The sequence below is a fragment of the Stegostoma tigrinum genome, chromosome 14 (genome assembly GCF_030684315.1).
Source record: "Stegostoma tigrinum isolate sSteTig4 chromosome 14, sSteTig4.hap1, whole genome shotgun sequence".
NCBI lineage: Eukaryota > Metazoa > Chordata > Chondrichthyes > Orectolobiformes > Stegostomatidae > Stegostoma > Stegostoma tigrinum.
In genome coordinates, this window is record NC_081367.1 from 38,087,895 (window position 1) to 38,363,934 (window position 276,040).

Sequence of the window (276,040 nt, forward strand, 5' to 3'; positions counted from 1 at the left end):
TTCATCAAAGGGAAATCGTCTCTGACTAATTTCAAGGAAGCCTCAACCAGATTGGATAGAAAGGAGCCAGTAGACATTTTGAATTTCGGAAGGTGTTCGATAAGATGCCTTAAAAAGGTTAAGCCATAGGATGAGAGCAAAAACTTTTAGAGGTGGAATATTGGTATGTGTGGAGAATTGGCTCATGAGCAGTAAACAGCAAATGGATTACAGAGACCTATGACTAGTGGGGTTCCACAGGGATCAGGTGGAATATTGGTATGTGTAGAGAATTGGTTCATGAGCAGTAAACAGCAAACAGAGACCCATGACTAGTGGGGTTCCACAGGGATCAGTGCTGGAAATGCAACTGTTTACAATATTTATTAATGACTTGGATTAGGGAGGTGAATGTAGCATGGCCAAATCTGAAGACAGCACAAAAATAGGTGGAAAGGCAGTTTGCGGGAAGGATACAAACAGTTTACTGGGAGATTTTTATGGATTAAGCAATTGGGAAAAATGTTGGTAAATGAAGTATAATATTGGAAAATGTGAAGTTCTCCTTTTGGAAGGGAGGGAAAAAAAGCAGAATCTTATGTAAATGGAGAAAAAAACTACAGGAAGCTGCAGCATAAAGGAAATTGTGTGTACTTGTGCGTGAAGCACAGAGAGCATGTACACATGTGTAGCGGATAATAAGGAAGGCTAATAGAATGGTGGCTCTTATTTCTAGGGGTTTGGAGTATAAGAGTGGGCAATTCTTACTGTAGCTGTACAAAGTGCTTATGAGACCACATCTGGAGTAATGTAAGTAATTTTTGTTCCCCTTATTTAAGGAAAGGTGTCATTTCATTGGAGGTAGATCACAGAAAGTTCATTAGGATGATTCTGGTATGGAGGTATTGTCTTATGAACTAAAGCTAGACAGTTTAGGACTCCACTCAGTGGAGTTCATGAGAATGAGAGGTGATCTCATTGAAACATACAGGATTCTTAAGGGGTTTGGCAGGATTATTGCTGAGAGTGTTTTTCCACTCATAGGAGACTCTACAATCTGAGTCAATGGTGTCAGAATTAAGGGCCCCAATTTAAGACTGAGATGAGGAGGAGGCACAAAAGGACTTAGAAACTCAGGATTCTCTTAAGGATTACATGCAGATTTGTTTGACAGCTAGGAAAGTAAATACAATGTTAGCATTCATTTTGAGAGGGCTAGAGTACAAGTGCAAGGATGCAGTGCTGAGGCTGTATAAGGCTGTGGTATTTGGAACATTGTGAACAATTTTCAGCCAGTATCTAAGGAAGGGCATTCTGGCTTTGGAGGGGGTCCAGAGTAGGATTACAGGAATGATCACTGGAATGAAGAGTTTGTTGTATGAGGACCGAGTGAGGACTTTAGTTCTGTATTCAATAAAATTTGAAAGGATGAAGGGCGATCTGATTGAAATTTACAGAAGACTGAGAGGCCTGGATAGAGCGGACATGGAGAGAATTTTATGTGAGACTAGGGCCTGAGAGCACAGCCTCAGAGTAAAGGGATGACTTTTTAGAACTGAGATGAGAAAGAATTTCTAAAGCTAAAGTGTTGTGAAATGTGGAACTAATTGTCAGAGAAGTCATTGGAGGTGAAGCCATTGAGGAGATTTAAGATAGAGATAGATAGGTTCTTTATTAGTAAGTAGATCAAAGGTTATGGGAAGAAGGCAGGAGACTGGCAGAACAAGAATGGTGGGCTGAATGGCCTTATTCTGCTTCTATACCTTATAGCTTTGTGATCTTTGAGAGGGTTTTAAGCCTTTGGGATGCCTTGCCACTGAGAGATGTAGGGATAGAGTTCTAGTTTATGCATAACTCTGAGATGGATAGATTCTTAATCAGTGGCGATATCGAGTGTGACAGGAAAATTACAAGAAAGTGGACACGAGAAATGTTGGATCAGCCATGGTTGTACTGAATGGCAGAGCAGACTTGAAAGGCCAAATGGCCTCTTCTGTTTCCATTCCTTATGGTCTTAAAAAATGAATAAGTAAGATGCAAGTCAGAGGAGAAGAAATAAACATAAGAATAATAACAACACCAATAAAAAGACAGAGTGGCAAAAGGGTAGACCAGGCCCCTTACTGTTCCAAAATATTGTTAGGAGGATTGTGCATGAATTTTAATAACTACCAGTATTGGTTAAATGTCTGTTGAAATAACATTACAAAATTACATAACTATTCTTTCCCAAAGCCAACATTTAAATGTTAATTACCTTTATCATGTATAAGGAAAATCAATAATTACAGTAATAGTAAAAGAACTTGTCAGCTCTAGATTTCTGTATTGATAGTATAATGTAAATCATAATAGATGCATACACAAGTATTTTACAAGGCCTTCCTTGGTTGAATAGTTAGTAAATTAGGAATCAACTTAAAAAAAAACTGTTGTGCTGAAACATCCAATGAAAGTTTTCCAATTCTGAGGCAGTTCAACTTGACTGTGTACATTTCAAAGCATTATTAATTCGACATAATTCCACAAAACAATTAATCAAGGCTCTGTGTATGTTTGAGCTTTGAATGATGTATCACTGACTTAACAGTTTGATTGACTGTAGAATAATTTTTTTATAGCTTTTTTTAGCTTTGAGTAGTTAATTTTGCCTGAAGTTATTACAATTTTCATATCATTAGCTAATTTTAGGTCAAAAATGATGTTATGAGTTTGAACTCCATAGCTAGGTTGTTTGAGTTTCAAAGGTAGTTTGTGCAGTCTGCTGCGTTAGATGTTGCTAAGCACTGGCGTGCTCCTAACAACATTAAAATCACTTTTTTAAAAAAATGACCTCACCATCTAGAATAAAATCTGAATGTTTTATTAAAGGATGCTGTCTCCTGCTACACTTCCTTTGAGTTCAGTCTCTGTTCCCCAACGGAAGGCACTTTCCTTTCCAGGATCTCAACCTATGGGTTTCCTGAAAGGAGCCCAGCCCATTAAGTCCCCTGGCACAGCAGGGTATAACAAGGATATGCTTTGCCTCTTCACAGGCTAAGGCGAACCTTTCCAATGACCTTCCTGCCAAGTCGGAGAGACAGTTGCTACTGTGCTAAGGTCTGTGAATCCATCATTCACAGGCCACCCTGGGGAGGGACACACTTTCATTTTCACATCTAACATGACAGTTGAGTGATGAAGAAACAGTTAAGTGGGTCTAAAACAAAGAGCTCTGTCAAAGGTCACCTGGGGTCAATGTGCACATTTCAGTGCAATTGTTATTAAGTCAACTGAAGACAGACGGATGCTTAAATAGCTTGAGTGTTTGTATGAAAAACTATTGTCTAATCTTTTCGGTTGCTAGCAGTTTTTTTTTATTTTTCTTCCACTGAGCCAGGAAAAGTTTTAATTTTTTTACCTATTTGTCTTTGACTTAAAATCTCCTGGTGTTTTCAAAATGTCAGAGGACTCATGCCTTGTTGTAGAAACTGACAGTCAATGTAAACCCAGAAATGCCTCATGCTATTCTCTCGGTATGAACTTCTCTGTGGGTTCATCAACTGAACGTTTCATGTTTAAAAATCTCAGGATAATACAATTGAAATCATAGATTGCATACACAAATACCATCCATAGGCAAACATTATGTAAATTTAAATCCCTATTAATTTGAAACTGTAATTATTTCAAAACTTGGGGCTCCAAGTGAAGTGATTTTATTACTCATCTCAGAGAATGTATATTCTCCCACTCCCTCTATTAAGGCATCCTCATCTTTACCCTTTCAAAAATATATATTGTTGATTGTCACAGATAGTTGTTAAGATGTTTGGAGATACTTGAGAACAGACTTGACCGTTAATTTTGTTCTGCTTAATTTTGGCAGATATTTCTCTGGCACCTTTGGACCTCAGAACTTCACACTCTTAAATTAAGCTTGTAGTATTCACGTTTAGATAGCTAACATCTCATTGTGTTGTTTCCTCAAGTGATCCTATTAATATACTCTCTTGTGCTTGATTGTAGATTTCAACAACAAAGAAAGTGCAAAACAGCAAAAAAAATGCTGAAAATGTTTAACAAGTTCAATAGGATCTTTGGAGAGAGAAGCAATGTTCATATTTCAGGTTATGAACTTGAAACAGAACTGGAAAAAGTAGTAATGTAATAGGTCCTCAAGAAGTGATATTTATTGAGGTGCATGGTTGGAAAAAATCACAAAAGTGAAGAGCTACTACAAGGCAGAAGATGGGAGACAATAGGTAACAAAAATTTATGGGAGCAGACGAAGTGATTGGTAATGGGACAAGTGAAAGTACTATTTACAAGGTGCATTGCAGATATTCATCAGCGATCATCAATGATTCTTCAAGAGCATCTTCCAAACCTACAATATCTACCATCTTGGAGGATAAGGGCAACAGTTATATGGGAATAATGCCATATACAAGTTCCTCTCCAAACCACTCACCATCCTGATTTAGAAATAAAACACAGTTCCTTCAGTGTCACTGAGTTAAAACCCTGGAGTTCCTTCCTTCATGGCATTGTTCACAGCATTGTTGGCTTACCTACAGCACAAGTATTGCAGTGGTTCAAGAAGATAGCTTACCACCTTATTCTCAAGGGCATGGAGAGATATGGGCAATAAATCCTGACTCAGTCAGCCGCACCCATGTCCCACAAATGAATATAAAATAAAAGGTGAGTTCAAAAGAATTGTAAATGGCAGAATGTTGAATGACTGCCAGCTGAAACTGAAATTGAGCAAAACAGGGTCAAGAGTGAAACTTGTAAGGAGAAGCATACAAAGTGGGGTAGGGTGTGCTGCAGAGATTATGACCTGGATAGTTAAATCCAGAAAGGTGCAATGTACTTAACTGAAACATGACATGCTGTTCCTCGGTCTGACTGAACTTCAAATGAAATACTATACTATACTGAAGACAAAGATATCAGCATGACAGCAAGGTGAAAACTTAAAAAGACAGGCTACTGGAAATTTGATGTTATGCTTACAGTTTGAGCAGATGTGTGTTATAATCTCCAAAGAGACCAATAGCCTTTAAAAAATAAATTTCCAGTTAATAGTTGTAAGGATTACACACAAAGACTTTATGAGACTTTTAAAGTTGATTTTTACTGTATCAAAAGTCTAAAAATGCTATTAACTAGACACTGAGATGAATTTGAGCAGAAATTGATGATGATGTCCATTTTGTTGAGTTTCATAGTGAGCCTCTCTGTGAGGCCTAGACAGAACTCTTTATACTCTATTTTCTGAAACTCGTCTTATGACCTCTGCACCATAGCTCTACAATGCTGTGCTTGACATATCCCCCCTTCTTCTACAGGTGGCAGTGAATTCCTTGGAATCCTGGCCCCAATGCCATCTTTAAAGACCAGCCATATGCCTGGTCAAGTGCTGCCAACCAGGGAATGCCCTTCACTGTGCACATGAGAGAAGGCAACTAATAACAATTACTTCTTCATTGCACATACAAGTATACATTCATACATCCATTGCTGTATGATAACCATCTGTGTAATTTGCTTGCCCTCTAGCTTCAACCCATTTTGGCACTTTGTCCAAGGGAGTGCTAATCTCCCCCCAGTTCTCAAGGTAGTCCAAATTTCTCTTATTGTTTAATATGAGATCATCACACAGTGGAAAGCCTTCAAGAGGTTGAAAACATTCATAATATATTCAGCAATCTCTAATGTAAACAATAAATAAACAAATTGAAACTTCATTTGCCTCTGGGAACAAAGAAAGGCTCTTGTTTTTTTGACAAACAAAAACTTAGTCAATGATTGATCATGGCATCCAATTCACTGTCAATTAAATTCTGCCTGGCTTGCTGTACTTGATGTGGTAGTACTATATCATACGGGAGGTGATTTTCCTCCTGTTCAAAATCTTCATTTTCAATTTTCAACTGCAAAGACTCCTCCCAGAGATTAAGGACTTGTCATATGAGGAATGGTTGAGGACTCTGGGTCTGTATTAAAGGAAGTTTAGAAGGATGAGGGGATCTGATTGAAACTAACAGAATATAGAGAAGCTTGGATAGAGTGGGCATGGAAAAGATGTTTCCAACTGTAAGAAAGACTAGCACCTGAGTGCACTGCCTCACAGTGAAGGGGAAACCTTTTAGAACTGAGATATGGAGGACTTTCTTCAACCAGAGGGTGGGGTTAATCTCTGTAACTCATTGCTGCAGAAGACAGTGGAGGGCATTGAGTGTATATAATAGAGATAGATAGGCTCTTTTTGGTAAGGGGTCAAAGGTTACAGGGAGAAGCATGAGAATGGGTTGTGAAATATATCAGACATGATTAAAGAGCAGAACAGACTCAATGGGCTGAATAGCCTAATTCTGCTGCAAAGTCTTATGGTCTATTTTATGGCATCTGGCCCTTAACAGTTTAGTAGGCTCCTCCATACAAAGGGACATGGATGGCTCTGACAAGCAGGGTGTGTAATGATACTATGGCTTTAAGAGGAGCATTTTGTCCTTTTTTTACAAAGAAAGTTTGAGATAGGGGTGATGAGCAGTGTTCTCAAAGCCAATAAAGTATATAATTTTGTTTAAGCTGGAACAATAGGAGCAGCCTGAATGGATGGGATCAAACTCTGGCAGATCCAAAATTTTTAGGTTTTGCTTTCTGCAGTAGCTGGCATCTTGAAGCTGGATGTGGAAGCTCTCTCCCTGTTACAGCTAAAAACTGGAGTTCTTTTCCTGCTGCTAGAATTGCATATAAGACAACTTATTTTATTAAATTTACCTTGGCCAAGGGTATGTTTATGGGATATTACTATATTGGAACAGTTAATTAGTGATAGTTAATATACATATAATTTTGTTAAGAATTTTGACAGAGTTGCAGTTAAGCCAATTCTTTTATTTTAATTTATTTTGTCGTATGTTAACTATGGTGTAAAAATAAAACTTATTTTACTTAACGTCAAGTAATTGGAGCAACTGAATTGCATCTGGAACACAACGCCTTACATTTACCTTTAAAAAAGGGGAAGCTAAAGTCTAGACTAACTTCTATATATATTTTCCGGGGGTTTGGTTTGGTCCATAACATGGGTCCTTTGACTTCGGAACCTTATTTCAATGAATGCAGCATAAGCTATATCACACAAGGACAAGGGGAGATTGTAAGTGTTGGACAATTACTTAAAGCTTGTCATCTCACTTCTACATCAATCAAGAGGTGCAGCATTGCATATGACAGCATGCTGGAGAATTCTTAAATTCAAGGTCAGAGTAAATCAGTTCCATGCTCTTGGGCAGCTGATGTGATCTTGTCTTCGTAAGTTGTGGCCCACAAGCTCACCTTTAAGTTTCCCCGTGTTTATTTCTGCTTCAATCTGCAATGGCTAGTGACTTGGTCAAGACTTTCTCCATGATTTACACCAAACACAATTGAATATTGGATGCATTTGCCATGCAGGGTACTTTGAAAACAGAGTACTTGAACCTGTACTGTAAAAATCTGTGATTAATGCAATTGTCACAGTAGCCACAAGTTTAGCCTGGTCATTGAGCAGGCTCTTGGGCAGCTGATGTGATCTTGTCTTCGTAAGTTGTGGCCCACAAGCTCACCTTTAAGTTTCCCCGTGTTTATTTCTGCTTCAATCTGCAATGGCTAGTGACTTGGTCAAGACTTTCTCCATGATTTACACCAAACACAATTGAATATTGGATGCATTTGCCATGCAGGGTACTTTGAAAACAGAGTACTTGAACCTGTACTGTAAAAATCTGTGATTAATGCAATTGTCACAGTAGCCACAAGTTTAGCCTGGTCATTGAGAGCCTCCCAGTATGCTGAACCTTCATATTCCTTTCTTCCTGATGCTCCCTTTTTAACTCAGCGGTACTGAGCTTCCAATAGTTACCACTCTTTATTCATTCATAGGGTGAAGGCATCACTGGTCAGGCTGCTTTTATTGCCCATCTCTAATTGCCCAGAGGGCAGTTGAGAGTCAACCACATTGCTGTGAGTCTGGAGTCACATGTAGGCCAGACCAGGTGAGGCTGGCAATTTCCTTCCCTAAAGGACATTCGTGAACCAGATGGGTTTTTTTCTTGACAATCGACAATGGATTCATTGTCATCATTAGATTCTTAATTCCAGATATTTTATTGAATTCAAACTCAACCATCTACCTTGGCGGGATTTGAACCCGGGGTCTTGGAACACTATTTGGGTCTCTGGATTAATAACTCAGTGGTAATACCGCTAGGCCATCACCTCCCCTCTTACCACTTGGAATTACAAGTTCATCTCTCAATTTCATTTCTCAAACCATGACTCTGCAATTTTGTCACCGCAACCATTGTACTGCAGTGTCTCCTAGTCAAAGCCTATATCATCCGGTGCTGCGACATTGTCCGCCACAAACCCGGTAGAGGGCTTCTTAGGCAATAGAATTGAGTTGGGTGAAGTCATTGTTCTTTGCCTGCAAGTATATTGATCCTACAGATGTTTAATTCTAGCTGCAAATAGAACTTACCGGTTTGTTCTTTCTTTGCTTTTCCTCTTGTTTAATAAATGTTATCATTATGAATTGATGGAATATTTCATAACACCTGATTCTCACTTATTCAATCAGAAGAAAAAATTCTTCCTCATTTGGATACTACTGGAAGAATAGCTATACTTCAGACAGGGTTAGAAAATCATGTGGTGCTAGGGATGACAAGTCTCTTTGATGTCATTGTTATTGTTGCAGCAAAAACGGCAGCAGCTCACACAGCTGATGATGAAAAGTGAACATGAATTTACAAGCGTGATAATGTATTTACAATGAAGTTTCATTTCCAACTTTGTGCTGTCACAGGTGTTCCTCTTTCCTTTCCCTCGCACTATGTCTAGGTGAAATCTTGGGATCCACCGCTGGACCACAAAATATTTGCCTTTGTTCAGCCTATTGACCTTGGAGTTAGGCATGCGAGAACCTAAGGACACTTGTGGATAGATACCCAGATGTCCTGAAGATGAGCTGCTGGGCACAGGTTCACTGTCTTTGGCTTGACATTCAACTGGGCTGAGGGGGGCAGGCAGGATGAGGAAACCTTTGGAGTGTCCTCTGAGGATATTTCTGGGGTATCTGCTTGTGCTTCCTCCTCTGGCTCAGTGCCTAAAGGCACTACTCTGCTCCCTTGTGGTGAGGGGGTCCCAGAGGAAGCTCAAGATTCCTGTTTCCTGGTGCCTTGGTACTGATGCGCTACATCAATGGCTAAAGCAAACATGAGTAGGTCTGTGCGCATATCTAGCAGACACTGATTGTGTTGGATCTGCGTTTCTATGGCAATCAGCAATCTGTCCATAGAAACAGGCAGATGCTCCCAAGGTTGTGCCAGAACAATGCAGATGGCATTTGTAAACTCCTCCAACCTTCAATCCAGATTGCTGAGTATCTCCGACAAACCTGTCTACTGATCCTATGTCAGCTTGTGCATTTGATGAAGTGATTAACAGCCAACAGTAGGGGAATCATTTCTAGCCTAAATTTGGGCAGGGATCTGGTTTCCAGCAGCCTCCTGCATATTGATGACTGCAATGTTTCTTGCTCGAATAGTTACAGAATTCTGCCAGTGATACACTGCCCAGAATGTGCTCCTGACTCTAATCTCAATAAAGTAACCACTAAGGTATCGGTATCCAAGGTGATGGAAGGAGCAGAAGATAGCCTTGCCAATGCATCCTCTGGAGGTATGTCTTCTTTTTTAAAAATGTGCTCATGGAATGTGGATGTTGCTGGCTGGGCCAGCAATAATTACCCATCTCTAATTGCTGCTTGAACAGACTAATTTGCCAAGATCTTTTCAGAGGACAGTTAATAGTCCATCACATCTGGATCACACATTTGTCTGGGCCATATGTAGGTCAGGCCAGGTAAGGATGGCAGATTTCCTTCAGTAAAAGACATTGGTGAGCCAGATAAGCTTTTATAACAAACGACAAGGGTTACATAATCAATATTAGGCCAGCTGTCAATTCCAGATTTCCAGTGCTTCAAATTTCAACATTTATTATCAGTCAATACTATGTGGAGCTAGAGGAATATAACCAGTCCAGAAGCATCAGAGGAGCAAGAAAGTCGACCTTTCGGGTTTACGCCCTTCATCAGGATATTTACCATGTTGGGATTTGAGCCCAGAGCATTAGCCTGGGTCTCTGGATTAATAGCCTAGTGACAATACCACTGTGCCTTTACCTCCCTCTTCCTCAGAGGTGAACAAGGAGGTGTTGGCTAAAGGGGCAACTCAATTCAAAGTGGAGGCCGAATTGACGCCAGCCATGCCTGCAGAAAACAAGGCAGGGAATGAGTTATGAAATCAGGGATAAAGCTTGGGCATGTTAAGAATACATTAATTGTAGTGTTTATGGGAGACCAGATTCCCACTTGGCAAAAAGTCTTAGTTGATTGTTGAGGCATAGAGGTCTTGGCATCATCACATGAGTGGTTACAGTCCTTGCTTGCTAAGCCACACACTTTCTCCCACCATCTGTCCTGACCCTGTCTGCTCTATCATGGGCCATTTTGTCTTGGAATGAGACAAGGGCAGGGATTGACTAAGAAGTAGGCTGGCTAGCAGAGCTCAGTGTTGGTGCATGTGGATGAAAGGCAGTGAGGCGCCCAAGTGAGTGTGTAGGAAGGGGAGACAACTGGAAGCATTAGCAGTCTGGGGGTATGACGTTGATGAGAACCATTGAGTGAAGTTGAGTGGTAGACCATGAGCCTTTGTTAGAAGTGGGTGCAAACTAGAGTTAGGGTGAATGCCATTTATATAGCAAAGATGAAAGCACCACCTGTGCAGAACACAGGTCATTAGCCTAGATAACAAAGTGTGCAGCTGGATGAACAGAGCAGGCCAAGCAGCATCTTTTGATTAAATTATATTCCCTACAGTGTGGAAACAGGCCCTTCAGCCCAACAAGTCCACACCACCCCTTGGAGCATCCCACCCAGACCCATCCCCCTATAACCCACACACCCCTGAACACTACAGGCAATTTAGCATGGTCGATCCGCCTAGCCTACACATCTTTGGACTGTGGGAGGAAACTGGAACTCCTGGAGGAAACCCATGCAGACACGGGGAGAATGTACAAACTCCACACAGATAGTTGCCTGAGGCTGGAATCGAACCCGGGTCCCTGGCGCAGTGAGGCTGGAGTGCTAACCACTGAACCACCATGTTTAGACCCCTGAAATGTCAGCTTTTGTGCTCCTAAGATGCTGCTTGGCCTGCTGTGTTCAGCCAGCTCCACACTTTGTTATCTCGGATTCTCCAGCATTTGCAGTTCCCATTATCTCTCACAGTTCATTAGCCTGCATGCTGTATTGCTGGCTGTTCCTACAGGCCATAGATACTGCACTCACCTGGGGGAAATGTCAGACCAGGCTGGGAGGACCAGATGTCATGGTGTCCTTTGGCAGGAAATAAGATGGCCCTGTTGTCCACCACCACAAACATTGGTACTTTCAGATCCTTGTCAGCCAATCAGGGTGCCAACCGGTCTCTATCAAACATCTCTGGGGCAACTTTTTACACACTGTCACTGTGAAAGGCTCTTCCTGGTTTGCAGTGTTTGAACTGCTGCACAATTAGGCTTTACATATGGCATTAGTGGCAGGAAATCTGGATGGTCCCAGCAATAGTGAACGCTTCTGCAGCTGGTGCGCACAACATAACATGAGAGTGTTGCCTTGGGGGCATGGTGGATACATAATGAGGTGAGAAGAGTAAAATTGCACAAGAAACCTTCCCCCCCACCCTCCAACCAAGGGTTCATGGTGAGAAGCATTGGCATTTTGTTAAATTTGGAAAAATTCAGCCCAAGAAACGTTTCTACTATGATCAAAATTTGTTGAGTGAAAAAACAAAACCAGAATCTGTAAATATATCGCCAATACTCGAACTCATTTGTGTCTCCTGTGCTGTTTTTATTTTGAAAACTAGATGGAGGCTATGAGAATATAATTACTCTGTGGACTTCCCATTAGTGAGAGAAGACCCATCTGTTTAAACAAACCTCCTCGTTCTCTTTTCTCTCATTACCCAGATGAATGTAATGTTATAAAACTGATTATACTGCAGATGTCAGCTAAGAATTCTCATGTTCATTGCCAAGCCATATTCTGATACAGTTCTTTTCTCTTATATGTGCATGTAGTTACTGTGTTGAAAATTTACTAAGGGAAACAGCTGCAGTATAGTTCATCATTTGGTAATTATACGGGTAAGTGTGGTACTTTGCTATTTCAGAATTTGCTGGAGGCTGGTGCAGCATATATGTTATTATAGAACCATATGGATGTGTTGATCTATATAGACCACTTTTAACGTCAGTGCAACCATGGCGTGCCATGTCCATGTATCCTGTCCTAGCTGGCTAAATGTCTCTTCCTTCAGCTTTAATATTATGTTAATCTGTTAAGTCTGTGAGGTAGATGCTTGTAGGGGGAAATTTCCAACAAATTATGAGGATTTGTATCAAAAATGCAGCGCTACATTTTTGATAGATTTTACCAATTGAACTAGCTTGCCACTGACAAAGCTATAGCTGCTGAGGGAGTTGTGGAATTCACAATATCCTTAAATTTTCTAGTTTGTTAATGTTATGCTATTGACTGACATGAAATTATCTGAAAGTCAAATCATCTTATATTCTATAGTGGGTACATTTTACTCAATGATGTAAATGTTTAATCACTGTGCTTTGTATATTTCTTATAAAGTCAGAAAATCTAAGTCACAGGATTGATGTACTTCTATGATGCTGTTTACATTTGGAATCGGTCATCTTCTATTAAATTTAGATAATGGTTTCTCTGTCCAAATTAATAACGTGGAATGTAACCATTTCCCATCCTTTAACTGTTTAACCATTAATTGTGGGAGCTTAACTAAAGTTTAAATCCTGAGCTGTGAAGGGATTTATTTGAAAATGAAGCAGGGCTCCTACTATATTACAATGTGCAAGATAAAAAATTAAACATATACTGTGCAACGAATGGTGCCAATAGATGCTATTATCTATTTTTAAAACATTTAAGTAGGATATCCTCATTAAAATAAAGTTATCAATATTAATTAATGTGCGACAAACGTATACTTTGAAACATTGTTACATGGAACAAAAACATTTGATGCCATTTGTTTGTACTGGCAGAACTGCTATTCATGAAGTCCCCATAGCTCAATACATTCAGCTGTTAATATCAGATATATAAGACATTGACAGCGTTAAATGTGTTTTCTTAATGAATAAAACCATTGTGTGCGAGATCAAAATTGCCGGATTTTAATAAAGTGACAAAGGCCAATTACTGAATCAGTATCCAGGCAAACAAGATTTAATTATTACCAAGGCTGCAAAGTCTTTTTTCTTGAGGGAAAATTGCATATCCATTATATTGTGTTTAGCTTTCCTAAGAGAGAAGAGTTAGACTTTGATGTTATGTGGTTTGTTTCAGAGGTTATGTTCGTGTTTGAAAATTCTGCTAATGAGGCAACTTTTCTTTTGGCAATTTCAAGTTAAAATATTACAGTTTATTTCGACTCTTTCAAGTGAAAGCCATTTTGACACTACCTATTAGCTTGGCTGCTTGAGAGAATTGTAGCTAAGACCAGGTTGATGTAATACTAGTTTGTTCTAACTTACCTGCCACGATAATGGCAGCAATTTGCCTCATTGGGAGGAGGAGATATCAACAAAGGTTGCCAAGCGACCTTGTTGGACGTTCTTCTGCATGTATGTCTGATGAGGGCAAGATCATTCTTGGCTCGGGTTCACCCTAATGGCTGGATTGCTAATACTCAGTATCAAGGACCACACATAAGAAATCCCTTCAAGGGAGAGCTGGCGAATAGCCATTATCATAAGGAAGAAAATTTGGTGGAAAGCTCTGGGAGCAAAATTTAAGTATCTAACTTCACTTAAAAATTTGCATGTATTTCATGTTCATTTTACAGAATGCATTAACCCAATATCTTCCAAATTAATTTAGTAATAACATATTTGTTCAGAAATTTGGTAGCTTCTTGAAATTAGCCATCTGATCTCTATCATGTAGCTCCTCGTTGTTTTTGATGTTCAAACAAGGATTCGTTTGGCTGTTGAATGAGGATTTTTGAGTTTTGATTAGTCAGTTTGCTATCTTGTAAGATCATATGACCAAAATAAAATCAAAAGATCATGACAAAGTTATCAGAGATGTTAGCTGACCTTTAGTGCTCTGTGTCTTGTTGTTTGCTTTTATATGTTTTAGGTTTCCACATTGTAGTCTTGTGAAAATTCACTTATTTCATGTTTGAAAGCCTTAGTATATATAGTACTGATCAACCTAAAATCTAAAACGCGAAAATTCTAGACTTCTGGTATTTATTATTAACAGGAATTGCACTGTTCAATGTTCACCATGTTACAACGTTACAGTAAAAACAAAAATTTCATTTGGGAAGTGTGTCTTACACTGCAGAGTAAATCTGTTCAACTAAAGAACACCCATCTGACTGAAAATTTAGGCATGACTCTTGTTGGCCAGTTTGGCATTTTTTTTAACCATTTTGAATTGCTGAAATGTGACTCACTGAGTTGGAAAAAGAAAGCAGCAGAAAGGGAGTCTGGCATAAAACTTGCTACCAACAAAAAAAAAATTGGTATACGTGTAAAGAGAGATTTAAACATAAGGACAACTCAAACTTCATGCACCAGAGATACTTTTCTTCAATGTTTTCAGGCTTATACAAAGATGAAGGAAAATTAAGGTTCAGCTCGGAAAACAGAGCATTGACGTGGAATTAATCTGTAGTTTGCAACTGTTTGAGCAGTTGTTTTGTCAGCCTTCTTCTGTTAAAGATACCCTTTCCTCCAATGAGGCTCTGTCTGAGCTCCTCTTCTCAGTACGCTCCCTCATCATTGCCACCTATTGTGGGAGGTCTCAAAACACACTTATCTGGTTGATGCTTGCTATCAGAGCAACAATACAGCATGCAACGACTGTTTACTAAGCATTTGTGTGGGATGACAATTGTGGCACCATTATTTTCTTGCATCACCAACCTGAACAAATGACAAGGATTTGGATTATATGTAATATTTGTTTGAGAGGGCCTTCATGACCTCTATTTGTACTGATTCCATTTTCGATGGTGGATCATCCATATTTGTGGCCTAGGTCAGTCAGGAGTCAAATGGTCAACAATATTTGTTGCTTCTCTTGCCACCTCTGGAAAATCATTCCTAAATTGTCTTCCAGGCTTGAATAAGCCTCCCTACACTGAATACAACACCCTTGATTTACAACATGCAGATAACTCCGGAATCTCTCAACATTATCTGCCTTCACTTGAGCCGTCACATACTAATGTTTCACGTTTTGCAATAACACTCAGTGAGCTACCTGCCTCCATATTATCCATCAGACTTTTGAGTTCAAGCAAGGCCGATCAGTGAACTATTTTCTGAGGTTACTCATCAGCTACTCATAAAAAAAAGAATTGGCATGGCTGTCTGTGTCCAGCTGCTTGATGATTCTGAGAGGTTCAAGGTCCCAAACATCCTAGCCTAATGCAAACTCTAATATTCCAATTGAGAAGGAATATTCTTGCATCAATTGGAATGTCAGTATTGTCAACCATGCGATCATTCAACATTTTTCTTCTCTCTTGGGCACCTTCTCAAATGCCTGGCTGAGCCTTGGAATACTCAGCTTTCTATTCATGAACCTGTCCATCCCATCAGCAGATCTGCTGAGCCTGAGGAAATTAACCAGTGGATGAAATATGTCTTGTCCAAAGAAGAGCTGTGGAAAATAACCTGTGGATAAGTATGGGATACTGTACTAAGGATACCCTTTCGGGAAATAATTAGGTTTCTTCTCTTTTCTCTCAGGAGATAAGGTGCACAATGGTCATGCAGAGCACAGTTGAATAGTTCATGCTATCTATCAACATCTGGGCAACTAGGGTGATATGAATCTTGGTGATATTATAGACCGTGAAAGCTCCTGCAGAATCAAATCCATCAATGCACATCAATTTAGCCAACTCATAATCTCTCTATTCATAACTCTGTGTCCAATTCTTCATTTGTTTCTACTTTAAATATTATTAAAGCACAAATAAGTGGAAGTTGTTAATGCTGCAACAGCCTTCAGCTTGCCCAGGGAAAAGAAGCAAATATAGCGGGATTGTTTATTGTTACCTATTCAAATCTTTGAAAGAAAGACTGTTTCTAGCACCGAGAACTCCATGTCAGATTTAAGAATGACCCGGAGATCTAAAGTAAACAGCACTCCTTCCTTCTCAGAATATAATTTGCACATTTTTGGATGGGCTAAAACTCTGGAACTCATTGTTTTTTGCCCTATGTGCTAATAGAATTTTTTTTTCTTTTATGTTGCTATTATTGTTTTCAAGTAAAGCTAGTTATTAACATCTAGTTGACATATTGATCAAGTATTATTCAAAAGATAGCTGGACAGACTCAACTGAAAAGGTATAAAGAAAATTGATTCCCATTGAATATTTTTAAAAAATCACTCATGGGGCATTGATATTACTGGCTGAGCCAGCATTTATTGCACATCCCTAGTTATCCTTGAAAAAGTGGTGGTGAGCTGACTTCTTGAGCCTGCAGTCTATGCATTGTAGGTGGATTGGCAAAGATATTAGGGAGGAAATTCCAGAATTTTGACCCAATATAACATCCAATTTTGATTCAATACAACAATATGTTTATAATAAAATGCTGATAAAAATGCATAAACCAAATACTTTAAACAGAAATATAGTAAAGATATGACCAAAGTCATATTAACAGCATAACGTTGGTGGGAAGAGAATAATCGGGGGTGATGGGTAGTCTTACCACTATTCATAAAAATTTTGAAAGACAGCAGAAGTGCAAACTCTTTAAATATTCCTTCTAAGTGACTTTGTTTATATAGGCTACAGAAATTTATGGAACCCACAGATGTGATTTCTTCAAGCTGCATTGCTACAGTATCTGCTTGTTCAGATCAAACAGCACGACTAATTATGGAAGAGGAAAGGCAGAGCAGCAAAAGGAATTCCCCTTCTGGCAACTGAACTCTTTCAAAATTTGAATTTGTGATTGAGAGTCTGTAAAATAACTAACACAAAATAAATAACTAATGAAAATTAACCTGCTGCAGATCCCCATTTTATTATCCTGGAAAAATATTTGTGGAACATTTACCACGTTCCTCTGAAATACTTGCCAGAACTGTGTTTCTATAAATGCACTCAATGCCTGATCATATATTCCATATTAATGCTTCAGATATTCTAAATTTAGAACTATAGAGTTGCCTGAATTAAATAACATGAACATTTCCATGTGCTATATGGTAGTTCTCAGGAGCCCTATACTGAATAAACAAAGTTTCTAAGGCTTGAAACGCACTTTAAGTGTTGACTTATAAATTGGTAAATAAAATGGTTTTAAAGTTAATCAAATATCTTCTGCCCCAAAATGTAAAAAAAATTGATCTTAACAAGAGGAAATATGGTAGTACCAACCAGAAGCTAAGTCGTTATGATAGGGAAGATCTATAATCAGCTGTAGAGGTTCAGAAGCTACAAAAAACAGAGGCTTGAAGATGGTGAGATAAGCTACTTCCTCAGTTCCCCCAGTTAGTTGACAAATGGAATTTCCCACTCGACTTTAGAGGAAAATTACAACATAGCAAAATACAACAGAGGGCACTGTCTGAGATAAAAACTTAAGTAGCAGAGTGTTACAAAAATATCTTAAGCAAAAGCGGACCCTCTGTGATTTTAGATTGCACTTACTTTAGCTCAAGCCAGCTTTCTTGCATCAGGACATCGCTTCTTTAACTGCTGATTTGAATCCTCCAATGTTTAATGTAACACTGAAGATCATTTTCGATAGTCTTTGCTTTCTGTAAAGAAAATTATTTACTGATAGAAAAGTTTTTGGCATATTTTTGCCAAAAATAAAGTGTGCAACTATATCGAGGTGTCTTGCCTCACTTTAAAAAGGGCAGTTTTTAAATGAATGTATGCCAAAATATAAAGGGAAAGTTCAAAGAGATGATTGAAAGCTTGCCCAATATGAGAAGTGAAAGGCTGAAAAGATGTAGGAAAAGAACTACAGAGGGCTGGGTCAAAATGGTTGAAGAAGAATATGATGGGGAAGAGTGTTTGATGAAAACCCAAGAAAAAATACTTTGCAAGAGAAGAAGTGACCAGACAATATTGTGCTGATACCGAGATTCTTGAGTATAGAACTGCCATCCTTTTGCATTTTCTATAAGGCTCTGAAATTTGGAATATGTGTAGAAACCACCTCAAGGTTCTTGAGAAGTGTCATTCACATTGTTTTAGATGGATTATTCATACCAATTGGAAGAATGGGCACATTAACACCGATATCCTTGAAGAAGCCAATTGGACCATCATCAATGCTATGATTATCTGAAATTAACTCCACTGGGCTGACCACATGCTTAGAATGCCTGAGTTCTGACTACCAAAGTAAATCTTCTTCACCCAGCTCAAGGAAAGCTCTTGGACAAGAGGTGAACAAAGGAAGCATTTCAAAGACTACCTGAAGGCATCCCTCAAGAAATGCAACAATGGCATCAGTACATAGGAGAACCACAAAGAGAAGGTGGGGGAAACTGCTGTATTTAGTGACACAATCCTTTAAGAACACTCATTGGCAAGGAAAGCACAGAAAAGGAATTATGTCAGCGATTTCAAGGCTAATGACCACATCCACCTTCTAGAAATACCTGCCAAATGTGTGGTCAGCTCTAGGATCGGGTTTATCAGCCACACAAAGACTCACAGAATCCATGAACCATGACAAGGAATTTTTTAGGTGGACAATCACACTGTGAGTGAGTGACTGCCACTGATGACATGGCTGAATTTTCCCAGTCACTAAATGATGTGGGCAATGGCGAGTGTGTTGGGAAATTATGCCATGATTAGAAAAGTAAAATTCTTGATGTTGAGAAAAAAAACCTGATTTTGCAACTAAAGTTTGTATTTCTTGGCAAAGTTTGTGTGATGCATTTTGACAGGAAGAACAGAGAAAGACAATATAAAACAGAACATACAATTCTAATGGGGGTGCAGAAGCAGAGGGACTCGATATACATGTGCAAAAATCACTGAAGATGTCAAGAAAGGTGGAGAGAGCAATTAATAAAGCACACAGTATCCTTAGATTTATTAACAGAGGCATAGAGTACAAGGGGAAGGAGGTGATATTGAACTTGAATGAGGCATTTATTAATGTGAAATACATGAATTCAGCATAAATCTTTGTATTAAGCAATCCTAGGGATGGTACACTGACCAAAGCTTGCTCAATCTGTGTACATGCCATTTCCAGACCCATCCCCACTCCATCAATTCTAAGGGGCAATTCCGCCTTCAACAGATGCTGTATGGATTCTACCAAATGTGAAGTCATGGATAAAGTTCTATCAATAATTAAAGTGTCCAAAGATTTTCCTACATCCTCTTACATTCATGGGTTGGGTCATGTTACAATTGTGATACATCAATCATCTGACAGAGACCTAGGAGATGTTTGCCCTTGGGGTTGGACAACTGTGCCATTTTACGATTATCTTTAAATCTAGACCATGTAATGGCTTGAAGATCCGCAAGTCCAGCACCAGTCTTAGATGCTATCAGGACCTTGATAATATATTATTAAACAGTACATTCATAGGTGGCCAGGCCTATCAATGCCAGGACTTTTTTCATCATGTGATAGAATACATGCAAACTAATATGGATCTGCTGTGGGATACAGGTCCAAAATATTGTTTCTGTCTACAGTGAAGGAAATTTATTCTGTGATTCCAGGATTAAAAGAGCAACAGTCAGTGATGTCTAAACCTGTGTATAGACTTTTGTCTGGGTATAATATATTAAAAATCACAGGACAGCAATGGCAAGCAATTATTCAAATCTGTATAATCAATGGTAATTCTTTGACTTCTGGTTTCAGGACTGGCTACACAGTTGTGGGTGGATGTCCTTTGCAATATCCCTCTCTCTAGTAGTTCTTTCATTATTTTCTCAACAGCTTGTTATGACCAGCTCCGAAATGAAGCTCCACAGTTGGTTATGGTGAAGGCACAGAAGGATAGGTTATTTCTTTGAAGCTCTTTTTCTTTTAACATACCTCTTAAAAATTAACCATATTGCTGAGAAATCAAATGTAATTGCAGTCACCTTGTCCAGAACTTAAAAGGAAACAGTTAGATTTGGAGTAGAGGTGATAATCAACATTGGTTCTTCTTTGGAAAAGTCTTTTGCAGTGGATTCTCCCAAAAGTGTATTCAATAGACACTTGGGGCTGCTGTCTGACTTATCTGAAGAGGGTTCAGTTAACCCTGAAAGTAATTCTTAGCTTGAGGCTTCCTTTGATAGATTTGCAGATCTGTTCTAATCACTTATTGAAACACTGGATGTGTAATTCTGTAAAGACTGTCTTTGCCGATGGCAAATTAAGCTTTTTTTTTCATAGGACCATCTGTCAATTTCTCTGTAAGTTAAAACTGTCTGCATTGCTTGCTCTTTGTAATTCAGTTAAGGTGTCACTGGTCATCCAGTCCATCATTAAGCATTTGCCTTTTGTCGGCTTTTTTCAGGGTTTTCCCTCTTTTTACAAGTAAAAGGAAGTACAATGTTTTGTCATTTTTTTTCTTTCATGGACTGCAGTTGTTGTACTAGGATTTGCCTACCCTGATGCACTCCAGCAAAATTTTGTTCCTGATTAGCCACTGACTAATCTTATTCCACAAATTGCTGTGAGTTGTTCAAATCTTCGTGACTTTGATTCATCTGATTGTTTAGAGTTTCATTTTGAAACTTTTGATCTTACACGCTAGATTATTATAATTATATCAAAATTTTAGTCTTCTATTAGTCCAGTTTTTCCATTCCTATGCTATTGCAATAAATTTCAAATCTCCTTAGCTTAGTTTTCTTTGAAGTCTGGACCTTTTCCATTTGCTGTTTCAGTGATTGTTTAGTTTTCTCTAAATCCTACTTGCATTCTTTCATTAGTGCATCATTGCTGGCATTCATTTCTAAAAGACCTGTCACATGAATGATTTGCATCATCTTGTTGTGCTGTGCATTTTCACCTGTTTTTGCAGGTCTGTCATTTTCACTAGCATCTTTTGTGCTCAAGCCAATCTTTCTCCAACTCTTACAATAAGTAATATTTTTATGTGTGAGTTTGTTCAAATCTTTCTGTAATCCTACAATGCATCCAATTTTCATTGAATTGATGATATAAAGGCTGTGTTTCATTCTGCTTTGTTTCTTTTTCTTCTATTTCTTCAATCATCTTTGTGAGCTAAGCAGAGGTAATCCCTAGAGATTTAATCTCAAAAATGATATTCTCAAGCTTGGATTTATCCTAAACTAATTGTTCAGCCTTTTTGTTTTGAACTTGCAATTTTTTTAATCTCAGACAGCCGAGATTTTGGCTCGTCTAATTCAGTAGAAAGTAAAATGTTCCAGTTGTCTTTTGTATTCAGTTCTGCAAGAGTTTCTTGAGTAGTCTGCTGCAGTTTCTGTTCTATCTCTCATGCCTGACTGAACCAATGGATTGTGGTTGGTACGTTATGGTATGTTGTATGGCTGCAATTGCTGATTCAGCAATGTCTACTATGCAGAACATCTGCAACATCAGGATGAATACATTGCACTTGCACTCTAGCACTATTGACGAAAAGTGGAGATATCAAAAGGAGTTGATGTGTCACTGATAGTATGTATTCCCATGATAGACTTCTAGAAAACTTTGCCAGACAAAACATTGAAGAATTACTGAAGGATTGACATAAATGTGAAACAAACCACACAGGTTGATGAAACTTATAGGCCCTAAGTGCAGACTTCATGTTTGACACAATCATTGGAGCACCTAAACACAGTAAGAAATAACATGAAAATGGTATGCCAAATGTTCTACATTTATAGGCTTTATCATGGATTGCCAGTGCCTGTGGGCACACTTTTGTTTAATTTTCATGGGGAGGGTATTGATACTTTGGACATTTTGGTGAGTTTGATGTTTTCTATGAGAGTGACAGTGTGAAACATGCGAACACCAATATGTGACTTCTCATGTGCATTGCCAGATTCTGGATTGTATATCACTTCATTCACATTCCTTGTATGGAATAATAGATGTCTTGGAAGCATTCCTCATGCACTGCCATTTGCCCTGTGCCCAGCCCTTTGTAGTTGCACCAATCTTTTCTCTAGTGCCACCGATCTTTCTCGCATCATGCTCTGTAAAATTGATTTAAAACTGATTGTTTTTAGGTGCATGCAGAAGGCCACAATTTACTTATGTCTTACTGTGTTTAGGTGCTCCAATTATTGTGTCAAACATGAAGTCTGCACTTAGGACCTATAAGTTTCACCATCTAATCTAATCTAAAACCTGTGTGGTTTGTTTCACATTTATGTCAATCCTTCAGTAATTCTTCAATGCTTTGTTTTCAATTTGTCTGGCAAAGTTTTCTAGAAGCCTATCATGGGAATACATGCTATCAGTGACACATCAACTCCTTTTGATATCTCCACTTTTCGAAGTTCACAATGAATTATTTGCTTTGTATCTTTAATTGTTCATGAAGAGAAACATAAATTCTATAGGCTTCCATCAAAATGGTGTGAATTCTAGTTGCTGAGCATGGATGTTAATCTTATAAAGTGGTCTTTTTATTTTCAGGATCTTTTAGCTCTGTTCCTGTTAATCCAAATGTTAAGACTGTTCCCAATTAATAAGTGAACATTAGTTGTTTGTTTTTTTTCCTGTATGAGACACAACTGAGTTTAGAAAGCTTGTTTCTGTAAACATTTTAAATTCTGTTAGGAGAATTGCTGTGCCCCAGTTGAACAAGGGAATTTTGTGGGCATTCTGACAATATGCTTTTGGTCTTTTCTTTCATGTTTCCAACTGGCATACACCTTGATCACTTTCTCTGGTATTTAAACTGGCCTCTCAATAAGGATTTGTTGGCTTACCAGCAAAATGTGTTTTCATAATCCTTTCATAATGTAATGAACAAAGCCATTGAGGGTTTCTCGTAAATTTTAACAAAATTTAAAACTGCTTACCATGTATTTTATATATAGCTTAACTTGCTTGCTGAACCATGATATGCGTTATCTGCACTATATTTTCCAGCAATGGTTTACCATGTCATGTTATTGTTAATAACAGAATAACTAATCACCTACTAGGGACTGATTAACTCCATGGATTACTTTAAAACGTGGTATAAGTCAGGAAGCTGACATGACTACAAACCACCTCAATTCTGTGGCTGTTGCTTGCAAACCACAGCATATACCTAGCAAGCAGATTCATAATGTTGCACACACACAGCACATAGAGCACTTAAAAGTGAAAACCGGAAGAACTGCGGTAAATCAGGAACAAAAACAGAAGTTTCTGGAAATACTCAGCAGGTCTGGCAGCATCTACGAAGAAAAAGTCAGAGTTAACGTTTTGGGTCCGGTTACCCTTCCACAGAATGGGTTCCTGTTCTGAGGAAGAGTCACCAGATCTGAAACATGAAGTCTGATTTTTTTTTTCTTCACAGATGCTTCCAGACCTGCTCAGCATTTCTAGCAACTTCTGTTTTTGTACTTAAAAGTGAATTATATTAAAGACAAGGCACGCATGCAACAAATAAATAGTACGTTCAAATGAATTGCTGAGCCAATTTAGGGCTCTGTCTCTGAATTTGGTTGTGCCATGATTAATTTGATGTCATTTTTTTCGGGTAAAACAGGAAAATTCTGTTTCCCATATGATCATTCTTATTCCTTGGGGGAAGTGGATCTTTCCTTTTTACCTATGGCCATTCACTATCTCACCTGATTTACCCTGGGAACAGTGTCACTCCCCTGGTTACCCAAGGAACCATGATTCTGGTGTCTGCATAATCTTTAGTTACTTTACCCATAGACTTGTTCTTTGGTTTCAAATTAGTCCCCCAGCTCCTCATCCCAAATACCAATTTCCGTATCTAATAAGTGGTAATGTAAATTACATATGCGTCAACTGATGACATTTCAAACAATACCAGTGATTGGGCCTTGCAGATCTAACTGTTGCAAACACTGATCATTTTCAGGTTTGCATGCGACAGGAAAGCAACAATTTTATTATTAAGGGAGAAGATCATTTTGGTTATCCAAAAGAATTTTCAAAAATACAGAAACTTTCAGCACATATTCAGCGGGCCAATTGAAGCAGACCCCTTGTTAAACCCAAGAGATAGGTAGATTCTTGTCAGTAGGGGAATCAAGAGTTATGGAGAAAGGAAGGAAAGTGGACGTGAGGAGTATGGGATCAGCTATGATCTCTCATTGAATGGTGGAGCAAACAGGAGGGGTTCAATGACCTACTCTGTTCCTATTTCTTACAGCCGTAAGCTTAGCGTTAAATTGGCTCAGCAATTCATTTGAACGTACTATTTATTTCCCTTATGACCATGTGTTATAATGTTTGTATGCCATCAATACTTCATCATATGCTACTCAACTCCCTCTCCTATTCTGCAATCATATTCTTCCATGGACACATTAAACCAATTGCTATATGCTCTGAAAAGACCTGGATGCTTGACTTTTTAATCTCATGCTGTTTTAGCAAAGGTATACAATACAGGAGCAGAAAACATTGTAAGAGTTCAGGTTAAAGCTGATATTTGCTTTCAAAACAAATTTCCTTGCTTGAGTTCTGAATACGGGGGATTAAAAAACAACTGCAAAAGATCGTTCTTTTTTTACTTAGTGGGTTAAGGTTTCTTTTGTTTATCAGTGTACAAAGCCACCCACAGGCTCAGCAAAACCTAAAGATGTGACCTGGATGGCCTAGTTATCCACAGTGCAATATGGCATATTTATCATTGCAGTCTTCTGTTTTTGTATAACAGATTATGGGCGCAGGGTTACTTTGAATATTACAAGCCCAATAAGTCAGGAGAGTGTCCTAGCTTGAAAGTGCAACTCGTCGGCATACTGCGCTTCCTTGAACTGAATGGAAACCTATTTGTCTAGTCTGAATTGAAAAGAAGGCACAAACACTGATAAAGAGAAGTTCGATTTGTCTATGAATTGAGACACTAAAGTGTTTTTCTGTTTGATGTGTCTAACACTGACAATCCCCAGAACACACACTAAAAGTATGCTGTTTAAAAGGTTTCTAGTACAAAAATTGGCACTTTGTAACTGTTCCAAATAGCTGTTGGAACTGTGCTAAATTCCTAATCATACAGCCATTCTGTCTCCATCTGTGAACTCTCAACTTTCCTGATCAACTGCTGACTTGCAGCGAATGATCAATCCTGCCATAATGTTTTGGATTCTTTAATTCAGTTGTTCTTCAGGTAGATGTGAAATGTATTTTCTTCATAAATACCGGCAAGAAAGAATTGCACAGCACTGAACTGAAAAAAATGCCCAACTAAATTTTTCTTCTAGTGAGCTGCTCAGGAATGATATCATCTTTAATCAGTTTGCATAGTTTGACAAAAAAAATCTTCTTTTGAATGATGATGTTGAATTAAATTGCAATGCAGCTATGATAAACAGAACATTTTTCCCTCTGACAGCTGATAACAATCCAAAGTGTTACGGCCACACAACTTCCCAAAAGCCAATTTTATATGACATAACTAACAATTGACACCCATTTTGACAAGGACTCTTGAGACAGACAGTGTGGGAACCGAGAGTATCTGACTGGCATATTGGAGCTCTAATGAGGTTTGTATTGAAACACAGTGACTATTTATGTAAAAATAAATTGTTGTTTCTATTTAGCAAGATTAAATATAGGTTATATGCAGATTGATTCTAACCTGTTGAAACAAAGTGACCCTAATCTGGCATTGCCCTTTGTAAAATAAAGGTAATCGTTCAAATTGGTAGGCAGTAAGTAATGGGGTGCCACAGGGATCAGTGCTGGAACGCCAGCTATTCACAATATGTATTAATAGTTTGGCTGAGGAAACAAAACATAACATCTTCAAGTTTGCTGATGATACCAAGCTGGGTGGTAGGTGAACTGTGACAAAGATGCAAAGATCCTTCAGCATGATCTAGGCAGGTTGGGTGAGTGAGCAAACCAATGGCAGATGCAGTATAATTTGGATAAATGTGAGGTTATTCACTTCAGAAGGAAAAACAAAAAGGTAGATTACTACCTGAATGGCTGTAAGTTGGAAGAGGGGAGTGTGCAGCAAAACCTGGGAGTCCTTGTGCACCAGTCGCTGAAGGTAAGCATGCAGGTGCAGCAGGAGATAAAGAAGGCAAATGGTATGTTGCCCTTCATTGTGAGAGATTTTGAGTACAGGAGCAGGGATGTGTTGCTACAGTTGTACAGGGTCTTGGTGAGACAAAACCTGGAATATTTGTGTGCAATTTTAGTCTCTATTTCTGAGGAAAGATGCACTTGCCCTCGATGGAGTGCAGCAAAGGTTTCTCAGGCTGTTTCTGGGGATGACAGGCCTGACTTATGAGGAGAGATTGACAAGGCTGCCATTTTTTTCGCTAGTGTTCAGATGAATGAAGAGGGATCTCATAGAGGCTTATAAAATTTTAACAGGAATGGACAGGGTAGATGCAGGAAGGGTGTTCCCGATGGTGGATGTGTCCAGAGCCAGGGGTCACAGTATGAGGATTCAAGGTAGACAATTTAGGACAGAGATGAGGAGACATTTCTTCACCCAACGCGCGGTGAGCCTGTTGAATTAATTACCATAGGAAGTAGTTGATGCAAAACATTGAATATATTCAAGAGATGACTAGATGTAGCACTTGGGGCAAATGGGATCTAAGGTCACGGGGAGAAAGCAGGATTAGGCTATTTAGTTGGATGATCAGCCGCAATCGTGATGAATGGCTGAGCAGGGTCACAGGACCAAAGGGCCTCCTCCTGCTCCTATCCTCTATATTTCTATGTTTCATCCTTAAGGGCAGAAAATTGCATAATTAGGGAAGGTAAAGTTACCCAAACACTTTTCTCCACACCTCTTAAATGAGGCAATTCAAAATTGGCCAGTGTTCAGGAATGAACATGTGTGACTGCAGACAAACAGTAAAGAGGATCTGGGTTACAACTGAGGAGCATCAGCCCATTTGCGAATGTCCAACAGTTACATGGCTCTTGCAAGATGTGTGAGTGAGAATGGGGACTGTAGGGATAATGAACAGAATGATCACAGCATCATGACATTGGGAGTGGTGAATGAAATAAGAATGCAGATGTGGAAGGGGGCAGTACAATTAGGAGGTTAGTTACTGTTCTCATCAGCAGTGAGCAGGAGTTGTAAAGGTTGCATTGCTTACTTTAGCGAGGCTTAAGGACATCTCCCTGAGGCTGGGGAAGAAATTGGAGAATGCTAGAAGTTGTTGTTGTCCATGTTGGTATCAACAACATTGATAGGAATAGAAAGAAGACTGTTGGATGATATTGAACAGTTTGGAGATAAACCAAAAAGCAGAATCTCCAAGGTAATAATCTCTGGATTACTACCTGAGCCAAGGGAAAACTGGGATAGCGTAAATAAAGTCAAGGAGTTAAATGCATGTCTGTAAAATTGGTATGGGAGGAATGGGTTTCAGTTCATGGGGCGCTGTTAAGCAAGTGGGCAAAAACTTGACAGTTGGAGCATAATGAGAGAAAGTGTGAGGTTATGTACTATGGCTGAAACAATGGAGGACCTAAATATTACTTAAATGGAGAAAGACTGCAGAAAGCTACAGAGCAAAACAATTTGTGCGTTTTTGCCCATGAACCACAAAAAGCTAGCATCCACATTCAGTGGGTAATAGGAAAGATAAGTGAAAATGTTGGTCTTTATTTCAGAAGGAATTGAGTGTAAAAGTAGGAAGATTTCATCAAAACTAAAACAGACACAAGTCAGACCATACCTGGAATACTTATTTAGGGAAATATATACTGCAATTGGTGGTAGTCAGAAAAAGGTTCACGGGGCTGATACCAGATAGGGAGGGATAATCTTATGAGAAGTTGAGTAGAGTTGGCCTGTACTCATTTAAGTTTACAAAAAATGGCAGGCAATTTTATTGATACACAAGATTCTGAGGGCACCTAACAAAGATGCACATTGAAAAGTTATTTCCCATTGTGGGACAGTCTAGAATGAGAGGGCATAATCTCAGGGATTGTCCAGTTAAGACAATATTGAAGAGGAATTTCTTCTTTTGAAGGAACAGTATTTATGGAAATTTTTACCACCAAGAGCCATTGATGTTGAGTTGTTAAGTATATTCATTGGTGAGATGGACAGACAATCAGTAAGGGAATCCAGGGCTATGCGGAAACGATAGGAAAGTAGAGTTAAGAATTATTGGATTAGCAATAATCTAATTGAATGGTGTAGCAAACTTATTTTAACATATAGTAAAGTCAGCTAGTGCTACCATAAGCCCAATTTTATCTTTTATATTTTCAAATCATTCAAGCTGAACAGCTTCAGAGATGTAAGTTGGAACTGCTGCCAGGGAAGCCAGGAAAGGTGAAAATATGGAAATTTTGAGGGGTGATTATTGCAGCTGGAAGAATGTTTTGGTATTCTGCCTCCCCAGTCTTGGACTTACTTTGGAACATTTCAGAGTTGAACCATTAGGAGGTTTTGATGTCCCACTCTCACTTCTGCTTTTCTACCACAAACCCTGTAGTATTGTTTCTCAGGAGCAGGTAAACATTTTCACGTGGATTTCCGTTGGAAGGAAGAACAGAGAATTAAGAAAAGCAGTGTCAAATATGAGCCAACACCCCTTCAGTTAACATACATTCTACCTGCATCTCACTCCTGAGATGTTGTTAATAAAATGTGCTCTACAGTTTGATGCAATTTCTAGGTTCCCTTTGTAATAGTCATTTCTCCAATACTTCCTAGTACACAGAGCAGCATCCAGGAACAACATTCCTGGTTCACCAAGCACATTGGCCGAATTAGTATCATTAGCTCAGTGCCTACATGATGATGATACACAAGTGAGCCTGTGATCCGAGCATCTAATTTCCAAGTGAATGCACCCATTTAGTTATGTACGGCTTGCTGTCTTTGAGAAGATACCCTGTGTAATGTGAAACACTGAAGAGCTTGTTTAATTGTAGCCAGTGACATTTTCTCTTAAAGAAATAATTGCCAACCATCTTTTCATTTCCAGAGACTCTAAACTACCTTTCTAAGTCTCCATGGCTCTGTTCTCAATACCCACTGGACACTCACATCTTGCCATTGTCCAGTAGGAAGTATCACATATAGGCAAGTAAATGGACAATGCAAACTAAACTACAAATTACTATTTTCCATTCTATGATGGTTTGCTGCGGCTAGCTCTCATCTATTAAAAGTTGGTGTCAATCAGGTCCATTCTGGCTTGTAGTGCACAATACAGCTGAGCTCTATCATGATCAAGGAGAGTGTCCTCCTCCCCAGTTTCCATGTTTTCTTACTTGGAAGACTACTTCTGTTCCCTCAGTGATTCAGCCGCAATCAGATTATCTTGTTGTCTGCTCCACTTGTGCACAGCACAGAATACTATAATAGTGCTGCACACTCTGTGCAGATGATACCAGACCTCCTCCCCACAGACCCAAATAAATAGCAGAACCATATCTTCAGTAGCTCTATTGTCAGGTCCACCATGGTCTGAGTCAAAGGAGCATTGTAGCTGAGTTTCTTATCAGTTAGGGGGTTACACAATTATGTTATCAGCAATGCTGGTATTGGGTAATCTTCTTCCTTCTAGTAACCAGCACTTGAATGCTCAAATGCAGCTCACCTGTGTATTAATTGAATAAAACTTTCCTTGTTGATGAATTGTACAGTGTTGTGATATGGCCCTTTCGACGCTACATGCATGTACAATCAATGGCATCTTGCAATTCGGAAAGCCAAATTTGTTTCCAAATCTCAGATAATGAAGTGTGAAGCTGGATGAACACAGCAGGCCAAGCAGCATCTCAGGAGCACAAAAGCTGATGTTTCGGGCCTAAACCCTTCATCAGAGCGGGGGCTGGGGAGAGGGTTCTGGAATAAATGGGGAGAGAGGGGGAGGCGGACCGAAGATGGAGAGAAAAGAAGATGGGTGGAGAGGAGCGTATAGGTGGGGAGGTAGGGAGGGAATAGGTCAGTCCAGGGAAGACGGACAGGTCAAGGAGGTGGGATGAGATTAGTAGGTAGGAAATGGAGGTGCGGCTTGAGGTGGGAGGAAGGGATGGGTGAGAAGAAGAACAGGTTTGGGAGGCAGAGATAGGCTGGGCTGGTTTTGGGATGCAGTGGGGGGAGGGGATGAACTGGGCTGGTTTTGGGATGCGGTGGGGGAAGGGGAGATTTTGAAGCTGGTGGAATCCACATTGATACCATTGGGCTGCAGGGTTCCCAAGCGGAATATGAGTTGCTGTTCCTGCAACCTTCGGGTGGCATCATTGTGACACTGCAGGAGGCCCATGATGGACATGTCATCTAAAGAATGGGAGGGGGAGTTAATTTTAAGGTGTAGTGAGGTGTAAAAGACGAAGACAAGGACTTTAGATGTAAGGCTTCTGGGAGACGGAGAGAAACCAGAGGTTCCTGTAAATTGGATGGGTTAATGCAGCTTAGTTTTACAGGGTGTGCGCGGTAGCGAGTCATGAAAGCATTGTAATGATTGAGCCTAGGTGATAATGGGGGCGTAAATCATCAGAGATAGATTGACTGATGAAAAAGTTGAGACAAGTGATACCATTGACGCAAGTTTATGTGATGACTAAAAGGGTAGGAAAAACTCATTTTGCACAAGCTACATTCAACCTTTACCTAGCAGCATACTATCACAATAAAGTCATGTAAAAATTGAAAGAACTGCATTTCAGGAAATGTTAACTCTGCTTTTTCTTTTCACAGATGCCGCCAGACATGCTGAGCTTTTCCAGCAACATTGTTTTTGTTCCATTAAAGGCATGTGTCTCTTTTTAAAACAATTGCAGTTTTAATATTCACTTATTGTACATATGCCAAAGAAAGTTTTTAACATTACTAAGTATGAATGTCCGTGGCTTAATTTTACTTGGAACAAAATGTACACATAAAACCTTAAACACATGCAGTATGCAACTCACTGATCCTTAGAGATTTCAGAGGAAACACAAGAATGATTTTAAAGCATTACCCCATTAAAACAATATTCTGAACAGAAGAAATTTTTGCTTTCATATTATGAAACCATGGAAAGATGTCTGAAAAGATGACTTATTAAAATACTTGTCATAAGCAGGGAGACCTTTGTTGTAGCATCTACAAAGATTCTGGTCATAAGTGGCATCATAGTTAATCACGTTGACATAATGCTCAGTAGAAACCACTTCTGAGTCAATAGTTGCTGTTTAAAGCTAGCCTATATTATCCAAAGCAGTCCCACATATATCACGTTAATGTAAACACCATTCATCATCTATTCAGTCTTGTTCAATTCTCACACATTCCTTCTAGTTTTTACCAAAGCCCGAATGCCTTGTTTTAATCTGTCTTTTATTTAATTTCAAGTCATAGCATTTTATAGAACAGAAGGAGGCTATTTGACCCATCATGCCTTTGCTAGCTCTTCATAGATGTTCTCCAAATTGACCCATTCTGTCATTCTTCCCCAATATCCCTGGAAGTTTTTCCTTCTCAAGTATATAACCAATTTCCTATTGAAAATTACAATTGAATCTGCTTCTGCGGCCCTTTCAAGCAGTGTGTTCCAGACCACAGCAACATTCTGCTTAAAAAAAAATCTTGTCTCCCCTCAGGTTCTTTTGCCAATTATATTAAATCAATCTATTTTGCTTGGTAACATGCTTGCCAGCAGAAACAGTTTCTCCTTTTTTTTAAACTCATTAATGGAATGAAGGTGTCAATAAGCAAGCCAACATTTCCTGCCCCATGCTAATTGCTGAGAGGGCAGCTAAGAGTCAACCACACTGCTGTGGGTCTGGAGTCACAAGTTAGTTCGACAAGGTAAGGATGATGGATTTCCTTCCGGAAAAGAAAGTAGTGAACCATATACATTTTAAGACAATGAACAGTGATTATATGGTGGCTATGAGGATAGCTTTTAATTTCAGTTTTTTTCCCATCAAATTCACATTTCTCCAGCATATTACCTTGGGATTCTTGATTACAAAGCCAGTGAAATTGACACTACAGCACTGCCCCCTTAAAACCCTGCATAATATTTCAGTGTTAATTCACCCCTTAACCTTTTCTCTGGTCTCAGGACAGAAATCCCAGCTTCTCTGATTTCTCCACACAACTGAGGTTTCTCAACCTTGACATAAATCTGGCAGATGTCTTTTGCACTATTTCCAGTGCAAAAATATGGAATATCACAGAAAAATAAGGAATCTTCAAATACATCCACCAAAATATTTTCTCAACAATGCCATTGAGTACTTTTGAGCTAATTAGTTGGAAATGGAATTTGTATAATGAACCAGAACCCTTATTGGATACTACTTAGTATATATATGAAAAGGGGACAAAATAGGGAAAGTATTTTTTTTAGTAAACACAAAGTTCTTTATTAATTTTCTATTTTTGTTCATTAAATTTATATTTTTTTTTCTTGATTGGGTCCTTGGAGAATTTACTGGCTATTTAACGATTGTCTGTAGTGCTCATAAATGGGACACAGATAATTTACTGTAGCCCTCAGTATCATCATGTTTTATTATAATTGCGACCACAAGTTTTCGTACTGTAGATGCAGTCTTTGTGAGCCAAAACATGTATAAATTTGAAAAGAATGCCTGGAGATATTGTGGATCAAATGGTTACTTGATGGAAATATAATAGTACATTAAAATCTGCTTGCATGGATTCTTACGCATGCGTGCATTTACCTTTAATACAACAGTGACTTATACATACCTGGAAAAGATCTTAAACACATTAAAATACTGCATTTCCTTTAATTTAATCTGACGTATATACTTTTCCCCACTTAGTTCGTGGGTTTCCTTTATCTATGAAATGCCAAAATAGAAAATTTCCTCAGGGTTTTTAAATTCTTTCATACGCATGTATCTATCGGGAGCAGCAGTAGGCCATTTGTCTCTTTGAACATGCTGTTTCTGAAATGTAATCATCACCTAATTGCCCTTGTGTGCTGATGTCAGTGCAGTGTTGGTGTACCCAAAGTGATGCCAGGGAGGAAGTTCCAAGATTTTGACACAATGACACTGTGAAGAGGTCATGCATTTGGTAGTTGCAGATGAAGGAGGATCAGTCATAGAAAGGTGCTGTCCTAGTGGACCAAAAACCAACTTAGCAGGTTTTGTCAAGCTTCCTGAGTATAGTTGGAGCTACACTTACCCAGGTAAGGAAGAGTATTCCATGACACTCATCACTTGTGTCTTTTTGATAATGGATTAGGCCTTGGGGAGTTGGGAGATGAGTTACGCCCTCGAGAATTCCCAACCTCTGACTTGCTCTTGTAGCTGCAGCATTTATAAAGCTAATCCAGTTAAGTTCTGGTCAATGGTGGTGCCCCAGAAAGTTGATGGTGGGGAGTTCAGTAATGGTAATGCCCCTGAATGTCAAGGTGCGGAAGGTTAGATTCTCTCCTGTCAGCGATGGTCATTGCCTTTCTTTTTTGCAACATAAATATTACTTGCTCCTTATCAGCCTAAACCTGATTGTGGTCCGAGCCTTGTGTTATGCATTCCCCCTATATTTTTAATCTATTCTCGGTCAGTTTCAACCATTTCCTTTTCAGCATATAGTTATCACAGATCAATTAAAATTAGTTAACCAGATCAAAAATGAAGGTGGGTCAATTTTTAGTGATTTCTTGAGTTAAAGAGCAGTATTACCTTTCATTACATATACTTCTTAAAAAAAAAACTTTGTGATCGTTTATAATGTAGTATTATTATTGGAGAGCTTAGGGCTGCAGGTTGGAGGGACAATGGATTTTTGTTTTTCAATTCTTTGAAGATCAGACTTTTTTATAGTCAGAAAACTACTTTGAACATTGATTTCACCACAACATTGACGAGAAAAAAGATGATTTCTGCTAAATGACAGACAAGGCAACTGCGGAGATAATTGCTAAGATATTTGTTGACTTGAGTCTTCGCACTATCAAGAGAAAGAAGAAAGAAGAGGGCCTTTCATACAAAGGGTAGAGCCCCATAACAGCAACAATGCAGTTATTAGCAACCTTCAAACAGTCAGGGCTAGGTAGAAGCCCTGAGAAGATTAGAAGCTAACAAGAAGAAAACTCCCAATCCAGATGTTGTGGACATGTCAAAAAGGATAAAATCTGGCAATGATGTTGAAGGTATGAGTTTCAGGTATCCATGTTAAGCAATTATTGAAATGAATTAGCAGCTCATTTCAAGGGTGTTGGGGAAAACATTTATTAAAAGAAATTGTGTCCAGTGAATACACAGAAATTTTCCAAAAGGTAACTTATTACAGCAACAAAAACAGAAGTTGCTGGAAGCTCAGCAGGCCTGGGCAGCATCTGTGAAGAAAAAAATCAGGGTTAATGTTTCAGAGATAATGGGAACTGCAGATGCTGGAGAAACCAAGATAATAAAGTGTGAAGCTGGATGAACACAGCAGGCCAAGCAGCATCTCAGGAGCACAAAAGCTGATGTTTCGGGCCTAGACCCTTCATCAGAGAGGGGGATGGGGTGATGGTTCTGGAATAAATAGGGAGGGAGGGGGAGGCGGACCGAAGATGGAGAGAAAAGAAGATAGGTGGAGAGTAGAGTATAGGTGGGCAGGTAGGGAGGGGATAGGTCAGTCCAGGGAAGATGGACAGGTCAAGGAGGCGGGATGAGGTTTGTAAGTAGGAGATGGAGGTGCGGCTTGGGGTGGGAGGAAGGGATGGGTGAGAGGAAGAACAGGTTAGGGAGGCAGAGACAGGCTGGGCTGGTTTTGGGATGCAGTGGGGGGAGGGGACGAGCAGGGCTGGTTTTGGGATGCGGTGGGGGAAGGGGAGATTTTGAAGCTGGTGAAGTCCACATTGATACCCTTGGGCTTCAGGGTTCCCAAGCGGAATATGAGTTGCTGTTCCTGCAACCTTGGGGTGGCATCATTGTGGCAGTGCAGGAGGCCCATGATGGACATGTCATCTAAAGAATGGGAGGGGGAGTGGAAATGGTTTGCGACTGGGAGGTGCAGTTTTTTTGTTGCGAACCGAGCGGAGGTGTTCTGCAAAGCGATCCCCAAGCCTCCGCTTGGTTTCCCCAATGAGGATGAAGCCACACCGGGTACAATGGATACAGTATACCACATTGGCAGATGTGCAGGTGAACATCTGCTTAATATGGAAAGTCATGTTGGGGCCTGGGATAGTGGTGAGGGAGGAGGTGTGGGGGCAAGTGTAGCACTTCCTGTGGTTGCAGGGGAAGGTGCCGGGTGTGGTGGGGTTGGAGGGCAGTGTGGAGCGAACAAGGGAGTCAGGGAGAGAGTGGTCTCTCCGGAAAGCAGACAAGGGTGGGGATGGAAAAATGTCTTGGGTGGTGGGGTCGGATTGTAGATGGCGGAAGTGTCAGAGGATGATGCGTTGTATCCGGAGGTTGGTGGGGTGGTGCGTGAGAACGAGGGGGATCCTCTTTGGGCGGTTGAGGCGGGGTCGGGGTGTGGGGGATGTGTTGCGGGAAATGCGGGAGACACGGTCAAGGGCGTTCTCGACCACTGTGGGGGAAAGTTGCGGTCCTTGAAGAACTTGGACATCTGGGATGTGTGGGAGTGGAATGCCTCATCCTGGGAGCAGGTGCGGCGGAGGCAGAGGAATTGGGAATAGGGGATGGAATTTTTGCAGGAGGGTGGGTGGGAGGAGGTGTATTCTAGGTAGCTGTGGGAGTCGGTGGGCTTGAAATGAACATCAGTTACAAGCTGGTTGCCTGAGATGGAGGCTGAGAGGTCCAGGAAGGTGAGGGATGTGTTGGAGATGGCCCAGGTGAACTTGAGGTTGGGGTGGAAGGTGTTGGTGAAGTGGATGAACTGTTCGAGCTCCTCTGGGGAGCAAGAGGCGGTGCCGATACAGTCATCAATGTAACGAAGGAAGAGGTGGGGTTTGGGGCCTGTGTAGGTGCGGAAGAGGGACTGTGCTCCTGAGATGCTGCTGGGCCTGCTGTGTCAGTCCAGCCTCACATTTTATTATCTTGGATTCTCCAGCATCTGCAGTTCCCATTATTACTAACCTCATCCCACCTCCTTGACCTGTCCATCTTCCCTGGAGTGACTTATTCCCTCCCTACCTCCCCACCTATACTCTCCTCTCCACCTATCTTCTTTCGTCTCCATCTTCGATCCGCCTCCCCCTCTCTCCCTGTTTGTTCTAGAACCCTCACCCCATCCCCCTCTCTGATGAAGGGTCTAGGCCCGAAACGTCAGCATTTGTGCTCCTGAGATGCTGCTTGGCCTGCTGTGTTCATCCAGCTTCACACTTTATTATCTTGGATTCTCCAGCATCTGCAGTTCCCATTATCTCTGAAACATTAATCCTGATTTTTTTCTTCACAGATGCATACTGAGCTTCCAGCAACTTCTGTTTTTGTTCCTGATTTACAGCATCCGCAGTACTTTTGGTTTTTAACTGATTATAGCATGTCAGTTAAGCAGGTAGCTTAAATGTCAATCTATTGGTGACTCTTCACTAAGGTTTGAGTGTATATAAGCATTTTATAGAGTTAAAAAGAATCAGTCTTCCATTTTTCTTCCTTTTCAATGTTTGTCATGAGATCATTCCAAAAATCTTGTATACTGCTTTTTTTTTGTCAACACATTTTTATATTTGTTTGTTAAAGTGACATTGGGAGTCTCTTGTGAATATACTTAGTGGCAGACCTCTGCTGTAAACAAAAATATAAGTTATGGTCTTTCAACCCTGATTCCACTAGGGATCTGATTATAATCTGAAATGGTTAAAAAAGTGTTGGGTTTTTTTGCAGTATCTAAAGTTCTTGAGTTTCTGAGGGATCTGTAAATCTTTATAAATATGCATATTGAAGTAACAAACATAGATAGTAGGAACTGCAGATGCTGGAGAATCTGAGATAACAAGGTGTCGAGCTGGATGAACACAGCAGGCCAAGCAGCATCAGAGGAGCAGGAAAGCTGACATTTCGGGCCTAGACCCTTCTCCAGAAATATTTTTCTAATTTTTTTCTGAAGAAGGGTCTAGGCCCGAAACATCAGCTTTCCTGCTCTCTGATGCTGCTTGGCCTGCTGTGTTCATCCAGCTTCACACCTTGTTATAACAAATATGGAAACAGGACAGTTCTGAACTACATTGCATGCACTATAATTATGAATTAATTTTGATTGTTTCAAAGAGTTTTCTGCAAGGAGACGATGTAATAGTGGATTATTTAAAGTCTTTAACGGAGATTAAATTGAGAGAATTGGCAGATAAGTTGGAGGTAGAAATAAAAACAGGATTTAATACACATGGAATGCTCAAACTGGTTACATCACTTCGAGATAAAAGGACAAAAACATGGAATTGATGAAATCAACTTGAAATCAGCACTAGAAATAACTAAGATTCAGTCAGAAATAAAATACCTAAGTTACAAGATAATGTGTGAAGAAATACAGCAGAAACTAAAATCAACCGAAATGTCAAGAGAAGAAAATGAACAAAAGGCAAAGTAGAGAGGGTATAGAATGAAACAAACAGAAATGAAAGCGATAGAAATAAGGCTTGAATTAGCAAGCAATGCGATGATAAAGGAAGACCAATGGAAAGCAAGATTGAATTTATAAGGCTTGAACTCGAAAGAGACAAGGAAATCAAATAACCTGTCTTGACAAAAGAAAAGCTCAAGAATAAAGAAGAAAAAGAATTAGTAATTCAGAGGATGATTCTGATTTTATTGAGGCAATTGACTTAGTTAGAAGTTAACATTAAAACCTTCAAATTCAGAGTATGACATTGAATCATATACATTTGAAAAGATAGCTGTGAAGTTGATGTGGCCTAACAATGTTTGACCTATTGTGTTACAGCATCTCCTGAAAGATGCAGCTATAAATGTATGCACCATTCAGAAGGGCAATCTGTAGCCGCTGAAGCTGTTTAAAGAGTTATATCCAATACTTATGAACTTGTCCTTGCAGCTCATCAATTCAAATTTATGACAATGAGAAAGAAACCTAATCAATTTCAGAGTTAGCAATGAAAAAAGAAATACAGTGGGGTTAGTGGTTTTCATTCCTGAAGTTTGAATAAATAAAGAGAAAGCGAAGGAATCGTGACAGTGGCAGAATTCTGAAATAGTGTTCCAATAACCCTTAAAAACTATTTAAATGAGCATCAAATATCAAAGATCCAAGAAACAACTGTTCTGGAAGTTAGCAATGACATCTCTTATTGACAGCTACTTGCTGGGAAGTGATCATAAGGCAATCATTAAGAAAATTGTAGTTATAGAAAATCTGGGGAAGGAAAAGGTATTTGTTTTTGGGAACAAAATGAAGTGTTTCAAACAATAAAGCAGAAGGACTGAAATCTAAATGTGGTGTAAAGAAAATAATTTGCTTCAATTGGAATTAATCCGTGCATCTTAATTGCTCAAAATTAAATGGGAGATCTATCACAGTAATAGAAACACCTAAGGAGTCCTCAGAAATGGGTGTTTCAGGAAATGAAATGAGCATTAAAATATAGAATAGGTGTAGGTAGAGCTTGTTCCCTCAGAACCTACTGCGGTCATAGATTCATATAGCATGGAAACAGACCATTTGGTTCAACTAGTTCATACTGATTACATTCCCAAACTAAACTGGTCCCAACTACCTTCCAAACCCTTTGTATTCATGTCCTTGTTCAAATGTGTTTTAAACATTGTAATTGCACCTGCATCCATCCCTTCCTCTGGTAATTCATTCTGTCCACTCACCACTCTCAGTGTAAAAATGTTGCACTTCATGTCCTTTCTAAATCGTTCTCCTCTCAAAAATATGCCCCCTAGTTATGAACTCCCCCACCTTAGGGAAAATGCCCTTTCCATTCACCTTATCTATGCGCCTCATTATTTTATAAATCTCTATAAGGTTCCCCTTCAACCTCCTGTGTTCCAGTGAAAAAGGTCCTAGCCTATCCAATCTATTTTTATAAGTCAAGCCCTCTATTCCCGACAACATCCTGGTAAATCTTTGCTGAATCCTCTCCAGTTAAAAATATCCCACCTATAACAGGGTGACCAGAACTTCACTCAGTGTTGCAGAAGAGGTCTCGCCAACATTCTGTACAATCTCAACATGACATTGCAACTCCTATACTCAAACGTCTAATCAATGAAGTCAGGTTGCTAAATGCCTTCTTAGCCATTCTATCTACCTGTGATGCAAGAAAGAATTACACACTTAAACCCTTAGGCCTCTCTGTTCTACAACGTTACCCATGGCCCTATCGCTAATTGCATAAGTCCTGACTTGTTGTTTGACCAAAATGCAATACCTCCCACTTATCCAAATTAAACTTCATCTGCCACTTCTCAGCTCATTGACACAATTGGGGCAACACGGTGGCGCAGTGGTTAGCACTGCTGTTTCACAGCAGTGGGGGCCTGCGTTCGAATCCACCCTCAGGCAACTGTCTGTGTGGAGTTTGCATGTCCTCCCTGTGTCTGTGTGGGTTTCCTTTGGGAGCTCACGTTTCCTCCCGCAGTCCAAAAGATGTGCAGGCCAGGTGGATTGGCCATGCGATATTGTCCGTTCTATCCACGGATGTGTACATTAGGTGGCTTCTAGAGGGATGGGTCTGGGTGGGATTCTCTGAGGACTTGTTGGGCAAAAGGGCCTGTTTCCACACTGTAGGGATTCTATGGATCTATGGGACTCTCTCAATTGATCAAGGTCTCTTTGTAATCTTAGATAACCTTCTTCACCAACCACTCTACCATCAATCTTGGTGTCATCTGCAAATTTTCTAACAGTGCCTTTTATATTCTCATCCAAATTATTTATATAAATTACAAACGGAAGTGAACCCAGTACCAATCTCTACTGAATACCACTGGTCACATGTCTCCAGTTGGAAAAACAACCCTTTCCCCCTACCCTCTGCCTCCTACCATTAAGCCAATTTTGTATCCAGCTGGCAAGCAATCCCTGAATCCTTTGTGTTCTAATTTTACTGAAGTCCAGGTAACGATATCTACTGTTCTGCTTTCATCAATCTTTTTGGTTACTTACTCAACAAACTCAATCACATTTGTGAGACATGATTTCCCCGAGACAAAATCATACTCACTATCCCTAATCATTCCTTACCTCTCCAAATGCATGTAAATCCCATCTGTCAGAATCGGTCTAACAATTTACCCACCAGCGATGTCAGACTCACAGTCTATAGTTCCCAGACTTCTTCTTGCAGCCTTTCTTAAATAAAGATACAATATTAGTCACCCGTCAGTCCTCCAGCACTTCACCCGTGGTTATAGATGATGCAATATTTCTGCAAGGGGTGCTGCAATTTCTTCCCTAACTTCCCACAATGTCCTGGATACACTTGATCAGGTCCCAGAGATTTATCCACTTTTATGATTTTTAAGACCTCCAGCACTTCCTCTTCTGTAATGTGAGCTATTTTCAAAACATTAATATTCATTTCCACTGAGTTCTCTAGCCTCCATTTCTTTCTTCACAGTAAAAACTGATGCAAAATATTTATTTAATGTCTCTCCCATCTCCTGAAGTTCAACACAAAGATGACCTACTTGATTTTTATAGGATTATACTGTCTCTCTCTAGTTCCTCCTTTGCTCTTAATGTACTTGTAGAATCTCCTTGGATTATCCTTGACTTTTTCTGCCCAGCTATCTCATATCCTCTCTTTGCCTTCCTGATTTCTCTCTCAAAATTGACCCTGCACTCTTTATACTCTCAAGAGATTCATTCGATCCCAGTTTTCTATATCTAATATATGTTGTTTTTATTTTTCACCATAATCTCAATATCATTGATAATGAAGGTCTACAGGATGGCAACTGGCTCTTCAGTCCAAATAGCCCACCCCACCCAGTTTTCATAATTAAACTAGTCCCGTTTGTCTGCATTTGGCATATCCCTCCATGCCTTTCCTCTCCATGTATCTGTCCAAATGTTTCTTAAGTGACAAAATTGTACTCACTTCCACCCCATTCCAAGGCGCTCACCACCCTCTGTTTGAAAAATTTGCCTGTCTGGATCCTTTTTTGTCTCTCCCATCTCACCTTAAAGCTATGCCCTCTAGTTTTAGGCGTTCCTACCATGGGGAAAGGCTGTTGGCAACCTACCTTAAGTATGTCTTTCATGATTTTATAGAATTCTATAAGATCACCTCTCAAACTTCTATGCTCCTAGGAAAAAATTCCCAGCCTATCCACATTCTCCTTATGATTCAAGTCTTCCAATTCGGTAACATTCTTGCAAATCCTTTCTGCAATCTTTCTAGTTTAATAATTTTTTAATATTATGGAAATACCTATCAAGATCTTAATGAGTTGTATATGATACCTACATAAAACCAGAAGTGGGAGGCAGTATATTTTAACAATTATGATTGTTTTGACAATGTTTCTGAGGCACTTCCTTTCGGGGAAATTATGGAAGAAATACTAGTAGAAAAGTTCATTTTGTTTCACAAGGTATGGATTACCCAGGGAAATAAATTCAATCAAAGTTCAAAATTTATGTTGTAGATATTCAAAGGAATTAATTTATAGTTTGGGAATAAAGCATTTTGCATTTTCAGTTTATCTACAATCTCAAGGAACATTAGAATATTATACTTCAAAGACCGTGTTTAGAGACAATTATCAGCAATGTCCTATTTATTAGGACTTTGTTGTTGTTTGCCTCTCGGGATGCTTCTAGTGAGTATACAGCATTCAATACGTTTGAATCGATAAATGGACATAAGGTAAAAGGACATCTTGAATATTTAAATAATATGTTATAAATTATGATCAGAGACAACAATTTTAATAAATGTATTAAGTTTCTAAGAAAAATTAACCAAAGTAAGTTTGTTGACCAAAAAGCAATTGAAGATTGTCAACTAGCAAAGAAAACTAAAACAACAACTATAATGAAGAATGCAATATTGTCTTTGGGGACAGAGTATTTGCACCATTAATTTTCCCTGGGGAAAAATGGAAAGCAAGATTCACTGGACCTTTTCAAATCAAAAAGAAACTCTATGGGATGTGAAGCATGTAGTGAGTACTCTAAACAACAGAACCTTCAATGAATGTGACACATTAATATGTTAGAATGATGCACTGTACAAGTTGGGGTCACATCTGGCACAAAGAAAGATTATTGTGGTTAGTTAGAAGTCAATTAACTCAGCTCCAGGACATCACTGCAGGAATTACTCATGGTAGTGTCCTATGCCCAACCACTGCCAGCTTTGTCACCTTCCTTTCAACATTGCTCTGAAGAGGATATGTTTGCTAATGTTTGTGCAATCAACACCCTTTGTGCCACCTCAGATACTTAGCCAGTCTATATCCATATGCAGCAAGACCTGGACAAAATCTAGGTTTGGGCTGAAAAGTGGAAAATAGAATTGGTACAAAAAAATGAACTTCTCTAACAAGTGAGAATCTAAATTTCATTCCTTGATGTTCAATGCCATTTCCGTCATGGAATCTTGCACTATTAAAATCTGGGATTGCCATTGACCAGAAACTGAACTCAATCGGCCATATAAATACTATGGCTGCAACAACAGGCCAGAGATTAGGAATCCTGCAGTAAGCAACTCATCTCCTCTTTCTACAATGCCTGTCCATCATTTATAAGGCACAAGCCAGGACTGAGATTGAATATTGTCCAATTTTCTGGATGAGTACATTCCAAAAATACTCAAGGAGCTTGACACCATCCAGGACAAAGAAGCCTAATTGAATGGCACTTCATCCACCAACTGCACTATTCACTCCCTCATTACCAATATACAGTGGCAACAATGTTTACCATTCACATGATACATTCCAGTAACTCACCAAGGCTTCTAAATACAATTCTTCTCTTCCAAATTTAATATATACATCATGACCACAGTAGTGAATAGTAAGTCAGTTTATCTTTTAATTATGTGACAACTTACAGTTGTTTCATGGTGGATACTGCAACCTAGAATATGAAAAATGTCAGAACTTTTGAATTTCAAACAAAAATTATCGGATAAAACATATCTTATTCCTTCCAGTCAAGTTAAAATGACGACATCAAAGAACTAACAATCTTACTGGATAAACATTTCCCTGGAGTTTTTTTCTGAAAATTTGATCTAAATTCAACTTACAAACAACCTATCATTGGATGTTTTAAGAGTATGTTCTGCAGTTTTCTGACAATTTGTACAGTTACACTAAGGTGGATATTGAAATGTCAGTTTAATCAATACTACAAGTCAACAGGGTGAATGTGATATTCTTCCGTTCATGTTGAGATCCTTACAGAAAATGTTACCAGCGCCTTTTGCCTTATTATCAGACAGCTCTTGGTTGTGAAGCAATTATTTATAATGGATAAAAAAGATTGCTGACTATCTGCTATTCTTCAAGTACCTTAACTTCATTAACTCATAAAATTGGCTCCTTATGATGATACTATAGTTTTTAAGAAATACATTTCTTCCAAGTTTTTTTCATGAAGAGAGTTTGAGACAGAGGTGTCAAGGGGTCCACTCAAAGCCAATAAAGTAAGTAGCTTATGAGATTTTTAAATTGAGTTGAAACAATAGAAGCAGCCTGAATGTTTGGGGTCACGTTCCCACAAAACTAGGATTTTTAATTTAGCTTTCAGTAGAAGTTGCTGGAGTCTTGAAGCTGGATGTGGAAGCTCAATTTCCTGTCTGAGCTGCAGCTAAAAGCTGGGATTCTCCTCCTGCTGCAAGAATTGCATGTAAGGCAGTCTATTTTACTGATTTTCCTTTTGCCAAGGGTATGTTTATGAGATGTTACTATATTGGAACAGTCAATGAATAGCCAAGTATTTTGACAGAGCTACAGTTAAGACAACTCTTTTATTTTATTTTTTATTTTGTCTGTATTTTAACTATACTATAAAGATAAAGTGTGTTTTTCTTCAAGTCTGATAGTTTGACCAATTGAATTGCATCCAGAACAAAATACCTGGCACTTGTGTTTAAAATAAGAAAAAAATTAGAGTCTAGGTATCTCCTTGACATGTTTTGAGGGGGTTTGGTCTGGTCCTTAACATTCTTCTAATTGAATCTGTATAGTGCCTCAGACCGAGCCATAGCAAATTACAATAGGCAAAAATACAAAAACAGATAGCCAGATGATGCACTTTGTTGTGAAATATATGCGATGGGATGATAGCAGGTAGGTCAGAATCCAAAATGCCACACTTGGTCTAATCTAAGACAGACTGTTGAAGAAGAAGACACTTTTGATTACTGAGGAAATACGAAACACAATGAATTAATCAAGGCAATTCTCAAAGACCTTTGATAGTTTCTCATAAAGATGAATCAATATGTTTGTAAAATTGTGGTTTGTGGTAAGGGGTAATTAGAAAACAAATTTAATATATCAGGAAATAAATGCAGCATCTTGCAATTGGAATATTTAATTCTAAAATGATCACATGTTTTCTATACACTGGAAGTAACAGTCCTGTTCCATATCAGGTCCCGTTTACAATTACATCTTTGAATAAGGATTAATTTTGTTTCCTCGTGTCCCCCAGTCATTTTGCCTCTGTTATTATCTGTAAATAAAGCACATGATGAAAATGCTTCCTGTTTTGCTTTTGTCTCTCATTGAAGTTGCCAAAACTTATAGGGCATAATGAAATGTAGTGAAATGTATTGAATATGCATGTAACGAATGTTAGATTAAAACACAATTAAAATATTACGTGATTAACTGATCTCAAATTAAAGCCATTGCATTTTTCATGGGACACATCAATTAATTTTGTTAAAAAGTTATAATTGACATCTCTCACGTGTTTCTATTTGGTGATGAATAGAATATGTGTCTTCAGTGACATTTGATGGCAGTTGTCATTTCATGAGTGATTGCATACTTTAGCTCCAGGAAGGTATTTGTATCATTTATCCATCTGATGAAAAAAAAATGAACTTATAAAAACAGCATTGACCTCCATTGTAACTGAGATTCCAGTAATTACATAATCAAAACTTAATGGTGTAAAATGAGATCAGTGCCATTTCAATCAAAATACTTTATCCAAGATCTGAATCTCTATATCAAATATGGAAGAAAACAACATCATTAGGGTGCAGGTCCTGGCATATTTTTGTTGACTAATGCAATTAAAATTAATGGTTTAAAATGTAAGTTTAAAGTCACAAATTATTTTTTGTTGTAACAATAGAAACAGCTGGACACAATTGTACAGCAGACCACGACTATTGCGTTGGAAAGTTATTAATGAAAAGCCAGGAATTTCACTGTCACATTAAACATATAGTTATAGCAACATGTCCAGATATGGACATTTAATATATTGTAGAAAACAACAAATCTTGGGAGCATGAGAAGCAAGAGAAACACCTGTCAATAAGTTATGACATAAAGAACTACCAGATGTATCAAATGTATCACTGTTGGGAATTGAAGAGTTAATCTAAATAATTTTTTAAAACACATAATTTATATTATAATTTATCAATTATTTTTTAAGCCCCTCAGTGTTAACATACCAGTTTAGGAATAATGGCAATACACACAGCCACACTGTCACGCCACTACTTTCGATCATTAGTGCAAATTCAAATATTTTGTTGGATATAAAAGCTGTTGGTTGACATGACACTGAAGATTAGCATTGTTGAGCTTCAGACTTGCCTGCATTATTGTTCAGGCTAATGCTGAATTGTAACCAATCTGTGTACTACCTGCAACATAAATATAAAAGTGAAAGCATCTGGGGAAAAATATGGTGAAATGATTTATTGTTCCTTATACTCGTAATCCTGCTATTTTTCTAATACATTGTTTTAATGGCAGTGCAGTTACAATTGGAAGCATTCTATTTCTTGAATTAGTTGATTTTCCAAATGATAACACTCTTCAAGTGCATGTCGCTTTGTGTTAGTTTTCCTTCCACTAAACTATAACACTTCAAATTTGCTTATTGCTTTATATATGTTTCGTTTTGAACTAACAAGTTCATCGATGTGATACATGTAAGGACAGGCAGGACCAGGAAGCAAAATTATGACATGTGGTTTAGAATCAACCTCATCTCTTTCGACTGAACCGTTTTGATCTACTGCAATTGGTGGGGAAAATACAAAAAAGTAAGAAAAACGCAAAACGACTTTTATTAGAAAGGAGGAAATCGCCTAAAGACTGTAGAACATGTCTAGAGAAAGGGGGTGGGGAGGAGGATTAAGAAATAATGGAGTGCAATGTTCCTGTGGTTAGATCCACCTACGTTTTACTTACTGCTAAAATAAAATCAGCTACGTGTGGTATTAAGCTCAGGAAAAGAAGTAATTATTATTTAAGATTAAATTATTGTTTGATCATTCTTCTCATACGGACAATCTAAAACTGACTGCTGTTATGGCTATTCAGTCATTTAGAACTAAATTGTTGCTGATTTAAATATGTGAATTTGTTTACCATTAAAACATGTGATAGCTTTCAGTAAAGCTTGTGGTAATTACAAAGCAGGAAAAGGATATAGATAATGCAAAGTATGGTATTTATTAGAAGTGTTCTCTGACGATGTTTTCTTTTCAAATCCCAACCCGTTCTGAAGAGGAGCCAAGATACTAACATCCTCATAAGCAAAATATAGGTAAGATCTAAGCCAATATAAAAGAACGAGCATTGTTAGAAAAATGTTTTAAATTACATATTTACAAACTAAGAAAATTATATTAGAAAATACATTACCATTTTAATATACCATTGTGATATGTCTTGAGTGCTTTGTGGTGGCCAGAACATGATCTGTAAAACATAAAACACAAAAAAAAGCCCTGTCTGAGGTTTCCCGGAAGCTTAACGCAGAAGCTTTTTGATAAAGCTGACTTATATCTTCACAAATCACTCTAATTAATGTTAGTAGACAAGCAGTCTGACTGTGACCTGCAGCTATTGAGACCCTCTGCCAAGAAATAGGCTCTGTTCCAAACAGTCCATACCGGTGCATTGCATATATTGGTAATTAGCATTGCATGCACATTGATCTGCCAGACTACTCATATTACAGAATCACTTTTAGTGCTTTCAGTAGCCTTTGGAGTTTTAAAAGCATACAACTGTGATGAATTACAGAATAATGAAACCACACACATTTATACATTTTTTACGAATTTTGCATTAAAGTCCTTCTTGAACAATAAATTTTCTTACAGTTTGCTCACTTGTCATTAGGATTAGCGCTGTACAATGCTTCTTGGAATTAGGCAAAAAGATTATTGCACAGCTTCACCTTTTTTAAAGTTTGCAAAAGTATCAAATATAAGTTATATTTCAACCGTGTGGTTCATTTTAACTGCTTGTCTGTTACAGAATTGTCATTTCAATCTCTTTGAAATTAGTGGAATGAAAATCTAGCTTGTTTCACACAGGATGTGTGATAAGCTTCAAGAGAAGGAATGGAGGAAAAAAATCTACCCAAAGGTATTTTCAGAGGAACTAAAAGAATATTATTTGTACAGAAATCTAAAATGTATCAAATTTCAGCTTATTTGAAGTTCCTCTAAATAAAGCTTTCTTCCTCACATTCTTTGGTTGGTGTTGCTCTTGAATCTTGTACACAGACCTTTGGCAGTTATTTAAATTAACAGCTGTTCAACTGGAATTATGGAAATCTGGTGAATTTTCTCCTGTAATACATAAAGGTCCCGTACTTTCCTCAAAGGGCTGACTTTTATCAAAAATCAGGTAAGTGCCTCTTTAAATGCTTTCATGGAGGGTTTCACTCTAGCAAGTTCTAACAAGTTATCTCATGCAATTTTACGCCTGTCACCTCACTATGTACATACCACTCCTGTCTGCCTCCACACACATTGTGCACTTGCCAGTGGCGAAGGTACTTGTGTGTGTTGGTAACTTGAGAGACTTGCACCACTGGCATCATTTGTGAAGTCCAGTTGTATGTTATGTCAATGGCTGCTAGCTTATACTTAGGTATTCATAGTATGCTTAACGGGAGGAAAATGAAAAAGAACAAATGTACAATAAGAGCTCATATCTGTCACAGGTAACACTTCATTGCAAATGCACACTCACATCCATAAATGTATTGTTTATACATCAGAACCTGTCTGATTGACTGTTGTCTTAATTTGCAGCTATAAGCTACACAGGCAACCCATCCTTAGTGCCATGCCATTTTAATTTTTGAGGGAGTGCTTCACTTTCCCTAATGCCCTGTGCAGCAAAGCATCTTGCCATTGTTCATTGTGGGAATGAAACACGTTGGAACATGCACATTCAGTTGAAAATGTGAACTTTTAATGAACAATAGCAAATTGATACAGGTGATGTGGTGATGCCACTGCATGTCTGGTACTAACCTTTGTTCACTGTGAGTGCATTTGATTACTATCCATGGAGAGCACCTTGAGATTTGGGGAAATATGTCCAAGATGGAGCTCATTGAATGCTTACCTCCGCCATCATGCAAATGTATCTTCACAACAATATCCCATCATGTTCCAAAGCCACTATCCCCCTTGTCCCTTCATCTACACAATGTAGCATTGGCAAACCACCAGCATTATATGTTATCATTTTTGCTGTCAATACAATTGCCATATTACTTCAGCCATAGGACTTGACTTTTGAGCTTAGGGGTACTTTTAACTAGTCATACACACCTATGACTATCATGCACCGGCCAGATCATTTTTGATATGTTGGCCACTCCAGTGGAGCCTTGTCCTAGAGCCGAGAAAAGATGTGCCACATCATTGTAGCATGTTGTATCCCTCACAACAGGAACTACCGAAGTGGAATGTCCTGGATGCAGATGAAATGTGGAGTTGATAGCAAGTCATGAGGATGAAAATGAGGAGCAGGAAGGCTGTCCAAGGTAATATGACAGTGTAATGCATGATCAAGCCTAAGATGCCAGAAATAACCTGATTGAAACCCAATTCCAGATGAATGGCCTGTGTTTGGCCTATGTTTAATTGTTTAACATTCAGCTAGTCTTATGTTAACCCTTCGCAAAGGTTATGTGGAACTTGTTATTTTTGTAGTCCTTGATATTTTATGTTGCTGAATAAATGTCTTGTTCAACTGATTGTACTCTTGATATCTTTGAACAATCCCTCAGCAATTATCTGCGCATTACCTATCCTATTGACTGCTAGGGGAAAGCAGCAATGAGAAAATGCACAAACACTTAGATTAGATGGAACATAAGTCTTGCATCTGGTTATGATATCTGCAGTGAAATTTCTTATAACATACAGCATATGTTGAGAGGAATCTCCTTTTGGCCCTTCCATCATCAGTTACTCTTAAATGTATGAGAGTTTGTGTCGACTGCAAAGTTGACTTGATTTCATTGACTAGCCTCTAGGACAGCATTGAACCTCTAAAAGGTGGCATTTAATGCAGCTTTTCCTAACAGGCTAATGTACAATAAGGGGATGTGGACTTGTATAATGCTCAATTTACATTTCCCAGCCATGAATTCAAGTGTGTTCCCTTGAAAACCTGTTACATTGAGTGAAACTTTCCCTTCAGAGATGTGTGGAATCATCACTGATTCTTTATGCTTACACACAAGTGTGCAATGATATATGCTAGCTGGGGCCTTGCTCAATCACTGCACGGTATGTTTAGTCTGAGAGCTGTTCACATCAAAGTGAAACAACTTGTTTGTCGTCATCAATGTCACAGTTAAAAGATCCCTGATGTCAGAAGCTATCAGCAGACAAGTAATTGGCCGCTTGTGAGAGATGAGTGATATAACACTGAATCACTCATGCAGTCACAGAGTCATACTTCTTGGAAACAGACCCTTCGGTCCAACCAGGCTGTGGTGACCATGATCTCAATATAAACTAGTTCCACCTGCCTGCTCTTAGCCCATATCCCTCTAAACATTCCTTATTCATGTACATACCTGAATGTATTTTAAACATTGTAACTGTACCTGTATCCACCCACTTCCTCTGGAAATTTATTCCACACCTAAACCACTCTCTGTAAAAAATTGTCCTCCATGTACTTTTTAAATCTTTCTCCGCTCACTTAAAAATATGATTCTTAGTCTTGAAATCCCCCACCCCAGGAAAAGGACACCTGCCATTCACCTTTTCTATACCGTTCATTATTTCTAAACCTGTATCTGGTAACCTCTCAATCTCCTACGCCCCAGTTGAAAAGTCTCAGTCTACCCAGCATCTCCATATAGCTCAAAGCCTATATTCCTGGCAACATCCTGATAAATCTCTTCTCAATGTTCTGCAGCTTAATAATATTCTTCCTGCAACGGGGAGACCAGAGCTGGACACTGCACGCTGGAAGAGGCCTCACCAATGTCCTGTACAAGCTCAACATAACATTCCAACTTGTATACTTAAAGGTTTGAGCAAAGAAGGCAAGCATGCTAAATGCTTTCTTAACTACCCTATCTATATGTGATGTTAACTTCAAAGAATTATGTACCTGAACTCCTAGATCTCTCTGTCCTACAAGACTGTCCAAGGCCCTAATTTTAACTATGTAACTCTTGTTGTTGTTTGTTTTACCAAAATGCAATACCTCGTATTCATCCAAATTAAAGTCTGTTTGTCACTTTTCAGCCCATTGACTCAATTGATCAAGATCTCTTTGTAATTTTTTATATCGCCTTCTTCACTGCCCACTCTACCACTCATAGACATATCAGATTTTTATTTCCAATGTCTTTTTTTAATTGGAAAGGATATCATGCCAAAAGGTAACTGTGGCTATACATTCAGTAGATGTCAGCAAATAGAGAACCTAGAATGTCACACCTGCTGAAATATTAAGAAAGCTTCAAAGGGATATGTTAAAAAGTGAAAACTGTACAATAAACGGAACTGTAATCTCCTGGGATGATCTCAGACTTTGAACATGATGGGAAAAAAAGATGGCATTTTGGGTGAGAGACTTAATGTGCAGGTAAAGGACAGTCTCCTCCTGAGTGCTTGAAGCCCACAAGCCAGTCCAAAGGAAGCAGGATAAAGGAAGGATCCTATCACTGTTTGTGCTTCTAGCTAAATCACTGTCAAAAGGAAACATGACTAAAGGATTTCAACTAATCTGCAAAGCTAAGAATCCTAAAATCGACTGTTCAACTATCAATGTTCCAGAATCTATCCTTCATATATGAGACATAGAGACTTACCTGTATATCTATTAACTTTCTATTTTGTATTTTGTAACTTTGTATTTTGGTCTCACTTCTTATTTCTCATCTTGTATATGTGTGTTGCATTATTATTTCTTTTCCCATTTGGAAACTTAATATATTTAGCCTTTTCTTAAATCAGGAAAGCCTGGTTTCTTTTTTGTTCATTCACTCAATGTGGGCTTCACACGCCAGGCCAACATTTATAGTCTAACCCTGATTGCCAAGGGGGCAGTTATGAGTCACCCACGTTGCTGTGGTTCTGGAGTCACATATAACCCAGACTGGCAGTTTCCTTCCCATGAGGACTTATGTGAAGCATTGTTTCCCCCCAACTATCACTAATGGTTCCACGGTCATAATTGGGCCCTTTATTCCTGATTTGTATTGAATTCAAATTCCACCATCTGCCATGGCAGGAACCAAATTCAGGTTCCCAGCACTTGTCCTGAATCTCTGGATTAATAGTCCAGCAATAATGTTATTAGGCTATTGACTTCTCATAGGCTATTTTGAAAATATAAATTCATTTGGTGTAGGGGAAAAGTATCTAAGAGGAAGTGGATCCTTTGTGTGTTAAACTTGCTGTGATCAATCTGGGATCTGGTGAATAAAGAAGAAGAGCCAGTTCATTCCCTCCTCACTTGGCAGCTTGACAATTTGAGGCATCCTGTCTGGGACCATGATAAGTTGGTGAACTTTGCCCGGAGTCTGGTTGAAGGAAATGCTTTACCATTGCAAGTTCTTTCATCCTCGGAATGGCTGAAAAGGCTGTTTCTTGCTTGCATGGGCGCAACTTAACCAGATCTGAAACTGAAAAGACAATACAATTTAACAGTGCAAGTGAATGCATATTTATAAAAGTAAATGGATATTTAAATGAAATTCCATCTGTCCTGGCTATGTGCCCAGAGTAAGTTTATTTTATGTAGGTTTACCGACTGACTGTGACAAACCTGCCTGATGTTTCCGCGCCTGTCTGTGCATTTGATGAAGTCATTAATGGCTAAAACCATGGAATAGTTTTTCACTTGGTGCTAATGGGTTGTACCGTCTCCAGAGTTCTCCCTGTGCTGACAACCTGGGGCATTTATTCCTTACCCAGCTGTAGACATGTCAGTGATGTGGTCTCAACTCTAAACTAGGTACAGTGCTCACTGAGATGAAAGTTGGTGGTGAGTGCAGGTGAAAGCCTTGCTAGGGCACTCCCTGAGGCTTCAGCAGCTTCTTCCTCAAAGCTGGAGGTTTCCTGTGCTGGCCTTTTAGGCGGAGTTTGTTCTGTGTAGTCATTTCCTACATAACTGATGACAGGGAAACAGTTGGATAAATGGGACGAAAGCTTGCAGATTAAGCATGTGTTAGCAATAGTGGTATTGGACAAAAATGCAACGTAGCCTAATGAAGCTCAATAAATTGGTTAACTGCTGAGATCTTTTTTCCCCAATGACCAGTTGTGTTCTTCTCCAGCAAAATCAGTAGTTTCTCGTCTTGAATGTCCCCGACTTGAAAATTAAAGAGACCTCCTCTGCACCATTCCTTCCAATAAGGCCTCCGGGTGGCTATACACAAAGTGGGGAGTGAGCTTTCCTTTCTTCTGAGCCATGTCCTGAATGCAGAGGTCTGAGCACCACAGTGTGACGTGTCTCTGGGCTTTAAATATGGCACCAGCAACCTGAATGCATGGGGGTACCGGCAGTGGCAAGTGTTGTGTTTGTAATGAGGTCAGCCAGGTTGACCTCATAGAATGTGAGTTCCCTGATTGGACCAGGTTAACAGCCCAATCAGGAAGTCTTGGCTGACAGATATAAACAGAAGTGTCAGAAGTTCTGATCACACTGGGGGGTTAGCTCTGAGGAAGCTAGACCAGTGTCCAGTACTATGCACATGTAAATAAAGGGTGACTTGGTGATGGGGTACTAGCCTCTGTCATTTCAGGGAACACTTCAACCTGTCCTTTACATGATTCTTCAAGAAAGGGTGCCCTGGAACCCGTTTACATAATTAATAATCTTTGATAAAGATCACAAGATTGTGTGACAAAAGCTGTTCCTAGCATGAACCTCACTTGACATAACAGTCTCACTGAAAATGGGAAAATACCACCCAATGTGAGTTTTGCAAGCATAGGCTGTTTGAACATAATCAGTTGCCTGCCTCTTGTTAAATGCTGAAATGACATGCTGTTTAATATGATTTGTTCCCTGGCATCATACTGACACTGAAAGTCCGACACAATGTTTCCCAATGACTGGTGAATGGACATTTCCCTTGCCAATTCACAATAGGCAGAGTATATCTATAGTCAACAAGCCTGTATTTATAAAAATCGGAATATACTGTCGAATATTAGATACAATTTCACAAGTAGACAGCACATTCTGAACAATCCCAAGCATGCTAAGCATTATATTAAACACTGATTTAAGATTATGAGTTGAGCTCGTAATGTGATGCAATTGTGTCTTAAGAAGTTTTTGTATGTTATTTTTTTCCATAGTTGCCTTATGGTTTTATTTCACTCGTTTCCATTTTACAAGTTGTGCTATTTTGGAGTCCTTTTGATCAGCCCTTCATTGACACAGACCAGAAAGAAACTCCTGCTCCATTGCATATTTGTACTGAGTAACTTAATTTCAATGATATAGTGGTAAAAATGCAACCAATGGCGGCAGAATTCAGTTCAGTTCTGATTCTTCTCGCATACAAAACAAAAATCAGTATTCTGTTTCAAACATAATGTATGACCATTTAAATGTGGTGCAATTTAATGGAAGATGCCCATGGAACAGTTTTGAGCATTTGATTTATTTTCCTTCTGTGCATCACTCATGCCCATTAGTTGCAGTATATATTGAAACAGTTGAAACTTGTCCAACAGAAGTGTGCTCGAATTTGGATTAGTTATTTGATGTGTCATGATCTCTGATCATAAGATTATCCATGAATATGTCAAACTTTTAATTCTAACATGTACTTTTAAAATGAGGACTCCTGCGGTCAAATACTTGATGATGGATATAAGTTTAGGGTCTATCTGAAGAGAGAGAGAGGGAGAGAGAGAGAGAGAGAGAAAAAGAAAAACCCTGGAATGTCACACTTGATAAGGTGTCAAGAACATTTTCAAAGAGATAAAGTTAAAATGTAGAAAATGCAGTACAAAATAAACTGTAATCTCTTGGGAGTCATCAGTGAATGTGATAGGAGGAAAGATATAAGACTGCCGAGATACATGTTTTGTGTTTTCCCTTTTCAAGAATGCACAAGAAAGGTTGGAAGACCAGCTCAACCCCTGTCTGTGAGTGCTAGTGGTAGAAGGTGTGATAGTAAGCTGAGCTACTCATGTGTAATAGTTATGTTGGAGTGTGAGCGTGCTTTCAGAGTCACAGCAAAAGAACAATCCATCAATCAGCCCAGTGTTGCAAATTAAAGGCTCTCTCACTCCGAATGCTGCGAGCCAACCACTGTGGAAAAGGATTAGGACAAAAGAATTTTAATAAACCTACAAAGCTAAACAATCTCAAAATCAACTGCTCAACTGCTATCATCAATGCTGCTGGAGTTATTCACTGCAACAGACATAAAGTAGCATCATCGATTCTCCACAAATGACCTAGAATCTAATCTACAGTTTTATAACTTTGACCTTTTGTTTGGGCTTCTCATTTCTAATCTGTCTCTATGTGTGTTGGGTTGTTACTTGTGTTTACTAGCAAAAAAACTCACTTTTTGTTAACTCAAGAAAGCCTGGTTAAATCTGACATCTTTCAAAACATACATATGTTTAGCCTCGGAGAAAATTAACCACAAGGGAGAGGATCCTTTCTAAATTCACCTTACTGCAACCAACTGAAGGAGCAGGTCATGAAAGAAAGGGAGCTACTTTATCCCTGCACACTCAGGAACTTGACAAATTGAGGTATCCTGTCTGGAACAGAAATAAATTAGGGAACCTTCCCATGGTCCATCATACGAAAGTGGAGCTTCATGGGTGTAATTTTAACTGGCAGAAGAAATGAAAGATTTAGACTATGTAAAATGCTACTTTGATACCATTTTTAAAATTATAAACAAAAATGCCAAAGGATTTTTTGAATTTACAATGCTATGGTATGGAATTGGCTGCGTTTGATTCTAGCACATCCTAGGCAGAATTAGGGAAAGTTAGTTTTCAGGATCTAAAAGTTCTGCCTTTCAAATGTATGCATTTTTTAAAATCCATTTGTGGGATGTGGGTGTTGCTGGCTGCCCAGCATTTCTTGCCCATCCCCAGTTGCCCTTGAGAAGGTGGTGGTGAGCTGCCTTCTTGAACTGCTGCAGTCCGCCTGCTGTAGGTTGACCCACAATGCAGTGTGGAAGGGAATTCCAGGATTTTGACCCAGTGACAATGAAAAACTGGTGATATATTTCCAAGTCAGGATGGTGAGTGGCTTGGAGGGGAACTTGGACACGGTGGTGTTCCCATACATCTGATGCCCTTGTACTTTGAAATGGAAGCGGTCGTGGGTTTGGAAGATGCTGTCTGAGGATTTTTGGTGAATTTCTGCAGTGCATCTTGTAGATAGTACACACTGCTGCTACTGAGCGTCGGTGGTGGAGAGAGTGAATACTTGTGGATGTAGTGCTAATCAAGCGGGCTGCTTTGTCCTGTATAGTGTCAAACTTTTGAGTGTTGTTGGGGAGCATTCCATCACACTCCTGGCTTGTGCCTTGTAGACATTGGACAGGCTTTGAGGAGTCAAGAGGTGAGATATTTGCCACAGTATTCCTAGCTTCTGGCCTGCTCTTGTAGCCACTCTGTTAATGTAGTGAGTCCAGTTGAGTCTCTGATCAATGAAAACCCCCAGGATGTGGATTCTGGGGGATTCAGTGATGGTAACACCATTGAATGTCAAGAGATGGTGGTTAGATTGTCTCTTATTGATGATGGTCATAGCCTGGCATTTGTGTGGAATGAATGTCACTTGCTACTTAGAACATAGAACAGTACAGCACAGAACAGGCCCTTCAGCCCACAATGTTGTGCCGACTTATCAGCCCAAGCCTGAATATTGTCCAGATCTTGTTGCATTTGAACATGGACTGCTTCAGTATCTGAGGAGTCACGAATGGTGCTGAACATTGTGCAATCATCGGTGAATATCCCCACTTCTGACCTTATGATGGAAGGAAGATAATTGATGAAGCAGCTGAAGATGGTTGGGCCTAGGACATTACACTGGGGAACTCCTGCAGAGATGCCCTGGAGCTGAGATGAATGACCTCCAACAACCACAGCCATTTTCCGATGCATTAGATATGACTCCAACCACTGGAGAGTTTGCCCCCCGATACCCATTAATTCCAGTTTTGCTCGGGCTCCTTGATACCACACTCGGTCAAATACAGCCTTGATATCAACAGCTGCCACTCTCACCTCACCTCTGGAATTCATCTCTTTTGTCTATGTTTGAACCAAGGCTGTAATGAGATCAGGAGCTGAGCAGCCCTGGTGGAACCCAAACTGGGCATCACTGAGCAGGTTATTGCTGAGCAGGAGCTGCTTGATAGCACTGTTGATGACATCTTCCATCACTTTACTGATGATTAAGAGTAGGCTGATGGGGCAGTAATTGGCTGGTTAGATTTATCCTACTTTTTGTGTACAGGACATACCTGGGCAATTTTCTACATTGTTGAGTCGATACCAGTGCTGTAACTGGACTGGAACAGCTTGGCTATATGAGCAGCAAGTTCTGCAGCACAAGTCTTCAGTACTATTGCCAGAATGTTGTCAGGGTCCATAGCCTTTGTATTATGCAGTTACTCCAACCATTTCTTGACATCACATGGAGTGAATCAAATTGGCTGAAGCCTGGTATCTGTAATGATGGGGACCACTGAAGGAGGTCAAGATAGATTGTCGACTCGGCCCTCCTGGCTGAAGATTTTTGTGAATGCTTCAGCCTTATCTTTTGCACTGATGTGTGGGGTCTTCCATCATTGAGGATGGGGATATTTGTGGAGCCTCCTCCTCCAGTGAGTTGTTTAATTATCCACCATCATTCATGTGGCAGGGCTGCAGAGCTTCAATCTGATCTGTTGGTTGTGGGATCACTTAGCCCTGTCTATCACAAGCTGTTTTCACTGTATGGTGTGCAAGTAGCCCTGTTTGGTGGCTTCACCACGTTGATACCTCATCTTCAGTTATGCCTCATGCTGCTCCGAGAATGCCCTCCAGCACTGTCAATTGAAATAGGATCGATCCCTTGGCTTGATGGTAATGGTTGTGTGGGGGATATGCCGGGTTATGAGGTTACAGATTGTGCTAGAGTACAATTCTGCTGCTGTTGATGGCCCACGGTGCCTCATGGATGCCCAGTCTTGAGTTGCTGGTTAAGTGTGAAGTCTGACCCATTGAGCATGGTGACAGTGCCGCACAACACGATGGAAGTTATTCTCAATGTGAAGGTGGGACTTCGTCTCCACAAGGACTGTTCAAAGGTCACTCTTACCAATGCTGTCATAGACACATGCGACTGAAGCAGGCAGATTGGTAAGGATGAGGTCAAGTATGTTTTTCCCTCTTATTGGTTCCCTCACCACCCGCCACAGAACCAGTCTAGCAGCTGTGTCCTGTAGGATCTGACCAGCTCAATCAGTAGCACTGCTGCTGAGCCACTCTTGATGGCGGACTTTGAAATCCCCCCACCTAGAGTACTTCTTGTGCCCTTGCCATCCTCAGTGCCTCCTCCAAGGGTTGTTCAACATTGAGGTGTACTGATTCATCAGCTGAGGGAAGATGGCATGTGGTAATCAGTATGAGGTTTCTTTGCCCATGTTTAATCTGAAGCCATGACACTGCATGGGCCCCAGAGTCAGTGTTGAAGACTACTAGAGCAACACCCTCCCGACTGTATATCACCGTGCCGCCACCTCTGCTGGGTCTGTCCTGCTAGTGGGATGGTGATGGTGGTGTACAGGACATTATCAGTAAGGTATTATTCAGTGAGTATGACTGTGCCAGGCTGTTGCTTAACTAGTCTGAGATGCAGCTCTCCCAATTTTGGCACTGGCACACCCCCCCAACCCCCCGGCTGTTAGTGAGGAGGACTTTGCAGAGTCAACAGCACTGTGTCTGTCATTGTCCTTTCCGTTGTCTAGGTTGATGCCAGGTGATCCATCTGGTTTCATTTCTTTCAGACTTTGTAGCGATTGGTATAACTGAGTGGCTTGCTAGGCTATTTCAGAGTCAACCACGTTGCTGTGGGCCTGGAGTCGCATATAGGCCAGACCAGATAATAATGGCAGATTTCCTTCCCAGATGGACATTAGTGAACCAGATAGGTTTTCCTGACAATTGGCAATGATTTCATGGTGATGAGTAGATTCTTAATTTCAGATGTTTTTCTTGATTATGGAATTCAAATTTCACCATGGGCTGTAGTGGGATTCGAACCCAGATCGCTGGAACATTACTTGTACTTCTGGATCAATTGTTGAGCAATAATACCACTAGGCCATTGTCTACCGCTGATTATATGCAGATTCACTACCTGCGGATGCATAGACTCATGAGAAACGCTCCCTCTAAGCTGTGCAGTTGAGGGCTGACATTCCTTGTATGGCGATTGATGTTGATTGCAGCATTGGTGAATAGTTCTGGAAGATGTCTTCATGCACGGGCCTTGTAGCCTGTAAGAAATTTAGAGAAAACACTGCTCATGAAGTCAGCCTCAGATTTTATTTTATTTTCCCTAACTGACAGATCCCAATCAGTCACACAATCCTTCGTGACAGGTCGGGAATTTCTAGGAAAGTGCTACGTCCACTTTTGGGTTATCTGAGGAGGTTTGTGCCCCTATCCCCTGAAGCTAACAAGGATTTAGCATAGTTAAAAGCTTTACTCAGATACTTAGGATTGGAAATTCCTTGAAAGCTGGAAAATCTGTAATTATAAAAGTGGTGACCAAGGTTTATGGGTGACAGCTGAGGGTGGTGAAATGGATGAAGTTGTTGTTGACAGATTAAAATCAGATAGGTGTACAAATAGTGCTCCTATAACACGATAGTTGCGTTCTTGTGAAACGTCATGCTATGGAAAATCATGCCATATAACATCACATTATAGGGAAATCACTACACTGTACAGCAGAAAGTTCGAATTATCCAAATAGCACCCACTATTCATCAATCATGTTGCAGCCAATTTGTGTTAACAAACACGTATATAGCAGAAATACCTGTGAACTGGAATATTAAGGAAAAGAAAAAGAAAGACAAACAGAGAGAGAAGAGAGAAGGGAGAAAGAGAGAAAGAAAGAGAAAGGAATAGGAAAGCGAGACAAGAGCAAGGGGAGAAAAGTGACATTTTCAGTAAAAAATGGCAGGGCGAGGAATATGCGTAAAACATCTTAAGCTGAGGAACAGAAATCCTTCGGCGTTCCATGGAAGCACAAATGCTTCAGACTTGGGAGTGGAACCAATCGTTTACTCATTTATTTCCTAAGTTTGAGAAGGTGGTGGTGGTGGAAACTTTATTTATCTCTTTTGAGTGATGGCACAACAGATAAAGTGACCAGTCCAACATTAGTGCTAATTGTTGCAGAGTAAGCTTTCTTGAGTAAGCTTTCAGGGAAACTTTGTGAGGTTACTGCCTCTTGTCTATGGAAAGTATCACTGATTACAAAGCAATAAAACAGGCGACCCTCAGCGTGTTCCAGTTAGCACTGGAGTTGTGCCATAAAAAGTTCCACAACCACCAGGAAATGGCCTGACCAGATTTATCTGGAATTTGAAAGGCTAAGCTGCTTGCTTTTGACCAGTGGGTACAAGCACTTAAAGCCAAAATCACTTATGGAAACCTTTGTGGAAGAATTCTCCTTTCAAAACTTACAAAAATCTCCATCCCCTTTCCATTACAGATGCACCCAGCAGCAGAGACGATTATGAACTGGTTCACAACCCCCCATTCCAGAAGAAGCCCTCACTTAAATATGTCCAACCAACTGGAAAACAAAGAAGTAGGAAGAATGACAAAAAATTGAACACCTGTGAGAGAGAGTGAAAAGATGGGAATCGCCTCAGGACAGAAAGGATGATGCTGAACTGAAAAGCGAGGCCAAGAAGCTTGTTTTAATTGTTGAAGGATAAGGCATATCGGGGCTACAGCGGATAAAAAAGCATTTGGATTCATCAGAGCACATACACACTATGCAGAAAATGAGAATCATTCAGAGAGCATGGCAGATCAGGCTATTGCTCTGACTATAGCTGTGAATCCATGTAAAGGCACTTCTGGAAGCGGGATGATATTGAATGAAGCACTGGAGGGATACTTTCTCATCAGCCTGTCACGACACACCTTTGGAACAGGTTCTATTTCTTCTGAGATTTTGTATCCAACGTAATTGTGGCCAAATTTCACCAGGGTGAGGCAGGCAAGCCTGTACTGATACTAAGCATGCAAAGGTCATGCTCTGGGAAAGGCATGGTGTTTTTGGCAAAATGCTGACAAGACGGACGGATGTATGATGCAAGCTGGTCCACCAGGTATATGTGAAATGTGATCAGAGATAATGGGAACTGCAGATGTTGGAGAATCCAAGATAACAAAGTGTGAAGCTGGATGAACACAGCACGCCAAGCAGCATCTTAGGAGCACAAAGCTGATGTTTCGGGCCTCGACCAGGCCTCGCTCTCTGATGAAGGGTCTAGGCCTGAAACGTCAGCTTTTGTGCTCCTAACATGCTGCTTGGCCTGCTGTGTTCATCCAGTTTCACACTTTGTTATCTTATATGTGGAATGTAACCTTGTAACAGGACCAGTGACTATGGAAGCCATCTCTACTATTCCTGTGGATAAATTGACATGCTGCTCAGTGAATGACTTGGCAGAATCAAAAATCATTTCAATCCTAGAAGTCTCCAAGAAGCCTGTTGAGGTCAGAGAGACTGTACAGCTAGAAGAGAAAGAGCCAGATGTTTTCCCTGACTTTGCTAGACAAGTAGACAGATAGTGCAGGCGAAGACAGCAATGCAAACAGGTGCCCTCTAGTCTGACTGTCTAACTTTGTTCGGAATATGTAAGACACGATGAGGTAATAAACAGAAGTTTATTGGCAGGAGCCCCATAAGCTCTTCCATTGTTAAAAGTACCAGCTTAGACTGTTCACTCCGCAGCTGAGCCAGTCAAAGTGGTATTACATTAAAAATGAGGTGCTAATGAGGAACTTGATGTCCTTAGACTTGCTAACAAGGAATCAACAATGACAGTGGTGGAGCTGAGATACTACAGGGAAATATTGTGCTGAGCTCATTAAATTCCGATGGTTGGACAAACCAGCATGAGATGGTATTCACAGGAGAGAAAATAAAGCTCAGTTTTATGCTCATTCTTGAGCACTTTGAGATATGTTTTGGAAATAGCCAAAACTGACCTAAACTAATTAACCTTTATGCGGCCATTTAAGGCCCAGAATCCAAGTTATCCTTCTAGGGTATGGACAGAACTTAAAGAGATTCTGATGGAATTGAAAAGATAAGATAGACAGAGATTAGGAGAATAAGCATATTAGTGTGCGCATTGTTTTATGTATTGAAATATTTATCACTCTTTGTAGTGAAATAAGAATGGATCACATTCCACTCATCTTGCAGGGGAATGGGCGGTACGGTGGCTCAGTGGTTAGCAAACAGCGCCAGGGACCCGGGTTCAATTCCAGCCTCGGCTGACTGTGTGGAGTTTGCACGTTCTCCCCGTGTTTGTGTAGGTTTCTTCTGGTTGCTCCGGTTTCCTCCACAGTCCAAAGATGTGTAGTTTAGTTGGATCGGCCATGCTAAATTGCCCATAGTGTGCAGGGGTGTGTGGGTTATAGGAGGATGGGTCTGGGTGGGATGCTTCAATGGGCAGTGTGGACTTGTTGGGCCGAAGGGCCTGTTTCCACACTGTAGGTAATCTAATCTAATCTAAAAGTGTATAGACTATGGATCATAATAACGTGGCTGCAGAGGTAAACTTATTGGCTATATGGAGAGAAAGAGAGTGAGACTCTGGAATATCATACCTGATGAGGTGTCAAAAAAGCTTCAAAAGGATGGACTTAACAGGGAGAAAATGCACTAAAACTGCCATGGAACTGTTATCGTCCTGAATTATCTTGAATTGTGAACATGAAGGGAGTAGAGGCAGCAATCTGGTTGAGACAGTGATAATGGGAACTGCAGATGCTGGAGAATCCAAGATAACAAAGTGTGGAGCTGGATGAACACAGCAGGCCAAGCAGCATCTCAGGAGCACAAAAGCTGATGTTTCGGGCCTAGACCCTTCATCAGAGAGATGTCTGATGTCTGAGACATATGATTTATGCTCCGCCTCCTCCTTTAATGAATGCACAGAAACAGGAGTTTAAAGCTGGTTCAGCTTGATCTGGGTGCTAGCAGAACAAGATGTGCAAGCAAGCTGAGCTACTCATGTGTACCGGCTGGGGTTTGAGCGGTAACCCATGTTAACTTGTTAACTCAAGAATACCTGGCTAATCTGGCTTCTTTTTAAACATAAATTTATTTAGTATGGGAGAACGTTTTCCACAGAGAGGGGATTCTTTAGTTTTTAAACTTGTTATGACCAACTGAGGGGTTGGATGAATAAAGAAGGGGAGCTAGTTCACTCTGCTCATTAGGTAGCTTGGTGATTTGGAATATCTTCTGTGGAACTGAAATAAATTGGGATACCTCATCAAGGGTCTGATTGTGAAAAGGTGTCAGTATTCAATTAGGAAACCCTTGACTCTGAACCCATTTTACTCCATAACCAGGCAGATATACAAGACTGGGAAAAATAAGCTGTGAAATGTTGCAGGCCTTAAAAATTTCAGTGTTGCACATTTTCACTAGATGATTCACATTAAAAGCTGTGCTTTCTACATAAAAGACATAGGGTGTGGATGAGTTGCTAGTCATGTGCTGTGACTGTGCAAGCAGCTTTGTAAGTACCACCATACAAAATCACTTATATAATTCTTCCATAGGACTACGAATAGGTATTTTCACAGTGATCCAAGGCCTCGCTATATTTTCACCAATCTGCTTCACAGAAATTCCATGACATCTTACTTGACTGTTGATGACTGGAAGACAAAGGTCAATGTGAATAAGTAATGATGTGCAGTGATTATGTGGGAAGTTATTCAGGACTAGACACTATGTCAGGTGAGGATGACAATCAGGGGAGCTGATCATGTATAGATCAGGTGAGTATTTCTAACCCCATACAGCTGAATATAAGATTTCCCACTGTTTGGGGATGCATATCCAGCTAAAGTGATTTCTGGACACTCTGTTTTGAAGTTACTCACTATCACTGTCTGGTACTGAGGAACCTCGGTCAGTGTGGTATGCCAAGTAGTGGCTGGATTAAGGTGGTATCAGCAGATCTAGCTGTTCCCAAATGGTACTTCGAGGCTTGTATATGTCTGCAAAATGGAAACACCAACTTGAAGTGTGACGTAGAATTTGTTTGATGGCCTGAAATGGCAGATCACACACTGGGGACACAAAACGAGAGAAAATTAGCACAGTAGATTAAAGTGTTTGACGTAATAGTAACAGATTCTTTAGTTCCACTACGAGTCTCTTGGCAACAATTGATATTGATGAAGTGTTGTGTGACAAGGCATCCAATGAACTTTCATTTGGTGATCGATTGATCCTCAATATTAAATTATAAGATTCGGAAAGCAAGCCCCTATTGCAGTAACCCCAGAGGGATGTTCCATTTTATAAGTGGTGATTCTGGGGATACTAGATTCCACGACGATGCTTTTTAGAACCCTTTAGCTTTTTTTCTTAGAATTGGAACTACACTGAAATGTAGGATCATTTGCATTTTGAGGGATGCCCGGGTACTGATGAGGGGAGGACACTGTACGAGCTTTGATCTATTGTCACCCTTTTGGTTGCTATCTAAAATTATTCCTACTTGCTGGCCCATACAAAAATGAAACCTACCTTCTGGTAGATCTGAGAAGGCTATCAACATTTTGTGAACTTTACTGAGGTCTGGCTGCTGATCTGTTTAGTTATCAGCCTGACAGAATCTCAAAAAGTGCCAAGGAAGCATGACGATGTTTTCTCTGTCATTTATAAATAATGTGAAAGTTCCCAACTGTTTCACGCAGGTACTTCTAATCCATTTCAGGGGTTGCTCCAGGGAATTCAACAAAGATCTGACATAATTTCAGCTCTAATTTCTCCCACCTTATGCCTCAGAACTAGGAGCTCATGCATGTTACACTGAGGAATATCAGCCCAACTATACCCAAGAAAGCAGAAAAAGTGTAAGTGTCAAGTCGTTAAAGTAAGGGAACACATCATTAGCATTGACAGTGTACACAGATTTGCATTTGTTGTCCAAATGCATGTGGGAAAGGTCCCGAATCAGTTTTTTGAATTTCAGGTTATTGTACAGTATAAACAATTGATGCAAGATGATCATCATCTAAATACAGGTATTTTAACAGAAATGTTGGGATCAGGCTAAATTGTGGAGTAAGAATACAGCAATATGGATGACATGGTGGCTCAGTGGTTAGCACTGCTGCCTCACAGCCCGGGGTAACAAAGTGTGGAGCTGGATGAATCAATGTGGATTTCACCAGCTTCAAAATCTCCCCTCCCCCCACTGCATCCCAAAACCAGCCCAGCTCATCTCCACCTGCCTAACCTGTTCTTCCTCTCACCTATCCCCTCCTCCTACCTCAAGCTGTACCTCCATTTCCTACCTACTAACCTCATCCTGCCCCCTTGACCTGTCCATCCTCCCCGGGCCGACCTATCCCCTCCCTGCCTACCCGCACCACCCCCCTACCCCCCCATACTCTCCTCTCCACCTATCTTCTCCTCTATCCATCTTCGGTCCGCCTCCCCTACTCTCCCTATTTACTTCAGGATCCTCTCCCCATCCCCCTTTTCTGATGAAGGGTCTAAGCCCGAAACGTCAGTTTTTGTGCTCCTAAGATGCTGCTTGGCCTGTTGTGTTCATCCAGCACAACACTTTGTTATCTCGGATTCTCCAGCATCTGCAGTTCCCATTATCTCTGATCACAGCCCTGGGGACCTGGGTTCGATTCCGCCCTCAGGTTACTGTTTGTGTGGAGTTTGCACATTCTCTAGCCATCTGTGTGGGCTTCCTCTGGATGCCCTGGTTTCCTCCCACAGTCCAAAGATATGCAGGTTCGGTGGATTGGTAATGCTAAATTGTCTGTTGTGTCCAGAGGTAATTAAATTGGGTGGATTAGACATAGAAAGTGCTGGGTTACAGAGAAAGGGCAGGGGAATATGCCTGTGTGGGATGCTGTTTGGAGGTGCAGTGTGGACTTGTTGGGCCAAATGGCCTGTTTCCACACTGTAGGGATTCTATAATATTCAGGAATAACGTGGAAGAAATTAAAAGTTGCACTGAATGTCTTTCCATTCAGAAGATTGGCTTGTCGTTATGTCTACAGTTATTTGTCAACATGATTTCTTTGGCTATGTGATAATGTAGTAAGTGTGGTGAGGTCAGCTTAGTGGACTTCATAGGATATGAGTTCCCTGATTGGGCAATTAATTTGGTCCGATCAAGGAGTCCTGGCTGACAGAAATAACCAGGAGTGTCGGAGGTTCTGTTTGCACTTAGAGCTAGCTCTGAGGGAGTTGGATCAGTGTCAAGGACTTCCCACATGTAAATAAAGGGTGACTTGGTGATGGGATTCCAGCCTCCGTGGAATTATTTCAGTCAACAATACATTGAAATAAGATTTAAATCTTTGAGGCAAAGATTGACAATTTGAGCAAAATCCATATAGGTTAAAACTAGAGTTTAGCAGTAGTGATTAGAAATATATTTTGATTGAAGAATCATTGATACTCCACTTATTTGTACTGAATTGGAGTAGGGGCCCTGAGCAAGAGCTCTTCCGTTCCGATCACATTTACTTATTTGTTTCTCACATCAGTCTTTTTTTGTTTAAAGTTTTTGTTTAACTTTTTTTTCTCTATTTTCCTTCTGGAGGGAAATTGGTTGTGAAGGTGCCGGTGGTGACAGCAGTGGCTGGGAGCCCAGAGCAGGGACTTTGCTGGTTGGCCACGAGGTAGTTGTTATCTCCTGACAGAACTCTGGCATTTTGCGGCATTGAGGAAGTTGCTGGGGGCCCAGAATGGCACCAGAGTGTGACTCTGGTGACCTGAGTCAAGGCGACTGGTAACCCCGAACATCGGTTGGTGGCAGGATGGTGGCAGCAAGGCTCAGGGATCAAGAGATCGAGCCCAGTATACGGGTGAGATTGAGCCCTCAAGGGAAAAGCCCAGCATGGAGTGACTACAGATCCATGGTCAAAGAAGGGCTACAATTTGGAAGTTTTAATTTTATTTCTTTTTTACTACTTTATACTGAGAAGAACTGTAATGTTGAACTTATAATACTATTTCTTTATTTTTCTACTTTTTTACACAAGATTTTGTAGCGAGGCACGTTATATCTAAGATTGCGGCCTGAATGGTGACATTATATACTGTTAACTGTACTCCTATATCCCAGTACTTGAATACGCATGACAATAAAATATCATTATAATTATAATTCTAATTCCAAATCTAATTCTAATTCTAATTATATTACCTTCATTATTTCTGAACCATGACAACATAAGTGCCATTGATTTTCTTTATTAACAAAAAGATTCCCAGATCAATGCTCTTTGATAGACTGGATCAATAGAATGGAAATTAGGACTTCAAATATTTGATGACATTTTTTATAATGTGTAATACAAATGTGAAAACACAGGTATATTGTGTTGTATATTTAATCGATTTTAAAAAGCTTAACTGTAGAGAAGATGACGGTTGCCAGCCATTTTGAAAACTCTGACCTGTAAATTCCAAATATTTATCCTGGCTTTTCAAAAAAGCTTTGTTTTAAGGGTAAAATACAGATGATATCATTTTGATGCCATTACTGGATGCATACTTAATAAGTTACAAATACCCTTTTGCACCATAGATTGGCTGATGGGTTTCTTGCTGTTGTTACATCCCACAGGTGATTAATCAAAAACTTGGTTAGCCTTTGATTTTGACTTGAATCCTTGCAAAAATCTTTCTTCGGATTAAAACAAAGTGACAAGGAGAATTAAGATAGTAGGTGGTTCACAGTGGCAGTTGACCTGTAGGGAGTTTCTATCTTCCCTAATGTTTGGAATTTGACCCATTAAATTACTTCTGTAGCTTCTGTCAGTGTGACTCATCAATTATAAAATTTTGGTTTGCAACTAATTTTTAAAGCTACGATGTCTGTATAGTACATTTTTCAATGATCTGAATTAAAATATCACTTTGTAAATGAGAGATCTTCTAAAATATTCAGTCCTGGCATTTTCTATTTGAGAGTCAAATGTATTTTAGCAGATCCCCTTTCCTCCTTCTTCCTTTAATGGTGCAAGCATTTAGGCTGTGAATTAGAATTGGTTGTTCTCATTGCACCTGAAAGCAAAAATCATGAAATCTTTTCATATTTAGGCTTCTTTTGAAATTATTTCCATGCAAAGGTGTTACTTTGAATCCTGTTTGTCCTCAGTCCGTCACTATCTTAAATAGATGTCAACATTCCTGTTGGCTGCAGCCCAAAACTGTGAACCTGTTATCAGAACTGTCATCATGCACACATACTTATTAGATGGCAATAGATCTTTGATACTTTTGCATGTATCACACTTAGTAAAACACAGCCACTTCTCTCATAGAATTGTGGTGCATATGTGACTCCTTAAATTTTATCTTAAACTATTTCACTAAACTTTGCACTGTTCTAAATCCTTTGTTGTTAATTCCAACTATATTTTCCTTTGAAATCTTTGTTATGGGAGGCTTTTTTGCATTACACTGCTAATCTTGAACCAGCTGTCTCTTGCTCCTTGATGACTTACAGTTGCTTCTCTAATGAGGAGACTTGAGATAATGGCTGGCTGCCAGCTTTGGAGCTGCAGAGCACAGACTGAAAAAAGCACTCATTCAGCAGAGACATTTGGTTTTATTCATCCTAACCAGGACAGCAAGTCAGGATGTGCTGACGGACACAGACAATCAGAGGGAAACAAAATTCACCTTTCTTTCAATAAAATCATGTATTTTTGAACATTGATTGGGAACACTTCTGATGAAAGTCTTTTTCAAGTGGGCCTCAATTTATTATGTTTTTAAAATCTTTCACATCTATTTAGTGTACAAAACTTTGTTAATCGTACACATGTCAATGTTAATGCAAATTATATTTGTCAATTTGGATCAATAGTAAATCTAGGTGTGGTTTACCTCTGAGACCTTTATTTTGCAACTGAGATACATTTAAAAGATGTATAAATAAATAATAAAGCCATCTTTGGCTCTTAATGGTCCTAATGTAAATGAAGAGCTTTTCGGCAATCTCAATAAATATGGTTTCACGGTGAAATCTGGCCATATTTCAATGTTAATTAGCTTTAATTGGGCAATTGCTCTCAAGGAGACCAAAAGAACAGCTGATTGAGGCATTGAAAATATGTGAACATTTATAGTCATTTAGCATTGGCAGCAAGATGATAGCACTATACTAACTTGTTGCCAAATTTTTCTTCTTTTGTGGTGCTGCAAGTGGTGAAGTAGACAAGAGGGACAGGAGGCTGTTCTAATTCTGACATATTTTTGCTAGATTTTTCATCTATGTTTTATACCTTACCTGTTTTATTTTGTCTGGTATTCTCTGAAACAACCTGCTGATTCACAATGTTCCCATTTTGCACCATTACCACAAACCACTGAATTTGTGGGGTACAATTTCAAGAACGGCAGTAGTTCTCTAGTAACTCATTCTACCACTCGTGACCCTAGACCCATAACTATTCTTCACATGGGATGCTATTTTGTTATTTTACTGATTCGTAAAGTGCTGGAAAATAATTGCTATATATATCCTAGGGTAGCATATTCACTGGCATACGAAAGTCATGCACTGAGTAACAATGCATCAGTCTATTCAGTCAAAAAACCACATGGAGAGCAGAAAGAAGAACACACAATAAGGCTCCTGTATTTTGAATCTAATTATTTCTGACTTATAGAAACCAGAAGAGATAGCATGCTGGCAACAGTTGTCTGTGACCAAAAACGCAAACATTTTTTAAAAACTTAGATTGAAAAATCAACCAAAATAAGTGGTAAGAGGAGGGAGAAAAGTGAAGTGGCTGCCGCAGGAATGACCTCGTTGCTCTAGCTCATCATTTATTGGGAGCTTAATAATGTCATACAGGCATTTGAGAAGTGGAAACAAAAGTGCAGACAATCTTCCAGTAGCTTTCTGAAAGGCATCAGCGAAGAGGAAAGGTTGAGCTAATTTTTTCTTTTGTGTGGGCAGACAGAAAATGGTTGCATTTGTTTAATAGCTGGGAGCTGAATAAAGATGATAGCAGAAACATACAGGGAAAATATTGAAAAGTTCAGCTCAGATTTCCAAGCAGAATCAAATCGTTGGACCAAGAGATATAAATGTCATAGCCTAAGGCAGATGTCAGGCGAATCTGTTGAAAATTTCATTAAAAAAACTGAAAAATGCAGCCAGAAAATGTAAATTCAAGGGCATGGATGAAGGTTGACATGTTCAGCTCACCTGGGGCTTTGAACACCCCAAAGTATGAAAAGTATTGTTGTTGTTGTGTGTGAAAAGTTTTGATTGGAAAGAATAAACCGAATATAGCAGGCTGTATACACACACTGTCAGAGCACACAAAGCCATGACTAGGTAGGTGAAGATCCTAGCTACCCAAATGATTAGCCTTCAGATTACACAGAAATAAGACCAGGAGTAGGCCATTTGACCACTTGAAGTTGCTCTATCACCCAACTGGATTTTGGATGATCATCTACCTCAACATTATTTTTCCATCCAAGCCCTCTATTTCTTGACCTTTAATATTTAGCCATCTATTGAGCTCTGGAATATATTCAGGTAACTGAGCTTGCACAAACATCTTGGGCAGAGATTCCAAAGATTCATCTTCCTCTGTGATTAAATACCTCCCCAACTCAGACCTAAATGGCCTCCTATTTTATTCAGAGAATCATGCACAGGCAGCACCTCATCAAGACTGCAGAAAAAGTTAAAAACTATAAGAAACTCCTCAGTGCACAGTTTGGTACCTCATGGAGAACACAGGGCAAGACCCAAAGGACCCCTATTCTTGCCATCACATTTTCACATGCCCCAGTGTGATACAAGTATGCCTACTTCAACTTTAATGGCATGTACCTCAACTGAACAATGCTAATCATCGTAGGTACACTTCCACCAAAGTCCCCTTCTTCTTCACCTTCACATCTCTCTCCTATTATCAGGATTGTAATTGCAATAGCCACCTATTCCAACCCAAATAGACCTGTTCTTATTCAATGATCTCCTCAACTCAGTAGCAGTACACCTTCCTTCACATGTCCCTGTTTGACTGAACACACAATCTAAGGGAATAACAGCTGAGGATCAATGGCTGAAAGTTAGGCAAGAGAAAGATTACGAGAATTTACTGTGTGCTGTAGACCCTTGCTGAATTATCTGGATTTGATCTCCCATGGTGACAAGGATTCCTTGTAAACTGTGCCTGATCTGGTAAAGGCCTTTGTGCACCAACTCAACATCAGTTACATCATCAAGATCATCTAGACTGCGCCTGTGGTAAAGTTGGAGCAATAACTCGCTATGTTTCGATGTGTTTATTGACCAAACATGAAGATGAGCTCAAAGACTATCATCTAGGCATTGAAAAGGTTATTGCTTGACTCTGCAAATGCATAATTAACAAATTAATAAATATAGAGTACAAACAATGATTTTTTTTGTGTAAGTCATTACTTTCAGGAAAACCTTTATGTGAAGACTTCTGTATCAGCCTATTCAGACCATGAGCTGCATGGCAAACACAAAGGTTTACATTAAATGAACTTCCAGCAATTTGAGTTTAAAGTCTGATTATTTCTAAATTATGGGGACCAGAAGACATACCATGTAACACTTTGACACTGAGTGCCAGTAGACGATTTGATGATTTAGCACTCTATACGGATAATTGACCTTTATGACTATGAACGTCTTTGCATCTTTAGTTGGGATCAAGTAGAAAAACAGCTCCGTAGATGCTTGTTCTATTTAGCTCTGGGTACCAACTCCAGCTCTACCATAAATGCCACCAAGGTGAAAATAATTAGCTCCAGCCAGATTAAATATTGAACTTTTGATGTCCTGCCCTGTACTATCTAATACTTCAATATGTCTTTACTCATGTGGCCAGTGAAGACCCCTATTACGTTTCCTGTTTACAGGTGAAGTTAAAAGTGATGGATATTGCTATAAAGCAACACGTTCTCAGCAATAACTTGCTCAGTGAAGCCCAGTTTGAGTTCTGCCAGGACCACTTAGCTCCTGACATCATTACAGCCCTGGTTCAAACATTGATAAAAGAGCTGAATTCCACAGGTGAGGTGAGAGTGACAGCCCTTGACATGAAGGCCGCATTTGACCAAGTGTGACATCCTGGAACTCCCTCCCTAATGTACTTTAGGGAGCCCATAGAAGTGGGCAGTGTTCGTGCCTTCTGGTTTCATTCTCACGTAATCTATCTTGACTTTTTTGAGTTTATCTAACATTTTTCTCTCTGATGTGTTCAGGGTGTCCCATTCGTTCCAATGGCTTAGTGTGGAGATTATAGTATGTTGGATGGCTTGTTGTGTTTTGCCTGTGAGTCTTTTAATGTAGTTTCCAGGGTTCCCATGAATTCTGGAACGAAAACAAAGTTGCTGGAAAAGTGCAGCAGGTCTGGCAGCATCTGTGGAGGAGAAAACAGAGCTATTGTTTCGGGTCTGGTGACCCTTCCTCAGAACAGGCGAATGAATTCTCCCACAAATTCTGTTCTGTTCGCATCTTTGTGGTTATAGTTCAGTCTACAAATTAGGACAGCTTTCTCAGTTTCTGTGAGTTTTCTGCTGGATAGGTTGCTTATCCACGTCAAACATTAAAAAAATTCAAGTAAAAAAAATTATAATCCTACCAGTGAACAAATGGTGCATGATAGTCATTATGAACAAACTAGACTACCTTGAGAAAGCACGGGCACTGCTTGCAGATACAAACACTTACCAACAGGTGGCGATAAACCCAACACTGCAGCTTGGAAATAGGATCACCCAAACACTGCAGAGGCTAAAGGATGCAGGACAGATAACCAAGATGTACTACATGACTTTGAAAACGGAAGGCACAAACACCCCCTGTTTCTATGGGCTCCCTAAAGTACACAAACCAGACATCCCCCTCAGGCCCCCTCAGTTTTTTTCTGATGAAGGTCTAGGCCTGAAACCTCAGCTTTTGTCACTCTCACCTCACCTGTGGAATTCAGCTCTTTTGTCTATGTTCGAACCAGGGCTATAGTGAGGTGCTGCTTGGCCTGCTGTGTTCATCCAGCTCCACACTTTGTTATCTCGGATTCTCCAGCATCTGCAGTTCCTATTATCTCTCATACAGTTTTATCCTCCTTAGACCTATGTTTCCCTCCCAGATACATCTTTGCACAAACTGGCCAAGGATGTACAACAGAAACAGAAACATCTAGTCGACAGATCACTCCACTGCATCCATTCAACCCAATAATTCCTCAATGCCCTCAAGAACATAAAAATCAGCAATGACAAGATTATGGCATCCTTTAAAGTCACAGCATTATTCTTGTCAATTGGCACCCCACTAACCAAAGAAACACTAGCTATGTTACTAGACGAAGCAGGAATGCTACTGGCAGCTCCATCAGCAATGACAACAAACTCAAACTACTAGACTTGTACCTTACCGCACACTTTGTCTTTAATGGTCAAGTATACAAACAGATGAATAGCACACCCATGGGGCCACCCATCTCAGGACCCATCACAGAAGCAGCCATGCGAAGACTAGAACACACCACCGCCCCCCTCATTCAACTTAAATGGTGGATCCGGTATGTGGACAACACAGTTGTCATCATTAAACGCACCAAACACAGCACTTCATCAATATAGTATTTGTCAGGATTATATTCACAAGAGAAGAATAAAACAACAATCAGCTTCCATTTCTGGATGTCAGAGTTGAACGTATGACCAATGGGGACTTCCAAACCTTGGTACATGGGAAAGCAACCTACACTGACCAAATCCTCAACTTCCACAGCAACCACCCCAACATCTATAGACAAAGCTGTGTTAGGACACTATTTTAATAAGCTATCACTCACTGCAACACCCCAGAGCTATGCAGGAAAGAGGAAGAGCACCTATACTAAATCTTCGCTATGAATGGATATCCCCTCAACATCATCTGCAGGTGCTGACTAAATAGACTACGTCAAAAGGACACAATATGCCCTAACACACTGGTCACACTGCCCTACATCAAGAACATATCAGAACTGACAATGAGATACCTACTTCCACTTGGAATCATGGTAGCACACATACTACGACGAACACTCTCAAGGATTAAAGACCCCATACCCACGACATGCAGAACCAACATAGTTTACAAAATGGCATGCAATGACTGCCACAAACATTACATTGGACAGACAGGAAGGAAACTAATCATCAGAATACACAAACATTGGTCAGCAGCAAAACAACATGACAAACTTTCCCTAATATCAGTACACTCAGACAATGAAGACCATCGGGTTAACTGGACAACGTAACCATAGTAGCCTAAGCTAAACATAGACATGCACGGGAATTCCCAGAGGCATGATTCTCAACCCATTATGCAATCAACAAACATGTTGACTTCGAACCCATATACAAACCCAGACAGAACAGAACAATACTGAACTGTTCCAGGAACAGTGCATTGTAAGATGGTGCTTGAACTCGATATAAAAGATGGGGTAAATAGTGCATTCGGTGTGATTGGTAAGATGCAGTCAGAAGACTGGCTTTGTGTGCAGTGAAAAACCCTCCAGAAACTCGATGCAGCTCACTCTTAGCCAGAAGGAGTAAGATTCAGCCCATTAATTAGAATTTGAGCAACTGAATAAAATGGAATTTTGTTTAACAACTTTTTTCAAAGTAATGTCAAAAGCAGTTTGCTGAGGGAACCATAATAACATAATGCCTCTTTTGTGCAGGTGATCCATATTATGAGCCAATGAAATGGTCCTGGCTTTTAGTTGGCTTGTGATCCAGGAAAAATTGGATGGTCAAGGACACACAATTTGTCTTTTTGGGGCACTTGCTGCCAATAACTCATTATCAATATAAATGTGCTGTACCAGAGAAAAATTATTGCAGTAATTTACTTTGTTCGTGCTGTTGGCAGGGAGCATTTCTTGCCAAGAGCACATAATGAAAAACATACACAGCACATGTCCAGATATCTGATGAATGCTGACAGTGAATGAAGCTCCTGACGAAGAGCTCAAACTCAAAGCATTACTCTCTAAGATTAGATGAAAACAGAATGTGTTATTTGGGTGAAATACCTGTTGTCTCTGAATGACTGGACGGTTCTTAACACATATTTAATCTGTGAATTATGAGAGGCTTCCAATTTTTTAAAACAAAACTGAAACCGGTCACTCACAGCAGGAGATTCATGGTGTCTACTCTGACTCTCTGAGCACTTTTGCTCATTATTCTCCTGCTTTTGCCCATAACCTTGCACAGTTTTGCTCATTATTCTCCTGCTTTTCCCCGTAACCTTGCACAGTTTTGCTCATTATTCTCCTGCTTTTCCCTGTAACCTTGCACAGTTTTGCTCATTATTCTCCTGCTTTTCCCCGTAACCTTGCACAGTTTTGCTCATTATTCTCCTGCTTTTCCCTGTAACCTTGCACAGTTTTGCTCATTATTCTCCTGCTTTTCCCTGTAACCTTGCACAGTTTTGCTCGTTATTCTCCTGCTTTTCCCTGTAACCTTGCACAGTTTTGCTCATTATTCTCCTGCTTTTCCCCGTAACCTTGCACAATTTTGCTCATTATTCTCCTGCTTTTCCCCGTAACCTTGCACATTTTTCCTTATTATTCTCCTGCTTTACCCAGAACTATTTTTTCTTTTAAATAAGCATCTAACACCCTCTTGAATACCTCAGTGAAACCTGTCGCCAACACACTTGCAAACATTGTACTCTTAATGACTTGATTGAAAAGGTTTCTTTCTCACCTCATATTTGCATCTTTTGCAGAACACCTTAAATCTGTGTGTCTGGTTTTTGATCTCTTTACACACAGGATGAGTTTCCTCCTATCTACTTGGTATAGACCCCTCCAAGATTTTGAAATCTTCACTGAAACCTCTTCTCAGCCACTCCTCTCCAAGGAATACAGTCCCAACCTCTCCAACCTTTAATCGCTCATCCGTGGATCCATTCTAAAAAAAAACTCTCCTGCACTTTCTCTAATATATTTACATCTTTCCTAAAATGCAGCATCTAGAACAGTACATAATGTTTCAACTAAGTTCTAACCAATCTCCTCTATAGATTCAGCAAACCTCCCTGCTGTTGGACTCTATGTTCCTATTAATTAAGCCGAAAATCCTGTATGCGTCATTAACAGCTCTCTCTAGGTGTCTGTTCCCCTTTCAGACTTAAGTAGATGTATATCCAGGTCTCTTTGCTCTCTGCACACTCATGAATATAATCTCATTTATTGTGTACTGCCTCTTTGAATTCTTTATACCAAAATATATGACCTCACAGTTCTTCACATTGAACTTCATCTGCCGTCTATCTGTTCATTTCTTGAGCATGAAAATGTCCTTTTGAAATTATACACTGTCGTCCTTGGAGTTTTTAATTCCCCAAAATTTTGTGTCGTTTATAAATATCTTTGAAATTGTGCCTGCAAGATTGAGATCATAACAGAATGCCAAGGATCTTAGTAGTGGCCCCAGAGGACTGCATGACAAAGCTTTTCCCAGCCTGAAAAATAACTTTTCACTACAAATCTGCTCCCTACCACAGAGCCAACTTTGCATCACTTCTGCTACTGTCCCTTTTATTTCATAGCCTATAACTGTCCTCACAAATGTGTTGTGTAGTGCAGTATCAAATGCTTTTTGGCCCATACACACCACATCTTGCCCTTATTATCCCCCTCTGTTCTCTCTCCAAACCTTCAGCAAGTTAGGTAGACACAACTTTCCCTTAATAACTCCAGGCTGGCACTTCCAAATTACCCCACATATTTTTTCGTGTGGCAATTAACTCTATTCTGAATAATTGTTCTGAGAAATTCCCAACCACTGAAGATAAACTGACTCTTCCATAAGTGCTAGTCTTGTCAGCATTTTTTTGAACAAGGGCGCTATGTTAGCAAATGTCCAGATGTTTTGTTTTTCATTCACTCATAGGGTGTGGGCATTGCTGACTGGGCACGCATTTATTGTCCATCCCCGGTTGCCCTTGAGAAGGTGGTACAAGCTGCTTTCTTGAACCACTGCAATCTATTTGGCTCATTGCCATCAGGGAGGAAGTTCCAGGATTTTGACCTTTTGACACTAAAGGAAAGGCAATGTACTTCCAAATCAGGATTTTGAGTGGCTTGGAGAGGATGTTGCAGGTGGTGGAATTCCCATATATCTGCTGCCTTTGTCCTTATAGATGGTAGTGGTGATGGGCTTGGAATGTGCTGCCTGAGGAGTCTTGGTGAATTTCTGCAGTGTATTTTGTAGATAGTGCCCAATGCCATGTTTAAACATTGTGGTAGGGAGAATAAGTGTTTGAGAACGTACCAATCAAGCAGGCCATATTGTCCTGGATTGTGTCAGTCTTCTTGAGTATTGTTTGAAGTGTACTCATCCAGGCAAGTGGGGAATATTCCTTTCCACTCATGACTTGTGGATGGAGGACAAGCTTTGGGGAGACAGGAGGTGAGTTACTTGCTGCGGCACTCCTAGCTTCCGACTTGCTCTCGTGGTCACTGTATTTATATGGTTAGTCCAATTCAGTTTCTGGTGAATGGTAATTGCCAGGATGTTGATGGTGGGGAATTCAGTGATGGCAACACCATTGAATGTAGAAGGGAGATGATTAATTTCCCTTGTACTGCCTGATGTAAAGAAAATGTTACTTGCCACTTCTCAGCCCAAGACTGGATATTGTCTAGATCTTGTTGCATTTGGACATGGATTGCTTCAGTATCCGAGGAGCCATGAATTGTGCTGAATGTTGTGCAATCATTGGCGAACATCCCCACTTCTCAAGTCATGATGGAGGGAAGGTCATTGATGAACCAGCTGAGAAAACCCCTGCAGAAATATTCTGCTGCTGAGATGACTGACCTCTAACCACCTCAACCATCTTCTTTTGTGCTAGGTTTGACTCCAACCAATAAAGAGTTTTCCCCTGATTCCTATTGACTTCAGTTTTGCTGGGGCTCATAGAGGCCATACTTGTTCAAATGCAGCCTTGATGTCAAGGGCTGTCACTCTCACCTCTGGAATTCAGCTCTTTCATCCATGTTTGAACTAAGGCTGTAATGAGATCAGGAGCTGAGCAGCCCTGGTGAAACCCAAACTTAGCGTCACTGAGCAAGTTATTGCTGAGCAGGTGCTGCTTAATAGCACCGTTGATAACACCTTCCATCACCTTACTGATAATCGACAGCAGACCGAAAGAGCAATCTTTGATTGGATTGGATTTGTCCTGCTTTTTGTTTACAGAACATAATCGGGAAATTTTCCACATTATTGGGTAAATGCCAGTGTTGTAGCTGTTAAAATGCACAGTGCACATGTGAATACTGTTCACAAAATGCTTTTCAGGAACTCACCAAATTTGCTTCAAAGCCACCTTTTGAACACATTCGGTCTACCATCTAGAAGGACAAGGATAGCAGAAGCACAGTAACACCACTGCCAATGGAGCTACTCCAGCTCCTTGTCTTGGTGAACCTTGCAGTCCATTCTTCCCGTCTTTATCTGCTCATTTTACAACAGCTGCTCCAACAGTGACTTTTCCGTACTCTCTGAAAATCCATCCTTCTTCTGTTTTGCTAGTTTTCTCTCTGTCCGAAGGAGCACAAACTGATCATTTTTGACCACATTTCTGTCTTTCCTGGTGATCCTAGCCTTCTATTTCTTTCTATTTAGTCTTGATCAATGACCCAGTACACTGACAAGCACTCTGAGACATCTCTCACTTTCTTTATGCGATAGGTAAGAAACGTAGATTGTTTTTTTTCAATTATTCCTCATGTGGTAGCAAAGTAGGAGAAAAAATAGAAGTAGCTAATTGTGGCCAATTGGCAGTTTGATTCAAGGCCAAAAGTTTAGGATGGAATTTTCTTGCCAATCAGTACATTTCTTGTATTTTACCTCAGTAAGTTGAAAGCAATATAGTTCATAATGTTGATCAGCCATTTGCTTTGAACGTAAGTTTTCTTGTTGCAAAGATAAGATTTCCCTGCATCCCCGTTATCAGATTTTTTTTTGTATTTGTTCACTTTACAGTATGATAGTTCTCTATCTGTTTACTGAAGACAAACAGTTTAGCATTGTCAACATTGCTCATGTTCTGTTTTGATGTTTTTTTTGCAAAATGGGGTCCTATTTTAAGGAGGTCCTCAAGAGTTTACCAATATTTTCAGTACTTTTATTATTTTGCACATAAATTCTTTGCTATTGAAAGGGATTCAATGGTGACATTGTTCAGAAATTAATATGTTTAATATTTACCATCTGTATTATGTGCTGCAGTTATGTAAAGACATAAAAGCAGGAACTACAAATTTTCTTGACACTGATTTGTCAAGTCTGACTTATTTCAAATGACATTTGCTGTAGTCTGTTAAATATGTAACCACTTTCTGTGATTTTTTTTCTTTTAAAAAAATACACCAGCTCTATTCATCTTACTGGCTTTGTAATCTGTCATTCTTTTCAATAGGCTGATTCCTGGCAATATTGAGACAATTAGAAATTAATAGTAGCAATTGTGAACAAAAGGCTCCTTTCACAGACGGGGTTGGGGAAAGAGAAGGCATTAACTGGTGATTTTGAGGGTGTGTAACAGGAGGGGGAGGAGTGGAATTTGGTAAAAGTTAGTTCTTTCTCCCCAGTACCGGCCATATTGGAGAACTGTTGCAGGAAGCAGCTCTGAAATATTGGCTCCATGTCCAACAGCTGTTCAAACAACTACACTGTTTATATTGCAGAGCAGTTTCTGCACCAGCTGAATAGACCTTTGGTACTTCAACATTGTCATAAGAACCTCATGGGAGTATCAAACCAGCACAACTTTCATGTGCTGCTCTCTTCTGTTTACCTCACTTCCTGCTGCTCCTCCAATCAAGATACATTCGAATTATGTCAATAATTTCCATGGCTAAGAGGAGCGAATCAAGCTCCGTTAATTTGATTGGAAGTGGGTGCACATGGTTTTCACAACACTTGCAAAATACTGATGATATTGGCTTTTTGGAGATAATATTAAATATCATTTGGCTGCCATCGACCATCATCCTTCAATGTAAGAGAGCCTTTTAATTTTGCAGTTGTACTTGTATGTTGGCATCAAGAACGGCTGCCAGGGTAGGGCAAATCAGAGCATTAGTCCTGGGCCCCAACACTGGGCTGCCTGGCACTGGCACTGTAGGCAACTGGAGGGAATCAGAAAAAAAACTGGAGACCCACTTTGGGGCTTGAAGGATGAGGGGTAGGAGGGGAGGTGTTGCGCAGTTTGATTTTCCCCATAGCCCCTTAGAGATAGCTTTGTTGGCATCTCCTGATAAATATACCGTTGGATGCAACCGGTTCCAGAAGAAACCTTCCTTTGTCATACCTAACCAACTGGAAAAGATAGGACAGAAAGGGTGGTGCCAGATAAAATGTGAAGAAATCAATTGCAGTAAGATAGGGCATGATCAGGCTAACTGCTGACAGCTACGAGAGAAAAACTGTGGGAGTTATGAGGCCACTCACATCCCATGCAGAGAATGTGAGTCTGTTGCAGACCAGACCAGGATGAGTTGAGCAATAGTGAGGTGTATCCAGACCATACAGTCTCTACTGCTTAGAAAAGGCATGACCTTTACAGTATATAGTAACAGCCAAGGTGCTGGTAGAAAAGAATTGGAGGAGGGTACATGCTATCTCCTTTACTGGAACATCTGGAATATGACTTGTGTCAGGAGCAGTAACTGTGGGTGACATGTATGGAAAATCGTGTCTCGCTGATTGAGTTATTTGAAGAAATAACAAAGAAGATTGATGAAGGCAGAGTAGTGGATGTGATCTATGTGGACTTCAGTCAAGCATTCAACAAGGTTCCTCATGGTAGACTGGTTAACAAGGTTAGATCACAGGGAATACAGGGAGAAATAGCCATCTGGATACAGACCCAGCTCGAAGGTAGAAGACAGAAGGTAGGGATGGAGGACTGTTTTTCAGACTGCTGGCCTATGACCAGCAGTGTGCCACAAAGATTGGTAATGGTTTTTCATCATTTATATAAATGATCTGAATGTGAAAATTGGAAGTAAGGTTAATAAGTTTGCAGATGACACCAAAAGTGGAGGTGCAGTGGATAGCGAAGAAGGTTAACTCAGAGTGCAATGGGACTTTGATCAGATGGGTCAATGGGCCGAAGAGCGGCAGATGAAGTTTAATTTAGATAAATGTGAGGTGCTGCTTTTTGGAAAGACAAATCAGAGCAGGACTTATACACCTAATATTAAGGTCCTGGGGAGCGTTGCTGAGCAAAGAGCTCTCGGAGTGTAGGTTAATATTTCCTTGAAGGAGGTAGACAGGATAGTAAAGAAGGTGTTTGATATGATTGTGTTTATTGGCCAGTACATTGAGTATAGGAGTTGAGAGGTCATGTTGTGGCCGTACAGGATATTGGTTCGGCCACTCTTGGAATACTTTGTGCAATTCTGATCCCCATGCTGTGGGAAGGATGTTGTGAACTTGGAAAGGGTTCAGAAAAGATTTATAAGAATGTTGCCAGGGTTGGAGTGTTTGAGCTTTAAGGAGAGGCTGAATAGGCTGGGGCTATTTTCTCAGGAGAATCAGAGGCTGAAGGGTGACCTTGTAGAGGTTTACAATATGATAACGAGCAAGATTATTGTGAATGGGCAAGGTTTTTTTTTTCCCCTGGGGTAGGAGAATCCAAAACTAGAGGATATAGGTTAAAGGTGAGAGGGGAAAGATTTAAAAGGGACCTAAGGGACAACTTTTTCATGTAGAGGATGGGGTGTGTATGAAATGAGCTGCCAGAAGAAGTGGTGGAGGTTTGTATAATTACATCTTTTAAAAGACATTTGGCTGTGTATATGAATAAGAAGGATATAGAGGGATATGGGCGAAATGCTGGCAAATGAGACTAGATTAATTTAGTATAGCTGGTCAGCATGGATGTGCTTGGACTGAAGGTTCTGTTTCCATGCTGTACAGCTCTATGGCTCTGACATCCCTACTTTGCCTGTGCAGTGGATTGTCCTGCTGTGTAGTAATGCCCTTGCAGGATGAAAGATAAGCCCATTGCCTGAGCCCTGTTGAAAAGCCTGTTGTAGTCAGGGAGAACAAATAGCTGCAGGAGAGAATGCTAGGTGTTTCCCCTAAATATGTGGTCACATAGTCTGTGACCAGACAAGCCAGTGGAGCTTCGCACAGCATTGTAGGTAAAGAACAGGGATAATGGGAACTGCAGATACTGGAGAATCCAAGATAATAAAGTGTGAAGCTGGATGAACACAGCAGGCCAAGCAGCATCTCAGGAGCACAAAAGCTGACGTTTCGGGCCTAGACCCTTCATCAGAGAGGGGGATGGGGTGAGGGTTCTGGAATAAATAGCGGGAGGGGGGAGGCGGACCGAAGATGGAGAGAAAAGAAGATAGGTGGAGAGGAGAGTATAGGTGGGGAGGTGATAGGTCAGTCCAGGGAAGACGGACAGGTCAAGGAGGTGGGATGAGGTTAGTAGGTAGGAAATAGAGGTGCGTCTTGGGGTGGGAGGAAGGGATGGGTGAGAGGAAAGACAGGTTAGGGAGGCAGAGACAGGCTGGGCTGGGTTTGGGATGCTATGGCGGGAGGGGAAGAGCTGGGCTGGTTGTGTGATGCAGTGGGGGGAGGGGGCGAACTGGGCTGGTTATGGGATGCTGTGGGGGAAGGGGAGATTTTGAAGCTGCTGAAGTCCACATTGATACCATTGGGCTGCAGGGTTCCCAAGCGGAATATGAGTTGCTATCGGGTGGCATCATTGTGGCACTGCAGGAGGCCCATGATGGACATGTCATCTAAAGAATGGGAGAGGGAGTTGAAATGGTTCACGACTGGGAGGTGCAGTTGTCGGGCTCCAGTTATCTGTAAACTTTTGTGGACATCTGGAAGGCTGCAAAGGGGCAATAAATAGAATTTCCTTGTTAGCAGCACTACAAGTTCAAAACAGCAGCTTAGACTTTTCACACTGAAGCTGAGGCAGAAGCAGTTCCTGAACACCGCTATATTTAAAATGACATCTGATGAGGAAGTGGAGACCCTCTCTCAGCCCTGCATATGAAGAATAGGCAGTGATCTGATAAGGTAGTGAGCTATCTGAGAGAAACATTGCAGCTAGCTCACAAAATGTTGGAGGCATGTCAGTATCTGCAAAGCCTGAGCCTATGTCAGCCAGCATTTTAACTGGCCATGGCTGCACAGGGATTCAGTAAGGCTTTACAGACTTTGCCATATCTGTAAAGCTGTGGCAAAACCCCGAACCGCAATGGGACCTGTTTCTATGAGTCATGTTAGAGACAAAAAATAACTACAAATGCTGGAATCCAGGGTAGACAAACAAGAGGCTGAATGAACACAGCAAGCCAGGCAGCATCTGGAGGGCAGGAGATGTCAACGTCTCAGGTACAACAGTCCTGAAGATGGGTTATACCCAAAAAGTTGACTGCTCCTTTCCTCCGGATGCTGCTTGGCTTGCTGTGTTCATTCAGCCTCCTGTTTGCCCCCTTATGTTTCTTGTGCTGGTTTTGGGAAACCATTAGGCCAGGTGTTAGTAGATTGTGTGGATCCCGGTGTGAGGGCATTCAGTATACCCTTATCATCATGGATTTGGCTACCAATTTCTTAAAGGCATACCCTGAGACTCAGTTTGGGCTGCCCACTGAAGTCCAGTTGCATCAGAGCTCAAGCTACATGTCCAAAATATCCCATAAAGTTATGAATATACCTAGTCCCAGCAAGCAGAAGTCTTCAGTGTATCAGCTGTGACCATGGGGAGCCCTGGAGTTGTACCAGCAGACCCGAATCAAATGGCCAGGGCGTGTTGCCATAATGAGGAGAAAGTACTTGAAAGTTTTCAGTGCGCCATCAGGAATTCACCCAATGAATCCACTAATTTTACTTCATTTCAGTTAAGTTACAGGCACCAAGTGTAAGGGCCTCTGAAACCAATCAGTAGAGGGGCTGTCACCCCGTAGATGTCACGGATCCCTTCCTCCGGGCCAATAGAACCAGTTCAAGTCCTACCTGCTTCAGCATCGTGTCACAATATGAATGAACAGGTTGATTAAAGATTATCTAGACTAGAAGGAAGAAATCTCCGTATTACTCCACAAAGCAGAGTTTTGAGATTGACTCAAGAAAACCGTTGAATATCTCCCGAGTAAGAGGTGAAAGGTAGACAGACATGCCATGACTCAAATGTTTCAGCCAGGAGGCTACATGTTTGTTTTCCTACCAACACCAGGTGAACTGATTAAGGCCCGGTTCAGTGGTTTGTAGCCAGTAAGCTTAAGGAAGTAAATAATTTGATTGAGACCTCAGACCATGGAAAAAAGCAAAGGCTTTGTCATGATAACATGGAAAATACAGTCAGCTGACCCAGTGGTCAATTTCACAAACAGTGAATTCACTGATGCTGAAATGACCTCTGTAGGACACAAAATGAGTTAGAGAGAGGTATTGCGCAGGCCTGCAAAGATAGAAGCAGTAGCGTAATCCCTATACTCCCACTGCAAAATGGGAAATCATGACAATCTTGGGAATATGTGAGTGCTACTGAAAATTTGACACAAATGTCAGCACAGTAGCCATACTGCAGACATATGTACTACAAAAAAAAGCAGTACAAATTAAGAAATGCCAAATTGTTTTGAATAATTGAAACCCAGTTTAATAATGAGCCTGTGTTTTGCAATCCCAAACTTTCGTCAAGCGTTTAAAGAAACCATTGATGCCAGTGGCATCAGGCTAGGGGTGTTTTCTCATTCAGGAATATCAATCCAGAATAGACTCCAACTGCATGCTTTTTCAAAAGCTATGTAACCACCAGTCGTCTGCAGTATAGAAGGAAAGTTTTACTTTGCAATCAGCTCTCAAATGCGTTGATTTTATACATAAATAGATATATGTTCAAAAGTAAAATAGAGAAACCACAGTTTATACTAACGACAACGTATTAAATTTTCTGGAGAAGTTTAAGATCCAAAATTCCAGATTATTCTGTTGGAGCTTGTTCCTTAAATATACCACGTGAAAGTCACCCACATTACCAGGATTGAAGATACCCTTTCAAGAACTTAGAGAAAGCCAGGTAGAGCTGCAAGATAACATTGACCAGAGGGTAAGAGAATGAAAATGTGTGTTTGATGTTTTATATATTTAATTATTTTTCACCTTTGTTGCAAAGTGAGAATGAATCTCACTCAATCATCCTGCTGGGTAAGTGTCAATTCAAAGGAACAGTTCCATAAGATACAATTGATATTTCCAACTGTTGATTCCGAAGTGTCTTTTAACAGAGGATGACTTTGCCAAAAAAACAGACTGTGAATGTAAATTTGGCAAAGTCCTGTGTGGATCTCTTGGTGCTTAGCACCTGTAAAATTTCAAACAGAGAGAAGGGGGTGGCAGGAAGACATAATAAGGAAGTTGGATACCTAACCCTCTCTCAGCTGAAAACCATATCTTGCAGACATTTCTTTTGTGTTTTGCCCTTCCAGGGACATAGTAAAAAAAACGTTTCAATACCTGCCAGCCTGGTCTGCACGTGCCAATAGGAGAAGCTGTTCTCGAAAAAGATGTGTTAGCGAACTGATATTCATGTGCTCTACCCTGTGCTCAAGGGCTATTGTACTATGAAAGTCACAGTTGGATGAACCAACCACTAGTCATCCCTGCTTTGCACGTAAGATGGCAAATGCTTTCTATGTCTTTGAGTGCCAGTGGCCAATGAGCCAATAGGCTAGTCAGAAGAAAACAAGACAAGAAAAATTCCCCAGCCCTGTGTGCTGCAACAGCTGTACAGTGCACTGGTAAGATCTCACCTGGCATGCTGTGCACTGTTTGTGGCTCTTGAGGAGAAATGTCCTTGCTTTGGAGACTGTTTAAAGGAAGCTTCGCCAATTTACTTCCAAGGTGAAGGAATTATCTTATGATGATTGGTTGAGCACATTGAACCTTTACCTATTGATGTTTAGAATAGGAATGATGATCTTATTGAAGGATATACCATACTGTAGGGGATTGCCACTATATAAGTAAGAGAATATTTCTCTCTATGGGGGGACCTAGAACTCGGATGAATTAATTCAAAATAAAGCGTCTCCCATTTCAGATACAGATGAGGAGGTACGGTCATTAATCTTTAAAGTTCTATATCGATCCTAGAGATGAGTGGAAGCTGAATTATTGAATATATTCAATGCTGTGTTTAGCAGATCTTAGGGGAGTAAAAGGTAATGGGGCAAGAAAGAAAAGTTAAGGTTCACAAATCAGATCCATAGTGATCTTATTGAATGGCAAAGCAGGATTGAGAAGTCAATTCAACTATTCCGGTTGCAATTTCTTGTGTTCTTATGAAGTGTCACAACAGTGTTCACTAGATAATAGTTAGAAGCAGGAAACTTGACCAATTTTTCCCTTCCTTGCCAGAGTTGAAGAAATGTAATCCTCTTATCATGAACAGTTAATAACTAAGCTCGGATTAGATGTCAAACCTAAAACCGTTCTGGTTATGATACACTGCAATACATTAGATATTTGGGGATCCCCTACTTCAAGTTAGTTGATACCGAATTATATATTTCTGAGGTGACATCTTAGTGCAGCATGCATTGGCTCGGAGTATTTTTCTTTCTGACATATTCTGAACAATAAGCGTTATAGAGTCATATAGTTATACAGCATGGAAACAGACCCTTCGTTCGAACCAGAGATAGTAGAAACTGCAGATGCTGGAGAATCTGAAATAACAAGGCGTAGAGCTGGCTGAACATAACAAGCCTTCAGAAGAAGGGTCTAGGCCCGAAGCAGCAGCTTTCCTGCTCCTATGCTGCTGCTTGGCATACTGTGTTCATCCAGCCCTACACCTTGCTATCTCTTCGTTCGAACCAGTCCACACTGAACAAGTCCCCAGAGTGAGCCAGTCCCACCTGCCTGCGCTTGGCCCATATCACTCCAAACCTTTCCTATTCTTGAACTTATCCAAATGTCTTTTAAATGTTGTAACTTTACCTGCATCAATCACTTTCTCTGGCAGTTCATTCTAAACATGTACCCCGCTCTGTGTAAAAAAGGTTGCCCCCATGTCTTTTTTAAATCTTTCTCCTCTAACACCTTAAATATGCCCCCTCGATTTGAGCTAGTTTTGAAAAGGCCCTTGTGATTCAACTTATCTATGACCCTCATGACTTTATAGATCTCAATAAAATCATCCCTCAACCTCCTAAACTCCAGTGGAAAAATGTCCCAGCCTTTCAAGTCTATTTTTATATCTCAAATCTTCCATTCCCGGCAACATCCTGGTAAATCATTTTAAATCCTCTCCAGTTTAATAATACACTTCTCGTAACAGGGTGACCAGAATTGCACACAGTATTCCAGAAGAGGACTCACCAACATTCTGTACAATTTCAACATGATGCCCAGAAAAGTATTACATTGTAAAATTTCAGAATCTCTTTTAAGAGACATATATAACATGAGATCTTGCTGGAATTTTTTTTTATTTATTCACAGGATGTGGACATAGGCCAACATTCATTACCCCTCCTTATTTGCCCAGAGGGCAGCTGAGAGTTGGACACATTGCTGTGTGTCTGGAGTTACATATAGGCCAGACCAGGATGTCAGTTTCCTTTCCTTAAGTACATTAGTGAAATATTTACATAAACTAGATTACAAATTGGAAAAATTATTGCCAAGAAATTGGACGATACCTTGATAGGAGCATGATCTTGATGCAGAGTATGACAAAACCACCTATAAGGGCGACAGCAAGACCATAGGAAATTGATCAAATGACCTTATCAGTTTAAGAATATAAGACTTAATAATTTAAGAAATAGTTGCTTGAGTGAACCACTTGTTTGTTTCCTTTAAGTTAGGGATATAGATTATAAATAGTTGAGGTCAAATACTGATCCTTGCATTATCCTGCTAGTCATGATCTGCCAATTCAAAAATATTTATTCCTACTCTCTATTATCTGTCTGTTAACCCATCTTTAGTCTTTTTTAAAATTATGTAAATATATTATCAGAGAGCTAGCAAATATAATTCACATTAGAAACGTATGAGTCTGTAAAATGGTAGCATTGCTAATGAATTTCCAGGTCTATGCTTTTTATGAAAGGTTCAGTAACATCGTACCTAATATTTAACCAAATGCAAGACGATTCAACAAACTGCTAATCATGTTTTCAGAAAGTGTCTGGTTGGCTAAACACTTAAGTTGGATGAGAAGTTTTACAAGGGAATATATTTTCTATTTTATTCATCCCTCAATTAAAAAAAACACTTCTTGGAGACTAGTGTCAATAGTTTATTTCTTTTGGCATACTACTTTTTCATTGTCCAAAGTCATTCCTGCAACAAATGTTTGTACTGCAGAATGTTTTGAAACACCATAATGTAGTTGCGAGACAAAGTAAATGCAATTCAATTTCACAAAAAGAATGCCAGAAAAATCACATAATTTGGAATCTCCATAATCCAATGCTTTGAGGTTCTTTTAGTTTTAATACTTTTTTTGCAGTAATAGGGAATTAGAAGAAATTTTAATTGCTTGGGGTTATTTTGATTATATTTTTCAACAAAATGTTTTGCAGCCTAATGCAGGCAATTGTTTCTGAACCTTTCTGTTGTCATCTGTTTCAGGCGGGATACTCTTTGGCCAGCTATGCTACTGCTGTTTGTAATGATAATGACTGTCGAGCAATTGCACAATTGCATTTTTTCTGAAGAATTAAGGGAAGCAGCCAAATTCCATCGAACTAGCAAAGTTGAAAAAAGTGTGAAGAAAGAGGAAGTAAAATGTTTCTCTTTATTTGGGCAGTCTCTGGGGAATCAAAGATGACTTTCATCTGCTCTGGTTTTGATGGGCGTTCAGGTGGCTTTTAAATCCAATCTACAACCTGTAAACTCTGTAACATGATGGCATGGGTAGGAATTGGAGCGCTTGGGTAGATGAGTTATTCAAAGGCGTGTGCACCCTGTCTAATGCACTGACTTGCCATATGCACATTTTTTTTTTGATGAGATCTCTTGATATATTTGTTGCCCTTGTGAACAGACCATTTATATTTTGTTCAATCAAAAGCCAGGGACTCTCATGAGTTAACGGGGATGTTTACTCCATTCAGGAATGCTTTGAAGACAGCCATAAACTTTTTCCATTAACAATAATGTAGTCACATGCTTGGATTTTACAAGCCTGTAGTTTTCAGGAATTATTTGTGCAGCTTGAGGTCTTAAAAAGAATGAGCTAGTTTAATAAAATGCAAAATGTGTCTTAATTATGCAGGAATAAAAAACAAGATCATACACAAATATGTATCAGTCTGAACACTCAAGTTTATGGTTAAAGTCTACTTTCTATTTAAACATTGATATAAACTTAGTAAAGCGTGAGTTGTGAGAAACTAACTAAATATTTTCATGCAAATTAAACCTAGGATTTGGATGGATTCCTGGAAAATTTATCACATTTTATCCCATTGAAAACATTTTGCAATCAATTGGAGAGGAATTTCCCATCCACACTTAAATCAAATAATAAATGAAAGAAAATGGGGGAGACATTTTTTACATGTGTCTGTAGTTTTTCTCTTCATTTTCTGACAGCAGTGCACAGGAGATTAATCTGTAAATTTTTATAGACTTCGTGACAACCCTTGAGAATTGACAACCGTAACTGTACCTGATTTCATAAAAGGAACTTTCCAGTCTAAGTGCTAAAGCGGCAGGCTGACAGAGCAATGAATGTATCATTTACCAAAAATTGGGGCCCATTCTGGTTTTTCAAGATCAGACTCATATCCATAACAAGTTCTGCAGAGAAATGGAGCCTGCTCTCTTGGTGGAAGTTCAGTTTTGGAGTTTTCAGTGCCTGTTATTTCAGTAGGTTATAGTTATTTTTTGCTGATCATGAAAGGAGAAATATCTATAGCAAGTAGCAAGTCACCCCATTTTCTGAAGTAATCTTCAAGATTGTTTTACCTGTAGTGCAAAAAGCCAAGTTGTTTGCTTTGGCTTCTTTAACACTACCTTCAGTGGAGAAATGTGCATGCATCATAGAAATGCAAGTGATTACTGTCTCAAACTTACAGAGCACCTGAAGTCAGGCAACGAAAATGTTAAAAATTTCATGCTATCCAGCAGCACTAACTAGTGGTACACTATATCAGTTGATTCGGTAAAGTGTGCATGCCAGTTTTATCTTGGCCTGACTGAAGCTAAACCAAAGAAAGCAGCTTTTCCTAGCTTCATATATGAACTCAAAAAGGTCTGCCAGGTAGACATGATCGATATGAGTTCCCTGATCTGTGTTGTTAATGTGGTTCAGTCAGGAAGTCCAGGCTGACAGAAATAAACAGGTGTATCAGGAGTTCTGTTTACTCTGGGAGCCAGCTTTGAGTTAGCTGGGACAGCACATGTGCTATGCATGTGTAAATAAAGGGTGACTTGGTGGTGGAATACCAGTCATTGTGGAGTTATTTCATATGTAATAATGAAATAACTCGCAAATTACCTTTTATCTTGTGAATAGATTTTGTTGATTATTCTGTCACCCAGCTACTTCCATTCTGCTTATTGTCTGCTTCTTCATCATGGAGATTTATTTTCATATCATTCTATCTGGATATGATCTGACACATATCTGTGATGGTGGGAATTGAACCCTGACATTTGAACACTACCACTGCAATACTAGAGCCTTAAGTAATTCCCAAAACAGGTCTTGACCCCAGACCTGTAGAGTGTAATTGTAATATGTTCCTAACTGAGCGATTCCAGCTCATGAGTTGACTTACTGTTCCACCAACTGCTTCAGTGGGATCTGATCCCATGATCACAGCATTAGTGTATGTTTCTGTATTACTAGTCTAGTGACAGTAAAATTGTACCACCTTAACACAAGTACTCTCTCTTTACATTGAATCATCAATCAATTAATCCCAGATAGCAGCATTCATTCTTATTATTCTGATAGTTTATAGTATTTATTTACTTATAGCAATTTATAGTCACCTTGTATTTATGAACAGTGAGACATGTGTAAGTCACCACAATTCGGTGTCATTTATTTACAGAAATTACAAAAAAAATTACTGGGGACAAAGTTAAGATAAAGTTCATATTTTGCTTCCTCCATGGCTCTTGTGTTTCTGAAGTGGCGGTTGGACACTGTTGCCAAAGCTGCCCCGCGGCCGACAAAGCAAGGATTTCCGGATCTGACACACCTTCACTGAAACCAACACTGAAGTCACTGCATCGTCACCATCGCAAGGAGGGACAGACTGGGCCCACCATGTTGCCAATGCTGAAGCCATAACCACTCCTGTCACTGCCCGAAGCTACTACATTACTGCCATAGCCATAATTACCCCTCTCCTCTTCAAATAAATCTTCCAGGCTTACTAACAGTCCTCGAAGAGAAGCTAATGAAAAGTAAACAACCTTTTAAAATTATTATACCTTTAATAACATAACCTTCCGTAATTGTGCCCCCCACTGTTTATTAAGGAAGGAAAAACATTATAACGTGTTTAGAAGCAACATGAAGATAACCATCCTTAATATTCATATAATTTTTCCGATGATCAGGTGCCTCTCGTGATCTCCCAATAATATCCTTGAACAAGCACATTGTTTTGAGAAAGTGTAACAATTGGTGACTAAGTATCTTTTATGGAATTTGGAAAAGTCCTTCCAGAAGAGAGAATAAATCCATCATTTAGTCGGAGAACAACTGACTGTAGGCCGCTATGGTGTGAATGGAAAACGTTTACATTACTGTGTGCTTGTGATAGGTAAACACCGTATGATAACCATTTTTGGTTCAGAAGAATCTAGGATGAGCAAGGTATTTTAATAAAATCAGTTTTAAAAAATCAGCATTGCATTTGGAGCAAGTTTAGTTTATCTTGTAGAAAGACTTTTGAGAAGCTCAGGATCAAGTTCCTCAGAGACATGTTTAGTTTGTGACATTTCCAAACCAGTAGAGCCCAGCAATAAATTTACAGGTAACTTGAACTGTGAAAGTTTGCACTCTTGGATTTGTCACAAAGTTCATGTTGGCAAATTTGGAAATAACTTATTAAATTGGCTCCATCATCTAAGCAATGAAACTAATAAGAGTCAGTTAAGTCAAATCCTATAGATCTAAGGCAGGAAGCTAATTTCTCCGGATTTGGGTGTCTGTAATTGATTGTGTCAGTGTTGAAACTTTGTGCTGTTGTCTGTTTTATATATTTTATATTTAGAAGGCTTTTAAAGATTTCTTCATTTGTGTAATAAAATTCCATCCTGTTCATTCCCGCCTTGTGTGAATATGTGACTCTGTTAAGAAAGGAATGTCTACTGCAGCAGGTTTCATTTTGGAATCTGGCTTGTCCAGTAATGCCATGAAGCGTGATCAAAACAAGGTTAATCATTCGACTCTTGTCAGAGATATCTTTTGTCAGGTGTTAACTGACTAAAGATGAACAATTTTCCATGTAACATTCTATAAGCAATTTCTTTTCAGATTGCTCTTGTATAATATTTCCTTCAGTATATTAGACAAGCAAACCACCATATCGATTGCTTCTTGGTGCCAGGGTTTCAGTGGCTAAGGCACTTTTAATGACCAATTTTATTTTCTTGGCTTACCAGACTAATGCACCAGATTTATTATTCTTTTCTACTGGAACATAATAAGGCCTGCTATATTAGAACATCCATCTAGAAGTTTGGAACATGCCTTATTACTAAAAAGGACTTGCTTCATTTCTCTGGGTCATCCAAGGCGAGAAACTGAATTTTTCTGCATTTAATTTCTTTAACATTTTACTTGCTCTTAAGACTGCGGTCATCCAAGGCGAGAAACTGAATTTTTCTGCATTTAATTTCTTTAACATTTTACTTGTTCTTAAGACTGCCTTAACAGTAACATGTTTCATCATAGCACTTAGTTCCAATACATCATGATGAACATCAGGTCTCATCTGAATACGTTACCAGTTTAACTGTCCAATCACAAGTCTTAAGCAGGCTATTTTCTTTCCTGGATATAAAATAACTTTTCTTTGCAGAACTGGGTAGATTTATTGGGATGTGACAATTTCCTCACTTTCCCAGGAAGACTGTGTATCCTAATTTATTCTGCTTAATATCTAAGGTTTTGTATTTGTAGCCCACAAGGGCTGACTTCCAGCCCAAATTTCCTATTTTCATTTTAATCATCTATGTGTGAAAGGAGATTTTGTTTCTGCTAATGCTTCAGCAAAGCTACAGCAACATAACGATAATGGATCCAAAAGAGCCCACCCTCAAGATAAAGCAAACCTTCTCTTTAGTTATTTTACTGCATTTTCAATTAATCACACCTAAATAATAGTTTATCATATTAATAAATATCAGTACCATGCATATAGCTTTTTAATGTGCCTGAATGGAAAGATTTTGCAATTGTCATGCCAATGGATCAGAACCCTAAAGTACTATGGTATTTTAAACTTTTAACTTTTAACTCCCAAACTGATTTTTAAAGAAATCTGCTGCAGCTAAAAAAAAAGTTAATGCTAATGTAAATGCAGTTTCTGTTGGCAAAGTTCAGTGCAGACCCCATGAGACAGTGTACCTGGGAAGGATCAGGGAACCTTCAAACAGTGAGAGAACTGTAATGGGAAGAGATAATACAAGGGCCGACAATCTACACCCTCTCAGCAGAAAGCCACCTCTTGTAGAATGTTTGTCTTTTTGAGGTCTAGGAACATTTACAAAAAGGGTTTAAACCTGATTACAACATTAGTCTGTGAGCCTTACCGGCCTATGATCTGATAGCATGGACCAGTATGCTGTTAGGGCCACATCTGTGAGAACAGCATTGTAAGCACCCCTGCACTGCAGGTAAGGTATAAGAAGAACACTTGCACATACTGAGTGCTGCCAGTCAGCACTGCTATGAGGAATCATGACAATACTGACAATCAATAGACAAAGCCAAGAATCTCAAAATTGAACGTCCAACTATCAACAGCAATGGTACTAGTAACATCCACTGTAATGGCTGCAAAATTCAACTGTCTCCTTCCACACACTATCCAGATATTCATATCTCATTTTTTCACAAATTTCATATTTTAAACTCATCTCTTATTTTGAATCTATGTATATGTGCATTGCATTACTCTTTCTTTGTGTGTTTAATGATTAGTAAATTGAGTTATTTTGTCAATTCAAGAAAGACTGCTTAAATTGGCTCTTTCTAAAGCATAAATTCAAGTGTCCAGGAGAAAGATATCCACAAGGGAAGGAATTCCTTTTAAAATTAAACTTGTTGCGACCAATCAGGAATGTGGATGAATAAACAATGGGAGGCAGTTTAACCCTTCACACTCGGAAGCTTAACAGTTTGAGGTATCTCATTTAGAATTGTAACAAATTGGAAGACTTTGCTCGGGTCTAATCAGAACACAATAATTGACAAACTTCAATGTTCACAAGGTGCTATGACTATATTTGTCCAATAAAAAATGTTTCATATTTGCTTAACCCTAATAAAGGAATATGGGTAAAATATCAGTAGAAGCTTTAGTATTTACTCTTTTGTTTCCACCCAAAACATTAAAGTCTTCCGTATTTTGGTCCTTTCAGGAGCATAATGAGCATGAATTTAAAGGAAAATAAATATATATTTTATGCGAACGTAATTCACACCTTTCTTTGATGTAAATGAATGCAAGGCATTATACTGTGATTTATTTGAGCATCTCGACATCATGTGACTGCTCCTCCAAATTGAAATGTGGAGGAGATTATCATCATGTTGATTGGATATTAATCATTACTGACATAACACAGAAAAAGAATTAAACAGGAGGACAGCAGAAACAAAAACTGAAATTGCTTCAAAAACTTAGCAGCTTTGGCAGCATTTGCTGGGAGAAAGCAGAATTAATGGGGTGACTGCATGATCTTTATTAAACACACTGGATTTTCTTTCCATTGATTTTATTTTAGATAATACATCCACCTTACAAAGTTACTGTCTGTGCTCCATCCAGGTAATAGCTAATGTCTAGGTGATAAACAGAACAGCTTCCTCCTGTAAGTTTCTGATTTACTTTGATAGAACTGTTTCTGTAGTGTGCAAGATAACAGACTCAAGGTGTGAGTGTCTCTTCACAACACGATTTCCTACGGTTAAAAGTCAAGCATTTTGAATTTTCAATTTGAACCAATGATTGTTACTTTACTCAGGAAAATTGTACATATGGAAGAACTGAAAAATTGGAGAACACAGGAATAAAACCAAACAGTGAAAGAAGCCAAATAGTGAAAGAAACCAAATGAAACAGAATCATGATTTATTCAATAGAGAGTTATATGTAACAAGAAAGCCTTTACCAGTAGAAGGCAGCCAAAGCAATATATTATCTGTAGCCTGAGAACATGATGGTGAAATAGATTGATTCATTATATGAATAAACTCATTTTGTCCTATATGGAGGATTGCTCACAGATATTAAATGTTAATTATATTCGTTTAGTCAATAAAATGTTTGAGAATTACTTTAAAGAATCAAAACAATAAGCTTATAGTGCTAATGATATAATGCTGCCATTATTTTGATGTTGTTTTAGTACGTTTCAAACTGCTGCATACAAATATATGCATTAGGAGCAAGAGTAGAAGTATGAACCTGAAATGTTTCAGGGAGATGAAAATTGTAGACAGTATTCTGGAAGAGATCTCACTAATGCTTTACAGAACCATTTCAAAACATCTTCACTTTTACATTGTCTTCCACCTGAAGCAAAAAAAAACATTCCATTTGCCATCCGTATAACTTTCTGTATTTATACCATTACCTTTTGTGATATGTGTACCCAAACCTGCTAGAACAGACTAGAAGAGATAGCAGGAACTGCCGACGCTGGAGATTCTGAGATAACAAGGTGTAGAACTGGATGAACGCAGCAGGCCAAGCAGCATCAGAGGATCTGGAAGGCTCCCTGATGCTGCTTGGCCTGCTGTCCTTATCCAGCTCTGCACCATGTTATCTTAGAACAGACTAGAACACAAGTTGCACACTATTGCAAGATTTGAAGACGCCACAGCATAGTGTTCCAAATATGAATGTTGTAAGATTGGTATTTTTGGAAGAAGTTCAGATGCAGATAGAAAGGCTGCTGGGTGCAGAGAGAGGCTGCTTAAAAGGTCTGCTTTGGTATTGTGGGACTTCATTTATAATAATATAATATTATGGATGTGAGTTTGCTCGCTGAGCTGGAAGGTTAGTTTTCAGACGTTTCGTCACCATTCTAGGTAACATCATCAGTGAGCCTCCGATGAAGCGCTGGTGTTATGTCCCGCTTTCTATTTATCTGGTTAGGTTTCCTTGGGTTTTTGATGTCATTTCCTGTGTCACCAACCCAAGGAAACCTAACCAGATAAATAGAAAGCGGGACGTAACACTAGCGCTTCGTCGGAGGCTCACTGATAATGTTACCTAGAATGGTGATGAAACGTCTGAAAACAAACCTTCCAGCTCAGCGAGCAAACTCACATCCAGAATCTCAACCTGAGCTACAAATCTTCTCAAAACTCGCTAATATAATATTATATTATAATAAAAACAGAAAAGCCCTCCAGCCCTGACTCCTCACATTCCATGCATTCTAATACACTGCCAAAACCTCATCCATTCCTCCAAATGTTCTTGCCTGCACCCATGGTCTTCATGCCCTGAAGCCAAGCTTGGCCCACACATCTACACGCCTAACGTGAATCTCTCATGTTCCCCACACACAATATTCACCCATACACTCCATATGACACCTCATGTACACCAGGCCAAACTATGTTTCCCACTCAAAATCTATGAGCCTTCATTCCCTCAGGATAGGCTGTGACGCCTCCATACCCACTTATTCATTATACACCAAATAGAAGCAATGAATGCCATAGGGACTGTAATAATTCTTTAAAATTTCTTTCATTGATAACTTCCAAGTTTCTGTTAAAAACCCTCTTCACTATATGTATGCCATTCATCCAGATTCTTAAAAGCATCAATTGTCGAAACTGCAACCACTTGAAATCCCTTAACCTTGTGTAAATCAACATTGTGAAATTCCAGTAGTGATCGGAGAACCAGAGCTGTCACTAAAATAATGTTTTCCTTAGTGCTCATGTGTTTCAAAACAGTAATAGATTTCTGGCCTCAGTCAAAAATACATAATGAGACTAAGCTGAGAGCATAGACGTCCGTTACTCTCTCGGAACACCTGAAGTCTGCTTGATTTAACACTGGTGAGATGGCATCTGAAGCATTTTGTGTAATTCTGGTCCCTTTGCCAAAGGAAGGATACAGTTGTCACAGACAGAATGCAGTGGACATTCATCAGACTGATTCCTGTTCTGATGCGGTTGTTTTCTGATGAAAATTTCCCAAAACATCCAGAGTTTAGAAGAATGAAAGGCAATCACATTGAAACTCAGAAAATTTTTATAGGACTAAACCAGTTTAATAAAAAAAAATCTCCTGGCTGTGAGGTGTGGAACCAGAGTACAGTACAAAATCTCAAATAAAAAGGCAAGCCCTTGGGCTAATATGAGAAAGCGTTCTTCATTTGTATGGTTGTGGAAACTCAATCATTCATGAAGTTAAATACAGAGCTCAATAGCTTTCTAGATACTGATTACATTCTGAGATGTGAAGATAAGCTGGAAATATGGCATTCAGCCATGACCAAGAATGGAGGAACAGGAACAAGGAGTTGAATAGCTTACTCTTACTGTGAATTAGAATTAGAATCCCTACAGTGTGGAAGCAGGCCCTTCGGCCCAACAAGTTCACACCAAACCCCAGTGCATCCCGCCCAGACCCATTCCCCCTACAACCCACCTAAGCTACACAGCCTGAATATTATGGGCAATTTACCACGGCCAATTCACCTAACCTGCACATCTTTGGACTGTGGAAGGAAACCGGAGCACCTGGAGGAAACCCACGCAGACATGGGCAGAATGTACAAGCTCCAAATAGACAGAACACCCAAGGTTGGAATCGAACTTGGGCCTCTGGTGCTGTGAGGCAGCAGTGCTAACCACCGTGCCACTGTGCTGCACCAAATATTCATTGTCTCTACATGGTGTATCGTGGGTGAATGAGCATAAAAGCACCATAGCATGGCATGATATGGTGTTGGTATGAGATGCTGACAAATGTATATAGGGGCATTACTTGGCATGGGAGCATCTGCAGGCACTTTTTAATCACCTTTCAAAAGGCTCCCTTAACCAGGGCTCACGCAATGCCTTCGTAGCTGAAATCAGAATCTATTTCCGGCTTTACTTAGCTGACGTCTTCCTGTCATCATCAATAACGTTATGGAGAGAGACATCCGCCCACTCACGTAATCTACCCGCAAGTGACTCTGTTTTTCTGGGAGAAGCTGAGCTAATTTACAGTGTTGTATTTCAGTAAGAATCACAGTCCTGACACAAAGGAAAACAATGGCAGGTAGGAAGACTGCTGCTGCTGGAATAGCTGCAAACACAACATAGTTTACAGAGGGAAAGGGTGACAGACAGAGCTGCAGTAGCAGTTAAACAGTGAATAATGATTGAAGAGAGGGGGCACATCTGTAATAACTGAGCACCTAAGGTTCACAGAAGCTTTATCAGAAGGAATGAAGGCTTGTTATCAACCAATAATGATATTGTCTGATCGTGGCAAAATATGCACTGTCTACTTTTGAATTCCATTATCTGATTTTAATATCTGGGTCTTCCATGGGCTAAAATGATTTTAAAAAGGACAAAGATTGAGTTGAAGTGACTACAGCAATAAGCTAGCGACATGTTAGTCAAGCCTTGTGAAACTAATGCAAGATAAATAAAGACAATGTCAACTGAAATTAACACTTTGAAGAAACTTTGGGTGTTCTGTCTATTTGGAGCTTGCACATTCTGCCCATGTCTGCATGGGTTTCCTCCAGGTGCTCCGGTTTCCTCCCACAGCCCAAAGATGTGCAGGTTAGGTGCATTGGCCATGCTAAATTGCCCATATTGTTCATATCCTGCGAATGAAAAACTTTGAAGAAACATTGAAACTCATGTCTGTATTTTTAATTTACAACCTTATGTATTGGTGATGCAAGAATCACCCGCAAGTTATTTATCTTGGAAAACAATGAGCCCAGATGCAGGATTTCACGAATGAACTATATTTCAAGGAGCTGCTTTTGAAGAGCAGCAGCATGAAAGATTGACTTGTTAGTAAAACTGAAAAAGGCTTGCTCACTTTCGCTCCCTTTCGCTCCCTGTCTTCTTTCATTCTCTCTCAAAAGACACAACTTCATGATAAAACAATTTGGAAACAGATCCATCCACGGAAAACTTGAAGATATCTGTAATATTTATTATTTTCTGTAAGATTTGCTGAGGATACAGGATGCCAATTCAACAACTGTGATCTCAGGTTAAAACCTAACAGCGTAAGGAAACCCTAAGGAAATTTGTATTGCATATTACTTTATATTCTTTTTATGCTGGGCGCACTCCCCTTTATTGAACTTTATAGCTGAGTTTGTGTGTACATTTTTTGTCAGGTTTTTACTGTTTTTCTGAGGTCTGACAAGTAACAGAATTGCTTTTTCTGTCACACAACAAAACCATGTAAATTGGTGCTTTGTTTAGTTCTGGTGAATTAGCAAATTATGTTCTTATTTGAGTAAGGTACAGTTGCATGCTAGAAGAATTTGAAATCTTCATTGTGGCAAACCGAGGTTGGGCAGAGGAGTTAGATAGATGGGAGCCAAACATTCTTTCCTCATCTGGTCGTAAAAATATCTAGAAAGTGCCCAGCCAATTAGTTGAGTGAGAGGTGAAACAGGTAATCACTGATACATTCACTAACTATTCAGCACTGGAAGAAAGTTAATTAACTCATCAGGCAAGCCAAGTTAGACAAATGTACCATTTCAAAAGCAGCCATATATAAGACATGGATATTGGCCAACGCATGGACACAAAATCTGGACTTCAGCTGTGGAATCATAATGATGGCTAATGACATCAAGCCAACATTTTATGGAGTAAAAGCAACAGTAGAAACATTTGGCATGGTGACTGGGGAAAATTTCTACTAATTGCAGTCATATCCAGCACAAAAGAAGGTAGGTATGGTTGTTGGGGATCATTCATCCTGACTTTGGAAATCATTCAGGAGCACCTTAGAGTAAATATGTTCTAATCAACCTGTTCAGTAATGTTATTATGCATCTCCAGAGCATATAGGACCTTAATCCAGGCCACCTGCTTCAAAGGTAATGACGCTACCACTGTACCACAAGACCACCCAAGATCCTCAGGCTGGTGTTCTAAGTGGAACAATTTTCAGCTATTTCATCAAAGTTCTTCCTTCACTTGTAAGGTCAGAAGTGGGAAAGATTGCTGATCATTGTACAATGGTCGACCCAATTCACAGCTCCTTAAATACTGAAGCAGTTCATTTCCAAAAGAGAAGAAGTCAGACAATGCTTAGCTTGGGCTAACAAGTGACTAGTAACATTCACACCACATAAGTGCCAAGCAATGCCCATCCCTAACAGGAAAGAAACTAACCACCTCCTCTTTGTATTAAATGGCATTATCATTACTTAATCTCCGACTATCAACTTCTGGGAACGGGGGGCTACCATTGACCAGAAGCTGAAATGGACTGGCAACATAAACAACAAAAACAGAAGTTGCCAGAAAATCTCAGCAGGTCTGGCATCATCTGTGGAGAAAAATAGAATTAACATTTTTGGCCCAGTGACCTGAAATATAAATATTCTGACCATAAGACCATGTTAGTGGTTAGGTATCCTGAAATGAATAACTCACGTCCTTATTCCCCCTGTGTGTCTACCATTTACGTGACATAACTCCAGAATACAGAAAAAAATATTCCCACTGGCCTGAACGAGTGCAGCTACAGCAATGCCCAAGATTCTAAACACAATCTTCTGCAAAATCAGATCTCTTTACTGCCACCCATTCACATCCTTCGACATTCACTCGCCCTACCCTCAATGCACTGTAGTAGAAAATATACCATCTACAAGATGCACTGCAGCAACTCACTAAGTTGCTTTGGCAGCATCTTCTAAATCTAAGATCTCAATTAGCTAAAAAGACAAGGGTAGCAGAGGGATATGAAAAAAAAACACCTCCTGCAAGCTTCCCTCTGATCTACCAATGAGCTGAATTATGATTCTTTCAATGCCACTGATCAAAATTCTCAAACTCCTTTCCAACAGCACAATTAATGTAAATTCCCCTCCATGGACAGCAGCAGTTTAAGAAGACAGCTCGCCGCCTTCTTTTTAAGGGTAATTAGGGATAGACTGGAAATGCTGGCTCAGCCGGTGATGTTCATATCCTGCAAATGAATAAAAAAAGAAGTGGCCGCTAGAATTAACTTGCTTACAGACTGTATAGGATCATGTTGTGGAGAAAGACAAATCAGACACTGATCACCGCAAGAATTTTTCACTCTCGCACGTGCACAAAAGGATAGACAAGCAATTTAAATAGTTCAATCTCCTCTTTCATACCAACTTATTTCTGGCTACAGTCTGAGAACACAATACTTCCTTGGGACTACATTGAAGTATCAGCCTTGAGTTTTGTGTTCAAGTCTTTGAACATAGAATCATTTAACTCCAAGGCAAATGCTGCACGCTGAGTCACAAGTGACACCAGTAGTAGGAAGACTGGGGGAAACATTTTTCTGTGGGGCTGGATGGACCAAAATTGCATCTTCCAGACCCACATTGAAGGTTTCTGTCACTCTGTCACCATCTCTTCAATACCTCTCTCACAGGACAACCCGAAAATCCCCTGGGCATTTACTTGCAAGCTGTCAGGTGGTTAACACAATCTTCCTAATGCATTGCTCATCTTCGTGCCTGGAATAGCAATGTTGGGTAAATAACTATATTTTCACTCCCCTACCACCACTCCCGCACAACTCCTCCTATTTGTCCAAAAGTATTGAAATCTTTAAATCAAACACTCTTGTGCCTTTGCAAATGAGAAACATGGGCAACCAAGTGGAAATAACTGTAATAGGTTCTGTTGCATCTATTCCTTTGGCTTTGGGAAACTTCAGCCTTCCTGCTCCTCTGATGCTGCTTGGCCTTCTATGTTCATCCAGTTCTACACCTGTTACCCCATCCTGCAATGCATATCCTTTTATTTTTTCAGGTACTGCATGCTTATAGAAAGGAAGAACTGATGAACATTTTGGCAGCTTGAGAGAAAATGCTTCACAATTGTATGAAGTCAAATGGTGACAGATTGAATGTTGAGGTAATATTTACACACTTTTATAATAGTTTTTGACAGAAATACATATTACAGACATTGCCCTCCTAAGATAATCACCATTGTTGCAGTTTATACTATTTACAGGAGCATAAGTGAATTCCCAGCTAATGGCTAACATCTGTGTACAATAAAATACATTTACTCTACAATTTGTACATTTCTTCAACCTGATCCATTGACTCCATTATGATATTTGCTTGCTTCAGTAAAGAATAAAAGCTACATTTATATTGTGTCTTTTGCAACACCCCAAAGTGCTTCACAGCCAATGAAGTATTTGGGAGCTGTGGTCACTGTGTAACAGGAAAAGTACCAATGAGTGGGTCCAGTTTCCAACTTTTCATATAAGCAGAACATGTGGTTGCTCAGTATACTCCTTGCCTGAAATGATATAAATGGAAGACTCAGCAACTTCATTATTGTTAAGTTATGTAGAATGAAACAAGCCACTAAATTTCCGAAGACACTGCTGAGTGAACAAGGAGAATACTGAGATACAGGCTATTAGACTGGATGGGATTGAGGTTCACAAGGAGGAGGTGTTAGCAATTCTGGAAGGTGTGAAAATAGATAAGTCCCCTGGGCTGGATTGGATATATCCTAGGATTCTCTGGGAGGCTAGGGAGGGGATTGCAGAACCCTTTGGCTTTGATTTTTATGTCATCATTATCTTTAGGAATAGTGCCAGAAGACTGGAGGATGGCAAATGTTGTCCCCTTGTTCAAGAAGGGGAGGAGGGACAATCCTGGTAATTACAGACCAGTGAGCCTTACTTCAGTTGTGGGTAAAGTGCTGGAAAGGATCATAAGAGATAGGATTTATAATAATCTAGAAAGGAATAATTTGATTAGGGATAGTCAACACAGTTTTGTGAAGGGTAGGTCCTGCCTCACAAGCCTTATTGAGTTCTTTGAGAAGGTGACTAAGAACAAGAATGAGGGTAAAGCAGTTGATGTGGTGTATATGGATTTCAGTAAAGTGTTAGATAAGGTTCCCACGTTAGGCTATTGCATAAAATATGGAAGCATGGAATTGAGGGTGATTTAGCAGTTTGGATCAAAAATTGGCTAGTAAGAAGAAGACAGAGGGTGGTGGTTGATGGGGAATGTTCATCCTGGAGTTCAGCTATTAGTGGTATACTGCAAGGATCTGTTTTGGGGCCACTGCGTTTTGTCATTTGTATAAATGACCTGGATAAGGGCATAGAAGGATGGGTTAGTAAATTTGTAGTTGACACTAAAGTCGGTGGAGTTGTGGATAGCGCGGAAGGATGTTGCAGGTTACAGAGGGACATAGATAACTTGTAGAGATGGGCTGAGAGGGGGCAAATGGAGTTTAATGTGGAAAAGTGTGAGGTGATTCACAGTGCATGGAGTAACAGGAATACAGAGTACTGGGCTAATGGTAAGATTCTTGGTAGTGTGCATGAGCAGAGAGATCTCGGTGTCCATGTACATAGATCCCTGAAAGTTGCTACCCAGGTTGATAGGGTTGTTAAGAAGGCATATGGTGTGTTAGGTTTTATTGGTAGAGGGATTGAGTTTCAGAGCCATGAGGTCATGTTGCAGCTGTACAAAACTCTGGTGCAGCCACACTTGGAGTATTGCGTACAGTTCTGGTCGCTGCATTACAGGAAGGATGTGGAAGCATTGGAAAGGGTGCGGAGGAGATTTACCAGGATGTTGCCTGGTATGGAGGGAAGGTCTTATGAGGAAAGGCTGAGGGACTTGAGGTCGTTTTTGTAAGAGAGAGAATGTTAAGAGGTGACCTAATAGAGACATACAAGTTGATCAGAGGATTAGATAGGGTGGACAGTGAGAGCGTGTTTCCTTGGATGGAGATGGCAGGCACGAGGGGACATAGCTTTAAATTGAGGGGTGATAGATATAGGACAGATAATCGAGGTAGGTTCTTTACTCTGGGAGTAATAAGGGTGTGGAATGTCCGGCCTGCAACAGTCGTAGACTTGCCAAGTTCAAGGGCATTTAAATGGTCATTGGATAAACATATGGATAATAAAGGAATTGTGTAGGTTAGATGGGCTTCAGTTTGGTTTTACAGGCCGGCGCAACACTAAGAGCCGAAGGGCCTGTACTGCGCTCTAGTGTCCTATGATCTATGTTCTAACTCTCCTGGAGAATTTCCCTTAATTTGTTCAGTCATGTATTAACTTCAATAATATGCTGCCCATGCCAACGAACTGGGCATGGGCAGTCAGTTGGAAGTAGGCAAGCTATTTTTAAAGCCTACATGACAAAGTAAAGGAAGAGCTTCATTCAAGTAGTGTCCTGTTGGTTAGTGGCAGCCCCCTAAGATACCACCCTATCTCTTTATTTGCACTTTCAGCCTGACAGACCTTGGTCCAGCCCTTACCACCTCTGTCCCTATGCTCGAGGATCTCTGTATGCTCTCTATACGCATTAAAAACATAGGCGTTTACCTTTATCTGGTAACCAAGATCGTTGTTTCAATAATGTAAAATAAAGAACTGCAGATGCTGAGATATGAAACAAAAACAGAAATTGCTGGCAAAATTCATCAGGTGTGGCAACATCTGTAGGAAGAAAGCAGAGTTAACTTTTCACCCGAATGATGAAGAGTCTCCGGATGCAAAACGGTAACTATGATTTATTTGTACCTCACCCTGCAGCTCTGGCAACATTCACTGCTGAGATCTAGCACTGCCAGTCAATCAGATTAACCAGCAGCTCTTGAAGGTAGGTTTTCTTTTCAGACCTAACATCAGTGGCGGGTGAGTTGTTGGAGGGGATGCTGAGGGACAGATTTACATGCATTTGGAAGAACAAGAATTGATGAGGGATAGCCAACATGGAAATTCTGTCTCACTAAATTGATTGAGATTGTTGAGCAAGTGACAAACAACATTGATGAAAGCAGAGCAGCGGACATTGTCTTTTTGGATTTCTGCAAGACATTGTATCAAGGTTCTACATAGTAGACTGGTTAGCAAGGTTTGATCACATGGAGTCAAAATTGGACACAAAATTGACTTGAAGGAAGGTGACAGAGGGTGGTGGTGGAGGGTTGTTTGTTGGACTGGAGGCCTGTGACCAGCAGTGTGCTGCAAGGATCAGTGCTGGGTCCATTGCTTTCCTCTTTTATACAAATGATTTGGATGTGAATATAGGAGGTGTGATTAGTAAGTTTGCAGATGACACCAATATTGGTGGTGTAGTGAACAGTAAAAAAGATGATCTCAGAGGGTATAATGGGACTTTGACCAAATGGGCCAGTGGGCCGAGGAGTGGCAACGGGGTTTAATTTAAGTAAATGTGAGATATTGCATTTTGGTATGGCAAGCCAGATTAGGACTTATACAGTTAATGGTAGGCCTTAGGGAGGTTTGCCAAACAAAAAGACCTATGGGTGCAGGCGCATAATTTCTTGAAAGTGGAGTTGCAGGCAGGCAAGTGGTGAAGAAGGCATTCGGCATGCTTGCCTTCGTTGGTCAGTGCATGGAGTATAGAATGTCATGTTGCACTGTACAAGACATTGGTTAGGTCACTTTTAGAATACTGCATTCACCTCTGATCACCCTGCTATAGGAACGGTGTTGTTAAACTTGATAGGATTCCGAAAATATGTTGCTGGGATTGGAGGGCTTGAGCTTTATGGACAGGTTGAATAAGCTGGGGCTTTTTTCCTGGAGCATTGGAGGCTAAAGGGTAACCTTGTAGAGGTTTATAAAATCATGAGAGGTGAATAGCCAAGGCCTTTTCCTCTAAGGGGAGAAGAAAACTAGGTGTTTATGGTGAAAGGGGAACAACTTAAAAGGGACCTGAGGGCAAACATTTTCACGCAGATGGTGGTGCATGGATGGAACAAGTTGCCAAAGGAAGTGGTGGAGGTGGTTACAATTACATTATTGAAAAGGCATCTGGATGGGTATACGAGATAACAAAGTGTCAAGCTGAATGAACACAGCAGGCCAAGCAGCATCATAGGAGCAGGAAAGCTAATGTTTCAGCCCTAGACCCTTCTTCAGAACAAGTAGGAAGGGATCAGAGGGATATGGATCAAATGTTGGCAAATGGATAGATTAGTTTAGGATATCTGGTTGGCAATGGCAAGTTGGACTGAGAGGCTTGATACTGTGCTGTATTACATTATGACTCAATAACTTTAAGTGAGGAGTACAATTAGGCAACTGTAGCCCATTTTCAGCTCACTATGGCACAGCGTATGTTTCTTTCAGATATTCAGAGGTGGCTCACAGCCAACTTTTGTTTTTATTTGGGAAAAGGTACAAACAGGTCATCCTATCCACTTCCTAAACTCCACAAATTTCTACCCTTGACAATTATATTTGTCTGGTCCACAGTGTCCTGGGAAGAATCAGCCTCTGTGCCCAGATTTAAGCAAAAACAGGATCTATGACTGAAGCAATTAGTCCCAGCATTCTAATAGGTATTCTGCCATATTGTTATGGATGAGTACTGCTGTTATTTTTCATCTATTGGTGATTCACTGTCAATACTAGGATTTTCCTTATGAGCTTGTAAGTTTGGAAACTCCAGCAGTCCTTAGCAAGAGAAATGAGATCGGAGCTCCAATTACCTGGCATGGAGACTGCCCAGAGACTTCCAGTCAGAAGTCTCGTACTTTGTGTAAGACTTGGCAGCATAAAGGGACAATAGAGGAGGTGAACATATAGAGGGAAGACATTGGATCTCTGGGGAGCTGGGATATACTTGTATAAATTTGGGTCTTCCCCTGAGATAGAGGAACTTGTTGGTTTTGGATGTTCTGTAAGAGATGTGACATTAGTGAACAAGATGTGGAGCTGCTGCTGTTGGACTGGAGTAGACAAAGTGCTGCTTCTTCACGAGGTCACGTGATGAAGGAACAGTGTTCTGAAAGATTGTGGTTTCAAGTCAACCCATTGGACTATAGCCTGGTCTCATCTGTCTTCTGAATTGTTGAGCAAGAGGAAGTGTTGTTTGGTTAAGGAATCAAAATTTCCTACATTTGATCCTTAAAATGACAGAGGAAAAGGAGCAACTTGAAATGGAGTAAACTTGGGGAAAATTGAAGAGCATTTTGGGTTTTCATACTTATTTTAATGAAATATGTTTTTTTAACAGGAAAGAGCAAGTATAATGTGTGACTATTTAGTACATTTGATTACTAAAGCCTAATCATTAAAATGCAGCCTACCAGCAGACCTGATGGCCTATAAAAGGATCGAATGCGTTCCCTTTCCTTGGAGCGATCAAGCAAACATTCATGTTTCAGTTTGACAAACAAGATTGTGAATCTTCGTCAAACCCAGATTTTAAAATGTTGTTAACAAAATCATATTTCCAAAGAGTGTAGGAGCAATGCAGATTTCTGAAATTTGTGCCCTCGGACATTTCATCTCTCAGTAAATAAACAACTTCAACGGAGAAAGTGCTGTGTATTACATTTTATATACAATTTAAATCTCACAGGTAGACTTCATTTCTGGTTTATAGAGTTTGCTTATGGATTGTTATTTTGAAAGTTTTGTAAAAGAAAACACTGCAGACCCATATTTTTTTCTATGCAATGCAGCTGAACAAATAGCTGACACAATATTGTCAATATTAGTTCTGTGCTTGTTTTGACTGAATTTTGCTGCAGGTTTCATACCAAAGTTTAGGTTAGAGCTTTATCATTAAAGTAAGATGTTAAGTCATAGTTGAGTTGTAAAATACAAGACTATCATGTACATTACTTCAGAATATCTGAAGCAAGATGAAACATGCTGTCTATAATGTGTATTTCTTCAATAAAGAGAACGAGATGAAATGAACATCATTTGTAGTTATAAATCTTACCACTTTGCAAATTTTCCTTTTAGATTCTTGTAGTTGGAAAACATGTATACAATATCAATAGTAAATTGTTATCGGAATGGTCGCTATTTAATTAAATCACAAGTGATACACAGTGATACTAATGGTGAATGACAACACCTCCATATGTAGCCATTTTCTCTATTGGTTTGTTTTATTCGCCGTCTGGAAGCAGTGTCTGCAACCACATACCACAGTCAGAGTTATTTATTGATCTTTGGCATTTGTGTTCTAAGTAAAACAGATGTCTTTTTGGTTGATACAATCAAATACTACTTACATTTCCTTCTAATTAACATGAGAATTGCCTCCAGTATGAAGGCAATTCAACTGCTTTATGTGCATACTGTGAAGTTTAAATCTTATTTTTGCCTCTAGTGTTGCTTGAATTTTTTTTAAAAAGATGTAATTATAGTGTACTATTGAAGCCCACGTTGTTCATCTTTATATCTGTGGGGCTTTCTCTGTGACAGAGAAAATGGTGCCATTTTGTGTTTTCCTGAAGAATTGTATGCAATGCTGCTTGAACTAGATATAAATGTATTGGAAGATGATGTTACAAGGGTCAATTTTTGACATTCATTTTCAAAACTATCCCAGCAAACTCATAGAGCTTAAAATTCCTGAATGCCAAAATGTGCAATCAAGAAAGACATTTGCTGCTAAAATCCGAGAGGTCTGACAACATCAGATCTCCCAGGGTGAACAACTTCCATGGTGAAAGGAGAGTGTGAATCTCTCTCGAAGAAAGCCAGGTATGACAAAGGCGGCTGAAAAATTTGGGTATGGGATGGATCATGATGGCAACACTATATGAAGTGAAAGACTGAGCAGGCTCTCAGAAGAAAGAGCAAAGTAGCTATTACAGGAGAAAGTACACATCCAACGTCTCTGGGACTTCGTGCATTTGCTGTAAGATCTGTATCAGTTTAGGGAGTATTGGCATTGGTGGAGTATTACTTAAAAGAGTATGCTGATCATCATGATATGAAAATATTTTTGAAGCCACTGACGTGAACTATGGACAAAGATTAAATGGACTAAATCCCCTTTATTCACGTGACTGTATCTCTGCTCTTAAGGATAACAACACCACCTATTAATGCTGGAAAGAACATTTTCAACAATTCCTCAAGTATGAATCTGCAATAGCGACCAATGCTTGCCTGGTTATGGCCTGTGCCCTAAAATCTGTGGGTGAACCATCATTAATGGATAATCTGCAATAAGTAATCTATCAGGTGAAAAACAATGTTTCAGTGAAGATGGCACTCCAGTAGAGGGCATCAGAAATAACTGTAGAGGCCGATATCCCGTCACCAAGTCACCTTTTATTTACATGTGCAAACTGCATGGGCTCAAAGCAGTCAGCTCAAAGCCAACCCCTACAATGAGGAGGCCATCTTAATCTCCCGTTTATATCTATCACCCAGTTCTCCCTGATTGGCCCAGGTTAACAACCCCAATCAGTGATCTCACAGTCATATTAGATCCAACTTGCCCTCCTCCCAATCGTTACCACATCAAATCTGGGGGTAATTGTTCATATCAAAACTGAATGTCATCGTGCTATAAATCTGGGGTGAAAAATAACTCATTTCAATCAAATTTCAGGCACGTGACAACTGTGACCGTCTTTAATAAGGGGGATAGATCATATTGTGGGAACTAATGCAGTATTTCATTCTTGTGTAGTGCAGAGAAATTGCTGACATGTATTTTCTTGAATCACCTTCTTCTTAATACTGAGGAAATCCTTCCAGAGACATAATGAGGTTTTAGAAACCAGAGGAATCTTTGACATGATCATTGTTGTCAGACAAATCCAAGAAAAATGTAGAGAGCAACAATAGGAACTCTGGAATACGTTCTTTGAGATGACCACATCATCTGACCTTGTAAATTGAGGCATTATGTGGATTGTGCTCCAAAGATTTGGATGTCTTAAATTTCATCACAATTCTGCAATTATTGCTTGGGAGGTCTGAAATGGTCCACTCAACATTTGGACTGGGTCAAGCAAAGCTGTTTTAGTCTCCAGACTATTTTTGATCTCTTTGATACTGTTTGTTCACTTCAAACTACATCTGACTTCTGGTCTAGAGCTGGATGAACACAACAGGCCAAGCAGCATCATGATGCTGCTTGGCCTGCTGTGTTCATCCAGCTGTACATCGTTTTATCTCAGATTCTCCAGCATCTGCAGTTCCTACTATCTCTGATCTCTGGTGTTTGTATTAAACACAATGGATCCAAAATTCTTTAACTTCAGCCACTTCCCTGACCAAAATGAAACTAACTGCCATTGACATGCATTTCCTACTGTTGGCAGATAATTATAGTGCTGTTGCCCACCCCAGATCAGATTTGCAAGTCACTCTTGATCTCTTCAATTCAGCAAGCAATAAACTCGTCCAGGCTTTGAACATTTCCAAAGCAAATATATCAAACTTACCTGATTTGCCAAATTGTTCAGCACCCACATATGTTGAAGGAAGAGCTCTGGAACATGTTGAGTATTTTCCATAAATGGCCAGCTATCTTCCTCAAAATTTTGCCACTGTTGAGGAGATCAAATACCAGATTAGCTGTGTTAGTTCAATTTTCTACCAAACAAGACAAGAGAGTGACAGCAAAAACCCCTGCAAGTCAACAAAATTCAGAGGATTAGAAAAGGCTGTTTCTTGACATGTCATGTGAGCTGGGCTGCATATCAATGATAAAAAAAAGCACTGGAGAAATACATAATCAATGTCCCCCCTGCCATCCTCTGGGCTCAATGGGAGGAGCAAAGAAGAAATGCTAGTATCCTCTGGAAGCCTAATGCACCGGTATTGAGGCAAAACCCCCACAAAATCAACGTTAATGGAGTGAAACAAAAATAGAGATTGTTGGAAAAGCTCAGCAGGTCTGGACCATCTGTGAAGAGAAATTGGAGTTCTGAGAAAGCGTCATTAGCCCTGAAACATTAATCCTGATTTCTCTTCATAGATGCTGCCAGACCTGCCAAGCTTTTCCAGAAATCTCTATTTTTGTTTCTGATTTATAACATCTGCAGTTCTTTTGGTTTTTATAATGGACTGAACACTATGTCTGGATGACTGAAAGGCATTTTCCCACCGGATTTTGTTTTCTGAACTCTTGAATGGACAATGCTCCAGGGGATGACAAAGAAAGCTCTTCAAAGACTCTCTCGATCTCTCCTTGATGTGGGATATAATTGACATTAATAACTGCAATGAGTTTGTTACCAATTATTGAAAATGATGACAAGCTTTCCATCCTGTTGTATTACACTTTTAGTCACGATGGCTTAATAATGAGGTGAAGCAGCAGTAGTTAAAGAAAAAAAAGATATCAAATCCTGCACTCCAGATCTCACCACCTTAGGACCATTCTGATCCACTGGTGAGTTGAGAATCAATCTGTTTGTGAAGATCAATGGCAGAAATTCATGACCCTGAGTACAGCTTATCCTTGAATAAAAGACAGCTGCTGCTAATGCTGCTAATGATGACCACATTAAAAAGCCAGTGCAAATAGCAGCATAAGCATGCATAGAAGATTGTAACTGTAGTTGAGAGTGGAATCAATACAACCCATGAACCTGCTTTTAGTGTCAGGAAAAAAGTTAACGTACTTAAATGCCAGCAAAGATAAACGCTTTGCCATATAAATAATAAGGTGACTAATTGAATGATAGTGATACAATGACTATTCACTGGCAAAACAGTCAGACTTGGCATCACTTTACTTAATCTAGGCTGGCGAACTGTTGAAGATATCTCACCTCTCTCCATTGTCATGATCTTCAAGCATTCTATTGATCACTTTAATTTTCAACGTCCTTTCCTCACAAGTCCCTTCACACAGACTAAATAGTGATTTATCTCCCTTACAGGCTTTCCCATATGCTTATGGGGGCGGCATGGTGGCTCAGTGGTTAGCACTGCAGCCTCACAGCACCAGGGACCTGGGTTCGATTCCAGCCTCAGGCGACTATCTGTGCAGAGTTTGCACATTCTCCCTGTGTCTGCGTGGGTTTTCTCTGGGTGCTCCGGTTTCCTTCCACTGTCCAAAGATGTGCAGGTTAGGTGGATTGGCCATGCTAAATTGCCCGTAGTGTTCAGGGGTGTGTGGGTTATAGGGGGATGGGTCAGGGTGGGATGCTTCAAGGGGCGGTGTGGACTTGTCGGGCCGAAGGGCCTGTTTCCACACTGTAGGGAATCTAATCTTAAAAATCTGCCTCTCCACTTTTCATTTCTCTGACGAAACCCATTTGTTTGGCTACCTTTCGTAAACTCTGTTTTGGGTTTGGTGTCCATTTGAGCAGCTATGTGAGCTGGTTTGATATGTTTTACTGCATTAAAGTTGTTATTTACATGCTTGATATTGCTTAGATTCTCCTAGTAGTCATCATTACCCTGTGTCCTATTTGCATTGTCAGTTGAATAGCTAATGAATAGACTGCTTTTGGTACCTGAGGAGTCATGAATGGCGCTGAGCATGAGCAGTCATCAGTGAACGTCCTTTTGACCTTATAGTGGTGGAAATATCATTATTGAACGATCTGAAGATGGTTTGGCCAATGATACAACCTTGAAGAACTCTCAGTGATGGCTTGGAACAGATGCATCACTTCTCCAACAGCTAAAACTACCATTATTTGTGCCAGATATGACTCCAACTAGTATCCCTTTGATTCCCATTATGCAGTTTCGCAGTGATCCTCAATATCTCACTCTGTTGAATATAGACTTGATGTCTGTGCATTTACACATGTTTAATGTGGCTCCCTGCATTTGCATTCTATGCCACTATTGATTAAAACCTATTATTTTGCCTGATTTATTAATGACTCACTGAACATATCCTAATACCTTCAACAATCTGTTCACAAATGCACACGAATCCCTGTGCTCCTGTACCCCTTTCACAACCGTAGTCTCATATTTTTCTGTATTCATCCTGCCAAAAGGAATCACTTCCCATGTCTCTGGGTTAAATTATATTTGTTACTAGTCTTCCCATTCCATCAACTTGTGTCTGTCCTTATGAAGTTCTGCAGACTTCTTTCAAGCAGTAGCATGACCGAGGATGCCTTCCTTCCACAGCTGAGTTAAGAGTCCTTCCAGTTCAGTCAGGTTTGAGCTTGATTCAGTACTTCCTGGATCATCTGGACATCCTCATCAAACCTGTCTCAACATTTCCTGGGAGAAAAAAAAATTGGAGTCTCCTTGCAAGTACTATTTACGATGGCTTTAAGGTCAGACCGGTCATCGCAGACATTCTGTGGTGGCTGTCGCTTAACCCACAGCTCCACTGTGAGACATGGTCCTTGGCTCTTTCAATATTGGGCTTCCTGTGGTGGTAGGTGCCTGCAACACACTGGCTAGAGAGGTGGTAGAAACTGATATAACAGCAACATCTAAGAGGCATTTAAACAGGCAAATGAATGTACAGGGAAAAGAAGGATTTGAACCATGTGCAGGCAATAGGATTGGTTTAGAATGGCATCACAGGTGGTGCAGACATAATGGACCATAGGGCATGTTGCTGTGCGGTACTGTTATAATAGAACTATATGTATCTTTGCATATTTATGTCTTACCTTGCCAAATCCATGATCATTTTCCCTAAAGTCTCTCAGTTGTGTGTTCTCTTACATCATTGTTATGAGAAATGTTATGCATACAGTACCAGGCTTTTCCCCAGGGCAGGATTGACTGCCATAGGGGGTCATAGTTTTAAGGTGTTAGGAGGAAGATATAGAAGAGACGTCAGAGGGAGGCTCTTCACCCAGAGAGTCGTGAGCGCATGGAATAGTTTGCCAGTGTTAGTCGTGGAAGCAGAGTCATTAGTGACATTTAAGTGACTGCTGGACATGCACATGGGCAGCAGTGAATTGAGGGGAATGTAGGTTAGGTTATTTTATTTTTGGATTAGGATTATTCCACGGCACAACATCGTGGACTGAAGGGCCTGGACTGTGCTGTACTTTTCTATGTTCTATGTTCTATGTTAACCCATACAATGCAAACATACTCATGATCTAGAAGCTTCTTTCCCTTATGGCAGCAGGGCAGATAAGGACTACATCTTCTCCTCACAGAGTCTTTCAGGACATAAGCTGCCAAGTAGCACTTTGCTTCCATCTGTTCACAGGTTATTTCATATTATGGGAGTTTTTATTATTTTATGCAATTACAGACCTTTGCTGCCTTTTTCCGGTAGTGCATCTCTGTGCCAGGGTTTGAAAAATAAGTCATGTATGTCATTTATAGAAGAAGGAAAAGTTGCTAAATGTGAAAGCATTATAATACTTTGAGAACGAACATAGATTAAACTTGGCTGGGGAGATAGTGATGTAATGGTTTTGCCACTGAACTAGTAACCCATAGTTCTGGGCTAATGATCTATGGGCATGAATTTAAATTCAATTTACTAAATCTGGAATTGAAAGCTAGTCTCTGTAATGATGACTGTGAAACAATATTGGCTATTTTAAATGCCCTTCTGGTTCATCAAGGTCCTTTAGGGAAGGAAATATCTTCACTGTCTAGCCAACATATGACTGGAGACCTACAAGAATGTGATTAAGGCTTACCTGCTATCTGAAATAGACAGCTCACCATTGCTATCTCAAAGGTAACTACGGAGGGATAATAAATGCTGGTGCAGTCAGTGTTGCCCACACTCAATAAGTGAATAAAAATTTAGTGTAACAAGCTGCTCAGTTCAAAGGGAATTTGGGATGGTACTAATGACTGGCCGTGCCAATGATGCCCATATTTTGTGAAAGAAAGAAAACAAGATAAGTTACTTTAAGCATTCTTGTAGATGATCAACTTTTATGTGTCAAATAGTTTCTCATGAAAATCAGTTTCTGGTTAGTTTATTATTGTTATGACATTGAGACAGCAAAGCAGACCAAATTAGCCTCTCTCTTTCTGGATCACAACACAGTTAAATTAAAACATTCAATGACCCTCAGAATTGCTCAACTATTCCAAACCAAACTTTAAGAATAACAGGTATCAGACACCAAAGTTAACAATTTATTATTATGAGTGTAACATTGATAAGCAACAAGGCAATATACTTAATGACGATTATCTAAGTCTAAACCTCTTTAGCCAGAGCCCTCGCTCACACACCAATAGACAGGCAGACACATTTAAGGGACAGATTAAAAGGAAAAAAAACATAATGTTCAACAGTTTCAAAATGAGTACCAGGCTGTCATAAATCCTTGGTTAACGGAGTTGTTCATTGTAGCCAGCTCCTGTATCTTTTACCTGATAGAAGAGGACATAGGAGGTCATTATCAGGGTACAATGGATCTTTGATGATGTTGATCACCTTCCCATGGCAAAGAGCCGTGAAAATATAGTCCAATGAGTGGAAGGTTGGCTTCCATGATTGTCTGGGCTGTGCGTACCCCCTCCTGTCATTCTTTATGGTCCTGGGCCTCAAATAACGTAACCTGTATGCATCCACATCGTTTTTGGTCTGCGTATCTTTTGTTTGCGATGATTTGCCTGTGCCACTCTTAAAGTTTTTCACTGTATTTCAGTATATGTGACAACAAACCAATCAATCAATCAAGCAATTTGGGCCTCATAGAAAATGAGTTCCCTGATTGGGGCTATTAATCTGGCCCAATCAGGAAGACTTGACTGACATAAAAAAGTTAAGTACGAGGGACAAAAACACAAGTTGCTGGAAAAGCTCAGCAGGCCTGGCAACATCTATGCAGAGAAATCAGAGTAAATGTTTTGGGTTCAGTGACCCTTCCTCAGAACACGGATACTGACACTCTGTTGCCTGACTGTAAGTATGAGGCAGGATTTTTGTTAAGGGCTGTTCATGTGTGAATAAAGTGTGACTTGGTGATGAGATACCAGCCTCTATAGAACTATTTCATTCATGCTAAGTAAACTGTAGCTCTTCTTTGAATTCGAAATCACCAATTCATGCAAACTAGTCTATTAGCTTTCCGGGATTATTCACTCATTTCTTTCAGAGGGATATTTTCTTATTAGAGCAACTAACAAATCAACAACAGAAAACCAACGACAGAGGGCAAAACACAGCAGGCTGCCCGGGAGCCTCTTTCATAACACACTCACAGTTTCTAAACCCCTGTCAGAACTAGTTCACTACTTTTTCCTCTCTTTTACCAACATTCTCTGTGATTAGCTGGTTAGCACCAAATAGCCCTTGATCGATCAATTCAACATCCAAACAGTTGCCTGTCTTAAGCCTAGAACACCTTGGTGCTAAAACATCTAGAGCATTCTGAGGACTATAATCAACCTGAAACTATCTTTTCAGTCCAGTTCCATGAATGAAACCTAAGTTGTTTGGTCTCTCTTCCTTTCCATAATAAGCTGCTGCTCAAAGTTCAAAGTTTGATTCTCAGCTTCAGCTCACACTTCCAAATCAAAAATAAGAAAAGATAAAATAAAATAATGAAGTTCTCAACAGTATTTTGATGCAAAATGCAGAATCATCTGGCTAAGCACTGTTTGATAGTCTGTGTGGTCTTCATTAAAATAACAGTACATTTAAAAAATGTTTACTAGGGAAAAAAATAACTTCAGTGCATAGATGTCATTTGATCAATTGTTTCAATGACACACAGTGATCTCAAATACATTATATTACATAATAAATCTTTTCTCAGCCCTGCATATTATTACAATGTTTCATGGATTTCAAACTTTATTAAATTCCTTTTATCAGTTTAAACAATGTTCAACTTTGTCAGCAGCAGTGATACTTCCTGTAACACTGAAAAATATATCTGTTACAGTGGTATTTTTAAGTTAGTATACCACAAAAATTGCTAATAATAAACTCTATATTTAACTGTTTCAAAATGAGGAATTTCAGAATGTCACACAATATTTCAAATTGTGAATGACTGTGGTTCTTTACCTGAAAAGGTTGTATTTCTGTTTTCTCTGACAATACCTGCATCTACTCGACAATTTAGAAATTTGCCCAGCTATGTCCTATGCATCAAAAGCAGGACAAATCCAACCAACCAATTATATCCCTCCACCTACGCTCCATCATCAATAAAGTGATGAAAACGATTGTCAACCGTGCTATCAAGCAGCAATTCCAAATAAATAATCTGTTCAATGATACTCAGTTTGGGATCCATTATGGACACTGAGCTCCTGACTTGATTACTCCCTGCTCAAAACATAGTCGACAGACCTGAATTGCAGAGGTGAGGGGAGAGTGAATGCAACATCTTCCCTCATGTTAGAAAGCTGGTCTAAGAATAACAAAGGATGGACATTAAGCTCGGCACCAGAAATGACAAAGACACACTCAGCCTGGCTGACTACACACTGCAAAGCCCACCTTACAAACGGCTGGGGAGCTGAGCCAAAATTGTAAGAGCTGTCCCATAGTCTAATCATAGAACAGCCTGACACAGACATACTCACTCTATCTATATTGCAGCAAATGTCCCACACTCCTCCAACACCATCCTTCCAGAAACAGTTAAACAGAATTAACTCCAGTCCCATGAAGTTTCGTGGCATCAGGTCAAACATGAGCAAGAAATCTTCTGTTGGGAAGTAAATACTGGTTAACAATGTTGAGATCCCACAAGTTATAAGTAAAATGCTCTCCAGTGGTTGGAAAGGTCAATGTTTATGGTCTATTCAGGGTCTACTCAGACAACTTGATTTCTTTAATTAGTTTTAACTTTTTTAATGATCTACATTGGACTATATTTATTCAATCTATTGTTATTAATTTCTATTATGTAAAAATTCTGCATGTTTCTTGAAATTATTTTAAGATGTTCTCCTTGCCTTGCACTAAAACATCATTTTCTGAACTCCAACAATCTACTTCCTTTGTAACACAGTGTGGAACTGAAGAAAACAGCAGGCCAGGAGGCTTCAAGGGAGCAAGAAGGCTGACGTTTCGTGTCGGGATCCTCCTTCAGAAATGGAGGAGGGGAAGAGGACTCTGAAATAAACAGAGAATGGGGGGGGGGTGGTTGGGCTGGGAAAGGTAGGTGGGATGGTAATAGCAGGTAGGTAGTGGTGGGAATTGGTCAGTGAGTTGGGAGAAGCAGATAGGTAGGAGAGAAGATGGACAGGTCAAGGAGGTGGAGATGAGAGGGAGAGTTGGTCATGGGATGAGGCTGGGGAGGTGGGGACATTTTGAAATTAGTGAAGTCTACATTGAGGCCATTGGGTTGGAGGCTTCCAAGGCAGAATATGAGGTGCTACTCCTCAAGTTTCCAAGTGGCATTATTGTGGCACTGGAGGAAGCCCAGGATGGACATATAATCCAGGGAGTGGGAGGGAAAGTTGAAGTGGTTCGCGACTGAGAGGTGTTGTCATTTGTTGCGAACCAAGCATAGGTGCTGTACAAAGTGGTCTCCAAGCCTCCACTTGGTCTCACCAATGTAGAGGAGGCCACATTGGGAACTGCGGATGCAGTAGACAACATTAGCGGATGTTCGGGTGAACATCTGTTTGATGTGCAAGGTTTTTTTGGGTCCTGGAATGGAGGTGAGTGGGGAGGTGTAGGGGAAGTGTAGCACTTCCTGCGGTTGCAGGGAAAAGTGCTGTGGGTGGTGGGTCTACCGGGGAGCGTGGAGCGGACGAGAGAGTCAGGGAGAGAGCGGTCACTCCAGAAGGCAGATAGGGGTGGGGAGGGAAATACATCCTTTGTAGTGGGGTCAGATTGCAGGTGGCGGAAGTGGTGAAAAATGATGCGTTGAATCTGGAGATTAATGCTGTGATACATGAGGACAAAGGGAATTCTGCCTTTGTTTTTATTGTGAGAAGGGTTCTGAGTGCTGAGGTGCAGGAAACACAAGCGAAGCGGTTGAGGGTGTTTTCGACCACTGAAGGGGCGAAGTTGCAGTCCTTGAAAAATGAGGACATCTGGGATGCTTGGGAGTGGAACGCCTCATCTTGGGAGCAGATGCAGCAGAGGCAGAGGAATTGGGAGTAGGCGATCGCATTCTTGCAGGAAGGTAGGTGAGAGGAGGTGTAGTCTAGCTGGCTGTGGGAGTTGGTGGGTTTGAAATAGATATCAGTTTTGCGGTGGCCACCATAGGTGAACACAGAGAGGCCCAGGAAGGAGAGAGAGGTATCAGAGATGGTCCAGGTGGACTTGAGGTTGGGGTGAAAGGTGTTAGTAAAGTTAATCAACCATATAAAGGGTATGAGGCAAGTATTTCTCCAGCACTGGAAGACTATTCAAATTTCTGAAGAAGATTGGAAGACCTAGTGAGAAATATAGAGCTCCAATCAGTGCATAAATATGTAAGGGTGAGGTGGCAATCTGATGCTGATGGACCTGAATCATCCGAGGAGCACAAACGTTCAGCGTTAATGATCTAGGAACAAAGTTTCCATGGAAGGTAAGTACAGCATGAGTATTTCAAGCATTTTCTGTCTTTATTTTAGATTTCTAGCATTCACAGTAATCTGCTTTTGTACATTTTTTTGATTGATTTGATTCTTTTTTTCATGGAGTTTAACTTTATTTTAAATATATATAGCTGGACAGAGCTAATTCACATCTCCAGAACATGTTAAACCTTATCATGTGTGGCCATTGCTGTCAAGTAATGACTCTTTTGTACATTGACTGGATCCTGAGGTAAGGTAGACGTTGCAAAATGAAAATTTAAAAGTTGTCATCCCCAATGTTTCCATCAGTTGCTTGACAGTACTGCATATAACCTGATTGCTATGGCACAGGATATTAATAGTGAGCTCAATGATTATGACATAAACATTTAATGACAATTGTTGAAATAGCAGGAGCTGTCTAAGGTAGAAATTGTCTGCAGGAGTTGACATAGCCTGCTGCAAAGCAAATTTATTCTAAATGGCAGAAGTCTATTTTAAGAGGTTGTAGAAATGCTCAGCGAGCCAATGGGTTTGGTTGGAAATGTTTCATCACCCTGCCAAGTAACATTTCCGTGCTCCTCCAGTGAAGTGTTGGTGTTCTGTCCCACTTGTTATTTCTATGCTTTAGTTTGCTGAGGTGGTTGGTATTACTTCCGGTTTTGTTTCTCAGTGGTTTGTACATAGTGTCTAATTCAATGTGTTTGTTGACGGAGTTTTGGTTGGAATACCAGGCTTCCAGGAATTCCCTGGCATGTCTTTGTCTGGCTTGTGTGATTATGGATGCGTTGTCCCAGTCAAATTTGTGTCTCATTGACCATGTGTAGTGAGACAAGTGAGAATTGGTCATGTCTCTTGGTGGCTAGTTGGTGTTCATGTATCTGTATTGTCAGTTTTCTTCTGGCTCAGACTATGTAGTGTTTCTCACAGTCCTTGCATGGTATTTTGCACATTACACCTGTTTTGCTGATTTTGGGTAAGGGATTCTTTATGTTTGTCAGTAGTTGTCGTAGGGTGGTAGTCAGTTTGTGGGCTACTCTAATACCTAGGGATCTGAATAGTCTTGTGGTCATCTCTGGAATGTCCTTGATGTACGGTAGAGTGATTAGTGAGTCTGGTCGTGTTGAGTCTTCTTGTTGTTGTCTGTCTCGGAGATAACAGCAGTTTGTGCTCTTTGGGTATCCATTCCTTTTCAAGACTCCACTGTAGGTGCTTCTGTTCTGCTTTGCATAGCTCCAGGTTGCTGTATTGTGTTGTGGCTCATTTAAATAGTGTCCTGGTGCAGGTCCGTTTGTGGGCATTGTGGTGGTTGCTGTAGTAATTGAGTATTTGGTCCATATGTGTGAATGTGCTACATTCTAGCATTACATCCAGGAAGAGTGGTCGGTTGTGGTTCTCTTCTTCTTTCATGAATTTTATCCTGGTGAGGATGTTGTTTATGTGTTGATGGGTTTCTTCTAGTTTTGCACATTTAATAATCACAAAGGTGTCATCTATTGATCAGACACAAAGTTTGCGTTGTACACTGGGGAGTGCTGTCCAAACTAATATTTGCATTCTATAGGGATTCTGGTTTGCAATCACCCTCAGATCCCTGGTTCTGACACTAGACTTAATTTAGGAATGTTAAGTGAAGAAGGCAGCAGACAGGTGTTTCAGGGCAAAGATTCTCTGCATTTATTAAATACAAAGGTGAGTCACAAGAAATCACAAGAAATTAAAATGTAGAAGTAATAAAACAAAGAGAAATAAAACAAAGATGAATAAAAACACGAGTTAAAAAGGCAAATTCAAAACAGTGGAACTGACAATATCAGTTATTAACAAGGCAAATGACTATTAGAAACTAATGGCTGAGGCCAGACGCCATCTCTCTGACCCCTCCTCCTATCGCCCCATTGATCATGACCCCACCCCCGAGCACCAAACCATCATCTCCCAAACCATCCACAACCTCATCACCTTAGGTGATCTCCCACCCACAGTCTCTAACCTCATCCCCAACCCCACACCACCTGCTTCTATCTCCTTCCTAAAATCCACAAACCTGACTGCCCTGGTCGACCCATTGTCTCCGCCTGCTCCTGCCCCGCTGAACTTATCTCCAACTATCTAGCTGCATGGCCTGCTGTGTTCATCCAGCTCCACCTATCTCAACTCCATTTTCTCCCCCTTGGTCCAGGAACTCCCTACCTACATCCATGACACCACCCACTCTCTCCACCTCCTCCAGAACTTCCAATTCCCTGGTCCCCAACACCTAATTTTTACTACGGATGTCCTGTCCCTATACACTTGCATTCCTCATACAGATGGCCTAAAGGCCCTCCGCTTCTTCCTGTCCTGCAGGCCCGACCAGTCCCTGTCCACTAACACCCTCATCCGCTTATCCAAACTCGTCCTCACCCTCAACAAGTTCTCCTTTAATTCCTTGCACTTCCTACAGACAAAGGGGGTGGCCATGGGTACCCGCATGGGCCCAAGCTATGCCTGCCTCTTTGTGGGGTACGTGGAACAATCCCTCTTCCAAAGCTACACTGGCCCTATCCTCCTTCCTCTATTACATTGATGACGGTTTCGGCACCGCTTCGTGTTCCCACGAGCAGCTTGAACAGTTCATCCACTTCACTAACACCTTCCACCCCAACCTTAAGTTTACGTGGACCATCTCTGGTACCTCTCTCTCCTTCCTGGACCTCTCTGACTCCATCTCTGACATCCACCTGGAAACCGATATCCATTTTAAGCCTACCGACTCCCACAACTACCTAGAAAACTCTTCTTCTCACCTACCTTCCTGTAAAAAGGCCATCCCCTATTCCCAATTCCTTCGCGTCCACTGCATCTGCTCCAGAGATGAGGAATTCCACTCCCGAACATTCCAGAAGTCCTCTCCCGCATTTCCCACAATCATCCCTCACACTCCCTATCTGCAATAATAACCAAAACAGAACACCCCTTGTCCTCACATACTACCCCACCAACCTCCAAATCCAACACATCTTTCTCCGACATTTCCACAATCTGCAATCTGACCCCACTACCAAAGGCATTTATCCCTCCCCACCCTTATCTGCTTTCCAGAGGGACCACTCTCTCTGTGACTCCGTCATCCGCTCCACACTTCCCTCCAGCCCCGGCATATTTCCCTGCAATCGAAGCAAGTGCTACACCTGCCCCTATACCTGCCCCCTCACCCCCATCCCAGGCCCTAAGAAGACTTTCCACATCAAACAGATGTTCACCTGCAGTGATAATGGGAACTGCAGATGCTGGAGAATCCAAGATAACAAAGTGTGAAGCTGGATGAACACAGCAGGCCAAGCAGCATCTCAGGAGCACAAAAGCTGACGTTTCGGGCCTAGACCCTTCATCAGAGAGGGGGATGGGGAGAGGGAACTGGAATAAATAGGGAGAGAGGGGGAGGCGGACCGAAGATGGAGAGAAAACAAGATAGGTAGAGAGAGGAGTATTGGTGAGGAGGTAGGGAGGAGATAGGTCAGTCCAGGGAAGATGGACAGGTCAAGGAGGCGGGACAAGGTGGTACGTAGGAAATGGAGGTGCGGCTTGACGTGGGAGGGAGGGATGGGTGAGAGGAAGAACAGGTTATGGAAGCAGAGACAGGCTGGGCTGGTTTTGGGATGCAGTGGGGGGAGGGGAGGAACTGGGCTGGTTTTGGGATGCGGTGGGGGAAGGGGAGATTTTGAAGCTTGTGAAGTCCACATTGATACCATTGGGCTGCAGGGTACCCAAGCGGAATATGAGTTGCTGTTCCTGCAACCTTCGGGTGGCATCATTGTGGCACTGCAGGAGGCCCATGATGGACATGTCATCTGAAGAATGGGAGGGGGAGTTGAAATGGTTCGCGGCTGGGAGGTGCAGTTGTTTGTTGCGAACCGAGCGGATGTGTTCTGCAAAGCGGTCCCCAAGCCTCCGCTTGGTTTCCCCAATGTAGAGGAAGCCACACCGGGTGCAATGGAAGTGCTACACTTGCCACTCCTCCAACCCCACCACACCTGGCACCTTCCCCTGCAACCACAGGAAGTGATACACTTGCCCCCCTCCATCCCCACCACACCCAGCACCTTCCTCTGCAACCGCGGGAAGTGCTACACTTGCCCCCCTCCACCCCCACCACACCCAGCACCCTCCCCTGCAACCGCAGGAAGTGCTACACTTGCCCCTAAACCTCCTCCCTCACCCCCATCCCAAGCCCCTGACACAACCGCCTCCAGAGGATCCTCCTTGTTTTCACATACCACCCCACCAACCTCCGGATACAACGTATCATCCTCCGGCACTTCCACCATCTACAATCCGACCCCACCACCCAAGACATTTTTCCATCCCCACCCTTGTCTGCTTTCCGGAGAGACCACTCTCTCCGCGACTCCCTTGTCCGCTCCTCACTCCCCTCCAGCCCCACCACACCTGGCACCTTCCCCTGCAACCACAGGAAGTGCTACACTTGCCCCCACACCTCCTCCCTCACCCCTATCCCAGGCCCCAAGATGACCTTCCATTTCAAGCAGATGTTCACCTGCACATCTGCCAATGTGGTATATTGTATCCATTGCACCCAGTGTGGCTTCCTCTACATTGGGGAAACCAAGCGGAGGCTTGGGGACCGCTTTGCAGAACACCTCCGCTCGGTTCGCAACAAACAACTGCACCTCCCAGTCGCGAACCATTTCAACTCCCCCTACCATTCCTCAGATGACATGTCCATCATGGGCCTCCTGCAGTGCCACAATGATGCCACCTGAAGGTTGCAGGAACAGTAACTCATATTCCGCTTGGGAACCCTGCAGCCCAATGGTATCAACGTGGACTTCACAAGCTTCAAAATCTCCCCTCCCCCCACTGCATCCCAAAACCAGCCCAGTTCTTCCCCTCTCCCCACTGCATCCCAAAACCAGCCCAGCCTGTCTCTGCTTCCCTAACCTGTTCTTCCTCTCACCCATCCCTTCCTCCCACCCCAAGCCTCACCTCCATTTCCTACCTACCACCTTGTCCTGCCTCCTTGACCTTTCCATCTTCTCTGGACTGACCTATCCCCTCCCTACCTCCTCACCTGTACTCTCCTCTCTCCCTATCTTGTTTTCTCTCCATCTTCGGTCCGCCTCCCCTCTCTCCCTATTTATTCCAGTTCCCTCTCCCCATCCCCCTCTGATGAAGGGTCTAGGCCCGAAACGTCAGCTTTTGTTCTCCTGAGATGCTGCTTGGCCTGCTGTGTTCATCCAGCTCCACACTTTGTTATCTTAGATGTTCACCTGCACATCTGTTAATGCAATATACTGTATCCACTGTTCCTGTTGTGGCCTCCTCTACATTAGGGAAACCAAGCAGAAGCTCGGGGACCGCTTTGCGGAACACCTGCATGCTGTTTGCAACAAACAACTGCACCTCCCAGATGCAAACCATTTCAACATCCCCCCCACTACTCCTCGGACGACATGTCCATCCAGGGCCTCCTGCATTGCCACGATGACGTAACCGAAAGATGCAGGAATAGCATCCCATATTTTGCATGGAAACCCTGCAGCCCAATGGTATCAATGTGGACTTCACAAGCTTCAAAAACTCCCCTCCCTCCACTGCATCCCAAAACCATCCCAGCTTGTCACCGCCTCCCTCACCACTCCTCCTACCTCAAGCCCCACTCCCATCTCCTACCTACTAACCTCATCCCGCCCCCTTGACCTGCCTGTCCTCCCTGGACTGAGATATTTCCATCCTATCTCCTCACCTACAGTCACCTTTACTGGCCCCATCCCCGCCTCTTTGACCTGTGTGTCTCCTCTCCACCTATCTTCTCCTCTAGCCATCTTCTATCTGCCTCCCCCTCTCTCCCTATTTATTTCAGAATCTTCTTCCCCTCTCCAATTTCTGAAGAAGGGTCTCGGCCGAAACGTCAGCTTTCCTCCTCCTTTGATGCTGCTTGGCCTGCTGTGTTCATCCAGCTCCACACCGTGTTATTAGAAACTAAACTGTAGTTTCAAACACAGACATTTTAATCTGACTTCTTGACATTGGGGCTCCATGCACTGTCACCAGCCCGCCTTCCCCACCCTGCTGGCTAGGTTTGGCTCTCGAAGAAATAGGCTCACCACTGGGTATAAACACAATTTTGAAATACAGCTGGCTATTTCCACTTGCTGTCGCCTGTGCTTCACTGAAGACTTCGGGCTGCGTTCAGTCTGGTTTGAGAACTTGGGTTTCTTTACTTCGCAATGGTTTTTGCGAGTCAGTTATCATCCCAGAAAGTGTCTGATGCCTTGACGTGGTTTTCGGAGGTCCTGGGTCGCCAGGTTTTCTGGTCGTAGTCAGTTGCCGTTGGTTCCCCTAGCACGGAACAGACCTGTTGTTGGGAGGTTTTGGGGAGAAAGTTGTGCAGATAGCACTCAGGCAGAGTAGCCGTCTGAGATTCCTCTTTTGTTGGTAGCTGCAGGGATGGCTCTCTCAGTCTCTCTCTCTCCCCCCTTCTCTTCCTTCTCTTCCTGCTTCACTCCTCTTGCCTTCACTTGCTTCTCTTTCCTTTGCTCACTTCTCTCCCCTTCATCGCTGTGCTGGGCTCAGGGTTCCAGTTATACCTCGCTGCAAGATAACAAAGTGTGGGGCTGGATGAGCACAGGAGGCCAAGCAGCATCTTAGGAGCACAAAAGCTGACGTTTCGGGCCTAAGGGCCCAGGCCCGAAACGTCAGCTTTTGTGCTCCTGAGATGCTGCTTGGCCTGCTGTGTTCATCCAGCTCCACACTTTGTTATTTTGGATTCACAAGCATCTGCAGTTCCCATTATCTCTGATACCTAACTGCAGGCCGCCCCTTATATCCTGCCAATTCTGTTGAGCCATTGTTCTTCCTCTCAGGGCTGAATGGGCTCCCTGAGTAATGTAGAAGGTGTGAATGGTTTTTTGATTGAGGTAGAAGGGATCAATGGGTTTGTAATGACCAGCATTTCCCTTGGATGGGTATCTGTTCAGTTCACCTAGTGGTGTGAAGTCTTTTTTAACATCCAAGGTGAAACAGGTTTGCATTTAGCACAATGGTGTGGAATGCTCAGTAACTTTGTGCCTAAGCACTGATTTGGAATTGAATGGGTTTATACCTGTGTAGGCTCCAAGGTTCTGAGGAAGGGTCACTGGGCCCAAAACATTAACTCTGATTTTTTTCTTCATAGATGCTGAGCTTTTCCAGCAACTTCTGTTTTTGTTTAGGCTCCAAAGGATCTGAAGTTGTCAAAGTTGTCTGTTTCCTGTGGACTGGCTTGCATTGTTTTAGCTGAGGCATCAATGGGGGGTTTTCCTTTGGTTTCAGTTCGCTCACCTCTGTCCCAGACATCTACCTGTGGGCATGTATATATCCCAATCTGTCCCAGCCAACCTCTTCCTCGCTCGGTCGCAGCCCATGGTTTCTGGACTTTCAGTATAGCATAATCCCACAACTTCTGCCTTGGGAGGGGTTTGAGTCTAGGATATGTCCACAAACTGAAGGGGATTTTTGCCCCACCTTATAAATAATGCTTCTGCAATCAGTCCTGATATTGAAGATCCCGTTGATGTTCCATTGATTTGTTTCTATATGCTGCCATTGAAGGTGAAGAGGGTTGTGAGGTACAGATCTAGTAGTTTCATGGTGATGTCCTTACTGATGTTGTTGCTGTCCAGTAGGAGCCTACGTGGCTCTTCTGGCAGTGTGGCAATTAAATCTTTGGCTCGGTTGATGTTTATGGATGTAAATGGTGCTGTTACTTTGAAGGATATCATCATCTCGTCCTCTTCTATCCTGGTGTCCTTGATGATGATGAATTCTTGGAATGAGTGGATGGTGTGTTTAATGTTGTCCACTTAATGTTTCAATATCAGTTGTAGTTCTTTGGCAGGTCTCGATGTCGGTGTGCTTGGTAGTGAGACAGTGGGTCAGAGGGGTCCGTTGGTTTGTGTACACTGGGGTGTCTATAGAATTGGGGTGTGTTGGATCCTGCTGGCTTCATTTTTTGTAATCTGTCTTGCTGATGTCTCCTGAGTTGTGTAATTTCTTCAGGGTCGTTGTAATCCAGTTCTCTAACTAAGGCGTTGGGTCTATCTCCATCTGTTGGTGGGTGTCAGTACCTGCTGGTAGTCAGTTAGCTTTCTCGATGCTTTGAGTTCTATTGAGGATGACTGTCATGGGTCTTTTGTCCGCTGGTAAGACTGCAATGTTCTTGTCTTTTCTGATCCTTTCCAAGGCTTTTTTCTCCTCTATGTTGAATGTGTTCCACATTCCTTTTTTGCTCAGTGTTGGGACTACTGTCTCTTTGATGGTCTGCTGTAATTCTTCTGTGAGTCTGTTGCTCTTTAGTGTCGACTCCAGAGCAGCCAGGAAGTCAGTCTTTTTGGCGTCTCGGTAGGTATAATTCAGTCCACCTACTCAGACAGTCTTCTCAGTGTCTGTAAGCGGTCGGTCCGAGATGGTTCTCATCCATACACCTGTGTTGTTAGCTTTGTTAACGTGGATGATTTTGGAAAATTTTTCTTGAAGGCCTATTCTTTACTTTGTTCTGGTATTTTGCTGTTGCATGCTGGTGGCTTGTTCCAGTGTGGATGGCCATTTCTGGTCGGTTGCTTTGGAGCACAGCGCTTTTTGACGCACAGTTTCCCACTCGTATTTATGGAGGTAGTTGAGGGCATTGTTGATCATAACCCTTACCATTCTGTCCAGCTGTCCTCCGTGCCTGTGGATTGTTGACAGATGGTTTATATCTTAAGCTTTGTGGCAGTACTTGCTTTCTGAGGCATTCGTGCAGGTAGTATAGTTCTCTGTGGATCATGCTCAGTCGATGGCATTTGTTTCCCAGCTGTGGGTCAGTTTGAGGATGTTGTGCCCCTGTAGGTGTTTAAAGTTTTCGAGAAGATTTCCAACCGGAACTCCATCAACAAACACATTGAATTTGACCCTGCGTACAAACCACTGAGAAACACAGCTGGAAGCAATGCCAACCACCCCAGCGGACAATACAAGTGGGACAAAATACCAATGCTTCACTGGAGGCGCACTGACCATGTTACCTAGCAGAGTGACGAAATGTTTGCAACCAAACCCACTGGCTCGGTGCGCACGTCTACAACCTCATCCACAACCCGAGCTCCAAATCATTAAAAAAACTTTAAAGAAGTCCATTTTGTAATACTGAGGGAACACCAGTTCTGGGATAATGATGTTCATCTACACATTGGTTCAAGTGTAGTTCTTTAGTCCTCTCCTCCCTTCATGGGCTGTTCTGGCTTCTCCAAATTTAAAACATTGCATCATCAAAAGCACTTGGCATCCTAACCACATAGGTGGCTGCAAATGAATTAGGAGTTGAGAATAAGATGTTTTTTGCCAAATTACAAAATCTTATGTAGTTAAAAAAATCAAGTCATAATTAATGCTGCTGAAACAAAATGTTCAGCAAAAAATGTTGAACAATGCTACACAAGACAACTCGACAATATTGCAGACATTTTGTATGTACAAGCTACAAGCAACTAGGCATTCATCGCCATCTCAGGAACAGCAAACATTTTTGAATCACACACAATGCAATGTCCTGTGATGTAGATGCACCATGATAGCATCTACCCTGAGACACAGACTAATGATTAGTAAGGTTGTGCGCAGTGAGCAAAACCGTAAAAAAAACTCTAAAATGCAAATTCTATATTTTGATATGGACTTATTATAACCTTTGTCTCCATGTTGATGAACTGTGTACAATGATTGCAGCATTGATGTAAAAACACCTCTAAATTAACCTGTTGGTAAATATTCATAGATTATTTTTCACACTGCTGGAATTTCATTTGAGAAGTCATCTTTTCAAAATAAGAACATTTTACAATTTCCTTGATGTTAGTCTTTCCATTATAACACCTTGTTTCGAAGGTAGTTTAGACATCAAACTAAACAATTTGGATAAGACCTTTGTAACGTACCTTACGTTTTCATCAATTTCCAGGTCAACATTTCAGTTGTTACTGCCTGTAGTCAATTTTGAGCTATTTTGTATCAGTAATTAGGAACTTTATTTCATTCCTGACTTTTAGATGTGGCTCTAAACATAAACTCTGGATTACAGCTCAACTGCTGTATCTTATTAGGCTGAAAAATGCTTCTTTCAAAAAGCAAAAGAAAACAAACAAGGTCTCAAATTGCACGAAGCGTAGAATGATTAGAAACAAAGTCACTAATCTCTTTAGATTCACTAAAATAAATTGGTACAACCAAGCCATCAGTGAAAACAGATGTCCAGAAACATTACTTATTTTCTGGAACATTGGTAAGGAGTCAGTAGTGTCCCATTGCCAGCTGAATTTATATTGGTCAATGATGACAAGTAGAATTTTCTTACATTTTCTACAATATTAATATACTTTCCCTGAGACATAGCTTTTTATGAACTTTTAAGCTTTTTTTTCAGTTTTTCAGCAACTTCATAAAATTGCCAAGGAAATTAAGGGCTAATTTCACAAATCTCAACAGTCTTATGTCGCGAAATTACACATTATCTATTGGCAAATTTTTTTCTCGATATAAAATTGAGCCTCTAAAGTCAGTGGAATATTTGCTTATCAGGATCCGGAATACTGTTCATTTTTTTTGGCTAAGTAGAAGTTGCATCATGTTTTTTTATCGAGATTTCTATTGTGAGGCCCAATGAGATTTCCAAGCATTTCTTATCAAATGCATCTTATTAACTACCTAACCAGCCCCTACAGGATTCAACATGTTTGATTCCAGCCCTCCCATAACATTTATCATTGCCAGAACAGCTTGCCACTCAGTAGATATCTACCAAAATGCTGGTATCTCTTGCAGCTGCAACAACTTTGAAAGGTTACTGCACTCTTGAACGGGCACCAGCATTCCAAGGCTGCCCTACTCGTTTGTGGACAGATTCTGAATGTGCTGGAGAAGGAGAGGACAGCATTCCAATTTTCCAGCAGAACCTGGAGGCTCTGATCTAGTAGATGGTACAGTCTCTTCCCAGAGAACTGAGAGAGGAGTCCATTTCAGCAAACCCTGACAACCTGGTTGGAGGTCACCGCCCAGGTTAATGCTAGTCTCTGCCGTCCAGAGGAATGATCACCAGTACAGTAAGATGGTCAATTGTCTTTTCTGCTGCATCAGTCTGAGTGCTACCCTCTTCTCCCTGCTCATCCCATTCACTCTATCAGTAATACCGATCCCACATCTTTAAAATGCTCATGTTTTGCCATTCTTATCATAGATTGCAACACTTTTCCTCACTCACTTCTTGGAAAGTTTCTGCATGGATGTGAAGGCATCAGTGTCCACTGACAGAATAAGTGCCGCTCTCCATCCCACTGAAAATGTCACAGCAGTTCTGTCATGAGTTTCATTTATTGCACACCTAATCACAGGCTGTGACGCATTCTTTCCCGTGACCTGGAGGTTTACCACCTCTATACTGAAATATTTAGTTTCCCCAGCAGCCATCTCCCCCACATTGGAGAAGAAGAGTGCTGAGGGCTCACAGGAAGCTTTGTAAGTCTGCCTCTTGCACTTTCCACCAGCTCATATACTGACACCTCCATGGACACATCAAGCTTAGAAGGTTTGGGAGCACAATCTAGTGAATATTTCACCGTGATAGCTCTGCAGCTAGCTGTGGAAGACACGTACCAGGCTGATGGTACATGGAAGACTTCCAGAACAAAAGCGCTGCTCAGTCCCAGGAAAGAGAGGGCCATGTGGTGTCAACAATCAGCAACGTTATCAACATGGACAAGGAGGAACAGAACTACAGTAAGTCATGTAGGATGTAATGGCATTCATTGTCCAAAAGTGCTGTGAGCCATGCTACAACTTGGCTTTGCAAATTGGTTGAAATTCAGTTGTTCTATTTCTTCGACAGTGATGGAATTCCAACATTTAGAGTGAGAGTCTTGCCCTTATTTACCTGCAATGCAGGGCATAGTCCCTACAACAATTGTGTCCACATACTAGGATGTTCAGCCATTAAAACATAGCCTAGCTATGTAGTCAATTTTAACCGTTTTGTGTACGTTCCTGGGAATAAAACAGGCATGTCAGCAAGAGGTGGCTTTTTGCAGGGAGCTGAATAGACAAACCCAACGTTCTGTCTTCTTGTTAAATCTCTCCTTGTTTGTTGTTTTCCTGACACTTTACAAATGTGATATTTACTTCGCACTGGACTTTGTCAGTCACTGCATTTGATCTATAGTAATTTTACGCAACAATCCTATCTGAAAGAAAAAAAAACTTTTTTATCAATTAAAAGGAAAAACTGTCTATAAATACGTCAGGTTTCTGATCTGTTGTCATGAAAGGCATTGAGTGGATATGCATCGTTCAGGACTATGTTGTACAGTTAATTTATTGACTGAACCATATGGAATTGTGGATCAAGATGTTGATGCCATTGATCCCTGTATAATTACTGGGATGTACTTGGCACTGACCTTGCTGATGTAGCCATGGTACAGATATATTATTTATAAGGTATTGGCATGTATCAACACCATTATAAATTAAACCTGGACCGCCATGAGATCAGCTCCGGTCAGCTATTTGGTATTTCCTCATTTCCCCTACCAAATCTGAAGAGTTTAATGGACCTAGGAGAACTGTTTGTAAAGGGATGCAATTAAACATTATTGCTGGCTTCTTTTTTTCTGGGAATCCGGACCAAGAGCATTGCTGTACATATATTTGGAGACAAATGTAATGTCTGCACACTTCTTACTCACAATCATACAGTAATAAAGACCTAGATCATTTATTAATTTTTAAACTTGCAGCTTTATATTTGATACAAAGAAAATAGAACACCACAAGTGGAATGGTTACTTAAACATTGTAACTAATACATTGTAAATTACATGGGCTGTTTGCCACATCCTCCTATTTGTACTAAAAAATTGAAATTACTGCATTATTACATCATGTCATTTAACTTAAAACCACAGGATAATTCTCCATAGGCATTGCTGTGAAAGGTCCAGCAGTTTTTTGTAATTATGTAGAGATAGGCACATGATGCTGCACGTTAAAACTTTGCTGTTTTCTGATCTTTTTAACCACAGACAGATATTTTTGTTTCCAATTCTGTAGTTATGATTGATCTATTTCATTTAACATGTTCCAATCATTCAAGAAAGTATTTCAGCCCACATGTATTAAAAGCCAATTTACAAACAAAAATCTTTTACTGCTGTAATCGGTTACGTTTAAATTGAAATCATGTGATGATGAAAGCGTGTTGATTCCAGGAAACATTCTTAGATGTTCAACCCAAAGAACCTAAATGCAGCTTTGTTTTTTTTTCTTATGTTCCTGCAAAAGTGCCAAGCATTGTTTGTCACTGCTATATGTCCCTCAGCTGTCAAAGATCCCTACATTAACATGACAATCTAAATAACTGCCTTTTTTCTGCTATTTCTGGTTAGGAAAGGTCAAAAGTTAGAGGATAACATAATGTTGCAGTTGCTTGGAGTTGGAGAAAAGTGAGCTGTAGTTTAAGGTTACAATCTTCCAGTCTTCATAAGAAGGTCAATAACTTTGTATTTTAAATTCCACTATTGTTTCTGTAAATAATTATTCACTTTCTGTACCAAACTTTATTTCCATTATTGCCCCATTTCAACTTGGACCATCACCCCATTGTTGTGTTATCACTTCCGTCCTCCGCCCTATCACAGATCATTTGTTCTTTCCCTGTGCCAAACCCACTTCTAATCCACTAACCCCTTGCTGTCTTTACATTTGCTTCAAAACTGTTCACCTCTCTGACACCATCTAGGAGAATGTAATTCGCCTGAAACATCAATTCTACCCCAGCCAGCATACAAGCTTTCCGATTTGCCAAGCATTTCCAATATTTTCTGTTTTTATCCTTTCTAGTTAAGTTTATTTTTGCAATGTCAATTTGTTGGAGAAATAATTTCAAAGTATTTGCAATTTGCTACAAATCATTATTAACTGTACATAATAATACATTAACACTTGGACAGTTATGGTATACATGAAACATCAATTCTGACATAATATAGAAGAATTGCCTGGGGCAAGTAGCAAACAGATGAGTATATTCCTGAAAAATCTCCTTCTGACTGTATTTAAACAGAAATCTTGTGCTGCTTTGGTGATGTTCATGGAGGCTTCCTCTTCACCAAGCCTAGAGTGTTTTCTCATGTTTCCTTCTCAAACCTGCCTCATTACCTATGCACTACATGTCCATAGTGTCCTTCACTTTGCTCCGAGTCAGCATAGGTGGAAGCACTCATCACTGCTGTGATATCTTTGGATCTGTGGCACTGGCACCATCTTTAGAGCCCATATTGCACCCAGTCAAGCAATGGCTGGAGCCATTGAGAGTGGTGGGCCTGTGGAATTCATTACCACAGAGCACAGTGGAGCTGGGACATTAAATGTCTTCAAGGCAGAAATTGATAAATTCTTGATCTCACAAGGAATTAAGGGCTACAGGGAGTGTGCAGGTAAGTGGAGTTGAAATGCCCATCAGCCATGAATAAATGGCGGAGTGGACTGGATGGGCCGAACGGCCTTACTTCCACTCCTTTGCCTTATGGTCTTATGGAGCTGCTGTTCATCATGAACATACTGGGAAAGCATCTTCAAACCAACGTTACTCAGACCGCATTGGTGATATGGATAACATTTCGTTGCAGATACAAAAGTAATCTGTTCCTATTCAACAACCAAGCTGCACCCCTTGGCCAGCATTCCAATTTACAACCGTGTCTAAGGAACACTACTATTTTGCCAATTCATCCAACATCTCATTGTTTAATGTGAAATCATCACATACAGGAAAGCTTTCAAATGATTTAAAACATGCATGTTTAATAAGGAACTGCAAAAAGTAAACAAACAAACAGAAACTGCATTTACATTTGGGAACAGACAGGGACTGCTTGCCTTTCAAAAACAAGAAACTAACAGTCAATGAGTGACCAATACACCATTATTCATCACCTAGAACTGGGTGTCAGTTAAGTCTTGGGTCTGGTGACCATTCCTCAGAGCTCCCTCACTTCTGAGGAAGGGTCACTGGACCTGAAACATTAACTCTCCTTTTTTTCTTCACAGATGCTGCCAGACCTGCTGAGCATTTCCAGCAACTTCTGTTTTTGTTCATGACTTACAGCCTCCACAGTTCTTTCAGTTTTTATTTTGTCAATTAAGTCTTGTTTGTTGCGGCGCCTTATCATGTAGAAGGTGATGGTCATCCTCCTCAAAGTCCTCATTTTCTTCCTTGGAAATCTGCAGTAGCTCTCCCAACTCTTCAGAGGCCATCATATCCTCTCGTTGCTTACTCCAATTGTATAAAACATACCAAGCCCAGATTATGTGGCACACTGTAATTGTAGTGTACTGCAAGAACCCTCCAGACTGATCTAAGCATTGGAATATAATCTTCAGCATGTCTATCATTTGTTCCACCATGTACTGAGTGAAAGGATGGTCTACACAGTTCTTATGTTTGGCCTCAGTCAGGGGATTTCATAACGGCATCATCAATCTTAGTCCCAGTCAATAGCCCTCATCTCCGAGTAACTATTTTTGCAAGGGTTTTGGCCCCTCAAATTCAGCAGGAACATGGAGCTTCTCAAGAAAGGGACATCATGACAGATCCCAAAGTACCTGGAGGAGTATTCTAAGATATGATATCAGTGACCACAGATCACTTTTGGGATGGAATCTTTTCCTGCTGATGAATTCAACTGCATTTTGATATAATATGCTCAATGTGATGTGTGTACACTCTATTGACCCCCACACCTTTGGGAAAACTAGTTACGATGCCAGATCCAACAGTCTGGGCTGCAGCACTGACAGCCCCACACCCATATGAGAAACAAGATGAAGTGATGTGTGTGATCAAGCACAAATTGCATTAATAATTATCTTGATACTGCTGAATTGAGAGAACCCAGGTAATTCCCAATGGTTTCATAGAAGCAGTCATTAGCAAAAAATTTTAACACAGCCTTGATGTCCACCAGACATCAGATTAACAGCATTGATAACCCTGCTGTGCTTGGATTGATTATACTCCTGTTGAACCTGGGTGAGCAATGTAAGAAACACAAAATGTTCTTTGTAATGTGAGCAGTATACATTCACATCACTCAGAAATGAAGGTTCAACGTACTCCTCCATACATTGCACTCCAACAGTTAGGCATCAAATGCCTCCACATGAAACTTTGACATAGGAGAGATCTGATGCCAATTGATGTAGTTCAAACCATATCATGCAAGTACAGCAGGACGATGTACAAAGTGCTGCATAAATATTTACATCTTATCCCTCCCTATCTCAAAGCCTGACGTCATCCAAAAAAGGCATCCAAAATAGGTGCATGTTGGTGAGTATTTAGATCTCAAGGTGAGACAAAATCCAACCAGTACCCCTGTGCACATTGAGAAAAACATCTGATTCTACAAATTGATTTTCAAAAGTGGGGTGAGAGTCTTGCTAATGAGCAACAGAAGGTTTATTTGCAAACAACCACATTTTATTAGCACTTAATTTCCCACTTTCCAAAGAACATCCCATCTCCCCATCCCTGTAACTCTGTATTTTCCATGGCTAACCCACCCAGCCGACGTACTGCGGAACAATTTAACATGGCCAATCTACCTAAACTGCATATCTTTGGACTGTGGAAAGAAACTGGAGCACCCAGAGGAAATTCACGCAGACACAGGGAGACGTGCAAACTCCACACAGACAGTTGCCCAAGGCTGAAATCGAAGCCAGGTCCATGGCGCTGTGAGACAGCAGTTCTAAGCACTGAGCCACCATGCCAACCACCCAGTGATAGCAGCTTGATGTATGCATTCGTTCATGTGAAAAAGTGCCTTAATCCCCTCACAACTGCAGCACTTGTGACAAATTGTCATAATTTGTTATCATTTGGGAGATAGCTTCAGTTTTTATGTCAAGCTATAAAGTTGTGCAATTCTAAATTTCTGACACATCGTAGTATTCACCAATGGGGATTATTTTATGTGGATGAATCACTGCAAACAGCTGTTCTGTTTCCAGATGAAATATGGGCTCTTGTAAACACAGATAGGCTGAATTACTCTTGGGAGCAGATATATAATGTTCTTCAACAGATGGCCCTTATTTGTAGGCGATGCTATCGTTCTTTAACAGTATTGAATACCTATCAGCCAATGACTTGTATCTCAACAGTACTGTCTCAGAATCCACATCTATGAAAAACATTGTCTGCTTCCATTTCATTCATATCAGAACAAAGCCGTTTATAAACTGTTCCAGCAATAGTCTAGATGAATCGTGATAATTTCATTTAATGATCATTTGAGGTTTTTAAATTTAAAACTTGCATTTTGTAACATTAACTGAGCTAAATTATTTACATTTTGGCACATTTGTAAAGCTTAAGCAAACTTGTCTGAAGAATTTAAATTTGTAAATGCATAGTGATACATGTTGAATTATAAGAATGCACTGGTATAGAATTTTCTCCCCATCAAGGGATTGCTTTGCTTTGAAACAAAAGGAGAAAATCCGTGTCCCAGGTAAGGATGTCAATTCAGGAAAAAAAAGAACGAAACTATAAAACATAGAGGAGAAATAACAGGAAAAGTAAGGGAAAGGTTAAGTAAAAGAGAAAAGTTAAAAAATAATCAAGAGGAGCAAAAACATTTCAGGTAAACATGTATGAGCCAGGTATATGCATGAAACCAGAAAAAGGAACTAATATCAAGGTTTAAAAATATACGACAAAATCATTTTAAAAATAAAAATGATTGTATAATTGGGAAAACGGAAGTAACAAGTAACACTGAGCATGCATTTCAAAAACATAAACATGGTCAGACATATTCAAATAAAGTGGCCACTATCAAGAATCAAACTTTGAAAAAAATGACAAATATTATACCAAAAATCAAAGGCATCAACAAAGCAAATGTGGCAGTTTTATTTTTCTTCCGGTAGCTTTTGAAAGCTTTTGACATTATTTTGACATCATTTGCTTTTGACAGTTTTCATTAATTCTAAAAACAATCTTTCAGGAATCACTTGAACTAATAGGCACCAAAATGTAATCTTTCAACTATCAGTTGATATCGTTTGCACTGAAGAGCAATCACATTATTGTAAGTTGACGTCCTGAGGGTTATCAACTGATATCATTGTCATTAATTGGTGTAGAATATTTTATCATAGCACTCCAGCATATGCAAGTTACCATAATTTGATTTCCTTCAGTTCTTTCACTGAACAAAGGTGAAGCTAAGGGACAATTTGACTAAGTTTCACACATCAGTGTTAAGTCAATCTGTACGGTTTTCTGAGTATGACACCACAACTTCTCACAAGAGTGAATTACCCATAGACGGCATGATTCTTCATCACCTCACTCCTAGATTGCTATCATCTCTCTCCCGCCCAAATTCACTACCCAGTCTCTCTCTATATCTTTCAGTGCCTGCAAATTCTTAACCCATCACTTTCTGCTGTCATCTCTTTCCATCTCTCACCAATATTCACTGTCTCTGAATTGTCTCTCCCAAACCTCATCCCAGAATTTTCTGCCTCCTGATTTGTCTCACTCACTCCAGCAGCTGCTCCATTCTTCAGGAATCATTCTAATGTTCTGCCTGAGCCAAAAATGTCATCACAGGTTCTAAGTTCAGCATGAAATGAAGAGAAAATGGTTTTTACTTGAAGCTGCTGAGAAATAATTTGTTTTGTGGGAAGTGCACCCGGCTGCAGCTCCAGACAGACTGTGTTAGGGAATGGGAGCTGGAGCTGGATGCACTCATGATCATCCAGGGTGCAGAGAAACTCATTGATAAGAGCTGTAGTGAAGTGGTCACTCTAAGGTGCAGGTAGCTGAGTGACCACCAGAAGAAGTAAGTAGGCAGGTGATGTAGGGTTCCCCAGTGGCCATTTTCCTCAATAACAGGTATACCACTTTGGATAATGTTGCAGGGAATGACCTTTCAGGGGCTAGCAACAGCAGTCAAGCCAGTGGCACTATGACCGGCTCTGAGGCTCAGAGGGAAAAGGTGCAGTCAGGCAGAGCAATAATGATAGGAGACTCAGTTGTGAGGGAGTCAGACAGAAGATTCTATGGCCGCAGAAGAGACACCAGGATGGTGTGTTGTTTTCCAGGTGACTGTTCAAGGATGTCTCTGAGCGGTTTCAGAACATTCTGAAGGGAGAGAGTGAACTGCCAGAGGTCATTATGCACATTGGTGAAGATGACATGAGTAGACAAAGGGATGTGTTCCTTGAAATGAGTACAGGGAGTTAGGTTAGAAGTTGAAAAGCAGAACCTCAAGGATAGTGATCTCTGGATATCTCCCAGTGCCACGTGCCAGTTAGGTTAGAAATAGAAAGATCGGCCAGATGAATGTGCGGCTGAGGAGCTGGTATAGGGGCAGAGTTTTTAAGTTCTTGGATATTTGGCATCTCTTCTGGGATAGTGGTGACCTGTACAAAGGGATGAATTGCACTTGAGCTGGAGGGGCACCAACATCCTTGTGAAGAGATTTGTTAGTGTTACCAGGGAGTGTTAAAAACTAGAGATAGTAGGAACTGCAGATGCAGGAGAATCTGAGATAACAAGGTGTGGACCTGGGTGAACACAGCAAACCAAGCAGCATCAGAGGAGCAGGAAAGTTGATGTTTCGGGCCTAGACCCTATACCTTTTAGGGTCTAGACCCGAAACGTCAACCTTCCTGCTCCTCTGATGCTGCTTGGCTTGCTGTGTTCATCCAGTTCTACACCTTGTTATCTCAGGGTTTAAAACTAGTTTGGCAGGGAGGTGGGACTCTGAATAACAGAAGAAACATCGAGAAGTCAAGGGAAAATACATTAGTCATTGAGAGCAAGTTTACTGTTCGGGATAGCCAGGGGCTCAGTGAAGGGAGGGAAAAGACTTCTGGTTTAAAGTGCATTTATTTCAATGCACAAGGCCTGACTGATAAAGCAGATGAGCTCAGGACAAGGATTGGTTCTGGAGACTGGGATATTATAGCCATAACAAAAACATGGCTGAGAGCGAGGAAGGACTGGCAGGTCAATGTCCCAAGATACAGAAGCCACAGGCATGACAGAAGTACAAGTGAATGAGGAGGGAGAGTTGTCCTTTGATAAGGGAGGACATAGCTATGCTTAGAGAGGATATTCTTAAGGGGTCATCAAATGAGGGCATATGATTAGAACATAGAAGCAAGGAGGGAACGGTAGAGAGATTGCAGATACCTGAAGGAATAACAGAGTAGTATTGGTTGGAGATTTCAATTGCCTCTGTATTGACTGGGCCACCCAGAGTGTAGGAGGCCAGATGGGGTGGAATTTGTCAAAGGTGTCCAAGAAAGTTTCCTAAATCAACATGTAGAGGGCCCGACTTGGGACGGTGCAAAACTGGATCTCCTTTTACGAAACAAAGTTGGATAAGGGACTTGAGTGTCAGTCAGAGAGCACTTCGGGTCCAGTGACTGTAACTCTCTTAGTTTTAACATAGTTTTAGAGAAACATAGTTAAGGAGAAACATAGGACAGCCCCATAGGTTAAGGTGCTATACTGGAACAGGGCCAATTTTGGGACAATTAGGCAGGATCTAGTAGCAGTTGATTGGGTGAGTTTGTTTGAAGAATAAGAGACGACTGGCAAATGGGAGGTTTTTAGAAGTCTGATATCAAGAGCCCTGGGACAGCATGTCCCTGTTAGGGTGAAGGGAAAAGCTGGAAGGTTTAGGGATCCTTGGATGATAAGGGTTTTTAATGCTATGGCTAGGAAAAAGAAGAAGGCATTATTGGGTTTAAGCTATTGGACTCAAGTGAATCCCTAGATGACTATGAAAAGTATAGGAACATACTTAAGATCATCTGAAATCAGAAGAGCAAAAAGAAGGTATGAGATGGATTCGGAGATAAATTCAAAGATAATCCCAAGAGGTTCTATAGCTATATTAAGAGTAAAAGGGTAGCTAGGGAGAGAATGGGTCTCCTTAAAGATCAGCATGGCCATCGATGTGTGGAGCGACAGGAGATGGGGAAGATTTTTAATGAATATTTCTTCTCAGTATTTACTGATGCGGGAATCACAGATGCTAAGGAAATTTAGGAAACTGCTGGGAATGTTTTGGACTGCATGTGTATTAACAGAGAGGAGGTGTTTGCAGCCTTAGATCGCATTAAGGGAGATAAATTCCCTGGGCCTGATCATGTCCATCCTCAGACATTGCGGGAGGCTAGGAAGGAAATTGCAGATACCCTTGCAGAGATTTTTGCTTCATCTTTAGTCGCTGGTGAGATTCTGGAAGACTGCAGGGTGGCCAATCTTGTTCCATTATTTAAGAAAGGTAGCAAATACAAGCCAGGGAACTATAGTGCCAGTGAGCCTGACATCAGTGGTAGGCAAATTATTGAAGATGATACTGAGGGACAGGATCAACCAACAGTTTTAGTCACTTTGTTAAAGGAAATACATAGTTAAACTGGAAAGTGTGCAAAGAAAATTTATGAGGATGTTGCCAGGACTAGTGCTTCTGACTTATAGGGAGAGATTGACCAGGATAGGACTTTACTCCTTGGAACATAGGACGGGTAACCTTATTGAGGTGTATAAAATCATGAGGTTTAAGGTGATGGGGAAAGATTTAAGAAGGACATGAGGGGCAACTTCTTCACTCAGAAAGTGGTGTGTAAATGGAATGGGCTGCTAGAGAAAATGGTTGAGGCAGGTACTACAACAACATTTAAAAAACAATTGCTTATGTACATGGATGGGAAGGGTTGAGAGGGATATTGACGAAACAAAGGCAATTGGAACTAGCTGAGTAGGCACCAAGATCAGCATGGACCAGCTTTGGCCGAAGGGTCTGTTTCCATGCAGTATTATTCTATTATTGTGAAGGGCAACTCTGGACTGCCAGCACCTGAACAGATGCACAGTTGTGTTTTACCAATGCTTAAATGCAAAGGATGACTGTATGTGTGGAGTTTGCACATTCTCCCCGTGTCTGTATGTGTTTCCTCTGAGTGCTCCGGTTTCCTCCCACAGTCCAAAGATGTGCAGGCTAGGTGGATTGGCCATGCTACATTGCCCCATAGTATCCAGGGATATGTAGTCTAGATGTATTAGCCATGGGAAATATGGGTTTACAGGGATAAGGTGGGGTTGGAGCCTGGTCAAATGCTCTTCAGAGGTTCAGTGCAAGTTTGATGGGCCAAATTACCTTTTTCTGCTCAGTAGAGATTTTATGATTCTATGATTTGATAACAGTATTATTTGTAAGAGCAATAAAAACAAAACTGATGTCAATGTTTTCTGGTAGGGTTGAGGTCAAAGGTCATGCATTTGATCCACTTATTGGATCCTAGTCCATTTTATATTTAATAGTTTTACTGTGCAAAAATTTATAATCACCCCAAAGATTGGTTTCATCACGTAAGAATTTGCTGATCCTAATATTTGGTGCCAAATGTACAGTTCTACTTGAATAAACAATAACATCCTCAGGAGAATGGGATTCTGCTTCAGGAAATTGTTATCATCACCATTTATAAATAAGAAATATAAAAATAGAAATTTTTAGAAATATTAGAACTAGATTTTCTTTCTTGCCTTCTGTAATAATGTGACAGATGAACTTTGAACATATGCTTCCAGTGCAGTCTTTTTTTAATGGCGCAGTCTCATGCAATCAGATGTGATTAACATTTGAAAACATTCTTTGCATTAACATTAACGTGAAGTTGTATTTGTTTGAAAGTTGTCTGTTACAATGTTAAAAGAGCATGGATTTTTAATTTGGGCTTTATGATTTTTGGTGATAAAATATGTGTATGTCTTTGCCAATACTGGGGTCATGCAGGCAAATACTTGATTGCAGTTTAGCGTGAATTGCATGAACTGTTTTCAGTTGACTGTACCCAGTGTTTAACTGTTGTAATGCCATATATACTTGAGCAAAAGTCGATATCATGTAAAAGCTGACACCCTACTTGTGGCCAAAAAATCTGGAATTTTCTATGTATCACCTGTTAAAAGTCTACCATTTTTCTTGACAGACAGCAGATCAACATTTGTGTGTCAAGGTATTATCCCGTAGATAAATGTTAAAATGGGTAAATGAATCTTTTTCTCATGCTATTCTGTGTTTTGAAGCACAATTCATACTGGCATTAGGCTATGGAATTCTAAAGTTCATTATCGAGTGAGCACTACAATTAGTATAAGTAGTGTGATGTAACGTTTATTACTGCATCATTTCCAATCTAAGGCAGATCTATGTGCATTTACTTCATTATAATTACCGTATCCCTGCTCTATTCCTATTCGATTGGATGTATAGCTGTTGACGATTTCTCGTGGCTACAATGGTTGGTGAGACTGTATGAGAGTCAAATGCCTGATATACTTTATATTAGAAATAAAAGCTTAAAATGTTAGTTCGAGAAACTAAAACAACAGTAGATGAGAGAAAATATAGGGAAGTGGGAGAATTTGGCACAATGGGTCAGGTCAGAGTCAGATGAAAACCTCCCTTTGTGTGCAGTTGGTCTTCTGCAACTTTGGACTGTGACATGAATTTCAGGCCCTTGTAATAGTCAACCCCATAAATTTAATCTCAAAAAATCATCTAAAAAATTTGATTTTTACACAAATATATACAGTAGCTTAATCTTTGCAGCTTTTGTTGATGTAGGATTTGCAGTGCTAGGTAAGGAAATAACTAAGCATGGAATTATATTACTTGGCAGCAATGGAGTAGCTAAATATCATGTTTTGAATAGGCAAAACACCAGGCCTGCCAATATCCCGGAGGGAAAAAGGAAATTTTTTAAAAAAGTAATATTTGGAAGTGAATATTTTGTACTGGTTGCATTCAACCTCCATTTTAAAGTATAAGAGATGAGTCAGATTGGTATGTGTCATTTGTCAGCTTTACTGGTGTTTCCTTCCAGGATATGGGCAAGTTTCTTTGCTAAACTGCTAATTTTAGGCACATGTCTCCTTGACTTGCAAAATCCTGCAGATTAAAGCTTGAAATCACAAAATAAGTTCAGGTAATAAGTGGACATCACACTTGCTTGCTTTTAAATGCCTACACTTCCACTTTCTGCCTGGAAAGAGGGTAACAAACAACACCTGTGTCAGATTGTATAGTATTCACCAGGGACTAGCAACACTGCATGCACTGAGCTGTGTCGCCCAAGGCAGCTATATCTAGTGATATCAATGAGGAATGCTATTCAAGGCAGGTAAGTAACACCTCAAGACTGCCTCTGGAGAATCAGCATGCTCACTCCATTGAAGAAGTGCCGTCTAGGAAACCTTTGACCCCCTTAACTCCATAGTACTGCTAGGCCCATTTTTAAAAGCTCCGAGATGATCCCTGTGGAGATTGACTTACTTTTAAATCCTCTCCTAACATTAGAAGATGGTGCTTGGAAAGTAGAGTAGTATACATGCATCTGAGAACCCGAACAATGAATATGTTTTTGGTGAGTTTGGTTAAAAGTGCAATTTGTAATGCGTTTTGATTGATACATTGTATATGGGCATTGCTGGCTGGACAAGCATAATTGTCCATCTAAATTTGTCTTTGAGAAAGTGGCGGTGAGCTGCCATCTTGAACCACTGCAGCCCATTTGGTGTGGCTAGACCCACTATGCTGTTGGGTTAGGAGGGAAGTTCCAGAATTTTGACCCAGAGACAATGAAGGAACAGCAATATATTTTCAAGTCAGGATGGACAGTGGATTGGACAGGAATTTGCAGGTCATATTGTCCCATGTTTCTACTGCCCTTTTCCTTCTAGATGGTACTGGTCCTGGATTTGGAAGATGCTGTCAAAGAAGCCTTGGTGAGTTTCTACAGTGCACTTTGTGGATAGCACAACTTGCTGCTACTGTACATTGATGAAAGGAATAAAAATGGAGTTTAATGCGGACAAGTGTGAGGTGATGCACTTTGGTAGGAGTAACTGGAAGGCAAAGTACTGGGCTAATGGTAAGATTCTTAGCAGTGTAGATGAGCAAAGAGACCTCGGTGTCCATGTACACAGATCCTTGAAAGTTGCCACCCAGGTTGACAGGGCTGTTAAGAAGGCATACAGTGTTTTAGCTTTTATTAATAGAGGGATCGAGTTCGGGAACCAAGAGGTTATGGTGAAGCTGTACAAAACTCTGGTGCGGCCGCACTTGGAGTATTGTGTACAGTTCTGGACACCGCATTATAAGAAGGATGTGGAAGCTTTGGAAAAGGTGCAGAGGAGATTTACTAGGATGTTGCCTGGTATGGAGGGAAGGTCTTACGAGGAAAGGCTGAGGGACTTGAGGCTGTTTTCGTTAGAGAGAAGAAGGTTGAGAGGTGACGTAATAGAGACATATAAAGTAATCAGAGTGTTAGATAGGGTGGATAGGGAGAGCCTTTTTCCCAGGATGGTGACGGCGAGCACGAGGGGGCATAGCTTTAAATTGAGGGGTGAAAGATATAGGACAGATGTCAGAGCTAGTTTCTTTACTCAGAGAATAGTAAGGGAATGGAACGCTTTGCCTGCAACGGTAGTAGATTCGCCAACTTTAGGTACATTTAAGTTGTCACTGGACAAACATATGGACGTACATGGAATAGTGTAGGTTAGATGGGCTTGAGATCGGTATGACAGGTCGGCACAACATCGAGAGCCGAAGGGCCTGTACTGTGCTGTAATGTTCTATGTTCTATGTTCTATGTAAATGCTTGTGGGTGTGGCGCCAGCCAAGCAAGCTATTTTGTCCTCTGTGGTGTCAAGTTTCCTGAGTATTGTTGGTGTAGTGCTTATCCAGACAAGTGACTTCTGCTCTGTTGATAGTGGACAGAATTTTGGGAGTCAAGAAAGATATTTTCATTGCAAGATTCCTAGCCTCTGACCTGCTTTTTTAGACATTGTGTTTATAAGGTTAGTCCAGTTCAATTTTTGGTCAATAATAATCCCCTGGATATTGACAAACAGTGGTAATATCATTGAATAACAAGGTACAATGGTTTTATTCTCACATTGATGATGGCTGTTGCCTGGCACTTCTGTGGCACATCATCTACTTGCCACTTATCAGCTAAAACCAGATGTTGCTACATTAATCCACAGACTTCATCAGTATCTGAGGGTTTGTAAATGATGTTGAACATTGGGGAATCATCAATAAACATCCCCACTTCTGACCTTCTGATGGAGGGACAATTATGAAAGAAGCAATTGAACATGGTTGGGCTGAGGACACCACCTTGAAGAACTCCTGCACAGATGCTCTGGAGCTTAGACGACTGACCTCCAACAACCACAAACATTTGACTTTGTTCCACATCAGTGGAGACTTTTATTCCTGATAATCATTCATCTTAGTTTTGCTGGGGCTTCTTGATGCTACATAGAATCACAGAATCACAGAGTTGTTTTGGCACAGAAGGAGGCCATTTGGCTTATCATTCTTGCACCAATTCTATCACATAGTGCCAATCTCTGCCTTTTCCCTGTAATCTTGAACATCATTTCTACACAAATAATCATCTCATCCTCTCGTGAATGCCACAATTAAATCTATCTTCACTGCATTTCAAGGCAATACATTCCATATCCTATTTACTCTTTGTATTAAAGCCTTTTTCTCACATTGCCTAGTCTTGTTCAAATCACTTCAAATCTATGTTCTCCCATTCTTTTATTCTTCGGCTAACAGAAATAGCTTCTTCCTCTCTACTCTATCAAGCATGCTTAGATTTTCAAAAACCTCTATCAAATCTCCTCTGAGCCTTCTTCTACAAAGAAAATAGACCCAATTTCTTTGACCTATCCTCATTTTGGAAACTTATCATGCTTGGAACCATTCTTGTAAATTGCTTCACCATTCTCTGTAATGCATTCACTTCTTCCCTACAACATGAGGCCTGCAACTGTACACAATAGTCCAACTGAGTTCTCACAAGTGTCATGCACAAGTGATAAAAAGCAGACTAAAATTCAAAGGAAGTAATTTTTCCCTCACCTCTGAAATTTAGTTCTGTGACCATGTTTGAGTCAAGGCTATCGCGAGGTCAAAAGCTAAGTGGCTCTGACGGAACCTGAACTGCGTGTCAGTGAGCAGGCAATAGCTGAACAAGTTTTGCTTGTTAGTGCTGTTGATGACACCTCCTATCACCTGTGTTTGCCAGTGTTAAACTGGAGATTGAAAAATATGAAGCACTTAATTTGGAAACTAAGAATTTTGCTCAGTGTTTAAAACAAGTATCAAATGCCTTTCGAGGAGTGCAAATGTTTTGCAGAAAAGGCATTTAGAAGATTTGATACTACAGAAATGTAAGCTTTTTCTGATGCATCAAAATTTGGCGGGGCCAGAACGCAATTTCGTCTTTTGTATTTTACAGAAATATTTTCCTTCATTTCAAAAAGTCAAATAAACACTGCAAATCTGACAAAGAAACAATAAAACTGAGAAAGATGACTACTGCATAGGTAAGGGGTTAGGAGTTATACTACTGTACTTAAATTCAGAAAACAGGTTGGATTGACTGCTCTGTCAACAGTGTGACTCTTTGAATCCTCAAGAGTGTTCTCAGATTTTGCTATCATTTTTACACAGACCACAATGTTGTTTTAACATCCCATAATGCTCCCACTGCCTGAGAGACTTTCGATTGTAATTGCTTTTAAGTAGTGAATGAATCAGTGGCATCTGAAATTTTAACAAAGATGTTAAATCCATTTCATATATTCTGTTATCCTAAATCCTATTTTAACTATTGAAATGATTGAACAGAAACAGAAAATAGGAGCAGGAATAGGCCATTCAGCCCTTCAAGTCTGCTTTGCCATTCATTATGATTATGGTTGATCATCCAACTCAATAGTCTGTTCCTGCGTTACCTCCATATCCTTTGATCCTTTCAGACCCAAGTGTTATACACAACTCTTTCTTGAATTCATGCTATGTTTTGGCCTTGGCTACATTCTGTGGTAGTGAATTCCAGAGACTCACCACTTCTAAGTGAAGAAATTTCTCCTTATCCCAGTTCTAAATGGTTTACCCCATACCCTTAGACTGTGTTCCTGGTTGAAGACTCCCTTGCCATCAGGAACACGCTTCCTGCATCTACCTTGTCTAGTCCTGTCAGAGCTTTATAGCCTTCTATTAGACTCCTCCCTCATTTTCCAGTGAATATAATTCAAACTAATTCAACTTCTCCTCATATATCAGTCTCACCATCCCAGGAATAAATGCAGTAAATTTTCACTACACACCCTCTAGAGCATCCTGAAGCAGAAAGGGAGGTCAAAGCTGCACACAATATTCCAGGTGCTGTCCCACCAGCACGCTGTACAAAGGCAGTAAGACACCCTTGCTCCTGTATTGAAATCCTCTCACTATGAAGGCCTCCATGCCATTTGCCTTCTTTACTGCACTTGCATGCTTACCTTCAATGACTGGTGTATGTGGATGCCCAGGTCTTGTTGCACATTTCCCTTGCTCAATTTGTAGCCGTTCAGATAACAGCCTTGCTTTCCTGTTGTTTGCTACTAAAGTGGATTACCTCATATATATCTACATTATCCACATTTGTCACGCTTTTCCCACTCATTTAGCTTGTACAAATCCCTTTATTGTTGAGGGACAGTCCCTCAACTGTTAAATTCACTACCGCTGTTGCCACCATGGCAAAGGTTCAACCACAGCTGTCCCCTGCTCTACTCCTGAATTTCATCCATTTTTAATTTCTCTCCTATCTCCCCTCACAGTCTTTCAATGAATATACTCATGATCACTCTTAATTATGGGCCAAACCAAAGTATGCATAAAATTATTTAACGATGTATGAAGCGAAAATTTTGGAGACTAAATGATTTTAGTTCACATATCTGCTACCTCAAAAAGGACGTAAGCCGTTCAGTTTTCAGTATCTTTGCTAATTTCACTGTTAGCCTATTGATGCTCACTTGGTTGCAACGCTCGGTCACACTTCAGATGACTTTGGCCTTAAACCTATCAAATAATCAGCTTTGATAAGATTTGGCATATGTTTATCAAAATTGTGTTGAGTGAAAGAAGTTTACAAATATTCAGTCATGGTTTAATACTGATAATGCTACATTACAGATTATGTGACAGCGTCAGGATCATTTATAATTTATTTTTCCTTGTTGAGAAAGGAAAATTGCAGTGTAATTTAGATATGTTTTATGAGGAATAAAATCTTGTGGTTTTGTCAATGGCTGAACAGTTAGGACAATGTGGCATAGTTTCTTCTTATTTTGGCACGGAATGTGGTGTGGCATGGTGCATGCGTTTTCTTAAAGATATTTATAGCTACAATGAATTTGACTATTTCAAATTTTTTAACATTAATATGATTGAGGCGTATAAGATTATTTAGGGATTGGACACTCTGGAGGCAGGAAGCATGTTTCCGCTGATGAGTGAGTCCAGCTTAAAAACACAGCTTAAAAATAAGGGGTAAGCCATTTAGAACAGAGTTGAGGAAAAACTTCTTCACCCAGAGAGTGGTGGATATATGGAATGCTCTGCCCCAGAAGGCAGTGGAGGCCAACTCTCTGGATACTTTCAAGAAAGAGATAGATAGAGTTCTTAAAGATAGTGGAATCAAGGGTTATGGGGATAAGGCAGGAACAGGATACTGATTGTGGATGATCAGCCATGATCATAATGAATGGTGGTGCTGGCTCAAAGGGCTGAATGGCCTACTCCAGCACCTATTCTCTATTGTCTATTGTCTAAAGTTATTAGATTATCTAAATAGTAATGCATGGCTGGATTGTCGAGGATGTATTGGAAAATCAACAGCTCTCTAAGCCTAAAGCATTGATTCTGTTGTTCTTCTTCTGTTATATTTTGAGGACTGAAGATTTGGAAAAGGACAATTAAGACAGAAATATTTTAATACTTAATCAACAGACTCAATACACTGAATTATGTGAATATGAAAACATGGATTTAAGATCTATGTTTGTGACTTACAAAGCTCTGTAGTTTTATTCCAAAATGGCATCAAAAATGTCTGTCCCCACACTGACTTTGGAGGAGGTCTCCCACTTAATTGGGTGAGAGAACATCACCTTCCTCTATCACTGCCCGATAAGGATTTTGGATAGTATCCCCAATCAGATGCTACTTTATACTGCTTAAGTTGGGAATTGATGCTTGCTACATGGTCTGATGCAGTCACTGCTGGGATTCAACCAATGGCAGGCAGGAAAGACACCATGTGGAAGATCGAAGAGCATGGGGCGGCATGGTAGCTCAGTAGTTAGCACTGCTGCCTCACCGCACCAGGGGCCTGGGTTCAATTCCACCCTCAGGTGACTGTCTGTGTGGAGTTTGCACATTTTCCCTGTGTCTGTGTGGGTTTCCTCTGGGTGCTCTGATTTCCTTTCACAGTCCAAAGATTTGCAGGCTAGGTGGATTGGCCATGCTAAATTGTTCATAGTGTTGAGGGATATGTGCGTTATAGCGGATGCATCTGGGTGGGATGCTCCAAGGGTCAGTGTGGACTTGTTGGGCCAAAGGGCCTGTTTCAACACGATAGGGCTTCTATAAATAAATATCTGTCCGGCTTGTTTGTGAGGTGGGTGTTGTGGAGCAGGTGAGTTCTTTGTTCAAGGGTAACCAGTATCTGATCATGGAACCCAGCATTGTAAGAGGATCATACCTCCAAAGGTCCTGCCTTTGCCTCCAATTTCCTGGCCTCCTTTCATGACGCCTAACCTGTAAGTCTCATTCTGCTCTCACTCACTTATAGCTTCAGGACCCTGATTGATCCTAGGCCTCTGGTGGGTGCCTTGCTAATGGCTGTAAACACTTCCAATGACACTGTCTGCAACGGAGAGCTTCTAGCCTCCATTTGGTCAGCAGCTGCCTAAGGGAAGAGCAAAATTTCCCATCATGGCATCCTTGAACCCAGTGAAGATCCAAGGGCCATTTAAGTACTGAATATGGCCCTATCACATGGATTAAATTCTACCATTTCAAGTGCTTCACTGCTCTTCATATGGGAGAGTATAACAAGTTCTGGCTTTTCAGAATGCTTGTATCTCCTTCAACATACGCATTTTCAGTAGGAATCACTGATGGATAATTAGGAGTGGAAACCTGGCTAATGTTTTGCCTTTCCAGTGCAGAAACACTGAGATCAATTCCAGATCTCTGTCACTCTCCAGCTAACATCAGCACTCCAGAGAAATTAAGCCTGAGATCAGTCTGGGTCAACACCACATTGGGCGAACATTTACCCAAATTAGCCATTTGGCAACTGCACATAATGAGTTCATAACATACGTTGGCTAATACAACACTCAGTTAAGAATGAGACAATGCGTTTTATTTTTTCTGGTACATGAACTTTGAGACAACAAGCAAAAGGTTGGGAATGAAAGGTCTGCATCTGGCAGTGTATCAGAAATATTTATGGTGAAAGCGAGATTTGGAGCACTTTATCGACAACATGATGATGTTGGTCTCAGTATAATATTTCAATGCCATTATGTTAGTATAATTTAGACATGAACCATTTCCATTTTATCACTGGTATTTACAGTAATAAGTTTGCTGGAATGGGATTTGGCAGGCTACTCAACTATGGGAGCATTACAGCCAAACCTACTCTTGTCAGCCAACGTCTACACTTTCCCAGCAAGGCACAATCTGTTTGATTTTATTTTTATTGTAGATGGGAAAAGTTGTATTGACTCCCAGTTCCAGCTTGACTGAAATCAATTTGATTTCATACAGTTCAAGGATCAATCCTTATACATTCATGGTCTGTGTGCTTCAATAACACACAATTGAGGTATCGCGGGTATCCACTGGGCGACTGAAGAAACCCTAGTAATTAATAATTACTTCACAGTTCTGAGATTTAGAAGAGCCAGAATTTTTTTTTGTTCTGCAAGAACAAACCTGGGCACGTCATTTCAAAAAGTCCTCTGTTATGATGTATTGCTATTGCTTCTGTAAATTTTTATCTGGATATTTTCATCAACAAAGGCATTGAAGTTGGCATATCGTGTGAGCCATTCTGATCTCCCTATCCACGCAAGCTGAGGCCTGCAGAATCAACTGACCAGGATAGATTCCAGAAAAGAATACTAAAGGAAGTAAAATAAATCTCAGATTCACACATGAAAGTAATGACATGAGGAGACTTTAACACAGGGCAGAACTTTCTGGCTTTCATTTTTGTGTGTCTGCCTTCTGCTCCCTCTGCTCAAGTAGAAGGATCAAAGTCCAAGGCAATGGTATTATTTTCAGTTGGCTGGAAAGTATAGCAGATGCAAACAGTACTGGAAACACACAGACCTTAATGTGCAACATTTTCTTGCCCTAGTTCCAGCAAAAATGTAACTTATAGAAAATCACAACTGGAAGATGAATAGATGGATGCTGCATTGCATTGTACTAACCCAACACATTAAGAGATGAAGAGTTTACACTGGATAAGCTGTGAAGAAAAGATAAAAGGGAATATTTGATAGATCATCAAGAAGCCAATAATGAACAAAAAGAGCCACAGACAGGAATCAAAGGAAAAATGTGAGAACCATAAGAAACTAAAGAAGGGTTGTGTTCAGTACAGGAGGGAGGAATTAATAAGGACGGCACAGCAGGAAAAGTGCTGAGGAGGTTGGGAAAATGGAATAAATGGCTTGAAACAGGAAGTGGAATAGAGAAATCATAAAATGCAGGCCCAGCATCTGATGAGAAAGGCAAAGGGAATGTAGGTGGTTATTGCAAAGGGAATGAAATATACTGTAGGAAATTTTCACTGTTGTATAAATCCACAGTGAGACTGCAAACTGACTTTCATGTGTACATGTCAGATATGGTTTTGCAAGATGGGGTAAGGAGGTCATGTCAAATAAGGCAAATACCCATGCACCACTTTAATTCCCACCTAAACCCTAGCTGAGCCCTTAAATAGCAGGTGGCGAAAATAGCAGCCCACCTGCCACATGTAAAGGAGGTCTTAAGGGTCAACTGAGTAAGCCAGTATTACATTGCATAACCCATAATACATGTCAAGGACTCAGTGACATAGCAATATCAACAAGTTTCATCCCACCATCAGACATACCATGGACTACTCTTCAGAATCAGCCTCAATCTTAGACACATGCATCTCCAGCAAGGACGTACACCTGGATAGCTCATTCTACTGCAAGCTCATGGATAACCTCGTGATGATGCACTTCTCTAGTTTCCACTTTAAGCATGTTAAAGAAGCCATCTCCTGTAGAGAATCCCTGCATATATAGAGGATCTGGTTAGATGAGGAAGAACATGATGGACACATCAAGAACGTGGTTTTGAAGAAAGGCCTCATAAGAACGGGACACAATGCTTAACTCATCAATCATCAGTTCCAACGGGTCACAGCACAAAACTGCAACAACCTCCTCAAAAGACAGACACAGGATACGACTAATAGATTACACTTCATTGAATAGTATTTCCTGGGAGTGGAGAGACTACACCATATTCTTCTCAGCCTTCAACATGTCATCGATGACAATGAGCATCTCACCAAAATTATCCCTACACCTCCACTTCTTGCCTTCAAACAACTGCCAAACTTTAAACAGACCATTGCTCGCAGAAAACTACCCAGCCTTCAGGACAACATCAACCACAACCCTGCCACGGCATCCTCTGCAAGACATGTCATATCATTGACATGGATGCCACCATCACATGTGGAAACACCAGCCAATATATGTATGGAATACTCCTGTGATTCAACCAATGTTGTCTATCTCATACACAGCAGGCAACAATATCCCGAGGCATGGTATATCAGCGAGACCATGCAGACGCTACACAATGGATGAACGGACACTGTGCAACAATTGCCAAAGAGGGATGTTCCCTCCCAGTGGGGGAAAATTTCAAGAGTTAAGGACATTCAACGTCCAATCATCGGGTAAGCATCCTCCAAGGCAGACTTCGAGATACACAACAATGCAGAATCACCCGACAGAGACTGATAGCCAAGTTCCGTGCCCGTGAACATGGCCTCAACCATGACCTTGGGTTCATGTCAAGCTATATGTGACCCCACCACACATGTGTATCTGTAACATCTTCTTTATTCTCCTGTTTTGAAATTATTACCTTGATAAATTATTATGAAGTCTCTACCTTAATTAGTTTGTACAGTTTTGAATTACTGATTGGTTTGCTTAGACCCTTGGCATGCAACTGTTATACCTCTCATGTTATTCCAGTCATTTAGTTTGTCTTTAGCACCACCCTTGTTTTTAGTTTTTTTGTATTTCTCTCACTGCCTCATTTAACCTGATTATAGATCAACCCTTTGCTTGTTATTGAGCTGTTGACACTTTTCTCACACCATCTAACACTTCTAAACACCTGCAGAGAATTACTATTTTATACTCCACTCACATCGTTTGTATGATCTTTTGACCGCCCATAAATTTTGTGTTCTGTTATGCCTCTCCCACTTCATCTGATGAAGGCACTGTGCTCTGAAAGCTTGTGATTTCAAATAAACCTGTTGTGTGACTTCTGATCTTGCAATACATTTAGGCAGCCCATTTTTAAAATTGTGTTTTAAAGGATAGGGATATGGGCCTTTGCTGTGTGCACTTGCTTGGATCAGTGACAGCCTTATAAGTCAGTACAAACTCCAATCCTTCACCACTGTACCCTTCTTGTCCCCTTCACTAATATATTTGAACCCTACCTGCCAAATGCCCCTAATTAACATTTGTCCTGGGATCTACTGGGCCATGCATCCTGCAGACTACTTACAGATCCACCATGCGCCCATCTCCTGTCAGGATTGTTTGCCTTGCTATTGGACCTGTTTGTAATATGTTCTGGCTACAGGACAGGCTTCTTATCAGTCTAAGATAATAAAATGTGAGGCTGGATGAACACAGCAGGCCAAGCAGCATCTCAGGAGCACAAAAGCTGACGTTTCGGGCCTAGACCCTTCATCAGAGAGGGGGATGGGGGGAGGGAACTGGAATAAATAGGGAGAGAGGGGGAGGCGGACCGAAGATGGAGAGTAAAGAAGATAGGTGGAGAAGGTGTGGGTGGGGAGGTAGGGAGGGGATAGGTCAGTCCAGGGAAGACGGACAGGTCAAGGAGGTGGGATGAGGTTAGTAGGTAGCTGGGGGTGCGGCTTGGGGTGGGAGGAAGGGATGGGTGAGAGGAAGAACCGGTTAGGGAGGCAGAGACAGGTTGGACTGGTTTTGGGATGCAGTGGGTGGGGGGGAAGAGCTGGGCTGGTTGTGTGGTGCAGTGGGGGGAGGGGATGAACTGGGCTGGTTTAGGGATGCAGTGGGGGAAGGGGAGATTTTGAAACTGGTGAAGTCCACATTGATACCATATGGCTGCAGGGTTCCCAGGCGGAATATGAGTTGCTGTTCCTGCAACCTTCAGGTGGCATCATTGTGGCACTGCAGGAGGCCCATGATGGACATGTCGTCAAGAGAATGGGAGGGGGAGTGGAAATGGTTTGCGACTGGGAGGTGCAGTTGTTTGTTGCGAACTGAGCGGAGGTGTTCTGCAAAGCGGTCCCCAAGCCTCCGCTTGGTTTCCCCAATGTAGAGAAAGCCGCACCGGGTACAGTGGATGCAGTATACCACATTGGCAGATGTGCAGGTGAACCTCTGCTTAATGTGGAATGTCATCTTGGGGCCTGGGATGGGGGTGAGGGAGGAGGTGTGGGGACAGGGGTGGGGATGGAAAAATGTCTTGGGTGGTGGGGTCGGATTGTAAATGGCGGAAGTGTCGGAGGATAATGCGTTGTATCCGGAGGTTGGTAGGGTGGTGTGTGAGAACCAACCTCCGGATACAACGCATTATCCTCCGACACTTCCGCCATTTACAATCCGACCCCACCACCCAAGACATTTTTCCATCCCCACCCCTGTCCCCACACCTCCTCCCTCACCCCCATCCCAGGCCCCAAGATGACATTCCACATTAAGCAGAGGTTCACCTGCACATCTGCCAATGTGGTATACTGCATCCACTGTACCCGGTGCGGCTTTCTCTACATTGGGGAAACCAAGCGGAGGCTTGGGGACCGCTTTGCAGAACACCTCCGCTCAGTTCGCAACAAACAACTGCACCTCCCAGTCGCAAACCATTTCCACTCCCCCTCCCATTCTCTTGACGACATGTCCATCATGGGCCTCCTGCACTGCCACAATGATGCCACCTGAAGGTTGCAGGAACAGCAACTCATATTCCGCCTGGGAACCCTGCAGCCATATGGTATCAATGTGGACTTCACCAGTTTCAAAATCTCCCCTTCCCCCACTGCATCCCTAAACCAGCCCAGTTCATCCCCTCCCCCCACTGCACCACACAACCAGCCCAGCTCTTCCCCCCCACCCACTGCATCCCAAAACCAGTCCAACCTGTCTCTGCCTCCCTAACCGGTTCTTCCTCTCACCCATCCCTTCCTCCCACCCCAAGCCGCACCCCCAGCTACCTACTAACCTCATCCCACCTCCTTGACCTGTCCGTCTTCCCTGGACTGACCTATCCCCTCCCTACCTCCCCACCCACACCTTCTCCACCTATCTTCTTTACTCTCCATCTTCGGTCCGCCTCCCCCTCTCTCCCTATTTATTCCAGTTCCCTCCCCCCATCCCCCTCTCTGATGAAGGGTCTAGGCCCGAAACGTCAGCTTTTGTGCTCCTGAGATGCTGCTTGGCCTGCTGTGTTCATCCAGCCTCACATTTTATTATCTTGGAATCTCCAGCATCTGCAGTTCCCATTATCTCTGATACTTTCTTATCAGTCTGTTGTGTGACCACTTTCTGGAAAAGTAATCCATCTCCCAGACACCAGTCCCACCCTCAGCTTCACCACCAGTCACGACTCACCTCCACACCACTTCTATATACCCTCCACCCCCCATGAATCTGGAGTTTTGCTCTCCCAATGAGAAATATAATTGCATTGGAAGCAATTCAGGGAAGTTTTATTCAACTAATTTCTGGGACGAAGGACTTGTCATATGATGAAAGTTTGAAAGGTTTAGAAGGATGAAGGTGTGATCTTACTCAAAACTTATATGCTTTTGAGTGAATTTCATAGGATGGATATAAGAGGGCATTTCCCAATGAGGGAGGCTACAATTAAGAGATATTGTTAAAGAACAAGAGGTTTCCCTTTTTATGATGGAGGTGGAGAAGAAGTTTTTGATCTCAAATGTTTCATAGTAAATGGAATTTTCTTTCCTCGAAAGCAGTGGAGGCTGGGTCACTGATTTCATTCAAAGCTAAAGTCAGATAGATTTCTGATGGATGAGGGAGTCAAGGATTATGGGGACAGACAGGAAATGTTGAGACCGCGATCAGATCAGCCATGATCATATCGAATGGTGGAGGAGACTCAAAGGTCCAAATCACCTAATTCAGTTCCTAAACCCTACTGACCTATATTCCTCGGAAAAATAAAACTGTGAGGAGAATAGACAGGACTAAAACATGGCTATGCTGTAAAAATAAAATCAGTCCAAGTGGAAAAATAAACACCAAAAATGTAATCCCTGGAAAATAAAATATATCATTAATTATTTCACGGTTTAAGGTAATAAAAATTCTGATGAGTAAAACCTAGATTGAGCTGTGGAAAGGATGTCATCATTTTATGGGTTAAAGAATGCAGAAAACCTACTGCTGAGTTCCCAGGCTGATTTATGACCTGAAACCTGAAACTAGGCATTAGTCGTAGTATTGTGGAGGCCAGTGTGATGGCTGAACCCTTCAGGAACTACACAAAGCCGCTCTCATCCAGTGTTTTCTTAAGTGTTGCTGCCAACTTCCCAATTTGATAGGAAAAAGGAGGATGAAAGTGACAGAATGTTTTGCTAAGAAAAATAGAGGGAAAAAGCCATTTTATCTAAACAAAATACTCCACTTTCAGTTTATGTACTTCAATGGTGATTATGTTTATTTCCATGTCATGTTAGGTTTTACAGTACAATTAACCCTAAAAGTGCTGGAAATATGATGGTTCCAATTGGCTGGGGTGTTAACCACTTGGCTTCTGACTTTTTTGTTGAACAATTTTCACCTAACATCTTAAACAGATTTATAGAAAAGACACGTAGAACTGCAATTACGCCTGAAAAATGATGTGCAGGGAGTATGAAGCAAGCCACCCATGCCTGTTCATGGTGGCTGCAAAGGATAATAGAAATTTGATGTTAGATTCTCATTGCAAAGAGACAGGCACATAGTGCTGCCTCTATTGCATTTTAACTACATGAATATTTGGGGTGTTGTTGAGGTCAGGAAAGGTGGTACTCATGATGCCAGTTAGAAAATAACTTTTAAATGAACTGGAGGCAGCAAGCAGTGATGAATCCACTAAAAGACTCAAAATGGCTTAAATTCTGCAGAGAAGGTATTAAGCGTCCTGATCCAGGATGTCAGCAGATGGAAAATTGCTTCCCTCGGGTGGTGTTAGGAGGGTGTTAGAAAGAACTCAAGGCAATGCCTGAAGAGGAGACAATGGGATGAGATGGCTGAAGAGGAGAATATCAGAAGCCCAGCTCCCATGTTTGCAATGCCACAAAAAGTTCCAGGACTTTAGTACAGTTTTCAATCCATCCTCTTACTCCATGTGCTCACTTCAAACCTGCAGCTCCACTCTTACTTCCTGGACAGTTCTGCCAGGTACACTGCGGAGGAGTTTAATGCTATATCACGGACGACGCACTTCTGAAATGAAATGGGTGTTCACATTCTGCCTACTATATTGGGCCCTTAGACTGAAATACACAAACTGAGAGAGTAAAATATGCCTAGTTTAATTGTGTTAACCAGTGTCTGTGCTTAGATTGATGTCTTCAATCCCCTCACAGGTATTTATGATATTTATTTATTTCTTCTTAGTTTGATGCTTTGTTAGCTTGTCATATTCTTTAGTTTCTCTCTGACACCATTTTCTAACAAAGGCCAGGCATTTGACCCAATCTAAAGTAAGTAGGCAAGGAAAATCATTTCAGGGTGTCCTGAGGAAGGATCATTTGACCCGAAATGTTACCTTTGATTTATCTCCACAGATTCTGCCCGACCTGCTAAGCTTTTCCAGCAATTTCTGTTTTTGTTTCTGATTTACAGCATCCACAATTCTTTGGTTTTTAAAAACATTTCAAGCTTTGGTATTGCTTCTCTCTAAAAAGATGCCTTACCTTCTGTTGATATCCTCCATCCCTGATGCACCAATGGAGATTAAGACTGGACAGTCTAGGTAAATGTCAAGACTGTAGTGCTAAATAACTGAAAGGCATGCTCTGAGCTGTTTGGCATGCATTACTTCTCTAAATGTCTATCCACAAAATACCAGGAAAAAGACTTGTTCAAGTATTGGTTCTGCTTTATATATTCTCTTGGCTACAGTGTCATTGCATACTTGTCCAAACGGCCCAAACATTTTACACCTGGGAGTCTGCCTGTAATGCCCAACATCTGCTTATACAATAGCACAACTTGGCGGTGTAATAGCATTTTGTGGTCTGGACTTAACATTGTGCTTTTCACATGTGCTATCACATATGTTTATCCAATTATTTCAACACAGGCTAAGGTGACAGGTTTGAATGATTAAAATGTTTTATTCCACAGACACCAAGTGAATTGAAAGAGCAATGGTCAAAACAATTCCATTGACTTCATCTTGTTCCACATTTTTCTCAAAACAACCAGTAATATAATAAAACTGAAATGTCATCAGATTCTTTAATTTACCTGTTTTATTCAAGAATAAAGCAGATCATTTTGAAATCTAACAATTGGCTTTACACTTATAATTTGATCACAATATTTAATTAACATTTAATCTCATTGGTTGACACTGATAATCCATTTGGAATTAAATTCTGTATATTGGACCACCCAAGAACCAATACCACCCACTTCACCCCTTCCATTTCATGGTGACAAAGAATCAAAAAATAGAAAACACGTTACCCTTTGCACAACAACTGCAGCAATGGACAACAGTCAGTTAAGCTCATTTACAGTTTGAGCAGGGGAAACATGCAGTTTACTAAGAAAATGGTAACACTCATGGCTCCGTTGCCAGTTTTTTTTTGAGTTAGAAGCTCACTTCATGGGAAACGTTTGGGTTTTCAGAGGATTATCTCAGATTTGGATTTCAATGTAAGTCTTACAACCTCCTCATAAAGTCATATAGAGGGACTGTGTGAGATTATTCACCGGCGTGTCCTCCAGAAATAACATACTGTACAAGTTGTAATAATGCTCCAGTAAAAGAGCAAACTAGGGGAATTAGTTAAACAGTAAACAATTATTTTGCCAAGTATTAAGAACTGCAGTGCAAGACATATTTGGCACAACGATTGAGAGGCTTCTGGTCTATAATATAAAAACTAAGTTTTACATAAAGCTAAATTTATACATTAAATTATTCAAGTTAATTATTGAAATGCAAAGGGCTGAATCTCATGGTTTTCTGGCTAAGTGCATGTTGACTCTTAGATAACTAGTTGTAGAGCTGGATGAACACAGCAGGCCAGCAGCATCAGAGGAGCAGGAAGGTTGACGTTTTAGGCCTCAACTCTTCTTCAGAAAATTGTATCATGTCAACTCTTGTTTGGTGGAGTGGTTCTTGCTGCCAAGGCAAATGAATTTTCTCACTGTATATTGGCAACTAACATTAAGCGGCATTTCAGTCATGATGGTGATGATTGCATCCAATTACCACTCATTTTAGTACACTGTATTCCCGGAGCAACTTGTCGCTCATAGAAAATTTTAGATTTGACAAGCATTTCTGGTGCTGGTGCCATCTTTAATAGCTTGTTGGCCATCTTGGCATGCACTGTTAGTCTACAGCTGGCCTGCCCATTTCTTGACATTTGCTCCAGACATGGCAGATATGGGGAAATTGACACCAGACTTTGCAGACAGGATCCTGGAGCTTCTTCTGGATGGAATGATCCAAAACGGACTTCCTGTTTTCCCAGGATGAGCAATGGAGGCCAAGACTCCAGATTATGCTAGCGCGCTCTAAGGTTACCACCCAGTTTAGAGCAATCTCAGTCGGGTGGAGAAATGCAAAGCACCGTAGAAAGAAGGTCAATTTCTTTCACCACACCTCCAGCATGATTGCTGGCATCTTCACTCCTATAACTCACACTTGCTCTATTTCTGCTACTGTACCCGCCTCCCACCAAGGCTTATGCCCTACCATTCCTAACTGTCTACAATAACTTCCTCCCTCACCCACTGCAAACTCTGACATCTTTCACTTTGTTCACTCTGAGCTAGTTACTCAATTGCTCAGGAAACTTCACCAGTTGCACCAATAGTTGAGTGACCTACTTTAATCATCCATGAAACTGCCTCTCTTATATTCCAGCAAGAAAATTGTCCACAAGAAGGCAGAAAGAGGTAAGATGGGTGGGTACGGTCTCACGCCTTATTTACAAAGGATCCTGATGGTGACTGCCCTGAGCAGGGCCTGGACTGCTTTTAAGGGCTGCCTTTACTGTGATGTGATTGCTCAGTGAAGGGCCATCCATATTGACCGGCCTGAGGCCTATTAACAATTGTGACAAGCTTCCTGTCTTGTATTTACACTAAATGGTGTGGCAGCACAGCAGTAATATGAATCTGGTATCTCTGGTTGAGGGATCAATGCACCAAAGGAGACGGCAATGCGAGTTAAGGATGCTGCAAGCATCCAGCTAGCCTCAGAGTGAGTGAATACTATGACAGCAAGAAAAGAGACTGGAGATGCAGCCTGGTGCAGTCCATGAGCTGAGTGTATGTCCTCCCTGCAGCATTACACTGATAGTTCCTGGTGCAGCCTGAGGTGCTTCATTGAAGTGCAGGACCATACTGAAAATGCATTGGGCATGTGCCATGTGGGCTTAGAGACTGACACTGTTAGATGCCCATGTCTGAGGATGTGGAGTTCTTGTGGCTGGTGCCCATGGAGCTTGCCCAAGATCTTGGTGCGCAGTATCCATCATGAATGTCTTTTGGACCAAGTGGTGAGTTGAACTTGCCAAGACCACACTTGTTTCCATGTCAAGTTAACTCGACATCCATAAACATTCACTTCTCTACCATCAACGCTCTGGATCAGTGCATACCGTTTACAAGATGCACAGTAGAAATTCACTGAGGCTCCTTAGACGGCATCTTCAGGGGTGGCATGGTGGCTCAGTGGCTAGCAGCCTCACAGTGCCAGTGACCGGGGTTCGATTCCAGCCTCGGGCGACTGTTTGTGTGGAGTTTGCACATTCTCCCCGTGTCTGCGTGTATTTCCTCCGGGTGCTCCGGTTTCTTCCCACAGTCCAAAGATGTGCAGGCTAGATGGATCGGCCGTGCTAAATTGCTCATAGTGTCCAGGGGTGTGTGGGTTATAGGGGGATGGGTCTGGGTGGGATGTTTCATGGGGCGGTGTGGACTTGTTGGGCCGAAGGGCCTGTTTCCACACTGTAGGTAATCTAATCTAAAAAAAACCATAACTGTCACCATCCAGGAGGACAGGGATAGCAGATACATGGGACCGTTACCACCTACAAGTTCCCTTCCAAGCTGGTCATCATCTTGACTGGGAAATATATAACAATTCCTTCAATGCTGCTGCATCAATATCCAGGAAATTCCGCTCTTATGGCATGGGTCTACCAAATGGATTCTAAGAAGGCAGCTCCCTACAACTTTCTCAAGCGCAACTAGGGATGAGCTCAGGCAACGAAGCCCACATCATATAAATGAATAAAAGAAAACTATGTACCCATAGAGTGACATATACCAACTGAGGCGAAACCACCCAGCTAAAACTATATCACAGTGTGCAATCGATATAGATATAGTTAACAGTAGAGAGAGGGTTAACTCTAATATTTAGTTAACAGTAGAGGAATTGGTTATTGGACCAATCTGTCATGAGTACATCACTCTATATTTCTCAATCAGTCTTGACTTCCAGTGCTCCATGGTTCTTTCAAGGTGCCACAGGGCTGAGGTAAGCTATTCAGTGCACACAAGTGCATCCAAAATGTAATTTTGGTTCTACAAAAACATACAAAACAATAAAGATCCAGGCAGCATGTTTTTGCTTTAAAGTAATTATTACCACAGGTTGTGGGACTTTATCAATTGCCCATGTTGCCTTTCAAAATCTAGATCATGTCAATTTGCACCAAACATAAACAAAAAAACAATATTTATTTGCCCATAGGCAGCTTGTGCATGATTTCAACTTATGTATCTGTATGTTAATGCACAGTATCTGGTGTCTGGTTGGTGTTTAAGCTGAGACAATGCAATACTCAGGGTCTTATTCAGCAACATAGAAAGCTAGATGGATAGTCCCTGGAGGACTTCAGATATCCTCTTCAACATTGGCCAATAATATCTGTTGCCATGACAACCAGTGGGTTTGAGGAATGCATACCAAAACCAGAAATTGAACAGTGAACTACTGAACCAGTCAATTCTCAGAAGGAACCATTTAACACATTTTTGTCTGCTGTTTTCAGTCCAAGATTTTGTTATCTAGATAACTTCGGAATACTGTACATACATTCCAGAGGAATTGTTTCAAATATTAATAGTGGATTTCTTATCATAGCATCATAAAGATGTCAAGCATGGAAACAGAGCCTTCAGTCCAACTTGTCCATGCCAACCAGATATTCTAAATTAATCTAGTCCCATTTTATGAGCAATTGATCAATATCCATCTAAACCTTTCCTTTTCATGCACCCATCCAGAAGCTTTTTTAAATGTTGCAGTTGTAACAGCCTCCACAGCTTCCTCTGGCAGATCATTCAATATATGCACCATCCTTTGTGTGAGAAAGTTGCCCCTTAGGTCCCTTTTAAATCTTTCTCCTCTCACCTTAAACCTATGCCATCTAGTTTTGGACTCCCCTTTCCTGGGATAAAGACCTTGGCTATTCACCCTATCCACGCCCCTCTTAGGTCACCAACCACAAGTTCTGGAAAACCTGAATTACCATTCATCCTTCTTTCCATGAAGCTGAATGTGACAGTCTGGAGCACTTTCGCTCTGCTCAGGTTTGAAGAAGTAGAAAGTATCCTGACTCTGTGATCCAAAACCAGGATTAAACCTTCAAGCCCAGATAGGAGTCTAGCACTCATGAACTGGCTCTGCAAATTGCACTACCAGTTCTAGCTCCTTTATGAAGAATTTTAAACCCATGAGAAACTAATGCCAAGATTTCTTTAGACCTCCTCCCAATGCAGAAATCAGATTTCAGTACAAAATGAAGTTTTTGCCACATCTCTGATGGAAGTACAACAGAGTAAAAGTAGTTTGAGAAATCTGCTGGCATTGATCCTTAATCAGTTGAAACAGGAAGGAATTAAATGATGTCATAGCTGGAAGACGTCTTATTTATACTTGTCTATCAAAGCCAAAATGGTTTGTCTGTAAATTTGGCTTGACAGGGTTGAATGAAAAGAAAAATGGGAAGGGTATTAAGATCAACTGATCGTATCGAGCAAGTCAGGTACTGAGAGAAGTGATATGTTGGCATTTCAGGCATGACTTTCTTTCAGATTTCTGCAGTGTATAAACTTGCAATTCACTACATTGCTGAGATGGATGACAAACAAACTAAATTAAATGATTGCATTCCCCAATCATCTCGTGGAAAATTCAAGCCACAATTCAAATACACTGCACAAGACATAGCACATCAGCAGTGGAATCATAATTATTTCTCTATCTTTGGCATGTACAATTCACAGAATACCCAAATATCGAATGTGTGATCACCAAGTGAAATAACACATTTCAGTTTTCTGCAGATATTCAGACTGCTTTACATGATACCCCAACTGTACATGGTCCTTACTTCTGTACCTGAAATGCTTGACTCTAAATACTTCACCAGCATTAGTCTTACTCCACAATGCAGGTAAAGAAAGAAATGCCTGCAGACTAACTTAATTGGCTTCATATTTGAAGGTGGGAAAACTTTTCCAGTGAAGACATTCAGTACCCATGATACTGAAGATCCAAGCAGTGGTTTTATCCAAATGTACATTGTACTTGCATGGTCAAGGTTTACAGACCGGACTGATTCACCAGAGATTCGGGCACGCAGCATTTTCAAAACCCAACTTGACAGTACCCAGAGACAGCTAGCTTTGAAATTCCCTGATGTAAATAGATCATTCATTTCACTATTTTTAAATCAATTAAAGTGAACCTGTGTAAAATCCCCATGTGTTTCAACTGACGTCAAAAAAAGTGTCAGGGCTTTGGCTTGTGTGCTCCTGTAATTATTTTAAATGCAAGATTGAACATGTCAAATGCAACTTCTGATAAATCCTTTATACTGTTTCCAGGTCATCAACACCACTCTACATCAGTCTAATTTGTGGCGGCATTGAAAGTAGTATAAATTCAAAAAAAAGGAAATTGCTTGGAGACAGAGCTATGATGATGTTACTTTCACAAGAAAGGTTTGTGGTAGAACATTGCAGAGCATCCCGGAAAGTGTTGGTATAGCATAAGTAATGGCTTAGGCCACTCACGCTAGAAATTCCTGAAAATTACTATGACATTAAATGAAGATAGAATGCATTATTGGAAAAGTGTAGCCCTTTGTTATTATGTAATAAAAGTAAGTTATTAAGAACATTTGTTCCTGTCAGAAGAAGGTAGGTAATTGTTCAGGGATCTTAAAACACAATTAATGGCAAATTAAAAGCTGGAACAGAAGAAAATGTCCCAAATTATGACAAAATGAAACGAAACTTTGAAACTTGGCGAGTGAAAATTGTTGAAGTAGACTTGTCAAAATCCTTATAGCGCACATTAGCTTGTACTCCTAACCTACCTTTCTGTTAACTATCTATACTCTTAGTTTCACATAACAATAGTGATCATTGTTCAATCCATTGATAATAAATAAAAAGCCACGTTCACATAATGAGACTGATTTTATTCTTAAATGAAACCTATGGACGCTTATCCAAATGGCTAGTAAACTGGCCGATAGAGTGCGTTTTGAATGCAATTTGAGTCTTGCAGCAGAAATCAATGTCAGCAAAGCTCAGTTTCTGTACTTACATTAATACACTCTGCACTTTGCCCGAGACCCTGCCAATCACAAAGCCAGAACCCTAGGGAAGAACAAAGGGCAGCACCATCTATATTATTGTTATTGATCTCTGCTATAAATCAGAAAAAATAGCATTTTCCCAGAAAGATTACAAACTCCAGTTACAGATAACTACAACAACTAACACGAGCAGGGAGAATCATAATGATTTCAAGGAGCACAAAAAAAACATGATATGGATTTGCAGTCCATTCATTAAATTTACATTTAGGGCAATACTTAATTATACTAATTCTCAATGTTTATAATTTATTACCCATGAATTGGTATACTAAATAGTCAGTCTAATGGACCAGCTCATTTTGGATGCATGTCCTTTGTCACCAGCAATTTAAAATAGCAGTCAATATGATCAGTGTGGGAGAGAGAGATAAAATTCACAAGCTGTTTTAAACACTTTCTGGCTAGATTCTGCTGAGAAGAAGGCGCTGAAATTCTCCCCTTAATGATTGTTTTGTACACGGCATTTCTTTCCAAATTGCATTCACCCAATCATCAGGATTTACAGATTAGTAAGGTCTTAATAAGATTCTCTTGACACTATTGCCTTGTATGGGTGTGTTTCTGCGTGCGAGTTCTTGGGGAAATACGTCAATTGCTAACTAAAGACTGACAGGCCATTTCTACCAGACCCTCACCAAGACCCTGTGTGAGCCAAAGTTATCATTAGTTTCAAATTATTTGAGTGAATCCTTCCAGACAGCATTTTTCAGTCAGCGCAATTTTTAGCAGTTACTCAACACTGCAACAAGATCTCAGTCTGATCCCCTGAGGATCAGCAAGTCCTTTATACCAGAGTAAATAACACAAAGCCCACAGACACCATTGCCTCCCAGTTGTTCTTGTCTTCTATCATGGAGGCTTCAGACAACAGCACAAGGGAGAGGCTGGGCCAGTTGTTATCTCTGGATGAGCTAACCAAGTTCCTCAGGTCTTCAGAAACGAATCAACTCGCAGAAGTGACTGCTTACCGGCTGAGTTGTATTCAGCCTTGTGGCACTTGAATGGCCTGGACCTGCTGGAGATGTATGACAGTATGCTTCTATCAGATAACATGTGTGAGTCCATGAGGAAAGGTTACATCATCCTCATCTGCAAGCAGAAGAGGGAAGAGGGAGGAATTTAGAAATTGGTAACCAATTTCAGTGTTGAATGTGGATTCCTATCTAAGGTCATTGTCAACCAGATCAGTTCCCCTCTAGGACCAGTTTTCACCTTGACCAAACCTACGCTGTACATGGTAGGATGATGGCTGAGATCCTTATGCTCCTCAGGGCTGTGATTATCAATGTGCAGCACAGGGGGTGGATGCCTGCCTCATCATACTGGACCAGGAGAGGGTCTTTGACAAGATATTGCATGCCTACAAGTGAGATGTGCTCTCCAAAATGGGCTTTATAAAGAAAATACACAATTGAATCCAAAACCTCTGCACCAACATCATCAGTGCAGTCTCAATTAATGGGTGGGAATCAGAAAGTTTTCTGATCAGATCTGGAGTCCTGTAGGGCTGCCCACTCTCCTACCTTCTTTGCGTATTGCTTAAAGCCTTTTGCTGAGTTCATCAGGAAGTGCGCCAACCTGAACGGAGTAAATAGTCCAGGCAGTAGAGGCCCGAAGGCCAAAGTCTTCCTTTACATGGATGACACTGGCATTTTCTGCTCAGGTTAGCATGCAGATTCATGAACATCTGCGACCAGTTCAAACTGGCCTTGGGAGCCAAGGTGAATTGAGGCAAGAGCAAGGCCATGCTTTTGGAAACTGGGTTGACTGACCCTTTATCCCCTCCCCATCAAGAATGGACCGGAGGGGCTGGGGCATGTACAAAACCTTGGAAGGAACACTTTGCGAAGGTGACGCGGAAACTGGGCTTTTGGGAGCACTGCTCCCTCTCTATTGCAGGTAAAAGTCCAATCCTCAGGTATGAGGCACTCTCTCTGATGTTTTACATGGTGCAGGTGTAGTTCATTCCCGGTACCTGCGCCGCCGTAGTCACCAAGCCATCTTCCACTACATCTGGAGATCTAAGAAGGACTATGTCCATAGGGGCACTGTGTACAAAGCTCTGGGCAAAGGGGGAAAGCATGCCTAATGCTACCCTCATTATGATGGCCACCTTTGTCTGTGGCTGCATCAAGCTGTGCGTAGACCCTTGTACATGTCCCCGGTGTTGCAAAGGAAGGATCTGATCTTGTTCTTACAGAGCGAGTTGAGTGGCTGGACCGTTCTGTATCACCTGTCCTTCATGGAGAAATTTGTGAAGACAAACACCTTTAACCACAAGTCCATGAAGAAGTGGTCAGCACACAGCATCCTTGAGACCCCAAGGGAAAGGAAGAAGGTGGATCCTGTCGAGTTCTTGCCTGAGCAGATAGTCAAAGTATTTTGGCAGAAAGCCTCAACACCAGAGCTTCCCAATAAGCACCAGGACATAGCTTGGCTAATGGTGAGAAATGGTGAGATCTTTCATGTTCTTTGAGAAAGTGAAGTTCTTTGAGAAGGTGACCAAACAGGTAGGTGAGAATAAACCGGTTGATGTGGTGTATATGGATTTCAGCAAGCCATTCGATAAGGTTCCCCACAGTAGGCTATTGTACAAAATGCGGAGGAATGGAATTGTGGGAGATACAGCAGTTTGGATCGCAAATTGGCTTGCTGAAAGAAGACAGAGGGTGGTAGTTGATGGGAAATGTTCATCCTGAAGACCAGTTACTAGTGGTGTACTGCAAGGGTCAGTGTTGGGTCCACTGCTATTTGTCATTTTTATAAATGACCTGGATGAGGGCATAGAAGGATGGGTTAGTAAATTTGCAAACGACACTAAGGTCGGTAGAGTTGTGGATAGTGACGAAGGATGCTGTAGGTTGCAGAGAGACATAGATAAGCTGCAGAGCTGGGCTGAGAGGTGGCAAATGGAGTTTAATGCAGACAAGTGTGAGGTGATGCACTTTGGTAGGAGTAACGGGAAGGCAAAGTACTGGGCTAATGGTAAGATTCTTGGTAGTGTAGATGAGCAGAGAGATCTCGATGTCCATGTACACAGATCCTTGAAAGTTGCTACCCAGGTTGACGGGGCTGTTAAGAAGGTATAGAGTGTTTTAGCTTTTATTAATAGAGGGATCAAGCTCCGGAGCCAAGAGGTTATGCTGCAGCTGTACAAAATTCTGGTGCGGCCGCACTTGGAGGATTGCGTATCGTTCTGGCCACCGCATTATAAGAAAGATGTGGAAGCTTTGGAAAGGGTGCAGAGGAGATTTACTAGGATGTTGCCTGGTATGGAGGGAAGGTCTTACAAGGAAAGGCTGAGGGACTTGAGGCTGTTTTCATTAGAGAGAAGAAGGTTGAGAGGTGACTTAATTGAAACATATAAAATAATCAGAGGGTTAGATAGGGTGGATAGGGAGAGCCTTTTTCCTAGGATGGTGATGGTGAGCACAAGGGGGCATAGCTTTAAATTGAGGGGTGAAAGATATAAGACAGATGTCAGAGGTAGTTTCTTTACTCAGAGAGGAGTAAGGGAATGGAATGCTTTTCCTGCAATGGTAGTAGATTTGCCAACTTTAGGTACATTTAAGTCATCATTGGATAAGCATATGGACATACATGGAATAGTGTAGGTTAGATGGGCTTCAGATCAGTATGACAGGTCGGCACAACATCGAGAGCCGAAGGGCCTGTACTGTGCTGTAACGTTCTATGTTCTATGTATGCCCTTACCCTCAGTGCCACCACATGCTACCCTCAAAGTGGCTGTAGGGGGTAGAGACTGTCACACACCTCCTCCAGGAATGTGCCACGGCAAAGAATGTCTGAAGAGCGATACAGTGGGTTTTTTTGAGGTTCATCCTGAGCAGCTCTGTGATGCCGGACTCTACGCTTTACAATCTGTTCACTGGGACACACACTGAGACAAATGTTGACTGCACCTGGAGGACCGTTAACTCAGTGAAACACGCTGTTTAGTCTTCCCAAAACTTGTTGGTCTTCCAGAGCAAGTGTTTAACCTTGACTGTGTGTTGCAGGCTGACAGATTTCAAAGTCCACAATTACATGCTGAGGGACTCACTAAAGCTTGGGACAGCTGTCACCTAGGTGCAGTGCGGAAAGATCACCATCTAAACTCTTTCTGCCAAAATACAATAGGGTCCATTCAGTTATTAGACCCTTCCCACTGCTTCAAATATAGTCTTGTACAAGTAAGAAATGCCTTTGGTTTGTTTGTTGGATAGAGTTAAACTTCAATGTTTGTTTGTTTCTCCATAGTCTACTGCAATGAACTGAACTGCTTTTGTCACTGTATATGTAAATAAAGATATTTTTGAGTATAAAGTATATTTTTGAAATAAAAAAGAAGAATTCACAAATGTGCCATTCAGGAAGGCTGTGCAATTAATGGTCTGGATTTTACAGTCAATGACATGTCACTGACATCAATGAAAGCTGTCCAGAGAGACCTGGAAATCTTTGGATTTCACTTGACATAATGTTAACTTCATTCCTGTGTAAGCCATAGAGGATCTCAGGTGTCCAGCAACTGTGATGTTATCAAACATCAAATAGCCAGACAAACAGCAAACCCGGAAGTAAATGAAGGTTTTGTCATTCGCATTTTATGAGGCTACAGAAATTGTAAAGAAGTCTGGGACATGGAAGCTGAAATATTCTGAACAAGACAGAGGATTGTTTTAAGTATTTAAATAATCTATGGAATTTTTTTGCAATAAGTGGAAATTTTGAGATTCCACAAATATAAATTTAGTTTATCAGGGCCAGAGAGGTTGTTGGAATCTGGCCCACAATTGAAAATTGAGGATTTCTCTCAAATCGGAAAAAGTAAATAAGGGGCCTTAGCTCTCACTCCCTATTTTCAATGTTACGGAAAACCAGTATCGTTTGCATTTTTCCGCATTGCTTATATGTTTAGATAAGAAGCCCTGAGTGTAAAATAAAGATATATGTAGAAAAATTCTGAACTCCGTGGTATGATCACTGCATACGTTTTGCTGAATTTCAGCACTAATGCTATTATTAGCAATGCATTGTTCATACACGGATGGAAAAAGAATAGCATCTAGCCAAAACCTGGGCTGATTGTGAAATCTGAGACTTCACAAAAGTGTTTCAAAGTAAAATGACCATTTCACAAAATCTGGCCACAAGGGAACAAGATTGTGAAAAAGAAACAAAGGATAACTTGTTATCAAAACTGAGTAGCTCGAGGAAGATATTTAAGCCAGTTTGTTTCAAACGGAGATTGTCCTATAAAAAAAATGTATTATTGGTAACTGAAGCATTTGTCCCTTTACCTCTGCTTTAAAACAGACACTAGCCTTTTCAATTTAAACGGGCTAAGTGTTTTACCAGAATGCCAGATAGACAAATAGCAGAGGAATGTGTGAATAGATTTGTTACTATGTTATACAAGAAATTCTGAATTAAACTAGTAATGACATAAAACCAAAACATGACATCTATAAAATAAAACAAGTTTGACTTTCAGAGCAACATGATTGTACTTGTTCTCCCAACCCTAACAGTGGTTCATATTAGGAAAATACAGACACCACTTTTTGTTCTGGTTTCCAGTGTTTCCAGTTTTTTAAATATCTTTTTAATTCTGTAAGAATGAAAATGGCTTAAAATGGTTATGCAGTTATCTAATTTGAGGCATTTGACATTTAATAAAGTAATAGTACATTTGTGGTTCCAAAATTTCAATATTAATCACAAAATGAAATCAAAATCTAAATAATTCTGATGATTAAAACTGACTGTTGCAGAATATTAGACACAATTCATCCCACTGGAATACAAGTCATATTGCTAAATTACATTTTCTGGTACATACTGTTCTGGTGCTCTTTGTGAAACATCCAACATTTTTTCATGAAATTTCTGAAAAAGAACTTCACAGTCTGTTGTTTTAGAAAATGCAATGATTCCAAATTATGCCCACTTTCACAGTTGAGCAAATTCAGAGATATGGATGTGTTTTTTTACATTTAAAAATCAGATTGTAATTGTATCATATATATTATTCAACAATCATCAGAAGGTGTTGCGATCACGAGCCAGTTCTGCCACTGTGGAGGTATTCCAGCCCAAAACCTCAATTTTCCAGGATAAAGGTATGCATAGTAGAGAAAATAAGGCTGGAGGAAATGAGGAAATTGGTGGGAGCAAATAGACCATACAAAATAAAAAGCTCACCAAACCACAGAATCAATGAATGGTTACAGTTCAGAAGACATAGCCTTCAAGATTGTGCCTGTTGTCTGCAAGGCTAACTTGGGGAGTCCCACTCCCCTGCCCTCCGCATAGCCCTGCAACGTTATTCCCTTCACTTGATGATCCAACTCCCTTTGGAAAGACATGACTGAATCTGTCTCCACTTAAACAGAACATCCAGATCCTAACCATTTGCTGTGCAAAAATGTTTTACGGCATTGCGTTAGGATCCTTTGCCAATCACCCTATATCTCTCTCTTTTGGTTCTTGACACATCTAGCAACAAAAACAATTTTCTCCATATGTGTTTTAAGAGATCCTCATGAATGCTGGATACTTTCATAAAATTTCCTCTCAATCTTATCTTCTCAAAAGGATAAGACCCCCAATTTCCAATCTGCCCAAGTGACTGAAATCCCTCACCCCTAAAATCATTGCACATCTGTTTTACATCTTCTTTAGTACGTTCACAACCCTCTTAAAATGTGCTGGCCAGAACTGAATTGAACCATTTATTATCACATCCATTCAATATAAAAATACAGTGAAAAGTGTGCCCTTTCACTAAACATAAATGGTGCTGTTGGCATTAACTTAGAATAAAATAAGAAAAAAACAATCCATAATATTGGCCAACTTTTCATTTCACTGCAACGGTCTCACCCAGAGTTTTCCAGACCTTGCCATGTCTCAACCAGAGTCCCCCTCTGAGCTGCCTCACCAGCCTGCCCTCACTGCCGGTGCCTAACCAGCCAACTTCCCGCTGCCTAACCAGCCCACCCTCACTGCCGCTGTCTATCCAGTCCACACTCACTGCCACTCCCTATCCTGACGAACTGGGCTGGTTTTGGGATGCAGTGGGGGAAGGGGAGTCTTTGAAGCTGGTGAAGTCCACATTGATACCTTTGGGCTGCAGGGTTCCCAAGCGGAATATGAGTTGCTGTTCCTGCAACCTTCGGGTGGCATCCATGTGGCACTGCAGGAGGTCCATGATGGACATGTCGACTAAAGAATGGGAGGGGGAGTTAAAATGGTTCGTGACTGGGAGGTGCAGTTGTTTATTGCGAACCGAGTGGGGGTGTTCTGCAAAGCGGTCCCCAAGCCTCCGCTTGGTTTCCCCAATGTAGAGGAAGCCACACCGGGTACAATGGATACAGTATACCACATTGGCAGATGTGCAGGTGAACATCTGCTTAATATGGAAAGTCATCTTGGGGCCTGGGATGGGGGTGAGGGAGGAGGTGTGGGGGCAAGTTTAGCATTTCCTGCGGTTGCAGGGGAAGGTGCCGGGTGTGGTGGGGTTGGAGGGCAGTGTGGAGCGAACAAGGGAGTCACGGAGAGAGTGGTCTCTCCGGAAGGCCGACAAGGGTGGGGATGGAAAAATGTCTTGGGTGGTGGGGTCGGATTGTAGATGGCGGAAGTGTCGGAGGATGATGAGTTGTATCTGGAGGTTGGTGGGGTGGTGTGTGAGAACGAGGGGGATCCGCTTGGGGCAGTTGTGGCGGGGGTGGGGTGTGAGGGATGTGTTGTGGGAAATGCGGGAGACACGGTCAAGGGCGGTCTCGATCACTGTGGGGGGAAAGTTGCGGTCCTTGAAGAACTTGGACATCTGGGATGTGTGGGAGTGGAGTGCCTCATCGTGGGAGCAGATGCGGCGGAGGCAAAGGAATTGGGAATAGGGGATGGAATTTTTGCAGGAGGGTGGGTGGGAGGAGGTGTATTCGAGGTAGCTGTGGGAGTCGGTGGGCTTGAAATGAACATCAGTTACAAGCTGGTTGCCTGAGATGGAGACTGAGAGGTCCAGGAAGGTGAGGGATGTGCTGGAGATGGCCCAGGTGAACTGAAGGTTGGAGTGGATGGTGTTGGTGAAGTGGATGAACTGTTCGAGCTCCTCTGGGGAGCAAGAAGCGGCGCCGCTACTGTCATCAATGTACCGGAGGAAGAGGTGGGGTTTGGGGCCTGTGTAGGTGCGGAAGAGGGACGGTTCCACATAACCTACAAAGAGGCAGGCATAGCTGGGGTCCATGCGGGTGCCCATGGCCACCCCCTTTGTCTGTAGGAAGTGGGAGGAATCGAAAGAGAAGTTGTTAAGGGTGAGGACGAGTTCGGCTAGGTGGATGAGGGTGTCGGTGGAGGGGGACTGGTCTGGCCTGCGGGACAGGAAGAAGAGGAGGGCCTTGAGGCCATCTGCATAAGGAATACAGGTGTATAGGGGCTGGATGTCCATGGTGAAAATGAGGTGTTGGGGGCCAGGGAAATGGAAGTTCTGGAGGAGGTGGAGGGTGTGGGTGATGTCACGGACGTAAGTAGGGAGTTCCTGGACCAAAGGGGAGAAAATGGAGTCCAGATAGGTGAAGATGAGTTCAGTGGGACAGGAACAGGCTGAGGTAATGGGTCGACCAGGGCTGGCAGGTTTGTGGATTTTGGGAAGGAGTTAGAAACGGGCCGTGCAGGGTTGGGGAACAATAAGGTTGGAGGCTGTAGGTAGGAGGTCCCCTGAGATGACGAGGTCCTGGATGGTGTTGGAGATGATGGTTTGGTGCTCGGAGGTGGGGTCATGATCAAGCGGGCGGTCTGAGGAAGTGTCGGAGAGTTGGCGTTTGGCCTCGACGATGTAGAGGTCAGTGCGCCATACTACCACTGCGCCTCCCTCGACTGCGGGTTTGATGGTGAGGTTGGGGTTGGAGCGGAGGGAGTGGAGGGCTGCCTGTTCAGGGGAGAGGTTGGAGTGGGTGAGAGGGGTGGAGAGGTTGAGGCGGTTACTGTCTCGGCGGCAGTTGGAGATGAAGACGCTGAGGGAGGGTAGGAGGCCTGGGGGTGGTGTCCAGGAGGAGGACTTGTTTTGGAGGCAGGTGAAGGGGTCAGTGGAGGGAGGGTTAGGCTCCCGGTTTAAGAAGTAAGTGTGGAGGCGAAGGCAGTGGAAAAACTGCTCGATGTCCAAACGTGACTGGTATTTGTTGATGTGTGGCTGTAGAGGGACAAAGGTGAGCCCCTTGCTTTGGACTGACCGTTCGTCCTCAGTCAGTGGGAGGTCTGGGGGCATGGTGAAGCCACACCTCCATTTCCTACCTACTAACCTCATCCCACCTCCTTGACCTGCCCATCTTCCCTGGACTGACCTATCCCCGCCCGACCTCCCCACCTATACTCTCCTCTCCACCTATCTTCTTTTCTCTCCATCTTCGGTCCACCTCTCCCTCTCTCCCTATTTATTCCAGAATCCTCTCCCCATCCCCCTCTCTGATGAAGGGTCTAGGCCCGAAACGTCAGATTTTGTGCTTCTGAGATGCTGCTTGGCCTGCTGTGTTCATCCAGCTCTACACTTTGTTTTCTAGTCGAAACTTAACCTGCATTTTATAAAGGTTTTCACAACTTCCTTGCTTTCATGCATTTTTCTCTATTTTTAAAATCCAGGACTATGTGTTTTTAATTACTTTCTCAAACAGCCACACCATCCTCAGCAATTTGTTTTGTTATATTTCCACAGACAAAAATAAAAAAAACAGCAGACAACAGTTTTAATGTGCCAAATTTTTAAGGGTAGCTGTGGCACATTGGTAGTCACCCCATCTGTGACCCAGGAGATCTCGGTTGAAGTGTTCCTAACACCTGTGAACAGGTTATTTAAACATGTCCAAGCCAAATAAAGAAATTTGCACATGTAATACAAAAATACTTGTAAGTAAATTGGCAAGCACAATCATCAAAGAAGAAAAATGCTTTATGCAAAATATCCTCATGCTAATTAAATATATCAGGCTGTTTGCAATATTGACTCATCATTTCAATACTACAATCAAAGAACTGAATAATTTAGACTGCATCACAAATATTTGTTTTATTTTAGCTTCTTCTTCTAACTTTTCAATGTTCACTTTGGAGTCAGAGCACTTTTGGAAAAAGCATGAAAGTTTAAGGACTTAAACCAGTTGAACTGTCATGGATAGCAAAAGCCAGATTTTATCTCGGCACCATTTCATAGGAATTGAATGACTATATGGTTAAAATGTAAATTGGGTACCTCGTACTGTGTTTTGGTGAACTCCCACATTGAAACAGTGGAACATAGAAGTAGTAGAGGTCTAACCAGTCACCTGAGCCTACTCCACTACTTTAGAATCAATTACAGGGAAGTAGTTACTCCTAAGCATGAAGAAAGCTGGGTAACTGTTAGAAGCGGGATAAAGCAATCAGTGCAGGAATCCCCTGTGGTCGTTCCCCTGAAAAACAAGTATACCGTTTTGGATACTGTTGGTGGGGACGACTTACCAGGAGCATGCAGCAGGGTGCAGATCTCTGGCACAGAGTCTGTCCCTCTTGCACAGAAGGGAAGGGGGGATAGGAAGAGAGTGATAGTCACTGGGGACTCAATAGTTAGGGGGACTGATAGAAGGTTTGCCGGGAACGAAAGAGATTCATGGCTGGTGTGTTGCCTCCCAGGTGCCAGGGTCCGTGATGTCTCTGATCGTGCCTTTGGGATCCTGAAGGGAGAGGGTGACCATCCCCAAGTCGTGGTCCACATAGGCACCAATGACATAGGTAGAAAGAGGGGTATGGATGTCAGGCAGGATTTCAGGGAGCTAGGGTGGAAGCTGAGAGCTAGAACAAACAGAGTGGTTATCTCTGGTTTGTTACCCGTGCCACGTGATAGCGAGGCAAAGAACAGGGAGAGATTTCAGCTGAACACCTGGCTTCAGGGATGATGCAGTAGGGAGGACTTCAGGTTCATGGACAACTGGGGCTCATTCTGGGGAAGGTGGGACCTCTACAAACAGGACGGTCTCCACTTGAACCAGAGGGGCACTAATATCCTGGGTGGGAAATTTGCTTGTGCTATTCGGGTGAATTTAAACTAGGTCAGCAGGGGGGGTGGGAAACTGAGGTATAGCCCTAGTACACAGGAAGATGAGCATAGGGAGGACATGGACAGGACCTCACTGTCACAGGAGTGTGCTGGCAGACAGCAAACTGGATTGAAGTGTGTCTACTTTAATGCCAGGAGTATCCGGAATAAGGTAGGTGATCTTGCAGCCTGGATAGGTACCTGGGACTTCGATGTTGTGGCCATTTCGGAGACATGGATAGAGCAGGGTCAGGAATGGATGTTGCAGGTTCCAGGGTTTAGATCTTTCATTAAGGTCAGGGAAGGTGGTAAAAGAGGGGGAGGTGTGGCTTTGTTAGTCAAGGACAGTATAACGGTGGCTGAAAGGACTTTTGATGAGGACTCGTCCACTGAGGTGGTATGGGCTGAGGTCAGAAACAGGAAAGAAGAGGTAACACTACTGGGAGTTTTTTATAGGCCCCCGCAAAGGGATGTGGAAGAGAGGATCAGCAAAACTATTCTGGGCAGGAGTGAAAAGAACAAGGTGGTCATTATGGGAGACTGGAAATGCTATAAATCTAGTACATCGGATGGATCAGTTTTTGTCCAATGTTTGCAGGAGGGTTTCCTGACTCAGTATGTCGAAGGGCCAGCAAGAGGGGAGGCCACACTGGATCTGATACTTGGTAATGAGCCAGGACAAGTGTTTGATTTAGTGGTAGGAGAGCACTTTGGAGAGGGTGGCCATAATTCGGTTATGTTTACTTTAGCAATGGAAAGGGATAGGAACATGGCACAGGGCAAGAGTTATAGATGGGGGAGGGGTGATTAGGCAAGACTTAGGAGGCATAGAATGGGTTCGCAAAATGCAGGGGATGGGGACAATCGAAATGTGGATATTGCGTGTCCTTGATTGGTATGTCCCTGTCAGGCAGGGAGGAAACGATAAGGGAAGGGAACCGTGATTTACTAAAGAAATTGTATCTCTTGTTAAGCAGAAGAGGGAGCCTTATGTCACGATGAGATGAGATGGTTCAGATGAGGCGATGGAGAGTTACAGATTACCTAGGAAGGATTTAAAGAGGGAGTTAAGAAGAGCAAGGACGGGACATGAGCAGACATTGGCAGGTAGAATAAAGGAGAACCCTAAAGCTTTCCATAGGTATGTGAGGAATAAGAGGATGACTAGGATAGGAATAGGGCCAATCAAAGACAGAAGTGGGAAGTTGTGTGTGGACCCTGTGGAGTTCAAAGAGGTCCTAAGTGATTATTTCTCAGCTGTTTTCACTGAGGAGCAGGAGAATATTGTAGAGGACATGATTGAGTCACAGGCTACTAGAATTGAGAGGATTAAGGTTAGTAAGGAGGAGGTGTTATCAATTCTAGAAGGTGTGAAGGTAGATAAATCCCCTGGGCCAGATGGGATTTTCCTGAGGATTGCTTGGGAAGCTAGGGAGGAGGTGGTGGAGCCTTTGGCCTTAATCTTTGAGTCCTCATTGTCTACAGGTTTAGTACCAGGGACTGGAGGATTTCAAATGTTGTGCCCTTGTTCAAGAAGGGCAGTAGGGATGACCCAGGTAATTATAGATCTGTGAGCCTTACATCTGTTGTAGGAAATGTTTTGGAAAGGATTATAAGAGGTAGGATTTATAATCATCTAGCAAGCAACAATTTGATTGGAGATAGTCAGCATGGATTCGTCAAGGGCAGGTCGTGTCTCACAAGCCTCAGGGGGTTTTTTGAGAAGGTGGCCAAACACGTGGATGAGGGTAGGGCAGTTGACGTGGTGTACATGGACTTCAGTAAAGCCTTTGATAAGGTTCCACATGGTAGGCTATTGGAGAAAATACAGAGGCACAGGATTGTGGGAGATTTAACAGTTTGGATTAGAAACAGGCTTTCTGTAAGAAGGCAACGAGTGATGGTTGATGGAAAATATTCAGCCTGGAGTCCAGTTACTAGTGGTGTGCCTCAAGGATCTGTTTTGGGACCTCTGCTGTTTGACATTTTTATAAGTGACTTGGACGCAGGCATAGGTGGATGGATTAGTAAGTTTGCAGATGACACTAAAGTCGGTGGAGTGGTGGATAGTGTGGAAAAATATTGCAGGTTGCAGGGGGACTTGGATAAACTGCAGAATTGGGCCGAATGGTGGCAAATGGAGTTTAATATGGATAAATGTGAGGTGATTCACTTTTGGAGGAATAATAGGAAGGCAGAATACCGGGTCAATGGAAAGATTCTTGGTATCATAGATGTGCAGAGGGATCTTGGTGTCTATGTACTTAGATCCCTGAAAGTTGCCACCCAGGTTGATAGTGCTGTTAAGAAGGCTTATGGTGTTTTAGGTTTTATTGGTAGAGGGATTGAGTTCCGGAGCCGTGATATCATGCTGCAACTGTACAAAATGCTAGTGCGGCCTCATTTGGAATATTGCGTGCAGTTCTGGTCGCCCCATTACAGGAAGGATGTGGAAGCATTGGAAAAGGTGCAGAGGAGATTTACCAGGATGTTGCCTGGCCTGGAGTGCAGGCCCTATGAAGAAAGGCTGAGGGACTTGGGTCCATTCTCATTGGAGAGAAGGAGGCTAAGTGTGGATTTAATAGAGACATACCAGATGATCAGAGGATTAGATAGGGTGGACAGTGAGAGTCTTTTTCGCGGATGATGACTTCAGCTTGTACAAGGGGGCATAGCTACAAATTGAGGGGTGATAGATTTAAGACAGATGTCAGAGGCAGGTTCTTTACTCAGAGAGTGGTAAGGGCATGGAACGCCCTGCCTGCCAATGTAGTTAACTCAGCCACATTAGGGGCATTTAAACAGTCCTTGGATAAGCATATGGATAATGATGGGATACTGTAGGGGGAGGGGCTTAGATTAGTTTACAGGTCGGCGCAACATCGAGGGCCGAAGGGCCTATTCTGCGCTGTATTGTTCTATGTTCTATGTACCCCCAACACTATCTTTCCTTATCTCTTAATGTCATTAGTATCGAGGAATAATAACAATCTCTGTCTTGAACATACTGAAATAGCTGAGCTTTCACAGTTCTTATGTGGTTGAGAATTCTAAAGATTCACTTCTCTCTGAGTGAAGAATTTCTTCTTCATCTCCCAAATGGCTTGTCCTTAGTTTGAAACTGTATTCCTTGATTCTGAAAACACAAGCAGCCAAGAGAAACATCCTTTTTGTATATACCCTTCCCAGCACTTTAAGAAGTTTGAGAGATTCAAATATATCCCTTAGAATTCTTCTAAATTCTTCAAAATACAGGCCCTACCTCCACAATCTGTCCATATGGAATAGTCCTGCCATACTAGGAAGCAGTCTCTGCTGCACTCCCTCTGTGAGAAGTATTTTCTTCCTTAAGGGAAGGATGCAAAACTACACATAATATTACTGGTGTGCCCTAAGCATGATTCTATATAACTGAAGAAAGACATCATTGCTCAAATCCACTTTTGATAAAGGTCAACGTACCATTTGCCTTCTAAATTGCATGCTGAACCTATATTTTAGTTTTCGTGTTTGCATTTAAGCAATGTATGAATGAGGACACAGCCCTTTGGACATCAACACTTGTTAATCTGTTACCATTTATAAATTTCTCTGCACTTCTGTTCCTTCTACCAATGTGGATAAGCTCATTTTTACCCACATAACATTCCTGTTGATACGTTTCATCGCCACTTACTCAACATATCCACATTTCCTTGAAATCTCTTTGCATCATACTTTTTGGGTGTGTGCCTTTAGTTCCAGAAGGAGAAACGCCTACAATAGGGTAGATGGAGTCAAGATGGGTAGTGAGCTGCCTGATGGTCAATCTTTTACAACTAATGAGGAGCAGATATTGGCCCTGACCACCCCGATCACTGACCAATTGCATCCAAACTCCTGGGATTGCACCAGACGCTCCCCCTAACTTACTTTACAGAATCCCCGATGACAGGCTATCGCCCTTGACTTGGGCGAGGACTTCTGGCAACCATAATAATCTTCCAAGGTTCATCTCTGCACAAAATGACTTGGAACAGCAGCAGTGATTTGAGCCAGGTATCTCTGGCTAACGGGCACAGTGCAAAAAGACAAAGCTGGAATGTTTTTTGTATCCAGGTAGGATTAAATGAGTTACATGCACCACCCCAAAGTACACATTACAGGAGCATATAATGTCCAATCTTGAGAACTTTGAAGTTGGCAGAACTTTAACTTGTTGCTTGCGCAAATTGAGCATGGTGTCAAATCGATTACTGAAACCCCAAGCAGCATGTATACTTTCATTCAGAAGTGTCCCAGCAGTTAGCCAGTTTAATTAACTTCATAATTATCTTGTGGAGCTCAGAGGAATAGTCCTCAGGGTCACATGGTATAATCTTAGTGCCTGCCCTGCCATCATTCTTCATCCTCCAGTTACAATCTCCCACCGACCATCCATCTTCAACAATTACCCACTCCTACCAATTGTCCAGAATCCTATTTGTGTAGCAATGTCTACTGGATGCAAGTAAGAGGTGGCTTTCCAATGTAGAAATAAAGCACGAGGATTAAACTTTCTCACATAGTGTTGACAATATGAACTTTCTACTCATCCCTGAAATTATACGTTATTCTCAAACCTGAACTTAATTCTGTCATTAGCACTTAAGGAGTTAATAATTATGGCTTGGATTTTCATCAAAGAGGGAATAACATGATTCAGGAGAATCCCTGTCTATGGGTGACTCTCTCAGCAGGAAGTGCTGCAAGACAGGGTTTCGATTGCTCAGCAACTGGTGTGGCTCTGTTGGAATAGCCAAACTAGGAAAAAGGTCTGAGGCAACTGTTGGGACTGATAGGTCCTAAGGCAGCCTGTTTGAAAAGCCCTACTCATACTATGGGATTTTGACTAATTTGCTACGGTTCTTCCATGATATAATAAACAAAATGAATAATGGGAGCCCTGCAGATGTAGTATATCTGGATTTCAAGAAGACATTTGATAAGGGCCTTCAGGAAAGGTAATGCACAAGGTAAGATCACATGAAGTTGGCGTAATATATTAGCATGGATGGAGGACTGAATAATCAACTAAAGCCTGGGGGTTCAGATAAATGGGTATTTTTCTGGTTGACAAGTTGTAACGGGTAGGGTGCTACAGAATGTTGCTGGTTGCTTTCCAGAGTGGGAAAACAGAAATCACTTCTGTGGTCATGATTTGTTTCCAGCGCTTTTATAAGCTTGCATTGCTCAAGTATTGAATGTGGTACATGGTAAAGGTCCTTGCAATATTTCTTCATCCAGCATGGATATATTAGATAAGCATCTGAAACAAAGCATACTGCGCACTGACAGAGAATGTGCAGAGGAAAGGGACTAGCTGAGCTGCTCTTGCAGGCAGTCCACATGAACATGATGGGCTGAATAGCCTTCAATGCATCTAGTACTGTGATGTACTATCATCACACATCAGTCCCTAGTTTATTTCTGATACATTTATTTCTGTTGCTGCCATGAAACTTACTTTACCCTGCAATGATAGTCTATTTGGACCAAACATAACACAATCTTGAGCTGGAATACCTGTTTCGCCCACCCTCAGCTTGAGATGTCATCTTTGTAAAGGATTTGAAAGTATGCTTAGAACAGATGTCCCAAGAATAACTGACAATTAATTGCTTCCCACAGCTCATTAAAGAGGCTGAACTTCTTTCCTGTATCCTAACAGAGACTTTCCGAACAGGAGCAGAGAAATAATTGCTGAAGATTTCTCGTACAACTTAAAATAATGCTCAGCTTCCAATCTTGGTCATCCTGGAGATGGATTGATTACATTGCATTGGAGACATATCAGGAAAATTTCTGGGACTCTTTGTCAAGATTTCCTTAAATTCTATCAACACTTCCCCAGAAATTCAAGAAATTGGGCATGCATGCAACCACAGCACTACTACACATCACAAGATGTTAATCATCACCTAGACGAGGCAAAGCAAATTTGCAGGAATAATGTGGGTAATGTGTTCATAGAATGCAACTAAGCTACTTTTCTGGATCAGTATGACAAGGACCAACTATGGCTCAGTCAAGTTCAGATTTTTTTTACAGCAAGACAGAATTAATTAATACTTTTATGGTAACAGAGACTTTGGGATAAACTTGATATTGACTTTGGGAGTAAGTTGTAAGTACAAAGCTGGACTTATAAAATTGACCATCAAAGTACATAGACATGATTAGTGATTTGACTGGAACAGATTTGGGAATAAATTAAAGGAGACGATGATATTAATTTCCAACATTTCAAGAAATAACTAGTTATTTGCGACAAGTACAAAAATCCTTATGGAATAAAACATTCCAACTATGGTTAACAGGAGAAGTGAATAAATAGACGAAAGTAAGAAATTTATAACATTGCAAAAGAGGCTTGAGGATTGGGTTGACTTTAGAATTCAGCAAAAGAGGACCAGAAATTGCGAGACACAAAACAAAACATGAGAATTTTTTTCAGTTCATTCATCACTAGCTGGGTCAGTGATTATTGCCTATCTGTAATTTCCCTGGAGAAAGTAATAACGAGCTGCCTTCATGAACCATTGCTGCTCATTTGGGGCAGAACCTACCAAAATGGTGTTAGAATGGAAGTTCCAAGATTCTAAGGAAGACCTGAAACGTTAACTCTGTTTTCTCCTTCACAGATGCTGCCAGGCCTGCTGAGCTTTTCCAGCAACTTTGTTTTTGTTCCTGATTTACAGCATCCACAGTTCTTTTGGGTTTTTTTCCAAGATTTTGACACCTCAATGTTGAAGAATGGCAATACAGTTTCAAGTCAGTATGGTGTGCAACATGCCGCTGTTACACATCACAAGATGTTAATCATAACGTAGACCAGGCAAAGCAAGTTTGCAGTGATAATGTAGGTAATGTGTTCATGGAATGCATCCAAGATAGTTTCCTAGATCAGTATGCCAAGGACCAACCATTGGTTGTCCTTTTAGGATGTAGTAGTTGTGGGTTTGCAAAATCTCGCATGGGCTTTGGTGAGTACACATCTTGTAGATTGTGTGCACAGCTGCTATTGGTGGATTTTGTTGATGTTGACGGATGAGATGCCATTCAGGCAGTTGTTTTATCCTGAATGGTGTCAAGTTTCTTGTGTGTTATTGAAGCTGTATTCATTCATGCGAATGGAGAGTAGTCCGTCACACTCCAGACTTGTGCTTATAGATGGAGGATAAACTTTGAGAAGTCAGGAGGTGAGCTACTCACTGCAGCCTCTGACCTGCTTTTTTAGGTATTGTATTTTTATGGCTGCCTCAGCCCAGTTTCTGGCTAATGGCTGCCCTCAAGATTTTGATGTGTGAAGTTTGTCAAGGGATTATGGTTAATTGCTTTCTTGTTGAAACCAGTCATTGCGAGAAAGCAGAGCTGAGGTTGAAGGTGAGTCATGAAATTACTAATTTGTTCAAGGTGATGGCCTCATGGTATTATCACTGGGCAATTAATCCAGAATCTTAACTAATATTCTGGGGACCCAGGTTCAAGTTTCACCTCAGAAGATGGTGGAATTTGAATCCACAAAAAATGTCTGGAGTTAAGATTCTACTGATGACCATGAAACCATTGTGAAATAACAGACAAATCCATCAGCCACAACAATATGGTTGACTCTCAACTGCCTTCTGAAATGGTCTAATAAGCCAACCAGATGTATCAATTGCTGTGGAATCTCAACAAAGAAAGGAAACTGGACTGAATCAACCTAAGCACAAAAAAGACAATGACAGGAACAGCCCTGTCGACCCTTCAACATCCTCTTCAGTAACATCTGGAGCTGATTCCCATAATGGGAGACTTGTCTCACAGACAAGTCAGTCAACAGCCTGACATATTCGTACTCATGGAATCATGCATTGCAGACAATGTCCCAGAAATTTCCATTAGCAACCCTGGGTATGTCCCACCGGCAGCACAGATGCAGCAGAGGTAGCGACGCTGTTGTCTACAGTTGGGAGGATAGTGCACTAGGAGTTGTCAACATTGTCTCTAGGCCCTATGAATTCTCATGGCTTTAAGGCTAGACATGGGCAACGAAGTCTCCTGCTGGTTGCCGTGTACTGTCCTTGCTCAATTGATTTATCAGTGCTTCTACATGTTGAACAACACTCGGAAGAAGCAATAAGGGCAGCAAGGTCACAAAATGTACTCCTGGTGGAGAATTTCAATGTCCACCAGCAAATGTGGCTTGGATGGAGCTGATGGAGCTGGTTGATATAGCTGCTCAACGGGGTCTGGGGCAGGTGGGGAGCAAATCAAGAAGTGGGAAAACCACATGGACCTCATTCTTACCAATCTGCCGGCTAAGATCCATCTGTCCATGACAATATTGGTTAAGAGTCCTTGTGAAGGCAAAATCCTGCCTTAACATTGAGAATACTCTCCATTATGTTATCCGACACTATCGACATGCTCAGTGGGACGGTTTCAAACTGATCTAGCCACTTTAAGTCTAGGCATCCATGAGGCACTGTGGGCCATGAACAGGAGCAGAATTGTACTGCAGCACAATCTGTAACTTTATGACCCAGTATATCCCCCACTTGACCATCACCTTCAAGCCAGGGGATGAACCCAACTCAATGGAGAGTGCAGGAGGGCATTCCAGGAGCAGCACTAGGCATAACTGAGGATGAGATGTCAACCTGGTGAAGGCACCAAACAGGATTTCTGGCACACCAAGTAACATAAGCAGAAGATGATAGACAAAGCAAAGTGATACCACAGCCAATGGGTCAGATCTAAGCTCTCTAGTAATTAATGGTGTTGGGCAATTAAACAACTCACTGGAAGAGGAAGGTCCACAAATATCCTTGTTCTCAATGATGGAAGCGCCCAAAAAGCAGTGTATAAGATAAGGCTGAAGCATTTGCAGCAATCTTCAGGCAAAAGCGCCCAGTGGATCGTACATCTTGGCCTTCTCCAGTGATCCCCAGCATTGTAGATAATAGTCTTCCGCCAGTTCAAATCACTCTCTGTTATATCAAGAAATGGCTGGAGGACTGGATACTTCAAAGGCTATGGGTCTTGACAACATTCCAGCAATAGCACTGAAGACTCCATAATTTGTCATTCCCCTAGCCAAGCTTTTCCAGTACAATTACAATACTGGTATCCACACGACAATGTAGAAAATTGCCCAAGTATGTCCTGTACATGAGGAGCAGGACAAATCCAACCTAGCCAACTACCGTCCCATCAGTCTACTCTTGATCATCAGTAAAGTGATGGAAGATATCATCAACAGTGCTATCAAGCAACACGTGCTCAGCAATAACCTACTCAGTAACACTCAGTTTGGGGTCTGCCAGTTCCTGACCTCATTACAGCCTTCGTTAAAATTTGGCCAAAAGAGCTGAACTCCAGAGGTGAGGTGACAGTGACAGCCCGTAACATTAAGGCTACATTCGACCAAGTGTTACATGAAGAAGCCCCCATAAAATTGGAACTGATGGCTATCAGGGGGCAAGCTATTTGCTGTTTCGAGTCATACCTGGCTGTGCTTGTTGGAAGTCAGCCACCTAAACTCAAGGACATCTCTGCAGGAGTTCCTGAGGGTAGTGTCCAGGCCCCAATCATCTTCAGCTGCTTCATCAATAACCTTCCCTCTGTGATAAGGTCAGAAATGAACATTTTCGCCAATGATTGCTCAATTTTCAGCACTAGCCACAACTCCTCTGATATCAAAATAGCCCATGATTAAATGCAACAAGATTTGGACAATGTCCAGGCTTGGACTGACAAATGACAAGGAATATTTGCACCACACAAAGGCCAGACAATGAATAAAAAAACAATCTAATTACAGCCTCTTGACATTTAATGGTGTTACCATCAATGAATCCTCGACTATCATTCTGGGGCTTACCATTGACTGTAAACTCAAGTGAATTCACGACACAAACACAATGGTTAAAAGAGCACTGTAATGAGTAACTTGTCTCCTGATTCACCAAAGCCTGTCCACAATCGATAATATGCAAGTCTGGATTGTTACGGAACACTCCCCACTTGCCTGGATGGATGTAGATCCAAAACTAGGCAAAAATACTTGGCATCAACTATGACAAAGTAGTCCACTTGATTGGCACTATATAACAAACAAAAACTCTCTCTCCACGGACATTCAGGAGCAGCAATGCGTACTACCTACAAGATGCAAAGCTGAAATTCACCAAAGATTTTTAGACAGCACCTTCCAAACCCACAAACACTTCCAACTAGATTCAGAAATGGTGATGCTCTTTGATGAATGCACTATGTTCAGCATCACTGGCAAATCCCTGCATACTAAAGTAGTCAGCATTTATATGCAGCAATATGTGGACAAAATTTAGGCGTTAGCTGAAAAGTAGCAAGTAAGGATAACAGACAATGGGAACAACATTGGCTGCACATTTTCCTCCAACTCACATGCTTGGAAGTATATTGTTTTTACTTCATCATTGCTGGTTAAAAATCATGTAATTCCCTAACATCATTGTGAATGTACCTATACCATACAAACTGTAACAGCTCATCTTCTTCAGAGCAATCAGGCATGGGCAATGAATGTTGATTTTACTACTAAACACTTATTTCCATGAATGAATATAAAAAGTAATACCCTATTTATACAGCACCAACAGTCTCTGTTTACTCACTTCCCACAAAATAATGCCCCTTTTTGGTCACATTCTCCTTATGAAGTCATCCTTCTGAGTGATTGTTTAATTAGAACAATACAACAGAAACCATTTATTCTTTTCCTATCTGGTGACTGTCCAATGACTGTCACTTTCTACATATTCAAAGTAAAAATTTAACTTCCTCCATAAACGCACAAATGCAATAACCATATAATGTTATTAACGGAGTAATATCGATGAGTAGTATTAAAAACCCTTCTAGCTTGTGGGTTTAACTGGAAAGGCGACATGTCATTAAACCAATGTATGGGAACAAAACAACCCTAAGTGGATAACTATAGGATAAGTTTATTATCATAAATCTGTTGTGGGAAGATGATTTTTTAAAATCTCTCTGCATAATTGAAATGACAAATGGGGGCATTTAGACCATAGTGGATTGTGGAATAATTGTGTGATAACTTTAAAAGTCATGTGTCTAATGGAGTAAAGTAAGCAGATTTTTTTTTGCAGATTGCATCCTGTACTACTGATTATTTTATTTTACAATCTGCTGAGGATGAGCTGCTGGCAGCTTTCTTTTTATTATTGCATTATTCAAATATGAAAATAAAAGCTTTTTAATTTCTTTCATCATTTTCTCCCTTCCACTCTTGAATCCCAGGATATAATTTATAACACTGACAGATCTTTGCTATTTTATCAAGGTGACTATTCTTAATCTACGAGTCTAGACAAAGGAATTAATTCCCAACAGCCAGAGGAAAGGTTTCTCCTGATTCCCACTAAGTCTATTTTTGCTACAGTTCCCTGACATGACGTATCATCAAATGCATCCTTGATATTAAGGGCAGTCACTTTCACCTCACCTCTGGAATTCAACTCTTTTGTCCATATTTGAACAAAGGCTGTTTTGAGATCTGGAGCTGAGCAGCTCTGGTGGAATTGAAGTCGAGCAAAGTTCGTTTCCTTTGCCACACTAAACTGAGCAGATTCTGTAGACCCTTACACTAAAACAGGATGGTGGCAGTAAAGACACCTCATGGTGTGGTGCAGACTCTGTTTAGGTGCATGTACAATCATTAATATATTGCTCTTTGTGCAAGCTTGCTTTGCATAAATTGGCAGCATTGTTTGCTATGTTATAACAGTAACTCAACTTGGCTATAAAGCAATGGAATCATTTAGCAATCACAGAATCAGTGAGTCATACAGCACAGAGACAGACCCTTTGACCTATCTTGTCCATGCTGACCAGATTTCCTAAACTGAGCTAAACCTATTTGCCTGCATTTGGTCCATGTCCCTCTGAAACTTTCCAATTCATGTACCTGTCCAAATGTCTTTTAAATGTTGTAATTTCACCTGCCTCTACCACTTCTTTTGGCAGCTCATTCCACATTTGCATCACTCTCTATGTGAAAACGTTGCCTCTCGGGTCCTTTCTAAATCTTTCCCCTCTCAACTTAAACATATGCCCTCTAGCTTTGGACTCCACTACTCCGGGGAGAGGATCTTGGTTATTCATCTTATCTATGTCCCTCATGATTTTATAAACCTCTATAAGATCACCCCTCAGCCTCCTCTGGTCTAGGGGAAGAAGTTCCAGCCTATCCAGCCTATCTTGGGAAGTTATTAACCTCACGTTATTTACAATTTTATGATGACATTATTGATACATAGTGAGTTACATTGATCAAGGCTCTCATTTATGACTGTGTAGGTAGAGGATCTAAATATTTTTTGATAAATTATTTTCATTGAATAGATTACCCATCATTGTGGTTAAGAGGTAAAAGTTATGCTAAAAGACCATTAATGCCAAAACGTCAATTGTGGACTGTCCTTTGATAAGGAATAGTTGAATGAAGTAAAATTATTTATTGCTATACAAGATTTTGAAACAGTGAGATGGAATGTTAAATTGTACTTGAAGTACTGCCTTGATAGTAAATATAAAAGGGCATGAAGAGAAAACTATACTCACCTAAATATTATAGAATTTTTAAAAGTCTGTTTTATAGTGCAGTGATTTTCCAAAAAAGACAAGAAATAGCTGGCCTATCATTAGTGGACTTCAAGTGATTTATGGCAGAGCATAAGTAAGAATTTCCTGCATTTGTAATATGCACTATAAAAAATGCTAGCAGTATCCCAGATGAATAAATTGAAAGACTTAGCACATTGTTAGCATCTGTTTGCAATAAAGTACAATTAACAGTATCGCTTTTGTAATTTTCCACTCTGTGGCCTATAGGGAAGGGTCTTGCCATTACTGCCTAAAGTATTTTTAAAAAATTAACTCAATCTGTGTATCCCAAAGGGATGACAATTCCTTGTTAATAGCAAACTGTATAATGAGCCTCACTTAGTTGCTATTCTGTGTGCTATTTTTCATTCCTGGACAAAGATGGGTGACAGTGTTAGAACTATCACAACTGTTTTTAATTGGATCTTGCAGTGTACAAGTTCATTTTTTGAAAGCTATACAAATGTTAAAGTGCAAAAGGACACGTTCAGATTTTGAATTTCTCCATAAACTGATGTGTTAAAATTATGCAGACTGGTGATGTGGTTGTACATCTTCATCAAGAATAATCACACGTCACTTTTATTCCCAGATATCAAAATATTGCAATTTATCAAATGTATAAAACTGTAAACTAAATTTTGCCTTATTTTCATTAATATAAACAGAATTTCTAGAAGACTGTTTGAAATTTTCTACATAATTATGAGAGTTTGGTCTGGAGTTTGGGAGAGAATGCTGGAAAATTTGGGCACTAAGGCCTAAAATCATTTCAGCACCCCATCTGGGATTTTCTTCCACAGACTGAAGCTATGACTCATCACTACTTTCCTATTGACATCATGTAAATGATGGCAGGAAATGTGGCTTTGGAGACTTGGTGGGTTTCCTTTCCTTTAGATTTTTCTTGGAGTTTTCATATGGAACAAAGGGATTTAGACCCAAAGTTCTCTTTTGAGAAGGCTAGATCATTTTAATGATCTCTCTCAAGTCACCTCTAAACGTTAACATGATGAAGATGGCAAGGTTTGAAAGGAATTTTTTCTTCCAAACTTTGAGTGTGCTGTTGTTCCACTAAAGTCTTTTGATGTATCACTCCAAGAGCTTTCCTTGCTTTTTCTTGATGTTCTTCCTTGATGCTGTAAATCCCACTAGGATCTCACTATATAATGAAATCTTGTCCAGTTGAGGGTTGGGCTGGATAAAGAAAGCCAACAGAATTCCTGCCCTGCCATACCCTGCTCCAAAGGGTATATATGCTCTCTCTGCAAAACTCTCACTTTGTAATTAGTGCAGTATGTGGAAGCAAAGTAGGATCTAGCAGTCTGGAGCAGAGTAGTGCTTGTTCAAAACAAGTGAGATTTATTCATTCACGTAGCTGTGTTTTTAGTACAGAAATAAACAGCACAGTAACAGCAATATTTTAAGTAATGCCTCAGGCTTCCGAAGATGCTTCACAGGAGCACCATAAAGTAAAATTAGACACATAGCCATAAATGGAGATATTGAGGCAGTTGGCCAAAAGCTTTGTCAAAGAGGTGCAGTTTAAGCAGCATCTGAAAGGGAGGCGGAGACATTTAGTTAGAGAATTCCAGGGCTTTTAGCCTTGGAAGATGATAATGTAGTTACTGTTGATGACTATGATTCTATTGAGCAGGAGTCAATGAGCAGCGGGTTAACAAAATAAATAGGGCTTGCTGTATTAAGGACATGATAACAATGTTTTAGATAACTCCAAGCATATACAGGGTGTAAATGGGAGAGCAGCCAGGACTATTTCTCAATTTATAAATTCTCACTATTCATTCCTTGTAACACCAACTGAACTATTTCTCTACGTTTTATCCTATTGGAGAGTATGGAATTTATTGCTCGTTAAACTTCATTGCCTTTACAGTTCCTTAAAGTAATGCTATCTTTTCTCGGTCATTCTGACTTTACATACAATTTATTAAAGCTGTGCTTCTGAGGCAGATACAGAGCTCTCAAAAGTCAATCGTTAACGTATCGCCCCTCTGGAGTTTAGAAGAATGAGAGGTAATATCATTGAAATGTATAGGATTATTAAGGGCCTTGAAAGGGTAAATGTTGAGTGAATGTTTCCCAACGTGGCAAAGACCAGGTCCAGAGGGCATAGTCTTAGAATAAGGGGGCACTAATTTAAGACTGAGATGACGAGGAATTTCTTCTCTCAGAGGGTTGAGAGTCTTTGAAATGTCTTACCACAGAGAACTGCTGGGTGGGGCAGTGCAAAGTCCTTTGTGTATTTTAAGGCTGAGACAGATACAAGCGTTATGGGGAAAGGAATGCCAGATCAGCCACAATCCTATTGAATGATGGAGTAGGCACAAGAGGCCAAAGGGCCTACTCCTATACTTATATCTTATGGCCTTATAAGTCTTCCACTCTGCACATTTGTATTTGTGTTACCAGCAATGCAGAGCTAAAACCTTCCTTTGCAGTAAACTGTAATATATAAAAAGCAATCAATTGTACTGCATATTCAGAACTTGAATATTTAAACACAAACAAAAATCTATTGATTTCAGTACCAATGGATGAAAGTTATTATATTTGCTGCAGATAAATTCTGAGTTATTCATGTCCCTTTAATGAAAAAAAACAAATTCTTTTTCCTCTTAATACATTTTTTCAACAAAAAACAATTCAACTCCCTCTTGAATTCTGGTGGTTGGAATTTTCTTTTCTGACCAGCCCTGGAATTCATTTGTGGCATTGCCTTTGGAATTAGTGAGTTTTCGAAATTCTAAGTGCATCTCCACCATTCTAAGCTTATGTCAATTCACTTTTAAAATATTTGTTATTTATGACTCAATTTGTTATTTATTAGTCCACCTGTGGCAAACCAAATACTTCATCCCCTTGTTACTTGCCACTTGCCATTTTGTGGTACTATCAAATGTCACATTATTTTAACCATCGTGCCAAAAGATTTAGATAAAATCCACTTTGTTTATATCTTAGGTAACATTGACAATGAGAAAATGTCCCATTTTTGGAGCTTACATAATTAGAAATTGCTGACCAGCCATGTCATGGCTGTATTATCCAATTCGTGACTGAGAAAATGCTTTCTACCTATCTCAGAAGTACAGAAGGTACAGGAACCTGATTATTCGAGTCTTAATGTTCAATGATACCTGTAGGCTCATCAAAACTACAGTGCAGAGGATTTAGACACTTACTTGAAGTTTGACAGTAGATTTATCAATACCTGCCCAAGCCATAGGAAAACTGTTTATTTAACTCTTTGTGGGCATTTCACTTGCCAGGCCAGCATGTACTGTTTATTCTTGATTGCCTTTGAAAATGCGATGGGGCATGCTGCCTCTTTATTTTTCTCTATTCATTAGTGGGGTGTTGGCATCACTGGTTGGCAACATTTCTTGCCCATCCCTAGTTGCCCTTGAGAAGTTGGTGCTGAGCTGCCTTCTTGAACTGCCGCAGTTCTCATGCTGTGGGTTGACCCTCAGTGCCATTAAGGAGGGGACGCCATGATTTTGATGCAGTGACAGTGAAAGAATAGCAATATATTTCCATGTCAGGATGGTAAGTGACATGGAGGGGAACTTGGAGGTGGTGGTCTTCCCATATCTGATGCCCTAGTCCTTCTAGATAGAATTTGTTGTGTGTTTGGAAGGTGCTGTCTGAGGATCTTTGGTGAATTTCTTTAGTGTATCTTGTAGATAGTACACACTGCTGCGACTGAGCGACTGTGGTGGAGGGAGACGATGCTTGTGGATGTAGTGCGAATCAAGAGGGCAGCTTTGCCCTGGATAGTGTCAAACTTCTTGAGTGTTGTTGCGGCTGCAGTCATCCAGGCAAGTGGGAAGCATTCCATCACACTCCTGACTTGTGCCTTGCAGATGGTGGACAGGCTTTGAGAAGTCAGGAAGTGAGTTATTTGTTGCAGTATTCCAAGCTTCTGGCCTGCTCTTGTAGCCACTGTGTTAATGTGGTGAGTCCAGTTGAGTTTCTTGTCAATGACAACACCCAGGATGTTAATAGTGGGAGATAGTGATGGTATTGAATGTCAAGGGAAAGTGGTTAGATTGTCTCCTATTGGTGACAGTCATATCCTGGCATTTTTGTGGTGTGAATGTTGCTTTCCACTTGTCAGCCCAAGCCTGGATATTGTCCAGATCTTGGGCAGTCTACGCTTTAATGGAATAAAGTTAAAGCACTCATAAAACTGACTGGAACTTCTTTGGGAATGCTACTTCTAATCCAACAGAAAATGTGGTATGGATGCCTGCTGAGTTCAAGTTTGACAGATTCAAGAATCATTTGATTAGCTGCAGAAAATCTAAAAGGAGCAAGACTGAGTGAAGCTGATGCTGTGTAAAATGGATTGTCCAGATCTTTGAACATGGGCTGCTTCAGTATCTGAGAAGTCACGAATGGTCCTGAACATTGCTCTATCATCGGTGAATATCCCCACTTCTGACCTTGAGATGGAGAGAAGGTCATTGATGAAGCAGCTGAAAATCAAAAACAAAGTTGCTGGGAAAGCTCAGCAGGTCTGGCAGCAGCTGTGGAGGAGAAAAAAGAGTTAACATTTTGGGTCCAGTGACCTTTCCTCAGAACGGTGGTTCTGAGGAAAATGTTTGGACCTAGGACACTACTGTAAGAAACACCTGCGAAGATGTCCTGGAGCTGAGATGACTGATCTTCAACATCCACAACCATCTTCCTATGTGTCAGGTATGAAACCTACCATCAGAGAGTTTGCTCCGATACCCATTAATTCCAGTTTTGCTGCAGATCCTTGATACCACACTCAGTTGAAAGCAGCCTTGATATCAAGGGCTGTCTCTCTCACCTCACCTCTGGAATTCAGCTCTTTTGTCCATGTTTGAACCAAGGCTGTAATAAGTTCAGGAGCTGAGTGGCTGTGGTGGAACTCAACCTCAGTGTCACTGAGCAGGTGCTGCTCAATAGCACTTTTGGTGATACCTTCCATCACTTTACTGCTGATGGAGAGTAGACTGATGGGGCGGTAATTGGCTAGGTTGGATTTGTCCTTAAACCACTGCAGACTACGTGGTGGAGGGGAGTCCCACTATTTTGACCCAAAGTGAAAGGCAAATGAAATAGCTCCAAGTCAGGATGTTGTGTAGCTAGGAAGGGAATGTAGAAGTGATGGTATTCCTATGCATTTACTGGTCTTGCCCTTCTAGATGATAGGTCACAGGTTTAGAATTTGCTAATGAAGGATTCTTGGTGATTTGCTGAATGTAGAAATAACAGGCAGCAGATCCTATGTAAGCACATACAGGAATTATGAAGACCAGTGCTTCTTGGATGAGCACACATTGGGAATGTGGAAGACAGTGGAGGCTACAGGATAACTAATTGGCATGCATGTCAGCAGAGGACATATCCTGCAAGGACATTTATCAAAATGTGAAAGAGAGTGGAGTGAACACATCTCAGGAATGTAAGTGTAGATGTTCACCGACTGCACTGGGGAACTTATTGGGAATTGACACCTAAGAACGAATTGGTTTTCCCACTAATGAAAGTACATATACATTTGTCTGCTTTTATGTCCAAAAGTACCCAACATTGAAGGCAAACTGCTAAAAGAGCTTTTGATATGCTTACATATTTTTTCTTGGTTTCAAACTTGAAATTTTGTGCAAATTGAATGCATAGTGGAGCCCACTTATTTATGCAAAATAAATCACTCTTGTAGCTGCCATCATTATGTATTTACTGCTTTGCCAATTTCAAAGTTATATGACTAAGACCAATGAAAGATTTATTTTACAAAAAACCACTAGCCCAGATGCCCTTCATTTCCTTTGTGGCTGGAGAACTTCAGCTTCTGAATCTATGCTTTAATGGAATAAAGTTAAAGCATTCGGAAAACTGACAGCAATTTCTTTGGGAATGCTACATCTAATCCAACAGAAAATGTGGTATGGATGCCTGCTGAGTTCAAATTTGACAGATTCAAGTATCATTTGATTAGCTGCAGGAAATCTAAAAGGAGCAAAGCTGAGTGAAGCTAATGCTATGTAAAATGGATAGATTACAGACAGTAGGAGATAAATCTATTTTGACAATTATGCGATGCTTGAATATTTCTTCCTTTCGTAAATTATTTCTTCCCTTTTAGGAATACTGTGCCATCTGGATGACATCACCACAGTCAGTATGTTTTCTGACCTCTGCCAAAGAAACTCTAAAAGAATTAGAAGATATGCTGTAAAAGTTTATTTGCTGTCCAGTATGGTTGTTGTTTCTTGGACGCAAAGGGCTGACCTGAGCTCTTTCCCTGCTAGTATGTACCATGGCATGTTGTGCTGCATCTTTGAAACACAAAACAAGGCTTCTCTTTCTCCAGACATTTTTATCTGGACATCACAAGAAAAGAAATTCACTGTTTCAACTCCTGGACTGAGATTTTTAAAAAGACACAGATCACACTAGCAGAATATATTTCCTGCATTTTGGCAATATTTCCTAAAACAGCACATTTTTAGCACCACACATGCAGCTTACATTTTAAATGGTGCAGTTCAGACATCGGTTTGTTGACACTCAAGAATCCTAAATGAACGATTCCACCCTAAGAATAATATCATGCATGTTAGACATTGTCACTGCTGCTCAGACCTGGCATTGCTTTTCCCAGTTCATCATGCGCTTTTTAGTTTGTGCACAAAATATATTGCACAAGTTGAACATCAAACCTTACAGCAGGCAGTCAGGAAGTTTCATCCACATTGGGATGTTTATGGGGTTTGAAGGTCTAGGAATCATATTTAAGAGTTACCTGGACTCACTGTGTCCTGGCAGCGTAACTGCAGCCTGTGCCATGACTTCCTGGAGGTGGCTCAAACCAGTACAAACTGGCTCTAAGGTTCAGTTGCATTTCACTAAAGATTCTAATCCAGGTTATTGATGAATGAAGGGGGGTCATCTTCTCAAAGGATGACAAGAGGAAGCCCTCTCATCAGACCCAGGCAGCCTGGATTGGGGTTGCAGCACAGATCTGGTTCAGTGGCTCTCACAAAAAGACCCTGAGCCAGTGCACAAAAAACATGATACACAATCTTGAACATGTTGCAAGTGTTAGTGGCACCATCTTCTCATTGCAAACTGACACTTATAGGGCATGTCAGGAATGGCACATATGTTAATCATCTACAAGCCTTGGCACCAGAAGGAAACAACAGTAAAATCGATTTAGAAATGATCAGACTGGAGATCCATTTTGAAGTATATTGAAGTCCATTTTGATGGGCACCTCATGCTAAAAATGTTGTAACAGTTCCCAGGCTGTGCACTTCTTAATCACTGACTGGGCAGAATTCAGGACCTGGCATGGCTGTACATAGCTATGCTTCTTATGAGGTGCTCATGTGCCCATTCCCTGTCAGTGTCTGCAGGGTAAGATCACCCATAGCTGGAGGGAGTAGACCCAGATTGATGGAAGCCTCACACCTTCTGAAAAGCAGGTCACACAATGGCTGACAAGGGTCGTGACTAGTCCTATCCTATACAGAGATGACAGGATGTCACAAGTGTAGTCTGCTGGTCTCAGATGTGCAGACAAGCTGGATATGAGCTTGAACCTGGAATCCATTGCTGTAGCCATGGGTACGCAGTGTCACTGACAATGAGGGAGTGGGTTCAGGCACTTTGACCTCACCCACTCAGAAGCATAGAAACATAGAAAATAGAAACATGGATAGGCCATCTTAGCCCTTTGGCCCTGCTCCATCATTGGATAATTGATGATTATCCAACTTAACACTTGCTTTCTCCCCTTACTCTTTTATTCTTTTCGCCCTAAGAATCATATCTAACTCCTTCCTTGCCCTTGACTGCTTTCTGCGGCAGGGAATTCTACAGGTTCACGACTCTTTGACTGAAGAGGTTTCTCCTCAGCTCAGTCCTAGATGATCTATACTGTACCCTTTGAATCTTTGGCATTTGAGCTAAATTTGTAAACTGAAAAAAACCATGTTCCCACTTTACTGGTGAATTACCCAGTATATGGCTGCAAAAGATGTATTTGAATATGATGCCAAGAATTCAGAGCATTTTGAGAACATTAAACATTAAAGGGCCACACTGATGGAATAATTATTGCAGCCAAACAGAAAGCAATTTTCTTCTCCAAGGTTTAGTTTTAGCAATAAGTGGTAAACTCCAATCTTTAATGCTTTTTAGTACTGCGAAATGTATTCCCAACTTGCATTTTCAACAAGTATGGACCAGAATGTTTTTGCAAAGTTTCAATTCTGCACAATCATTCTGTCAAGCTAGGAGACATTCGCATCATAAAAGAATAATCTTGTTTTCAGGTTAGTCACAACACTCTTAATATAAAAATTTCATGAAGTAAAGTTTCTGCTTTGGCTACAATTTGTTATCTGGGCACCAAATGAAGCCAAATATTGCACTAGATTTGAAAGCTGATATTTTTCAATCCCCTCAGAAACTCATTTGTACATCACTAAACACAAAGTCCACCATGAACCATTACAACAGGGAAGCAATTTTGAAATTTCTAAACCAAAAATGGCTTCTATATATGTATGTATATGCATTCATTTATTTAAGAGTTTTAACTTGGTGTGGCTTGCTTAATGAGGAGCAGCAGGGAGCCACAAATCTGTTCTGTCATCCGATAATGTTGTTGTTGATCCGATCATTGTCTTAACTCCATTTTTCTGTCCTCACTCCATAAACCTTGATACTCCTGTAGATCAAAAACTTATCCAATTTAATCTTGAAAATATTTAAAAATCTAGTCTTCGCAATTCTCTGAGGCTGTAAATTCCAAATATTTACCATCCTCTTCAATAGGAAAGTCTAAATCTCCCATTTAAATGGGTGACCTTGTATTCATAAAGTACGCCCTTCATTTCTAGATCCTCCCTGGGGTGGAAACATCCTCTCAGCATTTATCTTATCAAGACCCCTGAGAATCTTACATGTTCCAAGAAGTTCACTTCTCATTATTGAAAACTCCAACGATTATAGGCACAACCTGCTTAAAATTTCCTCATTAGATGACCATTTCATTCTAATAATTAATGTTGTGAACTTTCTATGATTTACCTTCAATGTAAATATTCTTATAATAAGGCCACTCGAAAATTTGAGCCTAAACATTTTAACTCGGGCTCTGAGTGCCCCAATTTAAATGATAAAAATTAACTTTTAAAAATATACAGAACCCCTTAACTTGTTTGTTTAGGGTGAATTCAAAATGTTTTCAAATGCTTTTGAAACAAGCTTATTTACATCAATGCATCTAAAAGTACCAATAAAATATTTGGAGTGTTCTGGAAAGTTGGCAAAACAGTGCAGTTAGAAGAAATTTGCAAAAGTAATTTGGGTGTTGGCCAGTTTTGTGGGTGGAGCTGGTTTCAATCATAGAAATCCAATTTCTCCCTCATGTAATTTGCATTTAAAATTCCTAGACCTTTCATACTGGCTATGCCAATTTTGGTGAATTGCATTGTTGGAGGAGCTAGCAACTGAGCCAGAAATCCAGGTCAACATATATTTGGAATAAACCTATATCACTTTCAGACTGTATAGTAAAATTATTATTCAATGTAACACTGGAACAAACAAACATTTTTTAAAGATGAGCACTTTTCAAGAGCTACCTCATCTTGACTTTTTTTGGTTTTAGCATTTAAACATGAACGCTTTCTCATTCCATCCTCTTATTTCTTATTAAAAGTGAAAGAACTGCGGATGCTGTAAATCAGGAACAAAACCAGATGTTGCTAGCTAGCTGGACTATACATCCTCACACCTTGCTTCCTGCAAAAACTCCATTCTATTCTCTCAATTCCTCCGTCTCTCTCGCATATGTTCAGATGAGGCCAGCTTGGACAGGGGGGCCTCCAAAATGTCCATCTTCTTTCTCAACTGAGAATCCCCCAGCACCGTTGTCAACAGGGCCCTCATCTGTGTTCGACCAACCTGTTCCTGGCCAACATCTGTCTCAGACTTGCTGCAGTTCCAGTGAAGCTCAGCGTAAGCTGGAAAACAACACCTCATTTTCTGCCTGGGGACCCTGTAAACCTCTGGAACGAAAACAAAGTTGCTGGTAAAGCTCAGCAGGTCTGGCAGCATCTGTGAAGGGAAAAATGGAGTTAACATTTCGGGTCTGGTGACCTTTCCTCGGAACCCTGTATGACTCTGGATTCAATATCGAGTTCAATAATTTTAGGGCCTGAGCTCTCTCATGCTCTGGCCCCCTACCCCACACACTACGCCTTGTTATCACATAGCCTGCCATTACACGCTACCTTTTTTTAGCACTAGCAGTCCCCATTATCAACTATTCACCCTCTTGGCCAAATCGTTATCGATTCCTTTTTCTATCCAACTGCTCTTCTCTCTCTTTGGACTGTATCCCCATCTATCGTTTACTCCCTACCACCCCCCCCCCACCCCCCCCCGCCGCCCCCCCCCCCCCCCCCGCCCAATCTTCTGGATATAAACCAATGTTTTCCTAGCTACCATCAGTTCTAAGGAAGGGTCACCTGACCCAATAAGTTAACCCAGGTTTTTCTTCACAGATTCTGCCAGACCTGCTGACCTTTTCCAGCAACCTCTGCTCTTATTTCTTGTATTCATTCATGTTTCCTCATTCCTGCAGAGACTGTCAATGCACTGGCTCTTCCAAACCTTAACAATAAGATTATTTCCTAATCAGCTAACTGAGGATTAACTCTTCATAGAATGAGAGAAATGTCAAATCTGCTTTGGTTTATGTGGGCTACTTTGCTTAACCTGAGCAAGGGAGGGATTCAGGAGTCAGCCATAGTTTGGAATAGAGTCTCGAATCCAAGTCAAGTGAAACAACAATTCACACTGCGACAAGTAAACCAGACTAGGAGTGAAAAGTTCCATAATTGCAGACATTGTGAACACGAATCATTTGATTGTAGAACAACTGTAAAAATTCATCTTATCAAAGCCAATGAAATAATGTAACACAGAAATAAGCATGCAACATGTAAAAATATATTGTACACTTTGGAACTGACACTATTTTCTGTGGAGCCAGAGGCAATGTATCTTTGTTTATGAGAAGTTTATACTGGAAAATAATCAAAAGAGAAATGAACTAGAACTGTATAACAGTACATTTTTACCGGATACTATATTACAAAACATTTCATGTTTAATATTTCATTTGAAGTATATGTTTATCCGTTAAACATTTTTTTTAAAGTTAACAAGACATCAGTAACTTACAGACTGAAACTTGTTGGAAGCCAAGTACAAAACTTTATTTTGTTGGCTTCAAGGTTAATCTCAAGCTGGATTGTGACAAACTTTCTTCAGTTAAGCTTTTTTTTCACTATAACTCCCAAAGTTAGTTTTTATGTTGCAATAATAGACAATTGAAAACAAAAATAATATTAGAATAGAGGCCCAGTCCCCTAAATCTGTTCTTTAAGAATGCTCCCAAGAGCCCAGGAATCAGTCTTCTGAACATTTGCTCTGTAACAAACATATCCTTACTTGGGCAGGAAACTAGAACTGCACACAACACTCTGAGGGCAACCTAACTAGTACTCCATGCAGTTGAAACAAAATTTATTTGCTTCTGTACACAAATCCAAGACTCCTTTGCTTGTGGCTTCTGGTCTATAGTTTGCCAGGGTAGTGGAATTGCTGCAGAAGGTATCAATTGCACATGTTTCTTTGTAGGTATCACATTATATTAAAGAGCTTCCTTCACTGAATGTGCATCTGTTGTGTGATCATGCAACAATCATTATTTTGGTGAGTAACTGCTCCCCTGGCATCAGCTCACTCATCCTGCATCAGTCAGCTATCACAGCCACCTTCAAGCTACCATACTGAACTAGGGGGTGGCCAGCTTACAAATTGGATGCTAATTGTACGTGAGGTTGTTGACTCCCATGTGTGGACAGCAATATCGCAATCAGTAAACGTTACAGAGCCTGTTTCTATCATCCTCAAACGGTGATTTCACTACTCCCAAACTATGATGTTGTGTCCATTACAGAAACTTGGGTAACTCGGGGACAGGAATGGCTGTTGGAAGTTCTGGGATTTAGCTGCTTCAAAAGGAATAGGGAGGGTGGAAAAAGAGGCAGGGGAGTGGCATTGCTCGTCAGGGCTAGTATAGCAGCCACTGAAAGGCAGTTCAAGAATGATATGTCTACAGAGTCAATTTGGGTTGATGTCCAGAACAAGAAAGGAGCAGTCAATCTGTTAGTTTATTTTTACAGACCCTCTAATAGTTTCAGAGAAGTGGAGGAGCAGATTGGGAGGCAGATGCTGGAAAGGTGCAGAAATCACAGGATTGTATTCATGGGTGACTTCAACTTTCCAAATATTAATTGGAAACATTTTCGTTGTAATAGTTTAGATAGAGTGGATTTTATCCAGTGCATCCAGAAAGGATTCCTGACACTGTATGTAGATAGACCAACATGAGGAGAGGCCACGTTGGATTTGATGCTTGGCAATGAACTGGGTCAAGTGTTTGACCGTTGGTAGGAGAGCATTTTGTTGGTAGCGATCATAGCTCTGTTACTTTTACAATAGTCATGGAAAAGGATAGATACATACAGCAGGGTAAGTTTTATAATTGGGGGATGGGTAATTACAATTCTGTTAGGCAAGAGCTGGGTACCATAAAATGGGAACAGATGCTGTCAGGGAAGAGCACTTTTGAAATGTGGAGATTGTTTAAGGAATGCAGACTGCGTGTGCTTGATATGTTTGTCCCTTGCAGGCAGGGTAGATGCAGTCGAGTGAGAGAGCCTTTGTTCTCAAGAGACGTTGAAAGACTGGTTAAGAGGAAGAAGTATCTTTATGTAAGGCTTAGGAAACTAGGAACGGAATAGGCTCTACAGGGATACAAGTTATCCAGGAAGGAGCTGAAGAAAGGGCTTAGGAGAGCAACAAGGAGGCATAAGAAAACCTTGGCAGATAGGATCAAGGAAATCTCTGAGTCATTTTACACATACGTGAGGAATAATGGAATCTCCAGAGAAAGGGTAGGGCCAAACAAGGGTTGTAAAGGGAATTTGTGCACGGAGACTAAAGAGATAAGTGAGGTCCTTAATGAATACTTTTCTTCAGTATTCACAACTGAGAGGGACTTAGTTGTAGAGGAGGACAGTGTGAAACCAGCTGGTAAGCTAGAGGAGATTGATGTTAGTGAGGAAGACGTGCTAGGAATTTTGAGGAAGTTGAAGATAGATAAGCCACCCGGGCCTGATGGGCATTATCTAAGAATTCTATGGGAAGTAAGGGAAGAAATCACAGGACCTTTGGTGTTGATCGTTTCATCCTCACTGTCCATGTGTATAGAGCCAGAAGACTGGAGAAAGGCAAACATCATCCCCTTGTTCAAAAAAGGGAATAGGGTTAACCCTAGAAATTTCAGGCCAGTTAGTCTTCCATCAGTGGTGGTCAAATTACTGGAAAGGGCTTTAAGAGATAGGATGGAAAGGCACAGCTTGTTTCGTGATAGTCAGCATGGATTCGTGACAGATAGATTGTGCCTCATAAACCTTATTGAATTCTTTGGAGAGGTGACCAAACATGTGGATGAAGGCAGAGCAGTGGAAGCGGTAAACATGGATTTCAGTAAGGTGTTTGATCATGTTCCCCATGATAGGCTCATGCAGAAAGTAAGGAGGCATGGGATAGGGGGAAATGTGGCAGATTAGATTCAGAATTGGCCGACCCTTAGAAGACAAAGGGTGGTAGTGGATGGAAAATATTTAGCTTGGTGCTCAGTTATGAGTCACGTACCACAAGGATCTGTTCTGGGTCCTCTTCTATTTGTGATTTTTGCAAAAGATATGTATGAAGGAGTGGAAGGGTAGATTAGTAAGTTCGAGGATGATACGAAGGTGAGCCGCATTGTGGACAGTGTGGAGGGCTGTTTGAGGTTACAAAGGGACATTGATAAGAGGCAGAGCTAGGCTAAGAAGTGGCAGATGCAGGTTAACCCTGAAAAATGTGAGGTGATTCATTTTGGAAGGACAAATTTGAAAGCAAAATACAGGGTTAATGGAAAGACTCTTGGCACTGTGGAGGAGCAGAGGGATCTTGGGGTTCATGTCCACAGTTCCCTGAAAGCTGCCACCCAGGTGGATAGAGTTGTTAAGAAGGCACGTGACGTGTTAGATTTCATTAATAGAGGGATTGAGTTCAGAACCATGAAGTTATGCTCCAGCTATACAAAACCCTGGTTTGGCCACATCTGGAGTATTGTGTCCAGTACGGGTCACCTCATTACAGAGAAGATATGGAAGTGTTGGAAAACATGCAGAGAAGATTTACCAGGATGTTGCCTGGAATGGAGAGAAGGTCTTGCGAGAAAAGATTGAGACAGCTAGGGTTTTCTTGTTAGAATGATGAAGGATGAGAAGTGACTTAATAGAGGTGTGCAAAATGATCAGAGATATAGATAGAGTAGACAGCCAGAGACGTTTTCCTAGGGTGAAGGTAGCTATTATGAGGGGGCATAGTTTTAAAGTGAATGGAGGTAGATAAAGGAGATATACCAGAGGTAGGTTCTTTACTCAGAGAGTGGTTGGGGCGTGGAATGCATTGCCGGAGAGGATACTGGAGTTGGCCTCATGAGGGGGCCATTTAAGCGGCTATTAGGCAGGCATATGGATGTTAGTATAAGGTAGGGGTGGAGATTAGATAGAATGTAGGATTAGGGTAAAAGTTCAGCACAAGATAGTGGGCTGAAGGGCCTGCATTGTGCTGTACTGTTCTATGTTCTATGTTCAACCACATAGGGAGAACTCTCCTGTATTCACCGTGGCCACGTCTTGTAATGTGTGGTGGACATTAGTGTCCTCCAGAGCCTGACATTCTTCCCCTTCCAACAACTCTTCAGCAACCGCCTGAAGAGAGGAAGAAAGGAATTGGTAACTGAAACAGCACCATTCTGGGCACCTCTCCATGGACATCTCATCAAATATTGAGATCCTTGAAAGAAATTCCTCGCAACACTGGTAATCAACAAGTCACCCATTGGTTACACATCATTAGAGTGTTCATTTTCTTGGGATATGGGGCTGTTGGCTAGGCTAGCATTTATTGCCTGTCCCTACCTGTAGTTGAAAAGGTCGTGATGAGCAGCTAGCTTGAACCATTATAATCCGTGTGTGTACTCCCACATTGCTGTTAGGAACAGATCTTCAAGATTTTGTTCTAGCAACCAAGAAGTTCTAGGTCAGAATTTTGTTGTGGAACTGGGATTCTGGCCCATGCTGCTTCATTTAGGGAAGGCATTCCAAGCCTCACACCAGTCGGTAGTGGTGATGCCCCTGTTAGGACTTGCCTTCCAATCAAAACTGGTCAGGGGAAGGTCTTCACCACTGATGCCAGGGGCTCGCAGTTCTTGAACTGAGCAGCCCCATGGTTTTACCCATGACAACTATTGAAAAGAGAGACATCATAATCCCAGAATCAAATGTTAAATGCCAGCCTTGATGAGTTGCTGCAGTGCACCTTGTAGACAGTACATACTATGGCACATTGTATCAATGGTGGAAGAAACAAACACTTAATTTGGAGGATGGGGCACCAATAGAGCAGACTGCTTTGTCTGGATAGTTTCAAGCTTTCTGAATGTTGTTTGAGCAGCACTCATCCAGCCAACGAGATAGCAGCCCATCACACAAGTGCTTCCAAGGAAATGCAAAAGGTGCTGAACATTAAGCATTCATCGGGGAACAACACCATTTTTGACTTTACAACACAGGAAATGTCATTGATGAAGCAACTGAAAATGTTTGGATCTGTGACACAACTCTGAGGAAATGTAATCGTGTCTTTTGGCTGAGAGGATTGATTTCCAATAACCACACCCATCTTCCTTTGTGTTAGTATAGCTTCTTTAAAATCTTTTCTTCTTTACACATTTTCACTGACAAGACCAGCATTTGTTGGCCTTCTTGAAATGAATGGTTAGCTTGGCCACTTCCGAGACTGCACCAAAATGTCAGCCTGCTTTGTCCTGCAGACTGTTGACCTTCTCGACTGATGTTGGATCTGCTGTCATCCAGGAAAGTGGTAAGTATTCCTTCATAGTCATGACTTCTGCCTTGCTTCTGCCTTGGAGATGATGAACAGAACTGTGTGGACTATTGCCTGGCTTCCAAGGTAGGAGAGTCAGAATGGAGCAGGTAAGCTTCATTTGGGAATCTCTCTTGGGCCGGAAATTAGTGCAGATTGAAGGACCCCACTCCAGAAAATATAAGCACAGGAAACCTACATTGGTTCAGCCTGGCTAGGACAGCTCTTCCACCTCCAGGCTAGACCTGATGACACTGCAGATTGTAGACAGGTGGGTGAATGCGAATGAAGACCTTAAGTGATCATTAATTGGCAAATTAACACCTTTCATTAGCCAGCAAGTTTTGAGAAGATTTGTAGCTCAGGTTGAGGTTCTGGATGTGAGTTTGCTCGCTGAGCTGGAAGGTTAGTTTTCAGACGTTTCATCACCATTCTAGGTAACATCATCAGTGAGCCTCCGATGAAGCGCTGGTGTTATGTCCCGCTTTCTATTTATCTGGTTAGGCTTCCTTGGGTTGGTGATGTCATTTCCCACGTTGGTGATGTCATTTCCTGTTCTTTTTCTCAGGGGATGGTAGATTGGCTCCAAATCAATGTGTTTGTTGATGGAGTTCTGGTTGGAATGCCATGCTTCTAGGAATTCTCGTGCGTGTCTCTGTTTGGCTTGTCCTAGGATGGATATGTTGTCTGAATCAAAGTGGTGTCCTTCCTCATCTGTATGTAAGGATACGAGTGATAGTGGGTCATGTCGTTTTGTGGCTAGTTGATGTTCATGTATCCTGGTGGCTAGCTTTCTGCCAGTTTGTCCAATGTAGTGTTTGTCACAGTTCTTGCAAGGTATTTTGTAGATGACGTTCATTTTGTTTGTTGTCTGTATAGGGTCTTTTAAGTTCATTAGCTGCTGTTTTAGTGTGTTGGTGGGTTTGTGGGCTACCCTGATGCCAAGAGGTCCGAGTAGTCTAGCAGTCATTTTGGAAATGTCTTTGATGTAGGGGAGAGTGGTTATGGTTTCTGGGCCCGTTTTGTCAGTTTGTTTGGGTTTATTGCTGAGGAATGAATGGGTGCCCTATGAACACAGTCCGCCGATTCCTCAGCAATAAACCCTAACAAACTGACAAAACGGGCCCAGAAACCATAACCACTCTCCCCTACATCAAAGACATTTCCGAAATGACTGCCAGACTACTCGGACCTCTTGGCATCAGGGTAGCCCACAAACCCACCAACACACAAACAGCAGCTAATGAACTTAAAAGACCCTATACAGACAACAAACAAAACGAACGTCATCTACAAAATACCTTGCAAGAACTGTGATAAACACTACAATGGACAAACTGGCAGAAAGCTAGCCACCAGGATACATGAACATCAACTAGCCACAAAACGACATGACCCACTATCACTCGTATCCTTACACACAGATGAGGAAGGACACTACTTTGATTGGGTCAACACATCCATCCTAGGACAAGCCAAACAGAGACACACACGAGAATTCCTAGAAGCATGGCATTCCAACCGGAACTCCATCAACAAACACATTGATCTGGAGCCAATCTACCATCCCCTGAGAAAAAGAGCAGGAAATGACATCACCAACGTGGGAAATGACATCACCAACCCAAGGAAACCTAACCAGATAAATAGAAAGCGGGACATAACACCAGCGCTTCACCGGAGGCTCACTGATGATGTTACCTAGAATGGTGATGAAACATCTGGGGACAAACCTTACAGCTCAGTGAACCAGCTTACATCTCAAACACAATAAAGACCCACTCTCTTGTGGACTGAGAGGACGAGAGTGCTGTCTTGGAGGTGAAAGGAGGACGTTGGGTTGGCTGTGCACCCTTGCGACCAGTGGATCTTAATGCTGGCTTCGGCCTAACGCTGGTTCAGGGGAGCGGCCAACCTGCAACGATGGCTGCGGCAAGTGCTCGTGCCCCAGGTCAGGGGGTCCGGAACACCATCCGTGTTTCTGTAAAGAAGGTGGATGAAGGTGCACCTGTGGACCGCACCTTCTTCGTGAAGAGGGTCCTGTTGGACTGTTGTGAGTTTGCTGCTGCGGACATTTACTGCCTGCAGGATTTCCCCGGAGGGGGTTTTTACGATGTGACCTTCCGGAGTGCCAAGCTTTGCGAGCGCTTCCTGGAGGTTTTCAAGGAGAAAGGAGGTGAGGGCCCCCTCTCTGTATTGACCGCTGTCCCACTGTTTGTGATGCCAGCACAGAGGAGCCGTATGGTGACTGTACACATGTACAACCCACATGTGCCAGCAGTTGATGTCCTGACCTTCCTCGGAAGGTATGTGAAGGTGGAAGGGGACCTAACTGACATCGTGGACCCCTTTGGCATCTGGACGAGTAAGAGGCAGGTCAAGGTGACGCTGAGGATGGGCGCAGACGGGAATGTCGCACACCCACCGTCCAGCTTCGCAATCGGCGGGAGCAGGGGCTACCTGACCTATGCAGGGCAACCTAAAGTCTGCCATGCCTGTGGTAGGTCAGGTCACATGGCGGCCGACTGCAAAGTCACCATCTGCAGGAGCTGCAGGGAGGAGGGACACCTTGCAAAGGATTGCCCACGAGAGAGAAGCTGCAACCTTTGCGGGGAAGCGGGCCACTTCTATAGGGCATGCCCGCGGCGGGGTACCACCTACGCCCAGGTCGCCGGCAGGGGAAATGCGAGGCCAGCCCCCCCGGAGGAGAGGAAGGCACCAGGGCCCAGCAAGGACCCCACTAATGTGCAGGAGGGCCAGGCCGTGCAGGAGGGCCCAGCCCTGCAGGATGGGCCCGAGGCCAGCAAAGCACCCCTGCAGGCTCCGATCCCCCCCGACAACCCGGAGCCAGTGGAGGCGGCGGCAGGCAACCCAGGGGAGTGGACTACAGTCCGGAAAGCGAGGAGGAAGGTGCGTCGACGGGCCCAGGAACCGCAACAATCAGGAGGGAAGAGGCAGCTACAGGGGGGCTATAAGAGCTCCTCTGACGAGGAGGATTCGGAGAGGGCCCACCCAAAGCAGAAGTTAAAGGTCTCGAGGGGGAAGGAAAGCAGCACCCCGCTTCCAAGTGACGGGAGGCGTCCTAAGGCTCACTCCGACACCCAGTCAAGTGCCGCTGGAGCACTGGAGGGCCCCCCGGAACTTCCAGGCGGGAAGGAGGAAACAGCACGTCCCCAGCCTGATCCGGAGCCGGACCCTCCTGCCTCTGCACCCCTGGCGGGGGGATGCCACCCGGAAGGCAGCACAGACGGTTTCCTGAGCCCAGAGAGCGTCCAGCAGTTAGCCCGGGCAATGGGCATGAAGGGACAGATGGAGGGGCTGGACCTTGGACTTGGCGACGGTACTGCGGTCACTGCCCACAATGGGGGTACGAATTGCGAGCATTAACGTGCGCAGCGTCAAGTCAACCGCGAGATGTGTGTCCACGTTGGCCTACCTGACCACCATCAAGGCGGACCTCCTGTTTCTGCAGGAGTGCGGGATACCGCACCTCGGCAGGTACGGGAAATGGTCCGGCGCCTGGACCTGTGGGCCTTCGATCTGGTCGGGGGGTAACGACTGTCGCTCCTCGGGCCTGGCTATTCTGCTGCGGGGGCACAACTTCACCATCTCTCAAGTTCAGGAGGTGGTGGGGGGGCGCCTCCTAGTGGCTGACATCACCTACAGGAATGCTCCCCTGAGGCTGATCAACGTGTACGCCCCAGTGGTACGGAGTGAGCGGTTGGACGTCCTGCAGCGGCTTCCACCCCTGCTGGCTACGTCCAGGCCGGTCATCCTAGGCGGAGACTTCAACTGCATCATTGATGCAGATGGAAGATCCGGCATGGGGACAGCGGGTGGGGGGATTCAACTGGACGTCACGTCCAGATTCCTGATGGGCACGGTGAAGGACGCCAAGCTGCTCGACGTCTTCAGCACCCCTGCAGACGGAGCGCAGCAGAGGTACACCTGGTCGTGGCCAGACGGGTCTATCCGCTCAAGGATAGACTTCCTGTTTGTGTCACGGACGTTCTCGGTCAGATCCACTGGTGTCGAGCCGGTGTTCTTCTCTGACCACTGCCTCCTGTTGGCCGACTGTCACTTACAGGACGACCAGCCGGCCGGCAAGGGGACGTGGAAGCTCAACACGACTCTGTTGACCCCAGAGAACGTCGAGGAGCTTAAGAGGGAGTACACCGATTGGAGAACCGTGAAACCCCTCTTTGAGTCTCCAGGCGACTGGTGGGAGACGGTGAAGGAGAACATCAAGAGGTTCTTTGTCCTCAAGGGTGTTCAGAAGGCAAGAGAGAGGCGGGGAAAGCTGTCGCGACTCCAGAAAAGGGTGCAGAACCTGCTCCTTCTGCAGTTGATGGGGGTCGATGTCACGGAGGACCTCCGTGAGGTGAGGGGCCAGCAAGCCTCGCTCTTCGCCGCGGAGGCCTCCAGGATAATCTTCCGGTCCAGGGTCCGCTCTGTGGAGCAGGACGAGACGTGCTCGCGTTTCTTCTTTCAGAAGGTGCACAAAGAGAGCTCTGTGCTTAGCCGGCTGAAGGAGGACGACGGCTCGGTGACGTCGTCTCGGCCCGACGTTTTGAGGATCAGCAGATCCTTCTATGCCGGACTGTACGACACGAAGCCCACGGACAGCACGGCCTCCGAGTCGTTCCTGTCGTCTATCACGGAGGTCTTAGACGACGGCACGAGGGAGTGGCTGGACCGGCCGATATCCCTGGACGAGCTGGCCAGAGCCCTCATGTCCTTGCAGAAGAATAGGACACCCGGAAGTGATGGCTTACCGGTCGAGCTGTATTCTGCTCTGTGGAGCCTGGTCGGCCAGGACCTGCTGGAGGTGTACGATAGTGCGCTTCGGGCAGGGGAAATGTGCAAGTCCATGAGGAAGGGCATCATCACCCTCATTTACAAGAGGAAGGGGGAGAGGGAAGAAATTAAGAATTGGCGTCCCATTTCACTTTTGAACGTGGATTACAAAATCCTGACCAAGGTCATTGCCAACCGGGTCAGGTCTGTCCTGGAGTCGGTGATTCACCCTGACCAAACCTGTGCTGTGCCGGGCAGGAAGATCGCTGAGAGCCTCGCGCTCATCAGGGATACGATCGCCTACGTACAGGACAGGCGGGTGGACACCTGCCTCGTCAGCCTGGACTAGGAGAAGGCCTTCGACAGGGTCTCTCATGCTTACATGAGGGACGTCCTCTCCAAATTGGGGTTCGGGGAGGGCATCCGCAATTGGATCCGGCTGCTCTACGCCAACATCGTTAGCGCAGTCTCGATCAACGGGTGGGAATCAGACAGTTTTCCTGTTAGATCTGGAGTCAGGCAGGGCTGCCCGCTCTCTCCTGCCTTGTTCGTGTGCTGTGTGGAGCCCTTCGCCGCCTCCATCAGGAAGGACGTGAGCCTGAAGGGCGTGACTATCCCAAGCAGCGGAGGCCTTCAGGTCAAGACCTCCCTGTACATGGATGATGTCGCCGTCTTCTGCACCGATCGTCGGTCGGTGAGTAGGCTGTTGGACATCTGCGGCCAGTTTGAACTGGCCTCGGGTGCCAAAGTCAATAGGGGTAAGAGCGAGGACATGTTCTTCGGGAACTGGGACGACCGCTCCTTCATCCCCTTCACCGTCAGGACAGACTACCTGAAGGTGCTGGGTGTTTGGTTTGGTGGAGCTGGGGCATGCACTAAGACTTGGGAGGAGCGTATCTCCAAATTTAAGCAGAAGCTGGGCAGGTGGACGCTCCGGTCCCTCTCCATCGCGGGTAAGAACCTGGTTGTCAGGTGCGAGGGGCTTTCGGTACTGTTGTATGTGGCGCAGGCCTGGCCTATTACCTGGACCTGCGCCGCTGCGGTCACCCGGGCCATCTTCCACTTCATTTGGGGGTCGAGGATGGACCGGGTCCGCAGAGATACCATGTACAAAGACCTGGGAAATGGGGGAAAGGGCGTACCGAACGCCACCCTCGCCCTGACGGCTACCTTTGTGTGTGGCTGCATCAAGCTGTGCGTAGATCCTCAGTACGCAAACACCAAGTGTCACTACTTACTGAGGTTCTACCTGTCCCCGGTGTTGCGAAGGATGGGCCTGGCCTCGTTGCCGTGGAACGCTCCGAGTAGTTGGACCGTTCCGTACCACCCATCCTTCGTGGAGAAATTTTTGAAAGGAAACACCTTTGACCACAAGGCTGTCAGGCAGTGGTCAGCACGTAGTATCCTCAGGACCCTTCGGGAAAAGGAGAGGGTGGATCCCGTCGTGTGGTTCCCCACGCAGACTGCCAAAGTCGTTTGGCAGAATGCCTCATCGCCAGAACTTTCAAACAAGCACAAGGATATTGCTTGGCTGGCGGTGAGAGGGGCTCTGCCAGTGAGATCCTTTATGCATGCCCGGAATCTCTGCACCACCGCACGCTGCCCTCGAGGTGGCTGCGGGGGGGACGAGACTGTTGATCACCTCCTTCTGGAGTGTGCCTATGCGCAGGAGGTCTGGAGGGGGATGCAGTGGTATTTGTCGAGGTTCGTCCCGAGCAGCTCCGTGACACGGGACTCCGTGCTCTACGGGCTGTTTCCGGGGACGCACACCGAGACCAACATCAACTGCGCCTGGAGGACCATCAATGCGGTGAAAGACGCTCTTTGGTCTGCCCGCAACTTGCTGGTCTGCCAGCTGAAAGAACTGACCCTGACCGAGTGTTGCAGACTGGCGCACTCCAAGGTCCAGGGCTACGTGCTGAGGGACGCGCTAAAGCTTGGGGCAGCCGCCGCCAAGGCGCGGTGGGGAAAGACCACCATATGAGCCCCCTCGTCCGGAAAAGGGAAAAGAATCCTATCTGGTAACTGGGCCCAGCTGGCGCCTTCCCCAACTGGTCAGGGGGCCAAGTGGGACTGTGCGGGGTGACGACTGCCGGGGCGGTTTCTTTGCTTTGTTTTTTTTTCTCTGTTTTGTTTTTTTTTTCCTTTAGTTGGTGTACGTACCCCCGGGTAACCCGGAGTGGCTTGCATGACTGGGTAGGTGTATAAATGTTTTATTTTTTTGTACATTCTATGAATAAAGTATATTTTTTCAAATAAAAAAAAAGGTGACGAAACATCTGAAAACTAACCTTCCAGCTCAGCGAGCAAACTCACATCCAGGACTTTCATTAGCCATTAATCATGAACATCAACCATGCATCCTCATAAATTTCTGAGCTGATGGGAAGAGTGTGATGTTCTCCTCGATCACAAATTGCCAAATTTTTGCCCTTCCAGTCACCTTCACAGCTACTTCTCACAAGGAGAAAATCCCAGGCTTTATTTTTGTTTTCAGTGACATTATGTGAAATTGACTCTGGGTGACTTTGTTCATATTTCATTACACCCTGAATTGGTTCCCAGAAATGTTCTTGGCTTTCAGAAGAAAGAACAAATTGTTGGAAATGAACCATCTCACAGAATTTTGGACACGGGCTAAATTAGATAAATTTTATTGGATCATTTGAGAGGAATTTTCTTTCTTGCTTCATTATTTTAGTGCACTCCTGACACTGGAAATATAAGTTGTATTTTTTTTAATTGGATGATTCAGCAACATGCCAAAATCATACCTAACTTTCCAACCCCAAAAAAAAGGAGCTTGAGGACAAGAGCAATGTGCTACTGAGACACCATTTCAGATCATAAATGGTGAGTGGTGGCGGTGAGGTATCATAGTATCTGACTTTCATTTATTCATTCATGAGCTGCAAACATCACTGGCTGGCTAACGTTTATTGCCTGCCCTTCATTGCCTTTAAGAAGGTGGTGGTGAGCTGCCTTCTTGATCCATGCTGTAGGATGACCCATAGGCCATTAGGGAGGGAATTCCTGTATTTGGCCCAGTGACAGTGAAGAAACAACAATATATTTCCAAGTCAAGGTCGTGAGTGCCTTGGCGGGGAGATTGAAGGTGGTGGTGTTCCTATGTATTTGCTACATCTGTCCTTCTATGTGGAAGTGGCCATGGGTTTGGAAGGTGCTGCCTCAGAATGTTCATGTTTAAACCAAGGCTATAATGAGGTCAGGAGCTGTGTTGCCCTGGTGGAACCCAAACTAGGTGTCACTGAGCAGGTTTTTGCTGAGCAAGTGCTGCTTGATAGCACTGTCGATGGCACCTTCCATCATTTCATTGATGGTCAAGAGGAGACTGACGTGGCAGTAACCGGCTGGGTTGGGTTTATCCTGCCTTTTGTGTACAGGACATACCTAGGTAATTTTCTAAATTAGCAAGTTGATGCCAGTATTGTAACTGTACTGGAACAGCTTGGCTAGGGGAGCAGCATGCTCAGGAGCACAAGTTTTAAATACCTTTGCAGAATGTTGTTAGGACCCATAGCCTTTGCAGTATCTAGTGTCTGCAATCATTTCTTGATATGATATGAAGTGAGTCAAATTGTCTGAAGACAGGGACCACTGGAGGAGGCCAAGATTGATTAGAGGTGTAGCTTCTAACAGATGTAGTTTCTCGTGATTCAAGAAAGCAGCTCACCACAACCTTCTCAAGGGCAACTAGAGATGAGCAATAAATGCTGGCCTGCCAGAAACACCCATATCCCCTGTGTGGATCAATTTAAAAAAAAGCAAATTGCCAAGCCACATTGAAGATACTCAGAGAAATTCAAGATGTAAAGTCCCTTTCACACCAATTGTTCATTCTCTGGGAGGAGCAGCCTAACCAAACAGATTAATTTGATTTTGTTCAGCTAAAATAATAGAATATTTTTGAAACATTTCCTTTTACATTGAATTGTCCAGTTTGTTTAAATAATCCACGATCATAAAATATTTATTTAGAGTAATACGCATGCAAACAATAATTCATCTTGGTCATCAGGCTGGAATTCAATCATTCAAATATTAATATCAGTAAATACGATCAAAATTCAACTCAGTAATGTCCAGTCGATGTGGGCCAGAGCCATGAACAATTCTAAGTAAAGTGCAGTGAAGCTGACTTTCAATTAATTGAATAGATAATTTAATTTGCACTTTCATTGTCACAAAAGAATGTGGTGGCTGGCTGAAAACTGGGGTGCAGCCTTTAAAAAGTTAATCCTATGTGTAGCATGTCTTTTCGCATGATAAAAAGATGGTTATTGTACAGGCTGCTGGTGTACACTTTCCACATCTTGCAATCACTGCCCAGACACATCTTGACCTTATTTGTTGCCGGGTGGGGAGGGGCTCTTTATGTGGGAATTCTCCCACTTTCCATCAGTGATGAAAGGCATTGCATGCAGCAGTCCCTTACAACCGCTGATAGCAGTGGTTCGTGAACACCCAGCCCAACTGTTTATTTTGCAGCACCGTGGAGTATGTGGACCATGTTATATGTTGGTCTTGGGCATATGCAGTCTGTTTTCAGTTATTTGGGAAATCTATTGTATTTTTGGTCACATTTCAGTCCTATGTTCCCAATCTTTGAACATCCAGTGTGGAGGGATGTGAGAAGATCAGTGGAACTGGTCAGGCTGGTCCAGGCTGTGGGGAAGATTGTAGTTGCCAACAGTCTGCCCCCCTTGCATGGTGACTTTAATGCCTAGGTTCATTGGAGAGGGAGTACGCAGTGTTTATTTATGTACTTGTTGCCTTTAGAGAGAGCATCATGGGGGATGCAGTGCTTTATTTTCCCCTCCATTTTGATTTAGCCCATTCACACTTTCCTTATGCCACCTCCCCTTTAATTTTCATGGTTTGCTTTGGCCAAAGTTAGCTTTGCTTGCAGATATTTAGTTGGCTACATGGATGTCTACTGCTGGTGGTTAATAGTTAATAAAAAAGCAAAGAAAGGTCATGGTGATTTGATGGAGGGTAACGTCATTCAGCTGTGAGTGATAGCACTTCTGGATATATTTTAAAAAGCCAATTCTGGGAAAACAGTGGTAGGAGGTAATGGGTGATCGACAGTTTACTCTGAGCCCACTGCGTTAGGTAGTTCATATGCGTGACTCAATCTTCAAGCTTGCAATCAGAGAATATGGCAGATCCAGCCAAAAAAAGACATAACTGAAAAAGGGAAAAAAAAGGATGAGCCCACAACTTCTGTGAATCTGACCTACAAAGGTTCTTTGAGAATGTAGAATATGTGAAGGAGTAAAAGCTTTTAGGAAACGAGGACATGGAGATTGGAGAGGCAAGTGTTGAGGTTGAGGGTAAGCCATGATATTATTAAAACAGCAAACCAAATTTGAGGCATTTACTCTTATCATTGTTGTTGTATATCTATTCTTTTCAACTCTACCCCTCGAGGTAATGTGGAACATTGTCACAAGCAGATCAAGGCACGCTAAACATGCTTTGCTTTATACAGCTTACCTTCACAAAAAGCCATTATTCAAGTTGTTCCTTTCTTTCAGAACGCCAATCTTGGCAGGAAAGTCAGATTTTTTTCCCTTTTTCTGAAGTGGATGTGTGTCTGGCAGACTGTCTGCCTTTCTGGCTGTTTTCATGTAAATGTTTATGGAGATTTAGAGGCATAAATTTTTCTACTTTGATATTACTAACTGTATATTAACCAGTTCTGAATCATCATTGAATAAGCTTAGTTTTGATAACAAACAAATTGTTATAGTTAGTAAGAAAGAGATAACAAAGCATAGAGCTGAATGAACACAGCAGGCCAAGCAGCATCTTGGGAGCACAAAAGCTGATGTTTCGGGCCTAGACCCTTCATCAGAAGAAAAGTTTTTTTTTCTGATGAAGTGTCTAGGCCTGGATCGTCAGCTTTTGTGCTCCCAAGATGCTGCTTGGCCTGCTGTGTTCATCCAGCTCTACGCTTTGTTATCTCGGATTCACCAGCATCTGCAGTTCCCATTATCTCTGATACATATTTAGTAAGAAACCTGGTTGACAGATCTTGTTGTGTAAAGTCTGATTTAAAAGAAGTATGATATTTAATAGGTCACCTTGGTAACTATGTTGTAACAGTGGGCAGCACCAACCTGGAGCACAGAGTGTTCTAAACTAGAAAGAGAAAACAGTAGAACTTAATTTGCATAGCAAATATTCTGCAATTGAAATTTTGTGATCTTTACCTTGGTTTGCACCAATAGCATATGAATTGCATCAAAAACAGCTCTACACCTAGATGTACTGCACTACCCTCTCAGAAAACAGTGAACTCTATTGTTTGTAACATGAATAAGACATTTCAATTTGACAGAATGGACAATGCCTCATTAATGATCTCAATAGCTATGTGGTTCTGTATTATTTTGTTCATTAGACTGTGATATATGCATAATTGCATGCCAACCAATAAACATTACCGATAAAGAAATCAATGAACTCCCCTGCTTTCTGCCTCCATTTGTTAAATCTATCCCATTCAATGATCAGGTTCTTACAGACACTGATATTTGTTTGCAAGGGTTTCGGGTCTTCATTTAAGAAGAGAAGGTCTTGTCCATCTTTTGTCTGATCAATGCTGTGTAAGGGCTTCAGGACATTGGAGTAACCTTCAGATGGTGTCACAGAGCTGCACATCACTGAGCAGAAATAACACAATCAAAGTTAGAATTAGAACAATCTAGAGGAATAAACAATACAAAGGTAATAAATTAGAACTTTAGAGAGTCTCAAAAGCACATGGACATGAACACATAAAGATGATAGATTGATCCTTTCTTAATGGAACTAAATATTAGTTTGGGGTAGAAGGACTACAGGAAACACTGAACATCCAGGTCCACTTCTAGCATCAAAGAGATTCTTGCTTTACACCCACGGAAGAAAAAGCATTTGTCAGCCCAAGAAGTTCTCCACTGATAAAAGGGAAATATACACTTTATATACATTTGCTATTAGCCCACTTTTGGCTATTACAAACCACTTATTTCATGGATTGGTTACATAAACATACAATTAGATTAATCATGTGACTACGTGATCAATCTCCAGACAGCTTTAGATTATTCCGTGATGTTTACCAGACTCTCCTTATCAACTAATCTTGGGTCTTCGCAATACATCCCATTCAACCACATTTCGGGATTTAGCTCTTGCACCAACTTTGCAAAACTCCTGCCGAAAGCAATTTTTTAATACATAACCTGTAGCTACAATTACCTGGGGGTGTTAACGGATGTAGGCCAGGTGCTTCCCTTCTATCCCATGATCAATACAAACAACTACAAAGACTTGTATCAGTATTTCCCAAGGATGTTCTTTATCAAACAGGATATATACAAGCAACTGCTGCATTTTACTTTTTATTCAATAGGATTCTTTTGTATGTATTTCACAAGACCCTTTATGTTCTATGTTAATCTTGTTACCTTTGATTTAATCCTTCTTTGAAGGCTATAATATTTCTAATTTATAGCTTAATTTCAAACATCAGAATATGGAAGCTGAGATAACAAGATGTAGAGCTGGATGAACACAGCATGCCAAGCAGCATCAGAGGAGCAGGAAGGCTGACATTTCGGGCTGAGACAATTCTTCAGATATGGGGGAAGGGAAGGGGTTTCTGAAGTAAATAGGGAGAGGGGGGAGGCGGATAGAAGATGGGTAGAGGAGAAGATGGGTGGAGAGGAGACAGACAGGTCAAATAGGTGGGGTTGGAGTCAGTAAAGGTGAGTGTAGGTGGGGAGGTAGGGAGGAGATAGGTCAGTCCAGGGAGGACGGACAGGTCAAGAGGGTGGGATGAGGTTAGTAGGTAAGAGATGGGGGTGGGGTATGAGGTGGGTGGAGGGGATAGGTGGCAGGAAGGACAGGTTAAGGAGGTGGGGACGAGCTGGGCTTGTTTTGGGATGTGGTAGGGGGAGGGGAGATTTTGAAGCTGGTGAAGTCCACATTGATACCATTAGGCTGCAGGGTTCCCAAGTTGAATATGAGTTGCTGTTCCTGCAACCTTTGGGTAGCATCGTTGTGGCACTGCTGGAGGCCCAGGATGGTTGTATTGTCTGAGGAATGGGAGGAGGAGGTGAAATGTTTCACGAATGGGAGGTGCAGCTGTTTATTGCGAACCAAGCATAGGTATCCTGCAAAGTGGTCCCCTCTGCTTGGTTTCCCCGATGTAGAGGAGGCCAAAATGGGAACAGCAGCTGCAGTATGCCACATTAGCAGATGTGCAGGTGAACATCTGCTTGAAGTGGAAAGTCTTCTTGGGGCCTGGGATGGGGGTGAGGGAGGAGGTGTGGGGGCAGGTGTAGCACTTCCTGCGGTTGCACGGAAAAGTGCCAGGTGTGGTGGGGTTGGAGGGGTGTGGCGCATACAAGGGAGTCGCGGAGAGTGTGGTCCCTCCAGAACAGGCAAGGGTGGGGAGGGAAAAATGTCTTTAGTGGTGGGGTCAGATTGCAGATGGCGGAAGTGTTGGGGTATGATGTGTTGGATCCCGAGGTTGGTGGGGTGGTACATGAGAACGAGGGAGATTCTCTTTTGGCTGTTATTGCAGGGATTGGGTGTGAGGGATGAGTTGCGGGAAATGCGGGAGACACGGTCGAGGGCGTTCTTGACCACTGCAGGAGGGGGAGGTTGCGGTCCTTGGATAAACAAGGACATCTGAGATGTATGGGAATGGAATGCCTCCTTCTGAGAGCAGATGCGGCTGAAGCGAAGGAATTGGGAAAAGGGGCTGGCATTTTTGCAGGGAGGTGGGTGGGAGGAGCTGTATTCTAGATAGCTGTGGGGGCGTCGATGGGCTTGAAATGTATATCAGTTTCTAGATGGTTGCCAGATATGGAGACATAGAGGTCCAGGAAGCAGAGAGAGGTATTAGAGATGGTCCAGGTGAACTTAAGGTTAGGGTGGAAGGTGTTGGTAAAGTGGATGAACTGTCCAAGCTCCTCATGGGAGCATGAGGCGACACCAATACAGTCATCAATGTAATGGAGGAAGAGGTGGGGTTTGGGGCCTGTGTAGGTGCGGAAGAGGGACTGTTCCATGTAACCTACAAAGAGGCAGGCATAGCTTGGGCCCATGCGGGTACCCATGGCCACCCCCTTTGTCTGTAGGAAGTGAGAGGAATTGAAATAGAAGTTGTTGAGGGTGAGTACAAGTTCGGCTAAGCAGGTGAGAGTGTCAGTGGAGGAGGACTGGTTGGGCCTGCGGGACAGGAAGAAGCGGAGGGCCTTTAGGCCATCTGCATGGGGAATGCAGGTGTATAGGGACTGGACGTCCGTGGTAAAGATGAGGTGTTGGGGACCAGGGAATTGGAAGTTCTGGAGGAGGTGGAGAGCGTGGGTGGTGTCATGGACATAGGTAGGGAGTTCCTGGACCAAGGGGGAGAAAATGGAGCCAAGATAGATGGAAATGAGTTTGGTGGGGCAGGAGCAGATGGATACAATGGGTCGACTAGGGCAGCTAAGTTTGTGGGTTTTGTGAAGGAGGCAGAAGTGGGCAGTGTGGGGTTAGGGAATCATGAGGCTGGAGGCTGTGGGTGGGAATTCACCTGAGATGATGAGGTTGTGGATGGTTTGGGAGATGATGGTTTGGTGGTCGGGGGAGGGGTCATGATCAAGGGGGTGGTAAGAGGAGGTGTCAGAGAGTTGGCGCCTGGCCTTGGTGATGTAGAGATCAGTACGCCATACTACAACTGTTCCTCCCTTGTCTGCGGGTTTTATGGTGAGCTTGGGACTGGAGCAGAGGGAGCGGAGGGCTGCACCTTCTGTGGGGGAGAGGTTGGAGTGGACAAGAGGGGCGGAGAGTTTGAGGTGATTGATGTCTTGACAGCAGTTGGACTATGGAAGCTGCTGTTTCACCTAAAAATCTTCCCCAGCAACTTTGTCAATGTTCAGCGATTTTAAACACACACATACACATCTACCCAATACACTATGCCTTATTATCTCATCATCTGTCATTATGCACTACATATTGTTAGTCACTAACAGTCCTTCCTGACAGCTATTCACTCTCCTAGCCAGAATGTTATCAACTCATTTGTCTATCTAACTGTTCTTTTCTCTCTTTGGGCTCTATCTCCACATAGCATTTACACCTTATCCCCTCCCTCCACACTCCCTCCCTATCTTCTGCATATAAACCGACATTTTCCTAGCTAACATGAGTTCTGAGGACCCAAAAAGTTAACTCTGATTTTTCTTCACTGATGTTGCCAGGCCTGCTGAGCTTTTCCAGCAACTTCTGTTTTTCTTCCTGATTTATAGCGTCCGCAGTTCTTTCGGTTTCTATTCAGCTATTTTATGCTGCTTTAGCTGTGTAACAATTAGTTATATCTGTGATATATCTATGATTACCATGTAAAACAGTATTTAACATCAATGTGTAACAAAAAGTGTTACTTTGAAGCCTAAGCTTAAAGACAAAATTTGACATGTTTTCTCCTTGATAGTCTGCCTTGTTATAAACTCAAGTCTCTCTATGACATCAAGCCACATGATTAAAAAATTGCACTAATGGGACACACTGCCTAGACGCTATGACAGCAGTACAGGTCAAGAAATAGGCCTGACATCTTCTCAAGAGGAGGAAATTCAAAAATAAACTTTTCAAGGAAATTTTGGTGCAGATTTAAGAACAGCTAGTAGCCAGAAAATCTATAGAACAGAAAAACTGTTGTGAAGGAATCATCTCTAAACAGAAATCTCATAAAGTCATAGAGTAATACAGCACAGAAACAGACACTTCAGTCCAACTTGTTTGCGCCAATTGAGTTTCCCAATTAACTAGTCCCATTTGCCTGCGTTTGGCCCGTATCCCTCTCAACCTTTCCTACTAATGTATCTATCCAAATGTCTTTTAAATATTGTAACTGACCCCGCATCTATTGATTCTTCTGGCAATTCATTCCACATACAAACCACTCTCTGTTTGAAAATATTGTCCCTCAGGTCTGTGCCCTCGAGTTTTGAACTCCACCAGCCTAAGAAAAAGACCGTTACAATTCACCTTATCTGTGTCCCTTGTGACTTTATAAACCTCAGCCTCCCACACTCCAGTTAAAAAAAGTCCCAGCCTCTCCAGCATCTCCTTGTAACTCAACCTCATTCTGGTAAATCTTTTCTGAGCCCTCTCCAATTTAATCATATTCTTCCAATGGGCAAGGTGGCCAGAACTGTACATGGAACTCCAAAAGTGGCCTCACCAATGTCCTGTACATCATCAAAGAGACAACCCAACTCCCACACTCGATGGCCTGTAAATTGAAGGCAAACATGCTGAACAACTTAACATCACTGTCTACCTCTAATGCGACTTTACAATAAATATGTACCTGAGCCCCTAAGTCTCTCTGTTTGACAACACTGCCCAGGGACCGACCATTAACTGTACAAGTCCTGCTCTTACTTGTTTTACCAAAATGCAATATCTCACATTTATCCAAATTAACACTATCTGCCATTCTTCACTCCATTGGCTCAATTGATCAAGACCCTGTTGTAATCTGTGATAACCTTAACAGAAAGCTGCAAGTCTCAACAGGCCTTTTACAGTCAATAATAGAATTAACAAGCTTCTTCAAAAATAAGAGCTATGAGAGCAGTAAACGCTCACTAGCAGCCAAAGGAATAAGTCAGAGTGAATACTGTGAAAGGGAATAAATTAATGGGCACCCAAAGCAGATTCAGTCACATAAGGGAACAGATTAAAAAAAAAAGTTCTGTTTCTGCTGAAACAACTACACTGAGAAGCAGAATTCATGCTTGAAAGGAACATTTTAGTTAACACATTTCTGAATGATAAAGTCAATAATAACAAGCTAAAATGCAGGTATATAGAACATTAGTTGTGTAAAAAAGAAAAATCACGGATTAAGAATCATGATTACATTTTGAAGTTTCAATGTCTTACCCATGAAGTTAATTAAAAGTTTATTATATTGATAGGTTGGATTTGAAGTTTTAGTTGGCATTCGAGATATCTTATTAATACAATTCCTTAAAATATGAAAAAGATAAAGAGTGCAAATCTGGTCACATGATGCTAAATTTGGTAGAGCACGCCTCAGATACAGAAAAATCCAGTGCAAATTTTGCCATGGCTGACATCATAGATCCAGTGAAAAAAGAATATTGGCTGCTATCAAGTGAAACCGTTTTCAGAAAGATCTACCCACAGATCTTTGAAAATGCTTCAGCCATTAAAAGCCAGGTAAAGGTTAAAAAATAAGTTTCATGTGTGCTTGAATGTACTGGTGGTATTGAGGTACTTGTGTTTGTGCAAGACGATGAAGGTTCACATCTGTGTCAGTGGCTAAGGTGCTAAACTGGGTTTGAGAATTAGTTTGCTGTGAATGTCACTGCATTGCAGGCAAAGAGATTTTCTCATTCCAAGTTCGAGAAACCAGCAAGCTAACTAGTTAGACAAAAGGAATCAGAACAACAGAAATGCAACAGGCTTGCAAAACTAAAAATCTTGAAATTGATTGCTCATCTACCAACATCATTGCTATCATTAAACTCCACTGTAACTTTCAACTATCCACTCTTCATCAACAAAATTTATCTGTATCTGTTTCTTTTAAGTTTTCTTTTTTTATACTCACCTTTTACTTAAAAGGGGTCATGAAATATCTTTAGCAAACAGGGTTAAGGAAAATCCCAAAGCCTTTTATGGTCCATAAGGAGCAAGAGGGTAACGAGAGAAAGGGTTGGCCCACTCAAGGACAAAGGAGGAAAGTTATGTGAGGAGTCAGAGAAAATGTGTGAGATTCTTAACGAGCACTTTGTGTTGCTATTCACCGAGCAGAGGGACATGACAGATGTTGAGGCTAGGGATAGATGTTTAATTACTCTACATCAAGTTGGCAAAAGGAGGGGGGAAGTGTTGGGTATTCTAAAAGGCATTAGGGTGGACAGATACCTTTGCATCATCCTTGAGCATGGGTGAGGTCCCGGAGGACAGGGGATTGCTAATGTCGTTCCCTTATTTAAGAAGGGTAGCAAGGATAATCCAGGTAATTATAGACTACTGAGCCTGACGTCAGTGTCGGGGCAGCTGCTGGAGAAGATCCTGATGGAGATGATCTATTTACATTTGGAAGAAAATGGGCTTATAAGTGATAGGTAACGTGGTTTTGTGCAGGGAAGGCCACGTCTTACCAACTTGATAGAATTATTTGAGCAAGTGACAGAGTTGATAGATGAGGGAAGGTCTGCAGATGTCATATACATGGACTTCAGTAAGGTGTTTAATAAGGCTCCACATGGTAGGCTGATAGAGAAAGTGAAGTTGCTTGGTGACCAGAGAACACTTGGCAAATGGACAGCGAACTGGCTGGGCAACAGGAGACAGGGGGTTGTAGTGGAAGGGAGTTTCTCAAAATGGAGATCTGTGACCAGTGGTGTTTCACAGGGATCCATGTTGGGACCACTGTTGTTTGTGATATACAAAAATGATGTGGAGGAAGGCATAGATGGTCTGATTAGCAAGTTTACAGATGAACATAGAACATAGAACATAGAAAAGTACAGCACAGTACAGGGCCTTCGGCCCACAATGTTGTGTCGTGGAATAATCCTAAACCAAAAATAAAATAACCTAACCTACATTCTCCTCAATTCACTGCTGTCCATGTGCATGTCCAGCAGTCGCTTAAACTCAGATTGGTGGAGTAGCAGATAGTGAAGGGGATTGTCGGACAAGGCAGCAGAATACAGATAGATTGGAGAATTGCGCAGAGAAATGGCAGATGGAGTTTAATACAGGCAAATGCGAGGTGATGCATTTTGTAAGATCCAATTCAAGAGCGAATGATACAGTAAATGTAAAAGCCCTGAGGAAAATTGATGCCCAGTGAGATCTGGTTGTTCAGGTCCATTGTACCCTGAAGGTGGCAACACAGGTCAATAGAGTGATCAAGAAGGTATTCGGCATGCTTTCCTTCTTCGGATGGGGTATTGAGTACAAGAGTTGGCAGGTCACGTTGCAATTGTATAGGACTTTGGCTCGACCACATTTGGAATACTGAGTACAGTTCTGGTCACCATATTACCAAAAGGATGTGGATGCTTTGGAGAGGGTGCAGAGGAGGTTCACCAGGATGTTGCCTGATATGGAAGGTGCTAGCTATGAAGAGAGATTGAGGAGATTAGGATTATTTACATTAGAAAGACTGAAATTGAGGGGGAACCTGATTGAGGTCTACAAAATCATGAGAGTTATAGACAGGGTGGATAGCAAGAAGTTTTTTCGGAGAGTCGAGGACTCAATTACTAAGGCTCACGATTTCAAAGTGAGAGTGGAAAAGTTTAAGGGAGATATGTGTGGAAAGTTCTTTACGCAGAGGGTGGTGGGTGCCTGGAATGTGTTGTCAGTGGAGGTGAGAGAGATGGGCATGATAGCATCATTTAAGATTTATTTAGAAAGATACATGAATGAGCAGGGAGCAGAGGGATACAGATCCTTGGAAAATAGGCTACAGGTTTAGATAGAGGATCTGGATCTGTGCAGACTTGGAGGGCTAAAGGACCTGTTCCAATGCTGTAATTTTCTTTGTACACCTCTATGCGTGCTTCATTACTGATTCTGTTTGTGTTTAGTTATTAATAAACTCATACAGTGTTAGCTTCGATGAGGAGCCGGGAGACATTGAACCTTAGCCACATGTATGTTATAGAATGGAAGCATTCCCACTTACAATATTTAGTTCAAACTAAAAATATTGTCAGGGATGACACATTGGGACCTCATGCCAGATGACTGCTTCTCCACTGAAGGCTATGTGGCACCATCACTCTGGGTGGAGCTTGAAGAAGTTTCAGCATTAACTCTTCATGGTGGCTTATTACCAGAATTTCGTTGCACCATGTAGCAGTGAAATTCTGGTAATAAGCCACCGTGATGTCCCTCTCCCCTACCAAAATATGCTGCTGGCACATGGTTTAGGTGTAACATTGACACAGCATGGTGCTTGAATATATTGGAAGCAAGACTCAACTCGCTTTGATTGAGACACTGTCATGATGTCCATGCTGTCAACAAACATTAAGCACCTTTCAGATGCTGATGAGATGTCTCCACCTGTTTAAGGTTTCCTTTGTGAAATTGGGAAATTTAGGTATGTGTTGGACGCCTGTGACTTGTGCCAGCAGTTTACTGGAGTTATAAAAGTGTGTTTTCAGGGCCAGTATTGATCAGGACTGTTAGGTTACAGAAATTTCTTTCATGACCAATTTGTTCTGGCCTAATAGCAGTAATGACAAATTTCTACCCCATCACTTGACGGTCATTAAAAACTAACCTGTCTGACACAATAGGGCATGAACCCATACTGTCTGCCATAAATATTCCATACATCAACTGATCAAGAATTGTTTGGCAATGATTTTGAACAAGAATGGTGAAACATTTTGGTAGCTATGGAAACTCATGAAAAATATATTTCAGAAATGGATGCATGCTGAATGAGTTGGTTTATGGGTCACTGAAAATTGGGCCTTAGACTTATCTGTGTGTAACTGGTGAATAGCAGAGATCAATTTAATATCAATATGTACTGATTCAACTGTAGAAGGCAATACTGCTGCAATACAATAGTTAATAGTAGTGGATCATCTGAAATATTTGATTTTCTATTAACTCTGATATAACACAATGTTTATGTTTATCATACTACCAAAATCATCGGAAAGACCTGCTTAACAGCACATTGTCTATCACATAGAAAATTGTTCGGTGTACTATTCAAGGATTAACTATGAAGAGTTAAAGTTTGGGGGAGAAAGTTTGCATGCCCAGGAACTCCATATTTATGTTCTTATCAGAATAAGCAAACTTTGGACTCTGGAATGCACTGCAGGCTGTCCAAAAGTAGTATGTTAATTTAATAATACTTAAATGGGTTAAGTAGCCAGTTAAACCCCTGCACTTGTACAAGGCTGGATCGGTGGAGAGGTTAGACTAACGTATTCCTGAGGAATGAACGCTATCATTGCAAGAAGCTCTACATTTTGAAAGTGTTGGAGGTCTTCACCTTATATGGGACAAAAAGAAACTAACTCTTCACCTAAAGTTGATTCAGCAAGCATGTTAAGTGTCTGATCCTATTGTCCCACAGACCTCAACAATATTCTTTCACATGAACACTCAATGCACTCATTCTCAATGTCTATTTCCTACACGGAGAAATGTAATTCATTAAGCAATTGCACAGAAGCACTGCTGGTATATATATTTAAACATCATTGCAAAATTTTTGTTCAGCAAATATTGATCTATTATACAGTAAAACTGATGGATTGTATTGGCCTTGCATATCTGTATTATTAATTAATTTGTTCTCAAATGCAGTAGGATATTTAATTGTATCTTATTTATGGCTGTAACCTATATGAATTGCGTCAAGCTGAATATTTCAAGAGTCTTAGATGAACTTCCGTTGTATGGAACAATAGGAGATGGAGCATTAATTGAAGACCTGGTATGTTAGTAATTTATCATTGTTAACGTTTTAAGCTGCATCTTATCTAGTTACCACATTAGACTTAATCATTATATCAATATTGTGTAATTCCACAGGCACTTACTACAATGTTTCCAGATGAAAGTTGCCTCCTTAATGAACGTTCCTAATTTTTGCATTAATGTTCTACAATACTTTCTGAACAAATTGGTCTTGCTGACCAGTGAGTAATGACAATGCACCTGTGACAACACTCTCGCACTGCAGCATTGAGGATGTGGGTCCCCAGTTGCCTTCAATTACAAGTCCTCCATCAACACCCAGGCACAGACAACAAGCTCAAATCTGGATTCCATCGGGATTCTAACCTGCTACCACAGGAAACACATTATAGTTAACACCACCTGTCTAAACTATTGAATCCATTTGATTATAGAGTAAATACAGAAACTTTCAGAAAGGTTCTTGTTACTGTATTATATTTTACTGACTTCAATGATTCCAATAATTTTTACAATATAGATTGCATACCAATTATTTTAAGTTGTCTGAAAAACTAAATTCTCCCTTGCTCTTTATTTTTTTTAATCACACTTCTACTTATTCATTTTTCCCTTATTTGCCAACATTTCAGTATTTAACATTTCTATAAATCAAGGGCAAAAATAGCATTTATGACTGGGATCTGAAATCTTTGAGATTACATCATTGCTTCATCACATGAATGGAATAATAATCTTTGTAACAATACAAAAACAGTCAGTCAATATGTTCAGAGGTGAAGGTTATACAGAGTTTTTACTTATCAACAGGTATTGCAATTAATGTCTAAAAAGCCACAATGATTTTCTCTGCAGAATTAACTCAAATTGCAGTAAACTGATTCAATGTGGAACGAGAAGATACAGGAACAAAAACAGGCCATTCAGCCCACTGAGCCTGCTCCACCATGCCATGAGATCAAGATTGATCTAATCCCATGAGCTAGACAATTCACCAAAGGGACCTGGGAACATTTCTGTCATTCTACAAACCCATTTTAAAATCATCTAATATAAAAGCATTGCTACTAAACTCAAGACAATTACTTAAATTATTTTGCATCAAGTTGACCGATCATGACTAATTGAGTATTAATATTTAACTTAATACCAACTGAAAATTTTGCAATTACAGAGAATATGGTGATGACTTATAGATGGATGTTATATAAGGAAATGGTTGTGAAGAGTTAATGCTGAAACTTCTTCAAGATCCACCCAGAGTGATGGTGCCACACAGCCTTCAGTGGAGAAGCAGTCATCTGGCATGAGGTCCCAATGTGTCATTCCTGACAATATTTTTAGTTTGAATTAACCAGTTAGTTTGACACAAATATTGTAAGTGGGAAAATATAGACAGAGAAAATCAAATTCTGTAGTTCAAGGACCAGACTGTGAGGGCAGAAAGCTATTTTTCACAGCGTTTTTGATTATACCCATGATGTCACAATTTTCTCTGCAGACAACTTTGTTTGATTTGATATCCAATTATGAGAATCCAAGTATTTTCTTGTATTACATTTCATTCTTTGCGGAGACTTCAGGTTTTGTTTTTTTGACTCACAAAAGCAGGGCTTTTCCAGGCTCATCTTGTTTTCAGGTGAACGGATTTCAGTAACTGCTTTGTACTCATAGCTTTATTACAAATTTCAGCTGGACCTATCTGATGGCAGTTGTTGGGCAGTTTTTCTTTAACTCGAAAGAGTCAAGGAAACTTCTTTAACTGGTGATGGTTTGTCTTGTAAAATATCTGCTTCATTGTTCCAAAAAGTAGCACAGCAGTCCTGTACATCTACAGTGTACACTACACAGTCTCACTTGATTGTCAAGTTGCAGACAAAAATGCTCTTTTGGTACTATTTAGATATATCAGTAACCAACTTCCATTTTCCAGTCATGGTTCAAAAAGGGAACATGACTCCACACTAAGAGATAAAATATCATTTTAAATACCCCAAGTAAACATGATATGCTGAAAAAAAGAGACAATTACACATTCATTCTCACTCATTCTTAATGCAGGATTTATACAATTCTTAGTTATCTTTCCTCTCAAATTCATAAACTATTCCAGCACAATCACATTCCTGATAATTATACTTTCCAGTAATGAGAATGAATTTGTTATTAAATGGTTGAATTAATAAGCTTCATTGAAACAATATTGGATTTCAAGTCCTTTTTTTCAATAAAAACCAAGGGATTATAATCATATTGCATACTGACTTCAAAATCTTGAACACCCAATAATAATCCCAATATCTCCTTCTCACTGTTGAGTACATCTTGTGACACTGGTTTAATTTCTTGAAAAAAGTATACTGATGACTAATTATATTGGCTGCTGGGCTCAATAAAAAGGAGAGTTGGTGAGAGAGATACCACTTTATTCCAACTACAATCCAATTGTAGTTGATATCAGAATATATAACATCAGGAAGATAAAATATTTCTGACACCAGACTGCTTATGGCTCCCAACTACTTGTCATTTTCCTGGAGAATGGAATGGGGATCAAATAGTCTCCAACTTGTAAATGGCAGATGTGTTGTTAAAATCAATTAAATGCCAATTAAGACCACTGATCATTGGCCACTTGAAACTTATAATGGATCTAATATCTCTTGGTACGTCAGAAGCATTGGAGATACTTGGAGGTATTGTTCTGGCATCAGATTGGGTGACAGCCAGCACTTTGAGATCATCTTGAGGCTCCCAGCCATACATTTTCTTGTCTAGCTCTCTACAGACTTGGGTGCAAGTAACCCTGTGAAGGCTTGTCCTGTAAAGGACCACCTAATTTCAAATATATTAAAGGCCCTGAAAGGTTTCATCAAGGTGGAGATATCCTTTCTGTCTCTTATTTGCAATAGCTCATTGCCATTGAGCTGGACGGCCTCTAACGGTCCAGCAGTTTCAAGGGCCTGAGGACCAACTTCGATGAATGCCAAGTACAAAGTTCAGCTACCAATCCTGTAAAGTTGCTTTTCGGTTACTAATCTTCACATCATGAAGGAGCAGCGCTTCAAAAGCTTGTGATTTCAAATAAACCTGTTGGGCTATGACCTGATGTTATAGTTCTAATGTGACTTCTAACATTGCCCACCTCAGTCCAACACTGGCATCCCCACATCATGGTTACTAATCTTGACATAGGGTTTGTCAGGACCAGTATTCGATCTGAAAAGCACTACACTGACCCTAAATGGAAAATCATGCCCCTACGTTTCAGTTGCACCTACATCAGTGTCAAGAATTGATTTAAATATAGTCTGTTAGCAGTGAATCCCTTTGTTGAAATAAAGTGAATTATTGCACAGCTTACTAATGAGCATTTTAACAATGAAAAGATTCTGGTTTGTCAAACAGTTGTAAATAAAGTTTTAGTGTACTCCACTGAAGAATGCTCTCAATATTATTTCAACCTATAATGGAATTTCATTGCAAGAAACTAACAAATTTGTAAAAACAAGAAATGTTACCAAGTAATGTTAATACGCCTGATCCTGGTTGTTATTGCAGTTTTAAGTAATTAGATAATTTGCTGCTTGGCCATCATATTTGATAAGTAAGCAGCTGTCTCCTAATGATGAAAAGCAGATTGTGTGCTGACCAGCCATGAAGTGAAGATGAAGCCATTTATTTTGTTGCAATGTGTCCTGCCATCATTAAGACATTGATGTTCAACAACCTTATTATCTTTATTGCCGCTAATTTTTTTCTGGCATTCTCAATGGAAGTATGAGGATTTCTTTGCGACTACAATGAATAAGTTCAATTTAAATAGAGGCACTTTTGTTGGGGAAAAGAAGAAAAGGCAGAAGAAGAGGCAAAAGGTTAAGTCCCACCATTTGCCCAGTAGAATGTATTGAGTTACCCCTAATTAATTAGGCATTTAAAACCACACTAGCTTTCAATGCTTCACTGTCAGGTGAATGGATGAAGACATCAGTGAAGCATTATGCCTGTCTGATGTTTAAGTCATACATTTTAAATTCACTGACAACTTTTCTTAAATTATTCTGCAGGAAGAACTGTACAAGACTTTCTTGTTCTCTTCCTACCACTGGGCCTCTGGGTGGGTAGCATTTCGTTTTTAAGTACTTTCTCTTTTCATTTGTTATATGTGGACAATCTTAGTTCCCAAGCTCATTTATCACTTAATACATGTTTTTTTACCGCAGAAGTTATACCAACTTAAATATATAAATTATGTTAGTTATCAAGCAGATGCACAATACTGTGCTGTTTAACATCCTTGCTATAATTTTACATACAGCAATTTTAAACATGTTCCTCTTTAAAAGCAATTGAGAGCATTTGTACATTAGAAGTCACGTGACTGCTAACGTTAATCGCAGAGTACAAAAGGTACTATTTAGACCTTTCTCAAAACGTGCTTTAAAGTAAGATCTTCTTTTTAAATCTAACCCTTGTAATATTGCTTATTTTTTGCTATATTTATTCCATTGTTCATTTAATCTATTCTCCCTCTTTCTTTTATCATTCAAACAAATGTTTTCAGTTACTGTTTAGATAATTCTGATAATCAGAAGTCTCAACTGTTGTGTATTGCACTGAGAAAAATTTCACTTTTGTTATGTGGACTCATGCCAAGCAGTCATTAACCAATTTCTGGGTTTTCCAGCACTGGCACCATGTTTAATCCCAGCTGTGAACCAGATCAAACACTGCCAGCTTGGAATAGACATAGAGGGGAGGAAATGTAAAAGGAAAGATTCTAAAGGCGCATACATGGCATAGGTGAAATTTCATTGTCATAGGATATCATGTTCATAAATGTATATCAATACTTTAAATCATCACCTATCTGTTCACTGTCATTGTAGCTGTAGCTACAAGGGTTACCCATCCTTGGTGCAATATGTTTCATCTAGTGCTTCGTATAGCATGTCATCTTGTCATTAATGAATGTGCGAGCATCAAATACTGCAAAGCTTTCAAACAATTATTAATATTGACTTACATTAAATGACAAGAAAATAAAGAAGATACACATTTTTTAAAAGTTGCATTTCCTACTGGGACTAAACAGAAACTGTTTGCATTTTGAGTAACAACAAATTTACAGTTGAGAAATCATGTCAACACCCAACTCGTTCTAATGGAACAGGATGATAGTTAAGTCATATCTTGCTTGTTGCGCTGTTGTTGCACTGCTCTATCACGCTGAAGGCGTTGTTCATTCTGGTCCTTGTTTTCCTCCTCAGAGTATTCCTACCATTTTCCTAATGTCCATTACATCCTGTTCGCCTGCTCCAGTTGTATAAATACAGCATGTTAGCATCATGCTGCACACTCTGTCTGGACTGTGCTGCAAGACCCCAGGCAGATTCAAGCATTAGAAGCTCATCTATAGGAGGCCAATCATCTGCTCTGTGACAGCTTTGGTAGAAGAATGAGATGCATTGTATCTGCAATTGGCCTCAGTTGGAGTTTGCATGACTGAGCCATCACCCATGGTTGCAGAAGTTAGGCCTTGTATATAGTAACTACACATGTCTCACACATGTCAAGGCATCCAGCCCTTGAAATAAAACAAGAATCTGAAAGTTATCAAGTGTGTGGGGATCATGGCACCAGGACGTACCTTGTGCTGACGTCTTAGAGTTGATACCGATGTTGGCAGATCATTTCTACACTGACCAAGTGGGCACCTTTTCTACTGATGAAGTCAACATCATGATATGGAACTGTCAGTGCAACATGTGTATGGCCGATAGCACCCTGTACATGGGGTATGCCAGCTATGTTGGAAAAGCGTGCTGTCCCAGCAACAGTACTAACCTTATCACAGGGAATCAAGATCAAATGGTGTGATCTTATACAAGTTGAATCAGTAACAGCCCTGATACATTTGTCAGTTGAGGATTGAGCTATTACACACAGGTGTATCAAATAGTGAATTGTTGGAAACAGCCGGTCGCATATACATTTTTGACGACGTGAGGATAAGATGGCCACTAATATCTTCAGAACACAAGTCTTGCAGCAGTAGATGACACAGTGATCCAGTACATCCTTATTCTACAACAGCAATGCACTCTGCTCCATTAATAAATACATAGAACATGACCCCATATACACTCCACTACAAAAGGAAAACCGGAAGTGAGGCAATCTAGCTCAATGGACTCCAGAGTTTAAATATGAGGCAGGAAAACGCACCAATGCTTCATAGGAGGCTGCACTGATGATGCCACCCAGCATGGTAATAAAACATCTGCAGAACAATAAAACAACTCAGCCAGCCAACCAATATCAACACTCTACTCCCTGGGAAGAAATGACACTGAGGATGATAGATTCTGAGTTTCCTGTATCTTCAATGCATCCTGAGGGAACTTTCAGCTCAGACTTCTTCACATAGCATCTGGCCAGCATCCTGTAGAGGTTGCTGCAGGTCTTGAGTTCAATGACACACTTGTTCCTCCTCAAATTCTCGGCGCCTTCATTTCACAGTAGTCACAGTGGTGATAGCCACTGTTGTGGCTGATCCATTTGTCTTTGCTTTGGTGAACCTGTATGAGAATATGAAAAACAAAACGATTCCTCAATAATGTAAGCAGTCAGCAGTTGCATCACATACAAGGCGCAGTTTACTTATTCCTTGATACTGTGAGACATAGAGGACTCCAAGAAGGAGGGCCATCCAATGTCTGCACTTATAGTTTTGACAGAGTAGACCTCTTACCCATGTATGTAACAAAGACCATGTCACACAAGTACATAGGGGTTAATAATTGTGTTGAGATTATGAAAACCTTGTGCCCTCATCCTCAACTCCACACCACTCAAGATTACTTCTGCTTCACAGAGATGATCATGATCAATTTGTAATGGCCAATGTGTTCATAAATATCGATTGCCTCAGGTGGTCTATTTTATGACATATATTAGTAAGAGGCAAGGTATTTGCTGCTGGTATGCTGTAAACACTTTAGCAAATTAATTAAAATAATTCTAAGAAATGACAGATCCCCAGGATAGGCTTTCCTTCTGAGAATTTATGTGAAACACAATGTGGAATCACATGTCTCAAAAATTGCATCATAAATATTCAGAATTTATTCAACAAAATTGCAATTTTCTAAATGAATCAATGAATGGTCATTCAACAAACTATATTCAAAACTGGATTAGCAATAGGAATTGGAAAATGAAGATCATGGTCAAAAGTTTGTCTGATTTCAGGGAGTAGTTTCACTATATAGTAGTAATTTTGTACCCCTGCTGTTTGTGCTGATAACATGAAGGGTTTAATCAATGAGTGATTCCTCATAAGGAAGGTCCTGAGCTTAATCTGCACACTTTACCACATGGATAGTTGTCAGCTGGGATTGGGGTTGAAGTGTTACAATTAACCTCAGTGATCCCTGTTTAGGATGAGAAAAATAAGAAAGGCATTTTCTTCCTAATTGTTGATCCCTGCTGGAAGTGCTGATGTGTGGTCATGTGCATTTTGGGGATGATTGTTTTTTTCAAGGTACTATTGCAGCTTGTAGCTATTCCTGCCAACGGGAACTGCTATCATGGTATGTCATCCTCACCTATTCACTATAACTATTCTGTGACAGCTCCCCCTTTTTGTGCTGCAATATATTTTGATCTCTAGGAGAGATCCCTCTAACTTCTTAATTATTATCATTTTCTTTTCTGGATGCCACATTTTAGAATTATATTTGCTCTCACAATTTCAAACACCTCTTTATTTGTCTCATGGTGGGTATTTGGAAATATAGCCTGTGTTTTAGCTTTTAATTTTCAAAGCCTGCTATTTTCTTCCACAAATCTTTACTCGTTGTCTAAGTTTCTGAGATATACAGGCATGTGTACAGAATGTAGAGTTTGTTTATTGCTGAAACATGACACATTTTCTCAAAGCTTTTCATCTTGCACTCATCAGGACAATACTCAAGAATTTCAAATAAGAGAAACAACTTTGATTCTACTTGAGAGGGGTGTGCTGATTACTTGGCAAGTAGATTTGAATTGGTAGGGGTGTTACCTGGAGAATGCAACAATTAATGCTGATTGGCAGGTAATAGACAGGCCTTGTTTTGATTTGAAACCAATCTGATTGGTCAGGACTTGGCACTGACTAGCAAAACAGCAAATGGTTGCTACTTATTTGTTCTCACCTCCTTTGGAGAGTGATGTGTCTGGTTTTGGAAGGGTGATTATCCCGAGAGAAAGAAAAGTACCGAGCTGAGATCTTCCAAAACTTTGAAATGTGCTTTGTACAATTGCATCCAGGAGAATGGTTGAACTCTGTGGCTGCATTGTAGACATAATCACAACACGGCTAGTCAAGCAATGGCTCCTTTTTTTTCCAGCTTTCATGGACTGTAAAAATTTTTGTAGGCTTATACCACCGCACTGCTAATGACACTTATGAGGCCCCACAAGAAAGGTACCATGTTACGTAGCTTCTTTCGCCCAAAAAAAGCATCAAATTGTAACTTGCTCTTTGTTTCCCCTCCGAGAACCTGAGTAAATTCTTTAATGTCTTAAAATATAAATATTGGAACACTTACAGAATTGGGAAAACACATCTTTTCTAAATTCAAAGGAAAAACTTATTGTATTAAAACTTGATGTGGGAGAATTAGGGGAGTCATTTAATCATTCATTACCCAATTACAACAATAGGCAAGAATTCTTCAAGTCTCAAAATGGGCTTTTGATGATAAAAGACATCCTCTGAAACAATACAATAAAAGATATGTTCGAAATCACGAACAGAAGAATAACATGCAGAAGGTAGGAAGCAGGTCAGTCAGTCGACATGTGAAACAGAGATTTGATGCTTTAGATGAGTAACCTTCATCAGAACGTTTCAGAGAGATAAAAATCAAAATATTATAAAGGGGGAACATTTCAAAGAGTGGCAATCACAGTTTGATTGACATTCTATGCCCTTCTAAGCTAGCTTGCCCTGGAGATCCATGTTTCTGACACAAATTTCTAATTTGGGCCTCTTCAAAAATGTGGAGTGTTTCACTTCAGGAAGACTGCCAATGCAGTGCTGCAAGCCAAACAACACCCTCTACTTATAGTAGTAACTGTCATTTTACTGACAAAAAAAAATACATTTTGGCAAAGTTTTTTATCTTACTTTGTTTTTCAACAATACTCAAGTTCTGTGCTGTCAAACAACGATTAGTAACTTTTGTATTCCAAGGTTTAAATGATCACAAAGGCATCCTGTCAAGACAGGGAGAGAAGGTGATTGAGCAAGCCAAGTGGGTCAGGGATTATGGTGCCAAGAAAGCATGGCGACAGGTGGGAGAGGCCTACAGGTAAATGAGTGTGAGGATAGGGCTGGTCAAGTGGAGTCAGCCAGGGGTGCATTTGGGTGTCTGGGTGTGCAGCTAGGCACAATGGAGAGTTGGCACACTGAAAGGTCAGTAGCCTGAAATAGGGAATGGGACAGTCAGATATTGGGATTTGAGTATTAGTAAAGGCTGAGGTCGAGTGACAGCAGAATTCATGGTAGTGATTGGACAGTGGTCTGTGTGAGTGTTATAGGATCAAGAGTATTATAGTTGGTCAAAAAGGTTACATTACTGGGTAAATTAAGGACGTTTTTGGAGAGTTCCATACTCAAGTTAATACTGCATCAGAAGTTTCATCTTCCAGAGCAATTACCACATGGTCAATGTGATGGAACTTCTGAAGGGTCCTGTAACACAGGGTACATCAGTCTTGGGCAATCTAACCTAGACCAATTCTGAACAAACACCATCTACAAATCTGCTGACAATACCACAGTAGTGGGACAATATCTAACAACATTGAGTCAAATTCAGAAGGAAGATAGAGGGCTTGATGATGACGTGGTGCCATGAAAACATCTGTCTCTCAACATTGGCAAAATCAAAGAACTGATCATTGACTTCAGATAGAAGAGAGGAGAACACACGCCCATCCACATCAATGGAACTGAGGTTGAGAGAGTGAAGGGCATCAAGTTTCTCGGAGTAACAATAACCGGTGACCTGTCCTGGAATTGCTACGTAAATGCGACAATTAAGAAGATACAACAAAGCCTGCTCTTCCTCAGGGATCTTAGGAAATGTGGCAGGTTTGTAAGGTCCCTCACCAACTTCCACAGATGCACTACTGGAAGCATATTGTCTGGGTGCATAACAGCCTGGTATGGCAACTGCAGTGCCCAGGGCCGTAAGAAACTGCAGAAAGTTTTGTGCACAGCCAGACCATCACGGAAGCCAACAGTCCATCCATGGACTCTATTTACATGGCCTGCTGCCGTGGAAAGGCAGCCAACATCATTAAAGACTCATCGCACCCTGGTAATGACCTCCAACATCCTCTTCCAGCAGGCAGAAGATACAGAAGCCTGAACACATGCACGAGCAGGTTCAGGAACAGGTAAATGTGACAATCAAATCAATCAATCAATGTGTCTTTGCTTATTACAAATAACAGCTATGGTTAGGCATATATTTTCAGCATATTAATAAGTTATTACAAAATGATTTCATTGATGATGATGTGATGAACAGGACTATTAGATCATAAGAATGATTATCATATTATTATTTGGACAGTGGAAAGTATGGAAGAAGCTCATTCAGACAAGAATTTGAGAAAAAGATAAACTGGAGAAAGCGAAAGAAAGAAGATCTACGAAGACAATATTTCTGAACTTTAAACAGAATTTGCTGGCAACAGACTGTTGATCTAATAGTCACAACAAGGGAAAAAGAGATCAGCATCATGTGCTTGGATCCTCTGTCAGCTCTGTGTTATGATAAATGGTTTCTGTACTAAATGTCAACTAGCTTCTCATATCCCTGGAGACGGACAAACTATCACAATCCTTTCTGGAATTAGTGATAATGGGAACTGCAGATGCTGGAGAATCCGAGATAATGAGGTGTAGAGCTGGATGAACACAGCAGGCCCAGCAGCATCTTAGGAGCACAAAAGCTGACCCTTGTTATCTCTTATTTCTGAAATTAGTGTCTGTTTTGATTTTCTCACCTTTTCTTTGCTTCCCCTTTTCCTCTCTATTTCTGTAGGTTTAACTAAAGACATATTTTGATATTATGTCAGAAATAGTCTTTTCTCTTGAGTAACAGGTTAACATCAGAAGCATATGTGATGACTTGACAATGATGTAAGAGCTAATTGACTTGGTAAAGCAATCTAGAAGGAGGTGGAAGCACTGAATGCTGTGAATATCCAATGTGAATATTGAACTGTAACTACAGAGCTTATAGACAAAGATGAAGGACAGGCATTGCATGGACTTATTTTATTAATGACTCTATAGATTGGTAAAAACTGTTTATGGAGGTCTCAGAGCCAAGTAGAATCATGACTGCATTGTCATTGGTACTGTAAGCGGCATGTTATCAGACTTCTTAAAGGCTGAAGAGGATTTAACTCTGGAACAAATGGTTTAAATTGTGAGTCAGTCAGAACTCAGAAAACAGAATTGGATATTCTTTTGTGGGAAAGGGGAGGACCATGAAAGAAACAATAGGCTGAATTTTCCAATTGTCAGACAGTTGTTATTCCAATATAGATGGGAGTTGTGCATGAAGACCTTGTGGAATCCCTATCGTAGCAGACTCTGCAGGAATTACTTGGGAAATAGAAAATGCCACTGCCCAGTTCCCCTATGCCTGGAATTGTTTTGAAGTATCTGTTTATATCACAGAATTCAGAGGGTTCTGATGCATTTGAGTAAAGAATTACTCAGGATATGCTGGGCTATTAAAAACATAATATAACCTCTGAGTAACTATTCAGCTAACGCCATACTTACCTCAACACCCCCCAAAACCTGACCTGACAGATCCTCTCTCCTCACAGGTCCAAATGCCCCTGCATCATGTGTTTTCCTACACACCCCTTCCTCTGCTCTAAACCCAATCTGCCTATGACTCTACTCTCCCCTCAGGCTTGAAACTACCTCTTGCCCAACCCTGTCAGACCCGGTATCTCCCAACACTCTAACCTACCCTAAACACCACATTACGTACTTGGCTACCTTGCGACGTTCCACCCTACCCACTTGGCATCAGTTATGAATACGGACAGTGTAATTTAAGTTGAACACATGCAAGAGCATAAAGGACGGAGTTTCCAAGGAAGTCCAGGAGCATCCTGAACTCTCGCCTACCTCGACATAGGACTGAGGGAGGCAAGAAGGTGTTAAGCTGAAATCTGTTTGTGCTGCTCTTCCATGCCCCTGACCAGCTAGAAATTAGATTTCTGGTTCAAACAGTGCAGAATTCTGGCAGATCTGCAATTCATGCCGACCAAATGTAAATTCAATTTATGCTACCTCCACTACCAAGTTTTTGAAGGCCAAAGTTTCACCGCTGACCTCCTAACCACAAATATATTAAACAGTGGCAATTCCCTCAAATTATAAAAATTGTGCTCACCTGACAAGTACATGCAATGTCAGGCAGGTGATCTTTTAGTGCCACTCAAATTTTAGCAGGACTTTGATTGGAAAATTCTCACCAATGCTTTTGATTTCTGATGTGTTACACAGAAGTATTACTATATGTGACATGATTATGATCTATTGAAAAACAAGATGCCACCAATTAGAAGGAAATTCTAGGAGGGTTTTTTTTATTTTAACAGTAGGTGTTAAGCATTGGTGTCTGAGTGAAGCACACAAAGAAAATTTGGCACAAAAGATTGTACACCTTAAATCAATATTAATGGAAATAAAGACAAGTGAGTTTTATTACTGCCACGCAATCTTCCCAAATAGGTTTTCTTTCCTGTTCTCTGTATCATTGATGCTTAATATCCATAGGGTAACAATGAAAATGTTTATTTTTCCTGTGTGTGCAGTATTAGCCCTATCCTGCAGATATTACATTGTGTTTGCTCATGATGACATAGAAATGATTTGGACATTGTTAGCCTTGATGGATAGCGGAACCCAGTCTCATTCTCAGAGAACTAAAATTTTAGAACATTAGCCAGATTTAGCAAGAAATAAAATTAATTCCTTGTCTGCATCTTAGTTTTCATAAAGAACTAGAATGAACTACCCTGACTGTCAATTCCCATAATTTCTACATCTTGGTTACCAAATGTTTGTTTCATGGGCTGTAATGAATTAAATGTACTTTATCTTGCCCACATTCTTTTCTGCATAAAAGAGGATGTTTGCATCAAACTAATGATTTCTTGCAACATAACTCGGGCAAAGTTGAAGGTCTAGAGTGTGATGGGAGACTTTCTCACACTTCAAAATGAATGCAATAAACAAATTTAACGCTGATAATTGCAGGTTTGGTCAATGTTTGTACTCACAAGGGACATATTTTATTTTGCAGTAACGATATAAACAAGATGCTTATATAGAAACATTGAACGTACGTCTTAAATTTTTATTTTAAAATTTGCAACTTCCTCTGATAATATGCAATCCAAGTTTGCATGATAAGAAAATAGAATAACCATATGTCTCAAATCTATTAATATAACAATGTGTACATTTGTATTTTTGCAAATAACCTTTACCAATGAATAATTATTATACATTTGGATTTATATCTTATAGCTGTAGCAACAAAATTATAACTGTGGCCTTAACCATATAATCTTCATCATATGTTAAACAGCATTATGATTGGAAGTGTTCAACATTGTACAGCCAATATAATCCAAACATAAGAATTTATGTGTGATTGACTAGCTTGGCCACTCATAGACAGCATTCATTCATCCTTTACTGTTAGTGATTGTTTAATTTTAGATCTGTGTTAAAAAGAACTAAATTACTTTCAATAATTTAATCATGCTAGAATGTGCACAGGATTGCTTATTGAGGCGACAGAGGAAATTGATGCACGCAACTTGGAATTTCTCAGCAGATGTGACAATAGTCCTCAGTTACCCTGTAATGTGTGTTCTCACACGTAGGTGGGGCTAGGCACTGATTTGTTTTTGCCTTTCTGTTGTCTCTTACCCATACACTCTCAATTTTGTCCTGCAGGTCAGTTTCAGGATTGTGCAGTTTATGTAACTGATGACCTTCAATATTGGTCTCTGGGATCCTGCTAATCACAATGTTGGAACGCAGAGCAAGAAGCAAAGGTCAGTGCCAAAAGTAAACAAGCTGCATATTACTGAAATTGACCTCAGCTGCAAAAAGGTCTACATAACGGATGGAACTAAGATCAAAATATTTTAACAGCCAGGCTTGTTTATACCCTACCTTGCACTTGAACAAAGCTCTTGCAGGTCAGCTGCAGACACTGCCAATATAAAATTGAAGAAATTATTTAAATTCTTATCATTTTTGGTATTGTAGATTCTTTTCAGAGAATGGGACACCCACTTCTAATCATAAATCTCAAATCTGTTGGTACTTTTAATATGTTTGCAGTTGTGCCTTTCTGATGTAGGAGAAGAATCATTGGAAGGAGAGAGAATGCATTCAACATTATTGTTTTGATTTGGACTATTTTTGATGAAGTTTGAAATTGTACATTGATCCAGAAACTTATTGAAAAGTGGGAACTATGAGCTGAACTGCATTCATCTGTATAGTGTGGGCAAATGCATTGATCATAACTTAGAAGTTTAAGAATGTGAGATTTATCATGATTTATATAAAGCAATAATGCATTCTGGAGTTTATTTCAAGTCTGTGATAAGATCTGTTAGTAACAGGTGCCACAAGTAATACACTTTTGTTAAGGTCGTTGGAACAATAGGCAAATGCAAGTAGCGTGTTATCAGTGGTATTTTAATTCTTTGCTAAAGGAGGTATAGGGGTCATTCCAAGTTCATCATTTGGCCTTATTTAAGTAGGAACATGTGTTTCAGCCATCCAGCAAACAGCCCTGGGTTCAACTGCTGCCCCAGTCTAAGCAAAGACTGAGGTGTAGAGGACATGTTGAACTGACCTTGATACTAATCTGGAGGCGGGAAGAACAAACTGTTCTAGTTCTGTAACTTAAATTGAAAGCATATACATTATACACCAGTACCTTCAACAGTTTTTTAAGGACCTGTGGTTAGCCTATTGTAACTTAAAAAGCTATTCAACCCAAGCTTAAGGCATTTCTTAAAAATGTGCACAATGGCCCGTTCCAATAATGATCATCTCCCTGTATTGCTTGATATTATGTAAGGGTTTCAGGACCCTGAGCAAACTTTTGAAGATGTCACAGGGTTGTACATCGCTGAGTGTAATTAGCAGTGTCAGTTCAATTAGAACACTCCAGAATGAGTGACAGTGTCAAGTGCACCAAAAAATGAACTTATGAAGAAAATAGATTAGTCTTTACGTCAGGTAACTGTAAAGGTCAGATCCTAGTATATCTATGGTAACCATGTATTGCGGTATTTGGTAGTAATGCATATTAAAAATGTCACTTTGATATCCAAGCCTGCACACACTTCATGAATCTGCCTTCTCTTCAATCAGTCTGTAAAGAACCCAACTCACAGTATGGCATCAAACTAAAAGGTGGTCACAGTGACAGGACTCTCTGCCTAAGGAATTACAACTACATTGAAGATTAAGAAAAGACCTGAGAACATCTAGAGAAGAGAATAAATCAACAAACTTATTTTTTAAGAAATTATCAAAATTACTTTGAGACCAGCTAGCAGCTAGAAAATTCAGAGAGCTGAACTGCTATGAAGGAAACATACCGGAATTGAAAACTTATCCAAAGCTCAGAAAGACCATAAAAACATTGCAAGTCTTAACAGAAAACCCTTTGCAGATAGTAAAAGGGGAAACAAGCTTCTGAAAAAGTATCTTGTTGGGTAGAGCCATTTTGAGAAAGCTGGACTCTCAGATCTTTACAAACATCTTGGGAAAGGCATATCTTCATTCATCTTTATGCAGATGCCATAAGAGAATATAGGAGACCCAAATTTTATATTGAAAATAGCATTTAGAATAGCGGAAAATTAACAGTTTATGATTTTATTACCACAACTATAATGATTCAACAACAACTTTAATCACCAGGAATACCACAAACAACACAATAAGTGCAGTACAAGGAGAACAAACACTAAAAATATTTGTTCCAAATCAAGTAAATAATCAACATCTTCAAGTTCCTGTCAACAATCGATCAACACTACCAAATTGATTGATCTATCTGAAGGATCAGAACATTTTTACCAGCGACTTGGCAAATGTGGAAAAGGCAATTCCTAAATTTCAGCAACACCGTCTGATGCTAATAATGGACAGAAGTAGAACCAGGTTGAGCCTGTCATGCACACCTGCAGTTATATTGTTGCAACTTTCCTCAGCCAGATCGATTCAATAACTGATCCATCAGAAGCCAGCAGAGAAAAAGTAAGCACCTGATTTACTCTTAGCATTTCCATACCTAGTCACAGCCATTTCTGTTCTGCTGATTGAAACAAATAAATCATATCGAAGTCTTGGTTTGGGGTAGGAGTGATAAGGACAAAATGTACTGTAAAATTTTCTAAAAAGAAGTAATCTAACTAACTAATTTGAGAATGGATTTAACTGTATAACACATGATTATCATGCATAGCAGTGTTTAATAATAAAGTATCATAAATAATGTACTTTGAAATCTAAGCCCAAATATATATCTTGATTTTGACTTCTCCCATTTTGCACTCAAACTCAGATCAAGGCATCAAACTTGATGATTAAAGACTTGACTGTTCTTGTGGTAGTGGAGATTGTATTGACTGCCTCTGCTATGCTTCTCCATAACAACCAATTAATGGTGCTTCCTGTATTAAATGTCTTATTGACAGTAATACAGTTATGGACCTGGTATCAACCAGCAGTAGCCCAACAGATGCATCATTATCTCCCAGCTCTGCAGTTGTTAAGTGAGCAAACTAACCATATTACCGCAGTTACCATAACTGTTCAGTCAAAGGGTAGTATGCGTAACAAGAACAGTCAGTTCTGGAGTTACGAGTAATGAGTATAGGATTCTCCTGTCTAATATTTCCCGGGTAACCATTCAAGTAAATGTATCAGAACTGTTTGATGCCTCTGACTATAACTCTGTCTCAAAGAATTTTATGAAAGGCCATAGAAATTAGGCGAGTTACCAATCGGCAAGTGGAGCTTCCAAAGCAATTTCCATGTAGGTCTTCAATACATCAAATGTTCTGTGGAGCCCCAATTCATCCATCTCTGGTGTACATCCATTCTCTGGCAATCTAGCGAACAGAAAATTTACACCATTTTGATTTACTGTCACCAAAGATCACTCAGTATATGATTATCAACTACAACTGTGAAATGCACAATCACACAAATGTACATTGTAATTGTTGGCATTAACAGCATTTGGGAACACAGCAATAATGTTCAACAGTTTCTACAGCACTGCTTTAACACAATGGAAAGAATTTAAGTACACAGATCATAGTAAAAAGTGATCGTGCTTTCCTGGTGTGGTAGTGACATCATATACACAATTCGTTGAACACTGGGGCATAGAGTACCTCAAATGTTACAGGGTTATTCAAGGCCACTGATGGAAATGACAGCAGTGTCTTTATTTCTAACAGATGAAGTATTTTATCTGGCTGTTGAACATTTCAAATCTCTTCATATCAATCAATAATTACTTCTTTACTCAAATCTCATTTAAGTCCAACAGGAATGTTACATTAATTTCCATGGCAACTAAATGATTCTTTATTTTTCTTGGGGAATGATTTGGGAAGCTAACAACTACTCTGGGCGTTTAATGGAATGGCAAAACAAATCTACATACATTCCAACTGTACCAGTATGGAACTTTCTGAACACCCAGTTTAGATGCTTGAACTACTCAGTAGCATATAGAACATTTTAAGAATTTGTTCTCAAGATGTAGGCATTGCTGGTTAGGCCAACATGCATTGCTCATTCCTAATTGCCCTTGAGAAGGTGGCAGAGAGCTGCTTTCTTGAACCTCAGCAGTCCAAGGGGGATGGGCAAGAGTGGTAGGTGGTGTCAGTAAGGGAGTTCCAAAATGATTTGTTACAGCAATAGTGAAGCAACAATGGTGTGGATGGTTATTTCCGCTCCTTAGAATGGTACGGGCAATGGTGAGAAAATACGACAAGAATGGAAAAAAAGAATCAGAATCATACCATTTAGAAAAAAGTCTTTACCTCTTAAACTTTAAATAGCAACTTGAAAACCTTGCTGTTGAGCGGCCTCTAATCTATTTCAGTATATCAGGATCTTATTATCAGCCCAAGTCCGGTCATTTCTATGGCACTTCCAATTCTCATCTCCTTTCTTGAAAAACTACACAATACACAGCCTTGCTCTGACTTTCAGAGCAGGTGCCAGGAGGCTGCAGTTTTTCAATTGTTTGTATGGGCCATCACCCAAGTCTGTCTTCACCACAATGTCTCAGCATGTTCTTTGGGCACTGTTTTTCTTCACTCTCTATCCATGCAAGCTAGCATCAGAAAATTATCAGCTTGACCACATCATCAAACCTATTCTCAGATCAATTCACACATGTCATTTCAGGACTTCACTTTGAAGCCCAGAGATGTCTACAATTTGCATATTCTCCCAGGTCACCCATGGACACAAGCTTCTCATGCTTCCAAAGTGGTTGCAAGGCCCTTGGCTTCATTTCTCAGCACTCACTTACTTCTACTCATGTGGATGCTGCAAGTCTCTGCAGTTTGTTTCACATTTTAGAGCAAGAGCTGTTTTGTGCTCACTTGTACATTTCCAACATCTGCGGCTTGCATTGCTCTTTAACACAGAAGGAGACACTTTATGAGCATGTTTGGGAGCTCTAAACATTCAACCGTATGGACATGTTGCTGTATGGGACCATGCTACGTCAATGTTACATCTGTAGAATGTCCTGCAATTTACACGACAGTGCACAGCATGTGCTTCTAGGCAACTGAGCATCTCTGAAAGTCAAAATAGCGCAGTCAATAGAGCAGGGGGACTATATTCAGTCAGGAAGAACCCAATGGCCAGTCAAGGGACTCATCTGATTACTCTGTAGGGTGGCTAGCCACAGTCAGTCAGGTTGCCAGAGTCTGGGGCTCCGTCTCCTTGCAGTCTGGCGATTGGGCCACAGGTAGACTAGTGCACCCAGTCAGGGAATTGCAGGTATGTCAGTCAAGGAACTATTGGGACATCAGTCATGTTCAGCCACTTTGATGTTCGGGGTCTTCGGGACACAGTCAGTCATAAGCTCATGGAATATCACAGCATGGAAACAGGCCATTTGGGCCAAACTGGTCCATGCTGACCATGGTGTCCTTTCAGCTAATTCCATTTGCTCACATTTTGTCCATAACCCTCTAAACCCTTCTCATCCATGTACCTATCCAAATGCTTTTTTTTAAATGTTGCTATTATACCTGCCTCAACCATTCTCTCCAGCAACACATTCCATATGCACACCATTCTCTGTGAAGAAGTTGCTCCTCAGGTCCTTCTGAAATCTATCCACTCTCACCTTAAACCTATGTCCTCTAGTTTTCAATTCCCCATCCCTGGAAGAAGACGATATGCATTTATTCTATCTGTGCCCCTCATAATTTTATACACCTCAATAAGGTCACCCCTCATTCTTCTACGTTCTGAGAAATAAAGTCCTATCAGTCCGAGGGTTTGTTGGATACATCACTTACTGGGACAAGTCCATGGTGTCCTGGGAAAAGTGGGCAGCTCATCTCTGAGGATGGGAAAGTACTGTATCATTGAGGGAACAACTATAGTAAGAGGGGGCAATTTGAGTTAGAAGGTGTTATGGACCAGACCAAACCTCCTCAAAATATATAAGAAGATGGCCTAGACCTTAACTTTATCTTATTTCAAAGGGAAGTGTAAGGCGTTGTATTCTGGACATCACGTAATTCCAACCTCCAGACACTGAAACAAAATACACTCGATTCATACACTACAATTAAAAAAACAAAGTAAAAAGAAAATAAAAGGTAACAAAGTGTGGAGCTGGATGAACACAGCTGGCCAAGCAGCATCTCAGGAGCACATAAGCTGACATTTCGGGCCTAGACCCTTCATGGGGTCTAGGCCCGAAATGTCAGCTTTTGTGCTCCTGAGATGCTGCTTGGCCTGCTGTGTCCATCCAGCTACACACTTTGTTATCTTGGATTCTCCAGCATCTGCAGTTCCCATGATCTCTGATGAGAAAAGAATTGGTTTAACTGTAACTTGATCAAAATGCGTAACAAAATATGATAGATAAATGTATTAACTACTGCAATTGTTCCAATATATTAACATCCCATAAACACACGCTTGGCAAAGGCTAATGCAGTAAAATAAGTTATTTTACATGCAATCCTAGCAGCAGGAAGAAAACCCCAGCTTTTAGCTGTAACAGAGAGAGAAATAAAAGCTTTCATATCCAGCTTTAAGATCCCAGCAATTGGTGCTGAAGGCTAAAACTGAAAAAAACATGGTTCTGTAAGAGCTTGTCCCCACTAATTCAGTCTGCTTCTATTATTTCAACTTTAAAACAAAATTCCAAGGCTTCACAAACTTTATTGGCATTGAAGCAGACTCCTCATCACCTCTGTCTCAACCTTGCTTCATAAAAACAAACCAGGTCAAAATACACCTCTTAAAGCCATAGTATCATCACAACGGGTAGGATATCTCTATCTCCTAGACCATAGGAGGAGACAGGGAGATTCAGGAGGCGGCTTTCATAGGTCACTAGTACTCTGGCCTATATGTGGTCAAGACCAAATGCAAGGCCCTGCGCTTTGATGGTAAAATAAATACATTCATTGTTATACAATGAGGCTAAGCAGAAACAGAATAATTTCATTCTTTCCATAGAACATTTAATTGGGGCTCCAGATTATTGGTTCCTTGACATTACCACCACCATTACATTACACTGCCTTTTCATATCAGGGGGTCTTGTGTATTGTTCTTCCTCACTCTGGTGCCTGCTAGCAATACCATGTCTCCCTGAGAGAAACAGGCACCTGGAATGAGGATGAGATTCTTTGAAGTTCTTCTATTGCTATTGAGGCTGACCACCTTTGGCTGCAATGATGGGTGCAGCTTCGTGTGCATATCTTGTAGACACTGAATCTGTTGGACTTTGGTCTCCATGACAGTCACCAAACTGTCCATAGATACAGCCAGAGACACACAGATTCATAGACTCTTAAGTCATGCTGCTCCTTCTGGGTCCACGCCGACCAGGTATCCTAAACTGATATAGCCCCATTTGCTTGCATTTGGCCTATATCCCTCATGTACCCATCCAGATGCTTTTTAAATGTTATAGTTGTACCTGTGTACCTATCTCTACCATTTCCTCTCATTCCATACACACACCACCCTCCATGTGAAAAAGTTATGCCTCAAGTCCCTTTTAAATCTTTCCCATCTCACCTTAAACCTGTACTCTCTAATTTTGGACTCTCCTATTCTTGGCAAAAGATGCTGGCCATTCACCTTACCTATGTCCCTCATGATTTTATAAGCCTCTATAAAATCATCCATCAGTCTCCACTGTTTCAGGGGAAAAAGCCCCAGCCTATCCAACTTCTCCCTATAACTCAAACCCTCCATCCCATCCACATCCTTCTATATCTTTTCTGCTTCCTTTCAAATATAACAACATCCTTCACCAGAACTGTGTGCGGTATTATAAAAGTGGCCTCATTAATGTCTTGTAAAGCCCCAGCATGACGTCCCACCTCCTATACTGAATGCACTGACCAAAGAAGGCAATCTGAAACAAAAAAGAAAGTGCCGGAGATATGCAACAGTTCTGGCAGCGACTGTAGGGAGACAATCATAGTTAACATTTCAAGTCTAGTGACCCTTCAGCAGAACTATATTTCTTGCATATTGCACTTTGCACAGAACACAAGTACACATCTTCGTTTAAAGTAAATGACTGTACAAGTTGAATTTAGTTTTCCAAAGCTGCTGCCAGAAGTTCTGAATCATGATATTGCAGTTTATGATCACAAGGGGTGCTGCTGTTACTTGCTCATGTACACATTGAGGTAAAAATCAATTTGTCCTCATAGAACAGAATCTTTACTGACAGAAAGTAATGGATGTCATGAATAAGGCAGGTGAAGATCTATACCCAAAAGCACATGTGTGTCTAGCAAATGAACTTCGAGTGCTGATTTATAAAATTGGCCCTGATGATCTGGTGTCAAGCATAACAGCATTTCTGAGACCATCTGGAACTGCAGATCTGGATCAGGTGCCATTCCCTTTCCAATAAACAACTTGCTCACGACCACCATTGACACTTGCACATGAGAAATGGTCATTTGAGTGATATCACAATTGTTGGGGGCGTCCATTAATCACATAGAATGCCACCATCTGACAAAGCTGAAACATTGAAGCAATAAATCGCAGGAAAACATCCAAGTAAACCCTGTGGATATTTGAACATGAGAATCTCCCAGGGAATATTTGCCCTGCATTTATCAATCTATTAGAACAAACTAATTTGTAGCTCTATAATGTCTTTCACAATCCCAAAGGCATCTCAGAGTACTTTGCAATCAATGAATTACCACTGAAGTGTAGTCATCATTGCCACGTAAGTAAACACAGCAGCCATTTTGGCACACAGCAAGTTCCCACAAACAACAATGAGACAAGTGACCAGACAATTTATTTCAGCAACGCTGATCTGTTGATGAATGTGAACAGAGGCACCAGACCAACTCCCCTGCTCCTCTTTGAATAGTGTCATGAGATGCTTTGTGTGAGGGCAGACAGGCAATGCTTCCCATGATGCAGCACTCCTTCAGCATCACACTGATGTGTCAGCCAAGATTACATGCTCAAATCTCTGAGCTGGGGCTTGAATCCATGATTAATTTAATCAGGCAAGAGTACGTAACTCACATACCAGTTTCATTAGTTACAAGTAATGGAAAGCAATTCAGTGAAATAGAAATCAGTTCCTCTGTTAAATATTTTCAAAAGAAAATCAGACGACCCTCTAATATCAATGTCGAGCATTTTCAAATCTCAATATGTTCCAGAAAAATTACACTGTATTCTTGCTAATACTGAACTCCTCTAGTTTCAGAAACAAATTATACTAATTACCCACTCCGATTCCACCATTTGGCTCAAGTCGACTTGAACAGCCCAGGAGAGGGACTGAGTTGGTAACAAGTGTGTGGAAGTTTTGGTAGAGGCCAAATAACGCAGCTTTGTCGCTCTGAGTGTTTAGACATCAAAGTATTTCATCCAATAATTAATTCAGCAGTAAAGAGGAGGATCACAATAATCCAGTATGACAAGTAGGAATAGATAATATCAGGTAGTACTATAAGTACTCGAAAACATTTCCTGATTGAATATATCTACCAGTCATGGTATGAGTGCAAGAAGCCTAGACAAGCAAACAAAGAAGTGTTAATCTGTGTTACAAGCTAAGGAAAGGCAACTCTAGTAAATAGCCTCAAGTTATTGATCACTGATCCCAAGCATGGGGAGACACAATATCATTCATCTTTGATTTTTCTTCTCAATTTATCTAGTTGCTGTCGGCTTCAATGGGGTGAAATGCTTGAAGTGTCACAAAGATAGGCAGCACCAGAAATGGCAGGTTATGTGATAGATTAAGAATACCCTCAGGTGGTCAACAACAGCAGCAGCAATAGGCCAAGAAAGAAACATCATGCTATTGAATTTACAATTTCCTTTCTTACCTCACTTATAGATTTACCAACAGTGACAGTGCAAAACTCACAGCATAATTCAAGTTTAGCCACTTGGAGATGTTGGTGGATATGACAGCAATCTATTACAAATGCATTGTCTCATTGAAACCTCAAAACAAAATCACCTTGGATATTTTAGATATTTACTGTTAAGATAAGGTTTGGCTTTATTGCATCATCTGCTTTGCTCTGTTTAATTGTCTGATAGAGATTATTGTGTCATTCTCATTGCAGCTGCTGAAAGTTTTATAACCAATCTACTTTGACTCATTATGTGGTTGCAATGTCAAATGATACACTTCAATGAGTTCCAGGAGTTTCTTGTGTAGTAATAGATAACGTATGGGTGGCATTGATGACTTAATTGGTAGCATTGCTTGCCTCTGACTCACAATGTTCTGGATTCAATTTTCACTCTTAAGCTTAAAATCTTGGCCTGCAGAGATAAGGGAATGATGCACTGTCTTTCAAACAACTGAGTTCTGGTCTGCCCTCTCAGGTGAGTGAAAAAATACCATGTGCAGATGGCATAGCAACAACTGCAACACATCCAGAAACACTTTTTGCCTCCATCACTTCATGTGCAGAATTAGAGATAAAAATGAATTAGAAATATAAAATAGAAAATGAGTGATATGGGAACTGATGCCCATTGCATTTAATGGAACTAATTTAAACATTCTGATTATTTTAAGTAAAGCCAGAAAGAGCAAGCTATCAGTCATATATCACCAATCCATACTAATTGAATTGAAACTGGCAATAAGTAACCAGTAAATGGATTAGAATGAATCAAATGAGTCTTTATGAAGTTTTTTAAACATCCTCAGTGAAGAGAGCTCTTCCTGCGCTCAGGCTTTCAATTCAGTCATGTTTGATGAGATGGCCTGTCCCTCCCTCCTTCATACATAAGATGGGACTATATGCTCCACTTTTTATCCTCCTATTCATTTGTCAATTCAAGTCTAGGTAGGAATTATGAATGGTGCTGAACATTGTGCAATCATTGGCAAACATTCCTACTTCTGACCTCATGATGGAGGAAGGTCATTGATGAAGCTGCTGAGGATGGTTGGTCCTCAGAAAGGGCCCTGAGGAATTCCTGCAGAAATATCTTGGAGCTGAGATGATTGACCACAATAACCACAACCATCTTGCTCTGTGCCAGGTATGATTCAGACAAGTAGAAATTATTCCATTTGATTCCCACTGACTCCAGTTTTGCATGATCTCCTTGATGCCACACTCGGTTCACTGTAGCCAGAAAAGGGAAGTCACTCTCACCTCACGTCTGGAATTCTGCTCTTTTGCCCATGTTTGAAACAAACTGTAAGTCAGCATCCTGCTGCTTTAGGGGACCAACAGGAGATGGTTTTTAGTCAGACCATCTCCTCCCGCACAATACTAATAATATTGGTGGACCCCTCCACCATTTCATCTAGTTTACTGACTGTCTCTGACAATATTGACTGCTGTTCGAGCCCCTGCCTGTACATTTTCACAAAGTCATTAATGCTGAAACCAGGTATCATCGGCTGCCCGCAATAGGGCTAGGGTTAGGTATCTGGTCTTTGGCGGTGCTCCCAGTGTCAGAAACTGGGCATTTCTTCTTGACCAGCTGTGGACAGGTATGTGTGATGTGCCCACCAGATTTTGCTGAGAAGTCTAATCTAGATACAGCTCACAATGAGGTAAAAGCCTCTGAGCTGTGAGGGTGCAGGTGAAAGATTTGCCAGAACATCCTCTGAAGGTTGACGGGTTCACTCCTCAGGAGTGAAGATGGAGAGGGAGTTGTTTCCTGCCCCTTTTTCTTACAGATTTTTGTTAGGTGCCACTTGTGCCTTCAAAGGAGGGGCAATTATTTGGCGGATAAATGTTAGTGCAGTTTGAGAATGAGTGACAATTGGTGGTAATGGGAGAGCAGCGCAGCACAGCACAATGAAGCTGGTTGTCCATTGAGGTCTCCCTATCTTTGCATGCTCATCTCTAGCCAGCTAACAAATTTTCTTTTCATATGGAATAGGAAGCCCTGTGTCTGACACTACCCTGATTGTGTGTCAAATTTTTCCTACTGTGAGGCAAAAGTTGGATTGAGTATGATGGAACCATATGGAGAAACCTAAGGTAGTGAACACATCAGGTCATGAAATGTTATGATTGAGTGCAGAGTGCAGAATGGATTAGTACTTGGAAAGCTAAGGTGGATGAGAGCTGTTTAATGATTTGGTAACACAATGTCATAGAATCCCTACACTATGGAAACAGGCCATTTGGCCCATGGAGTCCACCAACAGTCTGAAGAGCATTCCACCCTGACCTAACCCCCTAATGTATCCTTGTAACTTTGAATTTTCCAAGAATCCATCCAGCCTGCACACCCCTGGACACAATGGGTAATTTAACATGGCCAATCCACTTAAGCTGCACATCTTTGGACTGTGGGAGGAAATGATGTACAATTTGGGCATTAAAAATAGTGTTAGTTGAATGACTATTAGAAGTTCTCATCAGTGATAAGTATTTCCACCTCTCCTGATTCCATATGAAGTTCACTGTCCAGGCCAGATCCATAGTTAATGCACAGCAGAAAACTGCATCAGAAAAATTGCTTCAAGCCATAGTGGACTGGACACCATGAATCTCACTTTAACAAAACACTTAAAATGGGAAAATTCATCCCATAGTTTGTCAACTTTAATCACCCCTTAAAATTGAAATGGAGCAGGAATGATTTCACAGAACCAGAATGATCTCACAGAGCAGGAATGATCCTATAGGGCACACATAAGAGTGAGGCTTTGTGTTTGTTACTGTGCTATTTAACATTCTGAAAATTGATCGTAATTTAACAGGTGCAGGATGTGTACTAACACCAAGCAGAAATATTGGCATACTGCCATATTCTAAATGTCGGCCCTTTGCTTCTGTGACTGATCATTCAAGTAGAATTATGACTTCTATTAATATAATGCGAATCTAGATACATAAAGGCAGCTGCTCGGCAAAATTTATACTGTCACTACAGTTGCTCTTCACCTGTCATTGCTCAGTGCTTGAAAGCAAACTATAATAGTGTTCCACAAGACAGAACATTTACACAATGAGTGCCTACTCTTCTAAAAGTGACTGATGATGATCTATTTGACCCTGGAGAAGCAACACAGCTGTATCCGATTTCCAGTCACCCTCACATATTCTCACAAGGGTTCTGGTCATGAACCACGATTGAGTGTTTTGTCTTCCTTAGCCTGAGGACACTGAGGCCAACTACATCATCTCCAATGTTATCCAACTAGCTTAGCACAAGACAGGGTTTTGTACCTAGCATCCTTATGGATGGTATGAGTCATTGCTTCGTTATTTATGGGATTCACCAAGATACCGATATGAATGAAGAAGGGGAATAGATTTCAACCATTCACGCATGACAACTGAGTTTGAATCATTGCTTAGTTTTTTAAAAGTGAGCTTCTTTTACATTGGTACTAACCAGGAGTACTGCTATTGCCAATTGTAAATTCATTCTGCACCTGGCTCCAATGCTAATCAAGGGCTATAACCAGGAATCTTGTTTTTCAGTGTAGGAACAGGTGGGTCAGCAAGATGGCTCCATCACGGAGACGGGAGCAGATCAAATTAACGTCACCTCCTCTGCAATAATTATTGCTCTGGCCAGCAATTATGATCTCAGCATCAACTTCTGTCCTGACTGCTCCTAGAGCTTTCCCTAGGACTGGCTGAAAAGTGGTTACTGAAATCTATTCATTCTATGACAGTACTGGGTATGTTTGTTTTTCGCAAGAGAACATTTACCTTGTCAAAAGAAAGTGGAAATTATATTGTTCCACCAGGAAACTTTGTATATATTATGTTTTATAAACTGTATACTACAACAGGATTGTCATTCGTGATGCAAGAGTTTGGTAATTGTGCTGGTTGGAGTCCAGAAGATTTAAATGATGGAAAGTTAAACTAAAATGTTATCAGATTTATGTTCATTCATGTAATAATAAATGCGTCATCGATTTCAAAAATCATACACAAGTGAAATAACTCAATAAAATAGATATGTTTCATGCAAAGTACACAAACATATGGGATGAAATCTCCCTTTAGATATTGAACATAGCCATATGCATATGTTGAGGAGACTATATTCATGGAGTTAAAGTGTTAAATTAGCTAATCTTGTTAGGCTACTTGTACATTCACATAAAAAGAAGTGATAAGATTTAACTTTTTTCATACTAACTTATGGTGTTTCATTGAGAAATTAGTGTCATTAAAGTCTAATGTGTGATGCAATTATCTGCCAAAATCATCTTTTGCCTCTATATACAGTGCAGTAAACGTGAATAACTGCTTGTTTTGGTGCTAATGCAATGAGTGGCACTTATTCCTTCAAGTCTAAAACATGATTTTTCGTTAAGAATATTTCATTGCTTTTCTGATGTGCATAATCTAAGTTTTGGGAACAGATGGTTGTTTATTTACATAATATAACAGAATTATAGGATTTTAAACTATTTATGGTATGAGACCTGCTTTACATACACATTAAATAACAAGACATTGCTTTAATGAGGATTAAACAGTCTATATCACTAATGTATCAAAATATCTGTGTGCTTCAAAGAGAACAGTAGCTTTGTGTTTAATATTAAAAATCCTCAATGTCAAATTTTCAATGCTGTATATTTATTTAAGCTTTGGCAGGGTGTTTTTTTGAAATGGAACACTGGTTTTAATATTTTTCTTATAATACTGCTCAGATATAAACAAATTTATTTTACTTTGAGTTTTCTTGCCTAAGCTTAACGGTTATCGCTCAAGTATTCTATTAAGCCTGCTAGCTATTGCCATGACTCAGCTATGCTACTGAAACTTAGACAAACAGAAAATACGTGGCATAGATGGAGGCCATTTGACTCTTCATGATCACACCAGGTAAAAAAGAGAGATCAAACCTAATTGTGCTTTCCAACCGTCAGCCTGAATTTTTACAAATTTGGAAGGGCAACAGACCTTAGCCAAAATGGCCAGAGCCTCGATTCCAGATGTTCGACTAGCAAACACAGTGATGGAGGTTGAAGGATGGTGGTGGAGTTTGGTGGAGTCAGTAATTAGATCAGGAGGTTCTTCATGAACTCACTGTTCACAGAGTAGCAACGCTTGTAAAATAGAGCTACTTTTGAACACAAGTAATTTTGGTCATTGAAGTTTCAGAAGCATGACATTAGACATTTGAGAAAAAGATGTGAAGTTACTGGAGTTCTTTGAAAAAGTAAAGTATTTTTTGGAAAGGTCAGGTACTCTTAAGGATTAAGATCAGACATGAATGTGCAAAAAAGTTGAACAAACTCAGTGGATCTGTCAAGTTTTTCTATCATTTAAAGCCCTTGCTCCATAAATTTAAAATGGAAATTGACCAAATTGTTGTTTTAAAAAAAAACAGTCATTTTTAATTTCAATGGATATTTGTTAACAAAAGTCTGTGTGCTCTTGTTACGATATTATCTTTGCTTCTTCCTTCTACAATCTAACTTTAACACAGTGGGAGGCCTGTTATTCTGCAGTTTGACTGAAAGATCCAACTGACTATCAAATGATGAGCTTTCTCTGATGGGAAACTATGATTAAAAATATTATCTGATGTCATTCCTTGAAACAAATGTTTGTTTGTATAAGGGATTAAACACTTGAACTGATTTAAGTGTATTGATTAGATTTTTATCACTGAGAGTTTTTGTTTTAAATATAGTGACGTATGTAATGGATACTGACTGTAAGTCCCGAGATCTGCCCATGGTGGTCACCCAGTGAGTTGGCAGGAAGCTTGTAAAGGCGAAGGATAGTAGGTAGAACATGGATTGGCATAAGTTGACACTAAATTGATGTAGGATCCATATAAGATCCAATGGGATAGGTATGAGTCACGAATGAAAACTAATCTGTCATAATGACTATGGGAGGTCATAGCCTTGGGGTGGGGGCCATGCATTGGCGTAGTGGATATAAGGAGCTATGTGGTGGGTGGAGGGAAATAGGTTAGCATGAAGGTGGAAGGGGGCATGTGGAGTATGTGAAAGCATGGGTGGCATGGATGAGCATGGGAAGTGTATGAGTTTGAAGGGTGACGTTTTGAGAACAGATATTGCTTCTACTCATTTTTTTTTACAGCTGGAATCTCAATATTTGCCTTCGAACTCTTTCTGGGAGATGTAGGCCTAACGTAAGTTGACACTAGGTCCCAGAACAAGAATTTGATTTATAGAGTCAGGTAACCTCATATCATTGCACTCTAGATTTGATTGTGAGAAATCGACACTCGTTCTTCAACCATTTAGATTACAGCATTTGAAGCGCACGTCTAGTAATTATTTTAAACACAATAATAACTTTGCGTCTCCCAACCCTTTCAGAGTATCAGTATTCATCCCTCTCTGCCCTTTGGATAAAATAAGATCTCCTCAGCTCCCTTCTAATTCTTCTGCTAATTGTGTTCAACATACATCCTCTGCTAATTGACTTCTGAAGGAAATAAGTCATTCCAATTCACTCTAAAGCTACTCACAATTCTGAAGCTAGCATCCGAAGAAAAAAAATTCCAGCCTTTTAATCTTTTCTCAGCTGAAATTCTCTATTCCTCATTACAACCTTTTGCATCTTTTCTAGTGCTTCTTCAATGTGACCACATCCTTCCTAAAATGCAACGACTAATCTGCGCACAGTATTCTAGTTATGACTTACTTAGTGCTTTATATTATTTTCATATAATCAGGTAGTCCTCACACACAATATCTTAACTAATAAATAAAACTATCCCATATGTCTTTGTGACTACTTTATCCAGCTGTCCTCAACCTTTGTGAAACTGTGGAAATTAACTCCAAAGATTTTCCATTCCTCTATACCTCTCAGTACCATACTATTTATTGTATTCCCTTGCCCTGTTTTCCCTCACAAATATGATATGTTTTATACTCAGGGATTGAATTAAATTTGTCACTTTTTTTACTGAAATGCTCCTGCAGTGTACAAATTTCTTCCTCGTTATTTATAACATGACCATTTTTTATATTATCTATAATTTTTAATCATCCCACATCTACATTTAAGTTGAAATGATTGATATCTATCACAGAAAACAAGAGGCCTAACACTGAGCCCTGTGGAACTGCATTGGAAACAGCCTTCCAACTATATACATATCTATCAGTAATTCGCCTTTGCTTCCAGCAGCTGATCCAATTTTGGATCCGACTTGCCACTTGTCCTCGGATTCCATGTGTTCTTTATTTTCTGCCCAGACTGCCAATTTGGATCTGGACAGAAGCTTTGTAGGCTACCTCCTTGTAACTTCCCCCAAAAAATCAAATCATTCACACATGACTGTCCTCAAAACCACCCCCGGAACTTTTCCTTGCAACCACAGGAAGTGCTACACCTGCCCCTACACCTCCTCCCTCACACCCATCCCAGTCCCCAAGAAGACCTTCCACATCAAGCAGATGTTCATCTGCACATCTGCTAATGTGATATACTGCATCCGCTGTTCCCATTGTGGCCGCCTCTACATCGGGGAAACCAAGCAGAGGCTTGTGGACCGCTTTGTGGAGCACCTACGCTCAGTTCACAATAAACACCTGCACCTCCCAGTGGCCAACCATTTCAACATACACCCCTACCCCAACCCCACCCCATTCCCCACCCCGACTCCTCAGACAACATGTCCATCCTGGGCCTCCTGCAGTGCTACAACGATGCTGCCCGAAGGTTGCAGGAACAACAACTCATATTTCGCTTGGGAACCCTACAACCCAATGGTATTAATGTGGACTTTGCAAGCTTCAAAATCTCCCCTTCCCCAACTACATCCCAAAACCAGTCCATCTTGTCCCCGCCTCCCTAACCTGTCCTTCTTCCCACCTATCCCCTCATCCCACTTCAAGCCCCACCCCTATCTCCTACCTACCAGCCTCATCCTGCACCCTTGACCTGTCAGTCCTCCCTGGACTAATCTACCCTTCTCTAACTCCCCACTTTCACTCACCTTTTCTGGATCCATCCCTGCCTCTTTGACCTGTCTGTCTCCTTTTCTCCTATCTTTCTCCTTTATCCATCTCTATCCGCCTCCTCTCCTCCAATTTCTTTCAGAATCCCCTTCCCCTCCCTCATTTCTGAAGAAGGATCTCGACCAGAAACGTCAGCTTTCCTGCTTCTCTGATGCTGCTTGGCCTGCTGTGTTTATCCAGCTCTACAACTTGTTACCTCAGGCAAGTGGAAGAGTTTGGTGAAAACATTTAAGACTCATCAGGTTAGAGTCAGGCACTCGAGAAATACAGTTGTATACCTAGTTAAGGTTTTGAAATTTCTTCTGCATTTTGTGTAAAGATGCCCACTAGAAAAACTGAAACCTATACAGCAATGTTTAAACTGAAAGTTATTGAAGTTGCAGAGAAGACAAATAACTGTGTAGCAGCAAGAGAATTTTGTGTTTCGGAGAGACTGGAGAAAGATATGAAATCAATTTCAGACAATGCCAAAACAAAAGTGTGCCAACAGAGGTAAACCAGCAAGCAGCCACAAGCAGCGGAAAAGTGTTGTCAATGGGTACTTGAAAATCATCGAAATAAAAAATGTGCTAGCGATAAAGCCGTCCAAATCCATGCGCAAAACGAGTCAAAGAAGGATGGAATTTTAAGGCAAGTGCTGGACAGTGCGCAAAGTTCATCAGAAGGCATGACTCAGTACTTTGGCAGACAACCAGGATTGCACAAAAGCTGCTTGCTGAACGAGAAGGTGAGATATTACAGTTTCACCAGTTTTTAATCCGAAATTGGAAGAAGGAAGGCTACAGGCTATCATGCATTGGGAACATGGACAAAATGCCAGTTACTCTCGACATGCTGGAGAATCGAACTGTGAACCAAAAGGGAGAAAAAATAGTATTGGTGAAAAAACATTGGCCATGAGAAAGTAGGTTCACTTCAGTTCCTTCTTGTATGGCTGATGGCACTAATTTAAAACACATGGCTGTTTTTAATAGAAAAACTTTGTCAATGGGTTGTCATCCATATGCATTCACAGGGTTGGACGGATGAAGATGGATGTAGAAAATGGCCAAAGGAAGCTTGGAATTTATGCCCTGATGGACGATACAGGGAAAAGAGTTTGCTTTCCTGGGACCATTTTAGATCACATCTAGTGAAGAATGTTGTTGATAACATGCAATTACATAACACTGACAGAGCTGTTTCCCGGTACACTTAGTGTTTTGCAACCAATAGATGTTAGTATCAATAAGCCATTTAGGGACAAGATGAGAATGAAATGGAATAACTGGATGTGTGATGGAGAAAAAACATACATGAAAGTAGGCAGTATGCAGACTACATCACTGTCACTGATCTGCGAGTGGATCACTGATACAAGAAAGGAAGTGAAAGCTGACACTATTTTCAAATCATTCAAGAAATGTGGAATTTTGAATGCATTGTACAGTACAGAGAATGATTATTTATGGGATGACACAGATGAAGAAGAAGGATCGGATGATGTGCTACCCTGTAGCTGTGGACAGCAAAGATGAGGAGGATTCATGTGATGATATCATTCATCCTGATGATTATGAAGCTTTACTCGATGTGATTTTGTGGGACTTTAATGAGCTTTTGTGTTTGACATGTTTAATTTTTGTATGAATAAATAAAAGCTGACTACTGGTAATTCAGAGATAACAAGGTGCAGAGCTTGATGAACACAGCAGGCCAAGCAGCATCAGCGAGCAGGAAAGCTGACGTTTCGGTTCTGGAACCTTCTTCAGAAATGGTGGAGGGGAAAGGGGGTTCTGAAATAAAGATGGAGAGGGGGCAGGAGGATAAAAGATGGATAGAGGAAAAGATAGGTGGAGAGGAGACGGACAAGTCAAAGAGGCGGGGACGGGGCCAGTAAAGGTGAGTGTAGGTGGGGAGTTGGGGAGGGATAAGTCAGTCCAGGGAGGATGGACAGGTCAAGGGGGTGGGATGAGGAGAGTAGGTAGGAGATAGGGGTGGGACTTGAGGTGGGAGGAAGGGTAGGTTAAGGAGGCAGGGACAAGTTGGGCTGGATTTGGGATGTGGTAGGGGGAGGGGAGATTTTGAAGCTTGTGAAGTCCTCATTGATACCATTGGGTTGTAGGGTTCCCAAGTGAAATACGAGGTGCTGTTCCTGCAATCTTCGGGTAGCATTGTTGTGGCACTGCAGGAGGCCCAGGATGGACGTGTCGTCTGAGGAATCGGAGGGGGAGTTGAAATGATTTGCGACTGGGAGGTGGAGTTGTTTAATGCGAACTGAGCGTAGGTGTTCTGCAAAGCGGTCCCCAAACCAAGCCAAGCCAATTCATTTTTGTTTCTATTATTTTTATCCTGTAATTACTGGTACAATAATTTGTTGTGTTTTTCTTCTTTATTCATTTAGAGATCAATTCAGCTTTTGCTAATGATATGGTATTTTAGACTGTAGCGTGACAGCCCCACAAAACTAATATTGCTATAATAGTCGAACCCATAAATTTAACCTTAATAAAAGTCTAAAATATTCAACTTTCACACAAGAATTATCTCAACAGGGGTTCTGACTTCTTAGCTTGATTGACAGTTTAAAGAAACTACTAAGGGATCAACTATCTTTGATAGTGGGGTTAAATAGGAGTTTATTTTTTATAAGTGATCAACCACTTCAGAATATTTAAAGTTTTGGATAATTTTCACATTCAAATGGATATGGCTGAGAGCTGTATTAAGTTATTCATTCATTTTCTCCTTGCTATGTGCTTCCACATTGTACAAAATACACTTGGAAATTATGATCAAGTTATGTTTGAACATGACCACACACCAATCACAAACAAGATTCACAAATTTAATCAAATCTATTAATCTATGTACTCGGGACAGCTGAGTAAAGTAAATTGAAAGCTATGGTATTAAAGAAACATTAAAATAAGCAATTCAAACTAACAAAGCTATTTCATTTTGAAAAACAAAACCTCAGCTCTAAAGGCCCATCCATGGATTACTAAGAAGGTTTAAAGTAGTAAAATGTACCAAAGAATTGCGGAGCTGGAGATCTGAAACAAACGAAAACAGAAGTTACTAGAGAAACTCAGCAGGGGTAGCAGCATCTGTAGGGAGAAAACAGTAGTAATCCTTTGAGCCTATTGACCCTTCTGAAGAAATATCTGCTCTGAAGGCTTAATGCTGAGATGACTGATTAAACACCATCTGTTCTATTGTTATACAGCAGGCCAGATAGCATCAAGGGAACAGGAAAGCTGATGGTCCTGGCCCGAAATGTCAGCTTTCCTCCTCCCCTGATGCTGCCTGGCCTGCTATGTTCCTCCAGCTCCACATTGTGTTATCTCTGCAGTTTCTTACTATCTCTGTTCCATTGTTACATTTCTTTTTGTGTTGAGAAACAATTTTAATGCTTCATTCAAATAATCATACCCTGTCATGCTTTCTTCTATGATTTGTCTTACCGGAATATCCTCAGCTATGAGGCTTACTGCACATTAAAATGTGCTGATTTGATGGAACTTTTGCTTCACCTGGAAGACTGAAGATATTCCATGGCGCTGAAACTGGCACTTCAAGGGATTTAACCCCCGAAGTGGAGACAGAGAAGTCAAGAATCTGAAAGGAATATTTGGATAAAGAACATATTAAGCTGAGAAGGATACATATTGAAAGCAATGTTGATGAAATTTTCCAGCTCAGTGAAAGAGCTGGATACAGCATTGATACAATCATTGATGACATTTGCAAGGTTGGGGTGGGGTGGGGGGCAGGGGGTGTGGTAGGGGGTGGGGGGGTGGAGGTGGTGGGCTGTGTTGGTGGTTCCTGAGCAAGAATGGAATAAAGAATGTTCCACACATCCTACAACAAGGCAGGTGCCCATCACCATTCCTTCTGTTTAGAGGAAGTGAGCAGAGTTGAAGGATTTGTTCAGCATCAAAACAAATTCTTCCAGACCGAGGAGAATGATGTTGGATGGAGACTGATCCAGGAAACGAGAAAGTCTTGAAGAAGTGGAGGGTGTCGGACAGACTACAGAAGTTAGCTGGGGAGAGGTGATTAATGCAGCTGAATGCATGGCCAAAGAGATGGTGCAGAAGAATGGGGTTTGGATTCATGCGGATTTGCAGCAGCCACAGTATCTTTTTATTCCGTCACCTTTATTTGACCATCATCTGACCTCACAGTTGTGATTGGTTCTTTAACAAACGCTACTACACTTACCTCTTTTCATTTATCTTCCTCTCTATCCTGTCTGAAAACCCTGTCCTCAGGAATTTACAACAGATATTCCTGCCTTTTCTTCAGCTATGGCCCTGTCACTGCAATGATATCATGCTTCCAAATATTGATCTGCATCCTCCTCGCATCTGCCTTATTCACTGGGCTCCTTTCATTGAATTTTTTTTGCTACTCACTAGCTTTTGTCCTTTTTGCCCTTTAAACTCATTCACTAATTTCTGCCTTCCTTTGTAGAATACATCTTATGACTCATTGCTTCATTTCTTAGCATTCACTCGCTTTATGCTTTCATAGCAATTGTCAACTCTTATGGCTCACATTGTATTTTATCGCAATGGGCAGAATCTTACAGGATTCTGAATAATGTGGGCTAGGGAGAGATTTGTGCAGAATTGAACAGCAAGTCCAACAAGGTTTATCTCAACATCAGGATCATCTCACGCCATTTGTCATGCTTATGCTAAATGGTAAGGGCGTCTCCAAAAAATTTGATTCAATTTGCACTTAGCCAAAAAAATAAGATCCAGCCCATAGGCTCTTCAGCTCTCAATTGCAGCCTCTGTGCCTTAAATTTTTTCAATGAATTTGAATTAATTGACTAAATAACACTTGCTTTTAATGAAGTCATGTTGACTTTTCCTGATAACCTTGGATCTTTCTAAGTGCCCTGCTTAATTTTTACAGTCTTGCAACTACACTCCTCTTCTTCAAACCAAGTGTAAAATTAAACAATATTATGATCACTGCTACCTAGGAGATTCTTCACTTAACCATTAATCTGATTGCATTGCACAATATCAGGCCTATTATGATCTGCTCTCTACTGGAGCCCAGAATGTGTTTTTCTAAGAAACTATCCGAATAAAATCTCTGAACTCTTCATCTAGGCTCCTTCTTCTTTTATACTCCACCTTAATGTATTGTTACTATTAAGGGACTTGTATACCATTCCCATTTGTGATATTTGGCCTTTATAACTCTTTTGCCTTCTAACTCTCTTTTACGTCCTGGTTCGCTGAATTTAGGTCAAAGGTCTCTATTGTACTGACATTATCATTAGTTCAGAGAGCCAGCCATCAACATTTTCCTGTTTTCCTGTCCTTCCTGATTGTCCTGTATTCCTTAATATTCAGCACCTAATTCACCTCATCTTGCTACCTTGTCTCCGTCATGGCTATCGTAATCTTACTTAATAACTGACTCACTATCCAGCTGGAGGTCTGGCTATCAATCATGTGGACTCGGCATAGGGAACTAAGCTGTGATGTCACGTACATGCTGTGGGATTAAAATTCCATAGTTTAAGGGCAAATCCCAATTTCTGAGTTCTCCACAATTTTCAGATCCAGTTGCTCCCCAATGGTCAGATCAGTCAAAATGGCGATCTTTCTTTCCAGAATGAAAAACCCAAGGATCACCAATGTTTCCTGGAGCCCTGACACTGGGATAAACTGTATGATTCTTCTCTGCAGAGCCTCTATTCCCTGACTGTGTCCCTCGTTTCTCGTTGACCAAAACCGGACACAGTACTTAAGGTGATGTCTGACCTGAGCAGTATGCATGTTTGATCACCCACTTCCTCTGACTTGTTCTCTGCTGTTTTGGTTTGTAATTTAATACTCTATTGGCTTTGTCCTTTGCCACTTATGTACGCGTATATTTGAGCTCCAGGGTGTAAATATTTGTTGATTTAAAACATTTCAAAAAGGAAGAAAAGTGACTAGACACATAATTGAATGCAGATATAACTCAAATGGCAGAAATCATACAACCCACCTCCTGACATTGGTCTGGCAGAGATTTTAAAAAATTATTTTGTTATAAAATAAAGAACGATTGGATGCATGTGTTGCCAATAAACTCCTGAGATCCAGACACAGACCACCAGAAATCAAACAGCATTTCTAGCCCACCAGGTATGAATAATTTTTAAAAAATTCTCCTTACTTTTTTTTAATTGTGGCTTCAGTTTACAGTCAGTAATCTAGAGATTGCTGTTTTTATACTAATTGGGAGTTTACCAGGAATACTATTTCTTTTGGTTAGAACTCTCACCTGGTTACAAGGTTTGTTGTTTTGAAATGTGCAATTAAATGTGAACATTCTCTCCCACACATTTGGCCAGTCAATGAAAAGGGATGAACAATAAGCCCATAACACAACGCAACTGAGAAATGCAATTAGAAGTCAGCAAACAACCTTAAAAAAGTACCGATGACGAAAGTGGCAAATCATTCGCCAAAGTGTTGTAGATTTCACAGTTACTGAGTGAAAAAATCCTGCTTTGCATTTAACTTGCCAACCTTTTGCAAGGGTCCGGGGAAAGAAGATTCACAATTTACAGAAGTGATGGTTAATTTTCTCATCTACTAAAATTATCGCGTACACCAGATATGGAAGGGAATAACGTAAAAGCAACTAACAACAGTGAACCAGCACAGATGCAGAAATGAGTTTCATCGAAGTTCTTGGGATGCATTGCCTGACACAACTATAGCAATCCATCAGTGAAATATTGTACAGCTAATTGACTTTTTCCTATCACAGGGATGCACTTCAAAGAAGTCACAGATTAATTGCTACAAATCTGTAAACCCCCAAACACCAAAACACACCACCATTAAAAAATTTGCTTTTGAGAGCCAGCAAGGGAGTTTATGCTTGGAATGGAGAGAAGTGCAAGAATGAAGAACAGTTGGAAACTGCAGAAAATTGTGACTGTGATTTTTTAACTCATCCCCTTCTGAATGTTGCTGAAGGCCAGGATGATAATTGCCCAAAATGTGATTATTTTGTTGAAGAAGTAAGAATATTTGCCTTGAACTGGGCTGTACCAACAGGATCTCCATAGGACACCAACAGATATTTCAATTTATAGAAGCTCCTGTTGAAAATCCCATATTCATCCTTTTTTGCAAGACCTATATTTGGTCACCCATCGATGGGCACAACAATTTTCAAGCAGGAAAGTGAAGAATGGCCTCTGATTGCCAACTGAGGTTCTACTAAGATCATGTGGCAGTGCAAGGCATGCAGAGATCTAATGCAACAGGTCCGAGTTCAGAACTTCTTTTTCACTAATCTGAGAAATGAGTATTTTCCAATTTAATAAAGTCGATAATCTACCATGTGGCTTCCGCTAAATACAAAACCTGTAATATCTGAGAAAGGTGTTGAAACTAAAGAAGTACATGGAAATCTCTGAGTGGGAAAAGATCCCTCAATATGTATTCTCTCAGGGAAAATAAACACAGAGAGGAGTCATTAGAGTGTATAAACATTGATCTTTTTTATTTTCTAATTCATTCATAGGATATGGGTTTGTTGGCTGAGTGAATGTTTACTACTCATCCCTAATTGTGCTTGAGAAAGCTTGAACCATTGCAGTTCTTGAACGTATGTGCACCCTCAGTGCCATTAGGGTGGGAGTTGAATGATTTTGAACCAAAAATATTGAAAGAATAGCAATGTAGTTCCAAGTCTGGATGCTGTGTATCTTGAAATGGGGAACTTAAACAGATGCTGCTTTCATGCATCTACTGTTCTTGTCCAATCAATGTAGAGGTCACAGGTTGGAATGTGTTGTTGAAGGAGTCTTGTTGAGTTAATGCAGTGCATCCTGTAGATGGTACATACATTATGAGCTGGTGATGAAGGGAATAAATGATGGATGTACTAGGTGGGGTGGCAGTCAAATAAGCTGCTTTGACCTTAATCATACCTAGTTTCTTGAGCATTATTCAAGCTAGAGCCTTCCTGGCAAATTAAGAGTATTCCATAATATTTCTAAATTACGCGCTGTAGATGATGAACAGTCACAGGGGACACAGGGCATGACCGCTCACTGTAGATTGCAAGCCTCTGACTTTGTCTTGTAGCCACAGTATTTATATGGCTGGTCCAGTTCAGGTTCTGGTTAATGCTAACTACCAGGATGATAATAGCAGGAGATTCCGTGGAGGAAATATTGTGAATGTGAAAAGGAGCTGGATAGACTCTCTGTTGTGTATGATGGCCATTGTCTGGAATGTGTGTGTAAAAAGTGTTACTTACCATTTATCAGTCCAAGCCTGAATGTTATCCTGGTCTTGCTGTATATCATATGGACTGTTTCGTATCTGAGGAGCTGTGAATAGTGTTGAATATTTTGCAATCATCAGCAAACATCCCAATTTCAGATCGTATAATGGAGGGAAGATCATTAATGAAACAGTTGAAGATGGTTGGGTCTAAGACACACCATCTTGAGGTAGTCCTGCAGCATTATCCTAGGGCTGGGATGATTGGCTTTCAATACTCACAACATTCTACCTTTGTGCCAGGAATTGCTCCAACCAGTGGAGAGATTTCCCCTTGGATCCCATTGACTCCAGTTTTGCGACAATTCCCTGATGCCACACTCAATCTAAATACTGCATTGATGTTAAGGGTGATCACTTCTGGAGTTTAACTCTTTTGTCCATGTCTGAGGCAAGAATGTGATGACATCAGAAACTAAGTGGCCCTAGCAAAATCCGAACTGAGTGTCTGTGAGCAAATGCCACTTGATAGATCAATCAATGACAACTTCCGAACTTTGCTGATCATTAAGGGTGGACGAATAGTGAGTTAGGAGAGCTGTTTTAAATTTTTCCTTTTGTAGACTGGATATGCCAGTGTTATAGCAGGACTACAGCAGGCTGGCAAGTGGCAGAAAAAGTGTGGATAACAATTACTGTGGCCAGAATTTCTTCAGGACTCATAGCTTTTTGCAAAATCCAATACATTTTGCTATTTCTCAATTACGTGGAGTAAATGAAATTAGCTTAAGTTTGACATTTGTAATGCTGGAAACCTCAGGAGCAGTACAAGATGGATCTCCACTCAACATTTCTAGCTGATGCAAATGCTTCAGTTATGTCTTATGTGCTGATATGCTGCGCTGAGAACAGTTTGGTGGCTCTTCTTCCAATAATTGTTAATTGACCACCATAATTCTTGCTTGGATGTGGTAAAACTACAGAGTTTAGATCTGATCTGTTAGCTTTGGGACTGCTACGCTTTGTGTATTGTACACTGCTTCTCCTAGTTGGCATACAAGTAGTCCTGTGTTGTAACTTCATCAGGTTGAACTTCCTTTTTAGGTATGTCTGGTGCTGCTTCTAGCATGCCCCACTGTACTCTTCATTGAACCATTATTTATCCCCTGTCTTGATGGTCATGCTAGAGTGGGGAATATACCTACCATGAGATTACAGATTGTGTTCAGATACAATTCTGCTGATGCCTGTGGTCCATGGAGCCTCATGATTAACCAGTTTGAATTACTGGATTCCTTTTAAATATAATGCATTCAACACAGTGGTAATACCATAGAACATCTTAGAAGGTATCCTCACTGTTAAGATGGTCCCCACAAGTATTATGCAGTGGCCACTCCTAACCACACAGTCATGGATGGATATATCTGATTGGTAAGGATGGCTTGAGTAGGTTTTTATCACTTGTTGGTTAACTGACCATTTGCTGCAGACCAATTCCAGCAATTATGTCCCTTAGGATTTGGCCAGCCCAGTGGGCAGTCTGTGATAAATGTCGATGTCTCCCACCCAGAGTACATTCTGTGTCATCACCACACTCTGTTTTTCCAAGTAGTGTTCAACATGGCAGAGTACTGATTGATCATCTGAGCGGATGGGGTATGGGGGGAGAGAGGAGGGCTGCACTAGGTTGTGTCAAATAAGTCGTTGTGGGTCTGGAGCCATTGGAAGGTGAGACCAGATAACAGTGGGAGGTATCCTTCCCTAATGGAAATTAGTGAACCACAAGGGTTTTTAACAACAATGCTCTCATTATCAACATTAGAACTAGCTTTTAATTCTCGACTTATTAACTGACTTCAGATTTCACCATCTGCATAGTGGGGTTCAAACCCATGTCCCCAGAGTATTATCCAGGTCCTCTGGATTAGTCATCCAATGACATTACCAGCTATGTTCCATTTCATTTTCCTGCTGCTGTCCAAACCTCTGAGGTCCGTGTGCAGCAGCAACTTCCAAAACCAGGTGTCAATGCATCAACACACTGGTGTGTGTGGACCCTCAAGTGGTTATGTAAGCGTGCAGCTTAAAGGAAACATCAATGACCACTGTGTCACTGTCTCCCTTTCACTAAAATAAGGTGTTGAAGGAAAGACTCATCTCTATATGGAGACCTTCTGATACGCGCAAACATACCTTTATCACCTTTAGGCCTGACTATCCAATACACTTCTGTTCTGTAAGCTTGAGATAATCCAGAACTGAGCTTCTGATGTGTTAACTCGTAACTAGCCCTATTCCTCTTTTATCCGTGTGCTTGCTGACTTATATTGCATCCCAGACAAGCAATGAATTGACTTTAAAATTCTCAGCCTTAATTTTAAATCTTTCCATGGCCTTGCCCCTTTCCATCTCTCCAACCTCCTCCAACCCACAACACTCCAATATATCTGTACTTGTCTAAATCTGGTCTCTTATGCATTTCCAGTTATAACTGGCCCACAATTGATGGCCTAAGCTCTGAGCTCTGAAATTCCCTTCTTAAAATTCTTAGCTTGACTACCTTACTTCCATCCTTTAAGAAACTCCTTAAAACCTAACAATTTAACCAAGTTTTTGGTCATCAGACCTAATAACTTCTTATACATTTTACTGCTGTACTTCATTTTGTACTGTTCCTGTGAAGTGTCTTGGGATGTTTCATTACATTGACATTGCTATATAGTTGTGTTGTAGCAACAGATTTGAATGTTACTACAGTTTACTGCAGAATGTCTTAATTATATGTAGAAATATAGTTTCAAATTTTTAAAAATATGAACAAAGTTGTTGCTCTGTGAGTTTCAGTGATAAGCTGTGGATTTAAATCTCCTAACAGGGGACTTTTGTCTTTCGACTATGAAATTGCTTCTCACGTTGTGATACTCGTGAAATTTTATTATATGTGGGGGAGGGTTTGCTGCGCCACAGTGAGTACTGCTATGTAGACTTGTTTCCTCTATAAAAGAGGACTTTTGCTTTAGGGGACCACATTACTCTCTTTGTTCATATTTTTTCAAATGCAAGCAAAACAGAAAGTGTCGTATTCTTTACTGGAAAGTAAAAGACTGCAGAATCCTCAGTACTTCTGCGTTTCATTTAAAATCAATTGCATTATAATGTGACATCTATGATGAACTGCAATTTGCATGATAAATAATGGACTGTTGGCAATAATTTGTTGTCATTAATCTTTTAATCAAATGCTGATACACCGGAAATAATAAAAGGGTGGAATAGAATTGTACTAATTCAAGAGGGAACATAGAACAGTACAGGCCTTTCGGCCCACAATGTTATACTGAACTTTTACGCTAATCCTAAAGTCTATCGAACCTCCACCCCTACCTCATACTATCATCCATATGCCTATCTAATAGCTGCTTAAATGCCTCTAATGAGGCTGATTCTACTACCCTCTCCAGCAATGCATTCCACGACCTGACCACTCTCTGAGTAAAGAACCTAACTCTAACTAGGGGAAGGAGAAACCTGGGCTCATGTGGGAGCTGAACCCAGGACCTCTTGCATGTCAACAGAACACAGCACCAAAAGCGAGAATCATATCCCTAGATCAATGAGCCAGTCCCAGGGAGATGTGAAATAAAACATTGCATTGTCCATTTGTTTTGACATCATTGTTGCTTCTCTTGTAATGCCCCTTCTTCTATAACTTTTGATTTTAAAATTTATACCAATGATTATTTGCTGTGATCATGCAAAACTTCCAATGAACTACTATAGACTACCGTTTAAATTGTCTGAAAACAATAGATATTCAGATAGAGGGTCTAGGCCCAAAACGTCAGCTTTCTTGCTCCTAAGGTGCTGCTTGGCCTGCTGTGTTCATCCAGCTCCAAACCTTGTTATCTCGGATTCTCCAACATCTGCAGTTCCTATTATCTCAGATATTCAGACTAGTGTCGGTTAAGATGATTTACATCGTTTGCTCCATTACATGGGAATCACTTGCCCTGTGCAGATAAAACTTGGTAATATCAAAAACTAGAAAATATAAATGAGGATGAGTAATGCAATGTAATTAATGCCATGTTTTATTAAAACATAAATATTAGGAATCAGGAAAATTACATCATGCTCCCTGAAACATGCTTTTTATAGCATTAAATATTAATAACCTTAATGGAAGACCATTGAAAAACCATGTCTTCACCTACATGGCTTTTAATTCAATACCATTTTAGTACTTAACACCAACATAATCTGGGCCACTCCCCTTCTTCCTGGGCAATTGTTCAAGGTCAAAGATAACATGTTTCCTCTCTGGTTTATTGAGTTCTATTGTGACTGGTACATGCTCTGCAGACTTGTTACATTGAATCCTTACGGTGTTAAAACAGGCCATTCAGCCCATCGAGTCCACACTAACCCCCTGAAGAGTATCCTACCCAGACTCATCCCCTACCCTCTCTCTGCAACACTGCATTCGTCATGGCTAATTCACCTGGCCTGCACATCCCTGGGCAATATGGGCAATTTAGCATGGCCAATTCACCTTTAGGCTGTGGGAGGGTACCTGAGTGCCTGGAGGAAACCCATGCAGACACAGGGAGAATGCCACACAGACAGTCGCCAAATGGTGGAATTGAACCCAGGTCCCTGGAACTGAATAGAACCATGCTAACCACTGAGCCACCATGCCACCCCGGCATGTTGGCAGGTGAATCTTGAAATGTTGATTAGATTTTTTTTGAAGGTTTTGCACTTCCTTTAATGTCTTGGCTTCACCTCTGCACATTCTCAATCAAGCATCTGAATCTGCTCTTGAATCAGCCTTCTCTACTTTAGTTAGTCACAAGGCAAGGTTTTCCATGAGGCAGTGGCAATGGCAATGTTTTCAAGGATGCTTTGAGTATCTGTGAGCCCTTAGATGTCAAAGGCATGTAGTTCAGTCTTCCTAGCGGACTAAGTATTTGAATTTAATAATAGTAAAATGTGCATTACCCAAACGGTAGCAATTTTCCAGTTTAAATTGACTTTGATAACCAACCATAAAATAAATAATATTTATTAATTATTTAGCAAAATAGTTCTGTTGTTACTGTGCTTCCACATATTGTATGCTGTTTAAAGATTGAAGTTCAAAGAAACAGAGTTGCAGAGAAACCTTTTAGCAAAAGCATTGAACAGGAACTGGCCAAGCTGGAAAGATTCATTCAAAACTGTGTGTACAGATCTGAAATAACTATACCAAAATTGCAATGCTTGAACAGGAGTTGATAAAATGTTGCAGTACTATGCCGCTTACGAATAGTAGTCATTATGTTTCCATGAGCTTAGGAAGCAAATTATGGTTTTTAAATTATTCAATTATAATACAGGCACATTTAAGCAATTACCTGTTTAATACTGTTACAGCTTGAAAGTTTTATGTTTTAAATTACTCACACAGCAAAGAGACCAATTTACATTACGTTGCTGTATTTGATGTCAAACCCATATAAAGTCTCTCCTTTCTGTCTATACAGCTTTGTCTTTTCAAAAATTGAACATTAATTGCCTGTTTTCAGTGGGGTTTTTTTTGGAATAAGTGGTAATGTTACAGAACACGTGTATTGATTGATGACTGTTAACATTCTGCAGGAAACAAACTTCAAAGAAAATGTAGTTCTTAAGGAGTTAATGGAGCACATGCATGCTGTAAATTTCTGAATGAGTAGTTTCCTGTGTTTTCCTTGCCAGAAAGTGGTTAAAGAATGAAACTCGTAATGGGGAGCTGTTAGCACACAACAGCCACAAATCCATTTTGAAAAGGTCCTCACAGGGAGGGTCTATCATCACACTTCAAGATAGATATGCAAATTATCACACCTGCCACACCAAATGTCACATACTCATGTGTTTACAAAGGAATTGTCACCATCGCAGCAAAGGAAATGGAACAACAAAGATTTTACTTAATTTATTGAAGGAAATCTGTTTGAAGCATTTTGTAAAATGTATCTTTCTTATGAAGGTTGCCTGGACAGAAGTAATCAAAACATATTGAACTGAAGTAAATCTTTGAGTAGAAATGTTTAATTTGAAATTATTCTGGTTTTTGCAGCTATATAGTAGAATAAATTAAAGTGAAGAACGTTCACCCTTGACAGTTAATAGAAAACCTTTTAGTATTTTGTTGCTTTAGGTGTCACTTAAACAGTGGAACATAAAAACTAGTGTGTAGACTGGGTTTAAATTTACACACAAATGGCATAACTTATCGAAGTTTTTCAATTCAAATTGCAATATAACAAAATCTTATGCCTTCCTGATAAAAGTGACAAAATAAAACTATTTTGAAGTATTATAGGAAAATTATTTCAAGCATTGCAGTTTTCAAGTTTTTAACAAAATAGTGGCTGTTTCCCACTAATAACAGCTGTGATGTGAAGTTCTGTTCCACTGTTTCAGCCCTCAACATTGAGAATGGTACAAGGCTGCTTTTCTTCTGATAATTGTAAACTCAGTTGGGGCGGGAGGAGAAGATTTTGGTGGTGGTGGGGTGGGATCAATTCTTGCTTTGTCGAAAGCAGGATGAGACTGGATACTCTGTTCCCTACTGTAATGAAGATCTTGAACATGACCTAGGTGACCAGAAAGATTCATAAAATATCACAATGCAACAAAAACCATGCAATGGCGTACTAGCACCTAACATCATATCCTTATTATTTAATTGCTTTGTGGTTTCTGTTTTGTCCTTTAGTTTACGCTAAAACTCAGAATCGATAAGAAAGCTCTGATGAATACAAAAGCATGCACTTCAGATGGTAAATGGTTATGTTCTGAAGCAACATTCATTGATAGACAGCTCCTGCAGGTTAGACAAAATGTGGATCAAAAGCACCTTTGGAAGAATATGCCACTTTAAGAACAGAACATGTAAGAAAACAGCTTCTAGTTGAAATAAAAAGAAAGACTTTGTAACAAAGGGTGATGCTCGCTCAGTTTTGTAAAATGTCAGGATGCATTCTTTTTCTGTGTGGCATATATGCAATCAATAAAGTACAATGAATTAAATTAGCAAACTTTAAATATTCCTTGTATTGTTTTTTAAAAACCGTCCCTTTCAACTTCATTCTTTTTTAAAGCAGTTTTAAAGCCAAGTTGTTTCCTTGTAGTTGACACTGTGCAGAAATGTAACTGTTTTTTCCTCACAATTGCAAAACGCAATGGAAAGAACCCTTGAAGAAAACTAACCTGAAGACTACCTTTAAAAACTGTGTCAGCCACTTGATGATTACATGCTTTATGATATTTCAAGTGATATTTAAACTCACAAGGTCAATTGAAATGAGTAATTAGAACTTTAATTGAAAATTGTGATTGTCATTTTCATATCCATAGGATATTCTCTGGTCAGATAATTAAATGAACATAAGAACTAGGAGTGGAAGTAGACCATATGATTCCTTGATCTTGCTTTACCATCCAATATAGCACACTTTATCAATTGCTTTCTATATCTCATGATTCCATGCGATGGCAAAAATCTATTGATCACATTTCTTAAATGCACTCAATGATGGAGAAGTTTTCCCTCATCATAGTCTTTAATGATTGACTCCTTCTCCTGAGAGGAGGGTACCCATGTCTAAGATTTCCCAGCTGGGAAAGCAACTACCCAGCATCTATCAGACCCTGAATGTTTAAATTTGATCACCGCTCATTTTTCTAAACCCTAAAGAATATTGGCCTCATTGGGCCACAGATTTTACTGTGGAACTCTCCATCCTATCCATGTTAAAAACATATTTCTGAATGGGATCATCATTTTATCCTTTGGGCAGTGGATTATTTGAGACGGTAATGAATCATTCTCAAATAAGAACATATCAGCAGCTGAAGTAGATCACATGACCTATGGTGGCTGCTCTGCATTCAACACAGTCATATCAGTGTGATCCTGGCCATATGATCATCGCAGTATGATCAAATTAAATTCTAACATCCTGCTTGTTCCCTATATCCCTTGATTCCCTGAGAGATCAAAAATGGGATTTACAATAAAAGTTACTCACATGCTCTTCTATCGGAATGTCAAGATAAGGATGGGTTCATTCAGTGAGTTAAGGTCATTACTTGCTTTTGCAGATTGACTTGGCCATAATGTTGATGCAATGTAGTTCCCCAAATTTAAGTTCATCTTTTGCCCTAATGTAGAGACTTACAAAAAATCAAACATCTAAGTCCCTCTTTCTTCACCTGTACTTTCCTATTGCCACCTTGTTTTTCTTATTTCTAATCAATTTGACATTTTCCTGCAGTATAACAGATGCTTTTTTTTACTGCTGATGAATCAAACTGCACATTATTCAAGAGATTTTTTTAAATTTTAATTTTCAAGTCAGAAGGCACAAAACGAATTCCCTCTAAATCAGTGTGGCTGCTCTCAGAACAATTTTAAAAATTTTAAAATGTAAATCAATATAATTTTTGAAACACATTTGAGAATGAACTTCACAAATAAAGGATCCCTATTTTTCACGTTTGGCATTTTTTAAATCCCTTTCTCTTTTTGAAGTGTTTTTTTTTCCCTCTCCTTCAAATTTAAATTTCCAATTGGATTGATGAATGAGACTACGTGCTGAGGGATTGGTAAACTTAGTGATTTGAAAATTCACTGTAAAGTTGAATGGTAATGGAAAACAGGACAAATGTACTACTTACAACTCTCAACCAATGGTGGATATTTTTTGAAGAAATTGTTGCTTTAATCTTCCATGAGGTTGTGCTATATTGGAATATTTTGCATTCAACATAGACCGCTTTAGCCTTAGTTACTATGGGAATGCCATTGTCCTTTGAGCTTTACTGTTCAACAGCTAATCATGTTATGTCCCCTTTCTTACTAATTCAGCAGTTAAAAGTGTTGCTTTTGCATTATTTGAAAAATCTCCCTCTTTCCATTAGCCATTTCTTGATATGACAGAAATATTAAATAAGCAATCTGTTGGTCTTCATTTACTGTTCCCTCAAGCAATTCTATAGTCATCATGCAGCAGTCTCAATCTATTGGGCTGTAAATCCACACATAAA

General features: G+C 41.0%; 2 long non-coding RNA genes across 3 annotated transcripts; one reads left to right on the forward strand and one right to left on the reverse strand.

The window, feature by feature from the left end:
* Positions 1 to 12,124: 12,124 nt before the first annotated feature.
* On the forward strand, positions 12,125 to 50,832 carry LOC125457407 (uncharacterized). Its single transcript, XR_007248620.2, has 3 exons — positions 12,125 to 12,231; positions 46,826 to 49,111; positions 50,503 to 50,832. It is a non-coding gene; the product is annotated as an uncharacterized LOC125457407 (long non-coding RNA).
* A 524-nt stretch (positions 50,833 to 51,356) lies between these two features.
* On the reverse strand, positions 51,357 to 158,903 carry LOC125457408 (uncharacterized). 2 transcript variants are annotated; one of them, XR_007248621.1, is made up of 3 exons: positions 158,775 to 158,903; positions 110,564 to 110,668; positions 51,357 to 52,222 (listed from the first exon to the last, which is right to left on the reverse strand). It is a non-coding gene; the product is annotated as an uncharacterized LOC125457408 (long non-coding RNA). The 2 variants fall into 2 exon arrangements; XR_009446663.1 differs by lacking the exon at positions 51,357 to 52,222 and adding an exon at positions 58,990 to 59,080.
* Positions 158,904 to 276,040: the final 117,137 nt, after the last annotated feature.